The sequence below is a fragment of the Cydia amplana genome, chromosome 9, assembly GCF_948474715.1.
Source record: "Cydia amplana chromosome 9, ilCydAmpl1.1, whole genome shotgun sequence".
In the NCBI taxonomy this organism is placed as follows: Eukaryota; Metazoa; Arthropoda; class Insecta; order Lepidoptera; family Tortricidae; genus Cydia; species Cydia amplana.
Genome location: NC_086077.1, coordinates 4,145,983 through 4,396,761, shown reverse-complemented (window position 1 = coordinate 4,396,761; position 250,779 = coordinate 4,145,983). Strand labels below are relative to the sequence as shown.

At 39.7% G+C, this 250,779-nt stretch overlaps 7 protein-coding genes and 2 non-coding genes across 11 annotated transcripts; 4 read left to right on the top strand and 5 right to left on the bottom strand.

Annotated features, from left to right (window-relative positions):
• Window positions 1-1,552: 1,552 nt before the first annotated feature.
• On the bottom strand, window positions 1,553-2,673 carry LOC134650946 (beta-1,3-galactosyltransferase brn-like). The gene has a single exon (XM_063505901.1). It carries the CDS (start codon window positions 2,625-2,627, stop codon window positions 1,608-1,610), a length of 1,020 nt encoding a protein of 339 aa, XP_063361971.1. The 5' UTR covers window positions 2,628-2,673; the 3' UTR covers window positions 1,553-1,607.
• Window positions 2,674-6,329: 3,656 nt separating this feature from the next.
• LOC134650661 (protein C10) lies at window positions 6,330-7,253 on the bottom strand. Its single transcript, XM_063505592.1, has 2 exons — window positions 6,955-7,253; window positions 6,330-6,471 (listed from the first exon to the last, which is right to left on the bottom strand). Exons 1-2 carry the CDS (start codon window positions 7,169-7,171, stop codon window positions 6,338-6,340), a joined length of 351 nt encoding a protein of 116 aa, XP_063361662.1. The 5' UTR covers window positions 7,172-7,253; the 3' UTR covers window positions 6,330-6,337.
• A 1,187-nt stretch (window positions 7,254-8,440) lies between these two features.
• On the top strand, window positions 8,441-8,544 carry LOC134651272 (U6 spliceosomal RNA). The gene has a single exon (XR_010097092.1). It is a non-coding gene; the product is annotated as a U6 spliceosomal RNA (small nuclear RNA).
• Window positions 8,545-33,042: 24,498 nt separating this feature from the next.
• On the top strand, window positions 33,043-55,106 carry LOC134650945 (transmembrane channel-like protein 3). The gene is made up of 16 exons (XM_063505900.1): window positions 33,043-33,118; window positions 33,613-33,741; window positions 36,436-36,595; window positions 37,175-37,322; window positions 42,846-43,088; window positions 44,962-45,101; window positions 46,057-46,132; window positions 46,489-46,569; window positions 46,906-47,144; window positions 47,938-48,052; window positions 48,801-48,910; window positions 49,409-49,601; window positions 49,991-50,085; window positions 51,735-51,893; window positions 52,532-52,665; window positions 54,783-55,106. The coding sequence occupies exons 2-16, from the start codon at window positions 33,618-33,620 to the stop codon at window positions 55,049-55,051; spliced, it is 2,286 nt and encodes a 761-aa protein (XP_063361970.1). The 5' UTR covers window positions 33,043-33,118; window positions 33,613-33,617; the 3' UTR covers window positions 55,052-55,106.
• Window positions 55,107-59,363: 4,257 nt separating this feature from the next.
• Window positions 59,364-153,902, top strand: LOC134650982 (dynein axonemal heavy chain 3). The gene is made up of 70 exons (XM_063505948.1): window positions 59,364-59,466; window positions 60,393-60,506; window positions 62,049-62,246; window positions 63,442-63,583; window positions 64,259-64,397; window positions 65,380-65,555; window positions 66,382-66,585; window positions 67,302-67,538; window positions 68,193-68,280; window positions 69,209-69,416; window positions 71,362-71,576; window positions 73,942-74,132; window positions 75,274-75,458; window positions 76,254-76,516; window positions 78,288-78,445; window positions 79,969-80,161; window positions 81,176-81,402; window positions 84,313-84,490; window positions 85,118-85,380; window positions 85,735-85,936; window positions 86,860-87,030; window positions 88,535-88,682; window positions 89,540-89,738; window positions 93,060-93,228; window positions 94,849-95,042; window positions 100,410-100,538; window positions 100,910-101,111; window positions 101,655-101,807; window positions 102,603-102,826; window positions 103,936-104,104; window positions 105,212-105,317; window positions 106,753-106,922; window positions 108,151-108,265; window positions 109,021-109,235; window positions 110,035-110,241; window positions 110,592-110,663; window positions 110,883-111,026; window positions 111,736-111,921; window positions 112,748-112,974; window positions 113,659-113,839; window positions 114,642-114,789; window positions 115,424-115,626; window positions 116,901-117,026; window positions 117,820-117,980; window positions 118,618-118,761; window positions 119,528-119,647; window positions 120,122-120,287; window positions 121,778-122,030; window positions 122,847-122,973; window positions 123,313-123,424; window positions 124,100-124,213; window positions 125,381-125,558; window positions 126,388-126,492; window positions 129,256-129,417; window positions 130,106-130,292; window positions 131,119-131,239; window positions 133,978-134,145; window positions 135,334-135,569; window positions 136,056-136,239; window positions 137,494-137,630; window positions 138,670-138,807; window positions 139,257-139,494; window positions 140,355-140,562; window positions 141,149-141,399; window positions 141,957-142,114; window positions 142,898-143,057; window positions 144,010-144,204; window positions 145,482-145,690; window positions 151,865-152,075; window positions 153,596-153,902. The coding sequence occupies exons 1-70, from the start codon at window positions 59,388-59,390 to the stop codon at window positions 153,890-153,892; spliced, it is 12,258 nt and encodes a 4,085-aa protein (XP_063362018.1). The 5' UTR covers window positions 59,364-59,387; the 3' UTR covers window positions 153,893-153,902.
• Window positions 96,019-99,033, bottom strand: LOC134650753 (uncharacterized). The gene is made up of 4 exons (XM_063505686.1): window positions 98,838-99,033; window positions 97,355-97,545; window positions 96,857-97,026; window positions 96,019-96,253 (listed from the first exon to the last, which is right to left on the bottom strand). Exons 1-4 carry the CDS (start codon window positions 98,992-98,994, stop codon window positions 96,019-96,021), a joined length of 753 nt encoding a protein of 250 aa, XP_063361756.1. The 5' UTR covers window positions 98,995-99,033.
• On the bottom strand, window positions 113,100-113,172 carry Trnaa-agc (transfer RNA alanine (anticodon AGC)). Its single transcript has one exon. It is a non-coding gene; the product is annotated as a tRNA-Ala (tRNA).
• Window positions 150,167-161,192, bottom strand: LOC134650981 (GSK3-beta interaction protein-like). 2 transcript variants are annotated; one of them, XM_063505947.1, is made up of 2 exons: window positions 161,028-161,192; window positions 150,167-150,812 (listed from the first exon to the last, which is right to left on the bottom strand). In XM_063505947.1, exon 2 carries the CDS (start codon window positions 150,806-150,808, stop codon window positions 150,455-150,457), a length of 354 nt encoding a protein of 117 aa, XP_063362017.1. In that variant the 5' UTR covers window positions 150,809-150,812; window positions 161,028-161,192; the 3' UTR covers window positions 150,167-150,454. The 2 variants fall into 2 exon arrangements, with proteins under 2 accessions (XP_063362017.1, XP_063362016.1); XM_063505946.1 differs by lacking the exon at window positions 161,028-161,192 and adding an exon at window positions 150,934-151,072.
• A 2,878-nt stretch (window positions 161,193-164,070) lies between these two features.
• LOC134650973 (forkhead box protein K1) lies at window positions 164,071-243,352 on the top strand. 2 transcript variants are annotated; one of them, XM_063505939.1, is made up of 11 exons: window positions 164,071-164,992; window positions 229,755-229,918; window positions 234,882-235,018; window positions 235,324-235,568; window positions 236,144-236,299; window positions 238,084-238,192; window positions 238,618-238,714; window positions 239,695-239,790; window positions 240,726-240,807; window positions 242,160-242,250; window positions 243,255-243,352. In XM_063505939.1, exons 1-11 carry the CDS (start codon window positions 164,631-164,633, stop codon window positions 243,285-243,287), a joined length of 1,572 nt encoding a protein of 523 aa, XP_063362009.1. In that variant the 5' UTR covers window positions 164,071-164,630; the 3' UTR covers window positions 243,288-243,352. The 2 variants fall into 2 exon arrangements, with proteins under 2 accessions (XP_063362009.1, XP_063362008.1); XM_063505938.1 differs by having other exon boundaries at window positions 164,072-164,992; window positions 242,154-242,250.
• The last annotated feature ends 7,427 nt before the right edge of the window (window positions 243,353-250,779 follow it).

The following is a 250,779-nucleotide window of genomic DNA, read 5'->3' as shown; positions in this document are numbered from 1 at the left end:
TTCAAATGATGTGCCAATCACGACTTTATATTCATAATTATAAGGGATATAAATGAAAATACTTACATATTAAGTAAAGTTATGTATGGTCTTGTTTATTGTTGACATTATGAGTAAGTACAATGTTGTGATGAGATATTTACTTATCAAATATACAATTGTTATACATATTTCGTTTATTATTTACCTTCTAGTTGTAGCTTTTACCTATTACACATTTGTAACGTTATCTATGAAAAAGGAACTTATTTTCGATGGCGCTTACGCCATTATTAACGATGCTCCGATATAAATACAATGCCGCGCGACGCTGTGCGGCGTAAGCGCCATCGAGAATAAGGTCCCTTTTCATAGATAACGCCCCATTTTACAAAACAATCACCTGCACAAAACCCAATACATTTTTTATCTTACTCTATAACCATAAGACAATATTATCTATGAGCCTTAAGTTGCCTCAAAATAGTTTTTCATTTCATTTAAAATACATTATTGTGGCACAGATACAGTCTGCGCACGACCTCCGAGTATTTTAAGGGAAACCCTCATACTCCCTTCTCTTAAAAATCTTCGGATCTCTCGAGAAAACTATAAATAAATAATAATTTGAGCCTATATACGTCCCACTGCTGGGCACAGGCCTCCTCTCGTGCGCGAGAGGGCTTGGGCTATAGTCCCCACGCTAGCCCAATGCGGATTGGGGACTCCACATACACCTTTGAATTTCTTCGCAGATGTATGCAGGTTTCCTCACGATGTTTTCCTTCACCGAAAAGCGACTGGTAAATATCAAATGATATTTCGTACATAAGTTCCGAAAAACTCATTGGTACGAGCCAGGATTTCAACCCGCGACCTCCGGATTGAAACTCGGACGTCATATCCACTCGGCCACTGCCGCTTTCGAGAAAACTATAAAGGTATAAGATTTATAGGTAATTAATTTCGTTATTAGAAGCATCCCTTGATAAAATACTAATCCAAAACGAGAGTTAAGATACCTTATTTACTATCATAAGAATATAAAAAATAATTATGTCTCGCTTTGTGAGACCCCGCGTACAAAGTTTCCTACAGTCAATTATGAACTTAAAATGATTGACAAATGGTTCAAAATTCAGAAACAAAACTGATACTATATTTCAGAAAAACCTCGAGCTTAAACTTTCAACTAACGATAAAGTCCCCTTTTCCCTTTCGTCACTGAGATTAGATTCCACTAAAATTAAAGTGAATTATGTTTTTTTAGTGCAAATTAACATGACAAAACAAGTATTCCTATAACTGTCTTTTGAGTCTAAACTTGAAACCCTCAACTCGTTTTACAAAAAAATTAGAGTTGTCTGAAGAGGACTCAAATCTCCACCAAAAGACTCGGGTCTCTAACAAGTTGAAAATTTATTTATATGAGTCTGAAAAACACAGTAATAGAGTCTGTGCGGAAAGAGATAGAAGATTCGTGAAATGTATCCCCATACATTCCACAACTCTTCTCTTTCCGAACAGACTCTAGTCTTAAAGCAGAATACTCAAAGGACTCTTATCGGTCTTAAACCAACACTACAATAAATTCACAAATGTCCGACTCCATCACAATCAAACATCCATCAAATAATCCTATTCTGCTCGTTCCACACCCTCACCAACTCACTGTGGTCACCGTACCCATGCGAGGCTATCACTTCACTATAATCGTCTTTACTATATTTCTTCTTGTAAAAATAAAAACTTGGACAATGCGTCGGCTCTATCCCAACCTTTTTCGCGACTATACCCAAATATATATCATCAAATCTGAAATGTTTCACATATAAACTCCCTATATACATTATTTTAAACGCCTTATTAGACAGGACGTAAGCGCCCGCTGTTACATAAGGCGGCCAACGATCCCACGGATATTCATCTATGGACACTCTCCATTTACTAGTAATATATCTATGCGGTGCTGATTTAAATACGTAACCGGCGAAAAGTAGTCTGTCTCTTTCGGTTTCATAAAAAGTCGTGCTCATTCCTGTTGGAGGTTGCTCTGATACATAGTTCAAAAGATTGCTAACTGATATATACATATCGTCATCTGTGAATAGATAATAATCTGCCGTAGAGCAATGTTCGTACGCCCAGCGAAAAGACATCATAGTCTTAATAGTATTATTAAAGTAATTATCAAGAAAATCTATCTGTATAATATCCTTATGTTCCTCCATTTCTTTTTCTATCATCCTTTGCGTCTGAGATTTCATGTCGTTTATTCCTAGAAAGAAGAGGATTTTGACGATACGTCCTGGTAGATAATTCTCTTGGCCATAAGTCTGTCTTATAGCTTTCCTGTATTGAAAATGACTCATAGAAGATTTGACTAATATAAACAAGTCAAGTTTCTCCACGGCGTTACATTTGGCAGAGTTACTGAGAAACCGATACGGGTATATATTTATGGGGGTTACACTAGGTTTATTACCAGCTAATATATCGGCAACAATTGGCCGAATATCCGTGTTGAGTGGATAGTCAAATTCACTGTCAAAATCTCTTGAGAACACATAGTCACTAACACCACAGAAGTAGTATAGAAACACGAGCACACACACAGTGAACACGTAGAGATTTCTTCTCCTTTTCATTTTGGATTGTTCATTTGATTTTGTATCTGGAATAGAGACAATCTCCATTAAACTCGACTAGTCAAAATGCATAAGCCACCTTAAAATGCTTAAATTGATATGAAGCTCTTATCTATTACACTACTACATAAACGTACCACGAGCATCGTAAGGTCAAATATTTGTTTTAATTACTCAACACCAGAGACCAGTAACAGTAGATTGTTAACCAAGGGATGAAATGATGCCTTATCACCCTAATAAACACTTTTCATTTCGAATACTAGTAAAGTAAAATGCATGTGTTTTTTAAAACTTGACTAAGTATACATTTTTATAGTATTTCTTGAGGGTACTTTCATTTAACAAGGGTACTTTCAATTAGGCAAAAGTATCGTTATTTATTGAATGGGGAGTTAAATATCACAATGGAAATTGTAGTCTTACAAGTCATTTTCTATTTATACCAGATTTATACCTCTTCGAAAGATGATCCCTATGACAGTTAATTTTTAACCCTCAACTCAAAAGAGGGGTGTTAATACGTTTGACGCCGATAAGATAATATTTATTCATTTAAAACTTATGCTAATTTGATTGATACAATGGGAATTATACAATTTATACTTAAATACTAGTGTCTCAATGTCTGTCTGTGTGTTTGAATGTGGAATTGTAGCTCTCATACAGATGGACCGATTTCGATGCGGATTGTTTTAACGTGAAAGCGGGTTTCTTTGTGGTGGTTCTTAGCCATGATTGATAGGTGTAAGGGCACGGTTTTTTAACAAACTGATAGTTGTATGCTAGGTTAAATAAGTAGCTTCGCTTACCTGCAGACTCAGTGTGGGCCATGCCTAGGTCACAATGGCACAGTGTTAAGACTTCACTCAATGATAGATACCTGTCTTATATGATCTAAGTTAGGCTAATTCTTGACTAACAGATTGCATAGGCTGGTGATGTATTGTATTGTATTGTAGTACGGGCGATTTTCCGCAACTCGACGTCCTGCGCCTATTTTGCGTGATAGGGGCTAGTCCTGCCAGCCCAGCTCCTCGAGGAATCCTATCAAACCTTTGATGTTGAGTAGGACCTCGGGGAGATCTCTCGGGGATCCGAGATGTTTTGCCCTGTATGGGGCCACTCCGCTGCATTCCAGCACCACGTGAGAGGCTGTTTCTTCCTTCTCCATGCATCCACGGCATAGGGGACTGTCTGTGACACCTGTTATAAAAAGATGTTTGTTAAAAAGTCCATGACCTGTTATGACACTGGTTACCATACTCAGACGGACTTTTCCTAGTTGAAGGAGTGCCCTTGTGAGCTTACCGTTGATGCTAGGCATGGCTTGTTTGGCCTGTCTGCATCCAGTCTGGTTTAGCCAGTGTTCTGTGTGTAGTTTCCCTGTGCGTGCCAGCAGCATTGAGCGTACCTTGCTAAACGGTATCGGGAGAGTCGGTTCCGGGCCAATCGCCCCCGCACCCGATCCTTGTCTGGCAAGCTCGTCCGCAGCATCGTTACCTCGGGATCCACTGTGTCCCTTGATCCATTGTAAGGTGATCTTGTTGTTCTGACATACCTCCATTAGTCGTTCGTGGCATTCGTGTATGAGTTTGGATGTAACTATATGGCTTTTTAGGGCCATTAAGACTGCTCTACTGTCGGAGAGTATGCGGATGGAGGATCCTACTACCTTCCTTGCAGTGATGGCAGCCGCCGCGTTTATGATACCCATGCACTCAGCTTGGAATACCGAGCTATGGGATCCTAGCGGAGTGGTGATTGACATGTTCAGGTCTTCTGAAAAGGTTCCAGAGCCCGATCCGCTGTCTGTTTTGGACCCATCAGTGAAGATTCTCAGCTCCCGGGGATTGAGTCCTTCGTAGTTGTCGTCCTCATATAATTGTATTTTGTACCTTTTGTCGAAGATGGCTTGTTTGTGAATTCGATCCGTGCCTGCCGTGAGCACTGGAAATTCGTTGTATACCTTTTCCAGGCATGTTGTGTGAAGAGCTCCTGTGATGTTAGACCATATATTGAGGGTTCGCAACCTTACCGCTGAGAGACTGGCCTCTTGTTGTATGTGTAGGTGCAGCGGTGGAAGGTTTAGCATGACCTCCATGGCTGCAGTCGGAGTGGACCTCGTGCAGCCAGTGGTGGCCGCGCATGCGAGCCTCTGGAGTCTTTGTAGCTTGTCACGTACGTTGCCTAGGTTTGTTCTTGGCCACCAAACCAAAGCACCGTAGCAGAGTAGGGGGCGGATTATAGTCTTATAGAGCCAAAGGGTAATTTTCGGGTTGAGTCCCCACCTCTTACCAATCATCCTTCTGCACTGCCAAAAGACTACTCCCGCCTTGTCTATGCGTCTGTTGATGTGATTGTTCCAGTTGAGTTTACTGTCGAGAGTTAGCCCTAAGTACTTAACTTCATCGGTCAGCTGTAGCTCAGTCTGGAAGAGTGTTGGTCTGGTAAAGTTGCCGAGTGCCCTTTTATTGGTGAACATTACCATTTCTGTTTTGGTGGGGTTAACTGATAGGTCAAATTCTCTACACCAGCGTTCTACGATCCGAAGAGCTGCCTGGGTGAGATCGCATACTGTACTGGCAAATTTACCTGATATTAATATTGCCAGATCATCAGCGTAGCCTATTGTGTAAAAGTGTTCCTCGTTAAGTTTGGTTATGAGGTTGTTAACCACTAGGTTCCACAACAGAGGTGACAGGACTCCCCCTTGAGGGCATCCTCGCACCGCCGCTACGGCCTGAGGTTCGCCTACATACCTTATTGTCCTTTGATTTAGCATGTTCATGATCCACTTTATTAGTCCGGGTTCAGCGCCGTGGCTTTCTAGGGCATTCCCTATACTGGTAAAGTGAGTCTTGTCAAAAGCGCCCTCTATGTCAATGAAAGTGCCAAGGCACATTTCTTTGTTGTGGATGGCTCTCTCAATGCGGCTTACAACCATGTGTAAAGCCGATTCCGTAGATTTACCTGAGCTGTACGCGTGCTGGTTGTTGTGCATCGGTATGTTCTTTAGCGCTCTATCCCTCAGATCCCTGTCACACAGTTTTTCCAAGGTTTTAAGTAGGAATGATGTGAGACTGATGGGCCTAAAGGATTTAGCAGCTGTGTAGTCGTTCTTACCTGGTTTAGGTATGAATACCACATTCTAGGTAGGCTGGTGATGTTAATAAGACTGACTCGGGTGTTAGTAGTATATGAAAACTGCTTATTATTTGATTACACTATATATTCACACAATAGATGATGAACACTACAAACAATGGTTACACGATGTATTGAATTAGTTATTATCAAGACAATGATGTGCGTAAGTAGCATGATCTCCATTAGATATATGCGTCCTGCGTCAGCATTAAAGAGACTGGGTATGGGTTGATACATTACAACAAATTAACTTTAAATCATATGATACAAATATTTGTATTAGATGTTAAATAATTCTAAAGCCTCAAAAATACCTACATTTATAAAAATAAGTCATTCATACAATTTTTTTTATAACTTAGTTTTGCATCTTAGTGGTTAGAGCCATAAAATAATTATGTGCTTGGCTGGAATCATGATAATACTGTTTTTACACCTAAATTCCGTATATAAAACCACATCCGTTACATCCCTGTTAAGAACCAACTGAGGAAACAAAAATTTTAAAAATTGCCAAGCCATAAAATCGGAGTTTGGAATATAATTAGAAACATACCAAATTACAAAGACGTGTCCACAGTGGAACTGATGGAGACCGGTGGCAGGTAGTGGCTGCGGATCTGGTTGTGGAGGCGGGACACTTCAGCGTCAAGACTCTCCGTCTCACGGATTAGTTGAGTGAACTGCACTATACCTGGAAATATTAATGAGTTTATACATATTTAAAGGCATGGGACACGGGGGCGGCAGAATTTGGTTTTAATCCAATTTGAAGGTGACAATTTAAGTTACAACTGTTAATCCCCGTCTCCATATCGCGCGGCAATAAGCCAAGCCAATGTTCGATTGTTTGCCGCGCGATATGGAGACGGGGCTTTACAAGATTGTAGATTTAACAAGTTTGTGTACCAGAAAACATAATAAGCAACTAACTTGTATTATTTATTTTTGACAAATATGTAAATTGTAGGAATAAATCTACATTTGACATAAGCACCATGTATTGTTTTGCATTTTTAAGTGTGATTTTTTGTTGATTGTAAACTTGTGGATCTGATATGTATGTAATGATTGTGCATATAACACATTATCTACAACGTAACAGTATTGTCGACTTGTACACTTGTAAAGTTTTTTGTGACAGGGCCCAATAATAACCAGGAAAAAATATGCTAACCTTCCCGGGTACCACTGAAGCCATGTCGCTTGATAGTCTCCATCTCGATCTGGACGACCATGGGGAACACAATCTGCATCATTTTCAGCATCTCATTGCCCGCGGCTTCCTTAGCTTCGTCCAGTTTACACGAGTAATCAGGGGAGTCCAGCGCGTCAATTATCTCGGACAGAATCTGCCGGATCTGGTCAACAGACACGTTCTGCGGCGATGCCATTGTCAGCAGACTTCATGTAGCGATTGATCGTCCGTATTTCAGACAATAAGTCTGTACTTGTGTAAGCATTTGCTAGTTTCGTCTTGCTAATAAAATAAACGAGTTTTAATGCAAATGATAAGAACCATTCATAAGTTTAACAATTAGGATTTTAGGATTGATATCAAAGCCACCAAACTTGGAAATTGATGAGATAAATGTAAATAATTTATAGATAAACGCTGATGATGAACTCCCATACTCCCATGAATAATTGCATTTGACAGCAGACTTAGGAGGGAGTGTTTAAAAACACTTTGTAGTCGCCGAAACTGTAAAAGTCATGCCAAAATAAAATAAAAAAATCGTTTAAAACTATAGCTTAAATAATGCCGAATTAAACAACTGTACCGATATTCGGAACCTAAAGTAATATATTGAGAGTGGCAACACTGTAGTTAGTCGTATTGTCCTTTTCTAGCATATACGTCCATCTCTCTCCCACACCCCCACCACTTCAGGCAGTTGCGTTTGACAATTTTGACAGATAGAAACAAACGCAAATTACCTCATTGGCTTGCTGTTTTTCCATCTGGAAGGTCGTGAAGCTAAACTGCTGGTGAGTTTTTGAATTTGTACCCCAGTTTAGCTGACTATATTGAAAAACAGTTTCTAACGGCTTTTGCCGTTCGAAATAAATATTTAAATTTAGTTGTCCGTTAAACTATCTAGCAAATAAAAATGATCCGGAATAGTGATGTGCAAGTGTTTTCAAAGGCTGCCTGCGCGCACCGTGGCTATGCCAATGAAAATACTAAAACACATGGTAGAAAACACATCGAGCTGGTAAAGCGTGCACGTGTCACCATTATAATTTAATTTTATTAAGTCTCTTCCGAGTTTTGTTAGTTTAAATCTTTGTGTGTGTATAATAACGGTTGAAATTATATAATACTTAAATGGTGATGTGTGGAGGTATACCCTTTCAAGTGATTTGTGTTTTCGAATACGAATGGATCGGATAGTTAATACGTGTTACGTAGAACCTACGTATTAAGGTAGAAGCTTATAGACGTGTAGGTTTTTTTATCTGTCCAAGTATCTATCAGCAATTTATCTTTTTATCCCGTTCCGGGTTAATATAATATTGCAAAATTAATTTTTTGGTAATAAACTTGCTGATAAATAACGTGTACCCGAATAGGAGTCGACGATATTTCCGCTCTAAGGGACACAAGGTAACGAACAAACCTACATCGCAAACATTGCATTTATTTTTGTGGAAAGTGAGTACTTCGGCAGTACATAAACTTAAATCTGACTAGACATAGAGAGAGATTAGCATGGCTCTGCGCAAGAATGACATGCGAATTCGTGAAGTATTTCACTCTGTATCTATCAACTTATATCTCTCCAACTAGATCTTTGATTTATGTAGGTAGGTACCTACTTAAATATATAACTTAGCAGGTACTTACAGCTTTAAAGGTTAAGGAAAAGAACTCTTGCATGTAGGTGCTATATGTGCTTGTGTTATTTTGAATTTGAATAACTTGATTATTAATTCTATACGTAACTACATACAAGAGGGTCAATTCTTAAGCCTACTTACCTACCTACATAAATAGTACACTTAAATTAAACGTTTCAAATAAAATCGGAAGCCTGTGACATGGAAGGGCATTAACGATACGGGAATCTTTAGATTGATTCATTGACGAAGACGCATGGTTTGGTTCATATTGTCAAATTATATTAGTTAACTGTAGAGTTAAAGTTTAGTTTTGGCAAATCTGCGCGTCACCGTGAATGACACTTTCTAAAAGTGCCTGTTAAAGCCGGCGTAAAGCCTTTCACCTTGTCGAGCAAGGAACCCGCAACTTAGGGAATATTACCCATAAACTCAGGGTATTTGATTTGAATGATACTTATTCTTAAACTTACGTTTGTTATGGTTCCACCTGCTAAGGTGCGCCTAAGAGAATCTTTTATTCGTTCACAAACTAACGTCAAGTTATTTGTGATGAAACCAATATATTATGTACCTATCTAAACCTGCGCAAGGCTGCCATGTTTACACCTGCGTAAGGTGTGCCAAAAGAATCTTTGATTCGTTCACAAACTAACGTCAAGTTATTTGTGATGAAACCAATATATCATGTACCTATCTAAACCTGCGCAAGGCTGCCATGTTTACACCTGCGTAAGGTGTGCCAAAAGAATCTTTGATTCGTTCACAAACTGACGTCAAGTTATTGATGATGATATTATAACCTATGTAAGCCTGCGCAAGGCACGTCAGACATATTCACAGAAATATAAATGATATGGTCATAACACAGGCGTGCGAGTAGACCACAATCACAAAAATATTACAAAGATTAAGTTGTAAATATCTCTTTTTAGAGAATGTAAAAATGGTTTAAAATAATGTTTTGGATAAAAATCAGTCGAAATAGGCAAGGCTTCGTTATTAGAGTTTTCATTTTTGTTTACCAATCTATTTCAAGGGTCCCGAACACCCTATTGGCTAAACCCGAAATTGGGCTAATTAACTGTGGTAAAAGTGAAAACTGCTTTCCATTTACATAACATTTCTAAAATTATAATAGGTAAAATAAAAACCTAAGATTCCAGGCCTATCTCGACTCATTTTTATTTTAAAGATGAAAAAAATCTTTGCACCCTAATATAAAATTGTGGTCTGGAGACGCTAAGCCTCATAACTTGGGTGGCATAGATAATACTAAGAGATTTAGTCACCTAATTTCGACTATAAGCCCAGGCAGAACATTGATAATTAGAATAAGGAGTGGTCAATCCTCCAAGGTCCATACAATCTGTGGACTCTAATTAAATCAGGCTCGGTAAGCTCACGACACGACAGAGCTTACGATTCCATTCTGAAATAAGCTATGTTTACAACATATATTACCCATGGTGTGAAACAAACAGCCTGCTCAAGGTGTACAAAGGGTCCGTTTAACGGCCCTATAAACATCTACAAACCTTTGAAGTCTAGGCCTGCTACAATATGACAGACTAGAAATAAATACATATGATCCCAATGTAAGAGCAGCTCACAGTTGCATAAATTATATTTGGCTGGAGAGCACTTGTCTTTCAGTTAACATGTTTACGAGTACCTACCTATGTACACGACATGACCAAGGTTACCTACCTTTTTACATAATTATTATATCCCTGACTGCCATGGTATATTAGGAAAATTATCATGTGCTGGCGGTGCTGCACAAGCATGTTTGAAATAAAATATACAAAACTGGCCTAACGGGCGTTTATGAATTATGTATTTTACACCCTTGTGTCTGTATTGTGACCCTGGAAGTTTTAAACCACCTGTATCGTAAGTGCTCCTATGCACGGATTAAGTTTATAATATATGTTTATGTAACTAAAATCTATGGGCAAACTGGCCTGAAATAAAGAATTTTATTATTATTATAATAAACTACCCATGCCCTAACCTCAAGGGCAAGTGCTTCTATGCACGGACCAGATACTGTTGTCACTTATTTCATTTATCATGACTTGTCATAGTTTGATACTACACGTTTAATAAATTTAAGACCGTGGAATGTACCCACTACAAAAGGTTTTTAAAAATAGTGACTGAATGGTTTGTACGAACGGTTCTAGCACAGTTTCTGGGCGGTCACGTCTAGGGCATGACCCTCTAGTTCTCAATTTATACAAAATTATAGCATTGTGATACTGTTCGCTTTGCACAATAAAATAGGGGAACAGGAGCACGCCTTGCGAAAAGGCGAAGCTATTTTGAAACGCAAACCTTTCAAAAATAGATTGAAATATATAAATAATTATGTTTTTGGTGTGGAACATGTAATTGTACACCCAAACAAATGCAATCATTTATTATATGTTAGCAAAACTCTGCCAAAGTGTTAGTCTGTCTCTACAGTGTAACCTGAAGGCATGAATGCACATGAATCTCTTGAAACATGGTGGATTAACTAATTTACACCCCGTCTGTGTCTTGCTCCTACCAAATCCACAAGTTGAGGACCTCAACCTATCTAGGCACCCTTCTTGCTCGAGACCTGAAAAAATAATCTCATGCAGTCAAGTGTCGGAAAACCAGGTCCACACTCTTAGCACTACCGTGAATATATCTAAGAAGTCTGTATACTGCCTTCCAGGAGGCGGGATGTTAATAGACTAGCCTATATAGTAGGCCAGAGATATAGTATACAAAAGCACACTGGCCCAAATCCAGTAATATTATATGCACTTCAGAATACAAAATAATTGACTATTCTGCGTATATTTGATATCAAAAAGTTACAATTACCTACCCTTAGGTCATAAGGAGGATAAATATACATAAATATCAAATATATTCGACAAAGTGTTGACCCTAGCATTGGATAAAATAGAGGTTCCTCTTAAACGGCATCTGCGCTGTTGGCTTTGGGCCCACGGGTGCCCGGCAAAAGGTCGGGGACCCCATGGTTCCGCACAGTTATTGCAAATAATGTAAAATCACAAATCACAAAATAAACACAAATTTTCATTTTGGTTAAAAACACATATGCGATGAGCTAAGGTTTCGAATTAAGTACCTTATTCTTAATCTGGAAAGAGAAGACTGAATATTCAGAATTAAGCTATGTCTATGAATGGTTTACATAAATTAAGCCACTTTAGCGTTCAGAAACAATCAAGTTTATGTCTACTAGTAGGCACCAGATAAGGTAAACTACTCATACTGCATATATAGACAATAATGAGTACAATTAAGGTCACTTGATGATAGCTAAACATGAACATAAGCAGAATGAGCTGCACCTATACAAATATCATTGATAAAGCTCTGTGGCAATTCTACATTTACCATTTGAACGCCAAGAGCACCAAAAAGCGTCGTAACTAGTGCCCACATGAGTATTATGATATGGCTTAAGCTCTCAAAGTAACCTTCACAATTTTAAGTAAGGTTTGTTTAGGTCCATTAGCTCGCGTTCGCGTTAGTAAAGCGTACAAACGATTAAATGCATTTTATAGCTATAACCAAATAAATAGCTCACACTGGCTCAACAGTCATTAAAAGAATTCAGTAAAATCATTAAAAGTATTCCCTATGACATTTTATTAAGTACCTACCCAATATTAACTTTGTGGGTAGTGATAGTGATATAACGAATATTTAAAATATTCGTCTACTTAATCCTGAGGGATTCTGGAAATAAGAAAGGTCTTGTCCTTGTTATATCCTGCAACTGCTTACCTTACTAGATAATTATTATCAAATTTGTCAATAATTGGGAGTTATAAATAAAAACTACTCGAGTACTTTATGATTTTTATCTTTTCATATTTTAATTACATCACTCCATATCACAGATGTTGTATGCTCCCTGAAGAGTAGACTGACTTATCTTCTTTTACATAGTCTCACATACATATAATTAAGTACTATAGCACCCTTGTGGTGACTCACTTATTTTCGTTGAAAATTTATAAGTACCTACTTTAAATACGTATATAAAATGGAAAGTTAGTATCATAATATAATGGTATATAAAATTGTATGCTTTACTAAATACCTCTCTCCTCACATGTATTAAAATAAAGGGTGTACTACATAATTAATTAATTAATTAAACACTCCTAATATAATAATATTACATATACATAATATGTAAGTACATGTATAATCACATTGGCTTGGCGTCTTCCCACCACCAGGCGATAACAAACACGTCTCAATATTTTAGTTTAGGTTCCGAATGTCGGTACAGTTGTTTAATGACAGCGTTTTACACAAAAATAAAACGCTAATTAAATAACTTACCATATTCGGAACCTAAAGTTTTAATCCTGCCGGTGTAAATATGTATAATTTTGAGACAATGAGGTAATTTGCGTTTGTTTCTATCTGTCAAAATTGTCAAACGCAACTGCCTGAAGTGGTGGGGGTGTGGGAGAGAGATGGACGTATATGCTAGAAAAGGACAATACGACTAACTACAGTGTTGCCACTCTCAATATATTACTTTAGGTTCCGAATATGGTAAGTTATTTAATTAGCGTTTTATTTTTGTGTAAAACGCTGTCATTGCAAAAGCATTACTATAGTTTGTCAAAGGACTGTCTCATTTCAAACATACACAGAGAGAATCATACTATCTTTGTCATACACTAGTACTAGTACCCAAAAGAAAATGATGAGTATAGTTTTCTTTGTTCTTATTTACTGACAATTTAGTTTGACCAACTATAGAAGCGCACTTCGCAGCGCTAACTTGCGCAAAACTGCAAGCGCTTTTCAGTCTAATCGTATATTATATAGCTGGTCAACCAAATCTCGTCAGTAAAAAAAGGCGCAAAATTCAAATTTTCTATGGGACGATATCTCTTCGCGCCTACGTTTTTCAAATTTTCTACTGTCAAGATCTGGTTGACCAAGTATATCTATGGTCTTATCTGATAGCCGTTTAGAGTGTTTAGACTCTCGCGCGAGCCACGAGACGAGTCGCGAGCAAAGAGTAGTATAATATATATATGACGCGAGTGTAAGCGGTGGGCTCGCGGCTCGTCTCGTGGCTTGCAAGCTCGTCGAGCTAATATAATTTAAACACTAACGGCACGGCATAAGGTTTATAACCGAATGACAAGCCGAACGCGAGTGTAAGCGGTGGACTTGCGTCTCGTGGCGCGGCTCGCGGCTCGTCTCGTGGCTCGCTCGAGAGTCTAAATCGCTTTTAAATAGCTATGACAATCTTGCCAAACGTACTCCGCAACTTCATTATGGAAAAAGGGCGGGAAACTTCGACCTGTGCGCGCGTATTTTTTTCTCCTTTATACAATTTTAAATATTTTTAGTAGTAATAGTGGTCACCGCAGTGTAAATAGTTTGTAAATATCATTGGTAGTTAGTTTATTATATTTTGTATATATTTATTCATTATCTAGGTAATAGTCTGGCGTTAAATTAAACACAAGTCGTCTCCTTCACGATTTTCGTAGACATCTCTTCTAAATACCTAAAACTGGTATGGATGTGTTCCTCGTGGTCTCTAGAATACGAATTGACCGGTTTTAGTTTATGGAGAGGGGGACGTGTCGATAAAAAGGGGGGGAATGTGGGCGGCCGACCAGCATTGATATTTGTTCACATCTTGAGTCCTATGGGACCGATCGGTTCGTTTCAGGTGTCGTTTGAAAGAGTATTAAACGTGCTATTATTGCTTCATAATAACTGTAGTCATAACTGTAGTCGTTTAGAAAATATTTTAAAATATATGATTTTTTACCGTGCATGGATGGCATAAGTACTGACAAAACATGCGTCTAACTCAATAAATTATAACTTTACCGCAATTAATGTTATTACAAAATATACGAGAAATTTCATTAGCTTTCTAAAAACATAAGGTTTATTGGTGTATAGTATTATATAACCATGTAATGATGAATTTTGTTCAGCATGGGTCACTACGCACCGTCACGTAAATGGCGGGCGACCGACCACAACTGTTCATTGTTTCTCGGGTTCTATTTTACTGATCAATTGGTGATGGATACCATTAGAAAGAATGTTAAATGTACAATAATTGGTTTCTAATAACCGTAGTCATAACTGTAGTCATTTACAAAATAATTGAAAATATATGATTTTTACCGTGCATGGACATAAGTACTGGTAAAACATGCTTCTAACTCAATAGATTATAACATTACCGCAATAAATATTTTCAAAATATACGGGAAATTTTATGAGCTATCCAAAAATATAAGTTTTATTGCTTTATAATGTTGTATAACTAAGTAATCATGAATTTTGTTCAGCATGGGTACTGTGCACCGTCACGTAAATGGAGCCCGGCCATCGTTGAGTTTTCATTATATTTCAGGTTCTATTTTTCTGATACATGGTGGATACCATTTGCAAGCATATTAAATTTTCTGTGAATACTCGATTGTTTGAAATCTGAGGCCCAAAATAACCATTTTAAAAATATTAAAGAAAATGTTTAATTTTTACCTTAGAGGTTTGCTTAGTGACTGAAATAATTTGAGAAAGAGATAATGTAGTAAATATAGCGTGAAATTTTTAGAGTAAAATGAGCAAACTATTTATTAACTTTCCAAAAATATTGTTTAGTTACCGTACAACTATAAACATATATGTAGGTATGCCAGGACCAATTTCGCCAAGCAAGCAAACACACGGCGCGGCGAGCGCCTGGTAGACCAGCAGCATTCTATTATTGTTTGACAGTAAATTTTATAATGTAGGTATCCAAAATGATAAAATATCGATATAAATGATGGTTTGTTTGTTTTGTTTTTTTATCACAGGAAACTTAAGTATAGTTTGACTCTTTTGACAAAAGCCCAGTTCTAGGTTCATAACATCGTTAAGTTCGTAGCTTTCATGATTGCAAAACCACTGCATATGAAGTACTTAATATCTGTGTTGTTATTTGACTCACGCGTCTACACGTAAAACGTTTTCAAACCCACTCCGTAGTTAATAATTTAAAATCACCTTTTTAGTGAGATCTGAGGCTTGTGGCGTTAAAGAGATATTTGTCGCCGCACGCTCCAGGATGCAAAATAAGTGACTACTATTTGAGTAGCAGCGTATGTCCACATAATAACTATCCGTGAAGTCCGGTTTTAAGTATAGTAATAGTAAGATAAGGTCAATATTGAGTAAACTATCTATATTATATTTATTTACTATTTTATTTTACGGTCTAATTTATAGTTTTTGCTTACCTATTGATTCATTGGCGTTTGGCATTGTAGTTTTAGCTTGTAAGTATGACTCTATTGGCAGTTATAAGATGTACTACGGTATTTAAATAACGCTCGTCTGTAACTACATGATATTAGATCTATAATAGCGACTCATAACTTCTCTGTTCGACTGTAAGTCATACAAGAGAGTTAAGTAGCGATTGCGATATAAAAAGCTATAAGTAGAAGGCTTTATCACGCGTTTAGAACCTTAAGTGCAAATTGCAGATTATTACTCATATAGATGTTAAGGTTGTTCAATTCACTTTGAGCTATAAGCTATAATACTAGCAGCTTATGTTAGCTCACCCTGTGGGCCTCGCTCTGGGGATTCGTATACTGCTTAAAAATGTAAAGACGATGTTCTTCTTGACAGGTTTATAATTAATATTCGTTGTACAAAGCTGGTTTCTCATCTTGCCGTAATTCTCTACAAGTTTACAGGCAAAAGCTAAGAGTCACAGTTAACATATATCGCTCAAAGTATAGATTTGGCGGGCTTTCAACAACTGTCATTAGAACTAATATTACAAGCACCTTATGTTGGTTCACTGTATGGCTATATTGTTTTATTAAACCGTTACGTTGATAAGCTTGGAATAATACTATATAATATAAAAGTATCACAGAATATAAAAATGCTTATATTCGGCCAATCCTGGGTACAACGCGTCTCTGCGTTTTAAAGAGTTAAACATAAATAATCCACATTACACATAATGCACAACAGAACAATAGACAAAAGAATCAATATTACTCAACTTATGAACTGCATCATTACAGGCATTCCTCCAATGCCTGCAACGACTCACTCTTATAAACTACATCAATACATGCCTTCACATGTTATTGACTCACTGTTTCTTACACACTACATCAATGCATGCATTTACATGTCATTGACTCACTGTTACATCAATAACGCTTTCACATGTTATTGACTCACTGTTACATCAATACACGCATTCACATGTTATTGACTCACTGTTACTTATTTAATACATGGATTTACATCATTAACTCACTGGTATTCTCTTAATACATAAATACATGGATTCACATGTCATTGACTCACTGATACTCTCTTAATTCATCAATACATGGATTCACATGCCATGCCATTGGCTCACTGTTAATCACTTAATACATCATTACATGGACTCACTGTTACTCATTTAATACATGGATTTACATCATTGATTCACTGTTACTCACTTAATACATCAATACATGGACTCACTGTTATTCACTTAATACATCAATACATGGATTTACATGTCAGTGATTCACTGGTACTCATTAACTATACTTATCAATACATGGACTCATGTCAGTTACTCACTGTTACTCATTTAATACAAAAATACATGGCTTCACATATATCATTGACTCATTGTTAATCACTTAATACATCATTACATTGACTCACTGTTACTCACTTAATACATCAATACATGGACTTACATGTCAGTGATTCACTGGTACTCATTAACTATACTTATCAATACATGGACCACCATGTCATGTCAGTTACTCACTGTTACTCATTTAATACATAATATAAATACATGGCGTCACATATATCATTGCCTCACTATTACTTGTTACATCAATTCATGGACTGACATGTCATTGACTCACTGTTGCTCACTTAATACAAAAATACATGGATTTACATATTATTGACTCACTGTTATTCATTTATTACATCATTGCAGCTCTTCATCTGCAATGCCTCACTGTTAATGTATGTACCATATATAGCTCACTCAACTTTAGGTAATAATTGCATGTCTTTTATACTGAATCACTCTTTATTGTTTGACATATTGCTATATTATTCTTTATAAATTCGCTCTTATAACTCCTGTGTTACAAATTATTATACAATACCTTTATCTCTTTAAGGTCACAAATTTTATTATTCTTTATAAATTCGCTCTTATAATTACTCCTGTGCTACAAATTATTATACAATACCTACCTTTTCTCTTTAAGGTCACAAAATTCTCTGACTCACTTTTAGAAAATGATTATCTACATATCTCTTAATAATATCACACATTTCTCTGTTTCACTCCAACAAGTTGTATTGAATACATCTTTTATGACTCGATTATATTTTTTTCTGGCTCACTCAATAACATATTATATGTAATAACATGTTATAATAGATATGTACATCTTTCACAAATACATTGTTTATAATATTCATATTACTGTTACTCTTGTAGTAATTCTCATCACAATTTAAACAGAAAGATAAAACAACATCTTTATCATCTTAAATATGCAAAATTTAAGTTTTCCATTTTCTTGTCCCTCTTGTATTCCAAATTATTATCACCAATATTAACTTGCTTAGCATTTCAATTTTACAACAGGTATGAATACCACTTTATAATTAATTATGAATAATAAACTTCAAATTGATCACAACTTTTCACATGTATCAATTGTATCATCATTATTATTTTTCCATTTAATAACATCTTAAACATATATCACTTGCTTTGATAGTAAACATGTTTACCCTTTGCTTTCACTCTGAATCACTATGTAGGCATACTAGTATACTTCTCTCACACTTAAGTTCTCTTGTACATTGTAACAGCTTGTTAAGTAATAGGAGTATCTTCCTCTCTAAATTCTACATTAGCTAGTACCGAACATAAGATTATGTCATTGCGCATCTCTAGGTATGAAATCATGTTTGATGACTATGCTGCATATGGCAATACAACCAGTTACTACTTTAAATGTCAAGCAAAGTTTATATATTCTCAAATCATCCTAAAGTTAGTACTTTAAATCATCTTCAACGGTCAGTATTTTAATAATTTGTAGCGTATACTTTACTTCCATAAGACCCTAACTGGCTCCATGTATAAATTTCAAGCATCAGTTTCTCTCATTGTGCTCAGATGCTCCGGCTATCAAAATCAACCTATGCCTAGTATTGTACTCTGGTGATATAAATTGACTCAAAATGGTTAGGTATCTATTTTTCCTACCTGTTACCTGAAACAACTTTATCACTGGATATCTCACACTTATTACCCTAATGCCATTTTATCATAATAATAATTTTCTAAGAGCTGTCCTATCCCAGTTTCAACATGTTTGTCAAAAGTTCTCCATAATATTCATAATCATAATAATCATTTATTCGTCGCAATCATTTATTCTTTGTCACAATCATTTATTCATTTTTCATTCCGGTCATGTGAAAATAACTGATGGCTCGCATTGGTACTTGGTACCATCTATGTGAATGAGATGAATGTTACAACAATCCCTCCACTTATGTGTTATGTGTGCGCCTAAACCATAGACCTACTTACTCACTTGTCTTTATGGTGTACCAGTAGTTATGGTATTTCTTCTATCACACCTTGTACATACACTACAACCATGGAATCTTTCCATACTTCACTTTTACTGTTAAAACGGACAATATAAAAACAAATCAAGTACCTACACATATAGCATGATATTTACAGCCAGTAATTCAGTGTGAAATTCATAGGTAACAATTATGAACCAGATTTTCCTTGAAAATTATTCCCATTAACAATCAATATGCTCACGAAAAGCCAAACACATATTATTAATCACTTGAGTATAACAGCTATTGGTGTTAATTCACGTCACAAAACAAATCTCGCAATGTTATCTTAGTGTAAAGTTTGTTCAAATAGGTTAGTTTTCCTTATTCGGATATCACTTTCTCCAACTCTCAGATTGTTAGTAGCTAATCAATCACTCTTCTGACTGCCAAAACAGATGAAAATAACTGGAATTCTCTGACCATTGGCTCCCAATTTATAGATTTAGCGTCTTTTCCAACTGGCGGGCGTCGGTTTTAAAGCAAGCTGGAGCAGCTTATCCCTGCTTCTGAATTGTTAGCTCACCCTGTGGGCCTCGCTCTGGGGATTCGTATACTGCTTAAAAATGTAAAGACGATGTTCTTCTTGACAGGTTTATAATTAATATTCGTTGTACAAAGCTGGTTTCTCATCTTGCCGTAATTCTCTACAAGTTTACAGGCAAAAGCTAAGAGTCACAGTTAACATATATCGCTCAAAGTATAGATTTGGCGGGCTTTCAACAACTGTCATTAGAACTAATATTACAAGCACCTTATGTTGGTTCACTGTATGGCTATATTGTTTTATTAAACCGTTACGTTGATAAGCTTGGAATAATACTATATAATATAAAAGTATCACAGAATATAAAAATGCTTATACTTAACATGCAATATAGCGCCCAAAACAGCTACTGTAGATCTTAAATCTTTAGATGAACCTTTTAAACACTTTTATCTCACCAGAGCCTGTAAACTGTAAACTAAGACTATAGATGTAGCTATTCTAGAGCCAGGCTGTCTTTAGGTAAGAAAATAGGTGCTAAGTGTCGCCTAATTGTTTGTTGGGATTTATATGACGGTGCGCAGTGACCCATGCTGAACAAAATTCATTATTACTTGGTTATATAATATCTTACACCAATAAATCTTATGTTTTTGGAAAGATAATGAAATGTCTCGTATATTTTGTAAATACATTAATTGCGATAAAGTTATAATTTATTAAGTTAGAACCATGTTTTAGCAGTACTTATGTGCATGCACGGTAAAAAATCATGTTTTCAATTATTTTGAAAATGACTAAAGTTATGACTACAGTTATTGAAAACCAATTATAGTACGTTTAATATTCTTTCAAATGGTATCTATCACGAACTGATCAATAAAATAAAACCCGAGAAATAATGAAAAGTTGACACCGATCTCCTGCCATTTACGTGACGGCGCTTAGTGACCCATGTTGAACAAAATTCGTAATTACTTGGTTATATAATATCATACACCAATAAAACTTATATTTTTGGAAAGCTAATGAAATTTCACGTACATTTTGTAAGAATATTATTGGAGTAAAGTTATAATTTATTGAGTTAGACGCATATTTTATCAGTACTTATGCCATCCATGCACGGTAAAAAAATCAAATATTTTAAAATATTTTGTAAATTACTAAAGTTATGACTACGGCTATTAGAAACCATTTATTGTACGTTTAATAACCTTTCAAATGGTACCTATCAGCAATTGATCAATAAAATAGAACCCGAGAAATAATGAAAAGTTTACGTCGGTCGCCCGCCATTTACGTGACGGTGCGTAGTGACCCATGCTGAACAAAATTCGTTATTAATTGGTTATATAATATCATACTCCAATAAAACTTATGTTTTTGGTAAGCTAATGAAATGTCTCGTATATTTTGTAATAAAATAATTGCGGTATTGTTGTAATTTATTGAGTTAGGCGCATATTTAATCAGTACTTATGCCATCCATGCACGGTATAAAATCAAATATTTTAAAATATTTTGTAAACGACTACAGTTATGACTACGGTTATTATGAAACAATAATAGCACGTTTAATACTCTTTCAAACGACACCTCACACGAACCGATCGGTCCCATAGGACTCAAGATGTGAACAAATATCAATAATGGTCGGCCGCCATCTTTGCCCCCCTTTTTTTCGACCCGTCCCCCACTCCATAAACTAAAACCGGTCATTTCGTATTCTAGAGATCACGAGGAACACATCCATACCAGTTTTAGGTATTTAGAAGAGATGTCGACGACTTTTCTCGAAACAGGCCGATTTCCACCTGTCTATAAGTGTTTAATACATTTTTCACCGCCATGGGCGGTGATGACGACGAGCCTCACGACCCAGGAGGTGGTCCTCCGGTTTCCCACACTGTTACAATCGATAATAATGAAAATTCTGATAATGAAATTGATATGAAAGAGTATCACAGCGTGGATACAGATAGTTCTGTATCTTCTGAGGTGAGAAAACGAAAGACCGCATCCAGGAGGATATGTCGTCACTGTAATAAAAAAAAGCGACATAACAAGGACAAAAATAGGGATAAAGAATCCATTACAGATGATTGCAATTGTCAAACTTGCTCAAACAACTCCGATACAAAGTCACAATTTCAAGCACCACTCTCAGCCTCAGCTTTTACTCCGGCTCTAGCTCCTGCTCCGGCTCCAGCTGCGGCCCCAGCTGCAGCCCCAGCTGCGGCCCCAGCTGCAGCCCCAGCTGGCTCAGTGAATACCACCTCTCAGCTCACAGACATGTCCAGGAAGCAATATATACAAACTGATTCTTCGCCGTATGTAGTACATGTCCAGAAACAACAAGAATCTCCCAATGATGGCACTTCTATTCATTCAATTGCTTTTGGCAACTTTTTGAAACGGCACAATTTTAGGAACATTGTTAATGGTAGTGTCAAACGTATAGGCCGCAATAGAGTCGCTCTATCATTCTCAAAGTATGAGGATGCCAACCATTTTCTAAAAGACACTCGACTGACTGACAACAAATATAAGGCGTTTATTCCAAGTTTTAACGTTATCAGAATGGGTGTTGTTAAAGGCATACCAACTGAAATGTCTTTAGAGGAGGTCAAAGAAAACATCAGTGTCCCAGTAGGTTGTGGTGAAGTTTTAAAAGTAAGGAGAATTAATTATAAAGTGATTGTGGATGGTTCTCCGGTCTGGAAGCCATCACAAACAGTTGTTATAACGTTTGATGGCCAAGTTCTTCCAAAACGCATATTTATGTTTTATAACGCTCTACCAGTAGACTTATACATCTATCCAACAATCCAATGTTACTCTTGTTCTCGCTTTGGTCACACGCAGGGACAATGTAGATCTAAACCGAGGTGTTACAAGTGTGGAGAGGGTCATACTGGCTCCACATGCACTATTGAAGAAGATTGTGCATCTTGTTGCTTATGTTCCGGTGTTCATTTTGCCACTAATAAGTCTCGCTGTCCAGAGTATGAGCGCCAGAAAAATATTAAGCTATCTATGGCACAAAGTGCTATATCTTATACAGAGGCCTCTAAACTGCACCCTCCTGTAACAAAACCATATGCAGATGTGGTCATGTCCACTCCAACATCTCTCCCGTCTCAGCATAATAGAAATAATAATAACTTAGGTACAACTACTCACTCATATAAAAAAACAGTCTTTCTGAAACCTCGCAGCTTGCCAAAATCCCAGAAAGGTTTTGACACTGCCTCACATTACAATTTATCTAAAGACTATAACATGCCATCCCCCTCTGGGAATGGTTGTGCCATTGTGCAACAATTTAACAATAAAACTACCAATGACCTCATATTAGAACTTATTCAACTGTTAAGTATTAATTTACACAAAAACCATTCAGAACCGTCCAACGCTGCACATATTACTAGTCCTCATGTTTCCTCCAATAATGGCCAACAATTCCAAAATTCTTCAATGGAATTGTCGCAGCATTAACAATAAAAAAAGCGATTTAATCCATTTAATTAAGAAGTATGACCCTTTTGTTATTACCCTATCTGAAACATGGCTCAGGTCTGAGTCATGTTTCAAAATTCCTGGCTATGCATGCCTCCGCGAAGACAGGTCGGATGGGCATGGTGGTGTAGCCATCCTGGTAAAAAAATCATATCATTTCTCTCATGTTCCATTAGCACCTCATAATAATGAATTTTCCATAATCTCAGCTCTTGTAGATAACATTTGTATAGTTTCAGTGTACATACCTCATCCCTCGCTTACCATACTTAGTGAAGTAAGAAACATTATATCATCTCTTCCTACTCCATGTTTAATATTAGGAGATTTTAATTGCCATCACCCAGCTTGGGGGTGTTTCAATTCAAGTACTTTAGGCGAGGAAATAATAGACATAGTTGATTATTATAATTTATGTATATTGAATTCTGGTGTTCCTACGCGTCGGTCTGCTCCCAATGAGAATCCTAGTGCATTAGATTTATCAATTTGTAGCTCTTCCATATCACACTCCTTACTGTGGGAGGTACTTCCACTTTCCTATGGCAGTGATCATTTTCCAATTCTCATTTCTTTTCCTATTAAAAACAGACCATTATATAAAAGATCTCCACTTTTAGCATATAAACTTCAAAATGCAGATTGGGATAAGTTTCGCAAACATATGGATGAGAGGTTGGGAGAATTACCCGATGTATCTCGTGAAAATTTGTTTAAAACTTCTGATGCTTTTGCTAAGTTTATAATTAATATAGCTGATGAAGTATTTCCTCGTAAGAAGTCCTCTAAATTCAATATTCCCAGCCCTCCATGGTGGGATTCTGAATGTTCAGAAGCTGTTAAAAAGAGAAAACAGTGTGAGTTAATGTATAATAATAATATGAGCGAAGAGAACTTTAATTCCTTATTAGTTACTTTAAAAGAAACAAAACAGTTTTTGAAGAAAAAGAAAGTTGACAGTTGGAGATCCTTTTGTGCATCTTTAAGTCCTAGCACTCACCCGTCAGAAGTTTGGAGGAAGGTTAGAATGTTTAGAGGAGCTTTTGTAGAAAATAACGCCATCAATCTTGATCCTCCAGTAGCCGAGAAATTTTTAGATAAATTAGCTCCTTCATTTGTCCCATTCCCTGTGTGTCCTGAACTGGCTTCCTCGCCCAATATTGATAATGATAACGTGCAGCCTTTTAACAGTCCATTTTCGTTTTTAGAGCTAAAGAATGTCTTATCATATGTTATTGATTCTGCACCAGGATGCGACGGTATTCCATATTCATTTTTGAAACATTCTAGTGACAACGTTATAGGTTACTTTCTTTTTTTTTTTTTTTTTTTTTGTTAGAATGGCTTTTGCTGCCAGGGCACTTTGCCAATGTCAAGTTTAGTTATAATATAAGGACAAACTGAGGAGTGCACCTAATATGATTTAGCCCAGAATTTTGAATTTAGAGAATTATACACTTATAAAAATAGTTTTAATAATATAACATTAGCAATAAACACATATATAGCTGAACATACATAAGAAATATTTATAGACTTATATTATTTTTATCAATAAAATATGCCAACAGTTTTAATACATTGGGTTCAGAACTAGCCAGAAGAGATTTGACATTACAGGGGAGGCAGACTTTGAATTTTATCAAGAGATCGTATAAAGAAAGACGGTTCAACGGACATTCGAAAAATATATGTTCAATTGTACCTACACCATACCCACATTGGCATTCCGGGCTACCTTTTACATTAATTCTAAATAGAAACTCCGGAGAGCACACATGACCCATTCTAAGGCGAATCAGAACACTTGTTACTTTTTTTTTGAACCTATGTTTATAAAACCAAGGTTTACGATAAATATTTTTTTGAATTTGAAAGAATTGTAATTTGTTATTAGAAACCCAAAGATCCGACCAAACAGAAAGTAGCTTTGATGACGAAACTACGTCCAAGTCCTTACTGAAGCATTTAAAAAAGGACCTACTACCATTTGTAGCCGCCTCTTTGGCAGCTTCATCTGCTTTTTCGTTACCGTGGATTCCTTTGTGGCTTGGAATCCATGATAACTGTACTTCTAAATTTAACAAGTGGCAAGAAAAAAGAGCTTCTTTAATTAGGCAAATTATAGGGGCTTTTGAGCAATTTTTGATAGAATTACAGGTAATGGCCTGGATCGAGCTTAAACTATCAGAAAAGATTACCGATTTGGGCACCTTGAGTTCTATTATATATTTAACTGCTTTCAAAATGGCTACGCATTCTCCGGTGAAGATAGAGCAAACTGAGGGAAGTTGAAATTTGCGGGTTGTCATCAAATTATCATGAATGAAGGCACATCCAACTAAACTATTGTTAGATTTTGAAGCATCCGAGAAGAGTAAATCCCATTCCTGCCACTTAGTTCTTACTGAAGACAGGAATCTGTCATTGACGTCAGTCGAACTACGGTTGACGCCAATGTTCACTGATTTCTGCTGGAACGTGAGGGCCTCGAAAGGAACTGTATAAATGGGGATCTTAGAGAATTTAGTTAAGGGAACCTCAATATTATTTAATCTAACTAGACTGGTAACAAGATTTGGTTTTGGTCTTCTCAGCCATAACCGATTCACATCAACATGGGATTGTAATATTTGAAGCTTTGGGAAGATAGGGTGGTTTTCTAATTGAGCAACACGGAATAAATATCTATCAGCTAGATACTGACGACGAATCTTTAAGGGGGGATCAGCGCATTCTACTTGAAGCGCTCTAATGGGGGAAGATCTCATGGCACCGGTAACTATTCTGAGGGCTTTAGATTGGATCCTATCTAGTTTCTTAAGATCTTTTTTGCGACACGGCTCAATTATAATAGAACCGAAATCGAGAAGAGACCTGACTAAGGCGTTATATAATAATTTCTGAGAATATGGGTGGGCTCCCCACCAGGAGCCAGATAGGGCCCGGATTATATTTAAATTTTTTTCACACTTTCCAATTGAACTTTTAATATGTTCGATCCATGATAATTTGGAATCAAAGATAACACCTAGAAATTTTACATTACTATGGACCGGGATGATTTGAGAACGAAAAAACACATTAATAGGAGGGCAATTTCGGCCTCTGAAAAAGACTAGAGCTGAGCTCTTAGAAGGAGACAAGTCTAAACCATGGGCCTCTAGCCAAAGACCCAGAGAGGCGAGAGAATTGTTTATGTAATGGGTCGCATCAACGACGTTCCTATGAGCCGAATATATTGCAATGTCATCCGCATACTGGAGGATATTGCAATGCTGATTGATGGACTGATCTAAGTCAGAGGTATATATACTGTAAAGTAATGGACTTAAAACCGAGCCCTGTGGAAGACCTCTCCAAACAAGTTTTGAATTATCATGCATGTTAATTACTCTTAATGAAATTTTCCTGCCTGATAAGAGATTATTAATGAAAAGAACAACTTTCTCCGGAATTCTCATGGAACGCAGTTTCCTGCAGAGTACCGGGAGAAGAACATTGTCATAGGCAGAGGATATGTCAAGGAAAGCAGCAACAACGGCTTGCTTTTGAGAAAAAGCTATTCTGACATCTGTTGATAATAGAGCATGGCTATCAGTAACACTTCTTCCTTTTCTAAAACCAAATTGGGTCTCCGAGAGAAGCCCCGAGCTCTCAACATACCATTCCAATCTGTTTTTAAGCATATGCTCAACTATCTTGCATAGAACCGAGGAGAGAGCAATGGGACGATAAGAGCTGAAGTTCTCAGGATCTTTTCCCGGTTTCAGGATAGGGAGAATGATTTGAAGCTTCCACAATTCAGGGACATCACCTGACTCAAAAGTTTTATTAATTAAATCCAAATAGAAATTAAGGCACGCTGGGCCAGCTTTTTTCAAGAAAGAGTAAACAATACCATCAGAGCCTGGGGATGAGTCAGTTACTGCAGCAAGAGCCGTTTTGAGTTCATCTAAACTAAAATCCTTATCCAATAAATTGTCCGATTTGTTAAAAGAGTAAGTAGCTGGAATATCGAGCTCATTAGGAGCAGTAGGAGGAGCTAGTTTATTTAAAAAATCATTTGTCCAGTTGAGAGACGATCCAGAGGCTGTTACAGGAGCAATGCCTCTGCGAAATCTTCGTATATTCCTCCATACTGTCGTAGAGGGAGTGGAGGGGGAAATAGATTCGCAAAACGAGTTCCAACCATCAGATTTCTTGGTTGAGAGAATTTTACGACATTTCGCTCTAATTTTTTTGAACTTGATGTAGTTTTCAATAGTTATATTTTTAGCGTATTCTAATTCAGCCTTATTTCGTTCTTTTACCGCGGCAGAACACTCTGAGTCCCACCATGGTTGAGAAGGTTTATTATTACGACGGACAAAGGGTTTTTTGAGAGGGATAGATTCCTCTGCTGATTTGTGGATAGCAGAGACGAATGACTCGTGAGCAGAATTTAAGCTTGGGTGGGTGACAGAGAACAGGATCTGAATGTTGTCATCCAAAGTGGAAGAATATTTATCCCAGTCTGCTTTCCCTAGTCTATATTTTAGTAACGGAGGAAGAGAGGCTGAAGGATTAAGGTTTCCGGGTAAGGAAATAAATATAGGGAAATGATCACTATTGTGAGATAGTAAAGAGATATTCCATGATAATTGAGGGGCTAAATTGGAGGAACATAGAGTTAAATCCACTGCTGAGGATCCATTTGTATAGTTTCAGTGTACATACCTCATCCCTCGCTTACCATACTTAGTGAAGTAAGAAACATTATATCATCTCTTCCTACTCCATGTTTAATATTAGGAGATTTTAATTGCCATCACCCAGCTTGGGGGTGTTTCAATTCAAGTACTTTAGGCGAGGAAATAATAGACATAGTTGATTATTATAATTTATGTATATTGAATTCTGGTGTTCCTACGCGTCGGTCTGCTCCCAATGAGAATCCTAGTGCATTAGATTTATCAATTTGTAGCTCTTCCATATCACACTCCTTACTGTGGGAGGTACTTCCACTTTCCTATGGCAGTGATCATTTTCCAATTCTCATTTCTTTTCCTATTAAAAACAGACCATTATATAAAAGATCTCCACTTTTAGCATATAAACTTCAAAATGCAGATTGGGATAAGTTTCGCAAACATATGGATGAGAGGTTGGGAGAATTACCCGATGTATCTCGTGAAAATTTGTTTAAAACTTCTGATGCTTTTGCTAAGTTTATAATTAATATAGCTGATGAAGTATTTCCTCGTAAGAAGTCCTCTAAATTCAATATTCCCAGCCCTCCATGGTGGGATTCTGAATGTTCAGAAGCTGTTAAAAAGAGAAAACAGTGTGAGTTAATGTATAATAATAATATGAGCGAAGAGAACTTTAATTCCTTATTAGTTACTTTAAAAGAAACAAAACAGTTTTTGAAGAAAAAGAAAGTTGACAGTTGGAGATCCTTTTGTGCATCTTTAAGTCCTAGCACTCACCCGTCAGAAGTTTGGAGGAAGGTTAGAATGTTTAGAGGAGCTTTTGTAGAAAATAACGCCATCAATCTTGATCCTCCAGTAGCCGAGAAATTTTTAGATAAATTAGCTCCTTCATTTGTCCCATTCCCTGTGTGTCCTGAACTGGCTTCCTCGCCCAATATTGATAATGATAACGTGCAGCCTTTTAACAGTCCATTTTCGTTTTTAGAGCTAAAGAATGTCTTATCATATGTTATTGATTCTGCACCAGGATGCGACGGTATTCCATATTCATTTTTGAAACATTCTAGTGACAACGTTATAGGTTACTTTCTTAATATTATCAACGGGATTTTTATGACAGGTGACATTCCACCAAATTGGAAAATACAGTTGGTGTTACCCTTTCTCAAACCGAATAAACCCCGTAATGATCCAAATTCTTATCGTCCAATTGCGTTATCTTCTGTTTTAATTAAGATTTTAGAACATTTAGTTAAAAATAGGTTAGAGTGGTTTATTGAGAGTAAGAAATTATTACCCGATATTCAATATGGTTTTCGCAAAAGTAGAAGCACTTTAGACTGTGTGGGTTTGTTAGTTTCTGATATCCTTTTAGCCTTCTCGAAACGGGAATATGTCGTAGCTTGTTTTATAGACATCAATTCGGCCTATGATAATGTAAATATATCAATTCTTGTAAATAAGTTGTTCCTCTTGGGAGTTCCTGAACGCTTGTGTAATATTATTGCTGCTATGTTTTATGAACGGACGATTAGGTTAGATTTAGATGATAAAGTATTTCACAGGACAGTTTGGAAAGGACTACCACAGGGTTCTGTTCTTAGCCCTTTACTTTTTAATGTATATACATACGACCTTAGTTCCAATTTGCCAGATTATATATCAATTTTACAATATGCCGATGACATAGTGCTCTACTCAAGAAATAAATCCGTACAAAAGGCCTGTGAACTCATAAATGCTAGTTTGAATGAACTAAATGTATATTTAAATAATAATGGGTTAGACCTTTCAGTCCCGAAAACCTCAGCAATTATATTTTCTCCAAGGAAAAAAACTGTTAATGAAAGTTTATCCTATGGTGGAACTACAATCTCCTTTCGTCAAGAAGTCAAGTATTTAGGAATGGTTTTGGACTACAATTTGTCAGCCAAGGGTCATTGTAATTATGTTAAAGGTAGATGTGAACGCTCATTAAACATATTGAGATGCTTGGCTGGTGTATGGTGGGGCAGCCATCCTTTCTATTTGAAGCTTATTTATAATGCAGTAATAAGAAGCGTTGTTGATTACGGTTCTTTTCTTTTAACTCCGGGTACAGAAGATGCCATTAAAGTATTCAATGTCATACAGAATAAGTCACTAAGGACAATCCTTGGTGCTATGCGAACCAGTCCGGCTAATGCCATGCAAGTGGAGTGTGTTGACCCACCTGCGCATTTGAGACGTCAATTTTTATCCGACAGATTCATTTTTAGGACTATGCAATTTTCGGTTCATCCTCTTATCACAAAATTATCGACTCTTTATGATCATATGCAGTCATCTCCATATTGGCGTAATAGAACTCCTCCTTGTATAATTAATAGTTACCTTAAATTTTTGGCTCTATCTTCTCCTACTGTCAGACATATTAACCTTCCTATATACGAGAAAGACTTTGACTCTTTGATTATTTCTCCACAAGTTTTTCTAGACTCCAATATTTCTAAGGATATAATAACTGCTCAACCTGTATTTAACAACTTAGTGGGCGAATATTGGTCTGGTTGGCATTACATATACACAGATGCATCAAAACTTGCTACAAATAGTTGTGTTGGGGTTGGTGTATTTCATCACCAGTATAATGTTGTACAAAAAATTAAACTCCCTCCAGAATCTTCGGTATTTACCGGAGAACTATTTGTGGTTAAAGAAACTTTATTTTCTCAAAAAGAAATTTAACATTTCACTTAAATAGAGAAAATACAAGATAAATCATAAAATATGAGTGAGCATGCAGGTTATTAACAAATTAATTAATAACAAATAACGAATTAAAACTAGAACGTGTCATTTACGAGACATTACATATAAAAATAGATACACGAACATGCTTATAGTGAAGTTGTATAAGTATATTCTTATAAATATGTGGGTATGTCCAAATTAAATACAAGTTGCTTATTATTTCTCACGAACTACCAAACTGTTGCTAAGTCATTTTACATTTACACTTTAGCCGCATTGCACTTTAAACTCTAAACATGTGCACGTTAAGTTGAGCGACAATATTTTAAATATAATAGTGCATTATCTTTTGTTCCCATGTGGAATGTTCGCCAGGGCCGGATTTAGATATTATGAATTACGTAGTCCAATAGTTTTCGTTTGTAAATATTGTGATTTTTGCACTGTTTAATATCTTTAGGTAGGCTGTTGTAAAACTGTGCCCCTTCATAACCAATATTTTTTTTGCCACATTTAGTTCTAGCTGGTTGAAGACAGAGGTCGTTAGAATTACGTAGGGGTCGTAAGCCTTTTTGAAATTTAGTTATAAAACTTAGTTGTGAGTGGATTTTGTTATCTATTATTTTTCGGATCAGTAGACAGGTATTATTAAAGTACAGTTGGTTAAGATTTAAGATTTTTGTTTCTAAGTAAATTTTGCGACTAGAAGTTAAGTAATCATAACTGAAAAGTGTTTTAATTATTTTATTTTGAGCGATTTGAAGATTTTTAAGAGTAGTTTTAGTGGCACTGCCCCATATTTCAACTAGATAGTTTAAATGAGATTTTACTAGTGAGTTATAAATCGTGTATCGTACCCGGCGGGGAAGACAGTGTGCCGTATTGTAGAGGCAGGCTCTTAAAGATGTGAGTTTTGATCGGATTTTATTTATGTGTTGTTTCCATGATAGGTCACAGTCCAATATTAGGCCAAGATATTTTTCTTCACTAGATTGTTTTAATTGTGTTTGATTAATTTTTAGTTCTATGTCTTGAGTTTTATTTTTATTTTTTGATTTGAATATTATATAACTGGTCTTGTCTACGTTAATAGTGAGTAAATTGAACTGGAACCATTCATTAAGGTTATTGAGGTCTTCTTGTGCCAATGTTATGATATTCTTTATAGACTGTCCGAAATAAAAAATACAGGTGTCATCTGCGTAGAGGCTTATCTCTCCGTGCAAAGGTACTTGACAGATGCTATTTATGTAAATTAAGAACAGGAGAGGGCCAACTATTGATCCCTGATTTGGTATTTATAAAGCTGTTGAATATGTTTGCATGTTCAATTTAAATAAATGTGTAATTTTTTCCGATTCTAAAAGTTGCCTTCAAATTCTATTAAAATCTCCTTTCAAAATGACTAACAGTTACCCTTTGTTATATGATATCCGAGACGTCTTGTTAAAATGCGAAAAGAAAAGGCTTACTGTAAACTTTGTATGGGTGCCAAGTCATTGTGGAATTCCCGGAAATGAGAAGGCTGATCGTCTGGCGGTAGATGCTGTTGCTTCTGGTGATATATTTCCATATAAAAACTATTGTCATGACCTTCTGTTGCTCCCCAAAAGATATCTCAGGTTAGCCTGGGAGTTCTTTTGGTTTTGGAGCAGCCTGGAATCCGGAAGTTATTACCTTAAGATTCAAAGTGACATCCCTGTAAAGCCGTGGTTTTACAATAAAAACTTTAAAAGACGTGAAATATCATGTTTAACACGCATGAGATTGGGCCATACATCTGCTCCTTCTGACCTTGCTCGATTTAAATTTATTAACGATCCCAATTGTGACTGTGGTGCCGAGGAGGCGGATATTAATCATATATTCTTTTCATGTCCTTTTTATGATCGTACTGCTTTGATGGATTCTTTACTATCCAAAAATGTTCCATTTCCAATAGACATCCCTTCCTTGCTCATCAATCCAGACTTTTATAACATCCTAGCTTCATTCATCGTTTACAATGATATAAAAGTATAATATTTTATAAAACTAAGTATATTTATCATTTTGTATTTCATCTATATACCTACCTGTCCTGACCACTACACTTTCCAAATTCCGAATTACCTTTAATCCTTGTTCCGCGCTTAATTTCCTCCCCTTTAATTTACTTGACGTTGGCTACGGGCAACACCGCCCTCAAGTCCATAAAAAAAAAAAAAAAAAAAAAAAACTTCATTATGCCCCGCCCCTTTTGTTTATTTATTTATAACCTACAAAGATTTATCGAAAAAGTTGTCTTTAAAATGCAATAAGAACTTCTTATTAAGATTACAGACCACTATACGATTGGACCTACTGCGTACAAGGTAGGTGAATGATGAATATTTGAAACGCCTACCTTGTATTAAGTTTACATATATTTGTAACTTATTCATAATTACATTGTTCTACGATAAGATAACTTATCATAGTCATTAGCTATGTTATTAAACTTATCTATGATTGCTATTTATCAAGTATTGTCTTGGCATCGATAATAACTAAGTCCAATGATTATAGATTACATTGTATCTCATTTTTAGTTTAGTGTGTTGCGTGAAAAGCTGTGAACTAGCTGTAAACTAATCCATATAATATACTAGGTACACAAGTAAAAAACTGACTGCCAAGTTTCAATTTATGTATTAAGTGGTAAGTATTAATAGGAAGAAGTGAATTCTTATATAAATCTTCAGGTGTACTATTAAGGATATTTAAACCTAATTGTCAATCAAAATACTTGTATTGTCATACTAGAACACTTACAACATGTATATGAAATTGAAAAGGCACATTATTTATTTCCAAAATTATTTGACAGGGAATATGGAAGACGAGATAGAGGAGATGGAGTCTCGGCCTCCGAGCGCTCGCCGGAACTTCTCTCTCCGCAACAATGCAGCCAGACAGGTGGCTATCAACTTCATGCCATCCAGGCAGCTGCCCGGCAGTGAGTATTCATATTTATTACTATCAGATAATAGATTTGTATAGTTAGATTTTGTGTAAAAAATGCTATTACATTAATAGAACATAACTATCATATTCATTTTTTAAACTAGTGATATTGGTGATGTTTAACTAGAAAAAGAATGTATTATGTTTTTAAGGCAATCACCTATTCAACAAAGTGCAAGTACTTACATTTATCTCCAAAATCACATTTACATGAAGCCTGTGCTCAGTAGTAGCAAAGAGAATTGATAAGTAGTATAGAGGGGTCTTGTCATAGTAAATTTTGTTGTCACAGTAAATTTACTGCCATCTATCGGCACACGATTATAACTCAAACAAAAATCTATAAAACTTATGAAATGATTGTCACCCATTCACCACGAACGCTGTAAAGGGTTCGAAACATCCGAGAATGACTTTTTTTTATTTCTGAGGCACGTTTTTTCCTTAGCCTTTATTCATCTTATACGGAGTTACATATGGTTTTGGTAGTAGGAAATGTCATGACATGCTTGTAAAGTAGGCATAAAAAAACTAGCTACCTAGTTTAATCGAGATTAAATAAAATAAAATCTAATTATATATAAATTACCTTAACTCTTTTTTTCAAATGACCCAACCCATTAGTATCATTAACAGCTCAAATTACCTTGATTCACCACTTAACTACAGCTTGTGCCATATGTTAACTGACAAGTCCTGAACCTTATTTGATAGATATAAGGTCCACAGTTGGACAGCTTTTTAAGAGTGTTGAGTATGAACACCGATTATCCTAATTATTACAATTAGTGTGATTCAGACAGTCTGATATTGGCCTTCGAGAAAACAGGACTGGCCAGTTGCACATATACTGTTACATTACACTGCTGTTTCTATTTTGTATATGAAGTTATATTAATGTAAAATAAAGTACTGTTTAGCTTTACTTGTAAAGCAAGTTGTAAATGAAAAACTAGTTTTTAGTGGTTCTTAATTGTGAATAAATCTACTGTTATGTAAAAAAATTCAAGCATATCTAACAGATTAACTAATTGTAAGGAAAGACAGTATAATACCAGGTCTTCCAAAAAAAAGTGTTTGCATCTAATAATATACATGATGTTCTAGATCCTACATTTTCTAAAGCTGTGTAGGGTATTGTATAGTACTTTAATACTAGTACTTGTGTTATGTTAAAACATATGTAATATTTGAGTTAAAAACAAATGGTCTGCGGTAAAAATAACAGGACAATGTTGGAAGATGTTGACTTGAGTTAAATACTATATATAGCTACCATGTTTGAAGTAATGGAAGAGTCTGTGACCTCTGTGACTTCTGTGAGTGAGATTGAACTGCAGGAACTTATAAGAGGTACTTATTCGTTTGTCTTTTTTGGTTGGTTAATGTATACTTTATTAATAATGTATACTTTAACCAACTTATTGAAATTTATTTTAAATTTAGGCAAGTAGAAAAATAATCATTGACCCGGGGACGGGATAAATTTTATATTATTGTTAACCTAATAATTCTAAGTTGGAGTTGGAAAAAAGAATTGCTAAACATATCTTATATTTAGCAACCTAAAATAACAATTTATAAAAATAGTTATTTTAAAATAAATATGAGAGAAGAATAAACAGTTTTCCCTGTTAGGTAGCTACCAACTACCAACCATACTTTTAACTACTTAGCTGTTGTATAATTAACGTATTGCAGCCATTAAAGGCCTTATGCTACGGGCGAAAGGTCTATTTTAGCATGCATGAAGCACATGCTGTAAATGTGTACCTATTTTCGTTTAGTCAGTAATGGTATCTTAATAATAATGGCGGTGTTTCAGTTGCGTATGTATTATTTGTATTAAAACGAATGTTTTAAGGTTTCCAACGCTTTCAGTGCTTAGAGCCCCATTTCCAATACAAAATGAACCCACCTAGCGGGTTCTTGTCAGCGAATGCGTTAATATTGGTACCAGTGTTAAGAGCCAACAGGAGCTAAGATTTAAATATTTTAGGTAAATATACCCGTCTCGCTAACGGAAGCGGCTCCTAAAACTAGTGCGATAAGGACAAGGCGAAAGATCCTGCGTAAAAATATCAAAAATCGAGGTTTCGTACTCGACTGTTTCCTCCTCCAAAACTTAACCAATCGTAACCAAATTTGGAAATCTAAATGATTATGACATTTTCTGTGTCGGACCGTTTTGCTTTTTTGACTAATTGATGTCAGTTTTGAATAGCACGCCTCTCATTGCGGCATAGTCAATTAGGCCATTTTGGCCAATTTTGAAGGGCTCTAGCGCCTTAAAAAACAAAAATATCAAAAAAAGCAAAACGGTCCGACACAGATATTGACTATATTAATCTGTGTTGAAAAAATCATTGCTCTAGCTTCAAAACTCACGGAGGAAACAGTCGAGTACGTTTGTATGGAGAAATGACCACTCCTGTTGGCTCTTAAATGGGCGTAATTACTGAGCGTAAGAATTTGTCAATGTGTACAGTCGCCATCAGATACATCGGAGCAGCCAAGGTGTTCACAAAATCTGAACACGCACTCTAACGCCTTGACAATAGAGGCGTGTTCAGATATTTGTGAGCACCTTGGCCGCTCCGATATATCTGATGGCGACTGTACATGTAAAAATATTTTTTGATGTAAACATGATCAAAAATTGTCCCTCACGCTATTTTTTTTCCAGACACGATTCGCCTGAAACGCAATGCATCTCACAGTGCATTGCTGGAAGAGGCCGCAGACGCGCCCGACTCGGCGGACCGGCAGGCCGACATCATCGTGCACGAAATGGAACAGCATTCCAGGCTGATGGAGGACAATCCAGAAGCTGAAGAGCTGCGCAGGTCAGTGTTGGCCGAAAGTTAATGCAAATTGAAAATGCTGGCCATTAACCATTATAAATTGAATCGTAAACTATAATCGTCCGATACGGTTTAAGGTTCAATTTATAATGGTTACCGGCCAACATTTTCAATTCGCATTAACTTTCGGCCAACACTGGCGCAGGTGATGACGACACTAAAGAGTTGTGCAGTCAATCTGTCTATTCATGCGTGTACAACTAGCTTGAAGTGGTGGATAGACGGACTGGCAGACCGATATTATAGTGTACGTGATGGATCAGCACTTGAACACATTAGCACCTTCTACTTTTGTTTCTCAGAGACATCACTAGATGGTGCTGCACTTAAATATACATGCCTTTAATGCTTTCTAAAACGTGAAACAAATCTATTTCAAGTCTCGAAGTACGCAGCAGTTAGAATAGTTAGATGGGAGTTTTCATTTACATAAAGCTAAAATGCAAGCAATAAATAGTGTCACCTCCACGGCACGCGCCGTTCCATAGAGGTTACTCTTTTTAACTCTACTTATCTGAGGTACTTTAAAATCTTAGAACGAAAGCAATTTCTCAATTCCAGGGAGGCCCTGCGAGATTTGCCGCAAGGCTTGACAATGAAGCGGCACGTCAGAGCCAAGCTGTCAGCTTCGGTCAGCCTCCGGTCCAAAAGCAAGCCCATCTCTCTCTGCAAGCGGTTCAAGTACAGAATGAGCTTTTTGTGGAAAAGGGTAAGATTGTCATTTTTAGGGTTCCGTACCTCAAAAGGAAAAAACGGAACCTAATAGGATCACTCGTGTGTCTGTCTGTCCGTTCGTCTGTCACAGCCTATTTTCTCCGAAACTACTGGACCAATTAAGTTGAAATTTGGCACACATATGTAAGTTTGTGACCCAAAGATGGACGTATAACGTAAATAAATAAATTTTAAATATGGAAGCCATTTTTGGGGGGTAAATGAGAAAATTAAAAAATAAAGTTTTTCAAACTATATCGTGTTACATATCAAATGAAAGAGCTCATTGTAAGAATCTCAAATATATTTTTTTTTATAATTTTAGGATAAATAGTTTAGCAGATATTCAAGAATGTTAAGTTGTTTTAGAACGCAGCCATAGTTTTTTTTTTTTTTATCCGTCGCCTCTGGCGCCTTTTTGATTGTCATCTGTCTAATGCTGTGAAATATACCGTTATGTAAAAAGTACAAGTTTTCTTTCTTAAAATCACTAATTAAAACCACGAAATCCTTCATGGTAGCAGAGCGTGGTTGCTAATCAGCGGAAGTGATCAGTAGTTGAAGGAAAATCCGAAGTATTTCAAGAATATAATTGTTCGTACAGTACAGCGATACAGTCGCCGGGTATATCGACTGCAGATCGTTATAATACAACGAAACAGCAATTATACCGATATCGGACGTCAAGATGGGCACAAACTTGTTCAATTTAGAGAAATTGACCGGCCGTGACAACTACGCGACTTGGAAATTTAGTATGAAGACATATTTGCAGCATGAAGATCTTTGGGAGTCCGTGCAACCTAGTGACGAAAGCAAAGCGATAGATCCTAAAAAGGACATGAAAGCCAAAGCTAAGTTGATTCTGCTGTTGGATCCTCAGAACTATATCCATGTACAAGATTGCGAGACGGCAAAACAAGTGTGGGAAAACTTACAAAAGGCCTTTGATGACAAAGGGCTGACAAGGAAAGTAGGCTTGCTTAAGGACCTGGTGAACACATCTCTAGAGTCAAGCAATAGTGTTGAAGACTATATTAGTAAGATAATGACAACCGCTCACAAACTTCGCAATATTGGGTTTGATGTTAACGAAGAATGGCTCGGCACACTAATGCTAGCTGGTTTACCAGAAGTCTACATGCCCATGTTAATGGGGCTCGAAAGTTCAGGTGTGGCAATTACCGCTGATCTTGTGAAAACAAAACTTTTACAAGAAATTAAATCAACAGACTCGGGCGCTGCCTTATACACAAACTTTAAGAAGACTAAGCAGGACCAGCAGCCTGCTAAACCTAAGGGTCCTAGATGTTACAGCTGCAACAAGCATGGCCATTATGCTAAGTTTTGCAAGAATCCTAAGAAAACTACACACAAACAGCAGAAGAGTGGAGATAGTACAAATTTTGTGGCAGCGTTTTCAGCATCTTTAGGAACAGAAAGCAACAATAATTGGTTCATAGACTCAGGTGCCTCGATGACTATGACAGCTAGAAAAGACTTAATGTATAACATTGGCAAGCCACCGGTAACTTCAGTCACTGTAGGTAACAAAGCAACATTACCTGTATTGGGAGCCGGGTGCGTTGATGTCAAGTTGAGTAAAGGAGGGATTCTTCAACTGAAAGGGGTCCTGTATACTCCTGGACTTGGTCCTAATTTGATATCAGTGAGTAGCATAACAAAGAATGGTTATGAAGTGAGATTTTTTGAAAAGGGATGCCATGTTCTGAATGCAGAAGGAAAGATCATCTGCACAGGAACACAGATGAATAGGCTCTACTTGCTAGATACAGCCAATACCTTTGAAACTGCACAATTTTCTACAGCCAGAGGTAATGTTGACAATACCTTTTTATGGCATTTAAGAATGGCACATTTAAATGTATCATGTCAACAAGCTGCCTATTGCTGCCGAGGGTGTGACTATTGAAACAAAAAGTGACAATATCAGATGTACTCACTGTGCAGAAGGAAAACAGACAAGACTGCCGTTCAACAAGGTGGGTTCCAGAGCCACACAGCCCCTTGAGCTCATACATTCTGACTTATGTGGGCCGATGGAACACCTATCAGTCTCAGGTATGAAATATTTTATCACTTTTGTCGATGATTACACTCGTATGTTCCATGTGTACTTTTTGAAAGATAAACTGAATATTTTAGAAGTATTTAAAGATTTTAAGGCTAGAGTTGAAGTACAGCTTGAAAGAAAAATTAAGATGATTCGCACAGATGGAGGCAAAGAGTACTGCAATAATCATTTTGAAAAATATTTACGTAGTAATGGTATTATCCATCAGACTACAACACCGTATACAGCTCAGCACAACGGTTTATCAGAACGCGGGAATCGCACACTTGTTGAACGGGCAAGATGTATGTTGTTTTATGCCAAACTAGAGCCAAGGTATTGGGCCGAGGCCATAGCCACAGCTGCCTATATCACAAACCGCTCCCCGTCTAGGAGCCTGGAAGGTAAGACTCCATATGAAATGTGGTATGGGCGTAAACCTAACCTGTCCCATATCAGAATATTTGGCACGGAGGCCATGGTCCATATACCCAAGCAGAAGAGACAAAAATGGGACAAGAAATCGACAAAGTTGATACTAGTGGGATACTGTGAGAGCTCAAAAGGATACCGGCTATTAGACCCAACCAGTAGAAAAATCATCAAGAGCAGAGATGTTATTTTTCATGAAAATTATCAAAATAACATGTTTAATGAAAACACTGTTTCAGTTGATCTCCAAGGAGAAGAAAACCTGTCATCAGTCAGCTCCAGTAGTTCCTTTGAGAAGAAGGAGAGCCCAGCGACCAGTGATGACAGCTTGAAAGGCAGCACCGCGGGTCATTCGAGTCCGACAAACTCCAATGGTACACCAGGCAGCAAAGGTAAGGCTATAAAGCCTGTAAAGGATAATAATAGTGAAGATTCTAATAGTGAATATCAGACTGATACAGAAGATCTTGATGAAACCTATTATCCCCCGGTAAATACAAGTCTATTGCAAAATCAAGACAAGAAAATTACTCTAAGGCCCCGTAAGAAAGCAAATGAGAATAGTTTGTTCTGTTTGTTCACTAATTTGTCCGATCCACAGTCAGTAGAAGAAGCCATGTCATCTCCACAAGCCGCTGAATGGAAAAAGGCCATGGACGAAGAGTACAGCTCTCTGATGAAGAACAACACATGGAGCTTGACTGATCTTCCAACCAATAAGAAGGCCTTACCTTCCAAATGGGTATTCAAAACTAAAACTGACCAGGCTGGAGAGGTTACACGTTTCAAGGCCAGACTTGTCATAAAAGGATTTGCTCAAAAGAAAGGGATAGACTACGAGGAGATTTACTCACCAGTAGTAAGGTATACAACCATACGCTACCTATTTGCTTTAGCGGCAAAATATAGCATGGATATTGATCAGATGGATGCTGTTTCTGCATTCCTACAGGGAGAGATAGACACTGATATTTTCATGGTACAACCGGAACTATATGTACAAGGATCTCAAGTATGCTGCTTACATAAGTCTATATACGGCCTAAAGCAGGCTAGCCGCTTATGGAATATGAAACTAAATTGTGTACTACAAAATATTGGAATGCAGCAGTCTAAGACTGATCCATGTGTTTATTTCAATGAAGAAAGGAATACTTTCATTGCAGTATGGGTCGATGACCTACTTATTTTTACATCTCAACAAGATGTCAAGGATATGTTGAAGAAGAAGTTGATGAAACATTTTGAGATGAAAGATCTAGGAAAAGCTAGCCAGTGCCTAGGATTCAACATTACAAGACAAGGAGGTACAGTTATGTTGGATCAGAAAAAGTATATTAATGAGATACTAGATAGATTCGGGATGTCAGAGTGCAAGGCTGTAAAAACGCCTATAGAGCCTGCCATCAAGTTTAGCCAAGACGCAGAGCCAGACAATAAGTATCCATACCGGCAAGTTATTGGCTGTCTTCTATACATAGCTCAAGCCACAAGACCCGATATCTCATTTGCAGTCAATGCACTGAGTCGATACAATGCAGAACCGAATACTGAACATGTGACTGCAGTTAAAAGACTGTTGAGGTACTTGCAAGGCACCAAGGATCTCAAACTGAGCTATACCATGAATGGTGACTCAATCATCACAGGCTATTGCGATGCAGATTGGGCTGCAGATGTGGTAGACCGCAAATCCTGCACGGGCTACATCTTTATGTTACAGGGCGGTGCCATTTCCTGGTCGTCGCGTAAGCAGCAGACTGTAGCTTTGTCGACAGCCGAAGCGGAGTACATGGCGATGTCCTCGGCCACTCAGGAGGCGCTATGGTTGAGACAACTTAGCGCAGAGCTTGGCCAATGTCTGAACGAGCCCCTCACCATTTTCAGTGATAACCAAAGTGCGATAAAACTTTCTTTAAATGATTGTTATTTGCCTAGATCAAGACACATTGATATACGTTATTATTTTCTTAAAGAACATGTTTGTAATTCTAAGATTAAATTCTGTTATTGTAAGGGTGATGAAATGTTAGCCGACATTTTTACAAAAGGTGTAACCACCAATAAGATGTTGTATTGTTTAGCAAGAATAGGCTTGCGTTCTAGGGGTGGGTGTTAAGTTGTTTTAGAACGCAGCCATAGTTTTTTTTTTTTAATCCGTCGCCTCTGGCGCCTTTTTGATTGTCATCTGTCTAATGCTGTGAAATATACCGTTATGTAAAAAGTACAAGTTTTCTTTCTTAAAATCACTAATTAAAACCACGAAATCCTTCAAAGAAAATAGGCAAAAAATTACCATATCCTCCCTTATCTCCGAAACTACTGGGTCTCAAATTAAAAAAAAATGAACAAAATAGTTCTTTACCTATAGGTGACAGGAAAACCTATTAGAAATGTGCAGTCAAGCGTGAGTCGGACTTAATGTACGGAACCCTTGGAACGCGAGTCCGACTCGCACTTGGCCGGTTTTTTTTTCATCAAGTTTGATCTGTGATCATAGTTTTTATTCTAGTTGAGTCGAACATAGGTGAAAAAAATATCTCTCCTGTATACCCGAAGTTAGGACCTAATAAAGCTTAATTTCTGGCTGTGATTTACATCGCTTAAAGCCGGTTCAAGCGCAGTTTTCGAAGGTACGAAGTTTAAGGTACAAAAAGGCAAATGGCGTTTGTCAAATATCTAATAAACCGTCGATTATTGTTTGTCCCCATCGTCGATTATTTCTGTATCTTAGAAAGAAACGAAATTTAACGGAGATTTGTAAGAGGTAGCTCTAGGTTTAATGAATAATGGGGAAAATGTGTGCACTAAGTGCCAGTTGCACCAACCACACTTGACAGACTGATCAACATCACTCCGCAGAGAAATATGCAAATTCCCATACAATACAATTTCGCGAACGGTTTAACGGTGACATATGGTTTGGTGCAACCGACCCTAAATCTGTGTCTTCACCAGTAATAGAAACGGGCAGTCCGAATTTTTTACTAAATTTCACTTATTTTTCCACAGACCCACGACCGTTTCCGAGACTTCATCTTTTCCATCGAGCTGTGGTACGAGCCCATCCGCTCCATCGAGGGCCACTTCGGCTCGGCCGTCGGCTCCTACTTCTACTTCCTGCGATGGCTGTTCATGCTGGATGCTTTGCTGGCCGTTATGCTGGTCGCTTTTGTAGTAGTACCCCAGTTATTGCACGATGAGACGAGCAGTGGGATAAAAGATATCAGTTTTTTGGACTTTGTCAGTGGAAAAGTGAGTGAATCTTAAGTTCCTTCTATTTTTAGGGTTCCGTACCTCAAAAGGAAAAAGCGGAACCCCTATAGGATCACTCGTGTGTCTGTATGTCCGTCTGTCACAGCCTATTTTCTTGGAATTAAGTTGAAATTTGGTACACATATGTGTTAGTGATCCAAAGATGGACAAAAAAAGGTTTTTCAAACGATAAGTATCATGTTATATATTAAATAAAACAGCTCATTTTGAGAATTTCAAATGTATTTTTTCTACTCCAGCACTTAAATGTGTCAATTAAATGACTGACAGTGATATCTAAAGCAATGTCATTTGAATGCTTTGTCTATAGGCTCATAAGATGACTGCTAGCAGTCATCTTATGAGTATAATACAACTGCTTTATTTTTTTTAAAGATACAAGTTCCGATCATCTTGATTGAAAGAGGTATGTTTTCATTTACAATAATAAGTCTTTTTTTTTTTAAATAATAACTCTTTTTTTTTAAATAATAACCCTTTTTTTTATTTAATAACTCAATTTTTTTTAAATAATAACTTTTTTTTTTGAATAATAACTCTTTTTTTTAATAATAACTTTTTTTTTTTTTTTTTTTTTTTTTTTTTTTTTTTTTTTTTGCTGCAGCTGTCATAGAAAAAGTAATGTATGCAACAGCTCATAATTGGTTCTTAAAATTCTCGGGTCTTTTTTTACAAAACTCGACTACGTCTCGTTTTGTAACTTCGACCCTTGAATTTTAAGAACCCTTATTATATCACTGTTGCATAAACTACTATTTTTATAATTTTAAAATACATAGGTTAGAAATTATTTAAGAAAACAGCCAAAAAATGACCTTTTCCCCACTTTATCTCCGAAACTACTGGGTCTAAAGTTTTGAAATAAATACATTTTTTACCTATAGATGACACGAAAATCTATTAGAAATGTGCAGTCAAGCGTAAGTCGGACTTAATGTACAGAACCCTTGGAACGCGAGTCCGACTCGCACTAGGCCGGTTTTTAGGGTTCCGTAGCCAAATGGCAAAAAACGGAACCCTTATAGATTCGTCATGTCTGTCTGTCTGTCTGTCCGTCTGTCTGTCCGTCCGTATGTCACAGCCACTTTTCTCCGAAACTATAAGAACTATACTGTTGAAACTTGGTAAGTAGATGTATTCTGTGAACCGCATTAAGATTTTCACACAAAAATAGAAAAAAAACAATAAATTTTTGGGGTTCCCCATACTTCGAACTGAAACTCAAAAAGTTTTTTTTCATCAAACCCATACGTGTGGGGTATCTATGGATAGGTCTTCAAAAATGATATTGAGGTTTCTAATATCATTTTTTTCTAAACTGAATAGTTTGCGCGAGAGACACTTCCAAAGTGGTAAAATGTGTGTCCCCCCCCCTGTAACTTCTAAAATAAGAGAATGATAAAACTAAAAAAAATATATGATGTACATTACCATGTAAACTTCCACCGAAAATTGGTTTGAACGAGATCTAGTAAGTAGTTTTTTTATACGTCATAAATCGCCTAAATACGGAACCCTTCATGGGCGAGTCCGACTCGCACTTGGCCGCTTTTTATTCTAAGTTAGCTCTTTACCCATTACAGGCCAGGCGTTCAGTGGCGTTAATATGGCCACAACAACAATGTGTGATTAACATGAATTAATGTAAGATATAACTAGTATTAACATGTAAGCACTAACTAACTGTAACAAAACAATATAAGTTCACATATAAGGCTAAGCTTAGTTTAAATAATCTCCAAATATAGAGATTGTAACTGAGATTGATTGTACAACTAACCTCTTGATTGAAAATAAGCAGATTAAAACAGAAACAGAACAGATGTAATTTTACTCTGTAAACTGTTTCCAGGGTGCGTTGGAAGATTCCTTACTGTTCTACGGCCACTATCACACCAGCGACGTGGCCGCGCCGGGTTACAGCATGCCGCTGGCATACTTCTTCACCATGCTCTGCCTGTATCTCATGTTCTTTGCGCTCTTGTGCTACAGGTACGTTGATTTATCACTCAAGGAGAGGCTTAAAAAATTGTGGCTTTCCGATACATAAGTAATTCGGTTTTCCTCGATTAGTACTTCTTTAGTTTCCTTTACTTTTCTGGTTCGAGCTCATATCTATTTGTTTTATGATATATATTGGGTATTTATTTATTTATTTAATTTAGGTTATATTTATATATGTACGCCTTATTTTTATTTATTTAAGTATTTCTATTTATGTTTATATATATTATTTGTAACAATGTGTATTCAAAACTTGCATTTCATTAACTTTAGTGATTGTACACTATTGTTTTGTTTGTCATTCATCGTTACTTCTGTTTTGTCTTATTCGTTTCCTCAAAGATTAACTGGAAGAGATCCCATACAGGGATAAGTTCGCCTTTGTTGTATTTAATTTACTCTGTAACTATGTTTCTCGTGTTTTTATTTCTATGTGCAATGAAGTATATACATACATACATACATACATACATTTATCTCTAAACTTGGCTCTTGCGTCATCAGCCCGACACCTTTTCACCACAGGCACATTACACCTGCCAGGCCTGTGGTCGTGTTTGCCGCTCCCGTATTGGCTTACACAGCCACGAAATACTTCGCCCTACCTGACACTGCTTGTATAGTCTGTAATAGACTCGAAGGCCAATGATGATGATGATGAGTATAAAACAAAGTCGCTTCCCGCTGTCTGTCTGTTCTTATGTATGCTTAGATCTTTAAAACTACGCCACGGATTTTAGTGCGGTTTTTTTAATAGAGTGATTCAAGAGGAACGTTTATGTATAATTTGTTGACGTGCTAAGCCGGGGCGGGTAGCTAGTTTGTCTATAATTCGCGCATGAAGGCCGTGGAAGTGAAATGGCTCATGGCCGTGATATCCAGATCTGGTCGCATATTTGAAGTCCCAAAGCTCCGAAATACTAAATATTATATATTGTTATAGAACCGCGTTGTCATACCGCCGGAACTTCATAGAGACGGCACGTATCGGCGGCATGAGCCATGTATTTGCCAGCAAGGTTAGTCTGTCTTCTTAATACAATTTTTTATTACTTATACAATATCTATTACATAGGCCACACACTCGACGAGTGGTATGGGAAGTATTGAGGGAAGTATGCAGAGGGCTCAGCACGGTTACATTTTTATCGACTATCACTATGCCCGTCACTTTCGCACTTACATACTTGTTAGAACGTGACAGGCATGGTGATAAACGATAAAAATGCGACCGTGCTACTAGGGCAGGGCAGTATGACGAGCGCGGCCATACTACGTCTCTGCCTACTTCCCATGCCACTCGTCATGTGGCCTAGGTAAGTAGGTAGTATGGGGAATTCGGCTTATTTATGAATTTGTATTATTTAAATTACAGGTGTTCTGCAGCTGGGACTTTGGTATCACCACGCGCACGGCTAGGGCGCTGCACGCCAACAGCATTTATAACGAATTTAAGGTACCGTAAAAGTATAAAACTTTGCCCTTTACCTTTAACGTAAATTTGCCCACCGCGTTACAGTTCGGTAAAAGCGAAATAACTTAAAAGTAGTTACAGATACACTTTCTTCAATTACATTAAAATTATAGGAAGTGTATTTGTAACTACTTCAAAGTTTATAATTTTACGGTAGGTAAGTTGTGTTTTAGTTTTGATTTTTAATTGCTCTGAAAACCTATGCTTCGTCTAATAGACACGGCTTTTGTTGAGCGACATTTGGTGTACTTGTGTTTAATAACTTTGTTGTTGTATGTTTTTATGCCAAATAAATATTTTCTATTTCTATTCTGTCAGGAACTCCTCAACGAACAAAACAAGAAGCGATCCTCAAAATCCTTCTGCACACGTTTCGGCCAGCGACTAGCGAATATAGTCGTTACTGCACTCGTATTAGCGTTCATTGTCGGGGTGGAATACGGGTTCTTACTGCTGCTACAGAGGGAGAGTAAATTGGCACATTGGGAGATACTGGTGTCTTTGGGAGTGACTGTGGCGGTCACTATTTGCCCGCTGTTCTTTGCTTTGGTCGTTAAGTAAGTATACGAATATATACTTTATATCCTGGTGTTAGGGTTCACAGTCGGGGTGGAATACGGGTTCTAACTACTGCTACAGAGGGAAAGTAAATTGGCACATTGGGAGATACTGGTGTCTTTGGGAGTAACTGTGGCAGTCACAATTTGCCCGCTGTTCTTCGCGCTGGTCGTCGAGTGAGTATACGAATAGATGCCTTATACCCTAATGTTAAGGTTGATAATCTGATGAAGTTCGGATTCTTGCTACTACTACAATGAGAGAGCAGATTGGGAGATAAATACTGGTGTCGTTGGGAGTGACTGTAGCAGTCACCATTTGCCCACTGTTCTTTGCGTTGGTCGTCAAGTGAGTATGCGAATATAGACTTTATACTTTATTATTAAGGTTGTTAGTTAGACTGGAGTGTGGATTCTTATTGCTACTACAAAGGCAGAGTAAATTGGCAGATTGGCACATTGGGAGATACTGGTGTCTTTGGGTGTCTGTTCTTCGCGCTGGTCGTCAAGTGAGTATACGAATATAGACTTTACACTCTCGAGTTTTGAGTCGAGGACGACCCTATGGCCCACATCATTTTTGGTGCCTAGCAGTAGTAGTTGCCGCGCACCGCTACAGAACGGCTTGCGCCAATATCTATAATAATATCTATCGCAATAGACACGTTTTATTAGAGAGTGAACGTTCTGTACCTGTACTATTATTTATTCTGTGCCTTGGGTGAGAAGTGGTACCTACACCAACTCATTCACATCACTTTAAATAGAAGCTGAAACTAAGTTTTATGTACAGGTTAGAATACTACAAGCCGAGAACGGCCGTGTACGTGACGCTAGCACGGACATGTTTCCTCGACATCGGCACTCTGATGTTGCTTCTCTACTACTGGTCTAATTCTGGAGCTGATGTAAGTGAACCTTAAGAATGTAAGTGAACCTTAGTTGAAAACAAAGCAGGTAGCATTTCATTTGTCTGGTAAATTTTTCGAACAAATGGAATTCAACCTAATTGAAAATACAACAAGGTTCTAACTTCCTTGGCTATAATTTTGTTTGGATAAGTTGTGACTTTTGTGGACAATGTTTGACAGCTTGTGTGAATATCGGTATGTAATCATTTTATCACACAGGTTAATAGAAAAGGAGGACTCCTTTATGCGGATAATGGTTCCATCTGAAAATTAGGCTTTTATAGCCTTCACTTTGGGTATTACTAACCACTGTTACTGTTACAGAAGTTTCAAAGTCCTTTGACTTATAGCGCTGCGTCTTACGTAAGCGAATAACTCACGAACGCGAAGCGAAGCGGCGCGGCGCAGCGCGGCGGGCCCACGGCGTTCGCGTTCGCAACGAGATCGCCCACATAGGCCACGTAGGACACTTCTATAGGTATCAAAGGATTGATTCACCCCGCGCCGCATCGCTTCGCTTCGCGTTTGCATGTTGTTCGCCTACGTAGTACGCTGCGTAAGAACGCCTGGTTTTGTCACTTCACCAAGTAAAAATATGAAATAAATGTAAATTCGTGCCACGATTTTATATGACAATAACATTTTGTTCCCAGGTCTTTATCTCTTTTTTAAAAACAAAATGTACTATAATTTAAAATTTTCATTTTTGTTTTTCATTATGATTTTATTTTATTTTTTCGACCAGTGCTGGGAGACGTCCTTCGGCCAGGAAGCGTACCGGCTGGTGTTGCTAGACGCGATAATATCGCTAGTAGTGTTGCCAGTTATTGAGTTTTTAAGAGCTTTAATTTTTAAGTAAGTTTTATTTCTTTTATTATTTGAAATAGGTACCTAATTTTTTTAATTTTTTTACTCAACTATCATTGAAGCGAAGCCATTTTTTTTTAAGTGGAGTTTGTATTTCCGGACCACTTGTTTTTTTCCGCCAATAGCACAATACCACAAATATCTACCTAACTTTGATTGTACAAATGATTGTGTCTGCCGATTTTGTTTGAATTAGTTAAATACATAGCTACTCACTAGTGTCGCTGTGAGCTATAGACAGTATAGACCTCGGGATTATATCTTTAATCTGAATAAATGTATGCCTCCGCCATTTAAAAAAAATCCAAAAACGGCATCGACAAAAAATATATTGAACCTGCTCACGAAAATGAGAATTGCGACCTATAGACGAGAACATCCAGGCATACTAAAACATTTTTTGTCCCAAGCTGAAACGGAGACATTCGCTAACGCTCGGTCAATAATACATCAATTTTGAAGTATATTAAAAATATTTAATTGCAGATTGAACCCTAAGTCCAGAGCGCCAGAGTTCAACATCGTGTTCAACTCGCTGACCATAATCTACAACCAGGGTGTGCTGTGGTTCGGCATGCTATTCTCACCTCTATTGGTGGTAGCAGTAGCGTTGAAGTTCCTGTGCCTGTTCTACGTGAAGAGGGAGTGCGCTTTGAGAGCGTGCCAGCCGGCTAGGAAGGTATATCTCTACCGTTGTAGAATGAACCTTGTATGTAGGTAGTTAGAGTTCAACATCGTGTTTAATTCGCTGACTATAATCGACAATCAGGGCGTGAACTCATAAATTTCAATCTTAAGCGCATAGCATTAGAGTTCAAGATCCTGTCCAACTAGACGATATTCTACAAACGAGGCGTTTTATGGGTGCTATAGCCATTGCTGTCGCTTCTATTGGTGGTAACACTGAAATTCGGACTTGTTTTTCGTGAAAAGCTAATGCGCTTTGAGTTTGTAACGTAAACGTCAAATACGTACATTAGTACAGTCGCCAATAAAAGCCTGTATCAAAGAAAAAAAAAAGTTTTAAGTTTTATATTTCATTTTTAATAGAATTTTATGTTTGTGCAGATTTGGCGCGCGGCGCAGACCCAAACGGTACTATACATGTTGGTGACCATGTCTCTCTTCTCGACGCTCTTCGGCATCGGGACCTTATTCTTAGGGTAAGTAATATAATATACTATGATGATAATAGGAACACAGAGCTTCGCACCAAAACCCGTCGTTGATGTTGGGGTGAAGACCGCCAGGCTAAAGTGGGACTGGGCTGGACATGTCTGCCGGATGCATGATGACAGATGGGCCAAAATAGCCACTAGCTGGCATCCCCAGTGTAGTCGAGGCAGAGGCAGACCGAGAAAGAGATGACGGGACGACTGAGATGCATACCTATGGCTATTGGATACCTATGGCTCCTTAATTATTTTTTTTTATGATATACGAGGCAAACGAGCAGACGTAACACCTACCGGTAAGTGATTACCGTCGCGCGTTAAGTGCGTTGCCGGCCTTTAATATGGGAATACGCTCTTTTCTTGAAGGTTTGAAGGTCGTATCAGTCCGGAAATACCGCAGACTTACTCCACAATCCGCATTTCACAGTTTATGTAGCTGTGTGAGGCAGGAAGTTTCTGGAGAAACGCACAAGAACTGCCAACCATCTAAGTAGTGAAGATATAAATCTTGTCGCGAAGGGCGATTGCGGAAAGAAGCGGCAGGGAAACAAATTCCTCGGAGCACTCCCCGTTGTACAAGTAGGTGCCATGGAAAATGCAAAGCGAGTCTACATCCGTACGCAGCGCCAAGGAGTCAAGCCCATCCGAATTATTACGATGGCCACTGCCAATTCGTCACTCTTCGTTGGATGCAGCCCAGATGGAGAAGCTGGTACTGGGGTGAGTGGGGTGCCCCTGCCCACTGATGAGAAAATTCCATGTGTGGGCAAACCTGTGCCCGTGCCTTATAAAGCTGTAAGCGGTGGGCCAGTGTGAAATACTATCTCGATCTGTTGAGCACACCGATGCATTTTTGAGACTAATTTGGCCTGACCCTCTAAAAGGCCGCGGAACTGAACTTCATTCGAGATGTCGTCGAAGTAAAGAAGTGTTTTACGCACTGAGCTTTAATTGGTTGAACCGGACATACGCTATACAGCTCTCCCACTGCCATATTTTAGCGGCGCGGCTCTCCCGTCATCCGGTCATGCGGTGTCGAGTTGGACGCAAAGAGCTTACACAGAATATGGGCTTGTCCGACCGATGAATCATTTCCCATGTGCAGAGACGGAAAAGATGGCGTGCATTAATTCCCCTGGATAGCTTTGACAAGAGACCTGAACGCACGAGTTCCCGAATTAAGGTACTCTAACTTCTCGCAAATCCTACCAATATGCAGCGACTATGCTTTGGCAAGTACCTACTCTTTTGAAGGACCTGGAAATATATAATTTATGAATTGAAATAATAATAATGCGCTATTTGTCGAAATGTGTCCACATATTTATTGTAATTAGATATTATATTGAAGTCTGATGCGCTCCGATAGCGACCCGTAACTCCCGCTATAGTTGGCGCTGGAGTGCACGGCGTCACGCCGGGCTTTGGCAGCTAGGCGGGATCTTGCTCAGCACAGGGAGGATTGGAAATGGAGAGGGGAGGCCTTTGCCCACCACTGGGACACACACATAGGCTATAAAAAAAAAGATGTTAATAATAAGTAGGTAGTTGCAACGGGTTGTCTCAATCTGTCAAGTACTAATCCAAACCGTTTTAAAATTAGAAACTACCATTCAAATTTCAACTATTTGTTACAGAACCAGCTCTCATTCTTGCGGGCCGTTCCAAAACTACGAAACAGTATTCTCTGTGTTCACGGAGGGCGTTCTGAAACTGTCTACACGGCCCACTCTCCGGAGCATACTGGTGTTCTTGACGCGCCCGGGCGTCATCGGTTTCCTGGTGCTCACGTTGTGGTATGTAATCATAGAAAACATAGACAAAACTATGCAAATGTAGCATTTGTCTTCATTGACTGTACTATCGTTTGATATTGACTTAAGAAAACAGCAAGAAAATCGGACCAACCTAACCTAGTTCTTACTCTGGGTCGAAAAGTCAGATGACAATCGCAAAAAACAGTGCCTATAAGTAATGGGGTTGGCAACTGTCAAAGGTTTGCATAGATGGCGCCATCATACTTGCCCCTTTTTCTATGAGATTTGGCTGAAAGGGCTGGCATCAAGGGCATTAAAAAAACAAAAAAATTACAAAATTCTAGGGATTGACAGGCCAAGCTATGATGGCGCCATCTGCTAAATACTTTTGACCGGCCAACCCCATTGTTGAATTATAATTCTTTGGGATTCGTTTGTCAAAAACGGACCCTGGAACCTTTTAGCTAAAGTCCCTAGATCAGCCAGACCATAATTAATTAACATATTCAGTGCCAAAAACCCGACTATCGGGTATTTTATGATTTCGTTCCCAGGCCGGACGACCCGATAGTCGGGATCGTGATACTACAGCTTTATATGATGAAATGTTTGTGGCTTGGCGCGGATGTCTTGTTTGCCTGGGTGGCAATGAATGTGTTAATATTGTTTGTTTGCAGTGTTTTGGTGTACTACATGCGAGCCAAGGCCAAGGCGCAGCACTCCATGGTGGAGATACTGCGCCACATGCTGGTACTGCAAGCCAAGGACAAGGACTTCCTGCTCAACGCCATCGCGAAGGTTTCCAAAGGAGGTAAAGTCATTTAGGTCAGGATAGTCGTTTAGGGAGATAAAGTCAGCCGTAAAGACGTCCACTGCTGTGCAAAAAATTCTACCACGTCTGGTTGAGTTTTCCTCATGGTCCCCTTCAAACTTGACCAATATGGTCAGGGTTGGGCAGTATTTCAATTACATGTATTTGAAATACGTATTTGAAATACAAATTAGTATTTTGTATTTGTATTTCAAATACTACCTCAAAAGTATTTTGTATTTGGTATTTCAAATACTGCACTCACATGTATTTAGTATTTTGTATTTCAAATACTTCAAGCTTCAAAATACATTTCTATAAATACATTTTATTAAATTCTATAATCCTAAAATGTCTAATCTCTCGCACAAGCTGTGAGCCGACCGCGAACCTCCGATCCAGCCGAGATACAATTTTCATTGGCTGGATACTGGATCTATATTAGGTCAACTTCTGCGTGGAACTTTTCGTTTAAATCTAGGGGATAGGGTCATTGCAGTAGTTTCCGTCCATGCACTAGTTTTCGACGACTTGACGGATTATCAAAAATATATTTCATTTTTAATTTACTACTTTTTGCGAAATCTTCATCTTCCTCGCGTTGTCCCGGCATTTTGCCACGGCTCATGGGAGCCTGGGGTCCGCTTGGAAACTAATCCCAGTAATTGGCGTTGGCACTAGTTTTTACGATAGCGACTGCCATCTGACCTTCCAACCCAGAGGGTAAACTAGGGCCGTAATTGGAATTAGTCCGGTTTCCTCACGATGTTTTCCTTCACCGAAAAGCGACTGGTAAATATCAAATGATATTTCGTACATAGTTCCGAAAAACTCATTGGTTCGAGCCGGAGTTCGAACTCGCGACCTCCGGATTGCAAGTCGCACGCTCTTACCGCTAGGCCACCAGCGCTTCCTTTTTGCGAAATATCATTGTTATATGTAGACAGATATATTGCTTAGACGCCTTAGACATAAGGATTGAAATCAGTCTAAATTTGTGCAGGAATGTAGGTATACTATATTCAAATTTCGTCAAGTGGACGTAAACTAGAGCTGGACGAAAACTAGCGCAATGACCCTATAAGTTTATATGAAAGGATATTCGTTAACGTTAAAACTAAATGCTAAACAAAAAAATAAATAAAGGTATATTTTGTAATTGAAATACATTATTTTAAACACTGTAATTTGTATTTTGTATTTCAAATACCCGTCACCAAAGTAGTTTGTATTTTGTATTTCAAATACTTTTAAAAATGTATTTTGTAATTTGTATTTCAAATACGTGGAAGCCAGTATTTTGCCCAACCCTGAATATGGTTATTGACACATGTGGAATTTTATAACTAAATCTCACTAAAATAGATAGGTAATTAGCAATTTATCACAATACATTGGAAACTTAAAAAATATATGGGAATAATAAAAAAATACAAGACCTTAAAGTTTCAAAAAAATATATTTATTTTACTTTCAAATAGGAAAAAATAATGGTACTATTCGATTCCTTATATTCTATTAAAAAAAAATTCTATGGCAACAATATATATAACCGCAATGTTTCACCGACAAAATCGCAATTTCCTTGTTTTCTATACAACGGAACGGCTTCTAACGTTATATGGTGACGTTACGATATATTGCCATTTTCTTAGAAGCGTTTCGTCAGTAAAGTGCGGGTGCCGACTGACCACTATTTGTGACTTTTGTATTGCTTTAAGACAATGGATCCCATACAGACATTTGATCTTCAAAACAAATCTGATCGACTGATACCATTCATACAAAAATATCAAATACTCTATTCATTGATCCATCTTGTTAGGGGCTTGTACTTTATGCGTCCTCCGGTTTTAGAGATTCTGTCTCTGCGGCCACCGGTTCTAATACAAGCAATGTGCTCTAATGTAACAGCCTGGTAACTCTTTATTTCAAATTTGATAGTCTTGCATCTGTTGCGTATACCTAGACTGATCTTTGTTGAGAGCGTAAGTACCTATTTCAGCCTTCAGGCTGGCCAGTGCAGATTTAATCAAATTGCTTCGAAATTAAAAAACAGTTTTTGTAATTCTGAATGTCACTCTTAAATTTATCTTACTTAATTTCACTATTTGCAGAGTGGATGTACAGCCCCAAGCCCGAGGACCCGAGTGACAGTCACACCTGGAAGTACCTCAACGAGGTCCGCAAACCTTCCAACGCGGGCTACCACTTCGACGCCTCGCGACTCAGCCACTCGATGCTCGGCGCGAGCAAAAGTCGACCCAATTCCTATGCGCCAGAGAAATCAAAGTCAAATGACGATGGGGATACGGATAATAGCTCTTTCAGCTGGCAGGGGTCGAGTTCTTGCTTGAATAAGGAGAATGAGAAGAAGTGGATTTAGGTTGCAAGCAAAATCCGACCTAATTCCTATGCGCCTGAGAAATCAAAGTCAAACGACGATGATACTGTTAATAATTCTTGTATACTTTCAAGGGGCGAGTCACGAGTAGGTGCTGAAATAAGAAGGATGGGAGGAGTGGTTTTAGATCTCAAGTAAAAGTGGACCTAATTTGACGACTGGTCCGGCCTAGTGGGTAGTGACCCTGCCTGTGAAGCCGCGGCCCTGGGTTCGAATCCCGGTAAAGGCGTTTATTTGTGTGATGAGCACAGATATTTGTTCCCGAGTCTTGTGTGTTTTCTATGTATTTATGTACATATTTGTATATTATAATATCGTTGTCTGAGTACCCACAACACAAGCCTTCTTGAGCTTACTGTGGGACTTAGTCAATTTGTGTAAGAATGATCTATAATATTTATTTATTATTTAATTCTAGGTCCTAAATCATCAGAACAGTTTTCAATTAAAACTGATTGATGTGGTACTTTCTGCTCTACTGAACATTATTTTTGACATACTCGACTACAATGATGTTATACTTTTTAACATCTTAAACTATAGTTAACAACACAAAAATACAAAGTATAATAAAACTTAATAAGTACAAAAATCTATAGATACAGGCTCCAGCAGGCACATCAGGCATCAGGCTGGCAGGCATATTTCCTCGCTGAATGGCAATAATACGAGTACAATAGTACGACATAAATTAGAAGAAATTAAATAATATGGAACTAAAAATTTCCATACTAAATTGTTGCCATGTTTAAGCATTTTACGTCAAGAATGTGACGGTTTTCCTAGGACAGCGGTGCCGTCATATAGCGGCCGTCTCCATACTAAATAATACGGCTAAATATGGATGTCGTAGTATTTGTATGGAGACGGCCGCTATATGACGGCACCGCTTTCGGAGGAAACCAAAGCTTTACGTAGGAAGTGGCGCCCTCAATAATTTTCTACAATTTCTTGACAGATTATACTAATACGCTGTACAGTTAGGTCAGTTAGCATTTCTCCGAAATAATTAATTTTCGCTGAAAATACACGGGGGTCAAATCCGGAGCTCTAAGAGGTCCTTCATCACTTACTTGGTTTGATTCCTACTGAAAGTGATATCGTTTATATTTTAGAGTCGTTATTATTATGTTCCTTTATCCTTGGCGAAAACGCATAATGTATTATGTAAGACTGTTCCTTTTATATATTTTAGGTTGTAGATTTTTTTAAGGTCATATATTGTTTTGTTCAAGATCTCTAATAAATAATACAACAGTGATATGTGATAAGCATAATAAAATTAATAATCAATAGAGGCTTTTTAGATAGACACTTTTATAAATATCTAGCAAATTCAAAACTTGTATTAGATTTAATTTGGTTGTGAAAACTGCATAATTAAATTTTCATATCTTTAGACATGTTACTTCTTATGATGAAATAGTGATGTTGTGTTGTATTTTAATTATCTTAATTATGGTGCTATTGAATAAATTTATCAATTTACATATTTATACTAAAAATATAATATTGTTTTATTACAAAACCCACGCGGCTTTTCATAAGCTCTATCGTTGAATACAATTATAACTTAATTATATATTTAATACCATTATTATGGCAGAAGTACCGTGTTCAAAGACTAATTTTTCATAAGCTGCACTTTCACGTTAGATCATTGCATAAGAAATAAAATTAATGTAAGCAAAAATAAAATCTCGAGACGTCTACGCCATTTTAAGATGATTTTAAGCCTAAGGCAGAGGGAATATATTTCCCACAATGATTTTGAACTTTAATTCAAAGTCATGGGGCTCAATTTACGGTAACTTCAGATACCTTTATGCCTTTTAAAAGGTAAAGGTAGTAAGCCGAGGTATTCTTCAGAAAAATGCAGAAAAATGTTATTATAGTTGGTGAAACGAATTTGTCAGTAAATGAGAACAAAAAAATCTATACTCATCCTCTTCTTTTTGGTGCTAGTACTAGTACTAGTGTAAGACAAAGATAGTATGATTCACTCCGTCTATGTTTGAAATGAGACAGTCCTTTGACAAACTATATTATACATTTACTTTTTAATTTGTTACTGGTTGATAAAACCTAATTATCTTTGCCATAGCAACAAGCGGTTTCCATAGAGACGCGTCACTGACACGTTGACAACTTGTTATTTATTTTGTGTTCAGTTTTCCCCAATAATAAATAATAAATGGAATTCTAAGGAGCACAGGATTTTATAAGGTAAGCTATTTAAAATGCTAATTTAAATGGGCTTATAGTGCATGTCAGTGCTCAGTATTGAATTCCGTAACCACTACTACAAATAAAATAAAACTCCGATAACATTTACAAAGTCCACAGACCTGCTTTTTGCTAAATGACAAAGTACATAGGTACTCTCTCTATATCCATATTACTAATATTATAAATGCGAAAGTGTGTCTGTCTGTCTGTGTGTTACCTCTTCACGCTAAGCAGAACGATAAAATTTACTTTAAATTTGGCGTAAAGATAGTTTGAGTCCCGGGGAAAGACATAGGATAGTTTTTATGTCGGTACTGTCGGAAGACATCCCTAAAGAGGGTATGCTTGAAATGATTGCCATTAGATTTTATCCAGGCGCTGTACTTATTCTGCTGGTACTAATTCCGCGCAGACGAAGTCGCGGGCAAAAGCTAGTATTGCATAGTACCAGACGTTTTTAGGGTTCCGTACCCAAAGGGTAAAAACGGGACCCTATTACTAAGACTCCACTGTCCGTCCGTCCGTCCGTCCGTCCGTCCGTCCGTCCGTCTGTCACCAGGCTGTATCTCACGAACCGTGATAGCTAGACAGTTGAAATTTTCACAGATGATGTATTTCTGTTGCCGCTATAACAACAAATACTAAAAACAGAATAAAATAAAGATTTAAGTGGGGCTCCCATACAACAAACGTGATTTTTGACCGAAGTTAAGCAATGTCGGGCGGGGTCAGTACTTGGATGCAGGGATGTTGCGGATGCCGATTTTTTGACATCCGCGGATGCGGATGCGGATGCGGATTTTTTAAGGCTCACATCCGCGGATGCGGATGCGGATGCGGATGTCAAGATAGCACCATAAAAAACGTCAAATATTACATTTTAGTAATTTTTATTTCAAAATACCTGCCAAGTGCGAGTCGGACTCGCGTTCCAAGGGTTCCGTACATTAAGTCCCACTCACGCTTGACTGCTCATTTCTAATCATGGTCCTATAATATTACGGTCAGAGTTTCGCTTACAACACAACTGTGATTCCAACATCCACCTGTTTCATAGTATTTACGCGTGACACACACACATTGACAGCCCACATCCACCAGTTTGCCGTCAGATGAATCGAAACGTTATTGAAGTAAACATGTCGAAGAAAAATATAAAATATGCCGGCATGCGTAGTTAAATCCTGCTAGAATTGTACCGATCGAAAGAAAAAAAGTCACGGAATAACTTTTCATACTTAAGTTTATCAATTAGTACGTAAAATCACGATAATTTGTTGTTTTTAAATTATCAAACTGCAAAACAGGAGTGTGACCAGTAACATGAATAGGGTAATTTCCCGAAAGTAGGGTAATTGATACCCTTCTTATTAAATCATTATGTATTAAGAGATCGTTTAGGTAAATAGTTAAATTATTGATAGTGCATTTCAAACTAGGTCGGTATGGTAATTTCCCGATACTAAGGAGATTAGACGCTTACATGCATGTATGATAGTTAACGTTTGTTTGAATAATTGTTTTACCATTAGGGGAGAATTTGTGTTACATGGTAACACTTGTCTACACGCACACATTCAAACCGTCCGCCATTGCAGTGTCACAGTTTGTCTTAGGTGGCAGTCCGTCCGTAATATTCTAGGTCCATGCTTCTAATAGGTTTTTTGGTTACCGACTAAATTACCTAGCAGTCTAGCACTTACGCCGATGCTAAGACGTTTCTGTACCGACCTGTTCCACATCCGCATCCGCATTAAATCCGCATCAATTTTATGCGGATGCGGATGCGGATGCGGATGTTGAAAATAATGCGGAAGTTCCGCGGTTGCGGATGCGGATGCGGATGTTCGCAACATCCCTGCTTGGATGGGTGACCGTTTTTTTGCTTGTTTTGCTCTATTTTTTGTTGATGGTGCGGAACCCTCCGTGCGCGAGTCCGACTCGCACTTGGCCGGTTTTTTTTAGCAGTGAAATGGCAAGCGGCGACCGTAAGCGCAAGGCCTTGAACGCCCGACTGGTGCCCGTAGACGCGGAGCCATGTCCGCCACGTTTCGTGACTCCTGCGCGGACACAGCCCGGCTTGCCGTGGATGCCGCGAGCTGGTCGCCACTCCGAGTTGGATAAGGACAGCGTACTGCTTAGCGCGGCTAAGAATTACTACCCTGAAGGTATGTTCAGCACCTTTAGGCTACAACTGCCGGCCACCTGGCGCGTCAGCGCGTCACCCAGCTTGAGGTGCATGCATCGCGTTCTCTTACATGTATACTAATAAGTACCTTTAGACTAGGTATAACCAGGCGTGTCTCACTCCGCGATTTCGTCGCTTTGCTACAGGTAGCTAAAAGTACATCCGTTCGGCCCCAATTTTGGGGAAAGCCATAAGCCGCGCGTGGCGCTGTCGCCACCTAGCGGCCATATCTGTGCTGATCGTAATAGACGCGTTTTGTTACAGAGTGAGTCTTCTGTACTTAGTACTATTATTTATTCTGTGGTATAATTATAAAAAAACAGCTGCCAGCTTCTTGAAATTTTCTTTGTATTTGTTGCCAAGACATGATTACAAGCCTTATCTATAGTGTTTCTTTGATACTTTGTCTGCTATGACTAATGAAAGTATGTACTGTACAGTAGAATAAACGGATTCTACTGTAGTTTCAGATACTTAAAGCATCTAGCAAATCTTGTCAGTAGAAAAAGGCGGCAATTTGGAAAAATCGCGCGAAAGGAACACTACGTTTGAATTGATCAAAAATCGCGTGTAATATAAATCCGTGGAACCAACGTGGAACTGTTTTGTTTTTCATTTCATCGTTATCGATGTACATTGCTGATTTTTGTTCGTTTCCTAGGGATACCATACTTTAGTTTGCTTTACATTGCTACTGACACATCCAGCTTGACAGACTCATCATCAGGACTTTAACATCTTGACAGATGATTTATGCAGCGTAATATATATAAGCGACGAACAACGTCTCTCGTGGCTGTATAAGCCAATGCGGGACCGGCACTTGCGACCGGCGCGACCGCATTTGTGGCAGCATAGTAAGATGTTGACAGACTATACATATATGTTTAAAATTATTATGTGCAGGTGAAAGTGAAGGTGGCTGCAGCGAATTCCCGCCCTTAATGCAAAGGAAGTCCTGGACGCGCGGTGTGCCGTACCGAGACAGCTACGATCACGTCAAGCCTGTGGATTCTGCTGGCAAGTACACTTGAGTACACGTACACACACTTGAGTAGCCAAGAAAATATTTCTAAAGGGTCAACAACGCGCATGTGACATCTGAAGTTGCATGCATGTAAGTTCACGAGTGAGTATTCGCATCGTCTCACTCGCTCACTCGCTCGTCTCGCTCGCTCGCTCGTCGGCTCATTCGAGTGAGTGAGTTCATTCAAATAATATATGTACATAATAATGTATAATAATAATGTGAGCCTATATGCGTCCCACTGCTGGGCACAGGCCTCCTCTCATGCGCGAGAGGGCTCGGGCTATAGTCCCCACGCTAGCCCAATGCGGATTGGGGACTTCACATACACCTTTGAATTCCTTCGCAAATGTATGCAGGTTTCCTCACGATGTTTTCCTTCACCGAAAAGCTAGTGGTAAATATCAAATGATATTTCGTACATAAGTTTCGAAAAACTCATTGGTACGAGCCAGGATTTGAATCCGCGACCTCCAGATTGAAAGTCGGACGTCATATCCACTCGGCCACCACCGCTTCTACATACATTAACATATGTACATAGTTCATTTAAATCACTCACTTGTGAAAGACACATTTTTAGGGTTCCGTAGCCAAATGGCAAAAAACGGAACCCTTATAGATTCGTCATGTCTGTCTGTCTGTCTGTCCGTCTGTCCGTCTGTCTGTCCGTCCGTATGTCACAGCCACTTTTCTCCGAAACTATAAGAACTATACTGTTGAAACTTGGTAAGTAGATGTATTCTGTGAACCGCATTAAGATTTTCACACAAAAATAGAAAAAAAACAATAAATTTTTGGGGTTCCCCATACTTCAAACTGAAACTCAAAAATTTTTTTTTCATCAAACCCATACGTGTGGGGTATCTATGGATAGGTCTTCAAAAATGATATTGAGGTTTCTAATATCATTTTTTTCTAAACTGAATAGTTTGCGCGAGAGACACTTCCAAAGTGGTAAAATGTGTGCCCCCCCCCTGTAACTTCTAAAATAAGAGAATGATAAAACTAAAAAAAATATATGATGTACATTACCATGTAAACTTCCACCGAAAATTGGTTTGAACGAGATCTAGTAAGTAGTTTTTTTTTTATACGTCTTAAATCGCCTAAATACGGAACCCTTCATGGGCGAGTCCGACTCGCACTTGGCCGCTTTTTTTTTTATTAAAAATGGGCCACAGACTAGCCGAGGCGAAGACGTGGCCTACGATGGAGCGAGTCTGCCCAGAAGGTGCCTGTTCACCCTTGATTTGAAGGTTGCCGGGTTATATGAGCTCGGAAATATTGACGCCGGCAAGGAATTCCATTCCTTGGCAGTGCGCATAAGGAAAGAGGAAGCAAAGCGCTTCGTGCGGATTCGTGGAATATCTACCAAGTAAGGATGGAAACCGGCCGTGCGTCTAAAAGTCCGATGGTAGAATGGGGACGGTGGAATAAGCTCGTGTAGCTCTTGAGCACACTCCCCGAAGTGCAATCTGTAGAACACCGATAGACTGGTGACATGTCTAATTATTAATTATACTATAATGTAGGTAACTGCTACACCCCGGCGTCGAAGACCATGCGGGTAATAAACATGCCCCCAAAACGGCGGGCGCCCCCCATCCTCTACGGGCCGCTCGGGCCCCGCGGGGAGATCCAGTTCCCGCCGCTGAAGCCCTACGCCGAGCGGGTGAGGGAGAAGGAAGAAGCGGAGAGAAAGGAAAGGGAGAAGGGGAAATTGCAGAAAGGTACATGTTGTTTACTATGCCTTTATAGCTTTACACAATACGATTTGACGACCGGTCTGGCCTAGTGGGTAGTGGCCCTGCCTGTGAAGCCGCGGTCCTGGGTTCGAATCCCAGTAAGGGCATTTATTTGTGCGATGAGCACAGATATTTGTTCCTGAGTCATGGTTGTTTTCTATGTATTTAAGTATTTGTATATTATATATATCGTTGTCTGAGTACCCACAACACAAGCTTTCTTGAGCTTACCGTGGGGCTTAGTCAATTTGTGTAATAATGTCCTATAATATTTATTATTTATTATTATTATTATTTATTACAATAGGGAATATACTGCAATGTTTTGCCGCCAGAGAGCAGCACTAGTGACTTTAGTATACCATAGGGTAACATACTGTACCTTAAACTGTTTTTTGACAAGTTTTCACAGACAATCAAATATGACATTGATACATCAAGGCGGTTTGTTTACAAAGGGCCCTTCCGGGAAACGCGAAATTTAAACTCAGCTATCTGCCTCTTTATCGCTCGAATATGCAAGAGTGATAGGTTAGATAACCAAAATTTTGACTCTCTCGTTTGCGGTAGATCCTTAGATTGTGACTTATTTTGGGACGCAGAATTTCGCGTAATATTCCCTATTATAAAGGTTACTACAGTCCGTCTCTCAGAATGACCTTCGCATTTTAGAAAGATACATAGGTAACGGCGGTAACACGCGAAGGTGATACTGCTGTTTTGCTTTCAATCAGTAAGACACTGTCATTTTCTAATACGCAATTACGTCCGAATTTACCCGAAAAACGAAGGTCATTCTGAGAGTTATTATTACGGCGATAGGACACTTAAGAAACGGTTACCCTATTTACTGAATACTTTTCCCGCGGACATAGTAAAAGAGCCCAAAAAGACTAAATTAAAAAACAGTCTTAAAATGTATCTCTTGAATACTCCATAGGGGAATGTGTTGCCCTATAGATAGAGTATTAATGAAATACCTACTTAACTATTATGGCTTATAATATAAATTTATTTAAGTATAGAATAGTGAGACTCCACAGTCAAACACATGTAGTTTTGTGGAGCTATGTCCTTAACAAAAAAGTTGTAACTTTTGTGCAATAAATAACTAAAATAAAATAAATAATAGTTAACGGACTGTACCCTACTGGAAAAAAAATCTCATACTTCCACACAGGACTAGTGCTACTCGAGGACCTGGTCTCCGGTGCCTATAACAGAAGGAAAGAGGCTGAAGAAGAAGCCAGGCGACGGAAGAGGGAGAAGAGAAGACGGGAGAAGGAGGCCGCAGAAGCAGCAGCTAAAATCGCTTTGAAAAAGTACCGAGTTTAAAGTCTTCTATACTGTCTTTTTAGGGTTCCGTAGCCAAAAGGTAAAAAACGGGATCCTATTACTAAGACTTCGCTGTCCGTCCGTCCGTCTGTCACCAGGCTGTATCTCATGAACCGCGATAGCTAGACAGTTGAAATTTTCACAAATGATGTATCTCTCTTGCCGCTATAACAACAAATACTAAAAATAAAATAAAATAAATATTTAAGGGGGGCTCCCATACAACAAACACGATTTTTTTGCTCTATTTTTTGTTGATGGTGCGGAACCCTCCGTGCGCGAGTCCGACTCGCACTTGGCCGGTTTTTTTTACTCCCGACGTAAAAAGTGGGGTGTTATAATATTTGACGCCATTAAATTGTTTGTCTGTCCGGATGAATCGATTTCGATGCGGTTTTTTTTACGTGAAAGCGAGTTTCCTTGCGGTGCTTAGCTATGATCGATAGAAATCGATCCTGCATTTTGAAGAATATCAGCTCTTTTCCAAAATAAAATTTTAGTAAATGATCCTATGTCGTATTACTAATTGAAATTAATTCAACTCGTAATTACTTAAAAAAAACGAATAGGTATTTACTAGTACTGTAAAATGTTATATAGGCTATATAGCGTAGGGGGATTTTTAAAGTTAGAGACATTATTAACAATTGTTTTTCTTATAGGCATTTAGCAAAATTAGAATTCGAGGTTCCCAGAGACCCGGACGATCAAAAATGTGAAATGCTGAGAATAACCGAAGAAGAGCACTACAGATACATACATCCTAAGGATTTAGAGAGAATCAATTACTACTTGACCACGGTACATTGTGTTTGTTAGTCCACCCTGGTACAGTCGCCATCAGATATATCCAAGCGGCTGAGGCGCTCACAAATATCTGAACACGCCTCTATGATATATGGCCGCTCCGATATATCTGATGGTGTGTGTGGGCAAACATCGCACTCCAGGGGTGGTTTAATTGCGGGCACATCAATTTATCAGGGATCCCAAAGGGTAAAAACGGGACCCTATTACTAAGACCACTGTCCGTCTGTCCGTCTGTATGTCCGTTCGTCTGTCTGTCTGTCCCCAGGCTGTATCTCATGAACCGTGATACAGACATACTAGACTAGACAGTCTAAAAAAAAACTAGACAGTTGAAATTTTCACAGATTATGTATTTCTGTTGCCGCTATAACAACAAGTACTAAATAAAAAGTACGGAACCCTCGGTGGGAGAGTCCGATTCGCACTTGTTCGATTTTATATTAGTAAGGTTTACAAAACATCGTGCGCGGTTTATGTTGACGCTTACGCCTAAGTACTGGTACGAGAGAGTTCATTGTCTATGTGTAATGTGTAAGTAATTTTATTGAAATCATTTTCTACTGGAATTGGGGATCATGTATGTCTCTTTAAACCGGGATTTTCATTGACGTATATCTCAGGACTGGCCTTACGGGCAGTAAGAAAGAATGGGGCATGAATGAGGCCAGTACGGCGGTGTGACACCGCTACAACGCGATTCGTTGATGAGTTCGCATCACGCGCGCGATTGGTCGCAACTATTAGCTGCGTTAGACTGCACGATTGACTCGAATTCGTGAGTGACACCACTGAACTAGTACTATTTTTAGTGCCCGTAAGGCCCGTCATGAGATATATGTCAATCGGAATGATACAATGCTGAACTTGGGAGAAGAACGTATTTTGAAACAACCGAAAGTACATACATATTGGATTTTACTCTCTTTGCATCAGCTAGAGCCTATTGACAACTCGTATCTTCTTTCTCTTTCAGTCTCTTAATGGGAAACACCTACCAGACTTTCCCCAGGACCTATACTTAAGGGCGAAGGCGACAGTAGATAAACAAACAGCACACATCAAGAGGAGGTTGCTGATTCTGACGTACCAGGCCTGTGTGAGGCAAAGCTTGGCTGATATAAACGAGTTTTTTCTATGGGCTATGAAAAGGTATGAATATTATTGAGATCGAAAGTTTCAATGACTTCCATTTCGTGACTTCAATGTTGTTATGTTATCTGTTGTTTTCTTTTATTTATTTATTTTTGGTCACGAATAAACGCTCTCTACTCTACTCTACTCTGCTCAATAGGTATTCCTACTAGTCAAATCAGTTACCTTTTTAGAACTGTCAAAACGATTTGCTATAATATGGAATGTAGGTATATGAAACATTACATCGTGACGTCACGGTAAACTCACCTACTTTTTATATTTCTATCCGATTTATTAAATAGAACTTGTGTTTAAAAATAACTCCTAGATCTGTGTTTTTCTAATAATTATCTGGTGCTTTATTTCATGCATGGTGTAAAATAATTTATTTTAAATGCAGTATAATACCCTATTGTATTTTGGATATGGTACTGCGGTGTACACTATTTTTACACAAAGCTCTCTGAGACTCTTTTCCAAATCCCGATATTTTCCTAGTACGGCCATCAAGGATATATTAGGTACTTAGGTATGGATACTCTCTGGATAATACAATACAATTGGCCGAATCACCTGATTTCTATAACAACCATAATTATAAACCAATTTCAAAGCCACTGGACTAATACAAAGTTTTTTTTTCGATAATAGGCTTGGCCGGTCGAAGTATATAGCAGATGGCGTCATCATAGCTTGCCCTGTCGATCCCTAGAATTGTGTCAAATTTTTGTTTTTTTAATGCCTTTAAGCCAAATCTCATAGAAAAAGGGGCAAGCTATGATGGCGCCATCTATGCAAACCTTTGACAACCAACCCCATTTCCTCAAAATCCAATTTTCAGATGCATCCTCTCCTACATCTTGGAGGACCCAGCGGAGCGCGAACGCCTGCACATAGCCTTCCTGCCGCCATTGTGGCCGACGTGCGTCATCCGCGCACCCATGCCCTGGCACACGGATTACGTGCGCGCTAAGCAGGCCATCTTCTTCCGCTACTATGAAGGCAACCCCGTGCTTATAGAGCTGAGGAGGATGTGGCAAGACAGGTCGGCTAATTTGATACGTACATACGTATAGGCAATACCTATAGGCATAATTTATTTCTTAATAAAATAAAAAATACACAGCAATATTCATTAGGTACTTAGACATATTTTGTCGCCAAACTGCATGACAGTTTGTTGGCGAACGGTAGGACTCGACATTCTTTGCATCCTTAATTTACTTAAGTGTAAGTAAGCGTTGCCGAATGTGCAAATAAAGTTCTCTCGCATGATTTTATTCGTTGACATGAAACATCTTTTTTCTCTCGCGTGTATAGAAAGTGATAGGCTGATAGAAAATGTTTGCAAAGCATCACGCTTTCCTCAAAACTCACGCGCATTAAAGTGCCTACAGGTGTTGAAGCGCTCATAAAACCCGTTTACAGTGCATATACTTTCCCGAAGTAGTGCGGGAAATAGCACTTTCCGTGCGTATGTCGAAAGTTTAAAGTGCCATGCATTTGTACTGTAAAACGTTGTATGATACTCGTGCGAATAGGTAATTCGCAACTCGTGTCGATTTAAAACACTCCCGTCGGTCGTGTTTTAATTTATCGGCACTCGTTTCGAATTTCCTCTTTTACGCACCTGTATCGTAAATAACTATTCCCAATTCATGCCTATTGTCAACACGTTTCCTCCAGCTCATGAAGGCTACAACTAGACTACTTTTGAGGTGCCGCCTCTGATACCTACCTATTGACCCCGTTTTCCTGCAGGTACCAGAACATGTTGATCTGCGACATGAACAAGATGCAAGAGGGTCTCCCTTTCCCCCAATACCCGCACGAGTTCACGGAGCGCCTGCAGAAGTTGTGCGAAGCCGCTCGGTCAGAGCTCCTGGATAACTGGCTGATTGATGTGGCCGATACCATGATTAAGATGAGGCATCACTGGGCCGTTTATGTGGCGAAGAAAAAGAAGGAGTCTACGTTCCAAGTGGAACGGTTTTTTGAGTATGTTTCTCATCATCATCTCTTCCTCGCGTTGTCCCGGAATTTGGCCGCTCATGGGAGCCTGGGGTCCGCTTGGCAACTAATCCCAGGAATTGACGTGGGTACTAGTTTTTACGAAAGCGACTGCCATCTGACTTTCCAACACAGGGGCACACAGCGGTAAACTAGGCCTTATTGGGATTAGTCCGGTTTCCTCACCATGTTTTCCTCCGCCGAAAAGAGACTGGTACCTGGTACCTAAATATCGAATGATATTTCGTACCTACATTATAAGTTCCGAAAAAGTTATTGGTACGAGCCGGGGTTTGTTTTGGGGGCCGCTAGCGGTAAGAGCATGCGACTGCGTGGTTTTTGAGTATGTTTCTATTGTTTTCTTTTTTGATTTACGAAAAACATTCTTGAAAACAAACTATTTAATATGTCTTTAGCAGGTCTTGATATGGAATAGAACAAACATTCTTGAAAACAAACGATTTAATATTATGTCTTTAGCAGGTCTTGATATGGAATAAAAAAAGGTTACAATCTGTTCCCCATTCCATTCTATCTCTCGTTCATTCTTGTTTTCCATTTCATCTCCGAAAACTCTGCCGACAAGCAAAATGTATGGTTTAAAGAATTATTATCGATCTTATTTGAATTTCGTAATTTCAGATGCATCCACGGATTGATGTCGAAGCAAGTTCGGGATTTAGTGGAGCGGAGTGTTTATCATTTTGCTGAGTATTTCTCGTATCATTTCGTAAGTTTGTACCTATTTTAATAACAAAACTTCCGTGAGACAAAGACATATTAAATATATTAAAAACGGGTCACTCACGTATTTTAAGTCGAAAAACGCTCGACATGTTTCACTTCGTACCGAGAAGTGTCATCAGAAGTCTGCGCCGGTCCGTCACCGTAAAAGCAAGCTCCTGATGACACTACTCGGTACGAAGTGAAACATGTCGAGCGTTTTTGTACCTATTCTTTTTATACGTGTTTAAATTAGCATTTTCTTGAAACCAACAGTTAAAATACCCACAATAAGTCACAATCTAAGGGTCTACCGCAAACGAGAGAGTCGACATTTTGTTATCTAACCTTTGTAAACAAACCGCCTTGATGTATCAATGTCATATTTTATTGTCTGTGAAAACTTGTCAAATAGTAGTTTATGCAACAGTGATATAATAAGGGTTCTTACGAGACGTAGTCGAGTTTTGTAAAAAAAGACCCGAGAATTTTAAGAACCAATTATGAGCTGTTGCATACATTACTTTTTCTATGACAGCTGCACCCGACACAAAACAGTTGAGACTAAGAAAATGTGTTACTTTGTATGAATTATTATGCACACAGCAAAAAAAAAATTATTGTAAATGAAAACACCTCTTTCAATCAAGATGATCGGAAGTTGAATCTTTAAAAAAAATAAAGCAGTTGTATTATACTCATAAGATGACTGCTAGCAGTCATCTTATGAGCCTATAGACAAATCATTCAAATGACATTGCTTTAGATATCACTGTCAGTCATTTAATTGACACATTTAAGTGCTGGAGTAGAAAAAAACAGTTTAAAGCACAGTATGTATAAGTTACTCTATGGTTTACGAAAGGCTAGTGCTGCACTCTGGCGGCAAAACATTGCAGTAATACTCCCTATTGACACCTAATATTACCATCCAGGAGGGCAACGATTACGGCGAGGAATACCGCGACTACACATTCATAAAGCGGCCACTTCTACGAATAAGGGCCATCGCACACCCCGGCACCACCAGCATCACCTTCGAGCCCCCGCTGGAACAGATGTGGGTCCAGATCACCAAGTGGTTCCAGTGCATCATCAACGTGGGCAGCCAGCTGCCGAGCGTGGACGCCATGATGTACCCTGGTATCTTATCTCATGTTGTTCGGGGGCCCTTGTGTATACACTTCGACCCCATCGCACACCCCAGCACCACCAGCATCACCTTCGAGCCGCAGCTGGAACAGATGTGGGTCCAGATCACCAAGTGGTTCCAGTGCATCATCAACGTGGGCAGCCAGCTGCCGAGCGTGGACGCCATGATGTACCCTGGTATCTTATCTTATGTTGTTCGGGGGCCCTTGTGTATACACTTCGACCCCATCGCACACCCCGGCACCACCAGCATCACCTTCGAGCCCCCGCTGGAACAGATGTGGGTCCAGATCACCAAGTGGTTCCAGTGCATCATCAACGTGGGCAGCCAGCTGCCGAGCGTGGACGCCATGATGTACCCTGGTATCTTATCTCATGTTGTTCGGGGGCCCTTGTGTATACACTTCGACCCCATCGCACACCCCGGCACCACCAGCATCACCTTCGAGCCGCCGCTGGAACAGATGTGGGTCCAGATCACCAAGTGGTTCCAGTGCATCATCAACGTGGGCAGCCAGCTGCCGAGCGTGGACGCCATGATGTACCCTGGTATCTTATCTTATGTTGTTCGGGGGCCCTTGTGTATACACTTCGACCCCATCGCACACCCCGGCACCACCAGCATCACCTTCGAGCCGCCGCTGGAACAGATGTGGGTCCAGATCACCAAGTGGTTCCAGTGCATCATCAACGTGGGCAGCCAGCTGCCGAGCGTGGACGCCATGATGTACCCTGGTATCTTATCTTATGTTGTTCGGGGGCCCTTGTGTATACACTTCGACCCCATCGCACACCCCGGCACCACTAGCATCACCTTCGAGCCGCCGCTGGAACAGATGTGGGTCCAGATCACCAAGTGGTTCCAGTGCATCATCAACGTGGGCAGCCAGCTGCCGAGCGTGAACGCCATGATGTACCCTGGTATCTTATCTTATCCTCTAGCCGCCCAAACGTCAAACCTTGCCAAGCAAAATGAGATTTTATTTTGTCAACACAAAGTTCAAATTAGAATGGAACAGGAGACCTTTTTATAGGTCTCTGGGTGTAAGTTGTGGCCCTTGTGGATACACTTCGACCCATAGGGATCTTTTGTGCAAGTACCCCCTAATGTACCCTGGTAAGTGAGCGTCTATAAAATAGAAGCCTGCACTAACTAAAAATGTTGGAAATACATCCCTTAAGGCCTACTTGCACCATTCCACTAACCCGGGGTTAAGCGGTTAAACCGTTAACACAGTGTCAGTTGTACTGGTAACCATGGTAACTCCAGGTTTAACCGGTTAACCCCGGGTTAGTGGGACGGTGCAAGTGGCGCTAAGAGGAGTAGAGTTGGATCCTACTGACTGCGCCAGTTAAAATGCGTACCTACATAGAGGTATCAACAGGAAACCTACAACAACAACCGGCAATTTAACCCGTAACGCATATAATAACAATTATTTGTTTAACCTTTTCCACGCCGTGTCAAACAGAAAAGCTGTCACTCAGACGCCACATCATTGAAGTGTCAAAACTGAAGTTGAACTTTATGTATATTATATGCACGTAGATCGATGTTGCTCTGTGGTCTGTGACCGATTAATCGGTCTTTGGCGTAGGTTAGGTTACTAATCCAAACAATTTATTTTTACAAGCAGAAACGTCTGCGACCGATGCTATAAAGCTTAGAATAAATTTAAAAGTGGAAAAATTACTGTCTTGGGTCTCACCCAAGTCAGACCCAAGACAGTATTTTTTCCACTTTTAAATTTATTCTAAGCCAAACAATTTATGACTAACGAAATTGCGGACAAACATACATTATGACTTAATAATTTTTGAGAACCAATAGAGAGCCAGGGTTAAGCCACCTAAGCGTTAGGCCAGCCTTTGGAATTTATTGATGTATATATAAACAAGTATTGAAAATGTAATCAAGAAACATTTTATTTTCAAGATACCTACCGCCCCAACCCTACGCTCATGTCCGTGTATCCCGAAGAGCAATACATGACGGCGCTCGTGAGCAAGACCATCCACTACTTTAACTTGAATAAGCCTGGCCCCATCTCGTTTCTGTCTCGTTACGTGCCATATTACTACATACTAGACGGCACGGCTAGGCAGGATCTGATGATATTTTTCGGCCAAGAACCACCGCCCCTGTTGAAGGTAATTATATCCAAAATTACACCATCACTACATAGCACAGATAAGACATCCTCTAGACTGAGCATAGTAACGCTACCCCCTCTGCCACTATATACGGTAGTTTTACTCCATCTTCGAGTCAAAGTGTCAGAATCCCGTGCCGTGATTGGTCCGTGTCTTTGAACGGACCAATCACGGCACGGGATTCGCTCATCTCGTCCCCCCGCACCCCCGTATTTTTGGCAGAATCGGTTTCATGAAATAATTGCTCTAAACTCCGTCTAGAGGATTCCTAGTCTATGCTACATAGTATAAAACAAAGTCGCTTCCCGCTATCTGTCTGTCTGTCTGTATGCTTAGATCTTTAAAACTACGCAACGGATGTTGATGCGGTTTTTTTTAATAGATAGAGTGATTCAAGAGGAAGGTTTTTGTATAATTTGTTAACCCGTGTGAAGCCGGGGCGGGTCGCTAGTATCTAATATATGCCGATAATTGGCAGGAAACGGCGCAGGATCGGGAAAAGTGGTGTGCTCTCGTTTCGGAGGCCAAGATCCTCTTTGGGTCGCTGAGCCGTAATAGTTAGTTATATCTAATATATCTAGAACTACAGACTTGCAGACTCTTCATAGCAAGAATACGTGATCATGATACGATATTTTCTGACACGCCACTCGTTGTGTTCTACCGAATCCTAATAAAGTTTTTGGTAAGAGCCTTTGAAGACATTTATCATACCAACAGTATATTGAGTTACATATTAACTCACATTTATAGACGGGAGAGGGATAAAGGTAATAAAATAAATTTCGCGATAGGCCGTCTATAAATGTGAGTTAATATGTGTTCAAAACGCGAAAGTTTTAAATATTATATTGAGTTTTTCAACAAGTTTTTCACAATCATGTGAAAAATAAAAGTTTTCGTTTTATACTCGATTTGTGGCTTTTCTAGCCGGAACATTTTCTTGGTCCTATACAACTTTTATCCTCGATAGGAATGTGATCGATTGACATAAAAAAAAAGTCAAAAATGATCTTTTTCTCGCAACCTGTATGTTTCTTCCAAAATCTGTAAACGCCAATCTTTATAAATTGAAATCGAGGGAAGATCTTCTAAGATCGTTTTCTCGTAGCAGCACGGGATCTGGTAGCTGCCCTCCCTCTCCTCCTTTCAACTTTACCCCCACATAATCTCGATTAGCAGTAAAAAAACTTTTTCTCAAACATGCAATGAAATGTCGTCGCTCCGGGCGTTATATCAGGCTTCGAAGTATCACGTTTAGGGCGGAGCAACTCCAGAGAACTGTAAAGGAATTTCATACGAAATTGAAGGCCTAGGCCGGGAAGTAACTTTTTTTTAAATTCTAATGTAAACATGGGGTCTGTGTCCATGAACAGGCTAAACCGCCGAATCATATTTTTATTTTTTTATTTTTAGTGAATGAATGGTTATCGGACCAAAATATCCGTGTTAACGCCTGTTATACACGAACGTACTGATATTAAGAATACGAATCTGTATGATTCAATGTGTTGATGAATAAATTTAAAATCTTGTCTATACGTAAGTCACCAGAGACCATAGACAATATTTAAAATCCTCTGCATTTATTTTATTTATTGAAATTGAGTTTCTTATTATCAGGTTGTGTATAATGGCCCTAATAGGGTCTATTCGAACACTACACACGCGAAATACGGACGACTTCCGTAAAAAAATAGTTATTTTCGATACAAGTGCGAAAAAGAGGAAATTCGAAACGAGTGGCGATAAATTAAAACACGACCGAAGGGAGTGTTTTAATTCGACACGAGTTGCGAATTAATATCTATTCGCACGTGTATCGAACAACGTTTTACAGTACATATGGCACTCTAAAGTTTCGACATACGCACGAAAAGTGCTATTTTACGCACTAGTGCGGAAAAGTAGCCCCATATGTACTGTAAAAGTCATTATGGCAGGTTTGGAAGGAAAATTAAAAAACTTTTGTCGTGTAGCTATTTGTGGTTGATATTTATAATTTGTATTTTTGAGTGGTGATTTCTTTTATTTCATTGCATATGTTTGAGAAAAGCACTATACATGCCTAGCCGTGAAAAGGTCTTGCCGACTTCGTATCACTATCCGGCCTCCCTACGGTCGGCCGTCTATACCTACTCACCCGGCAAGCCCTTCTTTCCCGGCGTCTGCAGTAATGTACTATTAAACTATCAAAACGTTTAATTATCAAAAATTAAAAACTATAAAAAAAACAGAAATGAGCAACAACTAAAATATGGCGCTAGTGAGGTGACGGGTTAGGTAGGGCTGCACCATCATTGAGACCGAAGCCTAACCTAATAATACCTACTTTTAAAAAAACGTGTTTTGATTTCCCCAGGACTTCACAGAACGGATCCACATGTACGAGGAGATACGTGACGACATCGCGTTCCTCCGCCGCGACATTCCACTAAACATGGTGATGTTGGACTGCGCGCCGCTCAACGACGCCATGAAGGACATCATCAGCGGCCTGCGACAACACATTGTGGATCACTTTATATTAGTTAACAGGAAATGGAATAGAGCGTAAGTGATCGCTTCACTTTGAAAATCCTACGCCCGTAGGCCTAGCACGTGATTGGCGCGACAGTATCTCGCAGTGAGATAGACTACCCGTCCCTCTTCAATTAACAATATCTGGGAGACCGAGCTTTGCTCGGAAAACATACAATTCAAAAATGCGCGTTTTCTCAGAGATGAGACCTAGCTAGATCGATTTTTCGCCCGCAAAAACCCCCATATAGCAAATTACATCGAAATCGTTAGAACCGTTTCGCAAGAATTGCTCGTTTTAAAGGAATTAGATAGATTGTTAGCCCGGCTGATCCACTCGCGCAATGACTTCACTATTAAACATTCAAATTTTAGCTATCTTCCATGTCATTGGAGTCTATTCTTAGATATAAATAGTATTCCTGTAGTTGCAAAAAATAACTCACTCGAATGGTTTCTTGAAATTTCAAATCTAATCTTATCTCCCAATTCTTCTGACCTATAAAGTTAAATATGCACCTGAGGCATACTCGTAGAACAGTTAGCTCCAAACGCAACAGACAAAAAGAAAAAAACTAGTGAGTATATAAGGGTTCCGTTTTGCCATTAATCATATAGTCTGGAAGGATACCGTCACTTTTTATAATTACGAGTATCATCTGCCCGCTCGCAAGTGCCACTATCGCAATGTCATAATTTTTGAAAACATTACCCTGTTCCGTACAACACAGACTTTTTATACCAATGTCAACGATTAAATATGCCCCAATGGCATCCGTAGACCGTAAACGAACACTTTCGACTCGTAAATGGATCCTAAATTATTATTTGTTTTCAAAATGACGGGCGTTTTCCCGAGCCTTGGTCATAAAACATTATACTTTGAGCGTTTTCCAAAAAAAGTGTACATTTCATTCATGTCTTCAAAATATTGACTTCTTGGGCTCATTTTACTCAGAATCTCACATTTTTCCAGTGTGTCACGATCATACAAATAAAAAAAAAATTCATACAAGAATGTGACGATCAGGAAAGGAAATTTTTGGACACATTTTTTCATGTATGAGGCGTGAATGTACAAATGATTCTGAGTAAAATGAGCCCAAGAAGTCAATATTTTGAAGACATGAATGACATGTACACTTTTTTTGGAAAACGCTCGTTTGTGTTTCAGAATTTGCAATGTGTACGAAGATATAGCCGCGCGCGCGGGCGAGACTCCGGAAACCACCGCGCAACTAGTGGAACTCGTCAATTTCATTAGCGAGAGCCGTGACTGTGCGCTTTTCGACCTGCGTGAGAAATCGCGCACCACCGCCGAATACGTGCTGTTCCTGATGACACATGCTCATCTCACTTGTGAGTCAACGGTTTACAATGGAGTATTACTGCAATTTTCTGCCGCCAGAGTGCAGCACTAGCGCCTTTCGTAAACCATAAAGTAACTTATACATCTTCTTCCTCGATTCCTCATGACTGAGGGTCGCACCACATGAGGTCGTTATTTTGTGCACCAAAGCTCTCCATTCTGCACGATTTTCCGCCTTCCTAATAATAGGCGCCTGTGTAGATCCCTGGCAGGCCTTCTTTACAGTGTCTACCCAGCGGGTTCGTGGAACTATACATACTGTGCCTTAAACTGTTTTTTAACAAGTTTTCACAGACAATAAAACATGACTTTGATACATCAAGGCGGTTTGTTTACAAAGAGCCTACCGGGAAACGCGAAATCGAAACTCAGCTATCTGCCTCTTTATCGCTCGAATACGCAAGAGTGATAGAAAGGTTAGATAACAAAATTTCGACTCTCCCGTTTGCGGTAGACCCTTAGATTGTAACGGATTTTGGGAGTGGCGACCCAGAGTTTCGCGTAATATTCCCTATTGACATAGAGATAAAAAATACATAGATTGCTCACTCCATACGTCAGTTTTAGTACCCAAAAGACTATTATTTCAGTACTGCTGCCACTTGACAATAGATGTAGCACCGACCGGAAAGTCTTATGCTCAACAACATAAGACCTTCCGGTTTTTTTAACGTTTTGTTTTAAATAACCTCAATATTTCGATAACTAAGCTTTTTTTAAAAGAAAGGAGCCTTCTTATCAGTTAGGTAACAATTTAATTACTCATCTCGTTAAAACCCCAACAGTTGAGGACATAAACCTGAACACCCGCGTGTTCCTCTGGCCGCTCGACATGGAGGACACCCTCGACCTGACCCTCAAGACCCTGACCACCAAGAAGGCCATGGCCGAGGACAAGCTGCGCAGCCGCAAGGCCGTGTTCGAGGAGAAGCTCAAGACGCACGAGAAGGACTTGGAGCTGTTCCGGCGGTATGACCCGCCGCTGCTCACCTTGGACTTGCTCAAGGAGGTGATCAAGAGGGTTGATGAGATTAACCAGAATTTAATGGTAAGTAATCGTTTTAGGGTCTCCCCAAACTTATAGGTTTAAAGAATTTTATTACTCATAAGAATATTACAATTCACTTACATGAGTTAACATTACTTATACTAAGAAGTAAGAGTTAATTATCTTGACGAGTACATTTTTATTAGTTATATAATATTAATATTATTATGTGCAAATTTATTAAGTGTTTGCAAAATATAGACAAGAAAATATATATGTAGGTAGGTAGACATTTTTTATTATTTAACCCGCAGCGACTTACACAAGTAAGTACGCGAGCACATTAGATTAGTTTAATCAGCTTATCGACGCGGAATCGGCAATGCCAATAGAAATTAAACTTTATGTCCACGCAATACGAGCGAAAAAGACGCCGACGCGTCGGCCGTCGACGGCCGAACGGAGCCGAACCGAACCTTACCTGTTTATGCTGTTTACTATCGGCTTTCGCCGAATCCGCGTCGATAAGTATGGGGAGACCCTTAGTTGGTACAGTCGCCATGAGATATATCGGAGCGGCCAAGGTGCTCGCATATATCTGAGCACGCCTCTATTGTCAAGGCGTTAGAGTGCTTGTTCAGATATTGTGAACACCTTGGCCGCTCCGATATATCTGATGGCGACTGTACCTACCTATTATAAATTTGTTTGATGTTTACAGTGTTTTTTTTTCTTCATTAAAGCGGTTCACGCAGTCATACGTTAGACGCGGTAGCATTAGCATCTCACTTCTACGTATTGATGCGTCCCTATCATCAGTAGGTAACTGAAGAGGCATTCGCGGGGTTTACTGCGTTCTCAATCTTGTTTTTACTTATGTCAAGCTGCTCCCCATGACTACAACGTTAATCTGTGCGTAAATCTCCTTTTAATGACAAATGAAACCCATAAATCAAACTAGTAATTCCTAACATAATTCAGTCATTCGATTTTTGTTATCTTCAAAGTAGAGCGATGCGAGAACTGTCTGCATCGCCGTAACTTTTAGTTACACTGTTAAGCTTTGGATTCCTCCGTAAACGGTGCCGTCATATGACGGCCGTGATATAGCGGCAGCAAAAGACGGCCGTCTTTACGGTGGCGACATGTGGAAAGTACCACGGCGTCATAACACACCGTCATCCACCAAGGTCAAAGCGGCAAATTTGAAAAATGTAGGCGCGATGGGATAACGTCCCATAGAAAATTTTAATTTCGCGCCTTTTCCTACTGACAAGATTTGCTTGATCATCTATAATTTACTTGGAGGATGAAATCATCAGAAGAGGAAAATAATCGTAGTACGGAATCATTTATTCAAATCTCGTGTCATTTATTCAAAATGGCGTCACCGCTATCTAATAAAACGTTCACGAAACTATCGACACCGTCATGACGGCCGTCATCTTACGTTACGTTGACAATCAACGTAACGTAACGCCGTCTAGGAAACCGCGCCATCTTGTTTACATAGACAACGTTCTAGTGACGTCAGTCAACGCTATATAGCGGCCGTAATATGACGGCACCGTTTTCGGAGGAATCCAAAGCTTAACTCTGTCATTTTAGAAACCACTAGCGACCCCCCCCGGCTTCGCACGGGTTAACAAATTATACATGAACCTTCCTCTTGATCACCCTATATATTTAAACCCTATTTATTAACCGCATCAAAATCCGTTGCGTAGTTTTAAAGATCTAAGCATACATAGGGATAGACAGCGGGAAGCGACTTTGTTTTATAGTATGTAGTGATAATGATAAGTAACACTTGGTATTTACTTGGTTTTAGGACGATAAGCACGAAGCTGAGGACATCATTAATGAAGAACAACTGTTGGACCAGGACGTATCCGTGTTCTTCAGTCTACAGACGATGCTGGCCGGCATCGATCCCTTCCACAAACTGTGGCACACATCGTTTGACTTCTACGACGGTTATGAGAAGTGGTGAGTGCTAGTGTACCTAATAGACAAAAGGAAGCGCGTTGTCCATTGGCTCAATGGGTTGACTTCATTAGGAACATCTCGTCGCGCCTGAATAATATTAGCTAAGAGCTAATAAGGAACTGTACGCGCCGTGTTGCTGAATAATGGATGATGTTGATTATGTTGATCAAATTGATGAACAAACAATGATGCTTTGTACCGATGGCAGACTTGGGTTGGGTTATTGTCCTTCGGTTATAAAACGTTGAGCACCGAGATTTTTTTCACAATAGCCCAGAAAACCATTATTTTGTGAATTAGATAGATACTCAGATAGAATACTCTTTATTGGCACACCTCAGTAAATATATACAAAAGAAAAGAACAATTGATTAAATGTAGAGGCAGACAACAGGCGGTCTTATCGCTTAAGAGCGATATATTTTTGGTTTTATCTGTTTGCTTCTAAACAATGATGACCTTGAACTTTTGGCATATGTATAATTGGGAAGCTTTATGGTACCTACATTGGATTTACGAATCAAATACGTCAGTTAAACCTCTTAATTAGGTACATGCATGTTCATGTGTCTGTTGTCGGCACATCAGCGCCGCGACAGTACGTTGCCCGCAGGATTAGACTACCCTCTTAATTAATACAGTTAGAAAAAGATGGGTTAGTCCATCTCCCAGGCGAGGCGTGATACACGGCTATCGCTGCCAAGCGTTGTATGGGCGATGCTTGACAGCGCTCTCGCTCTGAGCTGGAGAGCTGTGGCCTCTTTCTGCGAAGACATAATTTCGCAGAAGGAGGCTTCGGAACGAGAGCGAGAAAACGATCCGGAAGCGCACCCGCTCCGTCGACGTAGGCCCGGAGGTCGCCGCAGACGTTATGCGCATTTGCTACCTCCGCCCTAGTAGACCCTTGTGGGGATTGGGGAATCACCCGCTATGGTAGTACCATTGAACGGGGGGCACTAAATTACTTAATGCCCCACAGAGTCTGCAGCCCGGTTGCGGGCTGCCCGCTGGAGCGTCGCAGTTGAATGCACACCGCGATCCCGCGTCGCTCCGTTATAGGCGGAGTTGGCACTCGTTGGGTTTTTAGACGGTAGTAGGTCTCGCCCTCTTTAGTCCGTCATACCTGTCTTGCTCCCCTCGAGACGGGATGCATAAAAGCATTTTCCCAACGTAAAAAAAAAATAAAAAAAAAAGGCCGTGATACACGGCCCTCTTGTGCTAAGCCAGCTGAGTAGCTGTTAGTATTCTTTACCTATTCTCTCAACTGTCACTTTTTTAGGGTTCCGTACCTCAAAAGGAAAAAACGCAACTCTTATAGGATCACTCGTGCGTCTGTCTGTATGTCCGATCGTTCCCCCCCTATATCTCCGAAACTATTGGGTCTAAAATTTTGAAAAAAATACACAAAATAGTTCTTTGCCTATAGATGACAGAAAAACCTATTAGAAATGTGCAGTCAAGCGTGAGTCGGACTTAATGTACCGTGTGGCCGTTTTTTTTTTAAACTACAACATGTGGTACAGGTACCACGGCCCCTTCTACGGTTTGGACGCGGAGCAGATCGCCGAGGACGTTGAGGCGTGGTGGAAGCTGCTGTACAAGCTGGGTAAACAGATGTTCGAGTACCCCGGCGCCAAGCGGATCGCGGACATGGTGCGCAACAAGGTGGAGAAGTTTAAAGTGCTGTTGCCGGTGCTCTGCGGTATATGCAACAAGGTACGATCTTGTTTTACGGGATTTTTTAAACATGCTTCGGAAGAAATAGAGTCCGACCACGCTAAATTTACACTGATATGGCATTATTGACATATCCCATAGGTAGGGTTGCCATACGTCCCGTATATACGGGACTGTCACCGTATTTAAGTATCACGTCCCGTATTTTTACTGGTCCCGTTTTTGTCACGTATTTTGTCGACCGGTTTGGCCTAGTGGGTAGTGACCTTGCCTATGAAGAGTATGAAACCGCAGCAGAAACCAGATGCACCCCCCCCCCCCCCCCGCCCTCGGTGGCCCGTGCGAAATTTTCTGAGGCGCAATATGGCCCTAGACTACCACTGTCCCTTATCAGTTCCGACTAATTATGGCAACTCTACCCATAGGCTATTTATAAATTACGTCATTTCAAATTAGGGGGGCCCCATAGGAGCGCCATACTGGACGTAAAACGCTTGAAAAATTTACGTGGTTGGATTCTATCTTGCAAGTTTTCAGGTTTCTTTAAAAGGAGAAATATTCTCTTAGCGCAATTTGCACCATCCCAATAATCCGGGGTTAACCGGTGAAACCTGGAGTTACCATGGTTACCAGTACAATTTGACACTGGGTTAACGGTTGAACCGCTTAACCCCGGGTTAGTGGGATGGTGCAAGTGGCCCTTACTTATGTCACAGAATAAATAATAGTACTAAGTACAGAAGACTCACTCTCTAACAAAACGCGTCTGTTACGATCAGCACAGATATGGCCGCTAGGTGGCGACAGCGCCACGCGCGGCTTATGGCTTTTCCCAAAATTGGGGCCTAACGGATGTACTTTTAGCTACCTGTAGCAAAGCGACGAAATCGCGGAGTGAGACACGCCTGGTTATGTTGACTTATTAACGGTATTTCTATCAGAGTAGTCTCTTCCATTTTAATCATATTAAATCATACGTTCCAGTTCGAGTCATTTCGCTCGTCATCAGTATTGCTGTCTTCTAGTCACGAGCTCATCCAGCTTCATTTCTAGGGTATGCGCGAACGCCACTGGGCCAAAATCAGCGACCTGATCGGCCAGCCCGTGGTGCACGCGCCAGAAACAAGTCTGGCCGACATGGTGGAGCAGGGCGTGCACGTGTTCGCCGCGCAGCTCGAGGAGATCGGCCAGTACGCCTCCAAGGAGTACTCGCTGGAGAAGGCGCTCAATAAGATGAAGGAGGAATGGGTGGGCGTCAAGTTCGAGGTGTTGCCGTACAGGTTGGTTATCAGTCAGTCGCGTGCTCTATTTCTGACGGAACAGCGGCAGTAAAATGAAAAATATAAGGTTGAACATATGGCCGGAGCTTCCTGTAGAGCGCTCCATTTCATTAAAGGCTTGGCCAAACACAGAGCGCGACGCAGCGCCGCGTCCGCGCCTCGCGACCGCGGCACATGCTAACAGGTTACCGACGTCAAACAGACTGCGTCCCGCCGGTATCACGCCCCGCTTCTGTCGCGCCCCGCGCCGCGCGGCCCCTTGCGTCCGCGCAGCGCTGCGCCGCGCGGACGCGGCGGGCCGCCGCGTCGCGCTGGGTCACATCAGTCGAATCGGACGTTAGGCAGCGAGCGGTGGCGCGTGGCCGCGCCGCGTTCCCGCGCGGCCGCGCCGCGTTCGCGCGCGCGATGAGGGCGTGTTGAGAGCGCGGTCCGGCATCACGCGGCGCGGACGCGGCGCTGCGTCGCGCTCTGTGTTTGGCCAAGCCTTAATTGATAAGTTTAAATGATTATTCCATATAGACTTGTCTAAATCGTATAAAACTGTAAAAATTATGTATCTACTATTGTGTGCCCTGACAGGCTGTCATAAACTGGCCTTTTAAATTGTAACACCTTATTATGTACATGACAATGCAGTATTGAATAAACGACTAAATGTAGCGTTCTATTCCGAAAAATCTGGAATACAATAAACAGATAATAAAAGATATGAATGTTTAGGTACTTAACTGTAGGTATTATCAAACCGCAATTATAATGGGATTGAGCACATATGTCCTTTAGGGTTGATAGGATAGCATTGACTTAATCAATGAAGAATGACATCAACGTCATGAATACCTATGGGATTCGAATGTACAGTTAGCACAACAGTATATATATATATATATATATATATATATACTGTTGTGCTAACTGTACATTCGAATCCCATTCTCATTTTGGCCGAACAACATCAGTAAGATTCGACAATTTGCAAAACAGACGCGTCCTTACTCCTTATTAATTTGGTAGATTATACGTTGTACGAGGGGCGTTCAAAATATTCTCGGTATTGATATCTTACAACCTCTTCTAAAATTTCTTTCGTTACTGGCCGCTAAGGTTTATTCATTGACATTAAAAAAAAGTATAATTCGAAGCGAGATGTTCTTTTGTTTTTCTGCAATTGCTGAACAAACATGAACATCATGTGGGAATTGACAATGTTAACTAAATTAGAACATCGATGCGTGATAAAATTCTTGACAAAACAGGGTAAAAATCAAAAAACCATAAAAGAGGAAATGGATTGTGTTTACCGTGAGTCTGCTCCTTCTTTATCTACCATTCAAAAGTGGTCAAGCGAGTTTAAACGTGGAAGGGAGAGTGTTGAAGACGACCCTAGACCTGGCCGGCCTGTAGTAGCTACTTCACAAGAAAATATTGATAAAGTGGAAAAACTTATATTGGAAGATGGTCGAGTGAAGGTAAAATCTATAGCACAAGTAACCAATCTCTCTATTGGTACCGTACATGATATTATCCATGACCATCTTAATATGTCAAAAGTAAGTGCAAGATGGGTTCCGCGAATGCTGACTCGGCTTCAAAAAGACATGCGTGTAGCTTGTTGTTCCGATTTTATTGACCTGTGCGGTGAAAATCCTGATGAGGTGCTGCAAAGAATAGTTACTGGAGATGAAACCTGGGTTCATCATTATGACCCAGAGAGTAAACAAGAGTCCATGCAGTGGCACATTAAGGGTTCAGCTCATCCCAAGAAGTTCAAGGTCATCCCTTCAGCTGGCAAGGTCATGGCCACGATATTTTGGGATTGTGAAGGAGTATTACTGATCGATTATAAAGAAAAAGGTGTAAATATCACAGGACAGTACTACGCTAACATTCTACGTCAATTAAAGGATGCAATCAAAGAAAAGAGGCGAGGAAAGTTAACCAAAGGTGTTATGCTTCTGCATGACAACGCCCCCGTCCATACTGCTCATATTGCCAAGGCAGCTATTGTTGAATGTGGGTTTGAAACTGTTACTCACCCACCGTATAGTCCGGACTTAGCCCCCAGCGACTTCTTTTTGTTCCCCAATCTTAAAAAGGATCTGCGTGGAAATAAATTTTCCGATGATGAAGCATTGAAGGCGGCAGTGGAGGAGCATTTTTACACCAAAGATAAAAAATATTTTTATGCAGGATTAAAAAAAATAATTGATCGATCTTTTAAGTGTATGAACATAGGGGGGGAGTATATTGAAAAATAAAAATATCAAACTTTTCGTACTTGTTTGTTTTCATTCTCATACCGATAATATTTTGAACACCCCTCGTATGTAACTCCTTAGTAATTTGGTAGAGTACACGTTGCACGTAGAACCGATGGTCGTTGAGGCGGAAAGGTTCTCGAGTGGCGACCACGTACCGGAAGGCGCAGCGTGGGTAGACCCCCCACAAGGTGGACTGATGATGGTAAAGGTCGCGGGAGTCCGCTAGATGCGGGTGGCCCAAGATCGGTCATTGTGGCACTCTTTGGGGGAGGCCTATGTCCAGCAGCGGACGTCCTCTGGCTGATATGATGATACTTTGTTAACTTACTAATACCATAGAGAAATATAGTAATACAAGAGTGCTCACTCCATACATCAGTTAGACTATTAATTTCAGTGTCTACATCTAGCATCGAGTAGCGGAACTATCAGTACTGCTACTTGACAATAGATGTAGCACCGACCGGAAAGTCTTATCTCAACAGCATAAGACTTTCCGGCCGGTGCTACATCTATTGTCAAGTAGCAGTACTGATAGTTCCGCTACTCGATGCTAGATGCTAATAGTCTTTTTGTTACTAAAACTGATGTATGGAGTGAGCAATCTATGTATTTTTTCCTCTATGCTAATACTAACCTCTTTTGGCAGAGACACCGGCATCGGGATCCTCACCGGGCTGGACGACGTGCAGCAACAGCTGGACGACCACATCCTCAAGTCGCAGACCATGCGTGGCTCACCGTACGTGAAAGCGTTCGAGGCCGACATGGCCGCGTGGGAGGAGAAACTAATCAGCATGCAGGACATCTTGGACCAGTGGCTGATGGTAACTGTGCAAACGTAACCTCTATTGCCAGAGACATTGGTGTCAGGATTACGTGGTTCACCGTACGTGAAGGCGTTTTAGGCCGACATGGCCTCGTGGGAGAAGCTCATCAGCATGCAGGATATCTTGGACCAGTGGCTGATGGTAACTGTGCAAACGTAACCTCTATTGCCAGAGACATTGGTGTCAGTATTGCGTGGCTCACCGTACGTGAAGGCGTGGCGTTTTAGGCCGACATGGACGCGTGGGAGGAGAAGCTCATCAGCATGCAGGACATCTTGGACCAGTGGCTGATGGTGACGATTGAAAATAATGCATAAAATTGCGCTTGCAACTCCCATAAGGGTATACCACTAAGCGAATTAACTGCGTAGTGCGTTGACAGTTTAAGATACAAATGGACAGAGTCACATACTGCCCTGAAACTGTATCCTCCTGAAGCTCGAATAACCAAGTATTTAATGAGAGGTAAATCCCTAGTTGAGCAGTTCAAAATTTGAGCCAGAGGATTTTCCACTATTCACTACCTTCTACCTCTCTTCTTTAGTCTTGATTCATTTCTGTATCCTTAAATATTTTCTTCTTTGAATATGCTGTTTGAATATAACTTACCACTTTGTTCCATAGTGTCAAGCCACCTGGATGTACTTAGAACCCATCTTCTCCTCCGAAGACATCATGCGTCAGATGCCGACCGAAGCCCGCAACTTCCGCGACGTGGACAAAGAATGGCGGACCATCATGACGGCCACCATGAAGGACCCCATGGTCCTGACGGCTACGGATTTCCCGCAGTTGTTAAAGAAGCTCAAGTACAGCAATTCGTTGCTGGACGACATACAGAGAGGACTGAACGATTATTTGGAGAAGAAGAGATTGTTCTTCCCGAGGTTAGTAGAAATAGGGATGTGAAAATAGGAATTATACACGCAATAGTATATTGCTAACCAAGGAAGTTGGTTGCTGTAAAAAGATAAAAGATAGTTTATTCAAGTAGGCATATTACAATGCGCTTATAAACGTCAAATAAAGCTACACCGGCTCCAACCCTACACCTCTGCCTCGAGAAGATTTAAATCCCCCCTCAATTGGTACAGCAGCAGAACTAGCAAAGCTGCTCAAACGTTCAAAATGATTGAAACACATCTTTGTTGTGAAGAAAATAAGAGTGTGTGCAGTTAATTTAGAATACCAGGCGCGCTTAGTTACTTTGACTGCGGGCTGTACCAACGTGTTTCTTCTAGATTCTTCTTCCTCTCAAACGACGAGCTGCTCGAGATCCTATCGGAAACCAAGGACCCCATGAAGGTGCAGCCTCACCTCAAGAAGTGCTTCGAAGGGATATACACGCTAGAATTCAATGCCGCGAAAGAGATCGTTGGCATGGCTTCCGCTGAGGGCGAGGTGGTGAAACTGTCGTCTAGTATACAACCCGCTGATGCCAAGGTAAATATGGTGATCGTCCCCATTGTTAGTCGTGGTAGGATAGTAGATAGCCCTTGCCTATTCCTATTACAACTGACTAATGAATGATGTAGATTCATGACTGACTTACAATAACTTTAGACAACTCTCTTTCGAGAAAAAATACCGGCACATTTTACCAAATCTCTTTTTGTAACAAGCCCAAAATTATCATTTTGCCACGATGCGCAAACGAGCCACATCCCTGGTGCGCAGAGTACTGGCCAGCTCCAACAGCATCCTGACCATGATTGCGGACAGAGTTGATGGGCTGTATATAAATAACTGCTGCATGACTCATGTGCGCAGGAATAGGTGAGTGGGCAGATTTTCTTTATACTGCTCTTTGAGAGAATTTGCTTATTTATTTATGAGAAACAATTTTGTATATAGTTAGTAGTAGATCATTTTGTATATTATACTAACATTAGCCTTAAGATAGATACTGTCACTAACACATTGAATTGATCCAAGTTGGTCGCAAATAAATGAATTTATTATTTATTATTTCACGGTTACCTACATAATTTATATGAGAGTCGAAGCGAGACAGTCGAGTCGCCATCAGAGATATCGGAGCAGCCGAGGTGTCCACAATATTCTGAACAAAAACGTTGAAGTGCACCTTCAAATATTTTTAAACACCTTGGCTGCTCCGATATCTCTGATGACGAATGTACTTTACTCAGATGGTATATATGACCTTTTTGATGCTTCAACGAAATCACTACTGGGTGGCAATTATACTATAGATGGTCAAACCAATTTGGCAGTAAATAAGAACAAAAAAAAAACTATACTCATCCTTTTCTTTTGGGTCTAGTACTGTAAGACAAAGATAGTATGATTCTCTCTGTCTATGTTTGAAATGAGACAGTCTTTTGACAAACTATTTTTTTTCCCAGGGCATGGTGGAACGCTGGCTACAGCAGCTCGAGCACCAGATGATCGTGAGCCTCCGGGACGTGGGTTCAGAGGCAGTGAATGCGTACCCGATCACCAAGCGAGAGGAGTGGGTGCTCATCTGGCCTGGACAGATCGTCCAGACTGGCTCCTGCGTGCAATATACCGCTGAGGTATCATTATTGTAAAATTAGAATATCTACTAAAGTATGAAATAATAATCATATCTATCACGGTTCGAACGCACCCACGTACCGAGCAATAGAATTACTCAATAACTTCTTAGCTACAGTCCAAAACGCAGACATATTCGCAGACAAGTGGCCGTCCTTACTGCATAGTATCAGGATGTTTTTAAACTCAACCTATGTAAATTAGTATAGTATCAGGATTTACAAAGTAGTTTTTTTTTACTCTACGAGTACCTATGTAAATTAGTATAGTTTCAGGCCTTTTTTTAATCTCTACATATGTAATAGTTATAATGACTATGTATTAACAGTATAAGTGTTTTGGCATATCTAGAGCTGTAAACTTATACCTGTATTTATTTAAAGAATAAAGAATGAACTACTTTATTAGAGACTGGAATGGTATTTGGACGAACTGCGTATTGGACGTACAGCTAACAAATCGTATTTACATAAGGGCAGCTCCATTAACTACCATTTTTTAACCCCCGACGCAAAGAGAGGGGTGTTATAAGTTCAACGTGTCTGTCTGTGTATGTGTCTGGTATCGTAGCTCCCAAACGGATGAACCGATTTTCGTTTAGTTTTTTTGTGTCATAGATAATTATACATCGAGTGTTTTTAGCCATGTTTCATGAAAATCTGTTTAGCCGTTTGAAGATCATCAGCTCTTATAATCTTATAGTCGGGGGTTTTTAATTGTTTTTAATTTTGGTTAGGTTAGGTCCTAACCTAACCGTTAGGTTATCACATTCCTTTCTTGTGTGATCGACGCCATTATATGTAGATGTGATAATGACAGAATAGTCGATAATCGCGCCCATAATACGTCCGCTGTCCTGTTTCTTTAAATATTCCCCGATTTTCTTCAACAGCATTCACTGATGTCTTCTCCTAAGTTTTTTTATTATCTCTTTCATAATACACTTTTTAGGGTTCCGTACCCAAAGGGTAAAAACGGGACCCTATTACTAAGACTCCGCTGTCCGTCTGTCCGTCCGTCTGTCTGTCACCAGGCTGTAACTCATGAACCGTGATAGCTTAACAGTTGAAATTTTCACAGATGATGTATTTCTGTTGCCGCTATAACAACAAATACTAAAAACAGAATAAAATAAATATTTAAGTGGGGCTCTCATACGACAAACGTAATTTTTTTGCCGTTTTTTGCGTAATGGTACGGAACCCTTCGTGCACGAGTCCGACTCTTACTTGGCCGGTTTTTTTAAACACTCACCGATTTTCTTCAACAGTGTTTTCTGAAGTCAAAAGTTTTTCATCTATTCTTTCCTAATACACTTTTTTATTTATTTATTACTATTCGGAGATCCAACAGCTGGTAACATGTCAATAGGTTTTAAGTGTGATACAAAAAGCCAATTACAGGTTCTCTTTTTACTTTTTTACTTTTTTTTTTGCTAACAAGAGTGTCTATCGTTCAACTGTTTTTCTAAGCTCAAAAATGACCAAGATCATCCTTTATCAGGCAATAGAAGCGATTCAAACCCACAGTCTCCCAGATATGGTGTCTCGGAGCACTGAGCAGATCAACGGGCTGGTTTATCTGGTGCAGGGCGACCTAGAGCCAGGGAATAGGGTCACAATCGAAGCACTCATCGTCATTGATGTGCATGGTAATTTATTATTTCAATTTTTTACCTTTTCGACGCCGTGTCAAACACAAAAGCTGACGCCACGTCACCGAAGTGTCAAAACTGAAATTGAACTTTATGCATATGCACGTATTATCATGCCGCGATCAGAAAGGGATTAGAAATAACAGATTTCCATACACTTACGTCAAAATCAATATGGATTGACAGCTATCTCAATCCCTTTCTAATCGCGATTCAGTAATAGGTCTATGTTGCTCTGTGATATGTGACCGATTAATTGGTCTTTGGCGTTGAACCTACGGTGCGTATATATCGGTCGTTGGCGTCCAAAAGGTTAACGCATTCACTGCCAGGGGGCGTGGCCTAGGAACACGTGTATGACGGTCGACGCACATGTGCATCAATGGCAGTGAATGTGTTAAGCTTAGAATAAATTTAAAAGTGGAAGTTTACTGTCTTGCGTGAGACTTGAACTCACGGCCTCTGGATCGATACTTCAGCGCTCTGCCATCTGAGCCACCAAGACCTCATCCATTGCCAGCAAATCTTTCCACCATATGGGTCAAGGGGACCCGAGCGACATCTACCGTAAGAGCTTTAGTGTAAGGCCTGAGTGGACGCTCGGAGCGGACCGTTCGGCGGGGCGTGCAGCGTGGCGTCGAGCTCACAAGTAATTTGAGCAGCGTGCACTAAGGCCGCTCCTATACGTTCGCATTTGTTTAACATGCACGCCGCACGCCCCGCTCCGCTGCACGCCCAACTCAAGCGTCCACTCAGGCCCTTCATTAACACTTCTTAAACGGCTACCGGAGTTCCAAGTCATATTGGAAATTCACCAGTTACAATGTGCTACCCATACTAGTTTTTTCCGTCAGGTCGTTCTATTCTGGAAGAGATGGTCGACAAAGGCGTGAGCGATATCGCCGATTTCAACTGGATATCGCAACTGCGTTACTACTGGCGCGGAGACAAAGTGACGTGCTCCATGATTACCACAGACGTGGACTACGGGTTCGAGTACCTGGGCAATATAGGAAGACTGGTCGCCACGCCGCTCACTGATCGCTGTTTCAGGTGACTACACAATAGTTGGGGAGCCCCAACTATGTAGATTCTTTGATCGCTACAGACGTGGACTATGGGTTTGAGTACCTGAGCAACATCGGGAGGCTGGTCGCCACGCCGCTCACTGATCGCTGTTTCAGGTGACTACACAATAGTTGTACCCCAACTATGTAGATTCTTTGATCACTACAGACGTGGACTACGGGTTCGAGTACCTGGGCAACATCGGGAGGCTGGTCGCCACGCCGCTCACCGATCGCTGTTTCAGGTGACTACACAATAGTTGGGGGGCCCCAACTATGTAGATTCTTTGATCACTACAGACGTGGACTATGGGTTCGAGTACCTGGGCAACATCGGGAGGCTGGTCGCCACGCCGCTCACTGATCGCTGTTTCAGGTGACTACACAATAGTTGTACCCCAACTATGTAGATTCTTTGATCACTACAGACGTGGACTACGGGTTCGAGTACCTGGGCAACATCGGGAGGCTGGTCGCCACGCCGCTCACCGATCGCTGTTTCAGGTGACTACACAATAGTTGGAGGGCCCCAACTATGTAGATTCTTTGATCACTACAGACGTGGACTATGGGTTCGAGTACCTGGGCAACATCGGGAGGCTGGTCGCCACGCCGCTCACCGATCGCTGTTTCAGGTGACTACACAATAGTTGGGGGGCCCCAACTATGTAGATTCTTTGATCACTACAGACGTGGACTATGGGCTCGAGTACCTGGGCAACATCGGGAGGCTGGTCGCCACGCCGCTCACCGATCGCTGTTTCAGGTGACTACACAATAGTTGGGGGGCCCCAACTATGTAGATTCTTTGATCACTACAGACGTGGACTATGGGCTCGAGTACCTGGGCAACATCGGGAGGCTGGTCGCCACGCCGCTGACTGATCGCTGTTTCAGGTGACTACACAATAGTTGGGGGGCCCCAACTATGTAGATTCTTTGATCACTACAGACGTGGACTATGGGCTCGAGTACCTGGGCAACATCGGGAGGCTGGTCGCCACGCCGCTCACCGATCGCTGTTTCAGGTGACTACACAATAGTTGGGGGGCCCCAACTATGTAGATTCTTTGATCACTACAGACGTGGACTATGGGCTCGAGTACCTGGGCAACATCGGGAGGCTGGTCGCCACGCCGCTGACTGATCGCTGTTTCAGGTGACTACACAATAGTTGGGGGGCCCCAACTATGTAGATTCTTTGATCACTACAGACGTGGACTATGGGTTCGAGTACCTGGGCAACATCGGGAGGCTGGTCGCCACGCCGCTCACCGATCGCTGTTTCAGGTGACTACACAATAGTTGGGGGGCCCCAACTATGTAGATTCTTTGATCACTACAGACGTGGACTATGGGCTCGAGTACCTGGGCAACATCGGGAGGCTGGTCGCCACGCCGCTCACCGATCGCTGTTTCAGGTGACTACACAATAGTTGGGGGGCCCCAACTATGTAGATTCTTTGATCACTACAGACGTGGACTATGGGCTCGAGTACCTGGGCAACATCGGGAGGCTGGTCGCCACGCCGCTGACTGATCGCTGTTTCAGGTGACTACACAATAGTTGGGGGGCCCCAACTATGTAGATTCTTTGATCACTACAGACGTGGACTATGGGCTCGAGTACCTGGGCAACATCGGGAGGCTGGTCGCCACGCCGCTCACCGATCGCTGTTTCAGGTGACTACACAATAGTTGGGGGGCCCCAACTATGTAGATTCTTTGATCACTACAGACGTGGACTATGGGCTCGAGTACCTGGGCAACATCGGGAGGCTGGTCGCCACGCCGCTGACTGATCGCTGTTTCAGGTGACTACACAATAGTTGGGGGGCCCCAACTATGTAGATTCTTTGATCACTACAGACGTGGACTATGGGTTCGAGTACCTGGGCAACATCGGGAGGCTGGTCGCCACGCCGCTCACTGATCGCTGTTTCAGGTGACTACACAATGTTTAGGTGGCCCTAACCCCTTCGGCCGCCTACGTAGCCGGGGCTTCGTGACCTGGTTTTGATCGAAGCTTTTTTTTACTTCTCCGTAACTGGCTTCGATCAAGTAATTTTCAAGTTTCTTTCGGTCGCCTACGTAACCGGAGTTTGACACTGTTTGCAAGCCCCGGTTACGTAGGCGGCCGAAGGGGCCCTAACTATGTAGATTCTTAGTAACATTTATAAATATCATGCATTTTCAAATAGAAATAAGTGAATTGATCTTATCTAATCTAATCTAAAAGAGAAGATTAGTATTGATTACTTAATTAAGAGTTGAAATTGTGGACCATATAGTTGGTCAAACTAATTTGTCAGTCAAAAGAACCAGGAAAAGTATACCTACTTACTCATCCTTTTCTTTTGGGTCTGTCTATGTTTGAAATGAGACAGTCCTTTGACAAACTATAGTTGGGTGGTTTTACGGTACAGTCACCTGCAATAATATGTTACTCTTCCAAGGCCGCATAAATATGTGACACGCTCTTATCGCTCTACAAATAAGATATTTTACGGCCTTCGTTGTGTGTGTTATACCTCTGTGGAGACGTAACCTTGTTGTTGTATTTTCCGTTACATTATTGATAATAAAGACATAGTGGTAATTTCTGGTTTGATGTTTAAACAATTGCCGACTTGTTTACAAGAACTGTGACAATAATGTCTAGCTAGACGACCTGGCAGCCTCTAGCCAAGGTGACGATCGCTTGCGCTTCGCCATCGAATCGCTTTGTGTCTCTCTATCACTCTTCCATATTAGTGCGACAGTGACAGTTGCATTTCGATCGCTACGGAGCGTAAGCGATTGGCACGTTGGATACGCGGCCTGGTTACCGGGGTTGACCGAATAACCTTTGGTATGCCTACCTATGCGACTTTCACAATTTACTCTTGACTCAATGACCCTTACGACCCTTAGACAAACGAAAGGTTAAGTGAATTTATTTTTACAAGCTTTTTATTAACTTGCAATGTACCTAAGTACCTATGTAACTATCTTTGTACGGGTAAATTAAATCTTGCAAGTTAAAATTTGACCCACTTCCCGACGTCCAAAGAAGCTGAAATTTACATTCATAATTTGTAAGTCGGGTCGGGTGACAATGCAACATTATGGTACTATCGAGCTGATCTGATGATGGAGACAGGAGGTGGCTATATGAACTCTGTGATAAAACAACGAAACCTAATTGTGTTTGGGGTTTTTTAGAATTGTCTCGATGAGTATTAGTTGCCTGTGGAAAGAAAATTACAGTCGGCGTCAAAAGCTTGTACCAAAAATCTTTTTTTGCCAAAAAGTTATATTTCTCCAGGACCCTAATGAGCGCATTAAAGCTGAACCTTGGCGGGGCTCCCGAGGGCCCCGCCGGCACCGGCAAGACGGAGACCACTAAGGACCTGGCGAAGGCCGTGGCCAAGAAGTGCGTCGTGTTCAATTGCTCCGACGGACTGGACTATAAGGCGCTGGGGAAATTCTTCAAGGTATAATATAGCTGGAAAATTGCATGGACACATTATGAAATAATTCATTCATACGGTGGCTAGGGAATTTTGGTCAATGTGGCTAATTCCGTCATAGGGACTATATTCCGTCTACTAGCTTTTTCTCGAACAACGAACAAAATAATTTCATCGACAAAGCAGCGATTGCTTTTAGTTTCAGCATTCAAAAGCAGATGGCTTTTTTTCCTACGATGGAAAATTAAAGAAATATACGCTCGTGGACGGAATTGACGTTACGTCCAACCACAAAATTTCCTAGCCACCTTATGAATGAATTATTTCATAATGTGGCCATGCAATTTTGTAGCTCGCTGTACATACATGCTTCCTTAGAGACTGAGCCATATATAATTGACTAAAGTGTCATTCTATGGACCTTGCTAACTATGTAATGTAAACAAACCGCCATATTAAAATTGTCTCTGAATGTCAATTTACTATAGTGACTTTTGTTTACATAGTTAGCAAGTTCCATAAAATGACACTTTACTAACACCTGTTTGTGTTTTGTTGTTTGTTGTGTTTGTTGTTTGTTTTGACTGGTCTGGCCTAGTGGGTAGTGACCCTGCCTGTGAAGCCGCAGTCCTGTGTTCGAATCCCGGTAGGGCATTTATTTGTGTGATGAGCACAGATATTTGTTCCTGAGTCTTGGGTGTTTTCTATGTATATATGTATTTGTGTATATCGTTGTCTGAGTACCCACAACACAAGCCTTCTTGAGCTTCCGCACGGAGGGTTCCGCACCATCAATAAAAAATAGAGCAAAACAAGCAAAAAAACGATCACCCATCCAAGTACTGACCCCGCCCGACGTTGCTTAACTTCGGTCAAAAATCACGTTTGTTGTATGGGAGCCCCACGTAAATCTTTATTTTATTCTGTTTTTAGTATTTGTTGTTATAGCGGCAACAGAAATACATCATCTGTGAAAATTTCAACTGTCTAGCTATCACGGTTCGTGAGATACAGCCTGGTGACAGACGGACGGCCGGACGAACGGACAGCGGAGTCTTAGTAATAGGGTCCCGTTTTTACTTTGGGTACGGAACCCTAAAAAAGAGCTCTCCCCACACTGGACGCAAGGACGAATCGGCAAAAACTAATATAAAAAACCTTTATGTCCACGCAAGAGCGAAAAAGACATCGTTCGGCATGTTCGAATCGGCTCAACCGACACTTGAAGGTTCTCATTATGCAACCGCAAACTTACTTCCCTGTACTGAACAACTGAACTTATGTATGCAGAATTAACTGTAAGGAGGCCCCGAGCATTGCACTGCCTAGGGGCCCCGACATGCTTAATCCGGCCCTGATAATAATGATTATAATATATTGTATATCTTAGATATAAATTAATTAGTATGTGTGCTCGTATTGTTCTATAACTTTTTTATATGTATATACTTAGTTATAGTACCTAGTTAATAAGAAAACTTTGCATGCTTCTTTAAGTAAATGTACGCACTTAATTGTCTACTGTCTAACTATGTTTATCACTACATTTTGCAAATAAATATCTTTATCTTTATCTTACGGTGGGACTTAGTCAATCCGTGTAAGAATGTCGTATAATATTTTTAATTTTGTTTCCTTATTTAGGGTCTAGCCCAGTCGGGCGCATGGGCTTGCTTCGACGAGTTCAACCGGATTGAGTTGGAAGTGCTGTCCGTGGTGGCGCAGCAGATCCTCTCCATCCAGCTGGCGATCCTGCGGCACGAGAAGCGGTTCATCTTTGAGGGCACGGAGATCAGCCTCAACCCATCCTGCTCCGTGTTCATCACCATGAACCCCGGGTGAGTGAACATAGCTTTTTTCACTTCTCATGCTCGTAAAGTTCGACTTTAAGTCGTGCGCAGACGACATAAAATCGCTTTTTAAGCTACTAGAGCTTAAGAAGCGAAGCATAAAGAAAATCATCTATTACGACCCTTATTGACTTAGCAATAAAGTCCAAAATCTGCTATACAAACTGCCAGCGCGCTCCCGAAGTCCCGACCGGCGTGTCCCGCGCCCCCGACCAGCCCGAGTAGGTAAAATTTTCTTAAAATGGATATGATGAAAATCTGATATAAATGGATCGCTTTATGCCCTTGTTGTACAATCTACTATTGTGCTACAAATTATCTGTCGTAGTGTTGTAGCACAGCAGTATGAGAAGAGTGATCGGGATTACGGAGATCTGAGTCAAGTAAGTCGATAGGTATTATTGTCTATAGTGCAACAGATTTTCTACCTCCAGGTGGGCGTCCTGCGAGAGAACTCTTTACTTAACTTTTGGAGCAAAACTCGAGTAAATTGTGGTATTTCTACGTACCATCTAAAACGATAATTCAAATACCTTGAAGTTTCTACCTATTTTGCGTTTTTATGATCACACGAAACCGCTATTGCTATAGTAACTAAATTGAATCCCTACTTTAGCGTTTCTTATCTACTTACGAGTACTAGTAAAATTTCAAAAATAAATCGATGTATTTGACAGCCTTTTATCGCCGATATATCGCTTATAAATAATAACAATAACCTAAGGACTAAAATCTGAATTTAAAAAGTAAGATACATTCTAAAACTAGATTTATTCGTTTATTAAATTTTTGACCCCATTAGTAGGTACCTATATTAGGTAGCAGGGCTGGTAACCCATGGAGTTTTATTACCACGCCTCCTTCTTCTCTCTTGAAGGAGAGGCCATTAATCTCAATTATTTCGTTTTATTTAAATACATAATCAATGAATGTAAATACTGTAAAAAATGTACCTAAGCATGTGTTAATTTAATAAATGGCTATTCTGATTCTGAGTATAGGTAGTTAAGGGTCCAGCTATCATGTACTTCATAGTGGGCGGCGCGTCCTCGAAGACCAGGTTATGTTCGCGCGCCAAATCGTCGTATTTGACCTCAAAGACCGTCTCCCACCCGTCTCTCTCGGCCGCTATCTGGGTCCCGTACCCTGTCATCCACCCCCCTGTTTTGAGGACCCCTAGTTCAGCACACTGTAGACGTCTGTAAAATAAATGAAAAGCAAAATTCAATCATACTTTCGTATAGGTAACGTGAAGACAAAGACAGGAACAATATGCGGCCAAATAGGGGTCCCGTTGTTTCCCATAAAGTTTTAAGTCATAATGTATTGTTTGTCATATTATCATTAGTCATAAAACTGAAACCGTTAACATTTTAGGATTTTCGTTAGGTTATCCTATAGATAGGTTAGGTTTAGGTTAGGTTGGTTTTATGGCAATCCTGAAAAGTGACGTGTTTATGAACCAAATGAATTATGACTAACGAAAATTCGGGCAAACAATACATTATGGTTTAAAACTATTTGAGAAACAATAGAGACCCGGCAAAATAATATGGTTGTTTATATGAATACCTGATAAAATACAAATAACTAATCTTGACAAAAAAAACAGTAATAGCGCGTCGGGACGTCCTTGACACGTAAAGTGGAGATTGCTTTTTTCGTGTTGGGTGGATATCATGGAGCATTCAAATAAAATACGAGTCGAGAGTCCGTGAAAACCATAAACTTAGGGTTTTATTCTTTAATATACTTTACGTCAGTACCTAGACATGTTGAACCAATATACCAGTAATACTTACCTCGTTTTTAAAAACTGTTGCGCTATTCCACAGCACCTGTAGCCCGGCATTACCAGTATGCTGTGGTCCTCTAGATACTCTTTCAGATTCAATTCTTTTACGGGTTTATACATGTCCGAAGTTGATTTGAAGACTGCTGTTAACTTTCTGATTTCCTCGGGACCGTCTTTCTGGAAGAAATATATTGGCAACTAATACGATATGTGTCTAGATTTCAAAAATATAACGCTGCCGTGCTGTCGCACTCTATGTTGTTGAATTCTCTACTATGTTTGAATACGTATCGCAGGTCTACGTTTCCGACCGATTGGTTCGCGACTTCGTGAGCTAGTTTCGAAAGATATTTGAAATATCCGGTCTTCTCCCGATAAGATTATATGCCCACAAGGTTGAAGGTACATATATACTTATCTTATTCTCAAGTCAGTACTATCGCCTCTTATGAAGGGATGAGCATAGGATTTATGATCCTGTTTTTGATAAGCCAGCCAGACAAACCTTTATCATTTCCAGGATCTGATCCCAGTTGAAGTCTTCCTTCGCGAGTGAGATACTTGATACCCCCAATATGTCTCCGGCATCATCCCCGTTATCTTCGCAGCAGATGACAGTGCTATAGCTTGGGTCTTGCTTTAATAAGTTCAAATATTCTTTATACGACTCCACTGCTTCTGGATTCTTTGTGATACCTTGGACGAAGGAACTCTATTAGTTGCGCAAAAATGTTTCTAAATGCTTAATTTGTCCTAATGCGTCTATTCTGGGGGGCTGTCCTAATGCGTCTATTTCTAAATAGATATGGAAGCATTTTTGGTAGGTATGCCCTTCTTTGTGGTGGTGTCGTACAGTCGCCCTCAAACATATCGGATTACCAAGGTGATCACAAACATCGGACGTGATTTGGGGGGTGGCGATCTCTGGACGTAAGTTGGAGACTCACATAATATGGCGCTATACGTCTAAGGCTGGTTTTAGTCTCGTACTGACCGTCGGCGCGAGTAGCTCTCAGATCGATTCTTAAACGCTCTCTAAAGGCATCTACGGCGAACATCAGCACGAGTGGTCTGTACGCCACCGTAGTATTATATTTCAATAATTTAAATAATATTTTGGTCATTTATAAAGGATTACTGTTTCTAAGCAAGCCTCGCAAATGCCCGTCCGTGCCACATAAATAAAAAGCCCTGTACTAGCCGAAAGGTAGGTACCTATTCTATACAATTATTGTAGTTCAAAAATCGAATTATGTAGGCTGGTTCTTATGCGAGGACTTCAGTGTAAGAAGTAATCATGAGAATACTTAGTGTCAATTTTCAGTAGATTATGGACCAATTAATTTTAAGTGTTTATTTGATCACCTGTTCACATCAAATGAGGCGAAGGCTGTTTAAAAAACAACATGTTAAAATGAATACTAGTTAATTATACCTAAGCGGAAAATTAAAGGAATATGATTAACTTGATTGAGTCAAAGAAAGTGAGTCAAAGCCTTCATGTAATCTTCGAAAATCGAATCATATATGTGATATAATGATCCTATCCTATTATGATCCTACTGAAAAAATCCTGGTGTTATCAACGTTGTTAAAAATTTACATTATGAACGATTGTATACCTACCTATGCATAACTAAGTAGTGATGTTTGTTTTACTTTTATTAACGTCAAATACGTTTTAGAGCTCAAACTTATGATATTACATGTGTCCTCAACACCTCACGCTCTTCAGAAAACGAGTGCCGGTAACTACATATATAACTATTACGGCCAAAATTAGTGTTTTAACACGTTCACTGTCCCGTGCCCCACATATGGGTCACGGCAAGCCTCTATTAATAGGCCGTAAGGTTGACAGTTAACAGTTGGGACAGTGGACGTGTTAAAGATAAGTTTCTGCTTCATAGTAAAACAATCAATGTTTTTCGTTTAAGTAGCTAATCAAATAGCTTATATAATAATGAAATGTTGTCATGTCATTATACCTGCTGCTTTGTGCACAACTTCGTCCGCCGCAAATTGTGTCAACCTCAACTCCAGGGCCTCGTCAGCCCTCGCCGGAGGCAAGTCTTGTATCCTCAGCTTCAGTGCAGTGCCATCTTTTGGTTTCGTCTCGAATCTTAGCCACACTTTTTCGGTCATTTTTGAACAGAACAAAGTTCAGCCACGCGTGTTTCGACGATAACGGTCTGAATGAAACTGAATGTTTAATCTTATCTCGAATTGTGTCATCACAATACACTAGTGTTCGCCGGACGTGTTATTAATTACAAGTTATTAAGTACCTACAAATAAATCCAATAAGTAAGAATGAATGGCTTTAATTGAATGCAAAAGTACAATACAATACAATACAAATACTCTTTATTGCACACCTCAATAAAAGAAGACAATACAAATAAAACAGAAATACAAGCAGAGGTAAACAACAGGCGGTCTTATCGCTATAAAGCGATCTCTTCCAGACAACCTTTGGGTAGCGGAAATTAATAAATTTAATTCAGATTGAAATACTAATGTAGGTAATGACTTTAGTATTAATTATTTACCAATTAAGATGTTTTCCTTCGCAGAAGAGCTCTACGGTGAAAAAAACCGTACAAACACCAGTAAGGTCTAGTTTCCCTTTCCCTCTAGATTGGTATAGGAGGCACAGATGTACATAGAGCCCCTTTTTAGCTTATCAAAATTGACCCTTATAACCGAGTAAGACAGTTGATCATAGGAGACTAGAGAAAATGGTATTTTTAGGGTTCCGTAGCCAAATGGCAAAAAACGGAACCCTTATAGATTCGTCATGTCTGTCTGTCTGTCCGTCTGTCTGTCCGTCTGTCTGTCCGTCTGTCTGTCCGTCTGTCTGTCCGTCTGTCTGTCCGTCTGTCTGTCCGTCCGTATGTCACAGCCACTTTTCTCCGAAACTATAAGAACTATACTGTTGAAACTTGGTAAGTAGATGTATTCTGTGAACCGCATTAAGATTTTCACACAAAAATAGAAAAAAAACAATAAATTTTTGGGGTTCCCCATACTTCGAACTGAAACTCAAAAAATTTTTTTTTGATCAAACCCATACGTGTGGGGTATCTATGGATAGGTCTTCAAAAATGATATTGAGGTTTCTAATATCATTTTTTTCTAAACTGGATAGTTTGCGCGAGAGACACTTCCAAAGTGGTAAAATGTGTGTCCCCCCCCCGTAACTTCTAAAATAACAGAATGATAAAAGTAAAAAAAATATATGATGTACATTACCATGTAAACTTCCACCGAAAATTGGTTTGAACGAGATCTAGTAAGTAGTTTTTTTTTATACGTCATAAATCGCCTAAATACGGAACCCTTCATGGGCGAGTCCGACTCGCACTTGGCCGCTTTTTTAAATTAATATAATTACTTATACTTAAGTATTTTTGAATATTAATCAGTAACTTATTGCGCAGACTTAAAGCTTTCTCCTATCAGATTTTGCCGATTCCGCGTTGATATATGTGGGGGAACCCTTATCCTCCATAACCCAATTATCATCATCACACAAACTTCCGCTTTTTGTTGCACAGTTACGCGGGCCGTACAGAGCTGCCGGACAACCTGAAGGTGCTATTCCGGACTGTGGCCATGATGGTTCCGGATTACGCCATGATCGGCGAGATCACGCTGTATTCCAACGGCTTCGTGTGCGCGGGCCCGTGAGTTTTACACTTCGTCTTTTTTCGGGAACCATCGCAACTAAGAGTGTTCTCACGTTGTCCGATCCGATATTGGATATCGGATACAAAAAAATGAGTGCCTTTATATATATTTTTCTTTTGTGTGATAAAGATTTAATAATAATAACTCCACGGCCGATTCGGCCACGGCGACTGCTATCAACTCCGTTGCTGTCTCTGGTGTGCTCGCAAGTGGCTGACGTAGCCGATCTTGTTACCAAAAGTTCCCGAACATTGCGGGCATGTGAGCACACCATTTCTGTAATTATAATGTACTTATTGCCGCAGGTGATCTGGCTTTTATTTCGTCGCGCTTGGCATCCAGCTCTAATTAGTTAATTAATTAATAGACTAGCGCGCAAGATCGTGCAGGCCTACAAATTGTGCTCCGAGCAGCTGTCTTCCCAGAACCACTACGACTACGGCATGAGGGCGGTCAAGTCGGTGCTGCTGGCGTCAGGAGCCCTCAAGAAGGCATACCCGGAAAAAGACGAGGCGCAGCTCGTGTTGAGGGCCATTATAGACGTCAATATGCCCAAGTTTCTTTCACAGGTAAGGTGTTGATCTTTGACGTGCTAAAATCATAAATAATTACGCATAGCGTGCGTTTTTTACAACGTCGCTGGATTAAAATAGCTATTTTCGATACAAGTGCGAAAAACAGGAAATTCGAAACGAGTGGCGATAAATTAAAACTCGACCGAAGGGAGTGTTTTAAATCGACACGAGTTGCGAATTACCCATTCGCACGTGTATCGAACAACGTTTTACAGTACATATGGCACTTTAAAGTTTCGACATACGCACGAAAAGTGCTATTTTACGCACTAGTGCCCCATATGTACTGTAAAAGTGTTTTTAATAAAAAACCTATCAGACTCAACCTGGACGCAACGGTTTTAAATTCTGCACTGTTCTACAAAAAAATAGGTACTTATAGGTACTCCTACATATCGTCCTTGTAAAATCTGGAAACAAAGTTACATAAAAATTCAAACGAATTGAACCTGCTCCTTTTCGAACTCCAACTCCTCAATAAATTCGTCGGGTTTTTAGGCGCTAAGAAGCGTAATAAAACGGTTGTTGAACTTTCAGGACGTACCATTATTCATGGGGATCTACTCTGATCTGTTCCCTGGAGTCCAGATACCGCAACCCGACAGAGACGAGTTGACGAAGTGCATCATCAAAGAGCTGGACAAGCGGAATCTGCAGGGCACTGAGTGGTATCTGGAGAAGATTATACAGGTACACTCTAAGAATGATCAACACAACCAGCTTTCTATTGAGTATCTATATATGTGACGTTATCTATGAAAAGCGACCTTATTGTCGGTGGCGCTTGCGCCATTATTAACGATGCTCCGATATAAATACAATGCCGCGCGACGCTGTGCGGCGTAAGCGCCATCGACAATAAGGTCCCTTTTCATATATAATGCCCCATATTAAGTCCTCTTTCGTTCTCCAAACTTTATCCTGCGGGCGCAGCATGGTTCCATTTTTATCGCCTGTCACTATGCCATCTTGTTAGAACGTGATAGGCATCACTATGCGATAAAATTTCGACCGTGCTACGCCAGCTAACGTTGAAGACTATGACTGCCTACGTGTATACTTTTCCAAGACATTGTACTTGTATAATAAACTGCGTCTTTCAATTTGTAACATATTTATGGTCCAAATGCTACCTGCTCGCCCAACTGTATAAAGAAATAAAGTAGGTACTGTACATATACAGTATCTACTTTTTTACTACAACATATAGTAGTCCAGAGTAGGAAACAAATGCAAAACTTTACAGCATGTCTCTTTACCTACCGTCAAGCAAAGTTAGGGTAACTGAGCTGGACTTCTCCTTGATACGCGGATAGGGTTTGGTATGGGAATGGAATGGTATGGGTATGGGAAGATCCGCGGATCCGGATCCAGATCCGGATAATTTCATACATCGGATCCGTATTCCAAACCCTATACCTACGCGGATCAAGAAGATCCCGGATGTCAAAGCGTAGCGATCACAATGTTCACTTTTCCGCACAGATTTATGAGATGATGCTAGTGCGGCACGGCTTTATGGTGGTAGGCCCACCGATGGGCGGGAAGACCCAGGCTTACCAGACACTAGCGGACGCCCTCCGAGCCTTGCAGCTGACTAAGCCTCCGCCGCGCCACAAGGAGTTCGGCGCCATATACAGGATTATCAATCCGAAAGCGATCACTATGGGCCAGTTGTATGGATGCTTTGATCCTGCTTCGCATGAGTGGTAAGTAAGGTCGTAACATGGTTGTTGTGGGCCTTCAGAAAGGTAGGTAGACATTTAGAATTGTTTACTGAGCAGAGAAAGCTCTGATTTCTGGAAGGTTATCTGTAACCTTCCAGGTTAGGATACATTTAGAGTCGTAAGGAGAGAAATCTCCGCTACCACCTTCAATCATAGAGTTAATTGATAATATAAGAGATGTAAAGTGTATGAAATAATCGTGTCTCCTAGTTTGATAAATAGCGTTGACTTGATTTTCAAACGTCAACTTTGACAAACAAAGTTACCGCATATTATACTACTACACAGCGCTATCTACATCAGTGCTATAAAAACCGCTAAAATCAAAGTTCGAAAATTGCGACCATCTTTCTCTGTCACTCCAATAAAAAGAGATAAAAAGAATAGAATAGAATAGAATAGAATAGTTTTTTATTCGTAAACACACAGACAAAAGACATACATAGAAATAACAAAGTGAAAAATATAGTGTCATGAAATGGCCCCATCTCAGCATGTTGCTGGCGACTTCCAGCGCTGATCTTCCGAAAAAGATAGTTTATTCAAGTAGGCATAATTACAATGCGCTTACGCCTTCATTGGAGTAAAAGAGAAAGATCCCCGCTATTTGCGAATTTCTATCTTTCACGTTTAGTAGTCTTTTACGTTTAGTCGAAACATTTTTTTTTAATATTTTATAAAACAAAATATCTTCTATATTTATTTACACTCTCCATTTTTAATGTACCTAAAGAAAGGCAATTCTTTCAAAAGTATGTACGTCCCCTGGCTATGATTATCACTAATGTCATAGAGAAAAAAATACATAGAGAGCTCACTCCATACATCAGTTTTAGTACCAAAAAGACTATTAGCATCTAGCATCGAGTAGCGGAACTATCAGTACTGCTACTTGACAATAGATGTAGCACCGACCGGAAAGTCTTATGCTGTTGAGATGAGACTTTCCGGTCGGTGCTACATCTATTGTCAAATAGCAGTACTGATAGTTCCGCTACTCGATGCTAGATGTAGACACTGAAATTAATAGTCTGAACTGATGTAGGGAGTGAGCACTCTTGTCTTACTTATTTCTCTATGCTAATGTTCAGGTCTGACGGCGTACTAGCGATAGCGTTCCGAGAGTACGCCATGTCCATAACCCGCGACCGCAAGTGGATCCTGTTCGACGGGCCCGTGGACGCCGTGTGGATCGAGAACATGAACACCGTGCTGGACGACAACAAGAAGCTGTGCCTCATGAGCGGCGAGATCATTCAGGCACGTTTCAACACAATACAACACAATACAATACAACACAACACAACACAAAAAACACAAACCACCCAACACTAGCGTCTCCCGAGCGTCGTCGGTGTCTAGTCAATAGGGAATATTACGCGAAAGTCTGCGTATGGGGCGCCACTCCCACAATAAGTCACAATCTAAGGGTCCCCAACGAGAGAGTTGAAATTTTGTTATCTAATCTCTCTATCACTCTTGCATATTCAAGCGATAAAGAGGCAGGTAGCTGAGTTTCGATTTCGCGTTTTCCGGTAGGACCTTTGTACTTAAACAACCAACCTTGATGTATCAATGTCATATTTGATTGTCTGTGAAAACTTGTCAAAAAACAGTTTAAGTTACAGTATGTATAACTTAGTCTATGGTATACTTAAGTCGCTAGTGCTGCACTCTGGCGGCAAAATATTTCAGTAATACTCCCTATTCTATGGCTGTTGCTCGACGCAACGTTGGTGCAACTGCGCTGCGACGTCATTTTCCATAGCGCTGACTAGACGCCAACGCTCAAAAGACGCTAGTGTGGGGTGGCCGTAAAGGTTTCCTGTTCTCAAAATTACGAACTTGTTTCTATCGCAATTATGATAGGTCGAGTTCTTACAGAATGTCCGTCCCGTATGAATATTGTAAAATTACCGCCTTGCGATTGTTAGTACGAGTTAGTATCCTGATAATAATCTTTGCGTCTGATGAGAAAAAATACTTAAAATGTTAAAATCTTTGTCTCTGTGTGTATATGTTCTGTATACGTTTGTCTATCTAATTTGAATTCTCCCCTCATCTACTCGAAGGTTAGCTAGAAGAGATCCCTTATAGGGATACGTTCGCCTTTGTACCTCTATTTCTGTAAATGTTATGTAAACGTGTTTGTGTACAATTAAGTGATTACTAACATACATACAATACATACATCACTGGCTCAGTGACCCAAAAAGGATCTGGGCCTCTGACACCAGAGAGCGCCACTCTGCCCTATCCTGCGCCACTTCACGCCAGTTGGGTACCTACTCCGTGGGCTGACAGGTCAGGTGATACTACTACTACTAAATACTTCCGGGTAGAATAATACCTTTCCTATTTTCACAGATGACAAACAAAATGAACTTGGTATTTGAGCCGGCGGACTTGGAGTTTGCCTCCCCGGCCACCGTGTCTCGGTGCGGGATGATCTACATGGAGCCTGAACAGCTAGGTACAGACAATAAGCAATTACATTCCACGGCAGTTGGGTGACAATGCAATATTATGGTACCATCGAGCTAATCGAATGATGGACACAGGAGGTGGCCGTAGGGACTCTGTGATAAAACAACGCAACCGAATTGTGTTTGGGTTGGTTAGAATGGACTGTTGAAAGAAAAGTACAGTCAATAAAAGCTTGTATCAAAAATGAACGACAAAAACTTACTTTTTTAAAAAAAACAACGGGTTGCACCCAGGGAGTGCCGGCAAAAGTAAAAACTCAATCACTATTGCAAAATGTCTGCAGCACTATGTATAATTGAGGTTAACGCCATTTAGCGTTATTTCGTCGCATTACTTGAAACCCCTAAGCACTAACCTAACCGTGATCTGTTAGTACTCGAGTTATATTAATACCAGTTAGAGGGAGATTCACTAGATGGCATTTAAATCAGTAAAGAAAAACTCAATAACATTGAAGTAACAGTTTTTCGATCAGGTCACGTGTCCATCTTGTCTTACGGTCACGTGACACCTGTTAGCAGTTTAACATTTTTTCCCCATCACAAAAAGTGCACAGCGCCGCTAAAGAAATTTTCACTTCAATAGTACATTATTGTCGAGGTTCGGAAGTAGCTACTTGCAGGCTGAGGATTCGTTTTAAACGGACGACCTTGGGAGTCCGTTTAATTGAATCCGAAGCCAGCAAGTAGCCTTCCAGCCGAGTCATATATAGTGCTTTTCTCAAAAATGGTGCAAGAAATAGAAACATTTTACAGAACTTACAGAAGCAACGTTCTAATTTTCCATTAATTTTCACAGAAAAAAATACAACCATTAAAAAAGTTAGCTTGCCGCCTTTAAAAAAAAAAAGAAGTGTATTTTTCTGCTGAAAATACGCCAACCTATACTTGGTCAACCAGATCTTGACAGTAGAAAAAGGCGGCAAATTTGAAAAATGTAGGCGCGAAGGGATATCGTCCCATAGAAAATTTGAATTTCGCGCCTTTTTTTACTGACAAGATTTGGTTGACCAGCTATATTTGAGACACCTAAATAGTCGCGGTACCAACATTAAGCCTGTAACAGACTATCGCAGAAAGAGATATCTGTTTCTCGCTCTCACTTATGGGTGCGACGCTCCAAGGTCGCGGTGCGGTGCGATAGTCTGTTATAGGCTTTATAATAATTAGTGCTGATCATCTGTTTGGCTGTTTAAGGGACCTATGCCTTCATTTGATATGGCCATTTGAAGTTTTAAAAAGTTTGGAACTCGTTAAATAATGGAATTTGTATGCGACATTGCAGTCCCGAAATCGAGACTGCAATGTTTTTAACTTTTTAATTTTTTGAATGACCATAAACTACGCACTTCGCGACCTATTTTTTAACCGGCAACGTCGACTTTGCCGTCCATTTTTAAGAAAAAACCTTATTTTGTCCAGGGTGGCGCGCTTTCCTAGCATCATACAACACTTGGCTCAGCAAGAAGCTGATCCCTGAGCAGTTCGAGCTGATCATGGAGCTGATCGACTGGCTCGTGCCGGCCATCTTCGACTTCATGAGCGGCAAGTGCAAACACTTCGTCGCCGTCGGCGAGATACATCAGTTCTTCGTGAGTTTTACTTATTCTACAGGATGGTCCAAACATCGACGTCCAAACATTTTTTTTAGATTTTTCACATCGTGTGCTATCAGAATATATCCCACGTATGTTAGCCGATTTTTCGTATGTTTCGAGTTTTGAATTTTTTAACTTTTGTTAAGAAATTCCCGGGCGAACCAATTAATTTATTAAAAAAAACTATTGAACTTTTTTCAATGTTTCTTTTTGTAACATAATCCTTAACAAACGGCGCAGTTACTAAAAAAAACTTAGCATCGTCACTTGGCTGCGAGTTGGAAAAAAATAAGACTAAAGTCAAAATTTTACGTACGTATATTATTCTGATAGCCCATGATGTGAGGAATCTAAAAAAAAATTTTGGACGTCGAGGTTTGGACCACCCTGTATATTTAATGTTCAGTTATTTACGACTACTTGAAGGATTCTCTCGATCTCTCTGCGATCTTTTTCTTCTGCAACCTAGCGTTTTCCCGGCCTAGCGCCAGGGTTCGCTTTCCTGTTCAGTCTTCTCCGCTTTGCCCGGTCTTCGGCATCCTCAGGTGTGAGATTGTTCTCTTCCGTGTCCGTTATCGCGACGTCCAGCCAGCGCCTCCTAGGCCTACCGCGGCTGATCTCTCTACGATGATGAAAAAAAAAATAGAATTCTATAAGGTGCACCTAAAGTTTCTAAGTGAAGGCTAGCTTAGGGTTTATAGTCCTCTTTTAACAATGAAAGGAGGTCTGTGCACGGTAGTAAGATCGTCTTTTAAAATAGTGCAGCGGGCGCAGCATGATTCCATTTTTATCGCCTGTCACTATGCCCGTCACTTTCGCACTCACATACTTGTGATGGTGACAAGCGATACAAATGCGACCGTGCTGCCGCCGCAGCTTTGTCCACTGTTAATTTTCGGGTTCTCAAATTCAAACATGTTTAAAATTTCATGTTTTTAGGCTGTTCATCGGTTGAATTTAAACTGTTGTGAGACATACTAACATTGAATAATTTTACGGTTTAGACTCACTTGTTTTAAGTCACTCGCGCGACATGTTTCGGAGAGCCTAGGTCTCCTTTCTCAAGCACTAACAGTGCGAGCAGCGTTCACGACGGCCGTATATCGCGTACCGCGCGCGTGATAGGAGACCTAGGCTCTCCGAAACATGTCGCGCGAGTGACTTAAAACAAGTGAGTCTAAACCGTAAAATTATTCAATGTTCATCGGTTGTTTTATTTCAGTCGTTCACCCGCCTTCTGACTTGTCTCCTGGAGAACGAGAACCAGTTCAGCACCATGTGGCTGCAGTGCACCTTCGTGTTCTCCCTGCTGTGGGGCCTGTGCCCGACCCTCACAAGTGAGAACCGTGCCGTCTGAATGAAATACAAGGATTTATACCTTGCCACAGAATAAGTAATAGTATTATCATACAGAACGGACACGCACCACCCCGCCTCGACTCGGATTACCTCGCCCGCGACTGGCCGCGACATGAATGTGTGCGTAAGTCGCTCTACTGAGAGCATGTCAGGATTCCGTCAGAAACTCAATGACGCGTGCACAGACGTGTCGCGCACACATATAAACGCAAATCATTTTTGATGTATGGCGTGTCCGCCCTGTGACCTTGCCATCTGAACTGGCAGCAAGATCCTGCTCATTTAAACATTCCCGCTGATTTAGACGAATCTAGATTCATGAAGTTCCATTGGCCTTACAATATATATCTTGCAGAAGTACACGCTTGCTTTAAGTCGGACATAAACGTGATCATATTAGCTAACCCGCTGGCACTTTCTGGCTCGTCAAAATGTTTCAGATTTGCTGATGTTGGATGATATTTCTTTTTGTGTTCTAGTTATTACTATCACGTTTAATTATCTTTAAAATCTTAATGCAAATCACTACATAAGTATAAAACAAAGTCGCTTCCCGCTGTCTGTCCCTATGTATGCTTAGATCTTTAAAACTACGCAACGTATTTTGATGCGGTTTTTTTTTAATAGATTTTTAAATGAAGTGATGATGAGAGGAAAGGAGGTTAACCCGTGCGAAGCCGGGGCGGGTTGCTAGTATGTCATAATCATAAACTTCATTGACTCTCTTTCTTAGGTGACAGCCGCAAATCCTTTGACGTTTTCTTCCGCAAACTCTTGGACGGGCAAAATGCGACGTACCCTAAACCGAAATCTTTCAAGCTCACAAAGAACCAGCTTTTCGGTGACAAGGATACGGTGTACGACTACGTGTATGATAAGAGAAATAACGGGACCTGGATACCTTGGATGGAGTTGGAGAAAGAGGGACAAATTGCGGCGAATGCCAAGGTAATTTAATAATGACATACCTCTTAGTTAGTACTTTTGTTAGTCCACTCTGGAAACTCTGTTACTATAATTTTATCCACACTGGAAACTTAATTCTGGGTAATATTTACAGTCGCCATCAGATATATCGGATCGGTCAAGGCGCTCACAAATATCTGAACACGCCTCTATTTTCAAGGCATTAGAGTGCGTGTTCAGATATTGTGAACACCTTGGCCGCTCCCATATATCTGATGGCGACTGTACCAACAAATTATCGAGCATTCTTCAATAGGCTACATTCCTACTAGTCAAATCAGCTTCTTTTTTAGAATTGTCAAAACGATTTGCTAATATGGAATTTATATGAAAACGAATGTAGTGACGTCACGGTAAACTCACCTATTATATTTCAATCCGATTTATTAAATACAAATTGTGTTTAAAAATAGCTGCTGTCTATGTTTTTCTAATAATTATCTGGTGTTTTATTTCGTGCACGGTTTGAAATAATTTATTTTAAGTACAGGAAACATCCCTATTGACGCTTTTTATCTTCTCAGGTAATTACCATTCAATGATTTAGTTAACCCTATAGTTAGTAAAGTGGACAAAATGCCTCGAGCATCCGGGCTCTAAAGAGCCCCAGACCCCGAATCTGTGAGCAAAACAGGAAATATCGAATAGATATCGGAAAATTCAAGAAGATTCTATGATGGAGCTTCCATTACCCAGCAGTTTAATTCACCGCGGGTTTTTCTGGCTTACACCACTGCCATTAGATATCAAACGGGGTCGATTAGTTTCACATTGTTTACAGGTGAACGACCTCATAATCCTGACGAACGAGAACGCATGCCTGCGCTACTTCGTGTCCAAGATGGTGCACTCCAAGATCCCCATCCTCCTCGTGGGTCCCACGGGCACCGGCAAGTCCTCGCTCGTGCTGAACTTCCTGCTGTCGCTGCCCAAGGAGAAGTACATCACCAACACCATCAACTTCTCCGCTAGGACCACTGCTAATCAGGTGAGATAAAGATACAGTGTAGTGCATAATTATTTTCCATCGTGTTTTTACGGAAACGTACTGTCTTGCTATTTATCAGCCTGTCTTCATAGAAAAAGTACTGGTTGACTGAAGTAGCATGACAAATACATCTGTAGTTTATTTGTCAATAAGGCATATACTGGCTGTAGTAGTTAAAATTCTAACTCATCACACTACCTTCGACTCTATAACCTATTTCTATCTTGGACAACACCAAATCATGACGCACAAAACTACGTCCTTGCAAAAAGTAGGTACAATGTGATGTAATGATGTTTGAACTTTGAACAGCTAACAAATGTATTTAAAAAATCTTATTTTTTCTCCAGACGCAAGATATTATTATGTCCAAAGTGGATAGACGGCGGAAAGGCGTTTATGGACCGTCCATGAACAAAAAGGTATGTGTGTAAAAATATAAGAATAGAATAGAATAGAATAGTTTTTTATTCGTAAACACACAGACAATACACATAATTACACACAAAGAACATAGTGAATAGTATAATGAAAATAAAGTGTCACGGTGTTGGTGATTATACCCTCTATTTCTTTTTCTTTCCTTGTTATTCAGGACGTTTTTCATCACAAAAGTTTTCGTTGTTTTTTGTTTTTCCTAGTGCGTCCTTTTCGTAGACGACCTCAGCATGCCACAAAAAGAGGTGTACGGAGCCCAACCTCCACTCGAGCTGATCCGACAGTGGATAGACCACGGCCACTGGTACGACCTCAAGGAGATGGTCAAACAAGAGGTGGTTGACGTGGTAAGTGGTTTATCCCCTGTGTCTCGTAGATGACCTCCGTATGCTGCAGAAAGAGGTGGACGGATCCTCCGTTGGTGGTAATCCGACAGTGGTTAGACCACGGCAGCAAGAGGTGGTTGACGGTGGTATGTGGTTTATCCCTATTGTGTATTCATGAATGACCGTATGCTGCAGAAAGAGGTGGAAGGATCCTCCGCTGGTGGTAATCCAACAGTGGATAGACGACGGACACTGGTGCGATCTCAAGTCAAGGAGATGATCAACCAGAAGATGGCGACGTTGTGAGCCGTTCAGATATGCTTTGTAAATTTTGTCTATGTAGTTTATTTAAGATGTCTACGTGTATGAGAACCATGAAAGAGGAAAGTGATATAGTCAACTTTATTTTCTGACGTGGTGTTTTTTCCTGATTGGCGTTGAGCGCCGAGGGATACGCGCCAGTCGACAAGTAAATCTGATGCGTGCCGATTTTTTAGCGCTTAGGGCGTTACCACATCAATCGATCGATAGATTTGTCTCGGAAGAAACTATCGATCGACGTCGACTGTTCCATGTCGACGTCGATCGATGTCATCACTCATCATGGTAACACCCTAAGGTCAGAAAAGGGTCTAAGCGTACATAGTTTTCTTGCTGATCATAAAAAGATTATCATAAAGATCGCCGAATCACATGAAACTTCTCTTTGATTGTCTACATTTCTTGCCAGTTGTTCGTCTCAGCCATGCTGCCCCCTGGCGGAGGCTCCAACCTCATCTCCTGGCGACTAACTCGGCACACATTGTTGATAGCCCTGGATTCCTTCGAAGACAACACTCTCAACAAGATCTTCGTCACCATCATGGACTGGCACTTCGGCAAAGGCTTCAATGATACGCTTATGCGGTTAAGTAAGGTAAGTGTCCGTAGAAGGTAGGATCCTATAGAAGTGGTATACGCGTACCTCCGTGAGGGACAAAACATACGCAATGCGACACTATGATTGGTCGAATTTATTTGTTGCCCATACATACTAATTTACGGTGGGGAATGAAAAAAAAGTGAGACTGTGACAAGGACAAACAATAATAGCGCTTTCGCTGCTACTCCTACTAAAAGATACATAAGACTATTCCGTTCCGTCATTTCCCCCCACCCCTCATGCCCGATCCAGTTAAAATACTAGATTCATGTAAGTGTCACATCCTTCGCCACCTACCTAGGGAGCTGACTGAGATAAAGACAGACTGACGCCTAACTGAGGCCTAGTGCTTTAAATAAAATCAAAACTTAAGATTTACAAACAAGACTAACCTGTAGTTTTGGATAAAAGATAAAATAAGGATTAAATACATTCGTAACGATCTCAAAACCATACAAATAAAATTAAGTGTCCATCACGAAATGGATCCAACTCAGCATAATGCTAGCTATGGCTATATGAGCCCGGTAATGCCACGACAGATTACACATTTTAAAGATACATACCTACAGATCATGACAAAAATAATGAATATCCAAGAAAAAATATATAATATATTTCACACAAAAATATGAAAAAAAAAACAATGCCATTAAAGTTTAGTTTTGCGTGAACGCGACGGGGGTTTCACAATAACCTAACAAATAAATCTTAACTCTTTACGGATATGATATTCAACTCTATTGACAGCTATTAAAGTTCAAATTTCAACAAACATTTTTTATTACATGTAGGTCCTTGCTTCTAACTGTTTCAACAGAACGTGGTGTCAGCGACAATGGAAGTATACAAGACCGTGACCGTCCAGTTCCTCCCGACTCCCAGCAAATGCCACTACCTCTTCAACTTGCGAGACTTCGCGCGAGTCATCAAGGGCGTCCTGCTGGTGCCTGCGAGTCACATGAAGGAAATGAACAAACTTGTGCTGCTGTGGATACATGAGACTTACAGGGTGTTTTATGACAGGCTGATTGATGATACTGACAGGTTTGCTTTGTTATTATTCGCTTTAGTTAGTACATTAGTTGAAGTCACGGTGTGATAAACGCGACTCTCGAACCAGAATAAACAACAAAGTAACATTAGAATAAATTTTAAAGTGGAAAAATTACTGTTTTGGGTGAGACTTGAACTCACGGCCTCTGGATCGCTACTCCAGCGCTCTGCCATCTGAGCCACCAAGACCTCATCCATAGCCAGCAATTTTTTTCACCTTGGTCAATATACCACCCACATAGCTATATGGTATATGGTGGGGGTATACATATATCGTTCGCATTCGCATACGTTTCTGCTTGCTAAAAATTAAAATCAGATGTTATTTGTTCTAAGTCTGGCTTTCCTACCAATTAGTTTCAAGGAGCTTACGTACCTATAGTTAGTAACAAAAGTGGCTAAACGGACGAGGTGGCCGATGATCCGACCACAACTTTACTGCCAAGATAATAAGAGCGTGTGAGTGTGTGTGTGTATGTGTATGTATGTATATGTGTGTGTGTGTGTGTGTATGTCCGCATAGCTCTACTGCTGATTGTATACGAAAAATCATTCTCAAGTATGTTTATTGTGAATAAAACTTGTCGAAAACATGTTAGCCCAAACCGCACCATCCAAACACCTATGGCGCATAGTGTGTTTCAACATACAAATTATCTGGCACCCTTTCTCCAGGCAAAAGCTATTCGAAGTGATTTACAAAGCAGTGTACGCGAACTACCGCGTGCACATGGACCAGGTAATGACGGAGATGGGCTACGTGCCGGACGGAGAGAAGCTGAACAACAACCACGCCACCAACGTGTTCTTCGGGAACTATATGGAGCCTGATGCTGATCCCAAGATCTATGATCAGGTCATTTGAACATTTTTAGCCTTAGATGATATAACCAAACGGAGACGCCTTGTCTGTAATTTTCGTTACAAAACAGTCTGCCGATTTTTGCGGGGGAGGGGCATGTCAAATGTATAAGTACGTAACGTAAAAATAGCCATGTCAGATAAACGTCAGTCCATATATTAATGGGTATGACCATTAGCTGCCTATTTTCGACAGAGGGGAACTACTCAGTTTGGTTATATCCTCTAAGTTTTTAGCCTATAAAACTTGATTTTTAGTAGTTTTCTTCCTTACATCCCTTTGTACGGGTATGTAAAAGTAATTCATGTTAAGCTCTGTACTGTTTTTATGTACCATCACGCTCCGCGATTGTTGCGCTATTTAGGGTCCTAGCACTCCTAGCTAAATTGGTTGTTTTATACTTACGCTATAGAATTTCCGATTTAGCGTGAACCCTAAATGGCATAACAGTCCCGTGTGGTGACTGTATGTGCAGTGGTATTTCACTCAATAGGTGAGGAAAAATGAGAAAGCGTCTTGCGAGTCTTGCGACTCAAGCATTAGGAAGAGACAATCTAATTCGCTGTCAAAGATGGTTTGGTTTATCTCAGCCCTTGATATTGTCAGGCGTGGCTCACTCCGCGATTTCGTCGCGTCGCAACAAGTACCTAAACGTACATCCGTCCCACACCAATTTTGGTGGCTAGGCATAAGCTGCGCGTGGCGCTTGCGCCACCTAGCGGTCATATCTGTCCTAGTTAGAGAGTGAATCTTCTGTACCTAGTACTATTATTTATTCTGTGATATTGTCTCCTAGGTGATGAACCTCGATGACATGGCGGTGAAGATGGAGTACTATCTGGACGAATACAATGTCGTCTCCTCTTCGCCTATGGCCCTGGTCATGTTCCGATACGCTCTGGATCATATATCCCGGTGCACTAGGGTGCTACTGCAGGATAACGGTAAGATGGTCCATGCTAGTTTGTTGATCAGAGTTCCGTTTCTATGCGTGAAGTATGCGGTGTAGGAATTACATAAAACTGTAACATCGCACGCCTTACTGACTAGAGTCTGTGCGGAAAGAGAAGAATCGTAGAATGTATGGGGCCCAATATATACAGACTATATGGTCGCCTCAGAAGATTATACACAGCAGAGCCTCGATAAAAATTGTGTTTCCATCTTATGAAGGGCATTGACATTTGAGGACGTTGCTTCTCCAAAACTGAGGGAAATATAATTTTATCTCATATCGTATACATGAGATAAAATTATTATTTTCACTTTACTAAACTAGCTTGGAATCATCAAAATTCTACTGTAGGTATATAGGTATACTAAGCACTGTTACTGTGCATTCCGTAAGTTTGAATCTCCCTAATTTGAATTCTCCCTTCATCTACTCGAAGGTTAGCTGGAAGAGATCCCTTACAGGGATAAGTTCGCCTTTGTACCTTTATTTCTGTAAATATCATGTAAACCTGTGTTGTGTGCAATAAAGTGATTACTACTACTAAGTAATCTCACTAGGTATATTTCGTCCCTTCAATATAAAAAGAGAGATTTGTCATTCTCTAATCTCTATTCCCGCACTAGGTAATCTCTTGCTCGTCGGCGTCGGCGGCAGCGGGCGCAGCAGCGCCGTCAAACTCGCGGCCAGCATCCTCGAAATGAACGTCATCCAGATCGAGATCTCGCGCGTGTACGGCCAGAACGAGTGGCGGGACGACATACGGAAGATGCTGATGAAGGCTGGCATCATCGGCAAACCGCTGGTCTTCCTCTTCGCTGATAACCAGGTGAGATATTCTTGATGATGATGCATTCCTGTTATCTCTCATTATCATACCCCGGCCGGCGACAGCTTAATAGTGCGAGGACACACACTTTGGTCGATGTCGATAAAAACAACACGAGGTACTGGACCACCGTTATGATATGCAGAAGTATTAATTATTGTTGTAAGCAAAATTAAAACTAAGTGTTTGTATTTGTTCAGTTTAAAATTGTTTTAGGGTTATTCTTAGAAACGCGTGGAGGTATCAAGTTGAAATAAATAACAAATACTAATGGCTCAGTTAAAAAAAAAATTGTGCTTAATTAAAAGTCGACTATTCTATCGACATCCATATGTCGATAGAATAGTCGATATTTAATTAAGCACTAGGAGCAGACGCATTTTTGCTCTCGCCGGCCGGGGTATGCTCATTATAGTTCGTTTTTTTAGCATTAGAAAGAACTTGAAAGAAGGTAAGCGATTTTGACATGTCTTTTAATTGAAAAACACTTTTTAAAAATCAATAACTATTACTTATGAAAGCAGAAGACTATAAAAGATCGTATTAGATTCATAATTGTTACATATGTACCGTAACTTATTTTTAAAATGTGTTTTTCAATTAAAAGACGCATCAAGATTGTTTACCTTATTTCTAATGCTAAAAAAAACGAACTATAGGGATATGTCGAAAAATCGTCCATTTGTCGTGATCTTGAGCGGCTACTCCCAGCTCTTTCCAGCCGAGTCCAGTTGAGCCAGCCTCCACTCAACTGATCGCCTCCACTGGACACGCCACGCCACGCGAGACACTCTTGTTAAAGAAAAACAAAAGTTATTCCTCCTTCTATTTAGTAAATGGGGGTTTTCAGAAAAAATGGTACCATTTACTTTTTTTCAAAAAACCATCAACTTTTGGGTTATTTAGACTCAGAATCGTGAGTACCATTGAATGAGCCAAAGAAAAAAAAAGTATCCCCAGTTTTTCATACAAATTTTGGGTGTCAGTTTTGTAACGGTCCATACAACGTATGTGAAAATGCGTTACAAAACCAATTTTTTTGAGACACAATTTTTTTTATATCGATAGACTTCGTGATTCTGAGTAGATAACCCAAAAGTTGATGGATTTTCGAAAAAAAGTAAATGGTACACTTTTAAGTGAAATGCCCAAATACAGCATGAGAAATTTGCATCTGTCCATGATTGCTCTTGAGGTGCTTTTCGAACCGGTTGAAAATGAAGAAGTAAATAATATTCACGTTCGTAGTAAGTTATTTTCAAATACACTTTCAGATTATGTACGAAGGTATGGTAGAAGACATAAACATGCTGCTGAATACCGGAGACATTCCGAATCTTTATGGCATGGACGAGAAGGTGGAAATTCTGGACAAAATGCAGTCAGCTGTGAGGGAATCGGTAAGAAATTACAACACAAATATACTGCTATCTAAATATTTCTAGGTAGATATAATTCAATAAAGGTGGGTTGACTAGGTTCCAGTAGCACCATCCGCACTTGACAGGCTGATCAACGTCACCCGGCGCGCCGCGGCGCTTTACTATGAAACTTTCCATACAATAAAATTTAGCGAACTCTTTATCGTTAAAACGTACGCAAAATTTTATTGTATCGGAAATTTCATAGTTCATTGCCGATTGCCGGTTGTCAATCCCTCAATTGTGGTTGATGCAAATGGCCTTTAATGTTAATAGTTTACGGGTCTGCTATTGCACGGTAGGAGATAAACAGTTCCAACACGAAGTCCAAGCAAACATGGATCCTCGCTTACCATTACCATGGCAACGGCCCGCACCAGATATCTACCTAATGGCTCCTCTACACGATGGGCCAGCGCCGGCCACTCCAAGGGACGCAGCCATGCGGTAGAATGAGATAGCAATATCACTTGCTCCCTCTAACGCATAAATGCGTCCCTTGGAGTGGCCGGCGCTGGCCATAAGGCCCCGGGAAAGCACGGGAAGTCACGACACGGTAGCCTCGGCATGCCTAAGGACGCCTAGTCAGTCTTAAGGTTGCTTCGGCAGCGTATCTAAAGACGCCGTGGCAGTCTTCGGGATTTTTTGTATTTATTTAACTATGTAAATGTATTTCTGGTGTATTTGGTGTCTGAATAAATGATATAATAATTATAAAAAACAATTGAAATCAAATGAAAAATGAGCTTATTATTTTAAATTTGTCAAACAGGGCAGGAAAATGGAGACGACCCCGTTAGCCATGTTCGGATTCTACGTGGAGCGCGTGAAGGCGAACCTTCGCATCGTGATGGCCATGTCGCCGATCGGTGACTCCTTCAGGAACCGACTGCGGATGTTCCCTTCGCTCATCAACTGCTGCACCATCGACTGGTAACATACCTATTTGTATTCTAGACTACTCTAGAAAACTTTATACGAGTATTTATATATAAACAGAACTACTGATGAATCTTTATCTTTATATTTTTTTATTTTTATTTTTTCTCTAGAATACAATGCCTACGCGCAGTTTTCCCTTAAGGGTACTGGTCGCGACTGGCTACCATATGGCTTAAAAATTTAACAGTATCACCAGGCGTAGCTCACTCCGCAATTTCGTCGCTTTGCTACAGGTAGCTAAAAGTACATCCGTTCCACCCTAATTTTGGGGAAAGCCATAAGCCGCGCGTGGCACTGTCGCCACCTAGCGGCCATATCTGTGCTGATCGTAACAGACGCGTTTTGTTAGAGAGTGAGTCTTCTGTACCTAGTACTATTATTTATTCTGTGGTATCACACCAAGACTACTTAATACATTCCCGAAAAATCTAAAGAGCAACGTTCGTAGGCAAACTTTGGAGAAACAGTCCAGGCGGCCTAGCCAAGGTGACAATCGCTTGCGCTTCGCCATCGAATCGCTTTGTGTCTCTCACTCTTCCATATTAGTGTGACAGTGAAAGTTGCGTTTCGTTCATTGGCATGTTGTCTACGGGGCCAGTTATGTTAAGATATCAGCACTAATTTACAGGTTCACAGCCTGGCCTCCCGAAGCCTTGGAGCGGGTCGCGCAGATGTTCATATCCAAGATGCAAGGCGTTGGAGAGGACTTGTGCACCGCGTGCGTGGAGATCTGTCAGCTGTTCCATATGAGTGTCGTCCAGCTGAGCGATAGGTAAGCTAAGTATGCGTTAGGTTAGATACAACGTCACTGCTCTTTAACCTGACCAGTCCACCGTGTTAGAGATATATGAGGAGTGTCTTTTCAAAAGGGTTTATTTTTTTCTTAACGGTACTTCTAGAGAGAACCTTGCTCAAGAAAACTTAAGGTCCAATTTAGAAATAGATTCCCAGAAAAAATAAACCCTTTTGAAAAGACACTCCTCATATATGCCTTATTTCCGCTCGCCCTTCCACTATGACCAATCTCAAGTTTCTTATCTCAGTCGATCAGGTTTGTTTTGAGGATCAAATGTCTGTATGGACCCATTGCAATATAAAAGTCACAAATGATGGTCAAAGTCTGGCACCCGCACTTTACTGACGAAACGCTTCTAACAAAATGGCAATACATCGTGACGTCACCATGTAACGTTAGAAGCCGCTTCGATGTATGGAAAACAAGGAAATTGCGATTTTGTCGTTGAAATATTGCGTTTATGTATATTGTTGCTATACCATATTTTTTTTAATTAAATGTAAGGAATCGAATGGTACCATTATTTTTTTTCCTATTTGGAAGTAATTTTTTTTTTTTACTTTTAAGTCTTGTTTTTTTTATTGCCGTATATTTTTTAAGTTTCCAATGTATTGTGATAAATTGCTCATTTTCTATCTACATATTTAACTAGAATTAGTTATAAAATTCAACATTGTGTCAACAACCCTATTGTAGGTAAAGTCAATGAGTCAAATAAGAAAAATAATGTCATGTTTAACAGGTTTTATAGCGAACAGAAGCGCAAGGTGTACGTTACGCCCACCAGCTACTTGGAGTTGATTAAGGCCTTTCAGAATCTGTACGCCATGAAAGTGGATCAGATCACCCGCGCAAGAATACGGTATGAGTCATTTTATATTTTCATGTCATTTGTAAATAATGTGCAACAAGTTGAACAGATTTTTAACACGAGATTTAAATTTTTTTGGTAGGTAGTTCATACGATTATTCCAAGTACGGTTTGGATTTCTCTAGTTTCTCGAGTATGCGAGAAATTTTCAATAAGACACCAATATTCTAAGTCAGCTTCTGATGACAGGAAGTCAATTGGTTGACGCAATAAAGGGCCTCTAGGAAACTCAATGTTAGCCCGTAAAGTACAGCCTATTCCACATTTATTTAATCGTATGGCATAGTATGATAAACAGGAAACAGACAGTTATAAATACAGATTAAGTCCAATGCCACACATACTCGTAGGATAATCTTCACTGTTGCCTTAAACTAATATTGAAGAGGCGAATCATATATTCTTATATATGCTAGGTAATTTTTCCAATATGTATCATGCTATGGTATTACTAAATGATTCCAGGTACGAAACTGGCTTAGAACAACTAGACTTCGCGGCGGGACAGGTCGCTGTAATGCAGCAGAACCTGAGGGACCTGCAGCCGTTGCTGGTTGAGACGTCGGATAAGACTGAGAAGCTTATGATCAAAATCGAGCAGGACACCGTAGTCGTGGAGAAACAGAAGGAGGTTTGTTCCTGTAACGCAGGGGTCACCAAATAGGTTAGCGGTCCGCATTTGGACCGCCGACCTATTGAATTTTTTGCTTATTTAATAAACTCAAGGAGAAACGGACCGCGATGGTCATTTTATTTTAAGAACCGGACCCCTGAAGAAACGAATTCAACGGGTCACCCCTGCTGTGTCGTTGCGGAGCAGGGGAATACCTACGTTGTAAATAAGAAAGAAAACAAAGGTGTGCTTTATTAGCACATCTGTGTATTGACAGCAATTTACCTCATAGCAGAAAGCAAACCGGGACTGGAACCTGAGGTGGCATGAGCTTTCTCTGCCAAAAATGTGGGAGGTCGTGCCGCTCACGCATCGGCCTCCACAGACACCAAACCCGTTGCCTAAACAGCAATGCATAAATCGTCTGCAATCTTGGAGGATACAACTAAACGGAGTAGCCATTAACAGGCTTTCCCCTCTGTCGAAAATAGGCGGCCAACGGTCATACACAATGTATGGACTGACGTTTATCTGACATGGCTATTTTTACGTTACGCATACATTTGACGTTCCCCTCCCCCGCAAAAATCGGCAGACTGTTTTGTACAGAAAATTACAGACATGGCGTCTCCGTTTGATTATATCCTCCAAGTCTGCAATAGACGCAAAGGCCTGTGATGATGACCTCGTCTAAACTAGTTTGCATTTAGTATGTTATAAATAAATAAATAAATATTATAGGACATTATTACACAAATTGACTAAGCCCCACGGTAAGCTCAAGAAAGCTTGTGTTGTGGGTACTCAGACAACGATATATATAATATACAAATACTTAAATACATAGAAAACAACCATGACTCAGGAACAAATATCTGTGCTCATCACACAAATAAATGCCCTTACTGGGATTCGAACCCAGGACCGCGGCTTCACAGGCAGGGCCACTACCCACTAGGCCAGACCGTATGTTGAAGTTTAAGAATACTTATATGTCTAACAAATAATGAGTAAGTATTAGAATCAACCAGGGATGTTGCGAATATCCGCATCCGCAACCGCGGAACTTCCGCATTATTTTCAACATCCGCATCCGCATAAAATCGATGCGGATTTAATGCGGATGCGGATGTGGAACAGGTCGGTACAGGAACGTCTTAGCATCGGCGTAAGTGCTAGACTGCTAGGTAATTTAGTAATTAACCAAAAAAACCTATTAGAAATGAGCAGTCAAGCGTGAGTGGGACTTAATGTACGGAACCCTTGGAACGCGAGTCCGACTCGCACTTGGCCGGTTTTTTTGAAATGAAAATTACTAAAATGTAATATTTGACGTTTTTTATGGTACTATCTTGACATCCGCATCCGCATCCGCATCCGCGGATGTGAGCCTTTAAAAATCCGCATCCGCATCCGCGGATGTCAAAAAATCGGCATCCGCAACATCCCTGGAATCAACAACCAGAAATAATGAATATTCCTGTGTTTACACCACTTTATTCTAACAGATCGTAGGTGCCGACGAAGCTTTAGCCAACGAAGCAGCGGCCGCCGCCCAGGCCATCAAGGACGACTGCGAGTCCGACTTGGCCGAGGCCGTGCCAGCCCTCAACGCCGCCTTGGACGCCCTGAACACCCTCAAGCCGGCTGACATCACGCTCGTGAAGAGCATGAAGAACCCGCCCGCGGGCGTGAAGCTGGTGATGGAGGCGGTTTGCGTCATGAAAGGGATTAAAGGGGATAGGAAGATGGGCCCCGATGGTTAGTGGCAGTTAAGGCCCATTTAGACGCGCGAACTCGTATACGATTTTAGTTACATTTATTTTATTTTATTTTATTTTATTTTATTTTATTTTATTTTATTTTATTTTATTTTATTTTATCTTATTTTATTTTATTTTATTTTATTAAAGGCACACTTTACAGACGACATTCAATACATGATTACAATAAAAGTGGTAGGCTTTGTATAGAAATGCCACCCAAAATAAGTGAGCACAGCAAGAACAATAAATAATAACGAGCAAAAACTATCCTAAAATTATAAAAAAAACACTACTACTTAACTACTACTGTTATTCTTTTTGAGACCTTTTTTTTGCGGACCATTGAGGTTAAATCAATTCAGCCGACCGATCAAATGACGCGATGTAATGACTCTCGCATGCGAGTTCTTGCACCGTCTAAATGAGCCCTTATTTCTGTTTTTACAAGCTTCTATTTAACTTGCACTGTTTGTTTGTAATATGTTTGTTCGTGTCAAATCTCCCAAATTATATTATTCGATTGAGCTGAAACTTCATATACATAATATTATAATATGTAAGTTGGGTGACAATGCAATATTATGGTATCATCGAGCTGATATGATGGACACCGGAGGTGGTCATAGGAACTCTATGATAATATAACGCAACTTAATTGTGTTGTGGTTTCTTAGAATTGCATCGATGAGTATTAGTTGACTATTGAAAGAAAAGTACAGTCGGCGATAGTAACTTGTATCAAAAATGAAAATGTTTCTTTTTTTGATGATCCAAGGTTAGAAATAATGAAATTATATGACGCTTTGAACAGGCAAACCGTTTGAGGACTATTGGGGACCCTCGCAGAAGATGTTGGGCGACATGAAGTTTCTGGAGAACCTGAAAGCTTATGACAAGGACAACATACCTCCTGCCGTTATGAAGAAGATTCGAGACAAGTAATTAACCAATTACATTACAATTACGTTGTTTGATGTAGAATTTAAAGCTGGTCAAGCAAATCTTGTCAGTAGAAAAAGGCGCGAAATTAAAATTTTCTATGGGACGATTTCCCGTCGCGCCGACATATTTTAAATTTGCCGCCTTTTTCTACTGACAAGATCTGCTTGACCAGCTATAACTGCTTTTCTAGACTGATATCGACCGGGATATGAACCGTGATTACCTTTGCGGTCGATATAAGTCTAGTGAAACTAACCGTGAATCATTCAAAACTGTTATTAACTGTTTTTATTGTCGGAATGTAGTTTTCATAATCTTACATTATCTTTTAACAGATACATTCCTGACCGCGAGTTCGATCCCGCCGTTATCGCCAAAGTGTCTTCCGCTTGCGAAGGTCTGTGCAAGTGGGTTCGTGCTATGGATGTGTATGATCGGGTCATCAAGGTAAGAAATTCAACAACATCTTATGTGGAGGTTTATAGCATCATGCCGATAAAATTCTAGAGTGAAGCAATGATATTATATAACCATAGATAGTTTATACTCATACTTGAGGAGCACAAAAAATACTTCCATATTTATTTCTGTGCCTACGAAGAAATTTCTTATTTTTTATTAGTTTTCTCATTACAACCATCTTTGTCACACTCGTTGTTAAACATAAGGTCGTCTCTTTCTCTTTCGGTGTGCGGGAGCTCGTTAGCACGTGCACATTTCTCGCTTGTCCAGCCGCGTCTAAAGGAAACTTGTCCAATTTGTCACAAGTTAAGCGCTTCAATTTTGGAACGCCTATAACCTATCTTGAGTTATAAATCATTGGAGTGAAGGTGACACGCGGTGTATCCAACAGTCGTGTAGAGACATGAAACTGTCAGCATCTTTTAAATTCAGAATTCGAAAGAAAGAAAATAAATTTATTCAGGACGCTTACAGTATTGATTAAATCTAATACAACACTTTTATTAATATAAAACATAAACGTCATTGAAAAGGTCTCCCCTCAGCTTGGTGTCAAGTTACTTTTCAGGTATCTTGACACTCGTCTTTCGTGGAGACCTGACCAAGCGATCGCGTCAGCACGTAAACTTAAACTTCGTCAATTTACCATTTAATTTTCAGGTTGTAGCTCCGAAGAAAGCGGCGCTGTTTGAAGCTGAATCAGAACTTCAGTCGCAGATGAACACGTTGAACGCTAAACGAGCGCAGTTGCAGGGTGTACTTGACAAGTTACAGGTTAGTAACAGCAAAGACTCATTCATTGAACTAGATGAGTAAAGTCTGTATGGCTCGTCAGTACGTTATGAGACTTATGAGGTAACTCTGGTTGTCAAAAATTGATGTTTGACAATTCAACGACTACAAAACATACAGCGCAGTATATCGCAAGTTATTTCGGCTGTCAAACTACTTAAAAGGGGCACATATATTTCTTAGACTTTACCTCTCTGTTAAAATCAATAACTCTTTGGTAACAGTGTCAAATATATTTATAACAAAAGTCTACAGTCACGTCACGATTAACGCACTCTTTTACCTCGAATGGTGCCTTTAAAATTGTCCAGGCAAGCTGTATTACTCACACAGCACAGTGACTCTCTAACAAAACGCGTCTATTACGACAGATATGACCGCTAGGTGGCGCAAGCGCGAGTAGGCGTCCGTTCCGTAGCGATGCACGTCAACTACTATGGCTAGACATCAAAATTGGTGTGAGCCGTATGTACTTGTAGCGACGCGACGAAATCACGGAGTGGGCCACGCCTGGTTGCAGTACCAAAAGCAACGGACGCATCACACCGGCTCCTTCATGACGTTTCTTTGAATATACACTATGTACGATAAGAGCGTGACCGGTAAAACTTGTATTGCGATATTTTAAACCATTTTCATTCAAACACCTTCTGATTGTATCTAGAGATATCTTGAAACCTTTTTTCTTTAGTTTTCTTGCTCAGAAGGCCCAGAACGCAATGATAGAAGTGATTTTTTTGAAAACATCTGCAAGACCCGTTTTAAATCCTATGTGGAGGAGGTCTTTTTTATTTTTTCCCGTGTTCTGATAAATCGTAAACATTTTTATACTCCATATAATGCTTCATCCACTTAATTACAAACGCCTTCGATTTATTTATATGCAATCAGCTTGGTTTCGTAACATTTTTGGCCCTTTCGGGTACGTACAGAAGAACACTGTCTCATAATAACGTGAATCGTAAGCGACATTCTTTTTTTTATTGAAGTTTAGGTGGGAAACTGTCAAAAGATTTTTATTATTTTTTACGAAGCATTGTAGGCAAAAGAATATTCTATTCAGCTAGTACTTTTTTTTCTGTGCCACATCCTTAAAATATACATGAACCCTGGTCACGCTCTTGTCAAACACACTGTATTTCCGCATAGGCCTTGAACGACGAGTTCGCCGGGATGACACGCAAGAAGAAAGGTCTAGAAGACGAAATAGAACTCTGCTCCACGAAGTTGTCCAGAGCTGAACAGCTGATCGGCGGCCTGGGCGGAGAAAAGGCGCGTTGGTCAGAGCTGGCGCATGATTTACAAGAGCTACTGGGCAAAGTGATTGGTATGTATGATATGATATCTTCTTCAAACTAGCGTTTTCCCGGCTTAGCGCCAGGGTCCGCTTTCCTGCTCAGCTTCTCCACTTCACCCGATCCTCAAGTGTGAGATTGTTTTCTTCCATGTCCGTTTTTTTTTTTTTTTTAATGGACTTGAGGGCGGTGTTGCCCGTAGCCAACGTCAAGTAAATTAAAGGGAAGGAAATTAAACGCGGAACAAGGATTAAAGGTAATTCGGAATTTGGAAAGTGTAGTGGTCAGGACAGGTAGGTATATAAATGAAATACAAAATGATAAATATACTTAGTTTTATAAAATATTATACTTTTATATCATTGTAAACGATGAATGAAGCTAGGACGTTATAAAAGTCTGGATTGATGAGCAAGGAAGGGATGTCTATTGGAAATGGAACATTTTTGGATAGTAAAGAATCCATCAAAGCAGTACGTCCATGTCCGTTATCAGTGTTATCACGACGTCCAGCCAGCGCTTCTTAGGCCTACCGCGTGGTTGGTATCTATGATATGCTAAGAAAAAAATAGAAGAAAAGTTTAGAAGACTAAATCGAGCTCTGCTCTATGAAGGTATTTCGAGCTGAGAGCTGACGCACGATTTTCAAGAGCACGACTTGGCAAAGTGATTGTACGCACGAGTATAATCGAATTGAATCGAGTATTTAAGAGGCTATCCGTATGGATCGCTTGACTATTATTAATAGTCAGTATTCATTGTTCAACTGTTGTCGTACGGAGGGTTAACTTTTCATTCCCAGCATGCCAGCTGTTTGAAAATAGTTGATATGAAAAATTAAAAAAAACTTGTTATTTTCAGGTGACGTGTTATTGGCGGCCGGTTTTATAGCGTACCTCGGTCCGTACACCGTGAACTACAGGCGAGAGATCCTGGTCATTTGGAACAAACGCACTTGGGAACTGGGTGAGCTCAGTATTTAACACATTCAGCGCCGAAAACCCGACTATTGGGTATTTTATGATTTCGTTCCCAGGCCGGACGACCCGAGAGTCGGGATCGTGGTACTACACCTTTATATAACGACATTTTTGTGGCCTGGCTCGAATGTCTTGTTTGGCAAAGAATGTGTTAAATCAAAACTTCTTGCACATACCGTGTCTTGTCAGTGATTGTCTTAGCCAGGAATGGTTTTTTTGTAGTATTCTACTAAAATCTTTACAAAAGCCTTATATTGGACTATTTTGTCGTAGGATAATAAAACGTATTTTCATTAAGAATTGTTTGCGTGTTTCGAAAATGCAAATGAAGCGCTGGTGGCTTAGCGGTTAGAGCGTGCGACTTGCAATCCGGAGGTCGCGGGTTCAAACCCCCACTCGTACCAATGAGTTTTTCGGAACTTATGTACGAAATATTATTTGATATTTACCAGTCGCTTTTCGGTGAACGAAAACATCGTGAGGAAACCGGACTAATCCCAATAAGGTCTAGTTTACCGTCTGAGTTGGAAGGTCAGATGGCAGTCGCTTTCGTAAAAACTAGTGCCTACGCCAATTACTGGGATTAGTTGCCAAGCGGGCCCCAGGCTCCCATGAGCCGTGGCCAAAATGCCGGGACAACGCGAGGAAGAAGAAGAGCGTGTTTCGAAAATTTCATCGTCTTATCGTGTCAGGGTTCGAAATTATCCAGATAATTATCCGAGAAATATCTGATAAATATCCTGACGATAAAAATCACGATACTTATCGAGATAATTATCAAGATAACTACAGTGAACGCATATAAACCATGGAAGTATTCTGTCCGCTCAATTATGACCCAACGTAAAGTATTCGATTGTAGGCGGTGCTTACAGAGTGTTCGATTGGCAACTTCAGTTCGGCCGAGATGACAGTCAGTGACGGATGGCTAAATTAGTTTATAAAAACTACGTTTTTTTGTAATTAAAAATGTCTTCATGTGTCGTGAAGTGGTGCAGAAGTTATTTTAGTTCATATCAAGGACAGTGGAATCACTTTTCACTTGTAGTAAACAGATAACTTCAGTAAAATTTGGAATAAACATGACGACATTTTTTCAATGCTATCGTGCTAAGCTAAAACGTAATAACTGCATACGACTTTCATAACAACATACGACTTTTTAAATTTCGAGGATAATAGGGATGGTTTTATGCCAAATGAAGTAGACTATTTTATTAACTTATGTTTGGTTTAGGTGTTTTCTATATAATTATAAATGTAGTAATAAATTCCTTCTTACAGATTTGTATTTTCCTTTTTTATTTCATGAGATGGAACTATAAAAAAACTACCTAGTTATTTCAAATTAATAATCAAATTTAGTATTGTCATTTTACATTACTTTCCATTCAGATTCCCACAAGATGCTATTCGCAGAGAACTATGGAAAAAAGCTGTCCAATTAGAGAGACATGAAATTGAGTGGATGCCTGGCAAGATATCTAGAATATTATGTTCTATTCATGAGATAACCCGTGAGACAATCATACCCGGTCTCCTATATGTAGATACATTTTTTTCTATCACACTTTCACTGAATTAATTTAACAAATACACACATTATCTGAAAATGTTGATCATTTGAATCCACTCTCTACTGTCACATATATGTAGGTTCTCTCTCAAGCCATTTCCGTCAGTAGAAAAGAGCGGCAAATTTAGAAAATGTAAGCGCGCGAACGGTTATGGTCCCATACAAAATTTTGCGCCTTTTTCTACTGACAAACTTGCTTGACCGGCTATATACATAATAAAATATTTCCATTGGAACTGAAAGTGGGGATTTATTGTGACTCCGCCTGTTCAAATGTTTTTGACCAGATTCGTGTACCCATGTAAATTTTGCAGGCTGTATAGCCTGTCCGATTTCTAAGATCAAGTTCGCCATACATTTACTATGGCGTACTTGATCTTAGAAAAACGGACAGACTATACCAGTACGGCTACCATCAGTTTGGCACTGACATAAACGCCGTCGAGAACGTAATTTACTTTCTATACATCTCGCTCGTACTCGCATATTAGTGCAAACGAGATGTATAGAAAGTAAATTACGTTCTCGATAGCGTAAATGTCAGTTTTGACACTGTCAGTGACTCATGGTACGGGCTCTGAACGTGACTTCACACTGCCATACAGATTGATAATAAAATATACAAAATACTTATTATAGCGGAATACATTTATACAACAATGAATATTTAATTATGTTGAGTTAGTCTGTCATTTAATTTCATAACAACATTTTAACTAGTTATGTTTCATTTCATTTCATTTATTTAACATTAAAAGTCATGGTCGTGGATGTTTTAATCTGCATTAAATTATTATACGTGAATTATTTGACTGGTTCTTCAATGTATGGCATAAACCTATCCCTGTCCAAGTCATATTCTAATCAAATATGAACCGCGAACTCTCAGCGGCCAGTACGTACAGCAAGAAGGTTATTAGCGGATTAATGTCGCTGATTGGTAGTTATTGACATTATATGCATTTCATCTACACTTAGCTGTGTACGTTAGTGTAATAGAGACAGGCTCTGTAAACGTATCGTCTTATTTAAATGTAGGCGTAATTGTGTATGTGTGCTAATTTGGCCCGAGAATTTGAACGGTAATGTTCCCAAAGGCGGTTTCCAGTTATATGCTTTCACTGGATAACTATAATTGACAATTATAGTTTTAAACCCTGCATCGTCTTGCAGAGATCCCTTGTTCGGAATCATTTTCTCTGATCACAACGCTGGGCGAGGCGGTGGTGATCCGCGCGTGGAACATCGCGGGCCTGCCCGTCGACGCCTTCTCCGTCGAGAACGGCATCATCGTGGAGAAGAGCCGCCGGTGGCCACTGATGATCGACCCTCAAGGTATAGCTGGTCAACCAAATCCTGTCAGTAAAAAAAGGCGCGAAATTCAAATTTTCTATGGGTCGACATCCCTTCGCGCCTACATTTTTCAAATTTGCCGCCTTTTTCTACTGTCAAGATCTGGTTGACCAAGTATATGTTCCGTGTTATGATTACCGGAAATATTGTTGTGTGCCTGTGTCGATTGTCTGATCCTACCGACTGCGCCAACAAAGTATAGGGAACATTATTTTTCTAATCTTTTTACTCCCTTCCCCCTCGGTGACCGCCCGTAGTATATACCGAGGAGACCCCTCTAGTTGTCACGTAGTAACTCACGCATGTGACTTTAAACATTTTATGCGTCAGTGTTGCCACCTGTGAGTTTCAAAAGCGCTAAATGCTGCGCGCCATAAGTATTTGAATAAAGCTCGAAAAAGCGCGAGATTTCCCTAGAGGATATTGACTACGTTACTAAATTAAAACCTAAGACCCGACCTCATTCCCTGTACCAAGCGTGATATTTTGAAGAAGCCCAACTCACGTAGTATCGGTACGTTCCCTAATCATTATCACAACTATGGACTAATATTAAAATATTTTTGCCGTCAGAATAAAAACATCGTCACTCCTTTTACGATAGACGTCAGCATTTTTACAATATTCAACTATTTGTGCTGTTTTGGCAATGAGAAACTTGTATTCGCAGAGCAAGCGAACAAATGGATAAAGAACATGGAGCGCGCGAACAACCTGAAAGTGATAAAGCTGACCGACTCCAACTACGCGCGCGTGCTGGAGAACGCCATCCAGATGGGCATGCCCGTCATCTTGGAGAACATTCGAGAACACGTGGACGCGGTGTTGGAGCCCATACTGCTGAGGAATATCTTTAGGTAACCATTATTAACACTATTCGTAGACTAAGACGTAGGTATAGTTTGTAGCTTTCTAGTAGAGCCCGAAGGCTTATCCTATTGTCTAAGTAAAACCGCACGTGCTACTTACCTGCAAAAAAGGGTCTTCATTATTCTATTCGGCACCCTGAGCGCGGGCTAGTCCAACCCTCATAAAACCAGTGTAGGTGCGCTCTCCGATAACGCGCCTTTGTTACGCATCTCGATGACACATTTTAGACTGGTTCTGTAGCGTTCGACTCGCCGGCACTCAGTAACGGAAGTACTGACCACACACGTCGTAACAAAATATTTATCCATTAGTTCAGTTTGAATCTTATTGCAATTTCCATAGGAGTTGTAATTCAATTACCTGGGTAAAGTGAACGAGCGATTTTTATGCAGGTGGTTGTGGCACGTGGCACGAGCGGTTTTACTTAACAATAGACAATAGGGTTAGCCGTCGGGGTCTATTAGAAAGCTACAAACTATATTTACATGCGCCAAGCTTTCCATTGACGAAAAGGGCTTCACTCCTTCGGTTTCTGATGATGAGAAATCTATCTTAGTTATTATTTTTTTTCTTTAAATACATCCACAATTTAAATAAGTCCAAAAAATACAATAATTAAAAACCCTAAAAACTACTACATTCAATAATCCACTCAATTACTATCTACTTAAAAAATCCCCTTATCGATCATCTTATAGTTAAATTCGTTTTCCCGAGTTTTCACGCTCTCGCAAATTCACTTTTAACAGTTCTGTTAATAAATTTGCCGACGTGCATCAAATTGGCCGCCAAAAAAAACTGATTCTCATCCAGGTCGGGTGGCATCGACTGCTTGAAGTTCGGAGACAATATCTTGGAGTACAACTACAGCTTCCGCTTCTACATCACGACGCGGCTCAGTAACCCGCACTACTTGCCCGAGATTGCTGTCAAAGTAAGTACCTACAACCAGCCGCAAAATTGTCCATGCAATTTTACTGCTCGTTGCATACTTAGGTACTAGTTAGGGTTCCGTACCCAAAGGGTAAAAACGGGACCCTATTACTAAGACTCCGCTGTCCGTCTGTTTGTCACCAGGCTGTACCTCATGATTCATGAACCGTGATAGCTAGGCAGTTGAAATTTTCGCAGGTGATGTATTTCTGTTGCCGCTATTACAACAAATACTAAAAACAATATAATAAATATTTAAGTGTGGCTTCCATACAACAAATGTGTTTATTTTTGCCGTTTTTTTGCATAATGGTACGGAACCCTTCGTGCGCGAGTCCGACTCGCACTTGGCCGGTTTTATATTTTTATATAAACTCCTCTGCTCTTTCCACTTTATTTCCTCTTTAGTAACCATGAACTCGTGTCAGCTTTCGACTCGATTGGTGGTGATCGCTTCGATTGCGCGGTTGGTGGTTTTTATTTGCTGTTTATTTATCTGATGGCAGGGATTCCAGCTGTAAAAAGCGGCCAAGTGCGAGTCGGACTCGCCCATGAAGGGTTCCGTATTTAGGCGATTTATGACGTATAAAAAAAAAACTACTTACTAGATCTCGTTCAAACCAATTTTCGGTGGAAGTTTACATGGTAATGTACATCATATATTTTTTTTAGTTTTATCATTCTCTTATTTTAGAAGTTACAGGGGGGATACACATTTTACCACTTTGGAAGTGTCTCTCGCGCAAACTATTCAGTTTAGAAAAAAAACCGGCCAAGTGCGAGTCGGACTCGCGCACGGAGGGTTCCGCACCATCAACAAAAAATAGAGCAAAACAAGCAAAAAAACGGTCACCCATCCAAGTACTGTCCCCGCCCGACGTTGCTTAACTTCGGTCAAAAATCACGTTTTTTGTATGGGAGCCCCACTTAAATCTTTATTTTATTCTGTTTTTAGTATTTGTTGTTATAGCGGCAACAGAAATACATCATCTGTGAACATTTCAACTGTCTAGCTATCACGGTTCGTGAGATACAGTCTGGTGACAGACGGACGGACGGACGGACGGACGGACGGACGGACAGCGGAGTCTTAGTAATAGGGTCCCGTTTTTACCCTTTGGGTACGGAACCCTAAAAAGGAGGAGGTAAATATTTTACTAAGGATCGAGCATTTGACTCTACGCAGTTACTTATACATTGTAACTAGTTTTAATTAAAATTGAAATTAACCTAATCTATGTTTTTCATAACTTGGCTAACAACTAACAATTAAAAACTATAATCAATTTGAATTAAATCTAGAAATAAAATAATAAACACAAACAATTAAATATACTTACCCACAAAAAAAACCTAACCAATTATAAAAAGAACACCCTTCCAACAAGTCTGACTGCCGCATGGACCCCTTATGTCCTATGTTCCAATATTCCCTGTTTAGGGACTTTCACTGGGAAAATTCCCAGTTCCGGAAACATTCCCAAAATAAGTTACTGCCAAAGTAAGTTGCTTGTAATGCTAAACTTGTTATAAAGCGTGTCCCAAAAAGGACGCAAGATTTCAATTTGCCGCCATTTTTGTATTTTAGTGCTGGCAACCCTAAAAAAGCGGCCAAGTGCGAGTCGGACTCGCCCATGAAGGGTTCCGTATTTAGGCGATTTATGACGTATTAAAAAAAAACTACTTGCTAGATCTCGTTCAAACCAATTTTCGGTGGAAGTGTACATGGTAATGTACATCATATATTTTTTTTAGTTTTATCATTCTCTTATTTTAGAAGTTACAGGGGGGGGGGACACACATTTTACCACTTTGGAAGTGTCTCTCGCGCAAACTATTCAGTTTAGAAAAAAATGATATTAGAAACCTCAATATCATTTTTGAAGACCTATCCATAGATACCCCACACGTATGGGTTTGATGAAAAAAAAAATTTGAGTTTCAGTTCGAAGTATGGGGAACCCCAAAAATTTATTGTTTTTTTTCTATTTTTGTGTGAAAATCTTAATGCGGTTCACAGAATACATCTACTTACCAAGTTTCAACAGTATAGTTCTTATAGTTTCGGAGAAAAGTGGCTGTGACATACGGACGGACAGACAGACGGACAGACGGGCAGACAGACAGACATGACGAATCTATAAGGGTTCCGTTTTTTGCCATTTGGCTACGGAACCCTAAAAAATGATATTAGAAACCTCAATATCATTTTTGAAGACCTATCCATAGATAGCCACACGTATGGGTTTGATGAAAAAAAAATTATTGAGTTTCAGTTCGAAGTATGGGGAACCCCAAAAATTTATTGTTTTTTTTCTATTTTTGTGTGAAAATCTTAATGCGGTTCACAGAATACATCTACTTACCAAGTTTCAACAGTATAGTTCTTATAGTTTCGGAGAAAAGTGGCTGTGACATACGGACAGACAGACAGACGGACAGACAGACAGACATGACGAATCTATAAGGGTTCCGTTTTTTGCCATTTGGCTACGGAACCCTAAAAAGTGCAAAGTTTTAAGGATAATTAGAAATAACAGGAATCAAAATTATCAGTGATTGCCGACCTGCTCGCTAATACGTTAATCAAACATCTTTACAAACAAAGGGGTGCAGCAAACATCGAAATCCAAAATATCCATCGTGTTCATTTTCTACTAATAAGTAGATTAGTATTCAAGTTTGTCATTTATCCGTGTTTTCGTAGTTATTACAATGGCTAATATTAATCCGTGGTAGGTGACCCTGCTAAACTTCATGATCACGCCTCAAGGCTTGGAAGACCAGCTCCTAGGCATCGTGGTGGCTCAGGACCGGCCGGAACTGGAGCTGAAGAAAAACCAGCTGATAGTCGAGGGCGCCAACAACAAGAGGACCCTCAAGGAGATCGAAGATAAGATCCTAGAGGTAAACATCATCATCATATCAGCCCTTTATCACCCACTGCTGAGCATAGGCCTCTCTTCTAGTATGCCACTTGTCCCGGTCCTGAGCTAATCTCATCCAGAAGTGACCCGCAATCGAGGACAAGATCCTAGAGGTAAACATCATCATCATATCAGCCCTTTATCACCCACTGCTGAGCATAGGCCTCTCTTCTAGTATGCCACTTGTCCCGGTCCTGAGCGAATCTCATCCAGAAGTGACCCGCAATCTTCCGGATGTCGTACACCCAACGAGCTAACGGACGCCATCTTCTTTCATCCGAAAGCGGCCACCGTTTTGTTAACATTTTAGTCCACCTGCCATCACAACAATTATGACTAGAGTTGGGATGTTTGGTGGCATTGGGGTGAACACAAAGATCAGTGGAGTCGTTGTTGTAAATATTTTTTTGATGAATGAATTTTGACATAATTTATGACAAATAAAAAAACGTCAGGTAAAAGCTAATAAAAAGATCTCTAGCCAGAATGAACCATCGTTTCATCGTAAATTTATTTTTAAATAATATTATACCCATTTGGCGGTGGGATCTACCTTACTTGTTTTCGTATTTAATTTTGCCATATCCCTTACAAATATACTTATTACGAATGCGAAAGTAACTCTGTCTGTCTGTTATCTCTTCACGCTTAAACCGCTAAACCGATTCAGATGAAATTACACCCAGCCGCGAAATAGTTTGAGCTCCGGGCAAGGACATTTTTTTAATACTACGCCTGTGGCAAACAAGCACACGGCCCGCCTGATGGTAAGCAGTCACCGTAGCGTATGGACGCCTGCAACTCCAGATGTGTTACATGCGCGTTGCGGACCGATTCATTCATTATCATACACGACAACCCGGTAACCTTCAAATCAAGAGTGAACAGGCACCTTCTGGGCAGGCTCGCGCCATCGTAGGCCACGTTTTCGCCTCGCCTAGTCTGTGTGTAAGCCCATTTATAATTTAAAAAAAAATCCACGCAGACGAAAGTATTTGATCCACCCACATATAAAAATGTTTTAGATTTAGTTTAGTTTTATTTTAGATTAGTTTGTATTTAGTTTAATTTTAAGTTGTTTTTATTTATTGTTTTTGTCATGTTTTGTACCTTACAGGTACATGAATAAATTTAAAATGTTCTTTTAAATTTTGTGGTGTGATTTTAGGTGTTGTCATCAGCCGGCAACATATTGGAAGACGAGTCAGCCAACCAGATCCTGTCATCGTCCAAGGTCCTCTCCATAGAGATCAACGCGAAGCAGGCCGCGGCGGCCATCACCGAGCTGGAGATTGACGAAGCGAGACAGGGATACGTGCCCGTCTCGAAGCATAGCTCTGTGCTCTTCTTCTGCATCTCGGATTTGAGCAACATTGATCCTATGTATCAGTATTCGCTGGTTTGGTATGATCACTCCACTAATTATTTAACAACTACCGGTGGCGGATTTGCCCTAAGGCTCATAGGATCGGGCCTAGGGCGGCAGTCTATGTGATGGGTACTAAGAAAGGGGGGGCTAGTATAATTACTACAGGGCCTAGGGCGAATCCGCCACTGTCAACTACACTGTGTTTTTACTATATTTCACTTATTTTCGTACCTGCAGTTAAATACAGGTTCATAGTCATCCGTTTTAAGTAGCGCAAGAGATATGTATTACAAAAAAACAACCTATACAGAAGTCACACGGTGGAGAAACCTTACTCATGCGATATATGTCACAACAGCTTCGAAATATTGTACGCCTTTGTAAGGCAGGATATGGAGAACATGAATAATTTGTACCACCTTTGTAAACCCATAACCATACAATAAATATATTTTGATTTGATTTAAAAAATGATTTCATATAATTCAACATAATGTTTGACATTTAATTCCCATTCCCAGGTTTATAAACCTCTACAACCAAGCTATATTGAACTCTCCGAAGTGCGACGTGCTAGATGAACGCCTGACCAGCCTTAACGCCTACTTCACTAAGAGCATGTATGAAAACGTGTGCAGGAGTCTCTTTGAAAAGGACAAACTCATATTCTCTCTCGTTCTCACTCTTGGAATACTGAGAGCCAAGGTAAAACGGACTTTATTGGCAGCTGATAAGTTTCAATTTTAGATTGAGATGAACCTTATGAAAATTATGAAATAACCACTAGTGCTATAAATCTTCTATCTGAAGCGTTGATGCTGCATACCGTTATACCGTCTTTCTACCATTATAATTACTTAACAAAATAAAATAAATAAATAAATATCAGGGGACATCTTACACAGATCAACCTAGCCCCAAACTACGTAAAGCTTGTACTATGGGTGCTAGGCGACGATATACATACTTATATTATATACATACATAGGAAACAACCATGACTAAGGAACAAATATTTGTGTTCATCACACAAATAAATGCCCTGACCCATTCGAACCCAGGACCATCGGCTTCACAGGCAGGGTCACTACCCACTAGGCCAGACCGGTCGTCAAGTATGGTATAATGTTAGGTTATCTTTTTAGTGACGGCCAACTTATTGTACAGTCCAAGGAGACTACCTCATTTGGATTAATTGAAGGGATTTTTACAAAAACAACATAACTGCTTAGAGCGGTTGATACTTTTTTAAGAACATTGTTAATCGTTTCAGGTGTCAACCAGTGTAGTCAGTTATGTTGTTTTTGTAAACATCCCTTCAATTGTTTAGACACTAAGCAGCATTACTAGAGTTCTTCTTATATTGCAACTTTCAAACCCATCAGAGTTTTCGGAAGTAAAAAACTATGTTGTCACTCATCATCACTACAGCTTGGCAAAAAAGAGTAGAAATTAAAAAGTGACAACACTGTAGTGTCGTCCCGTTTTCTTATATAAATTGGTTTGAAAGGGACACTACAATGTTGCCACTTTTAAATTTCTACTCTTTTTTGCCAAGCTGTACATAGTATAAAACAAAGTCGCTTCCCGCTGTCTGTCTGTCCCTATGTACTTACCTATACTTAGATCTTTAAAACTTCGCAACGGATTTTGATGCATTTTTTTTAATAGATAGAGTGATTCAAAAGGAAGGTTTATGTATAATTTGTTTACCCGTGCGAAGCCGGGGCGCGTCGGTATCGTCTTGGGTGGTCCCATTATTTTTTCGTCAAGTTCTTAAATTAGTCCTATTCTGCTTTCGTCACCCATTCTACATTCGTCACAATCGTCGGTGGCTTTCAATGTAGAATGCGTGACGAAAGCAGAATAGGACTAATTTAAGAACTTGACGAAAAACGAATGGGACGACTCAAGACGATATCGGCGCGTCGCTAGTAAATTATAAAATCTGTTTGTCAGGGTAACTTGGATGAGGAGATGTTGGCGTTCCTGCTGACCGGCGGCGTGGCGTTGGACAATCCTTACGAGAACCCAGCGCCAACCTGGCTGTCCGATAAATCCTGGTCCGAGATCGTACGCTCCAGCAATCTGGCAGGGTGAGTGTAAGCAAAGAAAATAGAGTGTATAGAGAGTTACTGTCATGGTAAATTTGTAGCCCCAGTACATTCACTGCCATCTTTTGACAAAGGTCATGGCGCCATCGCTAGAAAAGATTGCACCATACCTTTGGCCTACTGTCGGGTAGATGGCGTTAATTTCAATATTTAACAAATCAGTGAAAGAATAAGAGTCAAAGTCAAATGGCGTTCTAACAGTTTTAATCGTTTGTCAAAAGATGGCAGTATTTACTGTGGCAACATAATTTACTTTGACAATCAGCCTCTATTTCAAATTCTCTTTGGTCTAAGATAAGCTTTGATTGTGATAGGTTTTGACATGTTTGCCAACGTATTATGAGTGATGAAGACGCTGACTTGGAACTCCGGTAGCCGTTTTAAGAAGTGTAACACTCTTACGATACATGTCGCTTACTAGGGTCCCCTTAACTCATAAGCACAGGGCGGACACGCCATACATCAAAAATGATTTGCGTTTATATGTGTGCGCGGCACGTCTGTACACGCGTCATTGAGTTTCTGACGGAATCCTGACGGAATCTCAGTAGAGCGACTTACGCACACATTCATGTCGCGGCCTGTCGCGGGCGAGGTATCCGAGTCGGGGCGGGGTGGTGCGTGTCCGTTCTGTATGATAATACTATTACTTATTCTGTGTCATAAGGTGGAAAGATTTGCTGGCTATGAATGAGGTCTTGATGGCTAAGATGGCAAAGCGCTGGAGTATCGATCCAGAGGCCGTGTTCAAGTCTCACCCAAGACAGTAAATTTTCCACTTTTAAGTTTATTCTAAGTGTAATGTCAGGCGTGGCTCACTCCGCGATTTCGTCGCTTTGCTACAGGTAGCTAAAAGTACATCCGTTCCACACCAATTTTGGGGAAAGCCATAAGCCGCGCTTGGCGCTGTCGCCACCTAGCGGCCATATCTGTGCTGATCGTAACAGACGCATTTTGTTAGAGAGTGAGTCTTCTGTACCTAGTACTATTATTTATTCTAAGTGTAATGTCATGATTTCAGTCTCCGAGGATTCAAGGAGAACTTCATGAATAATGTGAAGGGTTGGAAGGAGTTCTACGACTTGGCCGCCCCGCATGAGGTCGAGTTTCCCCCGCCCTATCAGAATGTCAAGGGCATAGCGAAACTAATCATACTCAGGTAATTTAGTGGGTTTATTTTTTTGATACGATATTGCAAAAAAATATTGAAAAAAATTAAAACGTCTGCATGTTGTATGTACCTACTGCTATTGCCGGAAAATTACAGTAGCTGAACTTAATCCATTATTTTTATGATTTTAGAAGATTACCTATATGCTTATGAAATATTTTCCATTGTACTGAGACTATCGAGTCTATTTTGATGAAGTTTGAATCGGTTTTTTTTTGTCCCGACATGAAAGGTACATTTTAACCGACTTCCAAAAAGGGAAGATCCGGAAATCCCATACAGATGTAGTCCATAATTGTTTTCTATCGTATTTTCTGGGAAACGTTCGTATTTGTCATGCTACTTCAGTCAACCTCAGTACTTTCTGTACTAAATGCTCATAAAGCGAGTCAAATGCACGTTACCGGCCCTTTAGAACCTTTATTTTTTGCAATCAGATGCATTAGGCCGGACAAGCTCATCCCCCTGGTCCAGCAGTACGTGGTGGGGGAGATGGGGCGCACCTACATCGAGCCCCCGCCCTTCGACTTGGAGAAGTCTTACAATGACAGCAACTGCTGCTCGCCTCTCATCTTCATCCTGTCTGCTGGTTCTGACCCGATGTCGGGGCTGGTGAAGTTTTCCATGGAGAAGAAAGTGATCAGCTTTGAGACGATCTCGTTGGGACAGGGACAGGTGATTGGAATTGTTCCTTTTTTATCCAACTCACACCTAGGTAGCGATCTTTATTTTCAAATCAAGTAATTAAGAAAGTCAGTAGGCTAAAATGTCATAACATGGCACTAGCACATCATGTTGGTTTTATTATCCCTACTTATTAATTAGGTATACCTGCAGATGTGCTGTCCCGTAGGACAGTCTCCAAAATTCCGGACACGGAAAAGTTTCGGAAACTTCTTATATTTTTGTAATCGATTTTTTTCATTTAGCATAGTTTCCCTTTTATTCCTGTGAAATTTTGCTGAAATTTCCTAGAAATGTTCCAACTTTTTGGTAACTTTCCACAACTTACACACTTGTCCTACTATCCTAAGTACCTACTGACGTCTTAAGACATTCCAAATTCCATCGGTGTGCAATAGGAAATATTACGCAAAACTCTGCGTAGAGGACGTCCTAGCACAATCACAGGGCCTACTGCGAGACACGATAATATAAAGTTCGGCTTCTGCCTCTCTCTTACATATTCGATCGATAGAGAGGCGGATAGCGAAATTTCGAGTAGGCCACCTGTAAACAAGTATGTATAAGTTACTCTATGGTTTAGTATGTGCACTAGTGCTGCACTCTGGCGCCAGAACAGTAATATTCCCAAATTAATTTTGTATTAAGCAGAAACGTCTGCGAACGATGCTATTAAGCTTCGAAATAAATTAAAAGTGGAAAAATTCACTGTCTTGGGTGGGACTTGAACCCACGACCACTGGATCACTAGTACAGTGCTCTTCCATCTGAGCTACCAAGACCGTACCCAATTCAGCGAATATTCCCTAATAAAAGATGCACTTTACTAAAGAACAAGTTGTCCCCACCAGGGTCCCATAGCCGCGAACATGATAGCGGAGGCCATCAGGACCGGCGGCTGGGTGGTGCTGCAGAACTGCCACGTCATGGACTCCTGGATGGGGGAGCTGGAGCGCATATGCGCGGAGGTGATCACGCCGCAAGCCGCGCATCACAACTTCCGCTGCTGGCTCACTTCCTACCCGAGCCGCGCGTTCCCGGTCACGGTTCTGCAGAACGGTTGGTTCTTATCTATAGCTGGTCAACCATATTGTCAGTAAAAAAAAGCGCGAAATTCAAATTTTCTATGGGACGATATCGCTTCGCGCCTACATTTTTCAAATTTGCCGCCTTTTTCTACTGTCAAGAGCTGGTTGACCAAGTATAACTACGTTTAATAGTATTTATTATTTCAAGATTGTGTAGGCTATTGTGAGTTACAGGAAGGTTGACAGGAAGACCTATAAAAAATCTACGGTCAAGCGTGAGTCGCACTGAAGAAAAAAAACATTGTCAAAAAATGTCCGAATTATGCCGAGCGCGAGTCCGATTTTTTTTTCTGGATGAACTGTGGACCTATTTTAGGGTTCCGTACCCATTGGGTAAAAACGTATTACTAAGACTCCTCTGTCCGTCTGTCTGTCGGTCACCAGGCTGTATCTCATTAAGCGCGATAGCTAGACAGTTGAAATTTTCACAGATGATGTATTTCTGTTGCCGCTATAACAACAAATCCTAAAAAGTGCGGAACCCTAGGTGAGCGAGTCCGACTCGCACTTGTCCGTTTTTTTTTGACAACATCATTGACGACATCAAATATTTGTAGGCGTAAAGATGACCAACGAAGCCCCAAAAGGCCTTAAAAACAACATCTACCGGTCGTACATATCGGACCCGATCTGCGACCCCGAGTTCTACATCTCGTGTCCGCGCACCGAGGAATGGCGGCGGCTGCTGTTTGCGCTGTGCTTCTTCCACGCGCTGGTGCAAGAGAGACGCGCGTTCGGACCTCTCGGCTGGAACATACAGTACGAGTTCAACGAGAGCGATCTGAGGATCTGCATCATGCAGCTACAGGTTAGGTTGATTTATCACGAACACATCCAATCCCATTGTCTAACAAGCATTGTCATAGCCTTTGGGCTCATTTAGACGGTGCGAGAACTCGCAAGCAAGTTTTTTTACATTGCGTTATTTGATCGGTCTGAATGGTCCACAATGTAGCTAAAATCGTATACGAGTTCGCGCGCCGTCTAAAAGAGACCATTCGGTGACGACGCTCACAGAATTTCTGAACGCGCAAACACATATGCAAAGGCTTCAGGTATATAATTGCGTTTAAAAATAATTAAGATAATATTTACGCCGCCATTTTGAGGTATAGATGGTCAAGCAAATTTTGTCAGTAGAAAAAGGCGCGAAATTCAAATTTTCTATGGGACGATATCCATTCGCGCCTACATTTTTCAAATTTGCCGCCTTTTTCTACTGACAAGATCTGCTTGACCATCTATAGTTGCACACCAGACCTATTGATTGCTTCTAGAATCAATCTTTCAGGGAGAAATTTCTTCTCTTTTAAAATCTTTTCCCGCTTTCTGAGGAATACAAATAAGCAAATGAATACTTTTCAGATGTTCCTCACCGAATACGCGGACACTCCGTTCGACGCGTTAAACTACCTCGCCGGGGAGTGCAACTACGGCGGCCGGGTCACCGATGACAAGGATCGCAGGCTCATACTGTCGTTGCTGTCTCTGTTCTACAACGACGAGGTTACTGAGGTTCCCGAGTGAGTAACACGGTTTGATTTAATATAGTAACTCCTCTCAGAGAGTACAACATTATAAATGAAGTGAAAGTATAAAAAAATACTTTACGAAATTATAGCTGGTCAAGCAGATCTTGACAGTAGAAAAAGGCGGCAAATTTGACAAATGTAGGCGCGAAGGGATAATGTCCGATAGAAATTTTGAATTTTTTCTTTTTTTCTGACAAGATTTGCTTGACCAGCTATAACAGCTTATAAGTAATACTTTTTACTTGCCATCCGATGTCTGGCTGATGGTATGTCCTGGATGGGGAATTTAAGAATCTGGAAAAACTGCTATTGTTAGGAGGCGGTTTTTATCAGGTCTCTTTTGTTTCAATGTCGATGGTTGTTTGTAGTACTTAATCTTCGTGTGCTGTTTAGTAGGTAATTTATATTACTTTACCTATGTACAGTCACCACACGGGATTGTTATATCACTTAGGGTCCTTGCTAAATTGGAAATTGAACAACCAATTTAAATGGCGTAACAATCGCGGAGCGTGATGGTAACATCTGAAAAGAGAACAAATATTGCTCAATAAAGCTGTGATAGTCACCTGACAAGCCCACAATTCTGCTTTGCCGTCAATGAACCCAATCGTAAACCGTTTACGGCGTCATTCATAAACGTCTTCTAAGTTAATCAGCTGATGATCATCGTTTGTCCCTCTCTGTGCCATAACGACAGATAGGGACAAACGACCATCATCAACTAATTAAGTTAGCAGCCGTTTACGAATAACGCCATTATTATTTGCGCAGATACTCGTTCTCTCCGAGCGGCAACTACCGCATGCCGCCCTCGATGGATTACAACTCTGTTCTGCAGCACATTCGCGCTCTACCCATGATCGCCAAGCCTGAAGTGTTTGGTCTCCATGACAACGCGGACATCACTAAGGACAACAAGGAGACTGGTGCTGTAAGTTCTAACTATTTACCTGTTGCATAAAGCCGTTACAACATCGTTATGTAGAGCATACACGCGGTATACCCGTGATCGCCAAGCCCAAAGTGTTTGGTCTTTATTAGGGTTTGCAATCCGGATCCGAAATGTATGAAATTATCCGGATCCGGATCCGCGGATTTTCCCATACATTTCAGTTACGTCGTGCAAACCCTAGTCTTCATGACAACGCGGACATCACATCTAAGTACCTGCTGCCATCCATTTATAATACCGTCTTTTCGATCATTTTCACGCTTAACCAGTAAGTAATAAAATGTCAATCCCGATGGAGATATTCAGCCAACAAGTGACATAACTATATGGCAAAGCGTGATGTAGAATCTAGCCTCCTAAGGCCCAAGGTCCTGCCTATAGTACCTATTCCGTTCGATGTAATTTAAACCAAGGTCAATTGTAACAGTCGCTTTTGATTTGTTTCGTTCAATTTTCAATCAACGCAAATACAACTCTATTTCCTACAATTTAGGTTCAAATTTCAGTGGCAAATTTTGGATGATTCGTTTGTATGGCTGGACCTTAGGAGGCTAGACCTGCTTCAAGATTCCACATTCCCTTATCATTTACAGGGGCATTCCACGAGAATGTCGCTTACGTAACGCTTTCGCCTTGTATGGCAGCTACCCTAATCAAATCCCTAAAGTTCTAGAATATACTGCCAATTTCTTAGCCAAGTCGTGAAATATTAACAGACCCAATATAGCTTACTCAGCATTTTCAGAAGTATTAGAATAATGTCGTTACGTATTACTGAATCGCGATTAGAAAGGGATTGAGATAGCTGTCAATCCATATTGATTTTGACGTAAGTGTATGGAAATCTGTTATTTCTAATCCCTTTCTGATCGCGGCATGATAATAAGCGACATTCTTGTGGAATGCCCCTACATCAGTTATTTTCTCCTAGTTACTCTTCGGCTGTCTGCTGACGCAGACGTCTATAATCGCGGGCGGGGGGGGCGAGGGTGGCGGGGAGGGCGGGGGGGTGGTGGAGCTCACCAGGGACATGATGGGCCGCATGCCGCGACTGTACAACATCGACGATGTCAGCGCCAAGTATCCAGTGCAGTACTACAACAGCATGAACACTGTGCTAAAGCAGGTGGGTCAACAAATCCCTGTTTTGACATTTTGCTGGGACATCAGTGAAGTGTGTCGAACGTCGGTAATTATAAAGGTAATAATAAAATAAATTTCGCGATAGACCCTTCTTTAAACGTGAGTTAACAGTGAGAATATATTTTTCACCTCAGCAGCTCGAACAAGGGTACTTTGCTACTTAAAAACAGTGAGCAATGCGATTTTTTTTAAGTAGCAAAGTACCCTTGTTCGAGCTGCTGAGGTGAAAATTTAATTGTTGGTATATCTTAAGAAAACATGAGTGAATAGAGGTAAGTGATGAAGAAGGAATACCTTTTTCGGGTTCTCTAATATGTTCTCACTGCTGAGGTGAAAAGTTTTGTGAACTACACGAGGTCAAAGTTATTTACATCTCGTGCGCTTTTGAGTCCCTTACTACGCTCAAGATTCTAAATTATTATAGAATCTTTCGCTTGCACGGGACTCAAAATAAGCACTCGAAGAAATATCAAACTTTGATCTCTTGTACAAATAACTATAGGTATCCTGTCTTTTCATTCATCTCTTTTCACCAGCAAACAACCAATTGGTAGCGCAGGTTATGATGCAGAGAGAAAAGCGTTCAACATTGTTATCAAAATCGAAAAGTTACCAGCGCATAGCTCGAGGGCGGTAATCTAAGCAGACAAACTCTTTACAACTTCATCATCATCAGCCCGTTGCTGTCCACTGCTGGAGATAGGCCTCTCCCAAGGCAGGTACCTACGCCACAGAGCCCGTTCTCCCGCTTTATGCATCCAGTCGCTGCCGGCCCTGCTGTGCAAGTCATCCTGCCATCTGGCCAGAGGGCAACACAGCGTCTTTATTTTATAATTAACTAGCGACCCGCCCCGGCTTCGCACGGGTTAACAAATTATACATGAACCTTCCTCTTGAATCATTCTATTTATTAAAAAAAACCGCATCAAAATCCATTGCGTAGTTTTAAAGATCTAGGCATACAGACAGAGAGAGCGGGAAGCGACTTTATTTTATACTATGTGGTGATTATAATGCAAAATAATCAACAATAGACGTCTTATGTGGTGTTCTTTGAACTTGCCGATACCCGCTTTAGGCCGCTATAGCTCACCAAGTGGTGAGGAGGCGGGAAGAATTTAATAATCCCTGATCCTGATTTTCCCTTCGCTTCCCGAATCTTCGTGTCCCATTCCGCACTTTCCATGTGTGTAAGAGGCCTTAAAACGAAAATACCCAACTCTTTGTATCCTAAGTATATTTTGTAAATCCGTTTATCAGGAGCTGATCCGCTACAATCGTCTAATAGCTGTGGTGTCGCGCACGCTCTACGGCGTGCACATGGCCGCCCAGGGCCTGGCCATCATGAGCGCCGAGCTGGAGGAATGCAACAACGCCTTCGTCAAAGGCATCGTTCCTGCCGCTTGGAAGTCTAAGAGCTATCCCTCGATGAAGCCCCTGGGGTCCTATGTAGCCGACTTGTTGAGCAGGTTGGTTAAGTTGTGAGTTAACCTTTTTGACGCCAATGACGGATATGTCGGCGGCCGATCGTAATGTTCCTGTGTAATGTTTTGACGATAGTGACATTAAACCAATATATAGGTAGGATAGGTTCGTTAGGTTGCTTTAGATGCCCGAAGGGCAAACTGCCCAGAAATAGGCGGGGCTCCGTCGACTCAGGGAACGGGTCAAAGATTTTCACGTTTCACGATATGCCTAGGAATTTCACGATATGCCTGATCTTACGATCGGCCGCCGACAGATATATCAGCACCGCAGGTCCAACGCCAGAGACGGATTAATCGGTCACATATCACAGAGCAACATGTAGCGGAGATGAGAATGTTAAGGTGGATGTGTGGCGTGACAAGAATGGATAGGATAAGGAATGAGTATATAAGAGGAAGCCTGAAAGTTGCACCCATAACAGAAAAAGTAAGGGCAAACCGCCTAGCCTGGTACGGACATATGATGCGGAGGGATGAAAGTCATGTGACGAGAAAGGTATTACGAATGAATGTGGAGGGAAGTACAAGGAGAGGAAAACCGAGGAAAAGGTGGATGGACTGTGTGAGAGATGATATGAAACGAACGCAAGTGAATGATGAGATGACGGGTGACAGAGAGGTATGGAAGAGGAAGACATGCTGCGCCGACCCCAAGTAAATGGGACAAGGGCAAGAGAATGATGATATCACAGAGCAACATAGGCCTACGTGCACATGCATAAAGTTCAATTTCAGTTTTGACACTTCGGTGACGTGGCGTCAGCGTGACAGCTGTTGTGTTTGACACGACGTCGAAATGGTTAACACAGCGCCGAAAACCCGTTTATAAAAATATCGGGGATTTTATTATTTTGTTCCCAGGCGGTTCCGATAGTAGAGGACTGTCTATTTCAAACATAGACAGAGAGAATCATACTACATATCTTTGTACTAGCACCCAAAAGAAAAGGATGAGTAGTTTTCCTGCCGGCTTAGCCAAGGTGACAATCGCTATCGCTTCGATAACGAAACGCTTTGGGTCTCTCTATCACTCTTCTGTATTAGTGTGACAGTGACAGTTGCGTTTCGATCGCTACGGAGCGTTAGCGATTGGCACGTTGGCTACGCGGCCTGGTTCTTACTGACTGACAAATTGGTTTGACCAACTATAAAGTGTCATTCTATGGAACTTGATAACTATATATGTTACTTAAACAAAATGTCACCATAGTGAATTCATCATTCAGAGACAATTTAAATATAGCGGTTTGTTTACATAGTTAGCAAGTTCCATAGAATGGCACTTTAAATGGGACTATTTAGAGGGAGAGAAAAAGAAAAAAATAACAAATAAATTCAGTTTACTATCACAATACTAAAGCTAACATTTAAATACAATGTTTGTACTCAGTCTGTTGTTGTACTGATGCGAGTGTATTGCACATGTAACTATTATAATATGACACGAAAACTTCATTCAAGTAACTTATAGGCAAAGCCCACACCAAAACTTTTTTTGTAATTTCTAAACGTTTTTAGCAGGGATATTGCGAACATCCGCATCTGCATCCGCAACCGCGGAACTTCCGCATTATTTTCAACATCCGCATCCGCATAAAATCGATGCGGAGCTTATGCGGATGCGGATGTCGAACAAGTCGGTACAGAAAAGTCTTAGCGGCGGCGTAAGTGCTAGGTAATTTCGTCATTACCTATAACGAAATCGTCTAGATCCAGAAAAGTCGGCCAAGTTACTGTTTATTAAATATAACGCACCTATATTCTTGCTCAAATACTAAACGTTTCGTATTTTTTAATAAAAAAAATACATAAAATGTAATATTTGACGTTTTCTAAGTGCCTAATCTTGACATCCGCATCCGCATCCGCGGATGTGAGCCTTTAAATATCCGCATCCGCATCCGCGGATGTCAAAAAATCTGCATCCGCAACATCCCTGGTTTTTAGCAGCAGGTGTTACAATAGGTACGTTGTCAACTAATTCCCCGTTTCATGGCTTTTTTAAGTTAATAATTAACTTAATTCCATATTATAGTCTGTCAAGCCATTTCCGTCAGTAGAAAAAAGCGGCAAATGTAAAAAAAATTGGTGCAAAGGGTTATCGTCACATAGAAAATTTGAATTTCACGCTTATTTCTACTGAAAAAGTTGTTTAACAGACTATAATATACATGTATTATCTTTAGGTAAGTATCTATACTTGGTCAACCAGATCTTGACAGTAGAAAAAGGCGGCAAATTTGAAAAATGTAGGCGCGAAGGGATATCGTCCCATAGAAAATTTGAATTTCGCGCCTTTTTTTACTGACAAGATTTGGTTGACCAGCTATATTACATTAACTAAAAGTCAATTTAAAACTATCTTTACGATGCGCCGAAAAAATCCTTAATTATATTTTCCAAAGCTTTCCCAGACTTGGTTTCTTTTTCACGAGCTAATTCATGAAATAGGCAAATAGCTAAATTTTTATAATAGAAAGAGAGCATCACTGCATTCTGACCAATTTTTTTAAAACTAATTCTAACCACAACATGAATATGACAATCAGATCACATTAAAACATACATATAAGTAATACAACACTATGTTGGTTGACATTAGAATGATCTTCGGAGTTTATATTTCCCTTTGAAAAAAATCTAGCGTATTTTTTTTGTATGGTGCATTGCACCACAATTTCTCTTTCGTAACAATAAAAATACTAGGAAGCCTATCTGTGGTCTTTATACACGGTAACGCGTTCAGTATGGATCAAACGAGGCTAATCATAGAGGACCTTAAGAGCTATCGATGCAACCCCCATGTATGTTCAGCATGATTTCGGAGAATCATTCCTCTATTTTTATTTAATCGTATGGCTACAAAATCTGGTCGCTTACTAACAAAATATTTGTGGAAATATAGGTACTTAACAATTAAGGGCTATAATCTAATATCCAGCTTCTTCACCCAGTGGGCTGCGTTCACATCAGGGAAGAGCAAGTCTAGGGAATATCCAGTGTATTTCCTCTTTGGACAGTCATAAATAATATGTTTTATGGACTGCACAGGAGCTCCGCAGTCACACGCCGATGAATTTCTCCAGCCACACTTAATATAGTCTCCGCAGAGTCCATATTCTGTTCTAAGCCTGTTCAATTGGCACCAATCCCGTCTGGGGGCCGAGAATCCAAGTGGCTTCCGCGTGGGGTCATAAGTTGCAACGTCTGCCCTTGGCGGATTTGCCCTCCATTCGTCTTTCCATTTCCATTCCTCTATCATCAGCCTTCGCTTCATCTGTACGTTCAGTACAAATCACACCATTTAAAGGTAAGCCGATATATAGCTTTGCTTGATCATTTAACGGTGTATTTTAGAACTTTATGCAATGTATATTAGCTATATATATGTAGCTAACAATTCTGCCACACACGTCATATAAGCATCATTCTGGTTTAAAGCCCCTAACGTACATTATTAGTAACCTGAGCGAAGATTTATAAGTATTCCTAACTACAAAACATTGTTCAGAAATCTTATTAAATAATTGACACATAGAAAATGCAGTAAACAGTCAACAGCTAACACCTACCTACATTGTGCAACCCTTAGCGCCACTTGTACCATCCCACTAACCCGGGGTTAACCGGTTAAACCGTTAACCCAGTGTCAAATTGTACTGGTAACCACGGTAACTCCAGGTTTAACCGGTTAACCCCGGGTTAGTGAATGATGCAAGTGGCCCTTAGAGTTATGATTTCAATCACAGTGGTCACAAATAGTCGCAATGTTCTCAAGTTAAAGAGGTTGAAAACACTGACGTAATCTAAGTACCTATTAAATACTATTAGTAGTCCTAAATGTACTAATACACATACAGTAAAAACCGCCCAAGAAGATTCTGCGAAGAAGCGTGTTAAAATTTATGAAAACAAGTAGCAGGGACCAGTGTAAAATGGCGTATTACGCGGCAAATCGTATTAAACGGGTACTACTGTATATGTGTAGCCATTTGGTGACGACATTAGAAGGCGATGCTAGGGCTTCAAGCCTACATATAAGAAAAATCTCCATCAGGAGGTCAACGAACACGTAGATCGAAAAAAAAATTATAATAATTTTGAACCAGACAGAAATGCCATTTTTTGATTGTTTTGTATCTGTTCCCTGCGCTTCCGTATTTATAATTATATGTTAATGTAATACGATGTGACCCTTTATTTGTGATATTCACCAACCCACTTATTGGCACTATACTCAGTAAAAATTAAATGTACAAAGTCCGTAAACATTATAGGCCTTACGTTGTCTAATTAACTCAAACAAAAAGCCTGCATTTTGACAGGGTAAGGGCACAATTGAGAAACCAACATAAAGAGGACACTACATATTTGTAGCTACTAAACCTATACATACATACATAATACATTTATATGCCAAACATTTAGTATATTATATTTTAAACATGCCTTAAAACAACAATGAATCCAGTTCATGTCGGTAGTTTTACCTTCAGAAACACTATCTATTACGATTACAATTTATCCTAATTTGGTCTATTTTTTACTTTAAATACATTTATAGCACTGATAAATACTGACAGTTTCAACAGTCGCCAATTACAACCTTCTAATCACTTTAAACAACCCTCGGAAATTCGGAAACCCAACAATATTTCTCCAAAAGCTCGTGTATGTGACATCTATGTCTAGTAAGGCTGTTTGCTACAAAATAAGCTCTAAAATCGTCTGCAAACGACTCAAAATTCAAGTCTCCTTTTTGGCGAGATCCAGTAGTTTGTTCATCAACTCACCACCGAAAGACTCCCTGTATTTCTGACTGATGTTATTGAGCAAGGCGTAGGGGGTTTCATAATTCATGTTCTCGATGATCGCTAGGGTTGTGTCGTCGTAAGTCCGGCCCACGACTCTGAACCCGGCGGCGGACATTTCGACGCAATAGTCGGAGTTCTCCAGGGTTGTGAGGTTGATGTAAATCCGCTGGTTGTCGTTTTTCAGCTGGGTTGATATGTTGGCCGATTTCACGTGTTTGCGTATGTCGTTGATCGCCGCCTCGGCTTCTTGTGGCCATGTTTCTTTGGTAAGAACTTGATCTTCCATTGTACTGAAAAAGAGGGAAAGATAAAAATAAACGTTCTTTTTTTAGTGTTCGGTTCATATGAGTAATTTCTAAATCTATTGTTCAGTTTTGGGTTCGAGCTCAAGTGTAATATGAGAATACTGACTCATTCTTGGCGCAGCGAGTAAGCCACAGAAAACAACCCATAAATTTAATATTGCTGTAGGTACTTCGACCGTTCGCGCCGAGCGACTGACGAGAACTAAGAATGCTTGAAATGTTAAACAGCTAATTACAACTGTATATATATGTATGTAGTATATCCCACGCATTTGTTTGCATCTGCCAACAAGGCATGATTCCGCGAGTATGAATGAAAGTTGTACACGCGGTACATGCATGTCTACTCGCAGAATTGTGTGTGGACATAAACATCAAACAATATAGACGCTGAAGACTTTTCTTCGCATTGCAGCAGTTGCCTTTTACCTTGGAATAATTTGATCAAATAAGGTTAATTATTGGAAGCGCATAAAGACTAGACGACCTAAAATTACGTAAGTACGTAGGTATCAACATCGATCGGAAGTGTTAAAAAAATCTTCAAAATCCTATACAGTCATACACGATTAATCTTTTATTAGGAAGCCTTTATTAATCGCATTGGGTCCGCCCTCACAGGTGTCCTGAAGAAAGACTACTGCTAGGACCAAAATTAAATTCTCATGATTAGGTAATTTTAAATTATTACGATGACGATGAACAGCCCATCTGTTTTCAACCAGCCGTCTCTAAACACATAATACTTAAGGGTCAGTTGCACCAACCGCCTGTCGCATTTAATGACCATAATAGCAAATGGTCGATTGTATGGGAAATTTCATAGTTCACTGCTGACTGACGTCGATCAATCAGCTTGTTGTGGTCGGTGCTGGCCCTAAATCATTACTGTTCTTGGCAGGTGAAAGTTCCTATAAGACAGACTAGCCCGTTGTATTTTGGATTTCCGGGACTTCACACATTCCTCTCAAGCGTTCTAGATAACTTGGACCTCATCAACAATATCAACGACCATAAATCATTACTATTGCCATCAGGTTGAAATTCCTCCAGGACTGGGTAGACGAGGGCCCGCCCGTGGTGTTCTGGATCTCAGGGTTCTACTTCACCCAGTCATTCCTCACGGGCGTGCTGCAGAACTACTCCCGGCACAACAAGATCCCCATCGACCAGGTCCAGTTCGAGTTCCAGATTACCAGCATGGAGGCAGAGTGTAACCAGTTGCCGCATTTCGGAGTGTATTGTAAGGTAAAAGCCACCATATAACTAAAGTTACTAATGGAATGACTAGATTAACAAATCAACATATAATGTGTATTTAATTACACAAACGGGTCTACCGCGATATAATTTAATTGTTTTTACCTTTAATTCCGAACTTTCAGAGAGTTTAAAATGGTAAGTATAACATATTACGTGGATAAATGAGCTACCACAATAATATTGTACCTATCCTAGGATTACCTATCGTCTGTTGAGATTCCTTCTTCCCAATTTTACTTTTATATATCGGTATTCATTAATTTTTATACATTTAAACGAGCAATTCTTGTTTATTTATTTCATGTCATATATATATTTTGGGGATCTCGGAAACGGCTCTAAACGATTTCGATGTTTACTAGGTATATGGGGGTTTTCGGGGGCGAAAAATCGATCTAGCTAGGTCTTATCTCTGGGATTTAATTTAATTTAATTTCCAGCAACCTAAATAAACTTCTGTAGGTAATTCATAAACACTTTGAGTTTAATGGAATTCACCCGCGAACTCTCACCAAAAATCCACAATCGCAAAGTTTACATTTCCCTCACTACACTATCATCAGACTACAATAGACAACCGTACCGCACAAATCGGAACTCTACTCACAAATCATAAAGTTCAAAGTCAATTGCAGTGTTTATCTGATATGAGCTCGAGATATTTTTAACTGTATTGATGTATCGCAAGCAGCAAACACAACAGACGGAACACCAAGGACACGAACACAGCGTGTTTGTATGGGTGAGTTGTGAGTGTGTGCAGTGTGTGCATGTGACAGTCTGGGCTTGACATTTTCACCTCACAGAGAAGGGTGTACGCTTTTCCTTACATTTTGATAGCTTTAGAATGAGCTTAAGTGTCACTAACCCTTATCAAAGTCATACAGAGAGGCGATTTAGCCACCACTGACAGTTTTATAACTGCCGGCAATCCTGGCCCGGCCGGCGCTTCTGTAGTTATTTAAGGTTCCGTCACACAGACGCGTTTTCCGGGCGGAGCGTAAGCGGGGCGCGCCGCTTTTACATATAAAACGCTCACGCTGTGCCCGGAAAACGCGCCTGTGTGACGGAACCTTTAAAATGTATTGCATATGAAATATAAGTACAAACGGCGGACTTAATGCCTTAAGGCACCACTACCAAAGCTACCAAAAGCAAAAAAGATAATTTTGTTAGGTGCAGATTGGTAGTAATGTACTTATTAGTAATTTCTGATCACAAAATGGTAGATATAATACCTAAGTAATTAATAGCTGAGCATAGCTGAGGTTCTGTAATTCTAGCAATAAAAATAGATAACCCTGATTTGATTGCACTGAATTTTGTCATTGTTTTGTCACTTGCAATCTTGCATGAATATGAAAACAGTATTTTATTTTGTTATGTATCATCACAATTATTATCACAATTTTCAGATAAAGATTATCTTTTCTCCTTAAAGATTGGTACAGAAAGTCAACTAAGCAATACCTTTTAAGGTCTAAAGAAATTATTTTTTCCCACAGGGACTTTTCCTCGAAGGAGCGAGATGGAACAGACAAACAATGGAGCTGGACGAATCCTACCCGAAGATCCTTTTTGACACGATCCCCATCATATGGTTCCAGCCAGCCTTGATACAGAACTTTAACCCGCCGCCCTGCTATTTCTGTCCTATTTACAAGACGAGTGAGAGGAAAGGCGTGCTGGCCACCACAGGGCACTCGAGTAATTTTGTCATGTTCATCACTTTGTTGTCCATGGTGCCGCAGAAGCATTGGATCAACAGAGGCGTTGCTAGTTTGACACAACTTGATGATTAGTAAAGTTGTTCGGTTTCATGTATGGGTTACTTTATTGCTTTGATACTTTATTGCTGTTCACCTCGAAGATCGGCTACGTCAGCCATCTTCAGGCGCACGAGCGCCGAGCAAGAGTCGAGTCATAGTGGTCGCCATGGCCGAAATCGGCCGGAAGGATCATTGTCATCATCATCATCATCACTTTATTGCTGGGGTTTAATCTAATATTCATTTAGATTTGATTGCCGTAAAGCTATTATAGCAAAATGTAATACTTTCAAGGCCTAAATTCGGCGTGACACAGCCCAAAAACATATTTTATGCTTTTAGAACACGACGGCAAACAAGAATGCACGTTTGTACCTAACTCTAGACCAGAAAGGGCTTGTTTACCCTATGGCTAACATTTTGACCGCCATTATTTTATATAACACGCAATAGTAAACTTTATTAAAATGTATTAAGGTTCCTTTTACACTGTAACATTTATCGCCTACGGCCGACTGGTCAAAGGGCTCAAAGGGGGCCACGGCCCATTCTGGCTGACTGCTAGGCACCTAATCTTAATCTTATTTACCACTGCCAAAGATATCTCGCGTGCCGATAAGAAAGATGAGAATTGAGGAATTCTTTCATTTTCTTGTGCAGGGACGTTAGTGAAAAATGACAATACAGATAAAATTGTAGGCCCAGCACGGCTAGCACATGATTACCCGCGGGATAGCTCGCGCCGCGAGAGACGGCAGTCGCCCGTCACAAATTTCTATCTCTATCTGTCAATTCCTCGATTTTGGCAGCATGAGTTCGCACATCGAGAAAAGAGTTCCACGAGAGAGAGCCATCCCGCGCGCGACTTAGCCAATGTGGCCATTTATACATGGAACAAACTTTTCATTCGTGGCAACACTGAATCGGTAAAATAATAATCGGATAAGTAATGAATAGTCAGCCTTAGAAACGGAGCGTCCCTAGTCACGATAACTTTGTCTCTTTCTCGCAGTATGAAGAATAAGAAATAGCAAATATTATTTTTAAGTCGAAAATGTCAGTGTCAATACTGTCAATCAAAATTTGATTCGCTTTGTCGTTACAAGTTGGAATATATTATTATAATTATCTAAAGATTACCTACCTAATCATTAAAATACAACTCCTTACGAATAATTGGCGTTTTGTTAAAAGTTTTGGCTAACAAAATACCATCTTTACGAAGAAGTCAAGTTGTAAGTACTTACGTACACAATTCAATCTTCATAAAGCTCTTTTCCGTTGTTTTTTGCAAAAAAATTACATTCCTTTTAAATCTTATTTACAGACTAAATATCTTATGCTAATCCCCGACATATCTCCCTTATGGCTGGCTAGCCGCTGCATTGCTGGCTTCGAAGATAGATTGAATGACAATCATGCACAAGCCTATCATCAAACACGGAGGTATTCTCTACACCTAAGCATGCTGCTGCTAACCGCAGCCCTCCTGCCATCACGGAGGACATAGAAGGGCTCAAGTTGGGAACCTACTCCGTGCAAGGACAGTCGAGTGTTGATAACACTTCTCAAATAATGTGACTTTTAAATAAATACTACCAAAAACTTTAAATGATTTTATTTACTTTGACCTTTTTGAGATAGGTACTCAGATTTAAGTACGATTCGTCGGAGTCGGAGCGCATTTCACATTTGTATGCCCAAAAGCCGGTCGGCTGCTTGCGGATCGGATGGCTCCGGACGGATTCTATCGCTTCTGCCACACATTATGTAAATAGGTACACTGAAAAAGCATTCCGGCGCGGCCCAACTCCAGCCGGTCGGTGGGAATCGTAACTTAAGGATTAGGCTAGTACCAACTCGTACACTACAAAGTAAGTATTACGGCTGTGGTCTTCTGTGAGGTGGAGTTTGAGTTGAGCTGCCAGATTCATTATTTGCATTCTTTGTGGAATGTTGTTTCACAAAATTTCGTCTAAATCGGTTCGGCGGATTAAGCGTCAAGAGGTAACATATAGTCAGCAGCAATAGTTGCTAAGCGGGCGAGGTGTTCAAAATTACCTTGACGCGCTCTTATTCTCTTAACAATAAAGTCGCGTCAAGATCATTTTGAACACCTCGCCCGCTTAGCAACTATTGCTGCTGACTGTACATAGGTACAGATTTACTTTTGCATTTACTTATTATAAGTGAGGTTGATCGCAATATTCAGGTCGGGATTGTGTTGTTTATATCCCACAATGAATGGAAACACCTAAGGAGCGACATAATATAGGTTGTCAACAATAATTGCATGTAAAAATACGCGTGTAAATATAACGGGTTAGCACTGATTGATAGCACGTAATTGTTTCCCGGATTAGCAATGTAATATTTTTGTATCAATTATTTATGTTTCTATTAATTATCCCCCAGTCAATTCGCCACCAAAGGTTTGCTTTGTTGATGTGGTCGTGATCGTACAATCTTAGGCTTAGATTTTTTTCTGTCGGATTTTCGTTTAACTTAAGAGAACAAACAAGTCATTGTGAAAAAATATAACAATTTTGATATTAATGGCATGATCATGAAACTCAAGATTCAAATTATACTTAAACAAAAAAGTGTTGTAGTATGAAATAAATATAAAATATGGAAAATTATCTTTCTTTTAGAACAAAAGTCAACAAAACTTCGACCAAATGCGCTTGTCGCCAAATTCAGTACCGGGAGCAAACCCTAGTCGCGACCCTCTAGCCTCGAAGACAATTTCTCTCATTTTGACGTTCAAACGCGGGACATTTTGTCTCCCATAGTACACTCGTGCTACGATTTTCGAGAGTATCCCGCGTGGAACTGTCAAACGACAAAATTATGTCGCTTTGACATTTGTCCGCGAGACAGCGGGTTGTCGCGCGGCTCTTATGCTACCGATTCGCGAGAGAGCTCTATGTCGCGGCATTTTCTCGCCTGTCGACTGTCGCGCCCATCATGTGCTAGCCGTGCTGCACGGCTAGCACATGATGGGCGCGACAGTCGACAGGCGAGAAAATGCCGCGACATAGAGCTCTCTCGCGAATCGGTAGCATAAGAGCTGCGCGACAACCCGCTGTCTCGCGGACAAATGTCAAAGCGACTTAATTTTGTCGTTTGACAGTTCCACGCGGGATACTCTCGAAAATCGTAGCACGAGTGTACTATGGGAGACAAAATGTCCCGCGTTTGAACGTCAAAATGAGAGAAATTGTCTTCGAGGCTAGAGGGTCGCGACAAGTGCATTTGGTCGAAGTTTTGTTGACTTTTGTTCTAAATGAAAGATAGTTTTTTCCATATTTTATATTTATTTCATACCTACTACAACACTTTTTTGTTTAAGTATAATTTGAATCTTGAGTTTCATGATCATGCCATTAATATCAAAATGATTATATTTTTTCACAATGACTTGTTTGTTCTCTTAAGTTAAACGAAAATCCGACAGAAAAAAATCTAAGCCTAAGATTGTACGATCACGACCTCATCAACAAAGCAAACCTTTGGTGGCGAATTGACTGGGGGATAATTAATAGAAACATAAATAAATGATACAAAAATATTACATTGCTAATCCGCGAAACAATTACGTGCTATCAATCAGTGCTAACCCGTTATATTTACTTACACGCGTATTTTTACATGCAATTATTGTTGACAACCTATATTATGTCGCTCCTTAGGTGTTTCTATTCATTGTGGGATATAAATAAACAACACAATCCCGACCTGAATATTGCGATCAACCTTACTTATAATAATTAAATGCAAAAGTAAATCTGTACCTATGTACAGTCAGCAGCAATAGTTGCTAAGCGGGCGAGGTGTTCAAAATGATCTTGACGCGACTTTATTGTTAAGAGAATAAGATCGCGTCAAGGTAATTTTGAACACCTCGCCCGCTTAGCAACTATTGCTGCTGACTATATGTTACCTCTTGACGCTTATTCCGCCGAACCGATTTAGACGAAATTTTGTGAAACATCATTCCACAAAGAATGCAAATAATGAATCTGGCAGCTCAACTCAACCTCCACCTCACAGAAGACCACAGCCGTAATATTTACTTTGTAGTGTACGAGTTGGTACTAGCCTAATCCTTAAGTTACTATTCCCACCGACCGGCTGGAGTTGGGCCGCGCCGGAGTGGTTTTTCAGTGTACCTATTTACATAATGTGTGGCAGAAGCGATAGAATCCGTCCGGAGCCATCCGATCCGCAAGCAGCCGACCGGCTTTGGGCATACAAATGTGAAATGCGCTCCGACTCCGACGAATCGTACTTAAATCTGAGTACCTATCTCAAAAAAGTCAAAGTAAATAAAATCATTTAAAGTTTTTGGTAATATTTATTTAAAAGTCACATTATTTGAGAAGTGTTATCAACACTCGACTGTCCTTGCACGGAGTAGGTTCCCAACTTGAGCCCTTCTATGTCCTCCGTGATGGCAGGAGGGCTGCGGTTAGCAGCAGCATGCTCATTCAATCCCTCATTTCATTCAATCTATCTTCGAAGCCAGCAATGCAGCGGCTAGCCAGCCATAAGGGAGATATGTCGGGGATTAGCATAAGATATTTAGTCTGTAAATAAGATTTAAAAGGAATGTAATTTTTTTGCAAAAGACAACGGAAAAGAGCTTTATGAAGATTGAATTGTGTACGTACTTACAACTTGACTTCTTCGTAAAGATGGTATTTTGTTAGCCAAAACTTTTAACAAAACGCCAATTATTCGTAAGGAGTTGTATTTTAATGATTAGGTAGGTAATCTTTAGATAATTATAATAATATATTTCAACTTGTAACGACAAAGCGAATCAAATTTTGATTGACAGTATTGACACTGACATTTTCGAATTAAAAATAATATTTGCTATTTCTTATTCTTCATACTGCGAGAAAGAGACCAAGTTATCGTGACTAGGGACGCTCCGTTTCTAAGGCTGACTATTCATTACTTATCCGATTATTATTTTACCGATTCAGTGTTGCCACGAATGAAAAGTTTGTTCCATGTATAAATGGCCACATTGGCTAAGTCGCGCGCGGGATGGCTCTCTCTCGTGGAACTCTTTTCTCGATGTGCGAACTCATGCTGCCAAAATCGAGGAATTGACAGATAGAGATAGAAATTTGTGACGGGCGACTGCCGTCTCTCGCGGCGCGAGCTATCCCGCGGGTAATCATGTGCTAGCCGTGCTGTATGTACGTAGAAAATAAAGTATTTAAAACAAAATTAGTCAGTACAAAACTGAAATGATCATATTGTAAATAAGGTTTTCATGCTGCTGCATTTTCGAAGTATTTTTATTGTAACTTGATATTCAAAAAATCATAAATTATTTGAAAACAAGTATCACATCTCAAGTGCCTCTCACCAAGGTTGACTATCTTAACATAATATAGTTGGCGGAGATTGGGTAGACAACTGATTTCTGCAGACATGATATACATATGTGGCTTTCCATCAGAGAAGGGTCCTTATCTTTACAGTATCTCGAGGTGAGATAGACTACCCGTCCCTCTTTTATTATCACAGAAAAAGATGGGTAGTCTATCTCACTGCGAAATACTGTATGATACTGTCGCGCCAATCATGTGCTAGGGGTGCAGGTAAGGAAATTAGTATAGATTCTAACAATAGTTTTAGTCTTTGATCACCAAGAAAAGGACAATTCGAGTCCAAGAGATTTTTTATATTCGGAGATCAGAATAGTTTTAGATTTTGAGGTATTAGCGTTTGTTACTATTATGTATTTTTTACTGTGATAATGATAATGTCTAGTCATAAAAATCTGAAATATATTTATTTTGATGTCCTGAAAGTGAAGACTTATTTAATTACTTACCAATATTAATAACCAGTGATCGGCATAGATGGTGCCACACTGTGGGTTTCTGAGAAGAAGATTAGAAATCTTATTTAAATAAAATAACAATCAATAGAATTACTTTCTCAAACAAGATCGCGGCATTCGAGTCATGTCATGTCCATTCATGTCCATACTTAAGACTTTTGTTCGGAATGCCGCGGTGTGGCACCGTCGTGCTGATCACTGCTAATAACCCTTGGGCATCATCATACAAATGGAAACCAAAATATTGTATCAATCAATCATCATCATCATCATCTGCATTTCACACAAAGTTGTGGGCAGAAGCAAGTTGTTTATAAAATACATAGTACATCTAATAGTCTGTCAAATTACGCTCGCTTCATAGGGTTGGCTTCCTACAAAATGTGGTCAACCCATGGTCAACCCAAACATCATCTTCCTCGCGTTGTCCCGGCATGTTTGCCACGGCTCATGGGAGCCTGGGGTCCGCTTGGCAACTAATCCCAGTAATTGGCGTGGGCACTAGTTTTTACGAAAGCGGCTGCCACCTGACCTTCCAACCCAGAGGGTAAACTATGCCCGTATTGGGATGTCCGGTTTCCTCACGATGTTTTCCTTCACCGAAAAGCGACTGGTAAATATCAAATGATATTTCGTACATAAATTCCGAAAAACTCATTGGTACGAGCCGGGATTCGAACCCGCGACCTCCGGATTGCAAGTCGCACGCTCTTACCGCTAGGCCACCAGCGCTTCTCCATGGTCAACCCAAACAGACTTGAAAAACTTGTAGAAACGCACTCAGGATATACTAATTTGTGTAGAAAAAAATGTAATACAACTGAATCAAACATTGCGAATATCCCTGGTACAGTACACCAAGTCCCAATAAAAAGTTTTAAGAAGATAAATATTAAAAAATCTATTGGGCCATGAGACAATGATGGATGGATACCTAATACAATGGTTTGTTCACTATAACTGATGGTTCATTCGTTTCATTACAACAGGTGTGTGAATTCACAATCTATGATTTGAAACACTCATGCTTTACTGCTCAGCAGCCAAACCTAAACAATAGTTCGTTATTTTTTTAATTTAAGCAACATGTTTTATATAATGTAAATTCAATTCATTGTAGATAGATTGCCATACCGTACCTGTTAGTAAACAATCCTTAGAAATCAAAATAAAACAACTACCTTAGTGTTGAGTGCTACCTTTCATTCTTCAAATTAAAATTAAATTGTTTATTTTTATTAGCTAAGTTATGAGTGATTAAATTTGGCGCTCATTATATTAATAAATTTGAAGACTTACCTATAATTGTTGAGTATGGTGATACTTTTATAAAATCAAGCAGTTAGCCCAAAGCTCGTCCAAATTGATTTTAACTGGATTCAATCATAAATTTTCCTATGGCCAAGGAAAATTCATTTACAAGTCAAGTAGTTTACTTCCAACAATACCCCATACCCCATAAATGACAGCTAGCTGTCGACCACAGTGTTGCCAGAGCGCTTCCAGCTTATGTACGGTCGTACGTCAAAGAAGGTACGATTTTGATAAAAAAAGTACGGTTTTTTTTATTAGTATAATTTTCTTACAGAAACAATATTTATATGTGGGTGTGTGAGTGGGGGGTATGGTGGGTGGATGAGACATGAGTATAATTTTCCTGATTGTTACTGACTGACAAATTGATTTGACCAACTATAAGTGTAGTGTACACGTCATATACTCGGTCAACCAGATCTTGTCAGTAGAAAAAGGCGGCAAATTTGAAAAATGTAGGCGCAAAGGGATATCGTCCCATAGAAAATTTGAATTTCGCGCCTTTTTTTACTGACAAGATTTGGTTGACCAGCTATAGTTAACCAATTTTGTTTGCATTGATATAGATAGGTACATGAAAAATAAAATTTGTCAAGCCATTTCCGTCAGTTGAAAAAAGCGGCAAATTTAAAAAAAAAATGGTGCGAAGGGTTATGGTCCAATAGAAAACTTAAATTTCGCGCCATTTTATACTGACTAAGTTGTTTGACGGGCTATAAATGGCCGGCTGAATTTTAACTACCTGAGTTTTGTAATCTGGATAATAATGCCAAATAAAACGAAATACACTCAGATGACTAAGCAACTTTCTACTGGATATGCAAATGTACATATATAAATTAAAAAGAAATGCATGTGAATAAGATTGGTAAGATAAACAAGTAGGATTTATGGACACGACATGACTTAGGTACCTGACAGCCCGAGAACAAATTCTTTATAATTTTTTTAACTTCTTTTAGCGTTTTTATTATTCTTCGAGCAACTGCACTGCATTAGAAGCAATCACAAAGCAATATTAATAATATTACACATAAATTATTTAATGTAGTTTTATGGATAATTGCCAATACCCTACCAGGGTGCCATGTCATCTATTTCCATTGTAACATCTATTCTATTGTACCATGGTTAACATGGTTTACAATAAACGATATTACTATTACTATTAGCAAAGCACAGGTAAGAAAGACACAACTGCCGACTGCAACTAAAGAAACGTGTATTTTCTATAGTACATGGTACTTTTTTATGGTGGTTATTGTTGTCAGATTAGATATTTTGCCCTGAACAAACCATCCTGAACCAATACAACGAAAAAAAAAGTTGATAAACAATCGTACATCAAAAGGTACGGTTTTAGTACGATGTACGCTGCTTACAAAAAAGGTACGCAAGGGTCCAAAATAGTACGGAAAACCGTACTAAAAGGTACGATCTGGCAACACTGGTCGACCAAGAAAAAATGTGCCACAGACAAAAGTTATTTCCGTTCGTATAGAATTTGCTTTTTTGGTATAAATATATCTATAGTCCGTCAACCAAATCTTGTCAGTAGCAATGTAAAGCAAACTAAAGTAGGGCAACACTCAAAGAGCAGTATTGCGCTAAGAAAAGCAGCAATGTACATCGAACCAAAAGATTTTTTTTCCGCTGAGCGCGCCCTGCGTACGTCAATTCAAATTGTCACTCGCGGTTTATTGAAAAAAATTGAAACGGACGGACAATTTAAAAGCGATGTAAAACAATGTTAATCAAAATGATGAACAAATTTGAAGATATCAAAAACTATCGTAGTGCTTATATTCTCTTTGTTCCCTATCTATGTCTTCTAAGTTTACTAAAATAAAATCATATCAAAATGCAGATAATTAGATAGTGCATATATTTGTTATTTACAATATAATATGCCACTTGTTAATGTAAATTAGTGTACTCTTCTGGATGAATATGACATACCTGTGTAATTTTTTTGATTGGTATATATTGTACAATAGGATTACATATTAAAAATAAAACAACTGATATTTGGGTGTTTATTTAATTTAAAGGTAAATAAGATAAGGGTCACTTTAGCTTACACTATAATTCAGGTCATTAATTGAAAAAATATAATGAAGTTACCAATGTTACCGGGTCACTTCAACCAAGCATAATACTCTGTAAATAGTATTCTATTGCATCTTTGTAAATAGTCACAACTGATTGCTGAAAATATTAGACATGTGGGCCTATGGACGGTTTCCAGGACACAATTTATGGTCTTGTTGGATAGATTTAGGCATACGTTTTAATTTTATTTATGTCTTTTAACCCTAAAACAAAAAAACTGAACATAATCTTAAAAGTTCGAAAGAGTTCTTCCAGTATGTACTTGTCATAACTTCAATTTTTAGTAATGTTTACCATCAACGAGCATGATTGTACATTGTAGACCCCTTAGCTTTGCTTATTCTTATTTAATATATTGGTATTTAATGGTGACAGTAGAAATATCTCTTGAAACAGAAACGATTCAGAATGAAAACCAAATGAAAACAAATAAGGTGACGGCTGTCGTTCACGATCCACATTCCACAGATAAAACACAGATGACACGCATTTTGGAATTATTCGAACACAGTGTTGCTAACCCGCGATTTTTCAAATTTGCCGCCTTTTACTACTGACAAGATTTGGTTGACGGACTTTAACAACGTATAGAAATAGACTTTGAGATACATTTGCATATATTTTAAAGTATATTAATTTCGTTCATAATATTGCATCATAATTATAGTAATGTTTATTTTTTCAGTATTTTTGTTTTGCAAAGTCATAGATAATAGAGTACACGTTAAACAAACATAGTGATGTTGAGCATTGATTGATTTTCACTCTTCCGGAGCAACACTATTCCCGTTCCTTTTCACGAGTTTTCATTGAACTTACGCAAGCCCTCTTGGTTCGTTTGAAGAGTTAATCGAATAATTAACTGTATACCATTAACATAATACAAAATATGCTAAAACTTTATATCTGTGATCCATGTATAAGTAAAAATATAAAATGAATAATGATGTAACGTGTAAATCATCAACGGATCGTGCGCGTATCGAAACCACGCTATGTTGTTTGTTATGATTTCGTGCAGATGGCGCAACGGTCTCATAAACTGCGTATCTCAAACTGACGTTTTTGGTTATTTTTGTTCTCGCCTCGTGTTTACTTTAGTGTCTAATTTCGGTCCAATTGCGAAAAATTTGTTGTGCAACAACACTTCAATCAATATTTCGATCATACACGGAATCGCCATAAGGAATAGTATCGATCCGCAGTTCCCGATAGGTATATGTATACAGTATCACGTGGTGGTGTGGTGGTTTATATAATTCTTGTTTACCGCACAAGTCGAAACTTTGCGCATGTGCGTCCCGTCAGTAACCTCAAATCGTAGAACGGGCTCGGAGTCGGCAGGTTCCGGACATCCGGGTCGCGGAGCAGCGGATCCGGCACGCGTGTGAACTTGTGATGTGCCCTTGTGCCAGCAGTGGCAGTGCGCGCCCCGCGTGTGGACCGAAGCGCTGGTGATACTCGCGCGCGCCTGACATGGCCCAGACTCAGTTCTCGCGGAGCTCGGAGAGCGACGCGTGGGCGCTGCTCTCGCTCAAGTCGCCCCCGTCGCCTTCGAAAGTGCAGTGGGCCCAGGAGCCGGCTCCGGTGGCCATCGCGCGGCTCGACGGGAGAGACTTTGAGTACTTGATCCGGCAGAAGCGCGTGGTGATCGGGCGCAACTCGAGCCGGGGTGAAGTGGACGTTAACATGGGACACTCTAGTTTCATATCGCGGCGTCATTTGGAGTTGTTCTACGACCAGCCGGAGTTCTACCTTACGTGCAACAGCAAGAACGGCGTGCTGGTGGACGGCGTGTTCCAGCGGAAGGGCTCGGCGCCGATGCTGCTGCCCAAGAGGTGAGTGCGTCGGCCACGCGGCGATAACGGCGCCGCCCGCGTCATTCTATTTACAATTACTCATTGGCTTTATGTTTGTAAACAAACATATTTGTTTATGTCTACCCACCTGTTGTAACAATAAAAAAAAGGTTGAATTTTACTTCCATCTCATTAAATGGACTTTTAGGGCTCTATGCAATCAATAATAGCACAAATCAAAGTCCAATTTCTTGATTATTCCATTCATTTAGTGGTAGGTAGGATGATGTAACTCATGGCCATTTCATTGCAATATGTTGTGATTTTCTGATACTTATAACATATTTTCTAAACAACAATTCATGGTGATAGTCATATTGACATGGTTTATGTAAGATTATCTACATTTATTTATTTTTTAAATACTATGTTGATGTTGACATACAGTTCTAATAATAACAGTGCAATATGTGCCAATTTATAATTACTGGTGCATCTATCTGATGAGTAATGCCAATCTGCAGGAGTCCTTCTCTCTCTTGCTTACTTTATCAGTATCTTTTGTCCTGCTTTTGTTGTTGACATTACAAATGGAATGTATGCCAGTTTATTTATGAGGTAAAACTAAATTTTCTGCTGTTGCCGATGTAGTTACATGTAGAAATAGGTATTTATAGAGTAATGAAGTCTTATTGTTTATTCTAAAATGCAAACTCAAGTATATGATTTACTTGAAAATCATGACTTATTTACAATTGACAATCTAAGAAGCAATTCATTATTTACCATATAGAGTGTAAATAAACAAGTAGACTATTTACACAGACAGTTTAACCCCCTTATTCATAAACGTCTGCTATGTTAATCAGTTGTTGATTGTTGATTGTCCCTCTCTATGGCATAACGACAGATAGGGACAAACGATGATCATAAACTGATTAAGTTAGCAGCCGTTTATGAATAACGCCATAAGTCTAATAGATCAAATTAAAAAAAATCTCAGTGACACAGCATACTCCAAAAATATGTTCTTACAAGATGGTCAATTATACAGATGTAGTGCATAATTATTTTCCATCTTTCACAGAAACGTACGGACGTGTCTTGCTATTTCAGTCGGTCCGGTACAAATAGTACTGAGGTTGACTGAAGTAGCATGACAAATACGAACTTTTCCGAGAAAATACGATGGAAAACAATATGCACTAAGTATTTTGGAAGTACTTCCACAGAGTTGTTTATATTGTTTTATTATTCTCGCTAACTGATTAGCAGTTAATTAAAGCTGAGACAAATTCACAACACAACACTGCTATCTTATCATAGTTCATTCAACTATTCTAGCGTATGCACTTGCACTCCTATTAACTTTTCATTTGTTTTCCTTAACTAGAATTTTTGGGATTAACTTTAACCACAGAATAAATAATAGTATAGAAGACTCACTCTCTAACAAAACGCGTCTGTTACGATCAGCACAGATATGGCCGCTAGGTGGCGACAGCGCCACGCGCGGTTTATGGCTTTCCCCAAAATTGGGGCCGGAACGGATGTACTTTTCGCTACCTATAGCAAAGCGACGAAATCGCGGAGTGAGACACGCCTGCTTTAACTTAAATCTAGAATAAAGTTATGCAAATGATCTTTATACATATAATCAAACAAATTTGGTATTAGCCAGGGATTTAATTCAAACCTATAATTTCTGATTTGGAAGCAGTTATGCATGTTACCGCTAATGTTATTGCAAATTTAATGTACAGTTGCCATCAGATATATCAGGGCGGCCAACATGCTCACAAATATCTGAACACGCCTCTGTTGTCAAGGCTCTAGAGTGTGTGTTCAGAACTTCAGATATTTATGAGACCTTGGCCGCTCCAATATATCTGATGGCGACTGTACCAGCTTTCAAATAAATATGTCATGAGGTAACTTAAAAAACATATTAGTCACTGGAAACTTACAAAATTAGCAGATTATTAATTACTACTGCAGCTAGTAGCTTAAACTGGTCATTCAGGTTGCAAATTTATATTCACCTGTGTAAACAAACCATACATATCAACATATTTTGATGTTATGTTTGACTTTGATTGAAATATAAATTTCTACTGATATCAATCAATCACTTTATCACTACATAGTGTAAAACAAAGTCGCTTCCCGCTGTCTGTCTGTCCCTATGTATGCTTAGATCTTTAAAACGCAACAAATTTTGATACGGTGGTTTTTAATAGATAGAGAGATTAAAGAGGAATGTTTATGTATAATTTGTTAATCCGTGCGAAGCCGTGCGGGTCACTAGTAATAGATATTTCAAAATAGTTTTACTATAACTTTAATGTTTATCTTATGTCCTAGTGTATAATAATTATGTAGAATGTAGCGTTTGACCTGCTCCGACCTTGCCATATATTTACTGTATACTGAAAATACTGATAACCCCCCTGCTGCTCAATTAATGCTGATTGATATGTTCTGTATTTACTATTAATACAACTTCGTTATAGCTGAAGCATGATAAAATAATTCTTGTTTTTAACTATACAATTAAAAACATTAAAGGTAAGCCCAATAACACGAAATAGTATTTTTTCTACTCCCGTACCTTTATTTGTCATTTAAAAGGTCGTACACACACCTTTAAACCCCTATGTTATAGTTGTCAAGACAAGTCTTTAGTCTATTCCCCAAAAAAGTATTTGTGCATACACGCAGTATCTTTTTGGTACTTTTACGATACTTCGTGTAATCACCACTTAAAAAAATATTGTATGAAATACATTGTTGCCAACCTAATTTTAATTGTCATCTCTGACAGATGAGTACTAAGTGCATTGCTGCCAATTTACAAAATATTCATTAGGTTCTATAGTAGAAACAATAAAATTGCTTCAGAAGTCAGAAACGCGCATGTAACACCCGTAATATAGCAAGATCCATAGACTACGAACACCGCTTAGCGTTGCTTGTTAGTCTCCATAGGCTACTGTGGCCAAAATCGAGAAAAAAACTATCCAAAATTGTAATTTATCTAAGAGCAAGTACCAGGGCCTCATGAGTTACAAGAAGGTGTCGCTGACCAACCGGCCGTGGGGCGCGGGCCGCGGTAGCCGGGTTTGGTTTGTTTACCTACATATAGGTATGTCCTATATGATTCCACTTGTTTAAAGTATTATTTTTGTTGAATGAAAAATATTTGTTAAATTTACAATTTTTTTTTCAAAGTAAGTGCTGATCGTAGAAAAAGTATTGTATGCAACGTTGTTTAACTGAGTCAAAAAATACTCGTGGCGTCTTTATTAACAATTTTCGGCTTCGCCTCAAATTGTTACTCACGCCACTCACCTTTTTTGACCCCTCTTAAACAACGGTTGCATAAAATACTATTATGCAACCGTTGTTTAAGAGAGGTCAAAAAAGGCGAGTGGCGTAAAATCGCCAAAAAGATACTGCGTGTATGCACAAATTCTTTTTTGGGGAATAGACTAAAGACTTGTCTTGACAACTATAAGGTAGGGTTTTAAAGGTGTGTGCAATCCCTTTAAATGACAAATATAAAAGTACGGGAGTAGAAAAAATATATTAAAAACGACACTCCTCGGTACGGAGTGAAATACGTCGAGCGTTTTCGACTTAAAATCGTGAGTGAATCGTTTTTAATATACCTATTTAAAATTGTATCTATTCAACAAGGAAGCTGCTAGTTCTTCAATCTCGTTTGGCATCTGAATCTCTTTGAGAACTAAAAATAATTCAAACAATACCTTTTTCATTATTATAATCTTAAAACTTAGATACGCTATTAAGTCCCGTTGTACAATTTAATGATGTGTAAAAATCGTGACAGTTTATATCAGTGTAATACGTTTTTCTTAGGATACCCAAAGTAAACAAGTCTATAAAAATTGCAGAACTGTTGTCCGTTTTTTTCGCGTTTTTTTATCTTGCAAAACAAACCACCACGTGGCCAGACCATGCCCCTTCTAGATTACTCGGGTCATTCCACAACCACATTCGCATCCTCGAAACGTCACGCGTCGGCTGTCGATCACGCATAACTTAACTGAACTATGATAGGCCTTACCTCTTTGAAATAAAGTGCACATATTGTCAGTTAATATGTCAACGATGGTGCGGGCGATGCCAGAGATATGTATACAGTTTTTGCCTTATTACCTACGAGATAAGGTGCAATAGTGTGAACATACAGTCTAGTCTAGACGTTGCGCGTTGTCACGATGCATCTTAGGTAAGTACCTACGTAGTCGTTTATTCATTATTGCTTACCGAACTAAGGCGAGTTGTATGTAATCCTTATTTCAAGATTCGTATACGTAAAATGAAGATACATTTTAATAGATTTAGGTTAAAATGCACTGGATTATAGGGTCGTCAACGCGCATGTGCCATTTCTGAAACTACCATCGTCTATTAGGCTACGATAACACCTTAGTAGTCATGGTTGTTTACCATAAACAGAAAATACTCGGTCTCTGCCCTCTGACTTTACCTGTAAGCGTTAGGAATATCACCGCAAAGCGTGTAAACAAATAAAAGTAAACAAAACGGCTAGCCTGCCGTCTCTGTCTCCACTCTACATCTGACTCTGTCACGTCAATGATGGCCGAAGCGCGCGTACTAAATCACCTTGGACGGTGATAAGAATAATCATAACTTTAGTTTTTGGCATGTTATCGTAGTTTCTTGTATATATTGTTGATATAATATAGCTATGAGCGCCGCGCCGGCGCGCCGCCGCCGCCGACAAAATTTTCGCGCCGCCGCCGCCGACGCTGCGCTATCGGCGTGGCATCGGCGTGACCTTGGTAGTTACTACTACTTTCGGAATCAGATAATATATTTTTAATCGAGTTTAGATCATTAACGGCGCCACTTCGAATAGTTTATAGGCATTCAAAAGGTATTTTCTTCTTCTTCTTAGTCGGATACTCTTGTCAGAGCAGTCGTGGTCATTGGGGTCGTTGTACGGCTTTTTTCGTTATTTCCCGCCATCCTTCTCTATTTTCTGCATTCCGCACGCACAGATTTAAAGGTGATCCGGTGAGATTTTTAACTTGGTCGGTCCATCGCATTGAGGGCCGCAATCTGGGTCTTGTGCCACCCACTCTGCCCTGAACAACAAGCCTCTCCATGGCGTCGTCTTCCCTGCGCGTAACATGACCGAAGTAGCTAAGGATGCGAGAGTGAACGATTGCCGAAAGTCTTTGTGTAACCTTGAGCTCCTGGAGAATGGATATATTAGTGCGACGCTGAGTCCACGATATCCGCAGCATCCTTCTCCAGCACCACATTTCCAAAGCATCAATGCGTTTCCGTTCACTCTCTCTTACTGTCCACGTTTCAGCACCGTACAGCAACACTGGAAAGACGAGAGCTCTTACCAGGCGAGTCTTCGTTGCCTTTGTGATGTTACGGTCTCTCCAGATCTTACCGAGTTTCTCCATTGCAGACCTAGTAATAGCTATGAGTCGCTTGATTTCATCTTCGGAGCCTCCGCTGTCTGAGACCAATGACCCCAAGTATATGTAAAAGGTATTTTAGGCCCATATAATTCAAAAATATCGAAGGCAAATGCAAACTTATCTGTCTAGTAACCGCGCTACTAGTCTTGGGGAAACGAAATTATTTAATATCAATTTTAACATCAATATGCTTGTAATAAACATACTGATTCCTTTCCATTTTTATTGTGGAACGTTCCACATTACAATTTATAGAGTGTATATATACACTAGACATAATATATGTCAATCACAATGAAAAAATTAACTGTGATCAACTCTGGCTAACGTGAGCTCGAACTCGAACCCACATCTTTGGATTACCGATCTTAATTTTGCCAGCTAACCATCATTTACCGCGAATTTAGCCATTGCAAGCATGGTTAAACGTCTTTAAAAGGTATAAAATGGGGTTAATTTTGAGATATTAAGCGTTTCCACGTCCAAGTCCAAATGTCCGGCCGTTGGCTTCGCACAGAAGCGCGCCGCAATCGGCGCTCCAGGCGTTCGGCCGTCAGCCAATCTAACACTTGGCGTTCGATTATTAGCTGTATACTTACCTGCAGCTCATCCTCTGGCCTCGCATTGGGAGGCGTCGGAATCAAGTCTTCGGTGTTACATGGAGCTCGGCGTTGGGCCTCACTTTGGGCCTCACTATGGTTATCGATATTGGTTATCGATACGGAGACGGAGCTCGATTTTCTTTGGACTGTCGAGTCTGTCGACAAGACGTTTCCCTGATACAGTCAATCCGCAATTTTTAACTTAGCATTAGCACAAAAGAGTGCCTCGCTAAGATCTTCCGGCCAGAACCTCTCCAAGATTAAGTCCGCCTCTGATGCCGCGCGATACCGCTTATCCACAGTTTATACGATATCAATTTTTTTCGTACCATTATTCAATAAATTACCCTTGAAAATAAAAAATGCATTTATTTCATAACTTTCTTACAGCAAAAACATGTTTTTTCGGTAAAATTTTGGTTTGAATTCTTTTTCCATTAATCGAAGGTGTTTCAAGGCCACGCCGCCGATTCGCCGCCGCCGCCGACCAATTTTGACCGGCGCGCCGCCGCCGGCTATATGCCTATCGGCGCTCATATCTAATATAATATTACTTACCTACTTGGTCGTCTAACAGATTTTGTATTTACAATTTAACTATTGTTTTCAAATAATTGACACAACTTTGACTTAAAAAACAAAACAATATAAATATTGTTGCTACGTACTTACACCTTAGCACCTTACACATATTTACTTAGGTATTAAACATTATGTTACAATCTTAACTCTTTCCATTACTAAAATAGATTACATGTACGAGTATTTGACGACAAATAAATTAAAGACATACACAATTATATGATTTTAAAGCGCCTACTACACGTCGCAATCGAGCCTTGCGAGCTTCCGAAGTACCAATGTCACCCTGGCATTAGTCGGGGCGTAATACAATTTGGTAGCAAACCACCTACTACACGGTCGGAACTTCGCATTGGTCGGAACGGCGGAACTCGACCGTGTAGTACCTAGTACAGCTAGTACTTACCTAATTTACCTAGTACACTATGATAACCTGTAGGTGTAGTGTAGGTACACATTACACAACCTACTCCCATTTCTAAATCTATTTGTCCTTGAGTCAATGACCTCGTAGATATCATTATCAGCTTATCACCATCTGCCTAGCTGCCTACTTTCTAGAGCCTGCCTAATTAATTTTATTCGCTTGTAGGTAATAATGTTTCCTGTAAGCCGTACCGCTTAATTAGGTTAGTTTCCTGCGTCTTTTAATTGAATTACAGCTACCTACTTGTATGAGATTGATTATAAATCTGAGGAAAGTTATTGAGGTAGTTGGTATGAAGTAAAACCAGCGGTTTTCTCATTTGCTATCTACCTATTTTACTAGATTTTGTTATAAAATTCAACATGTGTCATCATCCCTATTGAAATTTACTATGTACATATGTACTAGCTTCTGCCCGCGACTGCCTGCGTGGGATGATGGTGATGATTGATAAAAACTACCTATCCTATGTTCTTCCTCCTACCCCAAGATATCTCCATACCAAAGGTCATCTAAATCGGTTCAGTAATTCAGTTAATTTAGACAGACGGGGTTACTTTTGCATGTATAATAATTATTATATAGGCTCCAATGTCACCTTGAGTTTGATCTTAAATTTAAAAGTGGAAAAAATACTGCCTTGGGTGAGCCTGAACTCACGGCCTCTGGAGTTCAAGTCTCACCCAAGACAGTAATTTTTCCACTTTTAAATTTATTCTTTGCTTAAGATAAGAGCATCGTTCGCAGACGTTTCTCCTGGTTAAACATTAAAATTTGATCTTAAATATCTGTGCTGGTTAAGGTTCCGTCACACAGGCGCGTTTTCCGGGCGGCGTGTGAGCGGGGCGTGAGCGTGGCGTGGGCGTTTTATATATAAAACGGCACGCCCCGCTCACGCGTCTGTGTGACGAAGCCTTTAGCGGTTATCAATAGTTCAACTAAAGGCTTGGCCAAACACAGAGCGCGACGCAGCGCCGCGTGATGCCGACGCGATGACTGTTCAAACAGGGCGCGCGCGGACCGCGCTCTCAACACGCCCTCATCGCGCGCGCGAACGCGGCGCGGCCGCGCGGGAACGCGACGCGGCCGCGCGCCACCGCTCGCTGCCTAACGTCCGATCCGACTGATGTGACCCAGCGCGACGCGGCGGCCCGCCGCGTCCCGCCGCGTTCCCGCGGCGCTGCGCCGCGCGGACGCAAGGGGCCGCGCGGCGCGGGGCGCGGCAGAAGCGGGGCGTGATACCGGCGGGACGCAGTCTATTTGACGTCGGTAACCTGTTAGCATGTGCCGCGGTCGCACGGCGCGGACGCGGCGCTGCGTCGCGCTCTGTGTTTGGCCAAGCCTTTAATGTAAACCTCTCATTTGCTCCATACCGCCTTTTTGATATATTAGGAAATAGTCAAGTTTGGAAGTGGACATGATAAGAAAGAGACTGGTTAGGAAGTGGACAAGTTTGGAAAGAGACAAATTAGGAAGTGGTCAAAGTCGACCGGAGGGTTAGTACACTGTCTAGCTCTATCTAAATGTAGGTCAAGGATAGTACCGCAAAAGACGAAGTTCATTTATCACCATATGTAATACCTATAAGCCTATACCTGTTACGCTCGATTATTACAAGAGCGATAGAGATGGAGATGAACGAAACTTAATTTGAACCCTTAATGATTATATCTGTTCCTAGCGACCCGCCCCGGCTTCGCACGGGTTAACAAATTATACATAAACCTTCCTCTTGAATCACTATATCTATTAAAAAAAACCGCATCAAAATCCGTTGCGTAGTTTTAAAGATCTAAACATACATACAGACAGCGGGAAGCGACTTTGTTTTATACCATGTAGTGATTAACTAGTGAATTGTAGACCTCGTGAACCCCTTTTTGAAAATCCTATACTAGATTTTAAAAAAAACACACTATTATCGAAATGCGACCTGTAAATAAAAATAGCCGGACATACGAAAGCATTTTTGCCCAAACTGAAACGGAGACGCTTCACGCTCGCTCGGTCTATAAATGTATAATATATCATTTCTGTCTCCCAAAGATGACGCTTGCAACGTAGAGTAATGAATACGGGTCATTTTGTCTAGAAATTTCCATACAGAGTGACCAGTTGTCATTGCGTCTGAAATGTCTGAATACTAAACGTTCATTCAGCAGTCCATTACAATGTGCGCACGGCTCTTTCGTTTGTACATAGTAGTGTAGTGTTATTCTAGGCGAATCTAGGGCAAGTCCTAAATGCCCTTGCTCGACAAACATGCCCATACGGCCATATAGGTATGCGAGTTAAATAGTCGGCGTTGCCTACACAGTTACATTGTATTTCGTGATATAGGTACCTAATAGGTAGCTTGTATAGCGATGGCACGATGTGTCAGGTACAAAGAAGCTGGTCCTGGTGGTCCCTAAATCAGCAGGGATTATAAAATAATACGGATATTGGAACACAGTATTCGTATTTTATCGATCGCGTCCAACTTAGCTATTTTTTCCTCGCCAGCGCGACGCAAAGGAAGGCACCTAGACAGATACCTATTGACTTTAAAAATACGTGTCTATGTTTAATAATTTTAATATACTGTAATAATGAGCGTGAACGGGCTCACACGAGACGACGCCCAGGATCGCGCAAAGTGGAGGAAAGCAAGTAGGAAAGCGGACCCTGGCAAAGGCCGGGATAACGCTAGGTAGAAGAAGATACTGTAATAAATATGTGGTCTCTAATAGTTACGAGTATGTCTATGGTTACCTAGGGAAGAAATTCTTTGTGTATTTTATGGATGTTTTTTGTTTTGCAGTGAAGATGGGAACAAAAAGCCGAATAACAAATTAGGTATTATTCTGAATCAAATAGGTATCGAAAATGAATACCCGTCGATGCATTGAGGATAGCATGTTAATATCCAATACCAAGCAACTGAGCAATCGATACAAAACAATTCGACCGAATACGAATTTAAAAAATATGCCAAATTTCTCGAATGCCGCCGAACGTTCACGTTCAACGCATTAACGAACCTACTAGAAGGTACTCCCGTATAATTGCACATAAACATTCATGCCCTTACTACATACTACACGATACTTGTTTACACTGGCTAGTACGACGGTCTGTGCGTCTTTATTACGTAACTGGAAACATTGCGGCCGGTGTTGTGAATGAGACCGCTCACTCAACGTGTTGTCTCCGTGTTTCAAGAATAACTACGAGGAAACGGTTAACTTTAACCCGACTTTTTTATGTCATCCTTTTTCGAAATCGGTTAAAAATGTGGTTTATGTCACGAGCATACAATTAATTAATTGCCACGAGGCCCACGAGTTATATCATAGTCGTGAAAAACTATAGAACGAACATAACTAGAAGTCTAGATAAAGCTCAAAAATTATCTTTTAGCCAATCAAAACTTTTATTGACAAATCACAATTTTTTTTAATTGCGGGACATTGTTTATTGGGTAAATATTCAAAGCTGCGGGCGAGAAGGTATAATTTTCAGATAAGTGTCGGTCATGTGATCATGTCAGTTTTTCTAAGATGGGGATGGATGGGTTTTTGGTTGATGGGATGGTGGTTTGTAGGGTTTGCTCCCGGGAAGTACCGGTACCGAAAGTACCGGGAATTCCCGGGATTTAGAGCATAGCAAAGAACCGGGATTTCAAAATTAAAATCCCGGTACTCCCGGGATTTTCGGGACTAAAATCTCCGGTACAATATTTGACTGCTTTCTGTTACTTAGCATGAAATATCATGTTTTATAAAGAAAATAAATATATTTTATCAATCTAAGGCTGATGATAATATTTTTACGACTGACCACTACATTAATAAATTAAAAAAAAAGTCAATGGGTTTGACAATGCCGATAATATAAAATTGCGTAATTTGATACTTTAAGGGCATAAATGTTTGTACGATAAATAATTTTATACGAACAATTAGTTATTTCATATTTGTATACTAACTAGAAGCAAAAATAGAGACAATTTTGTAATTAATAAAATACTACTTTTAATTCAAATTCAAACACGGTATAAGAAACTCGCATATGATAATGATATTTTAAATGAATTAATAATTCTGGCTGAATAATTTCTTGGTTTGTCGTATTGATAGTTCTGTTATTAATGTTATTATATGTTCGAAGGTCCAAAGCCCATTTTGAACGCATGCGAAAATTATCAATTTTTTTTATCCTTTTTCACAAAACGTCTTACATATTTAAAAAAAAAATGATGATATTACTGAGCCACAATTCAGTTTTTGCCAAATAGTGAGGGTGTTAAGTGAAATGACCTTTTTTTGCTTGATTAAAGCATGAAACTTGGCACAGTTGTTCCTTATATCAAAATAAGCCGATTAAGATCGGTAGCCCGAGGGACCCCCCGCTTAAGCCCGAGAGGGGGGGGGGTCAAGTAGCGCCCCGCCCGGCTTCATTCTAAAAATTCTAACAGGCCCTGTTTAGCTAATAGGTCATATTTGGTATCAATTTCTGATAACTAAATAACGTAGAATTCATTTCTGGTATAAAAAATTGCAATTTGTTGAAAAAAAAATTAAAAAAACACAAAAAATCCAATTTTTCAAGTGTAATTTTTGTTTTTTATTTATTGTCAAAATTAAACTGCTTGGTTTTTCTACATACCAAAAATATGATAATAAAGCCTATTTAATGCAGATTTTAAAAACATAACTTTTACTAACCTTTATTAAAAGGAAATTGCATAAAAAAAAACTTATATCGTCTCGCGCCGGTGAATATCTTTTTACCGACATCGGCATCGATATAGACAACATCCGAAGTGCACACTCTGGAGACCGATTAAATGTATTGTTTATTGTTGTAGATTCTATTATAAAGATAGAAAAGCGTAAAAAATTTTTTAATGTGTCGTTCAGTTAAAAAGGGACCTTAAAAATTATCACAGCCAGCCTCGTGTTTGTATAGAAGCATACTCGTATTTAGTTAGTGCCAACCACTCCATGGACTCCATGGTCCCTGTTCTCAATTAATAAGAAGTAAACTAAGTATTCTTTAATATACTTTCTTATTACATTATACCACACTTTAATTTTGCGTCTTGTGTATTAATACAGTTCCTTCCCCCGACACATGAATGGGTACATTTCGTCATTCACGTATATATGTCAGTTTCAACCATATTCTGGCCACAGCGGGGTTGTCAGAACAGTTTGGAAACAGTCGTCTGCTTTCATTCCCAAGAAGACGGACTGAGCAAGTTTAAAGAGGAACTAAAGTCTGACCCCAAACATATAATCCTATCCTGATAAGGCTGGTTCTATTTCAGTAGTCGATTCATGTAAAGAATTATTTCGGGCATTTTTTAATTATTTAGCAACGGCTTTATCTGTAAGTATCACTTTACTTTGCTTTACAAGGTTATTTCACCTATCATCATATAAAGGTATAATAAAGTTTTGGCGAATGCTATTTATTTACTGCTATTGCTCCATCCTGTAGGAGCTTGAATCCTTGTATCGGCCAGGCTAAAAAGGGTCCATGCTTAGATCTCACTTTTATACACCTTATATTAAATGGGGAACCCGGGTTCAAATTCTAGAAGGCATTTATTTGTCTGTTTATCGTGAATACTTGTTCCTGAATTACCTATGGATGTTTTGAGTGTATGTATCAAATATATATGATATATATCATGTAGTACCCACATCACAAGTCTTATTGAGCTTACAGTATTACAAGGTCGATCGAGAGAATGCTTGGAATACGAGTACGACTCCTGGTTTTTCAGGGCCCGATAGAAATAAATTAGAGTTTAATTTACCATGACGGTAAGCTTCACTTATAACCACTGATCTTTTAGTGAAACTCATTTCTTTACCACTAGGTAAATCACTGAGACACTGTGTTGACAAAACTTCGAAGAGTTAAAAGTCCTTATTTATGCCATCGCGAAATTGTGTAGAGAAACATGTCACAAGTAATGTTCCTCGTGAGATTCCGAATACTCCAAGAACCATGAAAAGTCCGATTCATTTAATATGATGGCCCTAGTTGCAGATGCTGTAAAACAGTCATTGCAAGGTATTGATAGGCACAGTAGATACGAACGTAGTCATAGCAGCTGGACTAGATTCATGCGTACGAATATTTCCCCAACTACAGGAATTGTGGGCTCACGTTGACATAGTGGAAAACACAATTATATCACATGACACACCATTGCATCCAGGTCAGGGAATTATATTTTAAGCTAATAAAATTATCTATTCTATAAGCTAAGTAAACTATCTTTTATTTACCCTAAAAGAGCGGAAGTCTTACCCCTGTTTCGAGCATTCAGTGGAAAGGGGAGAAAAAGTGAATTCGAAGCATGGAATTTGTTTAGAGTTCAACCAAACCACTACAAGGATTCAAGCTCTTACAAGATGGAGCAATAGCAGTGGCTAAAAGCATTCCCCTAAAATACTAAAATGTTATTATATGATCGGTAATAAGTGCAATATTGAAGAAGGCAAGTTACACCGGGATATTGAAATGAAGAGTTGTATAATGTTATACCTGTTCTATGAGATTAAGTCACTGCTAAGTTATTTTATTATTAAATTCCATAATGTATACCTACTTCTAACAAAAGGGAGCCATATAAATGCCCTATTACGCGCAGTGTGCCGAGGGGTTGATGTTTAGGTTCAGACGTTAGTTCGTCGTCAAACTTGCTCAGTCCGTCAGACTTCTTGGGAATGGAAGCAAGAAGCAGACGACGGGTTCCACACTGGTCTGACACCTGCTTTGGTCAGAATATGGTTGAAACTGACCAGAAGTAAATGCAAACCGGAATAAAAAACGCGATGCAACTACATGAATGATGAAATGTACGCATTTATGTGTCTGGGGAAGGAACTGTATTACGACACAAGACACAAAATTAAAGTGTGGTAGGGTATTTCGCCAGTAACTGGCCACTTTTAGTAACTGGCCACCCAAAACCAAAAATTCATTTTAGGCTAGCCAGTTATTGAAAACTGGCCAGTTTTTGGAACCTTATACTAAAATGAATTCTGTAAATAGGTGAATAGAATTCATTTTTAGTTTAGAGCGGCTAGTTATTAAAGCGGCCAGTTACTGGCAAATTATTCTATAATGTAATAAGTAAGTAGATTAAATAATACTTACAGTTTACTTCTTATTCTTTGAGAACAGGGACCATGGAGTCCATGGAGTGGTTGGAATTAACTATGCTTCTATACAAAAGAGAGGCTCTATGGTAAATTTTTCCAAGGTCCCTGTTTTCACTGAACGACACATTTTTTTTTTCTAATCAAATATTATGTACGTCTTTCTATCTTTAATATATGATCTACAATAATAAACAACACATTTAGTCGGTCTCCAGAGTGTGTACTTCGGATGTTGTCTATATCGATGCCTATGTCGGTAACAAGATATTCACCGGCGCGGGACGATATATGTTTTTTTAATGCAATTTCTTTTTCATAAAGGTAAGTAAAAGTTATGTTTTTAAAATCTACATTAAATAGTCTTTATCGTCATATGTATCGTTTTTGTATGTAGAAAAACCAAGCAGTTTAATTTTGACAATAAATAAAAAACCAAAATTACACTTGAAAAATTCTTTTTTCGTGTTTTTTTTTTTAAATTTTCTACAAATTGCAATTTTTTTATACCGGAAATGAATTCTACGTTATTGATTTATCCGAAATTGATACCAAATATGACCTATTAGCTAAACGGGGCCTGTTAGAATTTTTAGAATGAAGCCGGGCGGGGCGCTACTTCACCCCCCCCCCCCTCTCGGGCTTAAGCGGGGGGTCCCTCGGGCTACCGATCTTAATCGGCTTATTTTGATATAAGGAACAACTGTGCCAAGTTTCATGCTTTAATCAAGCAAAAAAAGGTTCGACCTTTTTTTGTTACTTAAAACCTTAACTAAAATGCCAATCAACAAAGATAGTAAAAATATCATGTAGTTTAGGAAAAACAAAACAAATTATATTAATGATTGTGTGACTTAAAGACACATATTATGGTATAAAAGAAGTGTGTACCTTCACTGTGCTACTTTGTTATTATTTTAAGAAAGATTCCTGGTCGTTTTACGCCTTTTTTTTTACTGAAAATTCATGTGAAAACTGATTTTTGAAGGCAGTCCCGAAAGTACCGAAAATACCGGGAAATCCCGGTTCCATTTTTGCCCGGTACCGAAAATCCCGGTTCTTTTAAACAGTACCGGTTCTGCAATCCCTAGTGGTTTGCGAGGTCCACAACTCAGAGCCACTAGTATATAGTTATTTATTTTACAAAGGGGCAAAGTTGCCCTTCGTGCTAATTGATATCTGAGAAAACGAAAGATTCTAAACCCAAAATTAGCATCAAATTATTTTGCCCCTTTGCAAAGGCTAAGGCTAGCCCTTTCTCATCAGTTTTGAAGAGCCTTTACGAGCTGGTGTGGTGAAAATATTTTACCGACACACATTAGCACCTGTGTTACCGTGTGTTTTACATATACACGAACGAATGCACGCACGCAGTCGCATTGCATCGCCGGGTTGCACAATGACACCGACGAACAACCAGTTAGGAAAATAACATGTCTCTTGAGTTACTTAATCTTAACGCACACGCTAATGTTGACACGAGAACGTTCACGACTTCCGAATAAGGATGTGCTGTCGACTGTATCGTTTATGTTCATCAGGCTTATAAGAAAATAATTATTATTAATAAAAAAAATCCCCGAAGTAACGGATGATCCGATTTTGATAAAACATTCAAATAAAAAATCTGCGTCCAAAATCAAGAGTTGTTTGTAAAAAGAGTTCGGTGTCACAGACAGACACACACATAGCCGTTAAACTTATAACACCCCTCTTTTTGTAATATTAATATAACAATTTAAAAACCCTCTTGAATGTATCCTCCAGGCTTTTATTTTGACGCCATGTTTAAAACATGCGTGCGCGTGTTGTGACGGCTAGCTCATACGAGCTCGTCTTCACCAACACAAAAGGACCCTTAAATTTGTACTGCAACGTTATAGGCCAATATAGCGTGAACATGTATAGTGGTTATAAGATATACCGGAGCGGCAGAGGTGCTCAAAGATATCTGAAGCATCTGAACACGCACTCTAAACTCTAACGCCTTGACATTAGATGCGTGTTCAGATATTTGTGAGCACCTTGGCCGCTCCGATATATCTGATAGCAACTGTATATATACTATGCCCTCATGATCAGGTCATCTAAAAAGGCAAAAGCCTAAGTAGTAAAATTCCTAGAACGCACAACAGCTAGCTAGCAAAATGCCTGAAACGCACCATGCCTGCTTTTTTTATTACCTAAATCGCATTAGGACCTAATAGCAAAATACCTGAAACGCACCATGTCTGCTTTTTTGATTACCTAAATCGCATTAGGACCTAGTAGCAAAATGCCTGAAACGCACCATGTCTGCTTTTTTGATTACCTAAATCGCATTAGGACCTAGTAGCAAAATGCCAGAAACGCACCATGTCGTCTAACAGGTAACCTACCTACCTTTTAGTCAGCGATATAGTTCATCCCTACAACTTGTATGGTGTGACTATTTTGACACTTTGACTGCTACGAACTATATGACGCTGACTGTACAGTCGCCATCAAATGTATCGGAGCGGTCAGTGTTGTACAGTCAGCAAAAATGTACATACCAGCAGCAGCAATATGCAAATTAATAAAAGTAATTTATAAGATATTAATTGTGATAAGCCTATTTTATTGACTTTAATTTACATTTTAAATTTCACTACCTGCCAAACGCGTGGTACGGTCGCCATCAAAAGTGCTTAGTAGCTTGAAAAATGAAAAAAATTGGGGGTCCCCATACTTCAAACTAAAACTCAAAAAAAAATTTTTCATTAAACCCATACGTGTGGGGTATCTATGGATAGGTCTTCAAAAATGATATTAAGGTTTCTTATATCATTTTTTTCTAAACTGAATAGTTTGCGCGAGAGACGCTTCCAAAGTGGTAAAATGTGTGTCCCCCCCCCTGGAACTACTAAAATAAGCGGACGATAAAATTTAAAAAAATATATGATGTACATTACCATCAAAACTACCACCCAAATTTGGATTGAACGAAATCTAGTAAGTAGTTTTTTTTAATTCGTCATAAATAACTTTTATGTTATATGTTACTTGCTGCTACGGAACCCTTCATGGGCGAGTCCGACTCGCACTTGGCCGCTTTTAATTTAAATAAGGGAATGTTTCCTTTAATTAAAACAAGCTAACTTTTAAGGATTTAAGCCCTCCAAGGGCCTATTTCACCACGGTGACAGGTGCGACAAATGTGAAAGTGTCCATTACTGGCTTTGCAGGCGTCCATAGGCCACAATTACCACTTACCTTCGGGCGGGATGTGTGCTAAAAAAACTTAATAATTTCGCCAATAAACAGATATTACTTTCGCGAAGAGCTTGTCAAATTGTCACAATAACACTACAATTGTAGCGGGTGCCGGGTGGCTCTATACTCCAATTTTTAATTCAAGACCAAAAAATCTACTATAATGATGCCACAGCAACAAAATTTTCGTATTATAGATCCCTATTTTGTAAAATACACGTCAAGATAATTTACTTATTGGTGTATACAGGACAATTGCTTATCAGATATACTACAATTTAGGTAAATCTAATTTAAAGTATATTGCCATTCAGCTGTTTTGCGTTTTAGACATTACATAAATTAGGCAACAGCATATTTTGTGACTCTGCTACTCAGACATTTGACGTTTTGGATGATTTAAGTCTTAGGCATTATGATTGTAATGTATTTTACTTCTTAGGTATAAAGCTTCTTAGACATCCGTTTCAGGCATTTTGCTACTTAAGCGTTTTGCTTTTTAGATGACCTGATCATGAGGGATACTATGTAGTATACTAGGTATAACCGACCAGGAAAATATGATCTGTAAATGTATGGAGCGGTTTGGATTCTAGAGATATCTTAGTGTTCGCTAGACCATTTATCATTAGATACAGGTTTGGCGACCTAGTAAGCGCAAAAGAGGTATTTAGCGTGGTCACTGCAAACATATTATTACCAGTAATGTAACTAGTAATGTTAAAATAGGACGGTATTAAGTTTGTGATACTGTAAAACTATTATAACCAATTTATTTATATCAGTTATAACAGACATATCACTTAAATCAGCGGTCGGCAACCTTTTAGCAGCCAAGGGCCACATAGTAGTTAACGAAGTTGACGCGGGCCGCACTTAGTTAATATTTATGACTTATGACTTTATCAGACATTGACGTTTGTCAATATTACATACAAAATAGCCAGGGAGGCTCGCGGGCCGCAAGTGACAGGTTCACGGGCCGCATGCGGCCCGCGGCCCGCGGGTTGCCGACCGCTGACCTAAATAGTTAAAGAAAGTTAAAATAGTAAATTGGAAGTGGTGTTCGAACCCCGACTCGTACAATAGATTTTCGGAACTTATATCCACGAAATTTACAAGTATTTGTATGCAATATATTTATTTACCAGTTGCTCTTCTCTTTCTAATAGGACTTTTTAGCTTTCAAACGAAAATGTCCTTGCAAAATATTGAATGTGCTAGCTAGTAGTGATGGGTAGGACATCAATTTAAAATGAGTTTGTATGAGTACCTCATTTTCTAAAATGAGGTGTTACAATGTCTTACTTCAAATGAGGTGAGGTACTAGCATATTTTCAGCGTCGACTATTCCATTAATTCCAACGGCGACAAAAATATTTAATGTATATACATATTTATGTACTCATCACTTCCTTTATAAATAAATAAATAGTAACATTTAATTGGAGTGCAATTCTGGAGGTTAAGAATAGAACTTTTAGGAGAAAGATAATTTTAGAATCAAGTAAAATGAATAGAGGAGTGAAGTAAGACATTTTTTCGGTACGAAGTACTGCGACAAATTAACAAAATGAGTGGTACAAATGAGGTGCCTCACGAGTGAGCGAATCAACACTACTAGCTAGTGCTGCGGCGAGTCCCCGGTCCACGAAATAGATATAGATAGGATAAATAGGTACACTCGCAGAACTTGATAAAAATAAAAGAAGTAGAATGCTATGCCTATTACACTCAGGGATGTTGCGAACATCCGCATCCGCAACCGCGTAAATTCCGCATTATTTTCAACATCCGCATCCGCGGATGTGAGCCTTTAAATATCCGCATCCGCTTCCGCGGATGTCAAAAAATCTGCATCCGCAACATCCCTGATTACACTGATGATTTTTAGACTGTGATATCATAATACATGACGCGTCCGATACTTAGTAAGTCGATTAATAGTGGTGTTAAGTGTTAATTAAAATGCTTTGATTATCAGAGCATCATAGCTGAGAGATATCAAAACAATTAGCAGTTTTTTTACCTGTTTCGACGGTTACCTAGGCAAGTTACGTCTGTCAGTCTGAATAGCATTTTGTCACTCTGTTCGTGTTGTTTGAATAGCATTTTGTCACTCTGTTCGTGTTGTTAGAATTGATTCCATCGTAACGTGTGCGTCCTAAATGGCAGCAGGCAAGCAGGTTCACTTAGTATTCATAAGAAAGATTGGGTTCTAGTCCCTACGCTAATGGGAATACGCTGCCTTTCCAAGTTTCCACTAAGGCGGAGATGAGAACAGACGTGCGGGGATTGGCGGGGAATCAACCATTAGCGTTAGTTTTAATCCACATTTCTTCTCCAGTCCGCTGGATTACAGCGGGGATCGACTAATAGCATTGATTTGATTGTAATCCACATTTCTTCTCCGTTCTGCTGGATTACAACAATGATATTGGTTGATTCCCGCAGATCTCTTTCATCTCTGCCTCAGTGGAAGGGCAGCTTAAGGACTTCACACCTTTGACTATATGCTGTTTCATGTCATGCGCGATAAGCGCATAGATCATGCCAACCCTAACAAAAACATGCGTCATTCCAGATCTAGGTCGTCATAATTAATTTCATCCATCAGATCATGTTATCTAGTCTAGACTGTGTAAAGTCTGACATGACACCCGACAATTAGTGACGTATTTTTAAATCAGGTGGCCTTGTCGAGATCGTTACCCCTTTCTAAGACAGAAGCTGCCGCGAACGTAGGAATTCCAATATTTTCTGAGTTCCGTAAGTGTACGAGGGGCGTTCAAAATATTCTCGGTATTGATATCTTACGACCTCTTCTAAAATTTCTTTCGTTACTGGCCGCTAAGGTTTATTCATTGACATTAAAAAAAAGTATAATTCGAACCGAGATAGTCTTTTGTTTTTCTGCAATTGCTGAACAAACATGAACATCCTGTGCGAATTGACAATGTTAACTAAATTAGAACATCGATGCGTGATAAAATTCTTGACAAAACAGGGTAAAAATCAAAAAACCATAAAAGAGGAAATGGATTGTGTTTACCGTGAGTCTGCTCCTTCTTTATCTACCATTCAAAAGTGGTCAAGCGAGTTTAAACGCGGAAGGGAGAGTATTGAAGATGACCCTAGACCTGGCCGGCCTGTAGTAGCTACTTCACAAGAAAATATTGATAAAGTGGAAAAACTTATATTGGAAGATGGTCGAGTGAAGGTAAAATCTATAGCACAAGTAACCAATCTCTCTATTGGTACCGTACATGATATTATACATGACCATCTTAATATGTCAAAAGTAAGTGCAAGATGGGTTCCGCGAATGCTGACTCGGCTTCAAAAAGACATGCGTGTAGCTTGTTGTTCCGATTTTATTGACCTGTGCGGTGAAAATCCTGATGAGGTGCTGCAAAGAATAGTTACTGGAGATGAAACCTGGGTTCATCATTATGACCCAGAGAGTAAACAAGAGTCCATGCAGTGGCACATTAAGGGTTCAGCTCATCCCAAGAAGTTGAAGGTCATCCCTTCAGCTGGCAAGGTCATGGCCACGATATTTTGGGATTGTGAAGGAGTATTACTAATCGATTATAAAGAAAAAGGTGTAAATATCACAGGACAGTACTACGCTAACATTCTACGTCAATTAAAGGATGTAATTAAAGAAAAGAGGCGAGGAAAGTTAACCAAAGGTATTCTGCTTCTGCATGACAACGCCCCCGTCCATACTGCTCATATTGCCAAGGCAGCTATTGTTGAACGTGGGTTTAAAACTGTTACTCACCCACCGTATAGTCCGGACTTAGCCCCCAGCGACTTCTTTTTGCTCCCCAATCTTAAAAAGGATCTGCTTGGAAATAAATTTTCTGACGATGAAGCATTGAAGGCGGCAGTGGAGGAGCATTTTTACACGAAAGATAAAAAATATTTTTACGAGGGATTAAAAAAAATAATTGATCGATCTTTTAAGTGTATGAACATAGGGGGGGAGTATATTGAAAAATAAAAATATCAAACTTTTCGTACTTGTTTGTTTTCATTCTCATACCGAGAATATTTTGAATACCCCTCGTACATAGGTGTACACTTTACGATCTAATTATGTCTATCTAATTATGTTTCTTGTTAATTATGTATCTTTTGTATTGTTTTCTTTTATTGAGGTGTACAATAAAGAATATTCATGTATTGTATTGTATTATGTTACGCGTAAGCGCCGGGTGGGTCGTTAAGTTAATTAGATTGCACAAACAATACGACGTATATTTTATAGCAATATGCAGGCAGAGGCTAATTCGATGCGATTCTCCGTCAAGCAACAGTATTACCCATATCTAGTAACTATATATGTTCAGTTCAGACATTTCCGAACTCAACGACCATAAACTAGGCATAGGTATAAAGATCTTTTCTGCCAAAGTAACTAAAGTAAATACATTAACATTCTTACAGCAGAATATTTTAAACATAGGTATAAAATACTTAGATCAGTTTATTTGCTGTATGAACATCATAAACTCGAACTTGGCAATAAACTAGCCAATTCAGTTTACCCATTGCCAACATCGATATGTATCTACAGCATACATACTGAATTCACTCGCTTCCCACACTTACACGCAAACCAAAGAGGTCATATCTTTACATAAAGTTCATACATACTTAATACCTTTCTTTCGTCTCGCAAGACAAGCTTTATCCATTCACAAATCATGGTCTCGCTTGTAACCACGTCCACTATTTGAACCGTGATCGTGGCAACTGTGCATAGTAAAATATCAACTTTATACTGGTTTTCCTAAAAACGGTGTGTACACTTCGTGAATGAGCCCTGCGCCCACGGCGCGACATTCCTGCGTCTCGGTGCATCGCACTTTGCGTTTATGTCTGCAATGCTAATAAAAGACATATCAGCCGTGGAATGAGGAATGTTTATATGACTTTTACTGTTTAAACATTTATGCACTTGCTTGATAAGTTATTTGAATAACTGAAAAGTAGACATTAGTAATGCCAGCTATCTATTACATTATTCTGTTTTGGAGAAGTGGCATGAAGGAGTCAGGCTTTGAAAGAACCATTTGTATTATATTTCGGTAGTTTCAAAGCGAATTTTGTATGAGTCAAATGTTTGTAGGTAGGTGATGGAAAATCGGAAACTAACAAAGTAATGCAAAGGGTCTTTCAAAACCTGGCTCCTGTATGCCAATTCTTCCGTAATACAAAATGTTTTATGTGATCATCATCATTTACTTGGGAAATACACTTGTAACTAATATTAACTTGGGTTTTTGTCACCTGCAAATAGCATTTACTACGTATGTTTATCATACCAACAACAAACATATTATGAAAAAAGAATATTTCAGAAGGTGGCAAGCAAAACTCAGTAATTAAAATAATCAAACAAATATCAACCTTGTTTTGGTACCGGTACGGTTCACTCTTTCTCTGACTCTTTCTCTTTCCTTGTGGTAGTAATTGGTGAGGTTTTGTTATCACCTGACGATTTGCCCTAATATTATCTTTATATTATTACATTTCATTCCTTAACATGGCAAACGTACACAGCAATATGACTTGAAACAAACTATGGAGTGAATTCCTAGCACAGTCGCCATCAAATATATCGGTGCTCACAAATATCTGAGCACGCCTTTATTTTCAAGGCGTTCTAGTGCTTGTTCAGATATTGTGAACATCTTGGCCGCTCCGATATATCTGATGGCGACTGTACACTAAGCTCGAAAGCCGTTCGGTGACGTGATTCGCTAAATGGCACCCACTTATTGGTGACGCGGTACATCGAACGAGACGGTGACGCGCCCGCGTCTGGAAGCGAGTCCATCCATCATAATCATAAACGTTTGAATATAAAACGCGCCGCGAAGATGCGATAACACTTGACAAGTAAGCTAGTGACATGAAATAGGTATCATTTCTTTTCTGCGTATATTTAAAAGAACCCTCAAAGGGATAAGTTCGCCTTTGTACTTCTTACTAATTGTATGTTATTTTTAATATGTCTTTTTGTACAATAAAGAGTTTACTACTACTACTACTATATTTTGTGAGAGTTCTAGTAGAGTAGAGACTAGAGAGGCTAATAGTTGTAGGGTTTTTTTGCATTATTCTGCAACATTTCCTCGATAAAAAAATTAATACCTGCATGAACTTTGCATATGACACTCCAGCATGACGACCTCAAAATAGCATCTATATAAATGCAAGGAAATAACACTTCTAGATGATTTTCTTATCGTGATTAATTTGCCTTTGGTCTTAATCTTCCCGTAGATTTATTAGACAGGCATTCAATTCCTCACCCATTGGATTGTGCCCGTTAGCGCGCGAGCTGCGATTTGTACGTTTAATCCCGCTTCTAGCTATCACTGACGTTCTGCATTCTGATATTCCGACCAACCACAATATCTAAATTACCGGAGCAAATGTCGGGTTTTACGATATTCCTTTGTCGCAATCGGGAAAAAAGATAAAGGATTCCTTATTAAAGCTTGAGCTTGTGTAATGGAAAGTTAGAAACATACGATTTGACACTTCCAGAAAATGTGAGATTTTTCGAGAAATGGGCCCCAGAGAGCTAAGCTAAAGGTTTCGTCGTTTTCATCAGTCAAGTCAGATTAGTAAAATTGTAACTTGTAGCTTTATAAAATGCGCCTGTGGTACTAAAGCCCTATTACGGGTCAGGAACTTGCATGCTATTTGCATTATATTGCGGTATTTGGTCGATTGACTGAATTCGTTGTACTCGTACCGTCGGAATGGGGCTTTTTGCCACAACCGTCATATTTGCCGCCAGCGTGCTAAAAAAAACATGTTTCAACCGCACCACTAAAGGAAGTCAATAAATCCGATATTCGTCCGTCCCTTGCCACTAGTATACTGTCGCCAGAGCCTTTGTAAACAAATCACGCGGCCGTAAATATAGGTCGGCGTCGGCGCGCATCCCGGCGACAGACGGCCGGCGTATTTTTGGCAATGCAACTGTCGCCCCCAACTGTGCCATTCTCTGAAGCAAAGTTCAATGAAGAGTGTTTCACTCGTAGATATCCGTTGCGTAATTAAATCAACTATTAGAATAACTCCGCCTAATTAAAGCCTTTGACACACCATTCTTAATTCAGTAGGTAAGTGACGACAGGGACGCAGCTGTTTCAGCTATAAGTAATATACGTTGCAAATGGTAGTGATACCTGCATCTCACTTACGTATTGCTGCGTCCCTGTCGTCATTTACTGAATTAAGTAAGGTGCATGTGTAAAGCGCTTAAATATACATAATTTTACGGGCACTTTATGTGGTTAATGAAATAATCGCAACTATAACGATATTTTTTAAACGTCCTAGTTTCGTGCTAATGCCCAATAGATGACACCCTGTTGACTCTTCTATTGACACTGACTTAAGATAAAGACGACGTGTACTGTGACTGATTTATAACCACATGCTTACTTCGGCAGAGTTCCTTCTAATCCTTAAGAAACGCTAAATATGTGAATAAATAAACGGAAGCATTCGAATTTCGATCTGAAAGACGACATAATTTCAAACCCCCTCAAAATTATATTTCATCGTGTTCGTACTCTACCAAATCATATTTGCTTGTTCATATTTTGTAAGCCCAGTTTGTATGACGCAATCAGTGCCTAATTTAATTTGTTGGCTGTCAATCCTGAAGTTTCTACCCCTTCTAGACGACATAAAGGGAGCTTAGATTAGTCTCATGTTTCGGTCACGTCTAAGAGATTACTAGTCTTAACTTAGTATATTTGTAATGGCTAGTTAATTTATTTCTGTTGACATAAAAAATACATTTTGTAAACCTGGCTTATCATCATCATCATATCAGCCTTTTATGATCCATTTCCTCTTAGCTTCTACATAATATGAAACATAATCATGAAACAAGATTGTAAACGATACATTTTCCATTAAAATCTCATCCATCCATTTTTCATTTTGCTGCATTTGTCACCCTCTTTTCACTTTCTCCTCTCATCTACTCAAAGGTTAACTGGAAGAGATCCCTCAAAGGGTTAAGTTCGCCTTTATACTTCTCACTAATTGTACCTATGTTATTTTTAATATGTCTTTTTGTACAATAAAGAGTTTACTACTACTACTCCACTAAATCTTCACCGGTTAAGCAATTTAGAATTTTTCCTTTTTGTCTGACTCAACAAGCTGCCCCTCCCGTTGTTTGCTACACTCGAATATTTTATTCTCGAATATTTCTGCAGGTCCAGCTGAACTATGTACAGTCAGCAGCAGAAGTTTCTAAGCTGGCCAGGTGTTCAAAATTATCTTGACGCGACTTTATTGTTGAGAGAATAAGAGCGTGATGTCAAGTCAAGGTAATTTTGAAGACCTCGCCTGTACATGTACCTACACTACCGGCTAGTATAAATATGTACGAGTATTTCGAGTTATTTTAAATGTGCTTTTCTGATAAACTATATATATTTTCATAACTATGTGTGCTGGATGGAGATCTTTATATACTCATTTGATAGTAAAACTCTGACGACATCACTTTAAGAGCCAACAGGAATGATCATTTCTCCATACAAACGTACTCGACTGTTTCCTCCGCGGGTTTTGAAGCTAGAGCAATGATTTTTTCAACACAGATTAATATTGTCAATATCTGTGTCGGACCGTTTTGCTTTTTTTGATATTTTTGTTTTTTAAGGCGCTAGAGCCCTTCAAAAATGGCCAAAATGACCTAATTGAATATGCAGCAATGAGAGGCGCGCTATTCAAAACTTATATAAATTAGCCAAAAAAGCAAAACGGTCCGACACAGATAATGTCATAATCATTTAGATTTCCAAATTTGGTTACGATTGGTTAAGTTTTGGAGGAGGAAACAGTCGAGTACGAAACCTCGTTTTTTGAGATTTTTACGCAGGATTTTTCGCCTTGTCCTTATCGCACTAGTTTTAGGAGCCGCTTCCGTTAGCGAGACGGGTTATTTACCTAAAATATTTAAATCTCAGCTCCTGTTGGCTCTTAATAAGATGTAGCGGATGAAGCTACGCATCCAACGCATCTACAATTCCACAAAGAAGGATTGTGGTCTACGTGTAAAATAGTGTCCGGCCGAAAGTTTCGATTTCGGCTAAAAACATGTTTCGGCCTAAGGTTTGTTTTCGGTCAGAGTATCAGAGCATCAGTCCTCTGATACTTCTGAAAGCAAACTGCAGAGATATATCTTTATTTGTAAAAATATTAGAGAAAGACATCTATTTTAGACGCGCTGTTCTATCCGCTCCGCTACGTCCGATGCTGACTGTACAAGAACGTATCTACTGTTTATTGATTCTGCAGATGCCGTGTAAATGAATACATTCATGCACGGTCCATTAAATACCAAGTTTAAGTGTTGACTGGCTTTTATTCCCAGAAAAATAGAGGTGAGTCTTTTCAGTCGGTTGAAAAGTTTAAGGAGCTTGTCGAAAGTGCCCGATTTCATTGTCTGTGCACAGGCAGCTTAGTTCGTAAAGTGTCTTTGACACGGGCACATTTGGGGCACTCGTTTGAATACTAAAGGTTGTATTAAGGAAAGCTAGCAAATTAATTAACGGTAAATACAGGAAAACCCGCTGAAGAAGTTTCCGAAGGGATCACGCCTAAAACGCGTCAAAAAATGTTTTAAAAAGTTGCAGGAACCAGTGTGAAATGGTATGTTACATTGTATTGAAGCTGATCGTATAAAGCGGGGGGAAGCTAAAGTAGACAGTCGTAATCGCACTTAGAACTCTCAAATTTTTATGTCACAAAATAAATAAAAAGAAGCTGAATGTGGTGGCGGTGTTGAAAAGCAAAGGCTATATCAGAGGGCCAATCGCGAAAAACAAAAATCTAAATTTTGTTATCTGTTTTTCTATGGCACGAATATAGAAGAGCGATAGAGCGACAGGTAACGAAATTTTGATTTTCGTTTTTCGCGGTAGGCCCTCAGTTTCTCGATCGACGCTCTCTTTATGGTTATAAACCTTCAGTTTTAGAGCGTATGGTTATACAGCCGCGTAACTTCTTACGTAAACACGGTAAAGTAAGCCTAGTGACGTATACACGATACTCACTGCCTCACGACAGGACAAAGCCACTTTCTCGCATTAGCACCTGTTAATGTGTATGTTCTCCGGAAAATATGTGGAACGAACCTACGTCAGTACCTCATGTCTCCATGCCATCGATGCGAACGAAGAAGGAATACTAATCAGCTTTGTGGAAACCCGTGTAAATCTTATAAATATGTTGATGTCAAAAGGAGATTTTGCGAATATAATCTCCATTATTATGATAAAAAGGCTGCCATTGCGTTTTATTACAGCAATAATTATTGTTTACGCTTGTGACACCACATGAGATCAGCTTCATTTGATTTTATATGAATAGGTACTTTAATTATCTATGAAGTATCATCAAACCAAACATGGAGATCCCTTATGGGAAAAATAGAACCTCAATTTCAGTAAATTGTATTTGAACCAGGTGGAAATATGCTCATACTATCACGAATAACAGCGCAATAACGCAGGTTAATAATGTGTCTGTGGATTGTATTGGAATGTCAGCTATATTCGGATCATGGAAAACCCTCAAGAAGACCCCCGGCATTTTATTAAAGTTTTCCTTCAACAACACACTGCATATGCCACCACCGTGACTGTTATTGTAAGCAGTCTTGTCAATAAGTCCAGACAGAAGTGCTGCGAACCCTCGAGGTCAGTGCCCCTTCAGACTACGCGACGCCGTACTGTACAGCCAGCGATTCTCAATGACACTCTTGACAACTACTTTATTATGTTAAGTAAGAGACCAAGATCCAGGGATTTCACTAGACCCTTGATGTCTTTGAGTTAAACTTTATCCTTCCATTCATTTTTCATTCTTAAAAACTACTAATAGTAGTAGACCGGCTCTTCCATTTTGAAAAATGTCCAATACCCAATACATAATAAAACAATGCATGAAATTTTTTAAGCTGCTTACCAAATTACACTAGAATCGTTTAAGAAATGTAGAGGAAAATAGTCGGACTGACATACGAAATCATTGTTGTCCAAACCGAAACGGAGATCTTCGATTACGCGATTTACGCGTTGTCAATGAGAATTCTGCGTTACGTATCCTTCTTTATAACAAATTTTCTTATAAAGGAAATAAAACAGGAGACAACAAGACATTTCTACTTAAGGTGACGGTAGAGGTGGGTAAATTTTCAGATTCTGTCAATTTACCCCATTTCACACACAAGCGCACTTCACGCACACTACCTCACTTTACTGGGACAGGTCACTGACCCATCAAGTTTTTTTTTAAGATTGCGTTTTGAGTTTAGTGGCCTCCTTTTAGGAAAAGCGTTCCATTGAAAGAAGAAAGAGAAACAATACATTTAATCTTGCTTTCCTTGTCTGTTCATGTCACACGTGACGTGACGTATTTAAATTCTAATAATTCATTTGGTTGTTGACAATTTTCTACATTATGGCTTTGTCGAGATACGCGTTTTCTAAAGTTAAACCGAATAAAACCAGATGTCATTAAGTCAGATGTAAAATTTTATTTACTACTCTATACGACTTTTCATAAGGCTCAAAATCAATTAAATGAGAATTTAAATAAATAAAGTTCCGGCAGGGTGCAAAATTTAATTAAGGCGGACAAAATAAAATTTGAAGATATATGGAAACCGTGTTGGCTAATGTACCCCTAATATCTTTACCGATTTACTTTTATGTGGTATATTCGCCTTTTGTTTCACTATTAAATTAATACAATTAAAATAAAAAATATTATACCGGTATTCCACCGGTATTATTTCAGTGCTGAAGCGATTATCTTCGATCGTAGCCTTGATAATGTAGGTGTTGATAGTTACTTACGGCGGTAGGAGCGGCAATGAACCCCGTGCAGAGTAGAACGTGAGGTGCGTTGGGATAAGTGCATATATCTACTTATAATTCTTTGGCTGGTTGGTAACCCTCTATATTTTATTTTTTGTTTTACTGTTATTAGGTTAAGGGAGTTTTAGGGAGTGAAAAAGAAATGATTTTCGTTTTATGCGCTCGCGTGATTGCCGATGGATTATAATTAGACAAAAGAACTTGTTTTCCACGCATCGAATGTAGATCCGTATGACACTTCCTCCAAGTCTTCTCCAATAATGTTTATACCGTATTTTAATTACCTACCTTAAATGTTACATTTCTAAATATTTTTTTTGTGCTATACATACTTCAAAAAAATCGCTGGAGGCCTAGCGGTAAGAGCGTGCGAATTGCAATTCCGGCTCGTACCAATGAGTTTTACGGAACTTATGTACGAAATATCATTTGATATTTACCAGTCGCTTTTCGGTGAAGGAAAACATCGTGAGAAAACCGGACTAATCCCAATAAGAGCCTAGTTTACCCCCTATGGGTTGGAAGGTCAGATGGCAGTCGCTTTCATAAAAATTAGTGCCCACGCCAATTTATGGGATTAATTGCCAAGCAGACCCCAGGCTCCCATGAGCCGTGTCAAAATGCCGGGACAACGCGAGGAAGATGATGATGATGTGACACATACTTCCAAAAAATCTACAAATATTTTACGTGACAACTGCTTATAAGTAAATATTATGTAGGTACACTTATAAAGTATAAAGTAGAAAATATCTTATAGGTACATAATATAAAAACCGAGCATGTACGAGTAGGATTCACTATGGGTTCCACAGTTACACATTTTTATTGCATATTTTTTGTTTAAGACCAACTCACCTATTATAGGACATAGGTCTTCCATTAATCTTTTGGCGTTGAACTATTTTTTGTATATGTATTTATGTAATACAATTCTGAGTTAGGTTATGGTACATTTTTGCTCACCTACTTATAATTATGTCTGATATGTCACATGATACCAAAAATCGCCGCAAAGTTAAAAGTTCATTTATTTACGTTACTCATCTTCGGATCACCGACTTACTACTTCCTTACTTGACATATGTGTACTAAATTTCAATTGAACTAGTCCAGTAGTTACGGTGAAAATTGGCTTTAACAAAATGGCAGACACACAAGTGATCTTATAAGGGAGATTATTTTCCTTGAGTGAATGGTGTGCATTTACCCCAATGCACCTCACGTTCCACGCGGCGCGGCGTAATCTGGCCCCTATTTCACCACGGTGACAGGTACGACAAAAACATCACTGTTATTGACGCCATAGGCATCCATGGACTACAGTTACCGCTAACACTGATTTAAACTTTCACGATTTTTACACATTATTAAATTGTACAACGGAACCGCAAAACGTTCAAGCGGATAAACAAGACCAAGTGCGGGTAGTTCGAAAAACTCGCGCGGTTAGAAGATGCTGATGTCAACTTAAGCCAGTCTTCTCCGAGACCACGGGGACAACGCCGTCCTCGAAACGTCGGAGGTAAATCTTAAAACTTAGATACGCGATTAAGTCCCGTTGTACAATTTAATAATACAGTTACCGCTTACCATCGGGCGGGCCGTATTCGTGTTTGCCACCGTCATTGTACCTATTATAAAAAAAATTATTATATCGGATAAAACAGACATTTCTCTCGCGAAAAAATCTTGTGACAATTGTCACAAGATTTTTCAAAGAATTTTCGGTAAGTCTTGACAGGAAATGAGTTCTGTGTCGCAATTTCGATACAGTTGCCGTGTTTCTTGTGACAATTGTCATTAGCTTCGCAAAATAAGAATTTTTTAGTGGCAATATAATGGAGTTTATTTATTTATTAAAATGTTGGTGGCAAACAAGCACATCGCCCGTCCGATGGTAAGCGGTTACCGTAGCCTATGGAGGCCTGTGACGTCAGCAACAGTGATGTCCACAACTGTCGCACCTGTCACCGTGGTCGTGGTGAAATAGGGGCCAGTAAGTACCTAATAATCGCAGTGGTCTTAAGTGTCACAGACCCTACTGGCGCTTAAGTCCTTTATGACAATTTCTGCCTATTTTAAATTGTTCAAAAAAAAAAGAAACCGAATAATTATATCGGACTACCGAATTTTCACGAGAATCAGTTGAGAAATGTGATATGCAAAGGAGAAGAATTCGGACATACGAAAGCATTTTTGCCCAAGTTGAAACGGAGACCTTCGCCAACGCTCGGTCAATGATGGTTTAGGTACAGCTAGCTGCAGAGAAAAGGTACCACCCCTGCATACAATTATCTATCTGGTCGTACCTTTTCTCTGCAGCTGACTGTACACCTATAAAAATGGTTGTCCCTGCTGTAATTTTATACCGGTACCGTACTTTGTATTTCAACCGGTATAGTTTTACCTTCAAAACGAACCGGTATTGATAAATAATAACGGTACCATACCGCTTATATCGTAAAGAAAGCATGATGCAGTCTCTGCTTTGCACAATTATTGTGTGGACAAAATTCTTATAATCACCGAAACATACATACCTACGCACATAATGTCATTGAAATAAAACATTGTTATTTTATAGTAAATTTATATAATACTCGATATATACACATAACAATAACCAGACCGCAGCGGTATTAGCCTGTAAGCTTCATCTCTTGTCTCCAAATCCGCAAAAACTAGTTAGTACTAAATGCTGGTCTTGCTGTTATTTTATTCTTGAAGATTATGGCTTGTTTCTTGATTATTGAGAACAGCACGTAATCGCACACATATAGACGGAACGAACGGCAACAAAGTAGGTGTAGACACTAAGACTTTCAGGTATTAAACGAATTACGCTTCGTATTAATAGGTAAGTAATATTTAAATGAATATATAATATTCTCTAACGTAAATACAAGATTACAATTGACATCAAATGTCATTGACGTACAGAAGTCATATACTTTTTTTAATGACGCAAAATTGATACCAGCATAATGAAAATCAATCCCAATCAGTAAAACGAGTCTTTAAACTTTTTTCATTTTAAGCGGGTTTTGAAGGAACAAGTTACTTAAATTCAATTGCAATCGTATTGTTTTAGGATAGTTTACTGCTGTTTTCGATCGTTACGACCTGTAAATAACAACAAATCAAATTTTAAATAAATTTATTTACCCTATTTTTTGAAATACAATTTATCTACTGGTATACATTTTCGTATGAAATGTCTAAATAATGTCAAAAACGAGCTACGACGACGTACACGTCTGCTTCGATCCAAGGCCAGCGGCCATCTGACTCGAAGAAGAATTTTGAGTGATGTCGTCAATGTATGGAAATTGTACGAAAGTTTACATTTGGGATTGAATTTCTGTGTTGTATTTGTGAGTAAAAATATAAGTAGATAATAATTTGCTAGTTTAGTTATCTAGCTTTCAAAATCACACAACAACTCAATTACTGTTAAAGGCAAAACTGTAATGCGTGTTGCTCAAACGGAACTCCATATTTTGATTTTTGGATACTTTTAGTGTCGATTTGTAGAGAATTACAGCAAATAAAAAATATTATGCCGTGAAGAGCCGGTACACGGCTTCTTCGTGAACAAATTTACGTATAATTTAATGCAGTTATTAAACATTTCTTGAACAAATTGATTGCACAAAGTGAGCTCTAAATCGAAAACGTCATATACCGTCCCCTTAATTGGACGGAAAGAGCTTGTAATAATAACCAGTATAACTCGATGTAGTAAACAAACAAGCACATTCCTAATCAGTAATCTCACCTACGGATATCAAGATTCTTATCTTTTCGCTATGGCTGGCCGGCAGACGGTATATCAGATGTTTATTTACATCTTACATCAAAACAAAGTGCCTACATAAGCTGAGTATTCTCGAATCAGGATATTCGATCCTGTTGCTACCCGGGCCGGACAAACTGCGAGCACAAGCAAGGTTTTAATTTAACCCTTCAGATATAGAACTTCTTTTCCTTCAACACAACCTTTACTGCTTGTAATCTAAAATTAACTTTACTGTTTGTGATTAAAGAACACTTTACTTTGTCAGCGCATCGTACATCAATCTTGTTTCGATTACACATGACTGCCGACCGAGTTTTCTTCAGGCAGTTGTGTTCCCATGCTTACCGTATGCTAGCGTTCATGAGAACCAGCCTAAGTATGACCTGGATCTCCGTAGGAAAGCACTAATTGTAGAGATCACATTAGTTCAACCTGGGCGTATTGGAATAAAGCTCCACACTTGGTGTCCGCAAGTTTGGTCGGTTTTTTGTCTCGAACCCGGTTGACGACTTCATACCACGTGCAAGCCGGTGCCTCATATCAGCTCGTAAAATTTGAACTTAACGGAGTATTGAAGCATGCTTTCACGCTTCCGTTGCACAATATCACTGTGTTCTTTATCAATTTCTTCCTGATATTGGTTTAATATTGCTTCTTATTCTATTAGCTGGTTTATACATATCTGAGTGACAGTGACAGTGTAGCTGAGGTTGGTATTCCACCTGTCCAATTTCTTGGTCCATTCTGAATTGCGTCTCACTCTCTCACTAAGCAAAATGTGAGATGCAAATACACATTGGACAAAGAAATGGAACAGGTGGAATACCACGCTAAAGTGTAAAGATTTCTATATTGGTCGTTATCTGGAAGTAGCGTTACAGTTTATAAGGAACTATTCTTTCGCCATCTCAGTACCGAATCGATACTGTAGGTAGAGTTATACATTTATTTAATCAGTGGGTTTATCAACTGACGATGCGGCCTTGCCCAGTCGGAACCAAAATTGGGAAAACCCACACGAAATCTTCTAAGTTTTCTGCGTTGTCTGTCGCCTCGATTTTGCGGATGATTTCATCTTTGCCCAAACAGATTTAGAGCTGACAATGTTTATAATGTGGTTTGTTAGCAATGTTAGCATACTCGTTTTGCTATTTATAATTTCAAATGTTTATAAATATAAAACTTTGGCTATATTTTACGGTTTCTGAACGGCCACCGTATAAATCGAGGAAAGTAAGTGTCCGTCTCCATCGCTCTTCCTAAATTCAAGTGACATGGCTGTATGATGGACAATATTCGATTTAGATCCTTTGTTTTCCCTCACTACTCCATTTGGATAAATAAAACAGCCCTGCTTGTTTGTAGCCGGATTGTCGAAAGCGGGGCACTAATATTTTGTTAAAGTTTGCAATACATAAGTATAGGGTTGTTATAAAGGCGAAAAGGTATTTTCACGCAAAAACAACAACTCCTTTATTAATTATTATCTTTGTAAATATTAACCATTACTCGCAACCGAGAAAATCCTGTTGCTCAGATAGGTATGTATTTACTCTAACAGTAAACTCGTTGACAACAGTCAACATGCCGCATTGTTTGTCTAAATAGTTCTCGAATTAAAATATACGCAAACGTTAACCAATTCATCAAACAAGCGGGCGACGTCAAAACACAGATTCAATAGTAAATAGGTTCGTTGGAACCTGGGCCTTGAGATAGTGCGACGGTCTCGAAATTTATCACCGGGGGCCCCAATTATATCAGAGGTACAAAGTGTTGCTAGCCGACTTTTTTGCGGATATCTCAGAAGTTTTCGTCGTTGTCTAGTGTCTGACATAGACGGACATTTTTCAATATGTTCATTAAGATTTAAACAAATATAATGATTTTCGATAAGTTAATATTGAACGGTGCGTAATTGTCATTGATTTGGCTGAATAGTAATAATGTTGACTGCATAAAAACCAGCAATTTATCTCAACTTTCCCAATTACAATCTGTAGCGTATTGTAAGTTTTTCCATCTAGATCACCCAGTTGAATATTTTAAGAGCGAAATAAACGAATTTAAAATTTTCGCAAGTGTAGCTAGTACTACTATTAACTGTAATATTAGTTGCGATGAGTCAGCCAGTGTTTTTGAGCTAAGTAGTGTCGATGTCGCTAGCCGAGGTTTAACCACCAAAAAACAGTGCCTTTATCAGATTTTTTTATTCATGTAACTGGCAACCCTAATACTCTGCCAGCCTTGAGCCCAACAGCCTAATCGTGTGAGTCAACGACACGCGGTCGATAATAACCCCTGGGTAGTAACTTTTTTCTTATGAAGCCTTCCGTCCAATTGTTATATTTTTGGGGTATGTTGTGTCACTTGATGTATTTTCGCCGAGAATCATGCGATATTATCAGATTTTTTATTTATATAACTGGCAACCCCAATATTCTGCCAGCCTTGAGCAGGACAACAGCCTAGTCGCGTGAGTCAGCGACTCGTTAATAATAACCCCTGAGTAGTAAGTTTTTTCTTATGGAGTCTTCCGTCCATTCATACCGCGTGCTTTTGGCTGATGAAGTGATATTGTATGTAAATATGGCTTTCCAGCGATTGCTTTAGAAACAAACATATATTATATATGTATTATTTGTGATTATTTTATAGTCTTCGTCGTTGAATTTGCATTGCCGTCGAAAGTTCTCTTGTGCTGTACTTAGGGCACCTGAATGTCAAATTTTAAAATTAGGTACCTGTTCATAGCATTCACTGGCTTAACTTGTCATAAACTGCACGATCATTAGTGCTCTGGAAAATTTGTCAAATGTGGGTCAATGTAGATTTCCGTACGGAATCCCGCTCCCGTCGCGATTGCACCTAGCCCAAGATTTCGGATAAAGCAATTTAGCTGGACTAGTTAGATGAGAAGGTATTCGTCCAAAAGTAAGACACTACAGAGTAATAATGTTATTTACTAATAGGAAATGATGGTAAAAAACTAATATTGGCGGGCTTGTAACTCTAACTGTATACAAACTAAAAACAAATATAACCTTCAGCAATCATTTACACGTTATAAAATATGCTTTGTCACGCGATAAAATAATTACACCACATGATTAGTTTCACACATAAATCTAGCGAGGTGCCGTTATAATTTTTTACAACTTATCGATAACAATACTATACTTAAACTAATTAAGAGGGGGCGTAGAGCCAGGAAATAAGAAGAAAACAAGAAAGCGAAACTTGCGACGGAAGATTTGCGATCGCGTGGGGTTTGACGTTTTACCTCTACAACTCTGAAAGTATACCGTTTAAAATTTTTGATTTTCAAATTCCTCGACTATATCACTTACTACAATTTACAAATCGACAAGTTTACATTCCGTTCGTTGTGGAGATCCTTGGGGGAGGCCTTTGTCCAGCAGAGGACGTCTTTCGGCTAAGATGATGATGATGATGATGAACTTTACTTCACTTGACCAATGGGGAGAGGCGTTATGGTCAGCCGGCTTTAGACTTGTAAAATTGTAGCTGATGTAAATTCTGTGACAATCCCCAAGCCAATGGATCTCCAGATTAGCCGTCTGTTGTCCACTGAATCACCGCCCCCGTTAGATAAAGTTCCATCGCCTGTGTGATTGTGCTCGTTCTCACGCTGTTTACGACTTGTTTGCCATTTCGCGTTAATCTCCGCATTTTCCTTTTAGGGATTGAAGTTTTATTTCTTCTTCAGCCATTGTTTTTCTTTCTGTTGTTGCATTTAAATTTATATACAGAAAACTTAGTATTGTTTGTTATTTTCGTTTTGTTCTTTACATTTGGTATGCTGATCAGTGGATCCCCTATAGCTTAGTCATGGCAATAGCGAGGTCATTGTTTCCCAATTCTTGACAGCACCATACGAAAGGTTATACATTAAGAATACATACATACAAGGTTATACATTAAAGCCATCCACTTCCTATATATATGGTCGAATCCAATATTTCATCTGTATCAGAAATCGCAGTCATTTAAATCGTTCCAGAGATTTATAGGTTCGTTCCGGATGGTGTTGAATAACCGCGAATATCCCTGGATACTTTGGATAGCGCCCAGCGTTATCAGCGGGGAAATGTGAGTGTTGGAAACTCAATAGCGCACTCGAGATGTGGGTCGTTCTTTGTGAGATTCTTTGCGGCGGTTTCGATCGACAATGTTTTTCTTTGTATAGGTGGTGTAGGTATTCGCGCAGGATTTGTAAACCTTTGAGAGGGATACATTTGTAACGAACAGTGCTGGGAATTAGGCGTGCCAATTGAAAATGTATGGCAGCGCATACTATTGGCATTTATTTAGTCTTTATTGCACAATACATGATAGTATAAATGGGCTTAAGGCATTCTCTACTAGTCAACCAACGGACTAAATCGGACAGATTAGGTAGGCGCAGGGTCCTTTAATTTAGATCCATCCTTACTTGGTAGATATTCCACGAATCCGCACGAAGCGCTTTGCTTCCTCTTTCCTTATGCGCACTGCCAAGGAATGGAATTCCTTGCCGGCGTCTATATTTCCGAGCTCATATAACCCGGCAACCTTCAAATCAAGGGTGAACAGGCACCTTCTGGGCAGACTCGCTCCATCGTAGGCCACGTCTTCGCCTCGGCTAGTCTGTGGATGGCCACATCATGGGAGTAAGCCCATTTTAAATTAAAAAAAAAAAGATCTGTAACAAACACAATAGATGAATAGTCGCATGTCAGCATTGCTACTGAACCAATGCTGACTTGCGAATGTTTCGTCTGATAGCTCTAAAAGAAATGCGTCCATCTTTGCATTCTACCGTAGAATGCAAAGATGTAGAATTTCTATGCCTCAACTTTGTTATACAGCGACAGTATCACTGCAAACTTGTAATGGAACTACAGTGTAATAAGCCAACTCTGATACAATGTGTCTTAAAACTGTATTTGTAATTTGCTCATGTTTACGCTCACAACAACTACAATGTTTCTGTAATCTTCAAATAAAAGATTGCCCGAGATAAACGCAGTGCGATAAAATATTGCGATATCGAATGTATTGTTGTAGTAACAATTTATTTATAGTAATCATGTTGTCAGCTATTCTCGGCGACTAAGTTGGCACCTTCTAGCGCATGACGCTGTAAATTTAGACATAGGGACTAATTAATTATATTAAACGCTTTCGCACTGTATAAGCCATGCTTTTAACGTCATAATTTACTGACGCTGCGAGTCATTGAACTGGTGAAATCATACCATAACCCTTTTAACTAGTCTGTAAGGTATAAAATAGCTTGGCAATTTATGTTTCTGAAGGCTCTAATGACGCTCGGGTGGCTCTGAGAGGGCTCGAGCGAGGGCGACGTGTAGGCGAAATTGCGAATTTCCAGCTCAAGAGAAGAATGCGTCCTAACTGTTGTGTTACCTAGGGTTATGCACTTACGCAGTTGAATGAGGTTACAGCGCTTCGTAGTCAGACATATTCAGACGCGGGCTCGCTGTTTTTAGTTTGCGACAATGGGGTGGGATGAGCGGGAGCGTATCCCTACCCTACCTGTGGTGTACCCTTTTTACAGTTGTTAATACAACTTGACTAGAGTGTAGCCGCGGTTTTTTAAGTGCGTGGTAATAACAAACGTTTAATTATGGTAGGTTAAATTACGACTTTTACTGCGACGTACGGCAGTACCTATTTACACATTGCTACTTTCTTTCTATATTATTCCTACGCATCTAATATGTATGACGCTAATCGAAACTCAGTAAGAAACGTTAGATAATTAATATTGAACTAACATCAGTAATTTATAGGTATAATTCCGCTGAATTAATGAATATGAAAGAATGCCTAATATGGAAATGATGGAAAGCCACATATGGCTACAATTACAAAATCTATTTTTCAATCGAATACGCAATGTGTACAATGTAGTTCATTTAATTCCCGCAAGTGATGAATGTATAATCCATATACTAGGAATCCTCTAGAGTACTCTAGACGGAGTTTAGAGCAATTATTTTATGAAACCGATGCTGCCAAATATATGGGGGTGCGGGGGGACGAGATGAGCGAATCCCGTGCCGTGATTGGTCCGTTCAAAGACACGGACCAAACACGGCACGGGATTGACTCGAAGATGGAGTAAAACTACCGTATAAGTGGCAGAGGGGGTAGCGTTATTATGCTCAGTCTAGAGGATGTCTTGTCTGTGGTATAATCTTGTCATCAATTATAGCTACCTTCGTAATTAGTAATCAATAGTGACGGACCTAACGGGAATTCCCGTGATCCGTCAATATCGCCTACATAATACCTATTTATGTGACGTTTCCGCGGGGTAATTGATTGTTAAGATTGTTAAAGACTAAAAATATCTAAAGCAATTTAATTGTAACACTGATTTAAACTTTCACGATTTTTAGACATTATTAAATTGTACAACGGGACTTATCTTAAAACTTAAGTCCCGTTGTATAATTTAATAATTTAATTGTAATTCACGATTTATCTAATATATGGTTTTCTTCTTTACAGGTATACCAGGAAGTAATCTTAAGCAGTAAGATCTTGGAGGATACAACTAAACGGAGTAGCCATTAACAGGCTTTCCCCTCTGTCGAAAATAGGCGGCCAACGGTCATACACAATGTATGGACTGACGTTTATCTGACATGGCTATTTTTACGTTACGCATACATTTGACGTTCCCCTCCCCCGCAAAAATCGGCAGACTGTTTTGTACAGAAAATTACAGACATGGCGTCTCCGTTTGATTATATCCTCCAAGAGTAAGATTGTCCTCAAACCTTCACTATAGTTACTTCGGTTTTAAACAGACATTTTACAGAATGAAAAATGGGTAAATATGTAAAAAGAAATTATTTTCGAGGCCTACTTATTGGTTCTAATGATGAGTTGGTGTGTTGGTCTCTCTGAACTCGAAGTTTCCCGTTAAAAGCTCTTTGGCCAGCGTACCTCGTCCGATTAAGAATAAGAATGACTGTCATCAGATGAGCTCCATTTTAGTATATTGCATCGTCATCAGAATTACCGAAACACATATTATCTGGAAATGTAGGTATAAGGTAGGTACCCTAAGCTGATACCCATGAAGGCATGAATAAACAATGTCCAATGCGTCTGGCATTTAGCGAGTGGGCTGTCAATTGTCGCGGACACGCGTCACGCCGTTATTTGCTAGATTACTAATTTGTGTGCCGCGTAATTACGTCACTCGGTGACGTCATTCCAACGCGGCTTCGCGGTATTAAATACGGACGCGGAATATAAACACACTTTTTACATATATATACCTAAGACTGCTACCTTTAGGTATTTGCTTGGCACATGGGCACAGATATATGGCACGAATTAGGCACAGAGGTGTCGGCAATCAAGATAGGTCTCCGGCAGACACATTACTTAGCTTAGACATTACATTTACAGAATTTTCCGCGGTATTTTCGACCTTCAAACCTTCAAGAAAAGAGCGTACTCCCATCTTAATGGCCGGCAACGTACTTGCATCCCCTCTGGTGTTGCTGGTGTCAGTGGGCGGCGAATCGTCTGCTCGTTTGCATCCTATATCATAAAAACTATATATCTGCCAGATAGAACTGATGGACCCATCTGGACATAAGCTTCGCACGGGTTACACAAAACCTTGACAAATTATATACCTACCTAAACCTTTTCTATTGATAAGTATGTACCTACCAGAATACCGAAGTGCACTTTCAAACGATTTATTAAGCGCCTGAAATGTTCTAGTTAATATAGTTGAAAAAAGTAAACGGGAAAAGCTTGTGTCAAAAAAAGCGGCCAAGTGCGAGTCGGACTCGCCCATGAAGGGTTCCGTATTTAGGGGATTTATGACGCATGAAAAAAAACTACTTACCAGATCTCGTTCAAACCAATTTTCGGTGGAAGTTTGCATGGTAATGTACATCATATATTTTTTTTAGTTTTATCATTCTCTTTTATTTTAGAAGTTACAGGGGGGGGGGACACACATTTTACCACTTTGGAGGTGTCTCTCACGCAAACTATTCAGTTTAGAATTTTTTTTTATTAGAAACCTCAATATCATTTTTGAAGACCTATCCCCCATATATAGATACCCCACACATATGGGTTTGATGAAAAAAAAATTTTGAGTTTCAGTTCTAAGTCTAAGTATGGGGAACCCCCAAAATTTATTGTTTTTTTTTTTTTCTATTTTTGTGTGAAAATCTTAATGCGGTTCATAGAATACTTACCAAGTTTCAACAGTATAGTTCTTATAGTTTCGGAAAAAAGTGGCTGTGACATACGGACGGACAGACAGACAGATATGACGAATCCATAAGGGTTTTTTGCCATTTGGCTACGGAACCCTAAAAATTGCCTAAAACTTATTCTCCCTTCAAAAATAATTCAATTCTCAAGTAAATGGCGTCAGAAAATCTCATCAGACCTTGAACGCGATACCATTCAGGAACGATCCAATCCCCGTTCGCCATGTTAAAATAATTACGTAAATTCGCCCATAAATTGAATGAAGGCATGCGATACTCTCGTTGCCATGTTCATTTCCTTAAGCTTGCTTTCACCGGGTTTGTTACAGCCAGCGTTAGTTTTAGCCTGCGGTTTTGCTCAAGTGAAATATGGTTATGCCCCCTTGGCTGCATAACACTGTGCCAAACTACTTATCAAGTTTCAACAGTATAGTTTTATAGTTTCGGAAAAAAGTGGCTGTGACATACGGACGGACAGACAGATAGATATGACGAATCCATAAGGGTTCCGTTTTTTGCCATTTGGCTACGGAACCCTAAAAATTGCCTAAAACTTATTCTCCCTTTAAAAATAATTCAATTCTCAAGTAAATGGCGTCAGAAAATCTCATCAGACCTTGAGCGCGATACCATTCAGGAACGACCCAACCCCCGTTCGCCATGTTAAAATAATTTCGTAAATTCGCCCATAAATTGAATGAAGGCATGCGATACTCTCGTTGCCATGTTCATTTCCTTAAGCTTGCTTTCACCGGATTTGTTACATCGTTAGTTTTAGCCTGCGATTTTGCTCAAGTGAAATATGGTTATGCCCCTACTTGGCTGCATAACGCTGTGCCAAATTTTGGGAAATTATTTATTTGGCACGTAATGAGCCGCCATGTTTTAAGAGCCCATCAACGTGCACTGCACTAGCGCCACTGCTAAATAATCGTGATTATTTAAATTTAACGAATGATTCTGAAAAAAGGAGGCCGCTACGTACTGTATCTTATATGAAAGTACCTTTTGAATACATCAAACTAGTTTTTATGTTGCTGGATTCGTCGATCTGTGAACTCAAAACAAAAACGGCCGTTTTATCTTTGGACGCATAGATTGACGAATCCAGGAACATAAAAACTAAGTTGATGTTTTCAAAGGGTACTTTAATACAAGATACAGTACGTAGCGGCCCCCTTTTTTCAATATCTTTCGGTAAATTGAAATAATCACGATTATTTAACAGTGGCGCTAGTGTGCACGTTGATGGGCTCTTAATAGATGAAGTAAGTTTGACAGTGTCAGTGTGAAGTTAACAAAGACGGCATAAGGTGATTAGTTGCACCAAACCGTCTGTCAACGTCGTCGTAGTTTCTCAAAATTGGCTGGTATGAAAAGAGACAATTCTCTATCATTTCACTATCGTTGATCAGTTCGTTAAATGTTCTTCGTGTATGATTCTTTAAATTAATAATTTGAAAGTTATTAGTAAAAAAAAGTCATCGTAGGTGATTGTATAATAATGTAATATTATTATCTTGATAGAGTTGGACCAAGAAAAGTCTGCAGCGATTTTGATAGCCCACGCAGTGCAAGTGTTATTTACACGTCATAAATTCATAGAAGTTTGACGTTTAAAATGACACTTGCACTGCGTGGGCTATCAAAATCGCTGCAGACTTTTCTCGGTCTGACTCTATATATACGGTGCCAAGGAAATACCCTCGCTCATTCCTGTCCCGATATCCCCATTTTCGCAGAAAATATATCTTATCTACACACCCAGCTTTTTATACAAAGTTGAATTTCCGTAAGATATGAACCCTAACGTGTGGTCATATTATTGACAATTTGTTTGTAGATTCTTTATATGTATCGTGTTAGGTTAAACTTTTTATTGCCGTGCTGAAAAGGAAAATCTTGTGAATTACAGCGGTATAATGGATTAATGGTGATACGCTTGTTAAAGAAAAATATGGGTTTGCAGCTATTTTGGTTCCTTTGACGTAAAATACGTTTCGCAAGTAAAGCTTTAGAAACAAGACTTAAATTGGTATTTTAGGATTTTAAAAAGCTTTTTTATATTATTTAATACTAAAGACTAAAGCTCCCAGAAATCGTCTAGTGCTCTGAATCTCCTGTTCCGACCTGATGATAAATGTCTATCTGGTAAGTTTATTTTTGTGTAACATTACAAATATGTACCTAATGAAAAGTTCAGTTTCCCCCGATACAACCTTAGCTTGCTATTTTCAGTTTTTCACTGAACTACTACCAAACACTATTTCGTCACAACCGTACAAAGGGAGGCTCCGAGACTCCCGGCTAAATCGAAGCAGACGGGGTGAAGGTCGCCAACGACGCCAACGTTATATATCCCCGAAATATCATTCCAAGCTAAAACGCCATCTATCAATAATAAACTTCATTGTACATACGACTTTTTTATCTTCACACGGTAGCGCGTTATACGCGAGACCTTCCTATAGTATAGTCTAAAACGAAAAGGCTTGTTATTATGAAACTTGTATAGAGATAAGGCCTTTTACCCCAACCGGGCCAGGGGTTGTTTACTCTGAATAACGTGCTTAGACGCTGACAGTGTTAGAAATTTCTATAGCAAGGTTCTGTTTTGTTTGTTTTTTCAGATATTATTTTTGGCTTTCGTGTTACTAGATCAGACGTTATTTTCTTATGTATGTATAGAACCTGTTACTTAACAGTACAAATCGCGTCAGTCATTCCCTCCGGAGAGTTAACTGTGATGTATAATTGAAGGGTAAATAAAAGTCAGCTGCCGCTCCGTTGGTGGGTTGTGTAACGGTAGCCACCCTCAACACTCAAGAAAAAAATAATTATCGCCGTTAGAGGAATTTTATAATTTAAATCTGATGATAATTAGACGCCTGCGGTGCTTTTCGCTCAAGCTCAAGATATTATTTTTTCTAGAGAAATAAATACATACATGGAATCACAGAAATACTTGTAAATATATTATAGTCACTGTAACTATGCTTTACAGTGACTACTGCTAAGCTAAGACCTACTGTTTAACTGATAGCCTTAGCTTCATATATGTATAATACAAGGGTCAATTCATAATGGTAAAATATAAATTCTTACATACGTTGCGCCTATATATTATATATAATAATGTCCAGATAAACCGATTATGAACAGCGACTAAACTAGCACTAGGCATTACCATTTGACAAGAAGAAATTCTTTATCTTTTGTAAGGGTAAAAACACCAGAGCACCATTTTAAACAATATTTATTAGGGAATCACAATAATAATCAGAGTTTTGGACTTAGGTAATACGCGACGCCGATCACGCGCAAAAACCGATCTCTAGATGACAGACGTCATAGTGTTGCTCTATCCCCGGTTCTCGTAGTGATGTCAAGACCGCTGTTTGACGATGCCGCCTTTTAGCTCGGCCATCGCCTGACCCGACCAGCGCCCCGCAGGTCACTGTCATCAGTGCAGCCACTGAAGTCTGCCACAGCCAACGCAGTCGCAGCAAGCTGGGTCTTCACCAGGTGGATGTAGCCTCCAGCAGTTCAATATTCTGCGAATTGAACAAGCACCTTTTACGCTCAGCCGATATACAAGCCTTGGTCCTTTTGAGTAATTCGACTCGAGTTCCGTTGAAACGGTCTATTTCGTTATTGTCAACTTACACCAAGATATTTAGTTCTATTTCAGTCGAATTGGAGTAAGGGCTTAAGCCGACTGAACCAAATGTAAGAAAGCATGACCAGGCTAGGTACCAAATAATCCGTGGTATGAGAGGTGTTAGGATATGCAAGTCTGCTCAGCACTTGCTTGAAATACACAAAAGGCTTAATTCACGTGCATATGACACCAAGAGGATATAAATACCAATTAATTAATTATGCAAGTAATAAAATATTGCGATGAGCGTGAAATCTAGCGGCAGGTAGATAAACCACCCCCCTTTTTTTTGTAACACCATCTGTCATAAATTATTTTCTTGTGAATAACATCATATAACTTGGAAGGATTTATTAGATATTTATAAATCTCTAGCATGTATACCCATGCAGCTAACCCAAACCTTCCATGAGCGGTGCATTTCATACTGACCGCTTAACGTAACAATGACTATTTGTGTCGTTTTAAAAGCAAAGACTTGGAACAAACTCACAATTGGCTTCTCCGTTGTAGGATGTAAGACTCCCTCGCATGCACGCACAAAAATGCGTACAACTCGTGAGAGGCTAACATAGGACACGTCTCATGCATGTGCGGAGCTGCCTAGGCTAGGACACCACTGCCCTTGTAGGCGCAACGACCGTAGAAGTCAGCCCTTCACGATAATGTTGTCACGGAGCCCGGTGCACGCACTCGCTCCAACTGGGTATTTTGAACAGGCACTCCCTCCAACTCTACTGGATCCGGTACTTCGCCAGCGATCCCTAGAAGGTATAAGTGCAAGCAACCCTTTCAAGGTAACCTTGAGATCATCAGTCTTAAGGTCATTAAAATATCCTTTTGTAAACAAGGTCTCAAGCCAACCTCTCAAGGTCAACAACAAATAGTACGATACGATATAGATAAAACATTTATCGGTAGTAGAAATAATGGTCCTCTTAAGGATAATATCATATCACATGCAATGGTCCGCCTCTTAAAGCCTGCACTGCAGATACCAGGAACAACCATCCTCTTAAGGATAGTCTTATATCACATGCAATGGTCCGCCTTTTAAGGCCTGCACTGCAGCAAATACCAGTAACAACCATCCTCTTAAGGATAGTCTTATATCACATGCAATGGTCCGCCTCTTAAGGCCTACACTGCAAATACCAGTAACAACCATCCTCTTAAGGATAGTCTTATATCACATGCAATGGTCCACCTCTTAAGGTCTACACTGCAAATACAAGTAACAACCATCCTCTTAATGATAGCCTTATATCACATGCAATGGTCCACCTCTTAAGGCCTACACTGCAAATACAAGTAACAACCATCCTCTTAAGGATAGTCTTATATCACATGCAATGGTCCGCCTCTTAAGGTCTACACTGCAAATACCAGTAACAACCATCCTCTTAAGGAAAGTCTTATATCACATGCAATGGTCCACCTCTTAAGGCCTACACTGCAAATACAAGTAACAACCATCCTCTTAAGGATAGTCTTATATCACATGCAATGGTCCACCTCTTAAGGCCTACACTGCAAATACAAGTAACAACCATCCTCTTAAGGAAAGTCTTATATCACATGCAATGGTCCACCTCTTAAGGCCTACACTGCAAATACAAGTAACAACCATCCTCTTAAGGATAGCCTTATATCACATGCAATGGTCCACCTCTTAAGGCCTACACTGCAAATACCAGTAACAACCATCCTCTGAAGAATAGTCTTATATCACATGCAATGGTCCGCCTCTTAAGGCCTACACTGCAAATACCAGTAACAACCATCCTCTGAAGGATAGTCTTATATCACATGCAATGGTCCACCTTTTAAGGCCTACACTGCAAATATCAGCAACAACCACCCTCTCAAGGATAGTGACAAGCAACAGGCCGCTCCTTAAAGCCTCTGTTGCGATTACCGGCGCCAGGAAGTAGCCTATTAAGGATAGCATCCCTTGCCAAGACTAAAGTAACAGCCCTTCTTAAAGATCACATAATAATTAAAGCTCTATAGCAGACATTGAAGAGAGTAAGTAATATAAATAAAATAATCACTCAGTTCTCAATCCGAGTGTCTAATAAAATTAATCAAGCACAATGTGTTTATTTTAGTCGGCAAACCCGTTAGCAAAACACATAAGTATGACAACAGTAACCCAGTTCTAAATCTGGGATAAAACAAAATCACAACTCGATTCCAAACTCGAGAGTAAGTAATATAAATAAAATAATCACTCAGTTCTCAATCCGAGTGTCTAATAAAATTAATCAAGCACAATGTGTTTATTTTAGTCGCCAAACCTGTTAACAAAACACATAAGTATGACAACAGTAACCCAGTTCTAAATCTGGGATAAAACAAAATCACAACTCGATTCCAAACTCGAGAGTAAGTAATATAAATAAAATAATCACTCAGTTCTCAATCCGAGTGTCTAATAAAATTAATCAAGCACAACGTGTTTATTTTATTCGCCAAACCTGTTAACAAAACACATAAGTATGACAACAGTAACCCAGTTCTAAATCTGGGATAAAACAAAATCACAACTCGATTCCAAACTCGAGAGTAAGTAATATAAATAAAATAATCACTCAGTTCTCAATCCGAGTGTCTAATAAAATTAATCAAGCACAATGTGTTTATTTTAGTCGGCAAACCTGTTAACAAAACACATAAGTATGACAACAGTAACCCAGTTCTAAATCTGGGATAAAACAAAATCACAACTCGATTCCAAACTCGAGAGTAAGTAATATAAGTAAAATAATCACAATCCGAGTGTCTAATAAAATTATATCTCAGTTCCTAATCTGAGAATATACTCGTAGTCAGTTCTTAATCTGAAAACGGTACCTGAAATAACAGCATTTGCCCTTAACATGGGAAATATAAAATAATAAGCAGTTGCTACTATGCAACCAATTGTAAATGATCATGTGCAACTTGGCTTGCCTCTTCCGTGCCCCTAAATAAAGGCAACACTCTTACTATACCAACATTGAACTACAGTAGAGCCTGAACAGAAGTTCATGTTATCGAGGTTCCTCTCTTACCCAGGTTCGCCTTATCGAGGTTTCACAAATTGTATTTTTCAACCATCATGAAGTGTATATTGATAATGACCAATCAGTCAAATCATGGCACATATGCTTAAACCATAAAGCTTCCAATCCCAAGACACACATGGTTGATTTTCTCCAGCTGTGCATGTGCATTTTATGTGTAGTTAACTCAACACATCATCATCCAGGTTAACTTATACCTGCACAAAACTAAATAATTTTGTTAAATGCCATGCAAGCACACATTGTAAGATAAATGAGTTCATAACATAATAAACCACAATTTATGCATTTTTCAAAACAATGAAATACATACTTAGTGAACCCACAAAATTTGTGAAACATATTATTATTTATAACTTCTGATTTATGAAACCCAGAAGTAATAAAAGTGTACTGTTTATTAATGCAAACGGTACCATAACACACTACAAGTTCAGACGAAAACCGTCAATAACTTCAAACAGTAGCTCATGACATGATATTCTTCGGTCAATGTTCATTAGCAGTGAATGGGTTAAAATAGTTATTTGGAAAGCTTTAACCAAGCTGTTTACCTTCGTTTAATATTCACCCATAAAACACTTATCGGACTGGAACGTTTAGAGTCCAGTCGCACTTGTATGTAAAAGACATGTATCATGTAGACCGTCAATATCCATATTGACTCCTGAAAGTATTTACCTCGCTTACCATTAGCAACAACCTGATTTACCAGTGTCATACTCAGCTCAGTAAATATCTTGTTCAATATGTCCATCTCTTTGACAAGATTTTAACCTTGGAAATTCATCAAACTTCATCAGTAATAAAGTTTTGTTATAATGAAATGCATCTGAAACATACTGTTAGAACACAAATGATTATCATTGTCAATAACTCAAACACTTGACGATGTCATGCCAATAAAACTTTCATTAGTTTGGTAAGTCTGTTTAAGTATATGTCTTTGGTTCATTTTATAACATGACATTTTGTGAAAAATATTTGCAATGCAAACTTTAACCAACATCCCAATGAACAAAACAACAACCACAACATACTATAAGCTGTATGCAATTAATTTGTATAAACATTCATAAGATTTTTCATACATAGAACCAATCAATAATATGTACAGACAGAAATTTTCTCAACATCTCAAATGATTTACTGCCTTATTTATCAGTATGTCTGCAGCTTAGTGTTAATTGCAAAGATGCAGGAGGTTATATGTGAAATGAACTGGCTTTTAAAATATTCAGTCCGAGGAGGCTCCGGATACATGGAGTGACTACATTTGTCACAGACACTACTAACCAGCTTGAAATAAATGTCACCTTTCGCTTATTCACAAAGCGCATTTTACTAACCACACACAGTCAATGTAACACGTACTGACCGTTAGTATACATGTACAACATGAACAAACATTTTATTTCTAAATAAATACCTCATTTTCCATGACATCGGAGATTAGTCACTTATCAACATATTTTCTCCATATAATGAATTAGTTGAACACTAGGACATATTATACCTGGCATCCATAACCAACTAATTTTGAAATATTAGCCATGTCCATCCGTGTTCATTACAGAGGCCTGACCCGATAGCCACTCTAGTGTCTTCAATGACGGTATGGTCGTTCAATTCAAGAATCATTGCTGTCAAATATCTGGAAATTACACAAACCAAAAACACACCAACAAAGCATTATGTCAGTTGCAATAAGCATGTGTAATATCATACACACACACATATGAAATAACAAGTAATTTCTCCTTATTGTTGTTGTAACCAATATTCCAGTGTTTTTGAAAACTTGTAATATATTTTAATTTGACTGAAAGGATAAAGTATTAAATAGCACTCATTGTTAATCATGAAAGCATAATACCACCATACATATAGCATCAATCAAGGCTAAATTTACATTACCAAACTTGTTTTATAATATGCTTTTTACTTGAATGTAAATTTCACCACGACACAAACTAGAAAATGTTCATAGCATTTTGTCAATATGTCATGTAGACACACATGTGTACTTAATCACATTATGTTATGTATCTGAAAGCACATGAATTACCAAAATAACACAACATATAAGTGAGGCAGTGAATATTTACCACTATGGCCCCGTAGTATTGTTAGGTGTTGGATCAACACAGACTTCTTACCTGAGTTAACTTTTACCTGAGTTACTCTGTAATCCCAAGGATTTATTTCATTCATACCAATATCAAAATTCAATTGTACCTAATGGTATCTGTCAGCTTATGTCTTGTGATCTTCTGCTTTGAATATTGTAATACATACATGCCAGCAGCTTTATTACACTGTCAATATGTATTATTTTTGACAGTCATGATCACTGATGTACATAAACTGAAATAGGTATCTGAAATCAAACACAAAACAAGGGCAAAGGCGCGATACGCTAGCAGCCAATAGCCGGCACAGGTTAGTTTTGTAGGTTAAGTATCCTTTTAGATATAATTTTGACACCAATCTTGGACTTTGTATATTTAAGTCCCTAAATCATGACTCTCATGAGTGGTGTTGGTGCATTTACTCATTACAATCAGATTAACGATCAGAACAATGAAACAAGGAAGGACTACGCGCGGTTAATTTCGTAATGGCTATTTCCGAGAAATTATATCGTAGTAGGCGAGGAATCACTATCGCACTTCTGAAGCTGTAAGGGTAAAAACACCAGAGCACCATTTTAAACAATATTTATTAGGGAATCACAATAATAATCAGAGTTTTGGACTTAGGTAATACGCGACGCCGATCACGCGCAAAAACCGATCTCTAGATGACAGACGTCATAGTGTTGCTCTATCCCCGGTTCTCGTAGTGATGTCAAGACCGCTGTTTGACGATGCCGCCTTTTACTTTATATAAAAGTAGTCTTACTAGGCATTCGTCACTGGCTGGGAATGAACCTACTGTCTGGGGCGAGCCTCGTCGTAGACAGCAATAAAACGGAAGTTTGTGATCCTGTTTGTGACTCACAGTTCTAGTCGCAGTTGGCGTAAACAAAGATGCATTGTTCCCACAACGTGCCGACTGATAATGACGATAGTTTGACGATTATTTGTTGTACCTATGCTTGAAAAACTAATTTTACCATCAAAGGAAAAAAACCCGTTTCACCCCCGTCTACCTACTTTGTTTCTTTACAGTTGCAAGTCTACGAACGTGTCATACAATTAAAGTTTCAATTCAAGCACCTAAATCACAAGCTATACAAATTGAATACATTCATATTAGGGCTGTCGAAATCCGCCGGCGTGACCACACACCACACGCACCGCACATTGTCGAGGGTCGCGCGACCTTGAGTTGGGGTGACGTCACACCTCCCCCTGCTTCCTGTTGCCAACCCTAGCTTGCTGATTTGCATCATTGTAGTATTTGTAGTGCTATGGAGTATCGTTTGAGCACCAGCACCCCTAGCACATGATTGGCGCGACAGTATCTAGCGGCGAGATTGACTAACTAAACAATCGAGTCCAGGGATGTTGCGGATGCAGATTTTTTGACATCCGCGGATGCGGATGCGGATGCGGATATTTAAAGGCTCACATCCGCGGATGCGGATGCGGATGTCAAGATTAGGTACTTAGAAAACGTCAAATATTACATTTTTAGTATTTTTTTATTAAAAAAAAACGAAACATTTGGTATTTGAGCAAGAATATAGGTGCGTTATATTTAATAAACAGTAACTTGGCCGACTTTTCTGGATCTAGACGATTTCGTTATAGGTAGGGTTGCCAGATGGTCGGGATTCGGCGGGATTCTCCCGATTTTTAACAAGTGTTCCCGATTCCCGACAAAGTGAAAATTGTCCCGAAAAACAGCTTCACGTTATAAAACAATAATTTCAAGTTCCGAACTGTCGTCGAGCGAGCAAGCGACCCGCGTCGAGCCCGTCAGCGCGCGCGCGGGGCGCGCGTGGCGAGATTGGGCAGAGCAGCTGACGTAGTGCCAATAATGTAAAATATCGTTGTTTTTAATACAATTAATTTAATTTGAATGGTTTTTTTCCCCGACTTAAGGCCCAAAATCCCGAAAAATTGATATTTTTTCCCGATAATAGCGCCTTTAGATCTGGCAACCCTAGTTATAGGTAATGACGAAATTACCTAACAATTACGCCGCCGCTAAGACGTTCCTGTACCGACTTGTTCGACATCCGCATCCGCATAAGCTCCGCATCGATTTTATGCGGATGCGGATGCAGATGCGGATGTTGAAAATAATGCGGAAGTTCCGCGGTTGCGGATGCGAATGCGGATGTTCGCAACATCCCTGCAATCGACAATCATGTGCTAGCCCGGCTGGGAGACTAGCCAAGATGACAATCGTTGATAGAAAACGCAAATCATAATTTGTATAATGTATGGAAATGATCACGTGACTTATCGATATATATCGTAGCATCTAATCATCAATATTTTTTTATAATATCCGTTTACCGGAAACGGAAATAAACCTGATATGTCCTGAGATATACAAATTAGATTGTAAACGGCGGTGTGTCTATGCGTACAGTCTGCAGCAAAAGTTGCTAAGCGGGCGAGGTGTTCAAAATGATATTGACGCGACTTTATTATTAAGAGAATAAGAGCGTGTCAAGGTAATTTTGAACACCTCACCCGCTTAGCAACTTCTGCTGCTGACTGTACATATAAAATTATAAATCTCAATCAGTCTCGAGCGGCTTATTTGCATTCTGTTGATAAAAGTCATCGGCTTCGGCCATCGGCCTTTTACTTGACGTACTTGCAACTTGCAAATGCTTTGTTTTCAAAAATATTTTGCTATATATAGGATCTTTTTGTTTTAAATTTCCAAAACTTGTCTTAAAGGGGTAGTTAAGTTGACATTTGTACATATGTATGGATTTCTCTCTTTCCCTTTGTGTCATGTACTTGTTATGTGAAATAAAGTGTTTCACTACTGCTTAGAAATGATGTACGTACCTAAATAAAAGGTAATGTAAGCTTGTTACGCCTATAATTTAATCCCGTATGATGAAAAAAAAATGAAAATTCTTTGAATGCAGTTTTCTCTTTTTAAAAATAAAAGAGTGTTGCCTTTAAGTAAAATGTGCTAACTTAATAAGATTTTAAGGCACTTTCCATGCAGGGCCTATACATTTTTTCCACAATGGTTGTGATAACTCGAATTTAGTAATACATACATGTTCTTCACTATCACTACATAGCAGGGATGTTGCGAATATCGGCATAGCGATGCGGATTTAATGCGGATGCGGATGTGGAACAGGTCGATACAGGAACGTCTTAGCATCGGCGTAAGTGCTAGACTGCTAGGTAATTTAGTCATTAACCAAAAAACCTATTAGAAATGAGCAGTCAAGCGTGAGTGGGACTTAATGTACGGAACCTTGGAACGCGAGTCCGACTCGCACTTGGCAGCTTTTTTGAAATAAAAATTACTAAAATGTAATATTTGACGTTTTTTATGGTACTATCTACACATCCGCATCCGCGGATGTCAGCCTTTAAAAATCCGCATCCGCGGATGTCAAAAAATCGGCATCCGCAACATCCCTGCTACATAGTATAAAACAAAGTCGCTTCCCGCTGTCTGTCTGTCTGTAGGTATGCTTAGATCTTTAAAACTACGCAACGGATTTTGATGCTGTTTTTTAATAGATAGAGTGATTCAAGAGGAAGGTTTATGTATAATTTGTTAACCCGTGCGATGCCGGGGCGGGTTGCTAGTGCTCTATAAAAGTCATTAGATCTGGCTCTGGTATTAAAGTGTACACGGCAGCCCCGGCTTATAGTATGACCTATTTGTTATTCCTGTCTGTCCCACCGTTCGAGGCTGACAACTTAATACTGTATATTCAACCTGAATATACATATATATAGTCAGTTTACGAGTTACTATATAGAGATACTAGACAATTGAATTTGGACTAATCGAACTATGCCTGTTCTAGGAACCCTTAAGTATGACCTTCTTTTTTGATATCTACATTGTCTACTGAAAGGTCTTATGATATGTGACACATTATGATAATTTTTTTTTCTTAAAACCAAAAAATATCAGATGGCGTTATATATCAGATGTTCACTTTAGATAATGAGTATTAAAGAGGAGTAATGCAAAATTCTATACCTCTAAGATACGACCAAAACAAAGTACAAATTTAATTAGTACCTTTTTATACTTATTTGTTTATTGTTCAAAATATAACCTTAAGAGGCCTTATTCCTTAGAGCGTTCACCGATTTCACGAAATAACACTCGATAGATGGCGTTGGCGCTCGGTACGCGAGCGCCGGCAAAGTTAAGCGCGTTTCAACGCAGGCGAGAATAATATTGATACTTTTCAATTTAATTGCAAAGTAACATTATTTTTAGCGTTATATTGGCACACTTTATTTTATTTTATAAGCATGGTAGTAGTCAACAGAGTGTATGTGTTGGGATAATATATAACCAGAGGCGAGTAAATAATAACAATATTTACCTCTGGCATGGAATTATTGTGACAATCACTCTTCTTATGAATAAGGTGTATTCGGGTATTTCCGAATGAACGAATAGTGGCGGATAATTCCGAAAGCTGACTCTTACTACAACGGAATATGAGTGATTTTACAATGATTTTCGGAATTACCCGAATAAACCTTACTACTAATATTCGTCATTGTAGTAGTGTTGTATTTTCAAACTTCTTTAGCGGCGCTGTGCACTTTTTGAGGTGGGGAAAAAATTTTGAACTCGCGACAGATCACGTGACCGTAAGACGGACACGTGACCTGATCAAAAAACTGTTACAATGTTATTGAGTTTTTCTTTATTGATTTAAATGCCATCTAGTGAGTTTCCCTCTAACCGGTATTAATATAACTCGAGTACCAACAGTGATGTGCTTAGGGGTTTCAAGTAATGCGACGAAATAACGCTAGATGGCATTAACATCAATTATACATAGTGCTGCAGACATTTTGCACTAGTCATTGAGTTTTCACTTCTGCCGGCACTCCCAGAGTGCAACCCGTTGTTTTTTTTTTACAAACCATGACAAACCATGAGTTTTGTTTACATTTTTGCTGCCCACAAATTGTCGTCTTTTTGTACTATTTCTGTTTTTAGGGGAAAGTCGGGGCCCGTCCATACTGCAAATAAACATGTTTCTTTATTTGTGATATGCAACTGGCCCTATCTGTTAAAACCAGTCATTGTTTTTATTTAAAACCATGATACCGTTGACTACATTCCACATTTTTTTTTGTTTGATGGCCTCGTCGGGGTCAATACCGAAATCCGATTATTTATATTATGCCATCTTCGCTCCACTCCATTAAGATACCCTGGACAGAGGGCCTACCGCGAACCACGTTCGACGTGTTACCTCCCTGTCACACTTACGTACGAATTTACAAGTGCGACAGAGAGGCAACACGTCGAAAGTGGTTCGCGGTAGGCGCTCAGGCCTATGGAACTCTCCGCGCGAGCACGGATTTATACCTACGAATCTCTTCCCGTTCACGGTAGAAAATCAAGCTAGTTGGTCGCCGGCGCTCGAATATGCCAAAATGTATGCGAAATAAATGTCTTCTTCACGAACAAATAACACATGTTGTAGTGTGGAATTGTGGATGGATGCAGAAACAAAAAAAAACTAATAAAAAAATCCGTGTTTGCTCTACCGATTGATAGGAAAAGTAACTATTAGACGTTCTCAATATAAGTACTTATACCAATTTTTTTTACGATAGTCGCAAGCTACGTAGTACGCCGTTTTATAAAACGGCGTAAACACTACGGTTACTGTAGGGAGATATGACCTTTTAAAATATTTCGCAGTCACTCATCATAATAAATAATAAAATAAGGAAAAACCCTAACTTAAGACAAAAGATAAATAAAGAGAATAATAAAATAAATTTATAAGTAATTAATAATGATAAAAGGAATATTATAATTATTAATTACTTATTGCAACTTATCTTGCTCATAGTTATTTTACAATTAATAAAACTTATATTTGTACCTTAGGTAAGTAGGTAGGTATCTTTCATACAATCTATAGTTTAGGTAAGTAGGTAGGTACTTATTTGTAAAATAATTTCTAAGCGTCGGCAACCCTAGCTTTGTGCCGGTGCGCGCGGTGCGGGGAGCGGTGCGTTGAAGGTCATTCCATTGTATTTTTGTGTAGGTATTAAAACGGTAGGCATTTGAGTTTTCTTTGAGAGATAAGTATCTGTTCGTAAGAACTATAATATAGCCCTGTGCCCTGGACCTCATCTAGATCGATGGTACTCGTCAGGGCAAAGCTATTGAGCCCAAACACGATATAGTTATGATGAGTAGATAAGGAGTTCTGGTGACCAACTCCTGACTCCATTATGAGAACCTGGACCTCATCTAGATAGATGGTGCTCGTCAAGGCAAATCAAATGCGCCCAAACACGATGGAGTTATGATAAGTAGATTAGGAGTTCTGGTGACCAACTCCTGACTCCATCATGAGACCCTGGACCTCATCTAGATAGATGGTGCTCGTCAGGACAAATCTAATAATCCTAAATACGATGGAGTTATGATGAGTAGATTAGGAGTTCTGGTGACCGACTCCTGACTCCATCATGAGACCCTGGACCTCCTCAAGATATATAGTGCTCGTCAAGGCAAATCTAATGAGCCCAAACACGATGGAGTGATAATATGTAGATTAGGAGTTCTGGTGACCAACTCCTGACTCCATCATGAGAACCTGGACCTCATCTAGAACGAAGGTGCTCGTCGAGGCAAATCTATTGAGCCCAAACACGATGGAGTTATGATGAGTAGATTAGGAGTTCGGTGACCAACTCCTGACTCCATCATGAGAACCTGGACATTATCCAGGTCGTCCGGGTATAATAATAATGCAAAACCTAACCAGTATTCAAGTAACACTGAAAACCTATCACCTAGCGAGAGTCTGTTGTTGAAATTAAATATGGTGTAAAAAATGTACTTATTTGTATCAAGATTTTCTAGTCGCTGTATACAGCACTTCTCGGAACTCTCTGGCTGTTTACGAACGCACCATAGTCACCGAACGCCTGACGATCGAGCACAGGTCCGTCCCCTAAGCCGCCTCGGCGGAGAATGAGCGCGCGGCGTCGGTGCAGCGTGATTTATACGTGTTTTAAAATAATATAAATTTACGGCAAGGTAGGTCCTATAGTTATGATTATTTTTTTATGGGTTAACGTATAGTTATAGTTTGCTATAATATTATTTTTAGGGCAAAATAATAGTACAATTTGCGATAAAAAAATATAATGTAACCCTGTTTTCACCCAAAAAATGAAGAAAGTTCGGAAGGTTAAATATCCATTTTTTTTAATGAATCTTTGATTTTCAATAGTCTTAGCCGCTCGTAAAAGATATGGTGAATTGAATTGTAATCATTTCTGTATCAAATGATTCTTGTTTACTGCAAAATTGAGAACCGAAACGACAGTTCTCACTGCAAATTTTGAAAAAGCCTCCAAGAAAACTCATTTATTTTAGGTTTAAAAAGAGAAAATGTCAACTTGAACGGTCTTACTTGCTAGTTTAAGAAATGATTATTTAAGTACGTTATCAGTTTTTGAATGAATACTAATAGTTACGTCGTAATCTTGAATGAAAAAGGTAACAGATTGCAAAAAACGCTCGCTTATAGGACTAAGGACTCTTCCTGCTGTTTTTCTCCAAATATCATCCGTTATCGGATGGTGATGTGAAAACGCTCTAACAACATTTTGGTTAGAATTGTCGCAAAGTAATGTATTCATTGACGGTATCGTTCCGCAAACTCCCGCTGCCTGAAACTGGAACGCCCATAATTTGTACCCTTCCCAAGTGTTTGCAAACGCGTCAGTCGGTGCTGGAGCTACTATTCACACATCTATCCTCGGCTTTATACCGACACCATTATAAATACCGACCTCCGAAAACGCACAGTTCTCATGTCTAAACGGACCAGGTTATACTTGATGAAGGGGAGGATAATTTTTGAATAGGGGTGGACATGGTAATTTGAGCGGGTCTTTATGCTTTATTAAGTTGTAGGGGAAATTAATATGCCTTTATTCTGTGACTGTTGTCTTTAAGTGTACCTATATAACGCAGAAGCAAGGGCTTGTTTGAAATGTATTATTTTGAACCATGTATTTTTTCTGCAGACTGTTTATCACTGATGTGTGAAATTATTAACTCTATCGGTAGTTGGCCCTGCATCCGGTTGTAGTTGTGGGTTAAATCTAAACCTCTTGATTATAAATCCGTACGATGAAATCACACTAGTAGTAGTAGTAACATGGTGTAGAGTCTGTGCGGAAAGAGAAGAGTCGTAGAATGTATTGGATGAATTGGATCCCACACATTTCACGACTCTTCTCTTTCCGCACATACTCTATAGGGTAGTTTCTATTCTATTGAACTTGTTACGTATGTATTGATTTCGTTCCGTTCCGATCTATTACGTAAACTTGTATATGAAAGGTTGTTATCTTCAACCCGCTACCAAGTCATAAAACAAAAATTGCTCTCAATAAACCTGACTTAGCTATTCTGTCATGCCACTTATGAAGTTAACAGCCTGCCAATACAGACGGAAAGGCGAATTTTCAGGGATCTCATTCACATCGCCAACCGAGTACGGGCGAAACTAAAGTTCAGGCAATCCAGTGTTATTCGCTCTTCGATTATGCATGGTTGTTGTCGGTCTCGGGACCACTTTACATCGGCGATCTTGAGAAGTCATCTCGCCCACGCTCCGACAGCCAAACGGTCGTATTCGGAAAGGCCACCGGGTGAAGGACGTACGCTTTTACTGGGACCCAACGATCGATACTATGACGCGAGCACACACAAGCCAACACCAACCCTGTGCCATCTGCATATGGTTCAGTTTCCAAGGTCGCGCACCCCCAACTCGCCTGCTGACCTGTTGTGTGCGGCGTTAGTTACCAGCAGACACAACATACTACAGCCATTATTATGTAACTCGACGGTATCGCTGTTTCGATGTACACTGCGCATTCTGAACATTATTTTAATTACATACGCCTATACAGCCAACACTGTATGCTAAACGAATTCCAAGGACCGTTTTGTTTTTGTTTACTTTTCGTGTCAGGGAAAATGGAACGTTTCGAAATAAATAATTTCTGTTTTAGTTTTGGAACTAATTAGACAGCAGTTAAGTACATTTGGGTTAAGTAGGTTTGATTGAATATAAATAAGTATAAACGACATGTAAATTGTATTGTTTACCGATTCATCGTTCCTATAATGTTCTTGTTTTTGTGATTTTCTGATCTGACTTGAGTGCATGAAAGCTACTCTGTGTATTTATTTATAGGTATGTCATAATTATTCGTATTGTAACATACCCAATCCAACGTAGTTCTTTTAGTGTCATTTAGTATAATTTCTATTAATTAACTATGTTATCATAAACTTTACTTCAAAAGAGAAGGACATCCAATGTCGACTCAGTGTTGTCAAAACAAAAGCACATAGGTAGTAGGTACCTACTCTATGCGTCTTGTTATTATAAGTACTTAGATAAAAGTGTTGGCGCCATGCACGCCTTCCTTACCCGTTATTAAAGGCTTCGCGTCGCCTCCGTCCAATAGGCTTAAGTCTAGGCCATATATCTAACTTTAAACCCTAACACTATACCAACAGAGCTGAAACTCCTCAGCAGCCTAGGTGGTAAACACTTGTAAAATAATTTACGTTGAATAAAGTTAAGTAAACAAGCGTATTATCGATCGGAAACGACTGGCTATTTAGTTGTAAATACACCCTTGATCTTATCGGAATAGAGCTTAAATTAAATTAGCACGAGCGTTGAGAAACTCGGCTTATGTGTGATTTTTGATAGCTCTTATCACACCTTAAATTAAAGTGGCTTTTGTAATAATAATACTAGCGACCCGCCCCGGCTTCGCAGGGGTTAACAAATTATACATAAACCTTCCTCTTGAATCACTATCTATTTAAAAAAACCGCATCAAAATCCGTTGCGTAGTTTTAAAGATCTAAGCATACATAGGGACAGGCAGCGGGAAGCGACTTTGTATCACTATCATACTATGTAGTGATAATATTTGGTGCACGAGGGTTAAACAAACTTTGCTACCGAGTGATACACATGTTTCAGCACACCAACGACAGGAAAATACTCTTAACTGTAAAGCGTTGGTGTATTCTACCAAAACAAGAGATGGTGATATATTTTTGACCAGTAATTCAATTGTAAATAAAAACGTGTTGCATCGAAAATTGTTCGCGTTGGCACGGACCGAACAGAACTATTTAAATTCAGCGCGCATCCAATTAATGAACTACCACCGAAGCTGCCTCCGATAAAATTTATTGACTTCAAAAACCAATTGCGATTTCGTAAAATATACGATTTATTAACTTTACACGGCAAAGCCACTATGAAATTCGTTTATTGCTTTATTATAATTCCGTGAAATTATTTATAGGTGCATATAGAGCTGCAGAAATCGCTTGATGATCTGTAATCAGTTAGGTAAATTAAAATTTCGTGAAAAATATCGAGTAGGTACCTACAGATTTTCTTACATAATAAAGATTGTCTCAATTTCCACTTTAGAACCTAGCGCAAAAATCGAACACCGAAATTTCGTTATCTGCCTCTCAATCACTCGAATATACAAGAGCGATAAAAAGGCAGATAACGAAATTTCGATTTTCGCGTTAGGCCTGCTGTATATAGATTGTGGTGTCCCGCATTCCGCTGAGACGGCATGTGATTTAGGAATCCCATACGCTGTCAAGCCGGGAGCATTCATTGATGATGGACCGGACGGTCGTTGCCAGGAATGGGGTGGACGATGAATAGGGACCTTTATATGGAGCATTTATGCGGATCGAGCTGTTTATCCGTTGAGAGCGGAGAAATCATGGCGCTAGTGAGGATGTTTTTGAATGGTGAAATTATATGGCCCTTTTTTACGTTTGTACGACACGGACACGGTAAAGTACGTCTAATCTAAGCTAATGCACCGACTTGACGAGAGCAAACCGTCCGTCATATTTTCATATAAAAATTACATTAATGATGACATTATCACACTTTGTAATTACGTACATACATTTCAATAAAGTTCTCGTCAGACGGAAAATAACGAATCTGAACTTCAGTCTCTAAATTAAATGTTCTAAAGAATCTTCGATAGATAAGAAAAGTCTGACTGTATCTATGTGCGAAATCAGATTTATATCGTTATAAAGCAAAATCAATACTTGGCACAGATTTAAATCAAAACAAGTACAGATCTGGGAACGAGATAAAAAGATAAGATAAAACATGTAGTAAAATAAAATGGCTCCGAGAAAACGCCTTTAGAAATATCTTTTAGGTTTAATTTGCTTTGAAAATGTTGATACCAAGGAGAATTCTTATCATACAACAAATTAGAGACTATCGGAAATGTCTGAGTATTCCGAAAATAACTCACATTTATAGACGACTATCGCGAATTTATTTTATTACCTTTATTTACCGACGTCTATAAATGTGAGTTAATTTGTGTTCAAAACGGGAAAGTTTTAAATATTATATTCCGTTATTATTCGAATGAGCTTGTTGCTAGGACTACTTGAATAAAGGATATTTATAGAGTGTTCGTTTTCGCAATTTCTAGTTATTACCAACCAAATTTAGAATACGAAATAATAATAGGCCAAAAGTTGTTTTCGCGTTTCTGAAATAAAGAGCTATACAATTGTAAGTTTGGTTAGAAATCGGAAACATTATGAGGCTTCTTCTATTCATGATATCAATGTAACTCGGTCCGTGTTTACAACTTGTATTTGGAAGAATCGAGAAAGAATCGGCAAAAGTATTTTGTACAGAAGTAACTTGAATGTTATGAAAGATCCTGTTTTTGAATAAAGTTATTTTTGTTCGCTACTTAGAGGTAGAAACTGTAGAAAGTATACAGACTTGTTTGTTTGATAATTTCCTAGAATATGTATAAATACTTAGGAAAGTATACAAAATACTTAGAACGTTAAATATAAAATGAACCATCTAGTTCTAGTTACTGGCATTGATCAATACCTTCGCTTTGAATCATTCGACTCCTATAAAATATCTTCTTTGAAAGAAACGCAATCAGTTGCCTCTTTTCATTCGAACACTGCTAGCGGTTTTCTCAGGAGAATCTTCTCATCGTTTAACTGGTTCTCGCTTCTAGAAATCCAGTACAAGTGCAACTCTAGATCAGTAAGAACTATTTGTAACGATTTTTTCAGAAAAAAGTGTACTAAAACTTCTGGGTTATTTCGACTATTCATTTAAAATAAAGTGTCCCAATTGTTCATACAAATTTTAGGCGTCAGTTTTCCCAAATCCATGCATACAGTCTGACGCGACTTTGTTGTTAAGAGAATAAGAGCGTGTCAAGGTCATTTTGAACACCTCGGCCGCTTAGCAACTTCTGCTGCTGACTGTACAAAATATAGGTATGTAAGACTTTTTTAAATCGATAGTTCTCGTGATTCTGAGTAGAAATAACCCAAAAGTTAATAATTTTTCGAAAAATAATGTTAGACTTTTTGTTGAAAATGCCCGTATAGTAAATGTTCACGGGTGGGAATATCCACCCTGCAAAGATTGAATTCAGCTCTCGTAGGTGACCCGATCTCTGCGCCGTCTGAGGCGTGCTTACGTGGGAATTGCGAGATGCACGTTGCCCACTTGCCTCACGACTATTCAGGCTATTCAGGACGGCTGTGGCGTATATGGCTGAGCATTGCATGGCTGGTGGTGTAGAATGACGCGCTAATTATGAGGATTACAATGGCGTTACATATTTGTGTGTGGAAATGCGTAGGTTTCTTAAAAGTATAAACTTTATCTTATCTTTTCTTAAAATTCTTAAAATTTCATGGAAGTGATTGATTATATTGTGTACCAATATTACTAGCAGGTGTACCAACCAAATGTACTTCTGTACCCTTTCATTCATAACAATCATAACTAATACATACTTACGTTGTTGAACGTCGGGAATTCGTGATGTTCTGGAACGGAAAATGTTTTTTTTAAGCGCCAGAGCAAGGACTCCGAGTAAGAAAAACACCCCAAAAATATAAATTTCTGTATAAAGTTGTTTTTAACTAATGACGAAGATTTTGAATAAACAATCTGTAATCAGTTTGCAACTCAGACAATTGTCGGTTTTCTGAGTTGCACACTTAAACACATTACATTTAACTAACTCACGAACACCGGGCTTGAGTGTTCCCACAACGCCACTCTATTCTACGTTATGTTTGTGTGTGTTCGTGCGTATTATGCCGGTCTTTTATTGAATCCTGCAGTGCGGCTATTAAATGGTATTTCACGGAACCGCTGTGTAGGTCGTGCGGTGATCGATAATGTTTTTGCTCGTCAGTGACACTAGTGAATTACGGACCGGCCCCGTGTTGGGCGCCATTTGTAGGGATTTATTTATGTTCAATTTGGTGACCGAATTATATTAATGACCTACATGAATTTAACATGGTTTAACTGTATAAGTATTCTTGTTTCAAGAAGGTTTGACAGATTTAAGTTATCTTATTTACTTATAACATTAGTCCAGTTCTTCCCCTAATTCCGCGTACGAGTACTTTACTCAATTAGTTGAATCTAGGTACAATAGGTATGACACAGATAACTCGACATTTATTTATTATTATCGATTTGTCTAATTAATATATGTATTGTCTTTCTCTGGATATCGAAGTTTAGGACTCATATTACCTATTTGTAAATAGCATAATTCCGAAGAACAATAGGTAGTTTAGTATTCAAAGTTCATGTAACTAAAGCCTGATTAGTAAATAATAGGAATAGGTATATGATCAGAGATCAGCAAGAGGGCGTATATTCTTATGGTGACAGTTCAATATAAGATGTAGTATGAAACAAAATGTTGAAATTCCGCAACATGGCGCGTGATCATATTTTCCTGGTCAGGCTTTACTCACATAAGAAAACGGCATACACTGAACTTTTTGTTGACTTCCAACGAATTTAATCCATCAAGTGCCACAAGTAAACAAATTTGGCAAGTTATCGCGGTGTTTCGCTCCGATGGAGTTGGTCGCGGTCGCTGCCAACTTCACGTTCTTGCCTGCACATGCTGGAAATACGTAATAATAGGGCAACCCCAAAACAGGCAGTACTTGCGTTGCCAAGTTTTAAATTACGGTGATATGCAGTTGTTTTGCAAAATATCGTTGTAACAGTACAGGTTATTAATTTTCTTAAAGTTAAAATATTCCTCGCATGAAAACATTTTAATATCAAATGAGTCTGGTTTACAGTAGACCATTCCTGATTAGATTGTAAAGGATTCATAATCATTTTAAAAAACCAGGCCAGAAGGGTCGCTGAAGATAGGCGTGGCGCGAGCCTGTGAAGGCCCTTCGCTCCTCTGGGACAGGACAACAACAACATTCCTGTCTAGATATTAATATTGTTCCTTATTAATTCCAGATGCACGCTACGCTTCCCTTCCACGAACATCCGCCTGGAGTTCCAGTCGCTGGTGGAAGAGAGCGGCGGCGGGGCGGGGGGCAGCTCCGGCCCGCCGCTGCCGCCGCTGCGCATCACCATCCCCGTCGACAACGACGGCCGCAGCCCTGCGCCTTCGCCCACTGGTGAGTGACACTCGCTAGTACAGAGCGGCAGGCAGTTCAGCCCCACCGCCACTAAAGTTAAACCTTCTCTTTACGCGCTGGCCATGACATTGCGCGACTGGCTTAGGCTAAGGTCACTTAAGGCGATTTTAACCGCACACATACGCGGATTATGACACGGAATAACAGTGACGTCACGCAGCACCGCGCTCCTCCATAGTAGGGCTACGCCACCAAACGGCCGCCCGCGTAGCATGCCCGCCGACGTATCGACTGCAGATGTCCCCGTACAGCAGAACTGATCATCTATATTGTTAAGGAATGTCAGATCTTCTCTTGTCAGCCAGGTTTCCTGTAGGGCCACTAAGTCTGAGGAGCGGCATAATTCGCGGACATCAGCGACAGACCGTTTTACACTCTTACAATTATAGGTACATAAGATAAGCGGGTTTATTTCCATTATACTTCGTTTGATAAGGCGCCGTTTCCAGAGTTGTCCCTGGTCACTAGTTCTTGTTTATAATGCGTAAAACGTCGAAATAAAACTCCTTTAGGCCATGGCTGATCATTTAAAAATAAATCGAGTTTCGACTCTTGCACAAAGAACTTGTACGCATCATAGTTGTTCTGCTTTTTTGAGTTAATTTTGCGCAAAAGTACGGTTTCATTTGTTTCCCTGAAAATGTGCGACTCGATGTCCTTGGGATCCGTTTCCTTGTGTACAAAAGTTATAAAGACAGGAACTTTCATTTCCGCAGCTCTAAACTTTCCGAAACCCGTATTATTGACACCTATTTTTCCTAAATAACGATATTTATTTTTCTTCTTACGGCTTTGCACTTGTTCCCAGTCATTATCATTACTTTTCACACTATTCATTATGCCATTCTCATTTGTAGTGGGAGACGTTATCACCGATGGAATCAGCTGTTTAGGCGAGGTACTTGTGTTGACAATGGCGACCGGCGAGCTCGAGCGCTCCACCAAACCGGTTTCTCCTTGCATCAAATCATCTGTTCGGTCGAAATTACTGCAGTTTTTGTCAATATGAGTGCAATTATTATTACTTTTATTCTTATCTGGAGATCGAGTTACATGCTTGCTCGCAGAGCTGGTGCTATCATTTAAAAGGATCTTGTTTTTATTGTGCGGTGACGTAGTTAGGGACTCCTGACTGTTGGTGATATTTAGCCTTGGTTTTTGGCATTTTAACGTATCTACGTAGGAAAGACCAAACGGCCCGCTGTTCAAATTAAAACACCCTACCCCTCCACCGCGCTTCATATTAACATTGGCGCTGGCACTTATGAGGGTTGCCGAAGACTGCTTCATATTGTCGAGTTCAATTTTTAAATCATCTATGTCCCTTTGGGTTGCATAGGTAGAATTAATCGTCTGCACTTGATTTTTGAGAATAGTTAATTCTTTTAAAATCGCCGATACATCCAGATGATCCCATAGTATAGGGGGTAGTTTGTCCAGCTGTCGCGCAACGAACAAAGGAGTCAGTTCGGGATCAACTCCTTTCAGCAATCCAATAATATCGGCAAGGTCTCGATTCTCCTTGCCTTGTTGTTTGCGGTTTATTTTTCGCTTGTCACTGGGCACTGAGTCAAATAACAAAGATTTCGATGTCTTAATTTCGTCGCCGTTAAACGATGATACACATATGCGTATTAAGCTTTCATCATCAATCACTGATAATTTATTTTGGATAAAGCACAGCATTTCATCAACAACTATATCACAAGTTTTACATTTTATTCGAGACGACATTATTCGAGCGTAATTAAACTACCCGTCACTAGATACGATGCTACGCGATGGGATGCGCGCGCGCGACTGTTATACTGGTGTTCAGTGTTTATATGCCTACGGATGCAGTGTGTAATCTACCTGAGTTTACGGATTGCCTCGGTTCGGTAAGCGCTATAATAGACAGTTGTAATGCTGAAGCGGTGTTTATATTAGGGGATTTCAATGCACACCCTTATGAACCATTTTATTATGAATTAGACAATTTTTGTTTGGAACATAATTGGAACTGTGTTGACATAATGCGGCTGGGTGTGGGGTCCGATACATTTACATTCTTGAGCGAAGCGCATGGGACCACCAGATGGTTAGACCATTGTGTAGTAACTAACTCGGCACTAGACTCTGTTAGCAGTGTGTATGTGAACCATGACATATTAGGATCAGACCATTTCCCACTCCTGGTAAAATGTAACCTAAGTGTGATTAGACCTAAGGTCCATAGATTACGCGTTACAAATAATAATGTTGTGTGGGGTGAGCGTAATCCTTATGAAATAGATTGTTATTCTGTAGAGTGTGAAAACAGGTTAAAACACATTCACATACCGAATGTATGCTGTGATAATAAATTGTGTAATAATGTATATCATAGGAATATAATTGATAATTTATTTGAGCAGGTGGTATCGGCTTTGAGGGCAGCAGCAGTGGCAGGTCGTGAGGGTGGGCGAAAGGGTCGTGTAAAAAAACCTGTTCACGTGATGGGATGGAACAAGCATGTTGGCTTAGCACATAGGGAGGCTCGGGACAAGTTCAAGATTTGGCTGTGGTATGGAAAGCCCACTTCTGGTCGTATATACGATGAGATGTGCGGCTCAAGGCGCGTATTCAAGTCAAAATTAAAATGGTGTCAAAATAATAGTGACCAAATTAAAATGGACCGTCTTGCTGAACTGCACTCCAAACGTGACTTTCGAGGTTTCTGGAAGAATACCGCCAGGTTGAATGGTAAACCCGGCCTCCCTGTGAGCATTGACGGTATAAGTGATCACAAGTCTATAGCCAACATGTTTAAGTCTAACTTTGCCATGAAATCACCCCTCACGGGACTTGTTAGGGATAGTCGGGTGCCCAGTGCTGAGCTCGTCAATGAAGACCAGATAGTACAGTTCACTCCTGAAGACCTTGCTAAAGCTATTAAGACAATGTCTAGAGGTAAGTCTCCAGGTCACGACGGGCTCAGCATTGAGCATTTGCAGTATGCGGGCTCACATCTGCCTAGACTTTTGGCCATGCTGTTTAATCTGTGCATTAAACACTCATACCTACCAACGGAGCTAATGAGAACGGTAGTAGTGCCGATTATTAAGGACAAGACGGGTGATATTGGAGATAAATCCAACTACCGGCCTATCTCATTGGCTACCGTTATCGCCAAAGTGTTTGACGGCATGCTTAATAAACACCTAGATATTCATGCTACGCTACATGGCAACCAGTTCGGGTTTAGACCCAAACTCTCAACAGAAAGCGCCATTGTATGTTTGAAGCATGCCGTCAAATACTATACCGACAGGAATACGCCCGTTTACGCCTGCTTTCTCGACTTGTCGAAGGCATTTGATCTGGTTTCCTATCATAAGCTATGGGAAAAGCTCGACAGGATTAAGTTACCTCCAGAGCTTATCCGGATATTTCAGTTTTGGTATGGGAACCAGATCAATCATGTCAGATGGGGGGACAGTATTTCGGAGGGGTACAGGTTGGAGTGTGGCGTGAGACAAGGGGGGCTGAGCTCGCCCACACTCTTCAACCTGTACGTTAACGATCTGATTGAGGTGCTCAGCAGCCGCCATGTCGGTTGTCACATTGACGGGGTATGCTTCAACAATATTAGCTACGCAGACGACATGGCGTTGCTGAGTGCATCTGTTGGAGGTCTCCGCGAACTCATTAGTCTCTGCGAGCAGTTTGCCAGTAGTCACGGCCTTAAATATAACGCTAAGAAGAGCGAGCTAATGATTTTCAGAGCGGGGACTAAATGTCCGTCCGAGGTACCTCCTGTACGTCTCAGCGGGGTCCCCTTGAAGCGTGTTCACCGGTTCAAATATCTAGGCCATGTGTTAACGGACGACCTTAAGGATGACGAAGATATTGAACGGGAGCGGAGAGCGTTGTCAGTCCGAGCCAATATGATAGCCCGCAGGTTTGCTCGTTGTTCTTTTAACGTCAAAACTACACTGTTTCGTGCATACTGTACCACTTTTTACACGAGCAGCCTGTGGGTTAAATACACACAGAAGGCATACAACGCTCTCCGTGTTCAATATAATAACGCGTTAAGGGCGCTGCTGCATTTACCGAGGTTTTGCAGTGCCTCGGGAATGTTCGCGGAGGCGCGTGTGGATTGCTTTTACGCCACCATGCGCAAGAGAGCAACCTCAGCAGCGCGGCGTGTGCGCGCCAGCGGCAGCGCCCTGCTGGCAGTCGTCGCCGACAGGCTTGACGGACCATTTATGGGACACTGGTTGTCATTGCATGCACCAGTGTCCCATAACTGGACCAAATGATGTACCTACCTAGTTAAGTTAGATTATATAATTTATTTGTTGACATTTTCATTTTCATTTTTATTTTCATTATTTTGTATTGTTCTGTTAGTATATGTATGGTTTGTTATTGTGTCGTTTAATTACTTGTGTTATGTATTGTGTGATTTGTCTCTGTGTTGTATGGGTGAAAAGCCTGAAATAAATGATATTTTATTTTATTTATTTATTTTTTAAGGCGTCAACCATAGATTGGAGCGAGGCACAGCGATCGGACATTTCGTTCCGACCTATGGTTTTCGCCTTAGCCGAAGCCAGTCGCGTAATGTCGTGGCCAGGCTGATTTAGAAAGCGCGCGAACTCTTATAGGTATACGGTTTTAGTTACATTGCGGAACATCAATTCAGCCGAAGATCAAATGACGCAATGTAATGAAATTCGCATTCGAGTTCTCGCACCGTCTTAATGAGTCCTAATTCATAGTTGTGTGCTGTTAATTTGGTGTTACCATCACCAACTAGCTTATTCATAATTCTTATGTTTCTCACTGATTTAAACTTTCACGATTTTTACACATTATTAAATTGTACAACGGGACTTAATCGCGTATCTAAGTTTTAACATTTACCTCCGACGTTTCGAGGAGGAGGTTCTTATGTTTCTGTTATCTTCTTCAGGCACAATAAGCGCAGCGAACAGTTGTCCGACATCCCCCCGCGGCGCCGGCTCCTCGGGGCGGCGGCACGCGGACCTGGGCCTAGTGGCGCAGCACTACGCCGAGCTCGCGCAACGACCCACCTCCAACGGCACTGGTGTAAGTGTGAACACAACACACAGCTAATAGTTTCAGTGGTACTAGCTTATCACACATCCTGGGTCGAATGGCTTACACAAAACACCATTAGCCCGTAAGTATACCCACTCATCGCCCCTTGTGACTTGGGCAATTTTAACGCAGAAAGCAGATGTCGATTATCGCGTAATACATTCGGTTGCCAAATTCTCTACGTATTTAGTCATAAGGCGATCTTCATATTTGCGCCGTACTTCGTAAATCATAACCTAGCGATGTTTCCCTTTGAAATATTGTAATTTATTAATGAAAACATGTGATTCCAGGCCTCCGCTGCCTCGGACTCGGGCTACAGCAGCCGCGACGTGCGCGAGCGCGACCGCGACCACCGGGACGACGCCAAGCCGCCCTACAGCTACGCGCAGCTCATCGTCCAGGCCGTCGCCTCGGCGCCCGACAAGCAGCTCACGCTCAGCGGGATCTACAGCTACATTACGAAGCATTACCCTTATTATCGCACGGCCGATAAAGGCTGGCAGAATTCTATACGTCACAACTTATCACTTAACAGGTCCGTATCGTACGTGTACGTAGTAGCTATGGATTTTAACTATGTACCTGAACTACATTTTAGCGCCCTTCTAGATGCATTTTCAAAGAGTTCAGGGTCTGCGCAATCTAATTAACTGAATTGACACTGGATTTTATGACAACAACCAGCAACCAGAGAAACTATTAAGCTTAGTTGGGACTGTTCCGGTTTCCTCACGATGTTTTCCTTCACCAAAAAGCAGCTGGTAAATGTCATATCATATATTATTTCGTACATACATCACTTTCAATTAGTTTTGAGAGATTCAATGGTACAGCACTCTGTATCGTCAGGTCACACAGCGCTCTTTTAGACTGCTCGTGTTCAGGGAGACTATAAACCGCGGCGTTTTCCATCTAGTGTTGTGAGTAGAGATGGAAATCTACTGTGACTTGCTAATAACTTGTATAACTGGACTAATCCTAGCTGGATGCTTTGCACGCAGTGCCTTCTTTTGCATTTAATACCTGTTTTGGGTAGTCTTCTGTTCTGTTCTTCTAGAACAGCTGTCACGACTAAAACTTCGAGTAATCACATTTGATATTCCCTTCCAGGTACTTTATAAAGGTACCGCGCAGCCAGGAGGAGCCGGGCAAGGGCAGCTTCTGGCGCATCGACCCGCAGAGCGAGGGCAAGCTCATCGAGCTCGCCTTCCGGCCTCGCCGGCCGCGCGGCGTGCAGTTCCGCGCGCCCTTCGGCCTCTCCTCCAGGTACGACCCTATCTCCAACGGATAAGGTCTACGAATGGACAGTTAACTGTGTCATTATACTGTCGCTTAAAATGGGCGCTTTAATACTTCACCGGCAGCATAGAGAAATATAATAAGACAAGAGTACTCCATACATCAGTTAGACTATTAATTTCAGTGTCTACATCTAGCATCGAGTAGCGGAACAAACATCTCAACAGCATAAGACTTTTCGGTCGGTGCTACATCTATTGTCAAGTAGCAGTAATGATAGTTCCGCTACTCGATGCTAGATGCTAATAGTCTTTTTGGTACTAAAACTGACGTATGGAGTGAGCAATCTATGTATTTTTTTCTCTATGCCGGCAGCGGCCCGTCTTACCATCACGATACAGCAGGGGACCTAGTATGTTTTTAATTTACTGTGGCTGGTAACTTCGACGATTACGCTGATTTAAAAGTGACTAAAAGCGCTCAATCTCTGGCTAGTTTACTTACAATTAAAAAGGAGAAGTGACTTGACAAACATAAATGTGAATTGTGAGTGCGTCGTTAGGTATTTTCAGGAACTGCGACCGAAATACGATAGTGCAGCATCAATTTCTTAAGCCCCGTCTCCATATCGCGCGGCAATCCATCGAACATTGGCTCGCGCGGCAGCCGCGCGCATAGGATACCGGGCGCATCGAGTTGGCTCGCGCGGCAGCCGCGCGCATAGGATACCGGGCGCATCGAGTTGGCTCGCGCGGCAGCCGCGCGCATAGGATACCGGGCGCATCGAGTTGGCTCGCGCGGCAGCCGCGCGCATAGGATACCGGGCGCATCGAGTTGGCTCGCGCGGCAGCCGCGCGCATAGGATACCGGGCGCATCGAGTTGGCTCGCGCGGCAGCCGCGCGCAATGGATACCGGGATGTTAGGCGGGGCTTTAGCTTAATTTTACGGAAAATATTAAAGTTTTTATTATTTCCATAGAAGTTGGTGTACAAATCGGATATCGTCACAATACTGACATCCGTCCAGTGGGGGTAAGAAGTTGGGGAAACATTGTCTAGTGGGTACTATTTTACAAAAGATTTCTAGATCATTGTATTCGACATTATATTTTCAGATTAGATTATTCTTAAAACTATGCTGTATATTTAGTTATTATTTTGTCAACATCTAATTTAGAACTCGTAAAGTCATCATGTATTTAGCAATGTGCAGGAAACTGGAACAACATATTTATAAATTTAGCATTCAGTAGTTTAGTTATTTAGAACGAACATAATATTGATAAATTAGATTTTTAGAATAGAGAGAGTACAAAAGAAAACACGAATTACGTACCAAAACAACACTTTGTTTTTGTTTGTCGAAAAATTATTTGACAGAAAGACCGTGCAAAGTTAGTCATGTAGTTTATTTATTCGGATCCATAAACCGGAATAGAATAGGAGTTACTCTGAAATAGGTATGTAGATTACGAGAGTTAAAAATATTGAAAAAGTAACCACTGGACCTGCATGTTCCAAATTTACAGGAGGCTTAGCGCAGGAGCCTCGCGACATATATATGTACGCGTATAGACTACCAGTTTCTCTTTAATTAATACAGTTAGAAAAAGACGCGTAGTCTTACTCGCATGCGATATACTATCGCAGCGCTCCCGTGTTAAGCCCACAGGTTATATAAGAAGCCGTTTTACACTCACGTGATCAATAGCGAAGGACGTTTCGATCAGTATTGCTTTAGGTGTGAAAATTGTAACTTATAGCTTTACAAAACCACTGTGTACGACTGGCTCACTGTGTCCGTGTTGCAGGAGCGCGCCCACGTCGCCGTCGCAGGTGGGCGTGTCGGGGCTGGTGACGCCCGAGGAGCTCTCCCGGGAGCCCACCCCCGACCTCTTCACCGGCGAGGATCACGACCAGGTACACACTTCATCACTTCACTCACATCAACACTTCATCAGTATGGTACTTAACTCTTTGAACGCCACGCCTATCGTGCGCAGCGCGTCATTGTGAATATTGTTGGAATGTACCATCACGCTCCGTGATTGTTACGCCATTTAAGGTTCTAGCTAAATTTGACATTTTATAGCGTAAGTATGGAACAACCAATTTACCTTGGACCCTAAATGGCGCAACAATCCCGGTGTGGTGACTGTACGAAGGTTGATATTGGGTTGTATCCGCGCGTGTCATTTGACTTTCTGTGGTTGTCAGAGGGTTATACATTTAGCAGGATCACTATATTTTATCTGTATAATATTACAGACCTCAAGTGTGGTTTGCGGTGATGAACAAAGGACAATTGATCTAGAATGTAATATTGTGTGTTTGTTTGTTTGCAGAGCGGGTCGCAGCGGCTGAACAACTCCGGGTCTCAGGCGGCGCAGTACCTGTTCTCGGGCCGCAGCGGCGTCAGCCAGAGCGCGCCCGGCTCGCCAGGTAACAACATAACATATAACGTTTCATTTTTAACACCACACTAAGTATCAAAATAATATGAGTGCCGTATCGCTTCGGGGCGGTCTATCGTCCTACACTACCAAAACGTAATATCTAGAATATCAGTGACATTAAATTTGAACCTTAATACTATGACGATACCGGTTGTTTTTCAATATGAATGTTGTACTGGCACGTGCTAACGCTCGAGCAAGCGGCTTTGCGATAATAGAGACAATGGCCTTTGTTTGAAAGATTAAGGTTCGAAGCGAAAAGTTCACCTCAGAAGAGCCATACTATACCACTATCTAACATTCATTGACTGACCTAGCCTCCTAAGGCCCAAGGTCCTACCTGTAGTACCTATACAGTTCGATGTAATTTAAACCAAGTTCAATTGGAACAGAGTCGCTTTTGCTTTGTTTCGTTCAATTTTCAAATATGTAACGCAAAATCAACTCTATACTACAATTTAGGTTCAATTTTCAGTGGCTATGATGGCTCCGTACGTTATGCGATAATTCTAGATGTCAAAAATTGACGTTTGACAATTCAACGTCAGACCACAAAATATATGGCGCAGGACAGCGCCATATTATTCAATTGTCAAACTAGGGGGCACGTTTTTTAAGGCTTTACCTTTCTACTACAATAAATAACTATGGTCGTATGTATAGAATATAGATCTATTCTCTCTTTATCTATAATCGAAAGAAACTGCAAAATCTTTGAAAAATTACGTATGTCTTGTCTTGAGATGGAAAGGATCGGAATTTGGCGGCGCTTCTCGGAACGTTTGAACTATGCGCGCCTCTAATTAACAACTTATTTTCGGACTTATAACCTTCAGCAGAAGCTTGCATTTGTGACGGGGAAACCTAGATAAAACTTATTCCATTAATGTGTAGTGTAGTTGTGTACCCTCGGCAGGGAGACATTGTGATAATGGATGATATCGTAATGATGCATTGTTGTCGCAGGTCACGGCATCTCGTACAGCGCGGGCGGCAGCGGGCTGGTGGTGGCCGGGCATCAGATCACCGTCGTCACCAACGGCGCCGGCGGCGAGCGGGAAGGTAACATACTCCCTCTCCTTTAGTGTAAGTGTAAGGCCTGAGTGGACGCTGTAAGCGGACCGTTCGGCGGGGCGTGCAGCGTGGCGTCAGGCTCACGAGTGATGTGAGCAGCGTGCACTAAGGCCGCTCTTATACGCTTGCATTTGTTTAACATGCACGCCGCACGCCTCGCCCCGCTGCACGCACAACTCGAGCGTCCACTCAGGCCTTACACTTATACTTTGTTTTCGTCAGTATGAACACTAGACCGCTTAGCTTATGTTCTCGCACGGGTCTCTATACTTAAAGTCGCGCACGACAACGCAAGTCGTGCTAAGCGGTTCAGGCCTGTCCAACAAGGGCAAACTCTACTTTTGATAATCTAATTCAGGGGTCGGCAACCTTTTAGCGGCCAAGGGCCGCACAGTAGTTAAGGAAGATGTCGCGGGCCACACTTTGTTAATATTTATGACTTTATCAGACATTGTCGTTTGTCAATATTACATACAAAATAGCCAAGGAGGCTCACAGGCCGCAAGTGAGAGGTTCGCGGGCCGCATGCTGCCGACCGCTGATCTAATTAGACAAAATAAACGAGGCTATACTGGACCATCAATTTCAAACGCCACTGTACACGTTTGTATTAGCTTGATTTTAATTAACAAAAGCTATGTTATTTTTTAAATAAATGCCTTAGATTAGAATTATCATTTTATTCCCTTAAGCCACCTATTTAACTATCGGCAAGATTAAAACTACTCTTGACCCCACAATGTAGAAAAAACGGCCCAGAAAATTAAGTGCTTTCAAAAAATCAAACCTTATATCGGAACTAGAATTTTTTTTACTAATAATATAGTTGTGGCTTTACGTGATTATAAAAATAAATGTACTGATTTATTTATAGTTTTACATATAGTATACATAGTATATGCGGCGTGTGTTTGGTGTTACAGAGAAGTACGTGGTGGGCACGAGCACGGGCGGGCTGGTCTCCATCCAGGAGGAGGACGCGCTGCAGCACGAGCCCTACCTGCAGTCAGTACACACTACACACTACACACTACACACTACATACCGAACTATGTTCACTCGACGTTGCCGAGGGGCATTCCACAATAACATCTACTCTGGCAGGGATATGACGCGTGTGGCAGCTGCCTTAATAACCTGCAAAAATCTATATCTCACACCAGCGGTCGGCTACCTTTTAGCAACCAAGGGCCAGTAGTAGTTAACGAAGTTGACGCGGGCCGCACTTTGTTAATATTTATGACTTTATCAGACATTGTCGTTTGTCAATATTACATACAAAATAGCCAGGGAGGCTCGCGGGCCGCAAGTGACAGGTTCACGGGCCGCGGGTTGCCGACCGCTGTCTTATACCATTGATTTTCAATGTCAAATATCGGTTTCTTATCTATAGTGTTAAAACAATATCGTCATATACTGGACACTGTTATGGAATGCCCCACGATTGTAAAACTATGTTTTATAAAGGAATAAATGAAATTAAATTGCTTTTGTGGCGACTCAATCACTCCATCAATCGGTCACCCGCGGTCAATTAATTTCATAGTGTCTAGCAGTGCATAATGTTAGAATAAAGATATGTTCGAGACTTGTTCCGAATAAATTAAAATATTGGGATTAAGAATGGAACAATTTTTTTTTGTAATTTTAGTGTTTCATTTCCAAGCTGAACTTTCGTGGGCGTCAGGATGGCGGGTGGATCTCCAGGAATTTCAACGAAATATTTATAAACATATTGTTCGCAAATGGAACGCTATGCACATGGACAATACAGGTGCTGTTGGGCAAATTTATTTAGGTATTTAAGAAATAGATTTAGTTTAATTTAATTTATTGTAAGATCTTGTTATCCGAAAAAAATATACATATATATTGTACTTGCAGTGTAGGTACCTCAGTGTACCTTTAAGTTTAATAGAAATCAATGTACCTCTCCTAAACGAGCTATTTAAAAAATGGTCCACCCGCGATTCTTAGGTCAGAATATGTTAGGCTCTGAATGTTTGAACGTCGGATGAGACAGTAGGCAGCTTGCCTTACCTAAAGGCCCCTGTACACAATGGCCCATCGCCGGCCAGTCCAAGGGACGCAGCCATGCGGTAGAATCAGATAACAATATCACTTGCTCCCTCTAACGCAATGTTTTTCAGTCTTTTTCATGACGCGACCCCCTTTGTATGAACAAAATATTTCGCTTATGTATTGCCTTACAGCTGGTAGAGGCTTCGCGACCCCCCAGGGGGTCGCGACCCACAGTTTGAAAAACACTGCTCTAACGCATAAATGCGTCCCCCAGAATGGTCCACGCTGTCCCATTGTGTACAGGGGCCTTAAGAGGTTGTGTGTTGCAGGGGCAGATACTCGGGCGACATGGAGGCGCTGGCGGGCGAGCTGGTGATCGAGGCGGCGCCACTGGAGCCGCCGCACAAGCGCCACCGCCACCGCGACGTGAGTACTTGTTTTCTTCTTTTAGAGCTCGGTGCGGAAACCGTTTGTGTAGTGCGTCGATCGGATCGTGATATATGCCATCGCCCACACTCTTAACTCGTCGTCGACTGATGTCCAATTAGGAGTAGAGATGCAACGGATAGTCGTTTGGCCGGATACCGGATATCCGGGATCCAGCCGCCGGATATTCGGCCGGCGGAACTATACCTATATTTTGAGTTTTGCAGGTGCGCGTCGTACAGGTTTCGACCAGTTTCGTAGTGAACGTTCGCGCGGACACATTTCTAGGATCGTAACGAGTTTTATCATGTCATTACGTAGTAAGTTCGTTTGTAGTTACAAGTGCGCGCGCGTATTTTTGTGTAAACAAATAAGTGTATTGTGTGACATTGGTTACGTATTCATTTCTATCTACTGTGTCGTTAGCACTATGACCGTGACTGTTTTTTAGATTCCATTTTTTACCCCAAAATGTGTTAATTTTACTATCCGGTATCCGGCCGGATAGTAGGTCACTATCCGGTATCCGGCCGGATACTAAAAGAACGTCCGGATAGGCCGGATAGTAACCGGATATCCGGTGCATCTCTAATTAGAAGTATTGCTGTTTGTACAAGCAGAGATACACAACCCGTGAAACAATAGGCCGCATTGCATCGCGCCAATTATTTCATCATGCAAATAAACAAAATAGATAAGATATATGATTAATTATAATATTTAAAACCTTCGCGTTTTGAACGCGAAATTTATTCAATTACCTTTATATACCGACGTTTCGACACAGGTTTCACTGGTCATGGTCGCGGCCAACTGAAGTTTCAGCAAAATGTCAAAACAGAGATTTGTGCAACTACCCGACGAAAAGTGTATGAAAAAGTTTGGGGTAGACATCACATTTTCAAACCACCCACTACACATAATGTTAATTATTGTCAATAGGCGCGTCGCGTTAGACCCGTCTATAAATGTGAGTTAATATGATTAATTGCTAATGATTACAGGTGTCTGAGGCGGAGGAGCGGCGCGCGTATTGACGCGCGGCGCGGTGAGGCGCCTGCCGACCCCCGCCTGAGGATTGTACTCCACACCGCACGCCGCAGCCATCATACGCCACCACCGCAGCCATCATACATCATACACCGAGCTCAGCGCGGTCGGCCGACGCGAGCATCGCAACCGCGCGGCATACGCTCCCTAGACGAGCCTTACGGTTGTGAAAACGTTTCTTAAGAACCTCGCCTTTGTTACTAGTAGAGTTTTTCGCGTCAAATTTCATGCGTTTAAATGTCGAGGTGCGGTTTCCAGAGGCAAACTAGAGAAGTATTTCGATATATGGATGGCGATTCTCGCTGTACAATCCTCAGAAGTACGCCCCGCAGTACCGACCGCTCGGGACCGTATTGGGCCGTGGTTCGACCCGGTACGGAGCCAATAATAAGGTGATAGGGTAATTTAAATCTGGAATGTCGATATGCATAGCCGACGAGGGAACGCTGTGGACAGTGTTGAGAGTGATTTTAGTTTACGCGTAATTAATGCAGTTGTATGATCTACGGATGTCTTTTTCGTTTGTTTTTTTTTAATAGTTCTGGACTCGAGTGCGTAGTTTGACAGTTGTAAACGTCAGTTTGACTTTTTTTAATTATACGCTTGCAGTGACTATGTGTTGACAGCTTCAAAAATATGCAGCCGGCGGGAGGCCGTATATTTTATTCTCATATTTCTGAAGCTGGCTTAAACATTTTAAAATTAAAGTACTAAGTGCAATGATTTATTATAATTTATTGATAAGTTTAGTTAGAGATAAATGTGTAACCGATCATTGTTGCTTATTTGATTAGGAACTACTTAAATTAATAGAAACTCATTTGTAGACGGAATAACATTTTTATTTAATCGATCGAATATTTTAAGTGCTAATTTAATTTTTTATGTCCTAAAAGTGTGGTTGAATGGAAACTTAGGGTTTAGTTACTTAGTGTGTATCTGAGCCTTCGTCGCATGTTAGGGATCGACAGAGCCGATCAATGAAATTAACGAAGTGGTAACTTCAAAGGAGATCATTAATAAACTTGTTTAAATTAATCAATGAATTTGGCACGCGAGTACAACATTTTTACGAAAAGCGTTTTCGAGTTTTTTCCCTTTCTAGATAAATTTACAAATGCGTAATTTAAATATTGCCCAGTTGAAGTTTGTAAGAATGAATTCTTGTAAAGAATTTAATTATTACAATAATGTAATAACCTAAGTCATGAATTTGGAATCGCCTTAAATACGGCCATTGTATTTTTATCCTATCAACCCTTTCGATGTAAGGATTAGGAATAAAATTAAAGCAATAGAAATATTTTTGATGTCTCAAATTATAATAACCAACGAAGCAATTTAGTAATAAAATGGCTGATTCATTTGCATATAGCAAATCTGTAAATCAACATATTTATCTTCGGTCATTCGTGTATGGCCCCTGAATCTTAGACAAGAGTACCGTAAATCTGAAGCGTTGGCTTTCACTACTGAGAGTGTGATTTAAGACATTGTGTGCTGATCTAACGAATAGATATCATACAATACAGTTTGCTTTGATTAAACTAGTCGGTGGCATCTTAAGTTGAGTACTGTCAGACAATTATAATATATTCATTAGTTCTATGTTCGTAAATATCATAAAACAATCGTTAAATTTTAAATTATATATTTTTATTTCGCTACACAAAACAATTAAAAAACCTACAACATAGTCTTAATAGAAGTAGCAAGATTTTTGCCGTTAATTTGATCGCGAACAGGCAAAATAATTTTATAGATAGGTGAATAACGAAAAAGAAAATTCTAGCAATTGCAGCTATGCCCTAAGCCCCGTGTGCCACCACAAAGGTTGGGCGTACTTCACATATAGATGGTCAAGCAGATCTTGTCAGTAGAAAAAGGCGGCAAATTTGAAAAATGTAGGCGCGAAGGGATATCGTCTCATAGAAAATTTGTTTTTCGCGCCTTTTTTACACGACTGCCCAAAAAAAGGAGTGTATTATGTTTTCAGCGTTCATGTTTGTATGTGAGTTTCTTTATTTACTGACAAGATTTGGTTGACCAGCTATAGATATAATATTGTTGCTTGAATTTTGGTTCATGGTGGCCGGTGTGACCGTGTCACAAAAATTACGTATGGCCAAAGCAAAACTGATGGTTTGCCATCTAATTCTGTGTGTAAGACTCCTTACCTTTGTTGATACTGTCACTTTCTAAAGCTTCAACTTTCAAAAGAACACGGGGCTCCAAGAGAAATATTAATATCTCAAATTTGTTGCATAGGTAAATAACAGTGCATATGCCAGAATTTTCTTCACTAACTTACTATATTTGTATAATTTGTCGTATTTTAAAGTCTATATTCATATTCAGGTATTAGTAGGTATATAGTTTATGTAAAGTTACGCAATCAAATAAATAGTTCCTTTATTTTGCCACGTAATGCAATTAAATAGGTATTTTAAGGTCCTATCTTGTATTTGCCTGTACTTCACTTTCAGAACGAAACAATATCTTTACTGAGCCTCCTAAAGCAATGTAGATAGGTACGAGAAAAATGCTGTTCTATTTTTAAATATCGTCGCTATACTTACTCAACCTCATATCTGCAACAATCATTTGATGGAAATGTCGCTTTTCTTACATTCGGAATACGGGTGTTTTTGTCATCAAATGAGTGTTGCAGATACGAGGTTGAGTAAGTATAGCGGCGATATGTACTAGCGAAATAAGTAGTCATATACTTAGAACTCCGTTAAACATAAAGTTAAAAGCCCCTGCCCTAGTAGCACGGTCGCATTTTTATCATTTATCACCATGCCTGTCACGTTCTAACAAGTATGTAAGTGCGAAAGTGACGGGCTTAGTGATAGTCGATAAAAATGGAACCGTGCTGAGCCCGCTGAACTGAAATTTCCAATAAATTACAAAATGTTTCCGGTGAATAGATAGAGCACTTATATTTGTTATTTACATTAATTTTGATGTTTTGTGTTCATTTTTGGAACAGAGAATAATCTCAAAGCTAGTTCACGCAAATACACCAACTCCATAGTACATATTAAGTTTAGCACTGGTAAATAAGAATAAGATATTCTTATACATAAAACATTTTTATAGTAGTCAAGTATAATTACTATTATGGGCCACTCATGATCTAATAATGTGGAAAGAGTGAATAAATAAATGTTCTGGTATACAAATATGTGTGGCAGTTGATAAAACAGTAGCATACACCCACATAAGTTCAATCTTCATATAATGTAAGAAAACTGGGTTATGACTTGGTGCAACGGACATTTTCTTTATTTTTCACACCTAACTTAACAATACCTACTGTGGAATGGTATAGATATGTTTTAATTTCGTATATGTATATGAATGAAGTCGATCAAATTAGTTACAAAATATGGCCGGCTTACCAGATTATAATGATGATAATAGCATATTTGCTGATTTGTAAATTATGAGGCGATCGGTGACTTAAACCCAGTCTGGTCCCCGAAATATGAATTTATTCTACTTATTTCACTTTGAATAATTTTATGATTTAGACTCACTTGTTTTAAGTCACTCGCGCGACATGTTTCGGAGAGCCTAGGTCTCCTTTCTCAAGCACTAACAGTGCGAGCAGCGTTCACGACGGCGGTGTATCACGTACTGCGGCACGCCGCGTCGCGCGCTGCGCGCGCGCCGAGAAAGCCGGTTGGGGGAGGTCTTCCACTGTCATTGTAGGCGGGCATAGTGGTGTGTTTGGGCTTTGGTCACCTAACACTTGTAGCGATACACAGCACGAACTCACAATGTCCACTACACTGTCACAACACTCACTGGTATTCTGCTGAGGAATCACAGGCTTCCATGCTGGCGGCACAGCCCAGCCGCTATCCCGATTGAAATTAGGGCGCCGCCCAAAATTATTCAATGTTAGTATGTCTCACAACAGTTTAAATTCGATTATTTCACTTTTTTTAACCTTTAATTGGGATGAATCATTCACAAAAAGAGGTTTCAAATTGACCTTTCTATTTCAAATATTTGAAAGAACCTTAATGTCCGCATTTTGGCTCTTTCAGATATTTGAAGGTCGTCAGGGCAACATTTCTTCAGGAGTGTTATATTAAGTATATGTAATAATTTGACACTAGAGCGTCCTTTTGTTTCAAAACAAAATAGTATCTCAAAACGCCTTATGCGATGGCTGAAATACCATGAACTATCAAAATTTCGAATAAATGGTAAGGCGGCTTGAAGAACTTGTGATTTAGTATGTATTGCACTTACGTTCGTGCGAATGCTGTCAACATTTTAAAGTAATGTTAGATGTAGAATATTTTATTTAGAATAGGTGTATAGGCGGGATTGAATGATGAAAGATTATTTTAGCATTTAAATATATGAGAATTATGTGAGAGGCTTATTTGGCGTGACTCCGTTTTTGGTCCCGTCTCGTTTTGTATAAATCGTAGGTCGGTAGGTGCATGGTTTTATGTAGTTATTCGCTAATTGTTCGCGGGTTGTTCGCTATTTGACTCCGTTTTTACAGATTATCTCATTTATCGGATTGAGTTTAAAGTGATAGTTTCAGGGCTATTTGTAAGATCTTTGCCATCGTGTAAATATCGGCATAATAACAGTTTTAATGCAAGTCACTCCTTAATAAATAGGTAATGAATATTAGTGAATCGTATCGTTATCGAGGACTAAAAATATCTTGAATTTTTAGCTCAGATAAATTTTTAACCTCCGTTATATATACATAATGACGGCTAAGATTTTCAGTCATCTCAACCCGCGAAAGTTAACCTTTTGGACGCCAATGACCGATATATACGCACCGCAGGTTCAACGCCAAAGATTGATTAATCGGTCACAGACCACAGAGCAACATAGACCTACGTGCATATGCATAAAGTTCAATTTCAATTTTGACACTTCGGTGACGTGGCGTCCGCGTGACAGCTTTTGTGTTTGACACGGCGTCGAAAAGGTTAATAACGTTTAGCTAAGTCGTAAGCCTAAGCTTGGAAGACAACTCTTGGTTATGTGAATCATTTCGTTCTGGTTATTTGGGTTGAGTAATGCCTCAATACAACATACACGCTTTGAAATAATTTAACTTCGTTTTTCTGCAGTTAAGCACTTTACCGCATAGCCATAATGACCTGAAATCAAACTATGTTACCTATACCTAAGCGATCCTTGATCTTAAATTATCACGAAATTTAAAAGTAACAAATTATCGACCAATGTTGCTTACCTTCTCTAAGGTATATCAATGCGACGCTAATATCTCAAATTTTTGGGAAATAAATTGTGCGCGGGTCATATTATAGCAAAATCGACTTAAGTAACACCAGGTTTAAGTCGATTTTCGCTCGGACGATTTAATCGGAAAGTCCTTTTAGGAGGCAAATGACTGAAAAAAATGAGAAAGGACTCTGTGCTTGTTATCAACGCTTTGACCGTAACACGTAGCTATGAAGAGTATAGGGCCCCATCAACTTATTCTGTCCGAGTGACTATTGTGACGTTTCTTGAAAAGAAATCATGCTCATAAAACTAGAAGTTTGGTGGATTTATAATCCAGTAAAACAAGTTTTATACAGTTGTCAGTGAGACGGAAACTTGGTATAAATAGAAGAAAAAGTTGATAAGACCTATAGCCACACTTGAGCATGTATAAATATGTATAAACATATATAAGAGCTAAAGGTAGATTAAGTTCGCAACTAGCGTATGATATAAGGCATTTAAAATGCCAATAATACTTTCGTGTCTAAAGTAATGTATTTAGTGTATGCTGGTATATGTATAATTAATTTTGTTGTGTATATTGCATACTATAACTCGGGAAGCTTCTTCCGGACGGTTGTACCAAGACACTTGTCTGATTATTGACAAATTTTAAGAAATAAACGTATTTTAATCCTTCATAGGGTTTCATTTGACTCCTCTCTGTACCTCAGTAAGGCCATATAGAACATATTATGACACAATGTAGCGAAAGATAACATACCTTTAAAATAAGCTAAAATAGACCTAAGAAAAAAGCCAAACATTCATTAATTGTATAAAGTTCTCAACAAAAATGCATGCTTCGGATTTGACAGTTAACGTAGATGGCACTGGTGGCTCCGTCGTACATTATGCGGTGGAACTGGAAGTTAAAAATTGAAATTTGACTATATAGCTTTTCAAACTCTGTTCAGGTACGAGTTTTTCTTTGACTTATATGTTGCATAATTAATATGTTAACACACCTTTATTGTCAAGAGAATAAGAGCGTGTGCATTTTGAATACGTCCTCTGCTTAGCTACCTACTTCTGCTGTTGACTGTACATGCCTAGGTTACTACTACTACTAGGTACTAACTCAAGCATTGGTTAGTAAATGGTCAGTAAATTGGAAAGTAAATGGCATAACTGTGGGCATAACTAACAGTCATAAATAAAGAAAACAAGATGTCATTTTCATTAAAGTATTTATTTCCATAATGATAATCGACGGATGTATGACATTTAACAGCAGAAATTACTTGTTTTGCATTATTTGAACATTCATTTGAACAACAATTGTAACGCACATTCAGATTTCAATCATTGGAATATATTGTATTTTTAACATCAAAATCATTGTACATTAAGACATTTTGCTTAAAAGCTAGTTGAGGAGAATTTTTCGCTATAGTACCTGTAATCGTTTTATTTGTCGAAAGAAGTAAGGATTAGGGACTCGCAGACCTTGACTGTGTACAAGTCCCGAGCTCCCAAGCACATGTGATAGTTTGTTTATGAATATAATCATATAGGGTGACTGCTATAGTAACTGGCCGCTCTTGACAATAAGGTTTCAATTGGCTTGTTTCCTTCTGATTAGTTAGAATATGCCAATAACTATAGCAGACACCCTACTCAATATTGTGAATCCCGAAATGGTAGGATAGGGCTAATTATCTGCCGACTGTTAAGACGAAATTGGACGGCCTCGCGAATCGCGCTTCCATACAAATGTAGTCCTCATTATTGAAAATATTTTGACAGCATCATTTCGGGACCTACAAAATATTGTGTACCCAGGTACATGACTCCTATTAGCATACCTAGATAAGAAGGAACAGGCCGTAGCTCCGTCAGAGTCCAATATACATTCAAGACTTAACTAGATATTCTTATAGTGAATATTTTTTTTGTTTTTCATATTTTACATATTTACTAATATGGCTTCCCAAGATACTTCTAAATTAGGCTCGGATCATAACCGCTAATGTAATTAAATGCAAAATTGGTTGAGAAAGCAATACTTGCAAGTGAATAAGGTCGACGGAGAAACACAGATATCAGAATAAAAAAGATGGAGGGTTTTATGGTGTGGTGAGTATCTATTTTTTAAATATAAAATCCTGTTTTTTTTCTAATCGCATTCAATGTAGTGTAATAGCGCGTTCACCATAAAAATTTGGTTGACACATCCCTTGTATTTTAATATCTATA

Coding starts and splice junctions, on each gene's coding strand:
- LOC134650982 (XM_063505948.1), top strand. CDS start 59,388: ATGCCGCGAGCTGGTCGCCACTCCGAGTTGGATAAGGACAGCGTACTG. Junction 113,840..114,641: donor ATCCCAAGATCTATGATCAG/GTCATTTGAACA, acceptor ATTGTCTCCTAG/GTGATGAACCTCGATGACAT. Junction 135,570..136,055: donor TATCAGTATTCGCTGGTTTG/GTATGATCACTC, acceptor TCCCATTCCCAG/GTTTATAAACCTCTACAACC.
- LOC134650946 (XM_063505901.1), bottom strand. CDS start 2,627: ATGAAAAGGAGAAGAAATCTCTACGTGTTCACTGTGTGTGTGCTCGTG.
- LOC134650973 (XM_063505938.1), top strand. CDS start 164,631: ATGGCCCAGACTCAGTTCTCGCGGAGCTCGGAGAGCGACGCGTGGGCG. Junction 229,919..234,881: donor CCCTGCGCCTTCGCCCACTG/GTGAGTGACACT, acceptor TATCTTCTTCAG/GCACAATAAGCGCAGCGAAC. Junction 235,569..236,143: donor CACAACTTATCACTTAACAG/GTCCGTATCGTA, acceptor ATTCCCTTCCAG/GTACTTTATAAAGGTACCGC.
- LOC134650753 (XM_063505686.1), bottom strand. CDS start 98,994: ATGACCGAAAAAGTGTGGCTAAGATTCGAGACGAAACCAAAAGATGGC. Junction 97,027..97,354: donor AGATCCTGGAAATGATAAAG/GTTTGTCTGGCT, acceptor TATTTCTTCCAG/AAAGACGGTCCCGAGGAAAT. Junction 96,254..96,856: donor CAACAGTTTTTAAAAACGAG/GTAAGTATTACT, acceptor TTTATTTTACAG/ACGTCTACAGTGTGCTGAAC.
- LOC134650945 (XM_063505900.1), top strand. CDS start 33,618: ATGGAAGACGAGATAGAGGAGATGGAGTCTCGGCCTCCGAGCGCTCGC. Junction 48,053..48,800: donor GGTCTAATTCTGGAGCTGAT/GTAAGTGAACCT, acceptor TTTTTCGACCAG/TGCTGGGAGACGTCCTTCGG. Junction 52,666..54,782: donor CGCGAAGGTTTCCAAAGGAG/GTAAAGTCATTT, acceptor CACTATTTGCAG/AGTGGATGTACAGCCCCAAG.
- LOC134650661 (XM_063505592.1), bottom strand. CDS start 7,171: ATGGCATCGCCGCAGAACGTGTCTGTTGACCAGATCCGGCAGATTCTG. Junction 6,472..6,954: donor CTTCAGTGGTACCCGGGAAG/GTTAGCATATTT, acceptor TAATATTTCCAG/GTATAGTGCAGTTCACTCAA.
- LOC134650981 (XM_063505946.1), bottom strand. CDS start 150,974: ATGGGTTGTTTTCTGTGGCTTACTCGCTGCGCCAAGAATGA. Junction 150,813..150,933: donor ACTCGCTGCGCCAAGAATGA/GTCAGTATTCTC, acceptor CCTCTTTTTCAG/TACAATGGAAGATCAAGTTC.